This window comes from Symphalangus syndactylus, chromosome 7, assembly GCF_028878055.3.
Source record: "Symphalangus syndactylus isolate Jambi chromosome 7, NHGRI_mSymSyn1-v2.1_pri, whole genome shotgun sequence".
In the NCBI taxonomy this organism is placed as follows: domain Eukaryota; kingdom Metazoa; phylum Chordata; class Mammalia; order Primates; family Hylobatidae; genus Symphalangus; species Symphalangus syndactylus.
In genome coordinates, this window is record NC_072429.2 from 98,839,701 (window position 1) to 99,128,058 (window position 288,358).

The 288,358-nt window shown below is 39.7% G+C and overlaps 4 protein-coding genes and 1 pseudogene across 23 annotated transcripts; 2 read left to right on the forward strand and 3 right to left on the reverse strand.

The window, feature by feature from the left end:
* Nucleotides 1–15,959: 15,959 nt before the first annotated feature.
* FBXO43 (F-box protein 43) lies at nucleotides 15,960–27,972 on the reverse strand. Of its 4 annotated transcripts, XM_055286902.2 has the most exons (6): nucleotides 27,145–27,933; nucleotides 25,265–25,387; nucleotides 22,761–24,245; nucleotides 19,656–19,758; nucleotides 16,567–16,770; nucleotides 15,960–16,456 (listed from the first exon to the last, which is right to left on the reverse strand). In XM_055286902.2, exons 3-6 carry the CDS (start codon nucleotides 24,224–24,226, stop codon nucleotides 16,208–16,210), a joined length of 2,022 nt encoding a protein of 673 aa, XP_055142877.1. In that variant the 5' UTR covers nucleotides 24,227–24,245; nucleotides 25,265–25,387; nucleotides 27,145–27,933; the 3' UTR covers nucleotides 15,960–16,207. The 4 variants fall into 4 exon arrangements, with proteins under 4 accessions (XP_055142877.1, XP_055142878.1, XP_055142879.1 ...); XM_055286903.2 differs by lacking the exon at nucleotides 25,265–25,387 and having other exon boundaries at nucleotides 22,761–24,243; nucleotides 27,145–27,972; XM_055286904.2 differs by lacking the exon at nucleotides 25,265–25,387 and having other exon boundaries at nucleotides 22,761–24,243; nucleotides 27,101–27,933.
* Nucleotides 27,973–32,786: 4,814 nt separating this feature from the next.
* POLR2K (RNA polymerase II, I and III subunit K) lies at nucleotides 32,787–36,295 on the forward strand. Its single transcript, XM_055286912.2, has 4 exons — nucleotides 32,787–32,979; nucleotides 33,612–33,681; nucleotides 34,093–34,185; nucleotides 35,555–36,295. Exons 2-4 carry the CDS (start codon nucleotides 33,621–33,623, stop codon nucleotides 35,575–35,577), a joined length of 177 nt encoding a protein of 58 aa, XP_055142887.1. The 5' UTR covers nucleotides 32,787–32,979; nucleotides 33,612–33,620; the 3' UTR covers nucleotides 35,578–36,295.
* Nucleotides 36,296–40,021: 3,726 nt separating this feature from the next.
* On the forward strand, nucleotides 40,022–123,938 carry SPAG1 (sperm associated antigen 1). Of its 2 annotated transcripts, none has more exons than XM_055286887.2 (19): nucleotides 40,022–40,205; nucleotides 44,359–44,500; nucleotides 48,298–48,457; nucleotides 60,224–60,349; nucleotides 65,762–65,823; nucleotides 66,344–66,450; nucleotides 67,017–67,122; nucleotides 69,508–69,638; nucleotides 73,746–73,852; nucleotides 76,490–76,649; nucleotides 95,183–95,551; nucleotides 95,942–96,041; nucleotides 102,477–102,629; nucleotides 107,355–107,521; nucleotides 113,273–113,405; nucleotides 115,533–115,659; nucleotides 121,296–121,460; nucleotides 122,429–122,800; nucleotides 122,915–123,938. In XM_055286887.2, exons 2-19 carry the CDS (start codon nucleotides 44,361–44,363, stop codon nucleotides 123,044–123,046), a joined length of 2,817 nt encoding a protein of 938 aa, XP_055142862.1. In that variant the 5' UTR covers nucleotides 40,022–40,205; nucleotides 44,359–44,360; the 3' UTR covers nucleotides 123,047–123,938. The 2 variants fall into 2 exon arrangements, with proteins under 2 accessions (XP_055142862.1, XP_055142863.1); XM_055286888.2 differs by lacking the exon at nucleotides 40,022–40,205 and adding an exon at nucleotides 40,599–40,703.
* On the reverse strand, nucleotides 47,643–47,963 carry LOC129486996 (ubiquitin-fold modifier 1-like; annotated as a pseudogene).
* RNF19A (ring finger protein 19A, RBR E3 ubiquitin protein ligase) lies at nucleotides 98,940–192,725 on the reverse strand. 16 transcript variants are annotated; one of them, XM_055286892.2, is made up of 14 exons: nucleotides 192,328–192,602; nucleotides 169,674–170,440; nucleotides 157,074–157,282; nucleotides 151,957–152,101; nucleotides 150,824–150,986; nucleotides 146,720–146,834; nucleotides 146,081–146,242; nucleotides 143,579–143,792; nucleotides 141,877–142,020; nucleotides 141,126–141,265; nucleotides 111,974–112,129; nucleotides 104,049–104,144; nucleotides 99,584–99,736; nucleotides 98,940–99,472 (listed from the first exon to the last, which is right to left on the reverse strand). In XM_055286892.2, exons 2-14 carry the CDS (start codon nucleotides 170,345–170,347, stop codon nucleotides 99,459–99,461), a joined length of 2,385 nt encoding a protein of 794 aa, XP_055142867.1. In that variant the 5' UTR covers nucleotides 170,348–170,440; nucleotides 192,328–192,602; the 3' UTR covers nucleotides 98,940–99,458. The 16 variants fall into 16 exon arrangements, with proteins under 16 accessions (XP_055142867.1, XP_055142869.1, XP_063498949.1 ...); XM_055286894.2 differs by lacking the exon at nucleotides 111,974–112,129 and having other exon boundaries at nucleotides 192,328–192,601; XM_063642879.1 differs by lacking the exon at nucleotides 146,081–146,242 and having other exon boundaries at nucleotides 192,328–192,560.
* Nucleotides 192,726–288,358: the final 95,633 nt, after the last annotated feature.

Genomic DNA, 288,358 nt, shown 5'->3' on the forward strand with positions numbered 1-288,358 from the left:
ATAAAATACCTAGGAATACAACTAACAAGGGAAGTGAAGGACCTCTTCAAGGAGAACTACAAACCACTGCTCAAAGAAATCAGAAATGACACAAACAAATGGAAAAACATTCCATGCTTATGGAAAGGAAAAATCAATATCATGAAAATGGCCATACTGCCCAAAGCAATTTATACATTCAGTGCTATTCCCATTAAACTACCATCAACATTCTTCACAGAACTGGAAAAATATAAAACCAAAAAAAAAGCCAAATAGCTAAGACAATCCTAAGCAAAAAGAACAAAGCTGGAGGCATCATGCTACCCGACTTCAAACTATACTACAGGGCTACAGTAGCCAAAACAGCATGGTACTGGTACAAGAACAGACACATAGAACATGGAACAGAATAGAGGCCCAGAAATAAGATTACACATCTACAACCATCTGATCTTCAACAAACCTGACAAAAACAAGAAATGGAGAAAGGATTCCCTATTTAATAAATGGTGCTGGGATAGCTGGCTAGCCATATGCAGAAAATTGAAACTGGACCCTTTCCTTACACCATATGCAAAAATTAAGTCAAGATGGGTTAAAGACTTAAATGTAAAATCCAAAACTTGGCCAGGCGTGGTGGCTCATGCCTGAAATCCCAGCACTTTGGGAGGCCAAGGCAGGTGGATCACTTGAGGTCAGGAGTTCAAGACCAGCCTGGCCAACATGGTGAAACCCTGTCTCTACTAAAAATACAAAAATTAGCTGGGAGTGGTGGCACACACCTGTAGCCCCAGCTACTCGGGAGGCTGAGGCAGGAGAATCACTTGAACCTGGGAGGCAGAAGTTGCAGTGAGCCAAGATCATGCCACCGCACTCCAGCCTGGGCAACAGAGTGAGACTCTGTCTCAAAAAACAAACAAACAAAGCAAAACTATAAAAACCCTGGAAGACAACCTAGGCAATACCATTCAGGACATAGGCACTGGCAAAGATTTCATGACTAAAACACCGAAAGCAATTGCCACAAAAGCAAAAATTGACAAATGGGATCTAAGTAAACTAAAGAGCTTCTGCACAGTAAAGGAAACTATCATCAGAGTGAACAGACAACCTACAGAATGGGAGAAAGTTGCTGCAGTCTATAAATCTGACAGAGGTCTAATATCCAGCATCTGCAAGGTACTTAAATAAATTTACAAGAAAAAAACAACTCCATTAAAAAGTGGGCAAAGGATATGAACAGATACTTCTCAAAAGAAGACATACATGCAGCCAACAAACATGAAGAAAAGCTCAAAGTTGCTGATTATTAGAGAAATGCAAATCAAAACCACAATGAGATACCATCTCGCATCAGTCAGAATGGCAATTATTAAAAAGAAGAAACAATAGACGTTAACAAGATTGTGGAGGAAAAGGAACACTTTTACACTGTTGGTGGGATTGTAAATTAGCTTAACCATTGTGGAAGACAGTGTGGCAATTCCTCAAAGACCTAGACGCAGAAATACCATTTGACCCAGCAATCACATTACTGGGTATATACCCAAAGGATTATAAATCATTCTATTATAAAGATATGTGCATGCATATGTTCACTGCAACACTCTTCACAATAGCAAAGACATGGAACTAACCTAAATGCCCATCAATGATAGACTGGATAAGGAAAATGTGGTACATATACACCGTGAAATACTATGCAGCTATAAAAAGGAATGAGATCATGTTCTTTGCAGGGATATGGATGGAGCTGGAAGCCATTATCCTCAGCAAACTAACACAGGAACAGAAAACCAAACACTGCATGTTCTCACTTATAACTGGGAGCTGATTGATAACACATGGGGGGAGACAACACACACTGGGGCCTGTTGGAGGGTAGAGATGGGAGGAGAGAGCACATCAGGAAGAACAAATAGATGCTGGGCTTAATACCTAGGTAATAGGATGACCTGTATAGCAAACCATCATGGCACACATTTATCTATGTAACAAACATGCACATCCTGCACATGTACCCCTGAACTTAAAAAGTTTGAAAAAAATAAAAAAGTCTATTAATCATCCAAATGAAGATTTTCAGTTTGCATTTGACATAGGAACCCAGAATTTGGGAGACAGCAATTTGAGAGTTAGCATGTAAATGGGCTTTTCAGGCATTTGTTTGTGCTGTTTCTACCACCAGAGAAACTCTCCCGGCCTTTCTTTACCAGGCTAAATTTTCTCATTCTTCAAAACTCAGCTTGGGTCTCATCTCCTTCAGTATATCTTCCCATGAATTATTTTCATTTGTCTCTCCTCTTGCTCTTGAATACTTGGTGCAAACCCATATCTCAAAAATGTATTAAAATCACTGGTACGAAGAGGTACACCCTCATCCCCTAGTGCCACCCACCAGACAGTAAATTCCTGGGGGCTGAGGGAGCTATATTTTATTTTAACCTCCTCCCAGCCCCACCACATCCCCTGCTGAGTGCCTGCCACTCACTAGATCTTTGTTGAAATGAACTTCTGGAGTTGCTCTCCATTGCGATCATTCTGCATGGTGCTTTGCTCACAGGCAGGATTTGTTCATCCCTATTTTAGATAGCCCATGCTGATGGGAAGTCAATTCGTTTTAACATTAATAGTAGCTAACACTTATTACATATTTGCTATGGGCTCCTAACAATAGCCCAAAGAGATTGATATTAGTCTCAATTTACAGTTTAGAAAACTTAGAAAGGTGAGATAATTTGCTCAAAGATACATAGGTTGAAAGTGCTGAAGCCAAAAGTCTGATTCCAAAGCCCTTGCTCTTTGACCACTATGTTATGTGGCCTTTCTCTCTAAAAGCAATCTCACGAGATTAAAGAATGACAGGAGAACCACAAAGACAGTAATTTGAACCCAAATGCCTAGGTTATAAACTGTTATAATGTTTTGCTAATTTCTTTGGTAACAACTTCATTGAGATATAATTGACATATCACTGTTCACCCATTTAAAGTACACAATTTGGCTGGCACAGTGGCTCACGCCTGTAATCCCAACACTTTGGGAGGCCGAGGCAGGCAGATCGCCTGAGGTCAGGAGTTCAAGACCAGCCTGCGCAACATGGTGAAACCCCATCTCTACTTAAAAAAAAAAAAAAAAAAAAAAAAAATCAGCCGGGTGTGGTGGCACACACCCGTAATCCCAGCTACTCAGGAGGCTGAGGCATGAGAATCGCTTGAACTATTTACTTTTAGCACATTAGATTCTGTCTTTGCCCCCCAAGTGATAAACCCTAGCCAGTTTTTCTTTTTTTTTTTCTTGAGATGGAGTCTCACTCTGTCATCCAGGCTGGAATGCGGTGGTGCAATCTCGGTTCACTGCAACCTTCACCTCCTGAGTTCAAGCAATTCTCCTGCCTCAGCCTCCCGAGTAGCTGGGACTACAGGTATGCACCACCATGCCCAGCTATGTTTTGTATTTTTACTTAGTGAAGACAGGGTTTCACAATGTTAGCCAGGCTGGTCTTGAACTCATGACCTCAAGTGATCCACCTGCCTCTGCCTCCCAAAATGCTGGGATTACTGGCATGAGCCACTGCACCCAGCCCCTAGCCAGTTTTTCTAAAACTGTAGAAGAGACTTTTTTCTTTATCATTGTTGAAACCAAGATAGTTTAAAATCAAAGTCTTTAATGGCAAATAGAAATATAAACATAAATGGAATTAAGATTCTCTGTTTATTCTCTTCTAACTCTGGACATATAATCAGCAAATGTGAAGGGTTTGTTTGGGATGTTCTTACATAGATTTTTTTTGTATATCTGAAATTCAGCTTGGGGAATCCTGGAGAGCATCTCAGGCAATCACTCTGCAAAACAGCTAAAACTATGATATGAGAAACCAGTATAATTGTGGGACAAAAGTGATATCATATTAAGCTGCTACAGACAGAGAAAAAGACCATAGGTTTTCCAATATGAGCCTCAAACCAAAAACCACAAGGGCTGACCTTCTGAAGTACAATGATTAATTTGCTTTGGGGTATTTTATGTAGCTTGTTTAGGGTGAAAAACTACAGGGATTTAATGATTCTCCCAAGTACTGTTGGAGAGACTGGCTAGTATATGTATGTGTAAATATCTCCTTGACAATCAGGAGTATATTTTCAGGCATCCTACCTATTGTTTAATTATTTTAAAGTGTCAATCATTCTCTGAGTTTGGTGTGGTAGGGTCCAACATAAGCCAACATAAGCCTTGTTCTTAACTTTTCTGAGTGTGAACAGGAATAGCACCAACAGACAAAATTCATATTATCATTGTGATTTTAATTTTTGACGGAAATTGGATATTTTATATGGCTGAGAGTCTGAATATACAAATGGACAGTGGCCATGCCATGTATGACAAAACTCTGGCAGCAGTCAGCCTTGGAAGCCAAACCACAACTTTTGCAGCAATAGGCTCAGAATGGTACAGACTTGGTTGGTAACTGCCAGCTTCCCTAATTTTGCCCTCTCTTCCCACTCAGGACCAACAAAAAAAAAGCCAAGTATGTTCCCTAAATCAATCACATAGGATGCCCACTAGATTCTAGTTAACTCATTTTCAGCTTCCTATGTTAACAGCCTCCAATGGGAGTATGCCTAAAATCTTCTCTCTTTTTTTCACTATAAAGATTTCCCACTACTTTGCCTATATTTGAGTCTCTGCAAAATACAAGTGATGGAGGCTGACTCCCTGGCTATAGCAAGCTCTGAATAAATAGCCTCTGTTCTTATTGGGGCTGTCTTCATGTATTTCCACATAGCTAAGGCGTACTTTAAATTTGTATACACAAATGAATCTGAATGACAGGACAGTGCATTAGAGTGTTTTTCCTAGGAGCTGGATGGCAACTCCACATGGAATGATATGTGGTACCACCCCCACATTCCAATCTCTAAAGTAACTGCGTGTGGTAAGGAGATTTAGAAACATGGGTTATAAATTTTATATATTGCTTATTTCCATTTTTTAAATAATCATTAGTTATTTTTACTTTTGTTAAATTATGTATCTTATCTATACTGGATAACAACTACCCACATCATTATTACATTTAACTGGAAAATGACTTTTTTCCCTTATTTCCTAACTTAACAGTTCATACTTTTTTGAAAAAGGAACATAATTAGTTTAATATATTCATTAGGCAATTTCTTAATTTATCCAAGATAACTACCATCTGGACCTGCTGGTTTATATTTATTCTAATTGTCAATATATTCCATTACATTACTTTGTTTCTTGCACAGACTGATGAGATAATTCAATTTTTAACCCTTTCCTAGTCAAAGTTTGAAAACTCTTAATATTGCTTTAGGACGTTATAATTTTTACTAGTAGATAATAATTTATTTTTCTCTTCTCCTCCTTTGTTTCTTCTTCCTCCCACCTCTTTTTTAAAATGGATTTTAGCTCTAAGGAATTTTTTTGACCTGTGTTAGTCTCTCCTGTAGCCCCAGCACCTAGAACAAAGCCTGGCATAATGCAGTAAATGCTCAATAAATATTTGTTAAATGAATGGACCATATTTAATTAAGAAATAAAGATTATGTTATTAAAATTTATAAAAGAATATTAGATTGGTCAAAATAAATGATCTCAACTTTTAATCCCCCAATCAGATATCGGTGGTCAGAAAAAAAGAAGTCCAATAACTTGAATTTCTAATCTCCTTACCCAAGGCCAAACCAACAGCAAGTGATTCTTTAATAAATCAGGGGTTAGCAGCACCAAAGTTGGGCTGATGCAGGAGAAGAGTACTATTCAGGGCAGTATGAGCAGGCAGAAAGCCAAGGTGAAATATTTGGAATCAAACAGCCACCATTTTTTTCACTCCAGCTCTGAATTTACTAATGTGGAATGAGCATATTTTTAAGCTCCTCTAAGCCTTAGTTTCCTTCTCTGGAAAAGAAATTGCAGATAATAATGGTACCACCTCATAGGATTGCTCTTAACATAATGAGATAATATCTGTAAGACATACAGTTTACTGCCTGGCCAAACTGAAAATTAGCCACCAATGATAAAGATATATAAAATGTATGCATACTGACAGCAAGGGGAAAGAAGGGAAAAAAGATATATAAATATTTTTAATTGGTGTCACTGTTTCAGGATTCTACAGCCCTTTTAGTCAACATTTACTGTGTCTCTATCTGATTATAGTACCTGTAGCAGACACTAGAGCACTGGAGAGAGGTAAGCACAGCCCTTGCGCTTGGGATATTTGCACACCTCATAAAACAATTCAAGAGTACTTATAAAGTAACTGGAAAATGAGTGCAAATTGTACTCTGTATTAGTACATAAGGAGGGAGGTAGCAGTTTATATATTTCTCACAGCACAGAAGAAAAAATGAGATCTTTCACATCAGCAGCCTTGACTTTTTTTTTTTTTTTTTTGAGACAGAGTCTCACTCTGTTGCCCAGGCTGGAGTGCAGTTACACAGTCTTGGCTCACTGCAACCTCCGCTTCCTGGGTCCAAGCAATTTGGCTACCTCAGCCTCCCGAGTAGCTGGGATTACAGGCATGCGCCACCATGCCCAGCTTTTTTGTATTTTTAGTAGAGACGGGGTTTCACCATATTGGCCAGGCTGGTCTCGAACTCCTGACCTCAAGTGATCCACCCGCCTTGGCCTCCCAAAGTGCTGGGATTACAGGCATGAGCCACCGTGCCTGGCCTACATTTCCTCATTTTTAACAACAATAGGGAAGAACTGTTTGACTTAGGCGCTCCCTCTTTGCCCCATAGCACTGTGTGTATACCCAACTTAGACTGGGAACAGAAGAGGTGGCAGGGAAGGCTTTTGCCAAACTGAACATCTGTTCAGTGCTGAGACACTAAACGAAATAAGTTCTGGGGACACAGACACAGGTCAAAGGAAATCACTGTCTAATAAGGAAAACATAAAAGATCTGATAAATGCTGTGATAACACAGTATAGAGAGGCTCCAGCTGTGTTGAGGAGAAAGATACAACCAGCCTGGGCAGGTGATCAGTTGAATGACCCCTGAGTAGTCTTCAAAGGCAAGTTCGATTGAGACACATGGGGTAGGGAAAGAACAACAATCCAAGAGGTAAAACAGCATTGGCAAAGGCAAGGAGGAATAGAAAAATGGAATGCTGTCTAAACTCCAAGTAGTTGGAGGGTTAGAGCAAAGGGACTGTGAATAGGGTGGTGTCTCTATTTTAGCTCTCTCAAAAACAACTGTATTTCAAGTTCCCCATGATAGCAGCTGAAAAAGTAAAGAAAATTGAGATTTGGATGAAATTTGTCATATCACATGACAACCAGTCATCACTTCAGCAATTCAATGAACACTTGCTGCACGTTTTGTCATGCACAAGATACCATGCTAAAGGAGGTAGAAAGAGAAAACAGTTTGGCCCTTAAGGAACTTGCTAACGGTAGAAGACAAGTAAAGAATTATAACAAATAAAATATGCCAGAAATACCATAAGAAAAGTATAAATAAACACCAGATTCAATGAAGGTAAATAGCTCATCTTGTTGGAGAGATCAGAAAATGATTCATGGAAATAAACTAAGGAATAGCAGGATTTTTATGTGATTTAATATGGCAAGGAGGAAGGAAGTAGAGAAATCACATGAGAAGTTTAGAAAACAACAAAGAATCTAGTTTGGCTAGAACAAAGTGTACAGAGTAGAATGATGGGAGAGATTGCTAGAAAGTTAGGACCATCAGGAGATTCTAAATTCTGCTACATTTTTAGTAGGAGGCACATGACTGGGGCCACATTTTGGTACAAATAACCAGGCAGTGGACGTTTAGGAGAGATTCAAATGGCGAGAATATGAATCTCCCCAAATTCAAATTCTCATGTTTGAAACATGAGAAGAAAGAAACAAATGTGTTAGGAGGCATTTATAGTAATCTACGCAGGATGAGATTAGGACCTGAACCGAACACTACCTTTCTGCAGGAATGAGAATGCCAGAGGGAAATCACTGGTAGCACGCCACCACCATTCATAACAGCACTCACCTGCCAGGTTTCCATTGCTCCGTCTACTCCTCTGGCTCCACAGTCCATGCTGAGGGAGCCAGGAGTGCAGAGCTGTTGGGCAAGTAAACACAGATGGCCAAAGCACAAACCAGGGCCTGCCAATAGGTGTTCTGGGGAAACCAATAAGGTGTTCCAGGAAAACAGTACACTCTTGCAAGCCAACTAAAATATTTTAATTACCAACTCTAAGTAATAACTATTACCAAAATTTATTCTATATACACTTTGAAAATTAACTCAAGGAACATTTCCCCTATTTGGCAATGTCACAGCACATCAGCGTCAAATATATAAAAGCTACATTTACTTTTTTGAAGAAAAGCCAAAATCATCATAAATGAGTCTTTGGTGCCCCCTTGTGAAATGTTCAGTGTAATCCTTGATATACCCTCCATACAGAAATAATGGGTATTTCAATTTTTAAAAACACTTAAAGCATTTTCTATTTATGGTACACGATTTTTAATGGAACTAATTGAAAATAAAGCCATAATAAATAACTTAGTGCAAACCAGGAACATAACATATAAAATTTTTTAAAGTTCAGTAAATTTTTGTGTCATACATTTATGACAATTTTGCTTTGTGTTGTAAACTAAGCAAAGGTAGTGAAAAAACTTAGCTTTACACAGTGCTAAGTATCAAAATATTTTCTCAAGAGAAATTCAATCCTTAAATTATTGCTAGGAAATCCATAATAAGACTTAAGTCTTTCAATAGCTAGGATAAATGTAAATCCATATTTGTGCCCATAGAAATGCTAGTATAAAATTATCAGATAGCTCTTAAAGTGTTGTTTCTCTTTACATTATTTGCCACAAGTTTCTGGCAATTTTTTCTAAACTATGGAGTTAGAAACAGAAAATACCTGCCCTTCCTGAAACTAAGTAGAAGTCAAATAGGAAGAATAATCTTACCCATTAGTTAGCAAGACTGTCAAGGCAACAGACCATAGGGAGAAAAGATTGAGAGGTTATTATCCCAAATCAATAGCAGGTAAAACATTTATTGGCTTTCCTCTTAATTTGCATTATTTTCTTTTCTTTTTTTTTTTTTTTTTTTTTTTTTTTTGAGACGGAGTCTGGCTCTGTCGCCCAGGCTGGAGTGCAGTGGCGCAATCTTGGCTCACTGCAAGCTCCGCCTCCCGGGTTCACGCCATTCTCCTGCCTCAGCCTCCCGAGTAGCTGGGGCTACAAGCGCCTGCCATCACGCCCAGCTAATTTTTTGTATTTTTAGTAGAGACGGGGTTTCACCATGTTAGCCAGGATGGTCTCCATCTCCTGACCTCGTGATCTGCCCGCCTCAGCCTCCCAAAGTGCTGGGATTACAGGCGTGAGCCACTGTGCCCGGCCAATTTTCATTATTTTCTTATATCCTTATTAAGAAGTGAAACAAACCACAAAAATAAAGTGCTAAATTTAATCATTCCTTTTGTTTGGAACCTCCTTGGGAACCCACAATACATCCATCAATAAATGTTTGGTGAATTTTTCTTATTGCTTTCCCTCACCTAATAATAAAAAACTGATAAGAATGTAGCAATAACTGCAATGTAGAAATACTTACTCTTGTTTCCATGCCATGTCTTTGTAAAGACTTTGGAACTGGAGCAGTTCTCTTTCTTTTGAGCTGAGCTCTTGGATAATAGTATACTCATTTCATTCATTTAGATTGTCAAGTAATGAAGTTGTTTAAGCTACTCATGAGCTAAGGAACTACCTTATTCAAGCAAAATTATTCTCAATTAGAATTGTTTTTTCTCTGAGTAGACCAACTTATTTTTAAAAACAGGAAAACAATTTTCCATTTATGACATTGTAATTACATGTGTACTGAGTTTACCAATAGCTCTACAAGTAGTTTTGTTATGTACTAATGGCAGACTGCTTGTTAGAATACTGGCCCCTACTTTCTGTGTGATTTTTTTTTTTTGTTTTTTGAGACAGCATCTTGCTCTGTCTCCTAGGCTGGAGTGCAGTGCTATGATCATGGCTCACTGCAGCCTTGGCCTTCTGGGCTCAAGTGATCCTCCCACCTCTGCCTCCAGAGTAGCTGGGACTACAGACATGCACCATCATGCCCAGCTAGTATTTTTTAAATTTTTGTAAAGACAGGGCCTTGCTATGCTGCCCAAGCTGGTCTCACACTCTTGGGCTCAATTGATCCTCCTGCCTCAGCCTCCCAAAGTGCTGAGATTACAGGTGTAAGCCACCATGCCTGGCCTAAGCCAGACATTTTTTTGCAAGCTGGTTAGAAGTTGATTTTATAGTTTCATTTGGCATGATGATAATGATATCAAGGTAATATGTTCTATCCCCACAAATGCTATTTCATTTTATTCTATTCACATGCAGACAAATGTGTAATAACACAAATTGGTGTAAGAGTTTCCAGAGTGAGTTAACAATACATCATGCCTTTTAACTTTCCACTTATAAAGGAAATAGGCTCAGATGCAATAAGTAACTTGCATAAGGGAACAACTAGTAAGTAGTTCAGGAGACCAACCCAAGCTTTTTAACTTCTAGCCTAAGATTCCTTCCATTATACCCTAAATGGTTCTAAGAAAGATCAGCTAAAAGAATGAGTAGACCAAATATATTCATGACTATATGTTTACATGGAATTTAAGAAATCATTTGGATCCCACTTTTTGTATATTAAAGCATTAATCACTGAAAATCAAACATTAAGAAATTAACAAATTACTAGGATAAAATTGTTTAGTTACTATTTTGTAGTGGTTTACTTGGATGAAAGTACCAATAGCACCAAAAAAAGCAACTCGTTCAATAACTATTTACTAAGCACCTTTTACTTGGCTGGCACTATGCTAGGTGCTAGGGATGCAATGGTATTTACATCAAACATGAGATACTCTAGGACTTCACAGAGGTTACAGGGAAATAAAGTTAACAACTGACTTAAATAAAGTGAACTAAGTGCCATGACAGAGGATGTACAAGCTGCTATGGAAGTACACAGTTGGGATAACTGGTCCAGTCGGTTATGGCAATACACAATAACAATAGTGTCGCTATTTTCTGGGTAACTGGATCTTCTGTTTGATAAAGTTGTACACAATACTGTATGATTTTCTTCTAGTTAACCTATCTCTTGACCCCATCACAAATATAAAACCCACCAAAAAGAAATGCCTTTTGAATTCCTACTCTGATATTTTTTCTTCAGAGTTTTATTACAAGATCATTAAAATATGGGTATTCAGTCTTAATACTATTTCATTCACATATACTTTATTGTAATATTTAAACCCCAAATAAAATCAGAAATATAAAAAACATCCATTTCCATTGTTTCACAGTACTTGTAGTAAAGAGAACCACTTATTGTTGATTTCTAAAATTAAATGTGATAAAATGTTTTACACCACCAAAGTGAAATAAAAGATTATATTCTAATGGGCTGGTGTATTAGTCCATTTTCATGCTGCTGATAAAGACATAACCAAGACTGGGAAGAAAAAGAGGTTTAATTGGACTTACAGTTCCACATGGCTAAGGAGGCCTCAGAATCATGGTGGGAGGCAAAAGGCACTTCTTACATAGAGGTGGAAGAGAAAATGAGAAAGAAGCAGAAGTGGAAACCCCTGATAAACCCATCAGGTGGAAGAGAAAATGAGAAAGAAGCAGAAGTGGAAACACCTGATAAACCCATCAGGTGGAAGAGAAAATGAGAAAGAAGCAGAAGTGGAAACACCTGATAAACCCATCAGATCTCCTGAGACTTATTCACTATCCTGACAATAGCATAGGAAAGACATGCCCCCATGATTCAGTTACCTCCTCCTGGGTCCCTCCCACAACATGTGGGAATTCAAGTTGAGATTTGGGTGGGGACACCACCAAACCATATCATTCTGCCCCTGCCCCCCCCAAATCTCATGTCCTCACATTTCGAAACCAATTATGCCTTCCCAACAGTGCCCCAAAGTCTTAACTCATTTCAGCATTAACTCAAAAGTCCAGTCCAAAGTCTCATCTGAGATAAGGCAAGTCCCTTCTGCCTATGAGCCTGTAATACAAAAGCAAGCTAACTACTTCCTAGATACAATGGGAGTACAGGTATTGGGGAAATACAGCTGTTCCAAATGGGAAAAATTAGCCAAAATAAAGAGGTTACAGGGCCCATGGAAGTCTGAAAACCAGTGGGGCAGCCAAATTTTAAAGCACCAAAATGATCTCCTTTGATTCCTGGTCTCACATCCAGGTCACACTGATGCAAAAGGTAGGTTCCCATGGTCTTGGGCAGCGCTGCCTCTGTGGCTTTGCAGGGTATAGCCTTCCTCCTGACTGCTTTCACGGGCTGGCATTGAATGTCTGCAGTTTTTCCAGCCACATGGTGCAAGCTGTCAGTGGATCTACCATTCTGGGGTATGAAAGATGATGGCCCTCTTCTCACAGCTCCAATAGGCAGTGCCCCAGTAGGGACTCTGTGTGGGAAATCGAACCCCACATTTCCCTTCCTCACTGCCCTAGCAGAGGTTCTCCATGAGGGCCCCACCCCTGCAGCAAACTTTTGCCTGGGCAATCAGGCATTTCTATACATCTTCTGAAATCTAGGCAGAGGTTCCCAAACCTCAATTCTTGACTTCTGTGCACCCACAGGCTCAACACCATGTGGAAGCTGCTAAGCCTCTGAAGCCACAGCTCAAGCTGTACACTGGCCCCTTTCAGCCATGGCTGGAGTGGCTGGGACACAGGGCACCAAGTTCCTAGGCTGCACACAGCACAGGGACCCTGGGCCAGGCCCATGAAACCACTTTTTCCTCGTGGGCCTCCAGGCTTGTGATGGGAGGGGCTGCTATAAAGGTCTCTGACGTGGCCTGGAGACATTTTCCCCATGGTCTTGGGGATTAACATTTGGCTCCTTGCTACTTATGCAAATTTCTGCAGCCGGCTTGAATTTCTCCCCAGAAAATGAGTTTTTCTTTTCTATCGCATAGTCAGGCTGCAAATTTTCCAAACTTTTATGCTCTGCTTCCCTTATAAAACTGAGTGCCTTTAATGACACCCAAGTTATCTCTTGAATGCTTTGCTGCTTAGGAACTTCTTCTGCCAGATACCCTAAATCATCTTTCTCAAGTTTAAAGTTTCACAAACTTCTAGGGCAGGGCCAAAATGACACCAGTCTCTTTGCTAAAACATAACAAGAGTCACCTTTACTCCAGTTCCCAACAAGTTCCTCATCTCCATCTGAGACCACCTCAGCCTGGACTTTATTGTCCATACTGCTATAAGCACTGGGACAAAGCCATTCAACAAGTCTCTAGGAAGTTCCAAAACTTCCCACATTTTCCTGTCTTCTTCTGAGCCCTCCAAACTGTCCCAACCTCTGCCTGTTACCCAGTTCCAAAATCGCTTCCACATTTTCGGGTATCTTTTCAGCAACACCCCACTCTACTATATTAGTCCGTTTTCACGTTGCTGATAAAGACATACCCGAGACTGGGAAGAAAAAGAGGTTTAATTGGACTTACAGTTCCACATGGCTGGGGAGGCCTCAGAATCATGGTGGGAGGCAAAAGGCACTTTTTACATGGTGGTGGAGAGAAAACGAGGAAGAACCAAAAGCGGAAACCCCTGTTAAACCCATCAGATCTCCTGAGACTTATTCACTATCCCGAGAATAGCACGGGAAAGACCTGCCCCCATGATTCAATTACCTCCTGCTGGGTCCCTCCCACAACACGTGGGAATTCTGGGAGATACAATTCAAGTTGAGATTTGGGAGGAAACACTGACAAACCATATCAGCTGGGTAACCACAAAATGACAAAGGTGATCAGACCAAGAGATCAGTATGACTGCAATATATAAAAGACAATAGCAAAGTGTCTCATGATGGACTAGAAATAGGATTCCAGATTCCTTCATCGTACTACTGACATTTTTCACATGTAAAGTAAAAGAAATGTTTCTATTTCCTTTTGCATTATTCTGTAATAAAATAAGAAAAATTCATAAGATATTGGGAAATGTGAGTATTTAAAATGACCCATTAACCTGAATAGACAACATTGCATTTCCTTTTTAAAAAATATGTCAAGGAACTGGATCTGTGATTTTTAAGATCTAAAAAGTCACTGAAGGAATGTCATTTAGGGCAGGCAGAAATCAAGAGTATAAAATAGCAATACTGTTCATATGACAGATGAAGATATGGTTTGATCTGAGCCACAGAAAGAGAGGGCTTAGGTCAGGTGCAGTGGCTCATACTTGTAATCCCAGCACTTTGGGAGGTCAATGTGGGCAGATCACTTGAGGTCAGGAGTTTGTGACCAGACTGCCAAACATGGTGAAACCCCATCTCTACTAAAAATACAAAAATTAGCCGGGTGTGGTGGCAGGCACCTGTAATCCCAGCTACTCAGGAGGCTGAGGCAGGAGAATTGCTTGAACCCAGGAGACGGAAGTTGCAGTGAGCCGAGATCACACCACTGTACTCCACCCTGGGTGACAGAGTGAGGCTCTGTCTCAAAAAAAAAAAGAAAGAAAGAGAGGGCTTAAATAAATTAAATAATTAAATTAATCAAAGAATTAACTTCATAAATTAAGAGAATCAAGACTAAAATAAATTTCCTAAAAACAAAGAAACTTATAGAGAAAAAAAGTTAAGCCTAAGTGAAGAATATTAACTAGTAAATTGATCCTGATGTGAAAGATGTCTCAGAAAATTTATGAGTAAATATAATTTACATAAATATAACTTAGCCTCCAAAAACCCTTTGTGGAATTAGAAAGGATATAGATGAAAATTTAATATTTAGCAGCTAATCAAAATTTTACAGCAAGTAACAAGTTAAAATTTCAGGCAGATTTCCCTCACATATGTCTATATCTAACTCATACTTTAAATTGCTTTGTTAAAATAACATATAAGAGCTACATTTAAATCTATGCATAGATTGTGAACATAGATATGTATATATATCAGTTACCCATATACAAATAAAAAAATTATGAAACTATCTTCAAATTTTCTCCTGGTATTAGTAATTTGTTCAACAGTAGAGCTTATCTCTTTCTTAGCCTGGCGCGGTAGCTCATGCCTGTAATCCCAGCACTTTGGGAGGCCCAGGCGGGTGGATCACTTGAGGTCAGGAGTTCGAGACCAGCCTGGTCAACATGGTGAAATCCCGTGTCTACTAAAAACACAAAAATTAGACGGGCATGGTGGTGCGCGCCTATAATCCCAGCTACTCTGGAGGCTGAGGCAGGAGAATCGCTTGAACTGGGAGGCGGAGTGTGCAGTGAGCCAAGATCCTGTGAGATCATGCCACTGCACTCCAGCCCGAGCCTGAGGACACAGAGCTAGACGATGCCTCAAAAAAAAAACAAAAAAACTTAATTCTTTCTTGCTGTTCTATAAGTGGAACATGCAAACTCAAATCATTTTTGGAAATGATTTATAAATCATTAAGGTACTTTATAAACAACTTAGTAAATCTTCTTACTTAAATCTGTCTTTTCCAAGCAGCCTAAATTTGTCAGAATATCCAGATTAAATAAATTAAATCTGTGCCTATAGTTCTAGAAGTTTTTAAAGTACTTATTTGAAATGTGTTACTTGTAAGGGTATATTAACTAAGACTCCCATTATGAATAACTATATACTTCCACTAATTTACTCTTTATGTCTTCCTAGATATTAATATTCAGTAAATTTTACTTAACCAGAGACTGAAATTATAGAATAAATTCAACAGAACTTCTGAAAATATTTTATTTATATTTCATTTCAGTCAAGTACTCATTTTCCAAATCTATAAGGCCATCTGTCTAGAGTTCAAAATCTTTAATATTATTTGAAAAACTATTTTTTAAAAAATGAAGAACATTTCAAGAGTAATGAAATGCACAAATTTAAAATGTTATATAAAACAATAAAATACGTACATATAACAACAATGAAAATTCTTTATTTAAAATACCAAGTTATTAAAATGGGTAAAATGACAAAGTAAAATAAAATTTTTTCAAAACTAACTTTAAAGAAAACATACAATGAAATGGATTATAATATATACAAAATAGGAAATTAATCATCACCTGTCATTAATGGGAAGATTTGCATGTATTCAAAATATTCATAATTTTAAGTCAGATAAATAGAAAACTGCATGGGGGAGTTCTTCTATATTTAGTCTCTTCAGAGGCGTTTTAAATTCCGCTTACTCTGGGCACTTCCTGGGAGAGCATCTTTTCTATTTCTTGGCTTTGCTCCTCCTCTACTACATTCTTCAGACCCATGATAAGCACACAAACATAACACACAAAAGTCAAAACCACAGGCTGTGCGGCTACACAGTCCCCTTTTCTTATATGGCTGGTACTTAGCAGGGGACTGGCACCTTGGGCAAGGTTTTAATGCTTCATCAGTAAAAAGTGTTTTGGCAACCTGCAGTGAAAGCACACACACTAAATCTTCTGGTTTCATATAGAGGAGCACTTTATTTCAAACTCTGTAAATATTTATTTCTAATAACTTATGACATAATAAATACTCACCTTAACATATTCTTCCTGTTTACTACTTAAGTGAGTAACAGAAGAGCTTGCTAGAGGTGTCAAAACTTCTCCCCAGGGAGATAATGTTGACCCTTGCTCTCTCTGAGAACCAGGTATCCTAGCCTGTGCCTGCACAGATCTTAAAGCTGAGCGATTTAAAAGCTGGAGCCGAGTAGCAGCATCCTCGACATTTAATACAGCCCCCTGTGGTAAAGGACAAGAGGCATCAATACTGCAATACCAAAACAGTTCCGGGATAGCTTTCTGATGTACACGGATTTATATGCTTTGAAGAGGTTTTTTGCCATCAGAATTCTCTCCCTAGGCCATTCCTTTTCAGAAAAAAAACAAAAACAAAAACAAAAAAACAACCAACCTTTTCTCCCTAACATATAAAAGTTAAATAAATATAAAAAGAAAAAAATTTAAATTAAATTCTACATCTAAGTTTGTATGGCTGGTTATTTTTCCATTTATTTTAAACTTGGTTCAGCAAACCTTTCCTGTAAAGGACCAGATAATATATAATCTAGACTTTGTGGGCCATGTAGTTCCAGCTATTCAACTCCGCGGTTGTAGAAAAAGCAGCTGTAGACAAGAAGTAAACAAAAGAGTCGAGAAAACCATCAAATAACTTTCTTTTATAATTTTTTTTTGTTTTGGTTAATAATACATTAGAATAGTTCAAGTAGAAAGCAAGCGGTCTATGTTGGAATAAGACAGCAAAGGGCCCCAGGAAGGATGTCTCTGAGGAAAAGAAGGAACAGGTAGAATACCTGATTTGTTTGAACTTACACAAAGGAGACTTTCAGTTCTGGTGGATAATGGGAGATGAATCGGGGATCTGTATAGAGAAACACTAAGCAAAAATAAATAAATAAAAGAGAGAGAGAAAAAACTATGCAATTATTAACTCTGGAGGGAAAAAGTTATACTAGAACGGAAGTGTAATCATAGTGTACAACATACTATAGCTGTGAAAAAAGTTATAATAATCTCAACACAATCTTTATAATGTCAGCACCTAATTCTGATTCATTCCCAAATGGTGGTGTAATTATAGTCATAAGATAGGAGAAGAGAGAAAGGAATTCAGAAAGAGAGGGGTTATGTAGGTAGTGGCAGTAGTAGTGAGAGGTTAGAGAACGTAATCCTTTTATAGAGAATAGTAAAGAAATGACAGGGAAATAAAATTATTTAGAAATATGGAGCTAAACACTAGAAGAAAGTGTTGAAAATGATTGTCTTGATGGAACAAGAATCAAGAGTATGAAGGCATAATGGTATATTTTGTTACGATAGTCCAATTTGACTTTTTAAACCATGTACTACTTTGAAAAAGATTTTAAAAAGCAAGTCAAAATAAGAAAAAGCATAAGAAAGGGGGGAAAGTACAGTTCTTTAAGAAACTGAGTTTTTAAAAAAGTGATTGCTAGAATATGAGGATAGAATTTTTTTTTTTTGAGACAAAGTTTAACTCTGTCATCAGGCTGGAGTGCAGTGGCATGATCTCAGCTCACTGCAACCTCCACCTCCCAGGTTCAAGCAATCCTCCCGCCTCAGCCTCCCAAGTAGCTGGGATTACAAACCTGCACCACCACACCCAGCTAATTTTTGTATTTTTAGTAGAGACAGGGGTTCCACCACGTTGGTCAGGCTGGTCTTGAACTCCTGATGTCAAGTGATCCACCAACCTTGGCTTCCCAAAGTGCCGGGATTACAGGCATGAGCCACTGTGCCTGGCCAAATATGAGACTATTTCTTTTTTTTTTTTTTTTTTTTTGAGAATAGAATATTTCATTATCTGGAGTTACATGGAGGGTTGCCAGCACAACAGTATGCTTCTTCCTTAGAGGAGTTAAGGAATATATGGAGCCAAATGTTTAAATATTAATAAGTGCATGCTTAAACAACCACTTTTTAAGTCTGTCCCTAGAATATAGGGCAGCATTTGAAAAAGAGATGTTAAGAAGGCAATTAATATCTTCCCTATTATAAACTCCCAGAGCCAGCAGCTGCAGAAGTAGCCAGGAGCTCTGAACAGGTGAAAAGGTAAAGCTTTTCTTCAAAATAAAAAAGAAAGTCAAAGTTTTAGTTAATAGCAGTCCCTAATAGTTTACTGTAATGAAAAACCTGCCAATCTATATCTGGGTGTTCATATTTGTTTATGCCACGCTTTATTCCAATTATTATATTTAGTCAAATTAGAAATTCACTTATAGTATGTTATTAAATATTTTTCACTAGAACAAGAATGAACTAGTGAACTCTCAGAATCTTTTTTGGCCTAAAGTTGAATCTATAATCAAACATGGGTGCTAGTTATCAGATGCCTATTACACAACATAGCATGCCTGAGAGGAATCCATCAGCTTCTATAGGACTTTCCTTGTAACTTTAAAGCCAGAATTCAAATCCTCAAGGGAGTGCAAGTTTATGATGCTTCACAGGTACTGATCTGCTTTGCTCACTCACCTCCAGGCTTGTACCTATGCTATTTTCTCTGCTGAAACCCTCTTCTTTGTGTTCACCTGGCTAACTGCTAACTCATCATTCAGGTCTCAGTAGAGATGCACTTCTCTTGATTCCCAAGTATCAGGCAAAAACTCCTTTAAATAACTCTGGGCTTCCTCTAACACACCTAGATTGTAGTCACCTATTTACCTATATCAACCTCAGAGTGTGTGCTCCAAAAGAGCAGGAACCATGTCAGAAATGTCCACCATTGTAATCTGAGCACTGGCACAGTAAGTAACATGTAATGTCCATTCAAAAGACTGGATTAAAAATGCTATAAGGGTATCTCATTATGATTAGGATCCAGCATATCACTGGTATTCAAATGCTGTTAAGAGCACATCCACATAAGCAGCAACAACGCCCAACAAGATGTTCTTGATGCTATGTTGTTTATTCCATTTACAGACTGGGTGAAAATTGAGTTTGGGAAAACTAAAGAATTTATGAGTGAATGTTTGTTAAATGGAAAAGGTTAAAAGATAGCAGGAAAACCAAATTAGGTTTTCTAGCAACATGAGATTATTATGTATTTATACAAATCCATCTTAGAGAAGTATTACATACATTACCTCAGAATCTGTTTTCAGTTGTGCAATATAAAATTTCCTCCTCCGATTTGCATTTTTATCTTGAACAACAATTTCACGCCAATTTCTGCTTACTTTCCAAACACTATAACAAAAAGATCCATCCTCATATTGCATACATTCTATAGGATTAACATTTTGTTGTATATGCTAACTAATGAGAAAAATTTGTTTTAAAGATTTTGGGCAGTAAATTTAAACCTAAAAATTTACATAAAAATATGACTTGGTCAACATTGTTATTTCATATTGATTCATCATATAAAATAATTCCAATTAAAATGTAAAGTATATGCCAGCATTATATAGATAGGTTACTCTTTTATAAATGGTCATATAAAGCCAGTATGAGTCCACTGGGAGACTGATTAAGAGGATTTAACTTCAAACGTAACATTAAAAATTTGGAACAAGAGATGCAGGAAATGATTGTCATCTATAACACAAGAGGTTTCATCAATTTCTCCTATTCCTGTGTTTAACAAATCTCTGTCATTTTGATTACATAAACACAAGCACAATTAATCCTTCATTGGCATTACTAAGTGCCAACTATAAATACTATCATGGGTTGCACCACAGAGTTCCTATTTCATTAACCAAAGTTCATGAGAATGAAGCAACGAAAGAAAAAACACAATTTTTGTCCAGTGATTGCTGATTTATCAATAACTTTGATAATATTATTAAAAAGTAATACTTCGACTGTTAATATGGTCTTTTTTTGTTATTCTAACAAATCAAAAGGAGTAAGGTTAGAAAAGATTGAAATAAGTCACTTTTTACGGAGGGTCCCAGTTGTCAACGCTACTATTCTTCCAGCTACCATGCCCACTTCAATTGCCATTGACTCTCTCTAGGCTGATATATGTGCCCTATATCAGAGGGAAGGAAAGGAACAGGCAGAAAGTCACCCAATAATGGGGAAGAAATGAACTACATAATTGGGTATTTGCCACAGATATTGCAACTGATCAACTCTCAAGTGACCAGGAACAGTACTGCCAACATAGTTACATACTTTGCAGTACAAATACTGTACGTTTGGAGAGATGGAAAGGAGAGATAATTGCTGAAATATGACTGAAAATCAACTGCTCACATAAGCAAGCACCCAAAAGTGTCACCCAGTTCTAATTTTAACTGGTCCAAATATTCCAGCATATAAAAATAGCATTCCTGGCTGGTCACAGCGGCTCACACCTGTGACTCCAGCACTTTGGGAGGCCAAGGCAGGAGGATTGCTAGAGCCTAGGAGTTTGAGACCAGCAATGTAGTAAGACCCCATCCATACCAAAAATATTTTTAAAATCCTTTATCTCAGCCATCTCCTTAATTTTTTAAAGTTTATCATTTGAACATTTTTAAAAGGCACACAATATGGGTGCACTAATCTGTTTATTATCCTACTTAAGATACACCAAATACATTCTTGATCAAATCTATTCCAGAAAGCCTTAAATCTTAATAAGAGTTTATGGAAAAATACTGGATTAGAAATCAGAGGGCTCATTATAGACCTAGATCTATTCCTATCTCCTTGAGTGGCTGTTAGCAGGTCACTTCTCTGGGGCTCATTTCCCCATCTGTAAAACATGTGAACTAGATACCTTAGAAGACTTCCAGCTAAGAAATCCTACAGTTCTCTACAATAGACATACAATTAATGTATGGAAGAAAGATAAAGAAGGGCTTTGATAGAAGTAGTAGCCATAAAAACAACAAGGACAGAACAGGCAGTGGCTCACACCTGTAATCCCAGCACTTTGGGAAGCCGAGGTGGGAGGATCACTTGAGCCCAGGAGTTGCAGACCAGCCTGGGCAACATAGTGAGACCCCATCTCTACAAAAACTAATAACAAAACAAAACAAAAAAACCAAGGACCCTGTAAAAAACTCTTGACATACACCTATCAAGAAAGAGGCTCACTAACTTCCCGCATGTTCCTCCATAACAATCATCTTGCAGAAATCCTGTTCCACATGACTTCTCTCCTTCATTGCCATGGCATTCCCATGGGTCTTGTCTTCTGATAGTCCTGTAACTCCCCCAAATTGGCATGTACAGAGTCTCATTTTAGTCTTTGTAACCTTAGTTCCCACCCTCAATATTCTGAAATGTGTTTCTCTTTATTATGTAGCAGCATTCAATCTACTGTAACATCTGTGAACACAAATTCTTCAGTTTCTAATTACTTGAAATTCCCCAAAGTAATTAACTTTCACTGCTGTGTTAACAATAAAAATGAAATAATCCACATTCCCCTGGTATCTGGAAAGATCAAACCCTAAAATGAAAGCTAACGGTTGTTTTTAAATTCTAGAACTTAAATAATTAAGTGGTATTATTTGTACACTGTCATTTCTTAGTCAACACAATGCATTACATTATTTCTGACCAAGTATCATAACTTTAATACTACTTGCAATCTGACAATATGATCTGAACTATTAAATCATTAAACAACTTCCATGGAATAGAGCTTGCCATCTTGAAAATTTAAAATTCAATTTTTAGCAACTCTCTTTCCAAATGACAGTGATAAGAACTTTATTCAGAAAAAAAAGACTATATTATTGCTACTTAAGCAGGCTTTTAAACAGAAGGATCAGCAGGTGTGGTGGCTCGGGCCTCTAATCCCAGCACTTTGGGAGGCCGAGATGGGTGGATCTCGAGGTCAGGAGATTGAGACCATCCTGGCTAACACGGTGAAACCCCGTCTCTACTAAAAATACAAAAAATTAGCTGGGCGTGGTGGCGGGCGCCTGTAGTTCCAGCTACTTGGGAGGCTGAGGCAGGAGAATGGCGTGAACCCGGGAGGCGGAGCTTGCAGTGAGCCGAGATCAGGCCACTGCACTCCAGCCTGGGCGACAGAGTGAGACTCCTGCTCAAAAAAAAAAAAAAAAAAAACAGAAGGATCTGTACTAGGTAGCTCTGTTGGGAAGTTCACTTAAACTACCTTTGATTTAAGACAACAAAAGATAGAGATAATAAAACAAACAAAATAAAGGACAACCACTCAGGTCACAGAGAAAGTTTCCAACTTAAAAAAAGATAAGTTTTATTTCATACACAACTCTTCTTACCTGCATAGGCTCTCTGCAGTCAAGGAATCTAAAACCATAGCAAGAATATGCTTTAAATTTCTATATTTTAATTCTGTTAAGATGTCCAGTTTTTCTATACCCATTTTCTTGCCAATCAGTCCTGCAAGTATACACTGCAGTACAGCTATTTTCTCCCCATCCCCTTGCTCTAAGAATTCATGTCCACTATTTTCCTGGAATCTTTTCCTCTTGCTTTTCATGAACAGCTCATGTACCAATTGCAAGGCTGGAGTCTTTGATAAATTCTTTAAGCTAAAGGTCAAATCCCCACTCTCATCACTACTCAGCTGACCCTCTGAGATGGCAGAAGCAGCTGCTGCTCTTTTTTCAGAGTCAGGGTGGACAATCTGCTTTTCCTCTTCCGTCTCTGACTGTGAGCTTTGCTCCCGAAGGGTGGACAGTCTTCTCGACCTTCCAAGATGTCTTGTCTTTCTTATGGTGTTCCCAACTTTGGGAGTCCCCTTATGTTTCTGCAGTAGTTCTTGAAAAGAACCCTCCTGGTCAGAGAGGGAATCTTCTGATTTCTCCAAGCTAAGTGAGTTAAAACCACTGTCTTCAGGCGTTGAAATATTGCCTCTCACTTCAGGTGAAGGAGAAATTTGACTTGCATTAAATCTAATGTTTGCCACAAGATTACTTATCGGAGTCACAAATATGTCCTCGTCTGTTCCACAAGTTGTTCCACTAACAGAGGAGCCCAGGAGCTCTGGACATGCATTCTCATCATTAATGCATAAACTGCTATCACTAAAGTCATGTGTGATAGAGTCTTTAAAATTATTGCCCTGAATTGGAGATATACATTCAACTTCAAATAGGCTACAATCATCTTTGGAATCATCAATTGTCGAAGTCTTTTGCTGAGAAAAATTAAGCCTCAATTTTTGACTGCATGAAGTCACTTCTTCTGTTTTTAAAGTGCTAGTAACTAAAGGGCTAAAATTATTTGCCCTGGAAAAACCTGAAGCACTGCTTGGAATATTTTTTTCTAAGTTGATAACTTGGCTTATACTACTTTCTAAAGAACTATTTTGTGATTCAAAGTCCCCCTTTAGACGAGCAAAAGATACATTCAAACTTCTGCGAGGTAAACATTTTTTCCCTCTGATTTTAGGTGTTTCACAAAGTTCTGGGGTTTTATCCTTTTCCTTCCTAGGCAAGATACATTTCTTTTTTTGAGTGGGAGACTCTAAAGGATGTGTTAAGCCCAGGCCTGAAGTTTCAGGGTGCTCATAGAGTAATGTTGGGCCTTTTTCTTTCTTTCCAAGATATTCTTTATCTATATTATCAAAGCTACCAGATTTTAACTCATTGTAGCCACTATCTTGAAATGAAGACGTGGAACAAAAATCTCTGAATGTGGAGTACTTGGAGTTGACAATTGGAGGAGAGTCCATCCCATTTCCTGCTTCAGTGCCAGCTTGACCTGAGTGCCTTTGTGACATCTTCAAAATCTCTGTTTCTGTAAAGTGACAACAAAGTTATTCTGCCTTCGAAGTGAGTATCCAGGCAGCTTGTACCATAATACATTATTTGTTATGAGTACAGATAATAATGGAAAATTGTATGACAATTTTTGAAAAGTTACTTTAAAAAAACAATTCCACTCCATAAAAAACTGATGTGTATCCTACTTAAAACGAGTTCTCGACATCACAAAGCCAAAATGTTCAGGTTATAAATATTCAAAGATCACTTGATTAATCACAGGCTAAGCATCATGCACACATATTTTATTGAACTACCCTAAAGAGAAAAACCTAGAAGAATTATTTTTAGATTATTTTATTACCTTATGATTTTCACAGAACTAAACAATTTTGATTTTAATATTCCAGCTTATTTGTGCCAGCCTATATTAGTCTACTCAAAAAATGCCATATGCTACTTTTTAAACACCTTGGAGAATGTGTCAAATAATGAGTGCTGCCTCTAGATCTACCTGCAATCAGGCTGAACAACTCAAGTAACGTTCAAACACGTAACATAGACCTGTTATAGAAACCTAGTCCCCATAACCATTCACGAGGTGTGAATTCCCAGACTTAAGCCTTTACAAAGACTGGCTCATCGATAAACTACTAACACATTTTTCTTGAGCTAACCATAGTGAACTACTGCACCACAGATAGGGCCATTTCAAACTTCGCATGTTACACTTATTCATATCTCACTTTCTAAATATTTTGTGATGCAAGGTCCAGTTTCAGCCTTGAATTCACAGTTAATAGGCAACTATTTATGGGAAAACCACCATTTAAAATATTCTTGAAGTTGCAAATAAAGAATGCAACTCAATTACTTAAAGAACAGTTACTCAGTAGTACATGAGCAAGGAATGACACTAAGAAATATTTTACTCCTTAAACTTTTCAAGTGTCATCACATTCCTTCTTTTTAGAAACTTGAAATAAATCTTAACTCAAAGTAAGATAACAAATTTGTTTTGACAAAAATAGTGTTAAGAAAAAAATTTATTATAGTTTTTGATATTTTTCCAGATGATTCAAAGGACATGAAGAAGACTGTCATTCCTTCAAAGTTTTCTCCAGGACAAATGCACAATTTTTCTCCATTAAAAGATCCTAGGAAGATCTATTTATTGGCTGTAATGAGACAGTAATTTATTTATGCTTAGATTTAATCAAATATATGAGTGAATGATCTTTGTTACAAAAGCAAATTGCTACTCTAAACACAAAATATTTCTTTATGGTTTGATGATCATTAAAAGATTATTTTTACTAAACAAAGTCTAAGTATTTTTTAACCTTTTAAACCTATACTCGTTTTTGATAAATGTCATACATGTCCCCTTCTGATCTACATCCTCTCAGATCACTGCTAACTTCTGCACATGGTCACAAGCCAAGAAGATTTATCAAACTGCTTTTTATAATTTTGTTATATTTTTAAACAATTTTGTTTTACAAATATTAAATTAATAAAGTAGAATGCATATTCAAATTACATCTCCACCCATGAATTGTTTTCTCCCTCTCTGAAAGTAATTCTTTTAAATAACACTTTCCACTCAATTTGGGTCACAGCCCTTTTATTTTTAATTTTTTACTTTTTTATTTTTAATTTTTATTTTTTGAGACGGAGTCTCGCTTTTTCACCCAGGCTGGAGTGCAGTGGCACGATTTCGGCTCACTGCAGCCTCTGCCTCCCGGGTTCAACCGATTCTCCTGTCTCAGCTTCCCCACTGACTGGTATTACAGGCGCACACAACCACGCCCGGCTAATTTGTGTATTTTTAGTAGAGACGGGCTTTCGCCATGTTGGCCAGGCTGGTCTCGAACTCCTGACCTCAGGTGATCCACCCACCTTGGCCTCCAAAGTGCTGGGATTACAGGCGTGAGCCACCGTGCCCGGCAGGTCACGGTCCTTTTAAAAGGTTATGGCAATTGTACTGCTACTTCACCACTAGGTGTCTCACAATGCTAGAATTTGGGAAACTCAGAGGCAAATTGTTAAAAACAAAGTGGGGAATGCAGATATTATCTCTTTCCCCTAAAATGTTATCCAAAAATCTATTCTGGCCGGTGGCTCACGCCTGTAATCCCAGCACTTTAGAAGGCCGCGGCGGGAGAAATGCTTGAGACAAGGAGTTTGAGACCAGCCTGGGTGACATAGTGAGACCCCATCTCTTAAAAAAAAATTTGTTTCTGTTCATCTACACACTTGAAGTTGCCTCCAACGTCCTTTCTCTGCTATCATTTTCATCCTTCTACTACCCCAAGACGTTGGTCTCAAACGTGGTTCTTCGCAACTGAATTTTAAAATTAGTCATGTAAAATCATGGACTGTCTGTTGTATTTTACAGACTCAACAGTTCACGGATAAATCAATCAAGCCTCTTCGATATTCATTTTTAAAAACTAGGCTTCTGATAAAAGGCTGAGAAAACTTCCTAAAGTGTTCTTTAAGAAAAAAAAAAAAAAGCAGCGGCCGGGCGCGGTAGCTCACGCCTGTAATCCCAGCACTTTGGAAGGCCGGGGCGGGCGGATCACGAGGTCAGGAGAGCGAGACCATCCTGGCTAACATGGTGAAACCCCGTCTCTACTAAAAATACAAAAAAATTAGGCGGGTGTGGTGGCGGGCGCCTGTAGTGCCAGCTACTCGGGAGGCTGAGGCAGGAGAATGGCGTGAACCTGGGAGGCGGAGCTTGCGGTGAGCCGAGATCGCGCCACTGCACTCCAGCCTGGGCGACAGAGCGATTCCGTCTCAAAAAAAAAAAAAAAAAAAAAAAAAAAAAAAGAAGAAGAAGAAGAAAAAGAAAAAGCACCCACCACATCAGAGAATGAAATACTTACATTAAACACAAATGTCCCTCATTTGTTAAAGCGGAAACTCTTACCATCAGTAAAATCTTGAGCTCTTAGATGTCAAAGTTACGTAGGCTTCCACACAAGAAATTCTCTCATCTTTGTCTTTAAAATTCATGCCAAAATAATGCCACTTAAAGAGAAAAACTTTCGTTTGCACAATTAATTGAAAGGTGCAGCAGCATCGTGATTGCTCAAAGTCGAAAGGTACACAGGGTGCATGCCGCAGGGATTATTCCTAACACTTGAGAAGGTCTAAATCATTTTGAATTTCCTTCAGCCCTTCAGAAAATAGCTATCTTAATATCCTTGTTTTCTCCAGCTGGACTTAGACATGAGTAAACTCCCCAAATTCGGGTTCCTGAAAAGGCAGTGTGTGCTGGGGCCTGGCACTGACTCCTGCGAGGAGCTATGGCGGGCGGGTGGGTAACGGTCTCACCAAGGCGTCAAAGATCCGCTAGGCTCAGAAAGCCAAGGGCAGCAGGGGATGGGCTGGCGTCACCGGGAGCGGAGGAGTGAGGGCTGCCGCGCGCCTCCCTAGGCCCAGCACCTGGAAGACACAGGGGGACGCGGGGCCGGGCCGCCGGGAGACCCGCTAACGGGCACTCGCCTGGGGTCCCCCCGCCGCCTGCCTGGAGGCCGAGGGGCCGGGCGAGGCGCCGAAGCAGACAGGTAGGAGGGGAGCCGGGCAGCAGCCGCTGGATGCGCCGGGGAGGAGCCTCGGCCTCGCCCCCTGGGATGCGGGCTATGGCAACCCCCACGCCAGCTTCGCGTGGGGCCGCTGCCTTTACCTCCTTGGGCTTGAACGGCCCGCCCGGAGTAACCGCTACGCGCAGCCCCGCCCCGCGCCGCGCTGTCCCGCCCCTTCCTCCGGCTCCGCAGCACTCCCGCCCGGCCGCCCGCAGGCCTGGGTCCTCGCTTGAGCGGGAGGAGCGCCCCCTCTCTCGCTCATCCCTGCACCCGTCCTGAGGCGGGTCAGAAAGGCCCTGCCTCTCCCCATTCCCACTTTGGGAAGCATTACCGTATTTAGGAATGCTAAGGTGGCCTACAGTGGGATGCCATTAGAAATCATGTATGAGAATGTTCGCTTGGAAATGTTTCTCCAAACTGTCAAATGCAAAAAGCAAGTTACAAACTGACCCCTTTTAGGTTAAAAATACGGATATACACAGGATGAGGTCTGAAAGGTATGAATAACTTGGATACGGTACCTTTGTACAGGATTATGTTTGCTTTTTAGTTGTGTCTTTTTATCTGTTTTCTTCTCATGTTTCAACAATGAATATATACACATTTTGTGATAAAAAGGCTGAGCCGGGCCTGGTGGCTCACGTCTGTAATCCCAGCACTTTGAGAGGCAGAGGTGGGAGGATCACTTGAGCCAAGGAATTCGAGACCAGCCTGGGCAACATAGTGAGGCCCCGGACTCAAAAAAAAGATTTTTAAAAAATCTATTCATAAACACCAGAGTGAAATGTGTTCATTGTTTACAAACATCCCTTTTTGGGCATCATGAACTCCCAAGTACCCTCAAAGCCAAATAAATTTTTTAAACGCTAATTTTTTCATTCAATAAATATTTACATCTATTATATGCCAGGGACACTCCTGCTGCTCTTGGCAGCTTCTTCCTAGTCTTCTTTTTCTGGCTTCTTTTCCTTGGCCTACTCCCTAAATGAGAGGTCCTACCTCAGCATTTTTATTAGTTTATCATCCCATGCTTATGTAATTCTTATTCAGAACTTCAACCATCACTTTTAAGCCAGTAACAGGCACTACCACCACTCTGACTGGACATTTCTCCATCTGGATGTCCCTCAGTCATCCAAAACCAAACTCACTAAAATTATTATTATTATGAGACAGGGTCTCGCTCTGTCACCCAGGCTGGAGTGCAGTGGTGCGATCTTGGCTCACTGCAACCTCCACCTCCCAGGTTCAAATGATTCTCCTGCCTCAGCCTCCCGAGTAGCTGGGATTACAGGCGCCCACCACCACGCCTAGCTAATTTTTGTATTTTCAGTAGAGACAGAGTTTTGCCAGGTTGGCCAGGCTGGTCTCAAACTCCTGGCCTCAGGTGATCCACCTGCCTCGGCCTCCCAAAGTGCTGAGATTACAGGCATGAGCCACTGTGCCCGTCCACTAACAGTTATTAAATTCCAACTATGTGCCAATTACTGGGCTAGGTACTGGGAATACAGAGCTGACACAGCCACCGTTACTGCTGTTAAGGAACTCACTGGTATAGAGCAAGTGCTGTAACAGAGGAATAGTAGCAGCACAAAGGAAAGAAGAACCAGCTAACTCGACTGGAGAACAGAGTGCATGAGATAGATTTTGATGTACTAGTGGCAATTTAAAAGGCAGACAACAGGAAATTCCAAACTTAAAATGTACAAGGGCAGGAAAATTTCAAACTCAAAACAAAACGTGCAAGAGCAGTTGGGCACATGGAGAAACTGCAAATAATTTGTTATAGGCAGAAACTAAGAGTTGTTGGAGGAAAGGATTAGAGAAAATTCCTGAGACGCGAAGAAGCTAAGTCTTGGAAAGTTCTGGATGCAAGTTAAGAGTTTGAAGAGCATTTTAGAAAGTTCACTCTGGTGGCAGAATGGAGGACAGAATGAAGAGAGGCAAGGGTGGCTGCTAGGAGACCAGTAGGAAGCTACCGCATTTCTCCAGAAGGCAGTGGGAGTAGAGCAGAACCAAGACGTGACATATTCAGTTGGCAGAATCAACTGCATGGGGCAAGGATTGAGGGAATGAAGAGTATAGGCTTGGGAGAAAATAAGATGCATTTAGTGTGAGGTTGTTAAGTTTGAGGCACCTGTAGGACTATAAAGAATTAATGAATTACACATTCTTCAAGACAGCACCTCTCTGAAGCCTGCCCCCACACTCCCTGGTAGAGTGAACAGTACCCTCTCTAGCTCTTCAAACAAATCTCTATTACAGCCATTTTACCCTTTCCTGTCCCACATTTGCAATTCTCCTGCAGAATTCTACTGAATTTTCTCTGTGTAGTTTACTACCTTCTAAAATCCCATACTATCTACTCATTTTTGTTTAATGTCTGCTCCCCATCTCCATCCCAATGCAAACAGGGCAGGAAATTTTGCCTATGGTTAAATAAAATCCACCTAACCCCAAAACTATTTAAAAATTGCCCTTTTCTTTTTTCTCCAGTTAATTTATTTTTCTTGAGATATTTTATCATGTCTGAGGAGTAAAAGACTGTATTGTATCTCCTTTATATTGTTCAAGGAAGAATCATTGTCACCTCTCCCCACCTAAAAACGGGCAAAAAGACACCTAGTTATATGTAGTTTGCCTGAGCTTTACTTACATACTCCAGATTTAAGCCACTGAGCTGTAATTTCACATTCTTTACTCGCCACAGTCTTTTGCCTTTTTGCTTCCCTTTCTTTTTTTCTTTCTTTTTTTTTTTTTTTTTTTTTTTTTTGAGACAGAGTCTCACTTTGTCACCCAAGCTGAAGTGAAGTGGGGCAATCTCAGCTCACTGCAACCTCTGCCTCCCGGGTTCAGGCGATTCTTGCACCTCAGCCTTCCGAGTAGCTGAGATTACAAATGCATGCCACCACGTCTGGCTAATTTTTTGTGTTTTTAGTAGAGACGGGGTTTCATCATGTTGGCCAGGCTGGTCTTGAACTCCTGACCTCAAGCAATCTGCCTGCCTCGGCCTCCCAAAGTGCTGGGATTACAGGCGTGAGCCATGGTGCCCAGACCTTTGCTTTCCTTTCTTGCATTGGGTGTCATCCCATCATTGACTTCAGAACTCTAAAACCTACCTGCTTGCCACAAAATCTGATGCTTCTTTTTGGGACCATCCAATAAAACGTAATGGGAGATTTCCCAAATTACCATGATATTCAAGCTATCTGGATATATTTAAGTGAATACAATCAAGGAAAAAAGAAAGACAGAGATTCAGGGGAAAAATAGTAACTTGCATCTCCATAATCTTCTTAATAAAGAGTTAAAAGCACTGTTGTCCAGGATGGCAAGACAACTACCCCCATTAGAACAGAGCAATGCAATGATGTCTGGCATGTAGTACATGCTCAGAAAAAGTTAATGCTATCATTGATAATAGGGTAGCTTACACTGACCATACTCCCAAGTGATCCTAAAACGACCAGTCTCTGCTGATAGGAAAGAGCGTGTTGGATTGGGAACTAGCATTAACATGAATTCTTGTTGAAATTCTGGATCTTCTTGCTATGACTTGTCATTACTTTGCCCTTTTGTAGGGCCCCAGGACCCATTTTTATTCTACATATGTTGATCCATTCTGATCTCCATAAATTGTTCTGCACCAGAATTATCTTGATATTTCAACTGGAGAGTTAATATACAAGATAGCTTGTAAATATGAAAGTTTGACTTTTGGGATCACTCTGTCATCTTTCTCTTAGGATAACAATGGTTCCATCTAATAGTTCTTACAGGGAAGCCTATTGTGCCTCTTGTATTAGATCACCTCTTTAGTTAAGAGGAGAGGTACTTTGTAACAGGGCTAATGGTTAAAATATTTATGTTGTTGTGAAGAAAGAAGCCAGGAATTGCTGTGTTTCCCCGAAAGGTTTTTAAATGGCATCTTCCTGGAAAGATCAACTTAAATCTCTCAAGCTGGTCTGGGGAGATGCAACAGAAGGAGTTTGAACTTCTGGAAGTGAAAGGTGAAGCTCAAAGTTCTCAGATTTCTGGATGGAGAGCCCGAAAGGAGTATAACCTGCTTAATAAAATATCAGACATAGTGCGTGTTGGGAGAAAGAACGCCTACTTTCATTAACTTTAAAATAGTTATTAACAATTAAGTTATTTTTTTTTTTTTTTTTTTTTTTGAGACGGAGTCTCGCTCTGTCGCCCAGGCTGGAGTGCAGTGGCGCAATCTCGGCTCACTGCAAGCTCCGCCTCCCGGGTTCACGCCATTCTCCTGCCTCAGAACAATTAAGTTATTTTTAAACTTTTTTAAGTAGCTTCATTTTCTTCACCCTACTAAGTAAAATATCTTCTGGGAAAAAAGGAAACAAATGTAAACCTTCTGAACCCAACTGATCCATCATATTGTAATTTTGATATTTGAAAGAACGCAACTCCACTGAGCAGGGCGTTTTGTTCTTCTACGGTGGAATACATAGAACGGAGGGCGGGTGAGTAGACAGCGAAAGCTACCAAAATCTCTTAGATTTAAGTGGGAGTTGTTCATGTAGCTACCGTCACGCTAGCCTTTGCTTTAAAACAAGTAAACGGATTGGGCGAGGGATGTGACAGTAGCCTATGAGAGAAGGGGCCAGAAAGCAAAAACAAAATCAAGAGAAAGACAGGAGGCAGCTGCCCCACTGCCCCAGTACATCCAACAATTTTTAAAAACAATCTGGAAAAGTGTTTTTCTACGTGAAAATCATTGGTGTAGTCGATTCTTCTATGCTCGTCCGAGTAACGGCTAGCCTAGTACTTCTCGGACACTGTCATCTCGGTTTTTCTTCTAATCCTCTACCCTTCTGGAAAAGTGTTACTTTGTACCACTACATTAGTCAGAAACACACACCGCCTTGTACTTGCATAACTGTTAAAATGCTCTGCTTTCCTGCAAAATTAAAATAGCTGGGGACCAGGCACTTAAACCCGTAGAATCTAATAGACAGAAAGCCCCTGCTTTACCGCCTTTGCGCAATCCGGGCTGTCTGGCCACGCCTGGGGCGGAAGAGGCGGGGAGAAAGAGAGAGAGAGCCAGAGAGACAGCACCGTGCGTCATGTACCAGCGCCGGAAGTTGGTCTCGACACCTAGACTAGCCGGGTTGTATTTGGAAACGCGGAGTGAGAAGTTTTTCCGTGCTGTGTAGGTAAGCGAATTGGCGGGTTGGGGTTTGTGGTGGATATTTGGGCCAAAACTGGAAAGACACTTGGGGTAAAAAGGTCCGGTATGGGGGTAGAGTTGAGAGTGGCTGGGGATACAGTCCATGCTATCGCTCTTTTCCCTATTTTCTTTTAGTTTAGATGTTTAGCCAACAGGAGTTATTTCATTGTTCTTCCCTCGGTGAGCCTGTTCCCCTGTTGAGGGATATAATTTTTTTTGGCTAACTTCTGCTAGAGTTTGGGAAAACAGAACTTGTGTTAAACGAGAACGCGAGCTTTACAGTCAGATCTGTATCCCTTTGACTTTTAGTAGCTGAGTGATCCTGCGGAAATTAACATAAATATCGGTTGCTTCATCTGTAAAATAAGAGTGATGTCTCCTAGGATTGTTATGAAGATTATAATGGCCTAACACGTATGAAGTAGTTATTATGTCCAGTTTGGGGTAAACGCCCAATACTTGTGTGTATGCGTTTCGTCCTTGAGACCTAACCCATAGGATTTGGGGAAAGGAACAGATTAGGAATTGGGATCTTTTTAGCTTTTCCTGAGAAAAATGGGCCCGGATGGACTTGGGAGAAGCCCTTTTGAGATATTCAGTATTTGAGTCTGATTTCAGGGGCTAACAATGGACACCCAGAAGGACGTTCAACCTCCAAAGCAGCAACCAATGATATATATCTGTGGAGGTAAGAGTAGCACTTACATAAAGTAAGAATATTTTAAGCTTTTTTGAAATTGTTACATTTATTCTTTGCTTAAAGGAGTTACTGGTCTTCAGAGTTAAAAAGTAGAACACTTTAGCAACCATAAAAAAAAAAATCTCGTTGAGGTCTGTAGACCTGGGTTCGTCCTTGGTCTTCTGTTTACTAACAGAAAAAACCAAAGCTCGTTGAGATTTCATTCTCTCTCCTGGAAATGTGCATGGCCTACAACCTTTTTCTTTCCTATTTAGTATATTTAATAAAAGCAGCAGACCCTTGAGATTGAGTATATTTTAGTGTTTTGGATTGCCTTAGGTGAAAAATATAGTTAAGATAATTTGTAATATTTTCCTCTTAGGCATTGAGTAAATTTTTTTTTTTTTTTTTTAATTCTAGAGTGTCACACAGAAAATGAAATAAAATCTAGGGATCCAATCAGATGCAGAGAATGTGGATACAGAATAATGTACAAGAAAAGGACTAAAAGATGTATCCTTTTAACTATGCTTTCTAAATATGAGGTAGGAGGAAATGAATAATGCTGGGGTTGATAAAGATTAATTTCTGGTTAAAATGATAACTTCCTGGATTACAGTACTTAAAAAACAAAGATGATTAGCATTTTCATGGGCCAATGCATAGGCTCTAAATAATCTAAATAATACTAGTTGATTTTGGTTCTCACAAATTTATTTTTTAGGGATTCTGTTCAGTCAAGCTTGAAGATAGGGATACATTCTGAGAATTGTGTCCTTAAGCAATTTCATCATTCCTACAGAAACCTAAACTGTATATCCTACTATACATACACATCTAGGCTATATGGTTGGTATAGCTTATTGCTGCTAGGCTACACACCTGTACAGCATGTTATTGTACTGAATAGACAATTGTAACACAATGTTTTTGTATATCTGAACATAGAAAAGGTACAGCAAAAATAGAGTGTAATCTTATGCGACCACTGTTTATATGTGCTCCATCTTTGACCAAAACGTCATTATGGGTGCATGACTACATTTATATAAGTGTTCATTCTTGAGCTTGAGTTTATGGACAAGCTAAAGTTCACAAGGAGAAATACAAATATTGTGTATACTACCTAATGGAAAAAGTTGTGCATACAAATTGTTCAAATACTGAGAGTAGGCCCAGCATGGTGGCTCACACCTATAATCCCAGCACTTTGGGAGGCTGCAGGAGTTCAAGACCAGCCTGGGCAACATAGTGTGACCCTATGTGGAATACTAAAATACAGAGTAAATTGTTATGATATAACTAACACATACTTTAATTCGACGGATCATCACCTTTAACATTAGTGTTTTTTTTTGTTTTTTGTTTTTTTTTGAGACAGAGTCTCGCTCTGTCACCCAGGCTGGAGTGCAGTGGCGCGATCTCGGCTCACTGCAAGCTCTGCCTTCCGGGTTCATGCCGTTCTCCTGCCTCAGCCTCCTGAGTAGCTGGGACTACAGGCGCCCGCCACCATGCCGAGCTAATTTTTTGTATTTTTTAGTAAAGATGGAGTTTCACCATGTTAGCCAGGATGGTCTCGATCTCCTGACCTCGTGATCCGCCCGCCTCAGCCTCCCAAAGTACTGGGATTACAGGTGTGAGCCACTGTGCCCGGCCTGCTTTAGTGTTTTTTGATACATTTTATGGAAAAGGTGGTGATAAAAATTGAAAGTGTTTTTAGTTTATTTAAAAACCAGTTGTCATAGTAAATAGTGAATTCCATTCTTTTTTGCATTTTAAGTTAAATAACAAACCAGCTTAGTGCAAAGAGAAAGTGACTTTGAAACCTTCAATCTTAATAATGTTTACGTACTGTTTTTGTCCTTACCTCAAATTAATACAGTGGTCGTTTTTGATGCTCGATGAAACCTGGGAATTCAGAGGAATGTCTTCACTTATACTTGGATTTGCTCTCTTCACATTTCTGATTGTTGTATAGCTTTCGATTTTGCTTACAGTAGTTTCCCCTTATGTTGGGGGGATACATTCCAAGGCCCCCAGTGAACTCCTGAAACCTCAAATAGTACCAAACCTTTATACACTGTTTTTTCTTTCCATCTATCTATCTATCTATCTATCTATCTATCTATCTATCTATCTATCTCTATGATAAAGTATAATGTATAAATTAAGCATAGCAAGAGATTAATAATAATGTAATAGAACAATGATAACATACTGTAATAAAAGTTATGTGAATGTGGTTGGTCTCTCTTGCTTTCAAAATATCTTCTTATACAGTACTCACCTATTTTAGAATGTGGTTGACTACAGGTAATTGAAACCACAGGGAAACTTTGGATGAGGGGGTCACTACTGTACTTAGGAATACAACTATATACATATGATTTTATTTTTAAGACCATATTATATTTGGGTATCTACTAATATTTTGTATAAAGCAATTTTTTGTTCCATTACATGACTTTTTGTTTTATTGTATATGTAATCTGACATACAATAAAGGGTAAAGTTGCTTCCCCAAACCACACTTTAATCAAAAGCTAGAATCATCTGCAGTCCTTGTTAAAAATGCAGGTTTCTAGAACCCTCTGAAGTTCTGATTAAATAAATTGCAAACCACTGTCCTGTGTCACTGTGTTATTTGATATGAAGTATACCATTGTGCTTGGTGTCAATATGCATATGTCATCTTGAGTTCAGTTTTTCATTTATTGCTAGGTATAGGCCTTTCTGTATTTTCATATAATGCTTGATTCTCTTTAAAATCTCAGAATAATGAAGGGAAACTTTAATTGTTTTCTGTAAGGCAAAATCAACCCCAAGCAAAGTGAATGAAGCAGGCTATTAAGCCAAGTGCAGTTTCCCAGGTGTAATCACTTATTAAGGTCAACAGTTCTGCTTTTAGGATATAAAAAGAACAGGCAGTGACTCGGGAGGCTGAGGTGGGAGGATCACTTGAACCCAAGAGTTTGAGGCTGCAGTGAGCCATAATCATGCTGCTGCACTCCAGCCTGATGGACAGAGCAACACCCTGAGTCAAGGGCTGGGGAGGGGAGCATTGGTTTACACTGAATTATTGGATAAATGTTTAAGTTTTCAGCCTCGATCTTTGGGTTGTAGAATTAATGGTCACACCTATATGCTATTCTGTTCAAAGATTCCATGGTTGTGGAATGTCATGTTGGCCAGCCTGATGCACATTTTAAAGACTAGATGTATTCCAACTTTATTAATAGCTATGTCTGTCTTTGACATTCAAAATATTGTCCATAATATTTTGTTTAAAAAAACCTGTATTTTTACTACCATCTTCATATTAAATTCTATAAATTTATTACATGCTATATGAAATACTTCCATGCTCAGATTTTTTTTTTTTTTAAGACAGGGTCTCCCTCTGTTGTCCAGACTGGAGTGCAGTGGCATGATCATAGCTCACTACAGCCTCCATCTCCCAGGCTTACACAATCCTCTCACCTCAGCTTCCTGAATAGCTGGGATATAATTTTGTTATATTCCTTCTTGAACTTTTTAGATATGGGAGTCCAATACATGATATTTCTTTATGACAGTTCCCTAAACAGATAAATCCCCAACTTACGGGATAATATAGTTATACTTCTCTTAACTCTTCTAATTTTAGACTAAGTCCTTTGCATATCAGTAGTTTAATTGAATATTGTTATCTGGTTAACTGGACAGAAGAACTTAATGCAAAAAGTATTACAGCTGGAACTCAGACTGCTTTCAGTCAGCCACTTACCTTTTTGTGCTCCCTTCATCTATAAACTAGAAGTAATTTTACCTCTTACCTACTTAGACAGTTTCAAGGAAAAAACTGATATAAAATTGCTTTTAAAACATTCTTTTCAATTAATTTCTAATTAATATGAAAATCAGTAAGCTTGAGCTTGATGTTAGCACATCACTTGGTACCCTATAAACTGCTTACTGACTGCACACACTGAAAAGCACATCCTTGTCCATGGGAAAAGCACTGAATGGAGATTTGTTCAAATCCAGCCCTGCCCCTCAATGACTCGCCAATTCACTTTATTTCTTTTAACTTCAGCTTCATTATCAAAGTGGAGGAATTATGACTATAAGTAATCATAGGGAGTATAGAGATAACAGTGCTTTAAGACAGCTATCTTAAGAGATTGGAGTGAAAAATTCAAAAATGAAATCAGAAATGAAGCCAGGAGTGGCGGTTCACACCTGTAATCCCAGCACTTTGGGAGGCCAAGGCGGGAGGATTGCTTGAGCTCAGGAGTTCAAGAGCAGTTTGGCCAACATGGCGAAACCCTGTCTCTACTAAAAATACAGAAATTACCTGGGTGCGGTGGTACATGCCTGTAATTCCAGCTAATCAGGAGGCTGAGGCATGAAAATTGCTTGAACCCAGGAAGTGGAGGTTGCAGTGAGCCAAGATTGCACCACTGCACTCCAGCCTGGGCGACAAGTTGCCTCATAATACATAATACACACATGTCCTCACCCTTCCTTAGAATAAGCTCTGTGTAATAAGTTTAGGTGGAGTGGTTATTTGAACAGAGGACTGAAGGATGAGAAAGAACATTACGGAGACAGGGAAAACACTCCATGTGAAAATCATGGGGTGGAAAGTGAGCTTAATCTTGTTCCCACTTCAGAATCAAGCCCATGTGACTCAAACTTCGTGACAGGAGGGATAATGGGAGGAGATGAGGTTGCAGAGGTGGGCAGAGGCCAGCTCACTTAGGGTGTTGTGATGCAAAGCCATTGGGACAGTAAGCAGGAGAGTGACCTGGTCTGATGTGAAGAATTACTAGGCTGTTGTGTGAGGATAGACTATATAGGACAGGTGGCAACAAAGAAACAACAGACCGTCTGTAATAGTTAAAGTTAGTGGTAATGGTGGCTGGGCCAGGGCTGTAGTTGTGGAGGTGGTGAGAAGTATCTGGCTGTGGGTTACATTTTGAGATTGAGCCAATGGGACTTACTGATGGATTGGTTAGTAATTAAGAGCTCAGTAAACAATATGGGCTTTGGTGTAAGGCTTTGGGTCCAAATACGTGCACCACCCCTTGTTACCTGGCTAAGTGACCTTACCAGGCCTCACTTTATCTCCTTGTTTCTTGGATGATATCTTCTTTTATCTCTATGAAGACTAAAGTGATTTTTTTTTAATTTTTTATTTATTTTATAGAGCCAGCCTCTCACTATATTGCACAGGCTGGTCTGAACTCCTGGGCTCAAGCAATCTGCCCGCCTTGGCCTCCCAAAGTGCTGGGATTACAGGCATGAGCCACCGTGTCCTGCCAAGCATTAGAATTTTTGCCACTAACAGTACTTGGTAGCAGACTGCAGGTCTGTAATTTAAGTGCAAAAGGGAAAGAGGGAAATACATTTACAGAACTGCCAGGCAGTGTAAATGAACTTTGATCTTCATCATCTATTTTAACTAGTTTGAAATTATAAAACTGAAATAAATTTCCTGACAAGTAACCTCTATTGTTTTATTCATCCGATTTGTATTAGTATTTTGTCTTATTCACCTTTTCATCCCTGTGCTGAGTATGGTGCCTGACTCATAACCAGCACTCAGAAAATGTGGAATTCATGAAAAGGAAGAGGGAATCTTGTCTTTCATTTACTCTTTTGTTTAAAGAGGAAGAAGTAAGTAAATCTTGGTTGCAATGCACTCTGAAATTTTAATTACATTTTTTATAGTTTAGGAGTAATCAATTTACTTAGCAGGGAATACAGCAGTCCAGGATAACAGAACAGTAACAGCGTTTTAAAAAAATATTTTATTTATGGGCCAGGTGTGGTGGCTCACGCCTGTAATCCCAGCACTTTGGGAGGCCGAGGCAGGCAGATCACTTGAGGTCAGGAGTTCAAGACCAGCCTGGCCAACATGGTGAAACCCATCTCTACTAAAAATGCAAAAAAATTAGCCGGCCGTGGTGGCGGGCGCCTGTAATCCTAGCTACTCAGGAGCCTGAGGCATGAGAATTGCTTGCACCCGGGAGGCAGAGGTTGCAGTGAGCCAAGATAACACCACTGCACTCCAGCCTGGGCGACAGAGCGAGACTCTGTCTCCAAAAAAATAAATACATAAATACAATAAAAACTTTAAAAAGTATATATATACTTATTTTGTAGAGGCAGGGGCTCACTGTGTTGCCCAGGCTGGTCTCGAACTCCTGGCCTCAAGCCATCCTCCCGCCTGGGCCTCCCAAAGTGCTAGGATTACAGGCGTGAGCCCCCGCACTCGGCTGATACCAGCGTTTTAACTCTACAACAAATTGAAACTCAAACGAGAGGAAGTGGACCTCTCACACCAACTCATGCCCAAATGGTCCTCTGCCAGTTAAGGCGGGGAAGGTGAACTTGGGGCCGTGGGCAGATCTGCCGGACTGCGGGTCAGGGCGTGGCAGAGGCCCTAGTCCCCGCCCCGGCCGTCAGCCTGTCGCCTCTGGCTCTTGCGGCGCAGCCAGAGCCGGTGCGGCTGCCGCGACCTCCCCGAGGCGGGGCGCTGAGAAGCAGTGAGTGTCTGTGTGTACCTGCCGGCCGGGAATATAGGACTTGTCGCATCTCAGCCCTTCCCTCCCGGAGCGGGGGCGAGAGGTCGAGGCGGGGAGGCGAAGGGGCGGTGGGCCGCGAGGGAGAGGGAGCCATGGGGTGGACGTCCTTCAAGGCCGGGGAACACACGGGGCTTTCCAGGCTGCGGGGGACGGTGGCGGGTGTCGGGGCGCGGTGGCAACGCTGGAGTTCCCGGGTACACCGGCGCAGTCAGCCCTGGTGACCCAAGTCAGGGGCTGGGGAGCAATCTGAGACCATTGCGGCTGGGCTGTGGGGCTCCCCAGTCCCGGCAGGTCCTGGCGCCGCTGTACATAGAAACCGTTGCCACGGCGGGAGGATGCCGTTTCTTTTCGGTCTCCGACTGCAGGGGGCGCTCGGCCCTGTGGATGCAGGAAAGAGGGTGCCTCGGTGGGAGAGACCCAGCTTTTCGCGTTAGAAGACCCGAACAGTTTGAACTGGAGGTATTACTAAGCTGGCCACGAAATATGGGAGGTGGATGTGGATCAGGATGATGGAGAAATTAAATTCAGCTAGGACCGAAGGTTTTCCCAATTAGAGACAAAGACTTTGCAAACAGAGGTGGAAGAGTTGTAAAGTATTGTAGAACTTGTTTTTTGGAACTTGAGATGGACATTTAGTAGTCTTGAGAAGGTGTATCCTACAGAAAGAAAGAAAAAAAACCATGGTAGTTTTCAAAAAGGATTCTCAGAGAGACTTGGTCCAAAGGTAGTGAGTTCTCTCACTTGATTGTTCAGTTATAGATCCAACTCCTCGTTGTACTCTTTCTCCCCTTCTCACTACTGCACTCGATTAGTCAAAAAAAAAAAAAAAAAAAAAGATTCTCAGAGAAATGTTAAAACCATGTTCAGAATGAAATTCATTTGATTAGGTAAGAGTTGGCTCTATCATTTCATGTGTTTTTAATCACATTTTATTGAAATCATAAAATCTCAGGGGTTGCGAAATACCTTCAATTCAAGGTAATCTATTTTAATCCCATTAGATGCTTACATCTCTCCCACCAAAGATCCCTCGCTCTTTGGAAAAATCCTCCAAAGGCAACCCATTCTATTCTGGGCAGCATCAACAATTTACGAGTTCTTCATCTTGCTTTCCGGTAACTTCTGCCCTTAAGGCTATCCTTGTCATGGGAGCCATTCATCAATAGGCCCTGCAGGTATGGTGTGAAAGCCGCAGCTAGATCTCATCCTGAAGCCTAAGAACTGTCATCTGTATCTTATACCTAAGTCAAAGCTGGCAGGAATTTGGAGAAGTGGACAGTGTCGTCCTTATCTGCAGAGGTCTGATATATGACCAGACTCCCAGAGGGCTGAAAGAAATACTTCTATGAATTAGACCCATTGCTACTTCTTGTTTTTAAAATCATTGCCCAAGTACAGTGGGCTTTCTTTAACCTTTGACAGTGACCCACAATAAGAAGTATAGTTTACTTTGTAACCTCGTGCATTTATATACACACATAATTTCCATTTATATAGACATGAAGTAAAAGTTTTTATAAAGCAATATTTACTTTAATATTATATGTCAGGTAGTCTATTTTTTTATTCTATTCCATTTCATTATAAAACAATGTTAAATGCAACTCACCAAATTTATGTGTTGCTACCTGCAGTTTGAAAATCACTGGTACAGTGGTTAAGTATGTGGGCTCTGTAGTTAGCCTATTGAGACTCATATCCTTAGTTCCCTTGTCGACTTGCTCATTTGTAAAATACGAGTAATTATTAATATCCTTTATGAGAGAGTTTTTGAAGATCAGGTGAGATAAGCTATGGCACATGGTAATTTAGCTCCATAAATGTTAACTGTTACTACTAATGTCACTTAAAACCTACCCAATACAGTAATTGAGGGATTAAATGAAGTAATATATGTAAAGAACTTAGAATGGTGCCTAGCACACATTAAGAAGTATATATTTGTTGCTATATTATTATCACTAGCATTAGCAGCAGTATCTTTAAAGTGATGTTCTCCAAGGCCTCCTTATTCCCAATTCAATTAAATTCAGCGAATGTTGCTGAAGGGGTATGGGCACTACTTATTATGTTAGCCCTGGAGCTGTGAGGATAAATAAAATTCTTTCACAATTTAGAAGGGAAGACAAATAAACATAATTCAAATTTGTGCTAAGAGAGAGGTATGTACAGGGCCCGACACGGTGGCTTACACCTGTGATCCCAGCACTTTGGGAGGCCAAGGCAGGCAGATCACTTGAGGTCAGGAGTTCAAGACCAGCCTGACCAACATGGTGAAACTCCGTCTCTACTAAAAATACAAACATTAGTTGGGTGTGGTGGCCCGTGCCTGTAATCCCAGCTACTCAAGAGGCTGAAACAGGAGAATCGCTTGAACCCAGGAGGAGGATGTGGCAGTAAGCCAAGATTGTGTCACTGCACTCCAGCCTGCGTGACAGAGCAAGACTCCAACTCAAAAAAAAAAAAAAAAAAAAAGAGAGGTATGTACAGAGTGCCCTTAGCACACAGTTCATTGTGTGGTAGGGAGAAGAAGTAGGCAGGGAGTGGGAAAAAGGATTGTGTTAAGGCAAGTTACAGAAAGGATATTATTATTTATGTTTATGGTGAATCACAAAGAATGATTGGGATGTTAACAGACAGCTAAACTAGCAGAAGGTCATTCAAAATTAACATTAAAAAATCTTAAAAAGCAGTTTGGGCACCACAACCTTCTCTGTCATTGTATTCCAGCTTTGCTTAAGTGAAGATTAAGTGAGGTAATCCGTGTATGGCACACAGTAATTTAACTCCATAAATGTCAACTGTTGTTATCAGGGACAGAGAATTCAAAATTAGTTGACTTCCTCCGTGGAAAAAAAACGTCTACCTTCTTTTTCTACAGAGGTACCTAGAAGGGCTGGGCGTGATGGCTCACACCTGTAATCCCAGCACTTTGGGAGGCCAAAGCGGGAGGATCACTTGAGCCCAGGAGTTCGAGACCAGCCTGGGGAAAATGGCAAAACCCCATCTCTACAAAAAAATCTAAGAAAAATTAGCTGGGAGTGGTGGCACGTGCCTGCAGTCCCAGTTAGTCAGGAGTCTGAGGTGGGAGGATCACCGAGTCCAGAAGGTCAGGCTGCAGTGACCCACGATTGCACCACTGCATTTCAGCCTGGGTGACAGAGTGATACCATCTCAAAAACAAAAATAAAACACTCCACCTCCTTTTATACAGAAGTACCTGTGTGGCAGGCCAGGTCTCACTAACGCAGGCCTCCATAACAATGATTTCAGTACTGACTGAGTGGTTCAGTTAAATATTAAAAGCCAGTGCCCTTATACAAAGGCTGGGATGTAAAAAAAAGCCCACCAAGAGTTTTGCCTAGGCCTTTCCTGGGCCTTAAAGCATGACAAAATAGCAAACGAATTTTTAACAGGACCCATTTAGGATTAAACAAGTTTTACTGTGGGTCTGAAGAAACTCCCCAGACCCACACAAACAAGTTTATGGGGGGTCTGAAGGAACTCCCCAAACCTCTGTGATTTAGCAGGAGACAAGATAAGGGTAATTGCCCCAGCACCTGGACCCATTTAAATTAAGTAAATTTACTGAGACCGCAGAGGAAGGTCTTCAGGACTCAGACTTTAGTTATAAATTAAAAGAAGTTAATCACTTATGTCTTTAGATGAATGCAGTCTTACACATGGGCATATGGCTTAGAAGGTATATAAGCTCTGGAAAACTTCGTAATTTTGAGTTGGTCTGGCGATAATTTCCAGGCCTTCTCCCTGTAACCAGTTGCAGAAATAAATACTGTCTTCCTCCTCAGTTCATCTGCATCTCGTTATTGGGCCACAAAACTAGCAGGCCAACCCTCAGTTTGGTTCAGGAACACCTAGGCGGGACAGGCGCAATGGCTCATGCCCGTAATCCCAGCACTCTGGGAGGCTGAAGCAGGAGGATTTCTTGAGGTCAGAAGTTAGAGACCAGCCTGGACAACATAGGGAGACCCTGTCTCTACAAAAAATTTTTAAAAATTCAAAAAAATACAAAGAAGTACCTACATGGTTACCACTATCCAAATTGAGTGTTATTTATACATTAGATTAATAACTTTTAAATATTGTATTTCAGCTATGACTACCAAAGATTATCCATCATTGTGGGGCTTTGGAACAACAAAAACATTTAAAATTCCCATTGAACATCTGGATTTCAAATACATTGAAAAATGTTCAGATGTTAAACATCTGGAAAAAATTCTTTGTGTGCTCAGGTAAGCATTTTAAAATCATTACATGTTTTAGTATGACAGTTTTAATTATCTTGTTGTTACCTTCTGAAGGTAAAAGCTACATTAGAAATATTGAAGAAAATTCTCAAATATTGAGATTGTTGTTTTTGCCCATGCATGGTAGGTCCCAAAATAGTGGTTTTGATCCTATGGTTAGTTTGGAGAGTTCCACCTAGGTCTACTGCCAGCATGAGACTTAGGCTAATTAATATCCAGGAGGGCATTTTTCTTGCCTTCTCTGCATTTTCTAGGAGAAGGTAAAGTAGCTGTGAAAGCAGCCATTAGGGTGGGGTGTGATGGCTCATGCCTGCAACCCCAGCACTTTGGGAGGCTGAAGCAGGTGGATCATTTGAGCTCGGGAGTTCAAGACCAGCCTGAGCAACAGGGTGAAATCCTGTCTCTACAAAAAATACAAAAATTATCTTGGCCTGTAGTCCCAGCTACTCAGAAGGCTGAGGTGGGAGGATTGCTTGGGCCTTGGAGGCTATAGTGATCCCTGGTTGTGCCACTGCACTCCAGCCTGGGTGACAGAGTCTCAAAAAATAAAATAAATAAAATAAAATAAAAAAAAGCTATTAGGATTACCGGTAAGCTTATCTCACCAGCCTAGTCTGGTGGCGCTTTCCCACTTCATATCACCTGACAACAAGGGAGGGTGACCCACCGCACACTGATCACATGGAGGGTGATGGGGAGGCCTGAAGGTAATATCAGAAGGCAGGGAATTAGGACCTTTTCAGGGTAGAGCCCCATCCTAGTGACTGTCCAACTGAATATACATCAAATGTGGTTGTTTAAAATGCACATTTGAGGGCTCTATTCCCAGCGATTCTTCTTCAAAAAATCTGGGGTAGGGCCAGGGAACATGTGTTTTTAACAATGGAGCTGGCTGATTGATGTGCAGGTATTCAAGGAACCCACTTCAAGAAACACTGTCCTGAGGAGTACCAACCTGTGACACCTCTTTTGGATTTCTTTTCTTTTTTCTTTTCTTTTCTCTCTCCCTTCCTTCCTTCCTTCCTTCCTTCCTTCCTTCCTTCCTTCCTTCCTTCCTTCCTTCCTTCCTTTTTTGTTTTTATGACTGGATCTCACTATGTTGTCCAGGCTGATATCAAACTCCTGGACTTGAGCAATCCTCCTGCTTTGGCCTCCCAAAGTGCTGGGGCCTTGGGTCTCTGGAGCTATTTTCATTTGGATACCAGAGTTCTATTGCAGAAGACACTTGTGGAGCATGAGCTATTTTCCAGGACATCTAGAATTCCTATTACCCTGTGGTGGTTCTTTATTTCCTCTATCCCTATTCCTTATCACTGGGTTCTTTCCTTTTTCTCTTTCATCACCTTTAGCTTCCTGTCTTCTCTGTTGGTCCGCAGCCAGATGCTGATGTAATAACATCATCATTTTTAAAATGGAAAGTGAAAAATCAATAATATCAATTGTTTTCCCTTTTTTAGCAGAATATTAGCATGTATACTTGGTCAAGGACGGATAAATAAAAATGAAAAGTTTATTGGATGAAACAGTTGGAAAGCTACAGTTATAATAATGTTGGTTCCAAGAAAGTTTATGAATAGCCTAATTCAGTGATAATATATTGAACTTGGAATTGTTTTTTAAAATTTAATTTGGAAATGAAATTTATTTATATTTTTCTAGAAATGTAAGAGCAAACAGACCTAAAAAAGAATGGGAAAAAACTGATTTTCCTTAAAATAAAAGGAACAGATGTCTCCATTTAACTCTCTAAGTAAGGAATTCTGTTCCTTGAGTGGCTGAATTTCAGGGTGTTTTGTTTAAGCTGTTTATCTGCCATTTTCTTCCTACCTCTTTGAAATAAAAAAATTTATGAACAAAAACTCCTCGTTGAAAAGGAAGTCCAAATTCTCTTTCTGCCAATCTCTAATATTGAATTTATGAGTTTAATATCATGTACAAAATGAACATATGAACACATATATGTTGAAGAGAAAATATTATTCTGTTTTTGTTAGATTAAAATTTTGTTTATTTGGTTGATATTAAACTGAAATTTATATGACACATGAGATTTGAAACTTAGAAAAAGTAAATGATTGGCCGGGCGCGGTGGCTCACGCTTGTAACCCCAGCACTTTGGGAGGCCGAGGCGGGCGGATCACGAGGTCAGGAGATCGAGACCACGGTGAAACCCCGTCTCTACCAAAAATACAAAAAAAATTAGCCGGGCGTGGTGGCAGGCGCCTGTAGTCCCAGCTACTCGGAGAGGCTGAGGCAGGAGAATGGCGTGAACCCGGGAGGCGGAGCTTGCAGTGAGCCGAGATCGCGCCACTGCACTCCAGCCTGGGTGACAGAGCAAGACTCTGTCTCAAAAAAAAAAAAAAAAAAAAAAAAAAAAAAAAAGTAAATGATAAAAATTTTTTTTATTTTTATTTTTTGAGATGCAATCTCACTCTGTCACCCAGGCTGGAGTGCGGTGGCGTGATCTCGGTTCACTGCAACCTCTGCCTCCCAGGTTCAAGTGATTCTGCTGCCTTAGCCTCCTGCATAGCTGGGATTACAGGTGCCTGCCACCACGCCCGGCTAATTTTTGTACTTTTAGTAGAGAGTCCGTTTCGCCATGTTGGCCAGGCTGTTCTTGAACACCTGACCTCAAGTGATCCGCCTGCCTTGGCCTCCCAAAGTGCTGGGAATACAGGCCTGAGCCACAGTGCCCAACCTGATAAAAATTTAATATAGTTAACTATTCATTGATATGTTTATTGACTTCATCATAAGCTATATATTTAATTAAAAATCAAACTGAGTCTGCAAACCAGATGCTATCAAGCAAATTACCATCCATGATCCATAATTCTTTTTATATTTTTAACTCAGACAAATATGTAAGATTTAGTAAGTTTTAATGTTTCAAATGTTTTCCAAAAAATTATCAGAAGCTCCCAGTTATAAAATAGTTGGATAATCCATTCACCCCAAATGAACTACCTGTCTGCGTGTGAGGCAGCAATCTTCTGTGACACTATAACCCTTAATTCATATGCATTCCCTCTTCACATGAAGAGTACAGACAACAAAAAGGGACAGATGAGTCTCATTATTCATTGACTCTTGGTGTTTTCATAGTGTGTTAAATGCCCGATTTCAATTTTACAGCAACAAAAAATACCAATATTTATTTTGAAAGGTAATTGTATGTTCCAAGCAGCCGATATTAACAACTTCCATCATGACTCTAGGAGTAATTCGCAGTTCTGAACCGTGTTTTAGAAAAACATTTCCAGCGGTCTGTGCAGGATTTTTTCTTATTCCATCATTGGTAATAACTGCACTTCTTGCAGCAGGAACTTGAAATTCTTCTGTTGCAAACTGTAAGACTGCTGTGAAAGGTGTACTTTCAGGAACAGAGTACTTTGTACGCCAGCCGTGGGTCAGACCTCAGAGTGATCTTAAAGGAAACCTTTGACATGGTGGTGCCGGGAGGAACCCAGAATCCATGCCAACTCTGCGGAGCAGCCCCACTTCCTCCACGGTGCCGGGAACCGCCCCGCCCCACTCACCCTTATCCAGTTTTTAAAATGTGTGATGAAAATTGGTTTCTTTGGAGTTCCTTTTTTTCTTCTTTGTATCATTCCACAGATGCGGGTAAAAATGGAGACTGTGCGGGTTGAGGAAAGAGACTGGGAAGCAGCCCTTGAGATCTCCACAGAACCTCAGGGCTCCATGGAACCCGCCTGCAAACCGCTGGTCTCGATGATCCTAAATAAGGTGCTAACTCTAAAACGTATTTATTTCGTTTTAAGGTCTGGTGAGGAAGGATATTATCCTGAACTTACAGAATTTTGTGAAAAGCATCTTCAAGCCTTGGCCCCTGAAAGTAGAGCTTTGAGGAAAGATAAACCAGCAGCAACAGCAGCCAGTTTTACAGCTGAAGAATGGGAAAAAATTGATGGTGATATAAAGGTATGTAGTAATACCAATTTTCCATAGATATTGTTGAGACATTGTACATATGTTTACTTCACTTATCTGAAATCCTAGGCTTCTTGTTTGTCCGTAAAGGTCTTTTAGTGTCAATTAGGCAGGATTGGTTGCTTATTACACTCAGGGGAAAACTGCTAATTCACGTGTGTGTACGTCCATACATGTGTGTATTTAAATTGACTGAATACTATTCTGTCCTATTAAAAAACCTATAATTTAATCATCTTCAATAAATAGTGCTGTATAAACATGTTTATTTGTAATTTTTTTTCTTCTTTTTTTTTTTGAGATAGAGTCTTGCTTTGTTGCCCAGGCTGGAGTGCAGTGGCACGATCTTGGCTCACTGCAACCTCTGCCTCCCGGGTTCAAGTGATTCTCCTGCCTCAGCCTCCTGAGCAGCTGGGATTACAGGCGCATGCCACCATGCCTGGCTAATTTTTGTATTTTTAGTAGAGATGGGGTTTCACCATGTTGGCCAGACTTCTCGAACTCCTGACCTCAGGTGATCCACCCACCTTGGCCACCCAAAGTGCTGGGATTACAGGTGTGAGCCACCATGCCTGGCCTATTTGTAATTTTTTTGCACCTCCCTGATTATTTCCTCAAGATAAATTATTAGAATTCAAATTGCTTGGTCAGGTGTGGTTGCTCACACCACCTGTAATCCCAGCACTTTGGGAGGCTGAGGCAGAAGGATCACTTCAGGCCAGGAGTTTGAGACCAGCCTGGGCAACATAGTTAGAGCTGTCTCTACAAAAACATAAAAATTAGCTGGACGTGGTGGCATGTGCCTGCAGTCCCAGCCATTCAGGAGGCTGAGACAGGAGGATCACTTTATCCTGAGAGACCGAGGCTGCTGTGAGCTATGATGGTGTCATTGCACTCCAGCCTGGGTGACAGAGTGAGACCCTGTCTAAAAACAAAAAGCAAGAGAAAGAGAAAAAGAATTTAAATTGTTTGGTCAAAGGATTTGAATGTTTTTAAGCCTTTTCAAACATATGTTCTCAGAAAAGTTGTACCTTCATACACCACCCCCAACAGTGTATAAGAATGCCCAAGCCAGGTGCAGTGGTGTGTGCCTATAGTCCCAGTTACTCAGGGAGGATTGCTTGAACCCAAGAGTTTGAGGCCAGCCTAGACAATACAGAGAGACCCGGTTTCTTTATTTAAAAAAAAAAATGCCCATTTTTAGGTACTCTTTGCTGGATACTGTAATCATTTTTCGTCAATTAAATAGTTGAAAAAATGGTAGTACCATAGTCCCTTCTTGTCTTTGGGGCATACTTTCCAAGACCCCCAGTAGATGCCTAAAACTGCAGATAGTACTGAAGCCTAAATATACCGTGTTTTTTCCTCTATATGCATATCTATGATAAAGTTTAACTTATAAATTAGGCATCGTAAGAGATTAACAGTAAAAAACAGAACAATTATAACAGCATACTGTTGTAAGAGTTATCTGAATATGAGCTCTCTTTCTCTCAAAATATCTTACTGTATTGTACTCACCTATTTTTGGATGGCAGTTAACTGTGGGTAACTGAAACCACAGAAAGCAAAATTACACATAAGGGGAGGACTATTGTAGTATATTTTTTGATTGCTAGTAAAGTTATTTTTCATGGATCTGTCACTTAAATTTCTTCTTAAATATTTACAGATTTCTTTTAATCAGCTTTATTGAGGTAAAATTTACATTCCATACAAATTACCAACTTTATAGTGTACATTTCACTGAGTTTCGACAAATGTATATGATACAGAACATTTCCATCACCACTAAAAGTTTTCTCTTGCCCATTTGCAGTCAGTGCAGACCCCACTGCCTGGCCTTTGGCAACCACTGAACTGTCAGCATAGTTTTGCCTTTTCTAGACTTGCATATAAATGTAATCATATAGTATGTTGTTCCTGTGTGTCTTCTTTCACTTATATAATGCTTTTGAGATTCATCTATGTTGTTGCATGTGTCCATAGTTCGCTCCTCTGAGTTGCTGAGTAGTATGGAATTGTATGACTATCCCACAGTTTGTTTACCCACTTAACTTTGATAAGACCCCCAGTGGATGCCTAAAACCTAGATAATACTGAGCCTTAAATATACTGTTTCAACTGCCAAAATGTTTTCCAAAGTGGCTGTACCATAGTGCAATCCTGACAGCAATATATAAAATTTCCACCTGATTTACATCCTGGTCAGCACATAGTATTGTCCGTTTTGTTAGTTTTAGCCATACTACCAGGTATCTCATTGTGGTTTTAATTTGCATATCTCTAATGACTAATGATATTGAGTATCTTTTCACGTAACTTCTATTGTGAAGTGTCTTTACATCCTTTGCCCGTTAAAAAAAAAATTGCCTTGTGTTCTTAGTGAGTTGCCAAATAATTGTTCTTTATCAGATACATTGCTTTGTTGCCCAGGCTGGAGTGCAGTGGCACTATCATGGCTCACTGCAGCCTTGACCTCCCAGACTCAAGCGATGCTCCCACTTCAGCCTCCAGAGTAGCTGGGACCACAGGTGTGTACCACCACACCTGGCTATTTTTTTTTTTAATTGTTTGTAGAGACAGGGCTTCACTATGTCGTCCAGCCTAGTCTTGAACTCCTGGGCTGCTTTGGCCCCTCAAAGTGCTGGGATTACAGCATGAGCCACCATGCCCACCCATCTTTTCTTTTTCTTTTTTTTTTTTTGAGACAGAGCTTTGCTCTTGTTGCCCAGGCTGGAGTGCAATGGTGCAGTCTCAGCTCATCGCAACCTCCACCTCCCAGGTTCAAGCAATTCTCCTGCCTCAGCCTTCTGAGTAGCTGGGATTACAGGCATGTGCCACCACACCCAGCTAATTTTGTATTTTTAGTAGAGACGAGGTTTCTCCATGTTGGTCAGGCTAGTCTCGAACTCCCAACCTCAGGTGATCTGCCCGTCTCAGCCTCCCAAAGTGCGGGGATTACAGGTGTGAGCCACCATGCCCGGCCTCTTTTCATTTTTTTTTTTAACAGTACCTTGGAAGAGTAAAAGTTTTAACTTTTGATGAAATCTTTTTTTTATTGTTTGGGCTTTTATGTTTTATCTAAGAAATCTTTGTTTAATCCAGGACCTCTAATTTTTCTCTGAGGAAGTTTATAGTTTTAATTCTTATATCTAGGTGTACAATCAGTTTTAATTTTTGTATTGGTGTTTGAAGAAAAAGTGTTCAAGCACTGTTTAATAAAATATTATCTTTAAATTTCTTGGTACCATTGTCAAAAATCAGTTGACCAAAGCTGGGTGTGGTGGCGCATGCCTGTAGTCCCAGTTTCTCTGGAGGCTGAGACAAGGGGATCACTTGAGCCCAGGAGTTTTAGGCTATCATGCACTATTACCAAGCCTGTGAATGGCTGCTTAACTCTAGGCTGGACAACACAGCAAGACCTCAACTATAAAAAATCTTTTTTAAAAAATAAACTGGGCTGAGCACAGTGGCTCACGCCTATAATCCAGCACTTTGGGAGGCTGAGGCGGGTGGATCACTTGAGTTTAGGAGTTCAAGACCAGCCTGGCCAACGTGGCAAAACCCCATCTTTACAAAATACCAAAAATTAGCTGAGCGTGGTGGTGTGTGTCTGTAGTCCCAGCTACTCAGGAGGCTGAGGCACAAGAATTGCTTGAACCCAGGAGGCAGAGGTTGCAGTGAGCTGAGATGGTGTCATTGAACTCCGGTCTGGATGACAGAGCAAGACTGTCTGAAAAAAAGAATCATTTGTTCTTATGTGTGGGTCTATTTCTGACTCTCTCAATTCTGTTTCATTATTTTATTTCTTATATTTATTTATTTATTTTATACTCCTTGATGAGCAAGGCTACCCCCTAGGCAGTCTGCCCACGGTAGCCTGTTTCATTATTTTAAATGTCCATCTTTACTCCATTCCTTTCTTGTCTTGATGGCAATAGTTTTACGGTAACTCTTGAAATCTTACTGTAATAAGAGGCTGGAAAAAAAAAAAAGAGGCTGGAGGTAGTACAAGTCTTCCACCTTTGTTCTTTTTAAAAGTTGTTTTGGCTATTCTAGGTCTTTTGCTTATTACAAAATAACTTGCTTGTGTTTGAATTGGGATTGTGTTGAATTTATGGATCAATTTTGGAAGAACTGACATCTTAATATTGAGGTTTCAGATCCATGAACGTTGTATATTTCTTCATTCATTTGTCTTTAATTTTTTTTACAGCAATGTCTTATAGTTTTCAGTATGTAGTTCTTGCATATTTTTGCTAAACTTATTCCTAAGCATTATATGTAGCTCATGCTATTATAAATGTTAACATTTTTGTAATTTCAATTTTTTGCTCATCCTGTCATCTCAGTTATGAAATTTTGTTTTTTTCATTATAGTGAAATATGTATTACATAAAATTTATTATCTTAACCAGTTTTGAGTGTACACTTCAGTAGTGTTAAGCATATTCACATGGTTGTGCAACCATTCTTCAGAACTTTTTCATCCTGCAAAACAAACTCTGTACTCATTAAACAACAACTCCCCATTTTCCCCACTCCCCTGTCCCCTAGCAACCACCATTCTATTGCTGTTCCTATAAGTTTGACTACTTTAGATACCTAATTTTAATTTCAATTTTTAATTGTACAAGCTTATATTTATCTAATTGCTTTTTCACATTGACTTCATATCCTGCAATTTTGTTAAATTCATAGATTGATTCTAGAAATGTTTTTGTAGATTCATTGGATTTTCTACCTCCAGGATCATGCCATCTGTGAAAAATAAGAGATGTGCTTCTTTTCCAGTCTGCCATTTATTTATTTATTTATTTTATTTATTTATTTTTTTTTTTTTTTTTTTTTACTTGCTTTATCGAACTGGCTAGAACCTCCAGTTCAGTAGAAATGGTAAGAGCAGATCCTTGCCTATTTCCCAGTCTTATGGGGAAATCGTTCTGACTTTCACTGTGAAATATAATGTTAGCTTTAAATTTTATGTAGATGCCCTTTATCAAGTTGAAGTTTTCTTCTGTTCCTTGTTTGATGAGAATTTTTATCATGAATGGGTTTTGAATTTTGTGAAATGCTTTTTCTGCATTTATTGAGATGAACAGATGATTTTCTTTGTAGTCTGTTAATAAGGTAAATTATGTAGATTGTTTTCAAATATTATACCAACCTTACATTCCAGGATAAACTCTACTTGGTCATGATATATCTTTTACAAATATATTCCTGGATTTGATTTGCTAAAATTTTGCGAAGGATTTTTGTGTCTATGATCATGAGAGATATTGGCCAATAGTTTTATTTTCCTGTAATGTCACTGTCTGGTTTTGGTAGCAGGGTAATACTGGCCTCATAGGAGGAGTTGAGAAGTATTTATTTTCTCCTCTTCTGTTTTCTAAAAAAGTTGGTATATGGTTGGTATTATTTCTCTCTTAAATGTTTTCAATTCACTGTTGACACTGTATAGGCCTGGGATTTTCTTTGTAGGAAAGATTTTAACTATGAATTCAATTTTTCAAATAGATACAAGGCTGTTCAGGTTATCTTTAGAGCTCTCTTTCTGTATGGCTTCCTCCTTTCTGATATTTTTTCCCTCGAATCCTCACAGTCTTGGCCTCCCTAATGTCCAAACTTTGTCTGCTGAATTCAGCAAGACCACAGGGTTCTGTTTGGGTACTTTTCCTGTGCTGCAGCCTGGAAACTGCAGTGAGTTGGAGCAAATGTAGGGCTTACCTCATTTGTTCCCCCTTCTTTCAAGAATCACTGTCCTGTGCCACCTGTTGTCTAGCGTCTGAACACCATCACTCCATATAGTTTACCCAGTTTTCTAGAATTTAGGTAAGAGGATAAATCCATTCCTGACTCCATCAGGCCACAAGAAGTCCCTTCATTGATTTTTCTTTTTCTTTTTTTTTTTTTTTTTCTGAGACGGAGTCTCGCTCTATCGCCCAGGCTAGAGCGCAGTCATGCAATCTTGGCTCACTGCAATCTCTGCCTCCCCAGTTCAAGTGATTCTCTCACCTCAGCCTCCCGAGTAGCTGGGATTACAGGCACGTGCCACTGCGCCCAGCTAATTTTTGCATTTTTTTCTATTAATGTGTTTCTCATTGTTTTGTAAGAGTTCTGTACTGTATATTGTAAATTTTCCTCTAGCTTGTTGTTTACCTTTTAAATGTTGTGTGTGGTGTTTTTTATTTTTTTAAATTTTTATGCTATCCTCTTAATTTTATTCTTTAAGATCTTTTCATTGGCTTTTATAGTTAGGAAGGTTTTCTCTCCACCAGATACATATTTACTTATATTTTCTCAGAGTTTCTTCAGTTTCATTTTGTTTAAGAAATTATTTTTGGGCTGGGCACGAGTGGCTCATGCCTGTAATCCCAGCACTTTGGGAGGCTGAGGCAGGCAGATCACCTGAGGTCAGGAGTTCGAGACCACCCTGGCCAACATGGTGAAACCCTGTCTCTACTAAAAATACAAACAATCAGCCAGGTGTGGTGGATGCCTGTAATCCCAGCTACTCAGGAGGCTGAGGCATGAGAATCACTTGAACCCAGGAGGTGGAGGTTGTAGTGAGCAAAGATGGCACCACTGTACTCCATCCAGTCTGGGAGACAGAGCTAGACTCTGCCTAAAAAAAAGAAAATATATATATATATATGTGTGTGTGTGTGTGTGTATGTGTGTGTGTATGTATGTGTATATATATGTGTGTGTACATATATAATATATATCTCACAGATTCTAGAGAACCAGTTTTTTTGGTTTACTTTACTTATATTTTTCTGGGGTTAAAAACAATTTTAAAACATCTAAAAACAATGTTGAGGTATATGTATTCTGTAACTCAGAATGCTGCTTTTTAAACTTTCAGCCTTGTCATTTTATCGGCTTGAGCTCAAAAATATGGTAATTAATCTACCAGTCAAAAATAACACTTTATGTCCAGACTTTTTGGCTTTGTTTTCAGGATGTAGACAGCTTGATTTTAGTTGAAGAGCCTATGTTTTCCCCATTGTGTGTCTTTGCTCTTCTTGACCACTTCTTTTTTTTTTTTTTTTTTTCCGAGATGGGGTCTTGCTCTGTCACCCAGGCTGGAGTGCAGTGGCACAATCATAGCTCACTGCATCCTTGAACTCTTGGGCTCAAGTCATCCTCCTCATTCTCCCAAGTAGCTGGGATTACAGGCATTCACCACCACACTCAGCTAATTTTTTTTGTAGAGACAGGGGTCTTTCTGTGTTGTCCAGGCTGGTCTAGAACTCTTGTTGGCCAGTTCGCAAGTTAGTCTCCTTCTCACTTGCCTTTCTTTCATACTTTGTTTGCCACTTGTCCCCTTTTCTCCATTCTTTCTTGCTCCCTTCCTCCTCTATAAGTCTTCTTCTTATCTTTTACCTTTGTTACCTTATTGCTTTTCTTTTTCTTCTCATATTTCTCCTCTTTGCCCCTTTTCACCCTCCCTGCCTTCTATACAGATAGAACAGATAATATAGTTGTTGTTGTTGTTTTTTTTTGCTGTATCCCAGTGCTTTTCAGAGTGTCTAACAAATATTAGAACCCTCAATACATCTTTTCTGGATAAGTAATACAATTTCACAGATAATAAATCTCTTACTCAATTTTTTTTCTGGCACCTGTGACAATTTAATAAACGTTAAGAACCTACTATATGTCAGACACTGAATCACAAAGATGAAATTAAGACATAGGCCCTGCCCTCAAGGAATTTACAGTATAAGAAGAGAGACTAACAATAGATGATTTTTAAATCTTTATGCTAATGTATTACGGAGGAGAAGCACTTTTAGCCCAACTAGGAAGTTCTGGGAAATCTTGCTGAAAAGAATGATGAATAAGGTCTTGCAAGATAAATAAAAGTAGAAAGGCAACAACAATGTATATATACTTAACAAGACTGAACTGTAGGCCAATTTCATTATGTTATACATATTTACCACAATTTAAAATAAAAGGTAGGAAGTATGTTCCAGATAGTGAGGATGGCATGGATCACATTGTCTAAAAAATTGACTCATAGGAAACTATGATAAATATAGCCGACTCTTGAACAACACAAGGAGTTAGGGGCGCTGGCTCCCTACACAGTCAAAAATCTACTTACAACGTTTGACTCTCCCAAAACTTAACTATTGATAGTCTGTCATTGACTGAAAGCCTTACCAATAACATAAACAGTTGATCAACATATATTTTGTATGTTATATAGGTTATATACTGTATTCTTACAATAAACTAAGTTAGAGAAAAGAAAATGTTATTAGGAAAATCATAAGGAAGAGAATATATATTTACTATGCATTAAGTGGAAGTGGATCATCATAAAGGTCTTTATCCTTGTCATCATCACGTTAAGTAGGTTGAGGAGGAGGAGGCATAGGAGGGGTTAGTTTTGCTGTCTCAAGGGTAGCAGAGATGGAAGAGGTGGAGGAGATGAAAGGAGAGGCAGGTGAACTTGGTGTAACTTTATAGAAATCAATCATAATTTCTGTCTGACTTTTGCTTTTTCATTTCCCTAAAAATGTTACTATATGATACCAATCCTTCTTCCACCATTTGCTTTAGTTTTAGTCCCCGTATCACAGAGGGTAGATGTTGTGAAAGAAGTCAAAAACAGTATTGAGTAACTGGAGCCCTTCTGCCGGATTGTCTAATGTTAGTTTATTTTCTGGCATTGCTTCTTCTATGTCTTCTCATTTTCTGGCACTGGTTCAGAAGCACTTACCTTCATGAAGTCATCTTCTGTTGATTACTGTGGTGGGGCGTTAGCACTTGAATTTCTCCAACTTCCATATCTTGAAACACTTCACCCCCAACTTTTTTTTGGCATATTCATAATCTCTTTTATGATTTCCTTGATTTACTCTATTGTAAATCCTATGAAATCCTGGACAACATCTGGACAGTTTTTTTCTAGCAGGGATTTATTATTTCATGGCTTTTTTTTTGCTTGGAGATGGGATCTTGCCATGTTGCCATGGCTGGAAAACAATGGCTATTCACAGGCAGGGTCATAGCACACAGTACAGCCTACAACTTGGGCTCAAGCGATCCTCCTGCCTCAGTCTCCTAATTGGGGCTACAGGTGCATGTGCCACCACTCCTGGCTTAATGGCTTTTTCTGTAATAATGATGGCATCTTCAATGGTGTAATCCTTCTAGACATTCATGATGTTCTATCAGGGTTCTCTTCTGTAGTGTTGACAATCCTTTCCATAGAGAAGGGCATGCAGTGAAGTTCTTTTTTTTTTTTTTTTTTGAGATGGAGTCTTGCCCTGTCGCCCAGCCCAGAGTGCAGTGGCTCGATCTTAGCTCACGGCAAGCTCTGCCTCCCAAGTTGACACCATTCTTCTGCCTCAGCCTCCCGAGTAGCTGGGACTACAGGCGCCCGCCACCATGCCTGACTAATTTTTTTTGTATTTTTAGTAGAGACAGGGTTTCACCATGTTAGCCAGAATGGTCTCAATCTCCTGACCTCGTGATCCGTCTGCCTCAGCCTCCCAAAGTGCTGGGATTACAGGCATGAGCCACCGCACCCGGCTAGCATGCAGTAAAGTTCTTAAAGATCTTTGTGACCCCCGATCTAGAGGTTGAATTAGAGAGATTGTGTTTAGGGGTAAGTAGACCACTTGACCCCTTTGGTCTTGAACTCATGGGGTTCTGGATGGCCTGGGACATTGTCCAACATCAAAAGAACTTTAAAAGGCAGTCCCTTAGTGGCAAGGTACATCCTGACTTCAGGAACAAAGCATCGATGTAACCAATACAGAAAAAGGGTTCTTGAACAGGCCTCCTTGTTGTACAGCCAAAAGAATGGCAGCTGATATCTGTCTTTTCCTCTCAAGGCTTGAGGGTTAGCAGCTTTACAAATAAGGTCAGTCCTGATCATAAACCCAACTGCGTTTGCACAAAATAGTCAAGTTTCCCTACCCCTTCCTGGCTTAAATCCTGGTGCTTGCTTCTGTTCCTTACTAATCAATATCCTTTGTGGCATTTTTTTTTTTCCAAGAATACAGCACTTTTGTCTGCATTAAAAACCTGCTCAGACAGATATTCTTTCTCTTTAGTGATTTTCTCAATGGCGCGTGGAAACTTGTCTGCTGCCTTTTGGTTGGGAGAAGGTGCTTTTCCTGTTCTCTTGACATTTTAAAAGCCAAACCTTTTTCTAAAATTCAAACCACCCTTTGCTGGCATTCATTTCTTCAGCTTTATAGGTCCATCATCTTCCTTTTGCTTTAAGTTGTCATATAAGGACTTTGCTTTTTCTGGAATCATATTAGAGTCTATAGGAATGTCTTTATTTATTTATTTATTTATTTATTTATTTATTTATTTATTTTTTGAGACTGAGTCTTGCTCTGTTGCCCAGGCTGGGGTGCAGTGGTGCAATCTCGGCTCACTGCAACCTCCGCCTCCTAGGTTCAAGCAATTCTCCTGCCTCAGCCTCCCCAGTAGCTGGGATTACAGGTGCCCGCCACCATGCCTGGCTAATTTTGTATTTTAGTAGAGACGGGGGTTTCACCATGTTGGCCAGGCTGGTCTGGAACTCCTGACCTCAAGTGATCTGCCTGCTTCAGCCCCCCAAAGTGCTGGGATTACAGGCGTGAGCCACCACATCCAGCCAGGAATGTCATTCTTACATCAATCTTGCACCCACATGAAGGCTGCATTTTCAATACAAGATAAAAAGGCATTTCACAAGAAGTGCAAAGTCTTTGCACCTGATGGTGTAGCCGCAGTGATGCAATGATGGGCTCATAAATTTCCCTCTCCTCTCCTCTCCTCCCTCTCCCCTTCCCCCTACCCCCCTCCCTCTCCCCCTCCCCCCCCTCTCCTTTTCCCTCCTCCTTTCCTCTCCCTCTCCTCTCCTTCTTTTTTTCATTTCTTTCTTTTTTTTTCAATGGTCCTTACTCTGGATTCATTTATTTTGAAATGATGGGCAACTGCAACTGTAGCTTATGCCAGATCTTAATCTCTGGCACATATCAAGCAATTCAACTTTTTCTTGTAATACCATGTGTTCTCTCTGCTTCTTGGGAGCACTTCCAGCATCACTAGTGACACTTCGTATGGGTCCCATGGTGTTATTTAAGGTTTGCAGTATTGCACTAAACATCATAAAAATATGTGAGAACTGTGAGCGATCACTTTTTATGGCAAGATACAGTTTACTAGAGACAAACTGCTCCTGCAGAGATGACTAGTGTCACAAGGCATTTTAAACAGATACTTGTAACTCTTAAGCTTATCACAATAGCAACAAGAGGTGGCTGTGAAATTATTACGTATTATAGTGTCTACTACAGTCAGTTTTATGCAGTTATGATTTAATACTGCATCTTTATGTCTTTTTTTTTTACATTTCTCTTTACTGTGAATGGTGCCATTTATGGTCTGTAAGTGTTTGTGTGGGTAAGTTTTGATAAATTTTAACTTTTTATAACTTGTGTATACTTTATGGTAGTAAATGATAAAACAGACTAGTATCTACATATATTTTATGCATTCGTGAAATGCCTAACTTTATCTTAATTTTTTTGATATTTCAATTCATCTGTGAGTTTTTTCAAATTGTCACAAATCTCCAAAAATTTTTCCAATATTTTTACTGAAAAAAATCCACATATAAGTGGACCAATGCAGTTCAAACTTGTATTATTCAAGGGTCAACTATAGTTCTTTCTTATGCTTGGTTATAATTATTTCAAACTATATATTTACCTTTTTCTCTATTCTCAGAGTTGGGTATCAGAAATTAAAAAAGAAGAAGATAAAATGCACTTTCATGAAACTGAGACATTTCCAGCAATGAAAGATAATTTGCCTCCAGTTCGTGGTTCAAACAGCTGTCTTCATGTAGGCAAGGTAGGCTTTTTTGATATCTTTGTGGGTGGTAGCGGGAGAGGATTGCTGCTGTTTATTAAGGGGCAATCTCAGTTTAATTGGAGCAGCCTACGTGTAATGTCCTCTAGGAGAGTTGGGGAGTTTGTTCAGCTGGCTGGGAACTATCGGCTGGGAACTATCACGTTCTTTAGTATCTCATTACTTGGAAATAAAAATGAAACAGTTTTTTCCTTTGAAGTCTTGCATCTTGGACTTATTTACTGCCTTTAGTCTTTCTTTTTTTTTTTTATACACCCTGTCTCTTCCGTCCAGTTTTGATGAGAGCAAAAGGTCTGATTCAGTGTGTGAAAATTTCAGGGAACAACTGTATATATCTAGTAGGGCTACAGAGGATATATCATGTTACATAATTTAATTATGGATTTAAAACAGTAAACAGATACTTTCAGTACTTACAAATATCATTCCTCTATTTAGTACATATTTTTTCCCCTTATTCCCATTTCTCTGTGGTTGGTCCCTATTTTGTCACATAGACCTCTCCTTTTTAATCTGTGGGCTCCATAGAGAAGGGGCCTGTTGAAGTTCCAGGCCCATTCTATTTAACTTTAGGTTGAAACTGGGGTTCCTGGCATCCATCTCAGATGACTCCCCAAGCCTTTTCGTTCTAGGTTAACTTATTCTTGTTATTCTCATCTTTTCTTTGAATCAATTTTATTTTTAAAACATCCATGGCTCTTCATCACTCTGCTCTCTGATAATTTACCTTCCTGGATCTTTTTACTCCTCATTAGGAATTATGCAGGTAATGGAGGTGTATAGTAATCTGGTGAGGATGCCACTATCTGCAATCAATGAAATTGTATTTATTGAATAGTTGGCCAGGCACAGTGGCTCACGCCTGTAATCCCAGCACTTTGGGAGGCTGAGGTGGATGGATTACTTGAGGCCAGGAGTTCGAGACCAGCCTGGCCAACATGGTGAAACCCCATCTCTACTAAAAATACAAAAACATTAGCCAGGCATGGTGGCGTGTGCCTGTAATCCCAGCTTCCTGGGAGGCTGAGGCATGAGAATTGCTTGAACCCAGGAGATGGAGGTTGCAGTGAGCTGAGGTCGTCTCCTCTGTCTCAAAAAAAAAAAAAAAAAAAAAAAGTCTGGGCCTGCTGGCCCACGCCTCTAATCCCAGCATCTTGGAAAGCCGAGGCGGGTGGATCACTTGAGGTCAGGAGTTCAAGACCAGCCGGGCCAACGTGGTGAAACCCCATCTCTGCTAAAAATACAAAAATTAGCCAGGCATGGTGGCGGGCCCCTGTAATCACAGCTATTTGGAAGGCTGAGGCAGGAGAATCGCTTGAACCTGGGAGGCAGAGGTTGCAGTGAGCTGAGATCACACCACTGCACTCCAGCCTGGGGGAAAGAGTGAGACTCCATCTCAAAATAATAATAATAATAATAATAGTCCCTGTGTACTAAGACTGTGCCCTGAAAATATAACAATCAACAAGCATTGCTGAGGGAGCAATGGGGTGGATGCACTAGTGGTACAGTAGTTCTTAAAGTATGGTCTAGGAAGCCCTTGAAGTCCCAGAGATTCTTCCAGGGGGTTCAGAAAGTCAGTGCTATTTTGAAAATAATACTAATGCTTTGTCCTTGTCACTGTGTTGGTATTTGCCCTGAGGATAAAGCTGCTATCGCTTTAACATGAAGCAAGGCAGGCACCATGTTGTATATACAGTAAAAACAAATTCCAATTTTACTTAAAAATACCTTTGATAAAATAATAGAATATTTACTTTGTTAGATCTTGAACTTCCAGGACATGTCATTTTAGTATTTTGCGTGAGAAAGTGAGACGTATACAGAAAGCACTTCCCTGCATAGTCAAATATGATGGTTATGATATGATGCATAGCCATGTTTTCCTGGAATGCTGTTTTTACTTGAAATAATGGTTGACAAACTGTCATTATTCAGACTTAGGATTTTGGCAAAAGTTTTGTTGGAAGTGAATGAAGGAGGCCTGTCACTTTAAGGAAAACAACTCACAGTATTTGTTGCTAGTAAGAAAATCTGAGCTTTCAGGTGCAAATTAGGTCCAGGCAAGGGGGGCAGTGGCTCATGCCTGTAATCCCAGCACTTTGGGAGGCCAAGGTGGGTGGATCACTTGAGCCCAGGAGTTCGAGGCCTGGGCAACATAGTGAGACCCCATCTCTACAAAACATTTTTTTTTTTTCAATTAGCATGGTGTGGTGGCACATGCCTGTAGTTCTAGTTCTAGCTATTCAGGAGACTGAGGTAAGAGGATTGCTTGAGCCCTAGTGGTCAAGGCTGCAGTGAGCCATGATGACACCACTGTACTCGAGTCTGGGCAACAGAGCAAGACCCTGTCTCTAAAAACAAAGTGCAAATTAGGGCTTAAGGTATTAAATATTTAGTATAATATAATAATATCTAATAATTTAGATACTATGTGTTTCTCAAATATCTGCTTGCGACAGAAGAAAGCCCTTAAGGGGGATACTTGTCAAAGGACAAAATTACAACAAATTTCAAGATCTAATTGGCTTCTATTAACAATTCATGAATCAGGATGGCATCTCCTCTAAAAATTTAGAAAATATGCTCCAATGGCCATGGCAGAACAGCTGGTTTTTGTAAGGTAGCTTGAGCAGGGACAAGGGATACAAAAAATAGACTATTTAACAACAGGTTACTTTCCTTATAAGGGTTAAAGCAGAAATTTGGCTATTATCTCTGTCTCTTGATTTCTCCAGTCAGATAAGCAACTTAGTTTTGGTTTGGTGATGTGGAACTTGAGCACTAGTGACTATATTTAAGTCTGTTGGGGCCTAGTGCAGGAGCTTAGTCCAAATCATTGACCTCCTATAAATTTTATTTAACATACTTGAAAGTCTTTTTTGATGAGCTCTATGCAGATATTAACAAATTGTGATTTTTAAAATTGCATAATGAAATCTGTGAATATTTGGAAAATCTGTATAACTCCAATGACCAATAATTTTGAGGACTGCGAGAGTGTCATGATACTGAAAAGTTTGAGCCCCACTGATGTAGCATATAATGGATTATGACAGTAAATATGCAGTGTTATGAGAATATATAGAAGGCACATGTCCCAACCCTTCAAAGTCAGGGAGCATTGCCTTCTTAAAATATCCAAATATAATATTACACATTAGATTTTATCCCACATACTGAGTCCATGTCTTGAGACTTTTATTGCTCCACATTCATTTTTTTATTTATTGAAAATTTTCTTCTTCTTTATTCAGTTATAATTGATAAAACTTAGATGTATTTATGGTGTGCAGTGTGATGTTTTGATATAGCTACACATTTTGAAATGCTTACCACAGTCAAGCCAATTCATGTCCATTTCTTGATCCCTAAAGGGGGATATTTTTTGTCACAGGTAGGTATTTGAGAGCCACGTATGAATATTAAATACCCCTGATTTCGAATCAGTGCATTTTTGAAACTAAGTAATACCACTTGTATTAGTTTCCTAGGGCTGCTGTAACACCACAGGAAGTGGTTGGCATAAAACAACAGAAATGTATTCTTTCACAGTTCTAGGGGCTAGAAGTACAAAATCAAGGTATTAGCAGGGCCTTGCTTCCTCCAAAACCTGGAAGGGAAGATCCTTCCTTGGCTCTTCCAGCTTTTGGAAGCCCTGGCCTTCCTTGGCTTATAGTGGCACAACTCTAAGTTCTGTTTTCATTTCAACACTGCTAGCTTCCTTTTTATTGGAACTTCTCCTCTTTGTATAAGGACACAGTCATACTGGATTAGGGCCCAACCTAATGACTTCATCTTCACTTGATTACATTGCAAAGACCCTGTTTCCAAGTAAGGTCTCATTCACAGGTACCAGGGGTTAGGACTTCATCATATTGTTTTTGGAAACACAATTCAACCCATAGCATCATCTTAGCATTGAGAACATTGTCTTTATGAGCAGGAAATCGAGTTCAAGCATCAAATGATACTTTTTGAGCCTGTAAGGACTGCATAGTACTCATTTATGTAGTTTATATAGTTACTAGTATTGCTATTAGCAAACTTGAGCCTAATGAGAATGAAGATATGTAATAGTTTAAAAACAAATCAGTACCTACTTTATTATTATAAATTCTGCTATACTTCCCTTTCTTCAGATGATATAGATAAATATTTTAAAGTTAATATTCCTTAGTACTTATCTAGCAAAAAATTGTACCCTCTCTGGGAGACTGATTATTTGTGAGCATTATGGCTATTGTTTGCCTTTCTCTCATTCTGTTCTGGTGCAGAACCTGCCCTCTGTCTTTAGCAGTGGGAATGTGGCTACTTTGGGCCACTGTTAGTGCTTGGTCAGGATGGGCCCATGACCCAAGCTAGCCAATCAGTCCTTCCTTGGAATTTCTCTAACTGAAGATGGAGAGAAGAGTCACTCTCCTCTTCCTCTGGTGGAGAGAGCTGTGAGGTTATAATTTCAGAATGCTTGTGGCGATGTTTCCTGCCACATGGAGAAAGCAAGTACCCATCAGGGAAAGTGAAATCAGTAGGTAGAGAGGAGCAGAGCCTGGGAGGGGCAGGGAGAGCTGGAGAAAGGGCATAGGAATCCCCTCATCCAGCAGTACCCCTGCCCTTCCATCAGTTTAGTTATATAAGCTGATAATTTCTTCTTTTTTAATGTAATTATTCCAAATCAGATTACTGTCATTGCAAACTTCTGACTAATATAGCAATTATTCTTGTTTCTCCAATGCCTAGGTTTGAAAAGAATGAATCAGAATTTAGTACTTTTTTATTATAAGAAAATCAGTAATAATCATATTCACACATAAGTTTTAAAATTTTATATATATATACTTAAAAACCTATAGATTGTCCCCAGAATTAACTACAAATTTAAAATTCTTTCTTTTACATCCTGTATATTAATATGTTAATAACTATAATACTGAAGTTATTATAACTTCCAGGGTACCTATTTTTCTTATCCATTCCATTTGTATATCTTTATTTTATTTTTATTTTTTTGAGACAGTTTCTCTTTGTCACCCAGGCTGGAATGTAGTGGCTTGATCTCTGCTCACTGCAACCTCCACCTCCCAGGTTCAAGCAATTCTCATGCCTCAACCTCCAAGTATCTGGGATTACAGGCGTGGGCCACCATGCCCAGCTAATTTTTGTATTTTTAGTAGAGACGGGGTTTCACCATGTTGGCCAGGCTGGTCTGGAACTCCTGGCCTCAAGTGATCTGTCCACCTCAGCCTCCCAAAGTGCTGGTATTACAGGCATGAGTCACCACCGCACCCGGCCTCCATTTGTATATCTTAACCCAATACTTTCCATTGCATTTACAGTAAAACCTGATAATCTTATATTAAATATGTCTCATAAAATATGATTTTATTCTTTTAGGAAAAATATTCTAAAAGACCAACTAAAAAGAAAACTCCAAGGGATTATGCAGAATGGGATAAGTATGTTTTACATGTCTTTATATAAAATGTGTCACTAAAAAAGTTATCACCACAAAATACTGCAATAATTTCTTAAATAATTATTATAAACCTGAACATGTCAAGAATACCAAATTACTTCAATAGAGTACTGAGAAGATCTGGCCTCAGCACTTTTGATGTCTTTTTCAGTACATAAAAAACTACTACATCCTTTTTTTTTTATAAAGCCAATAAAAAAAGCTAATGTAATTTTTATACCCATCCAAACTAAAAAGGAACAAAAATTTAAAATTGAGATAAGTTAGTCAGAATTTTAATTTCAAAGTTCTGACCGGTTTAGATTTGATTAACGTTTAAGTTCTCACTAAATTGTATGTTTTCTTAAGAAGGAACTCAGATGACTTGAACTATAAACTTACTACATATTTTTGAATATGTATCCAAAGGCATACTTGTACAAATATAAGAATATCAATAATAAATTTATTTTCTTGCCTGTATTGTACTTTTTTTGGTTTTTATTGTTCTTTCATTTAAGATTTGACGTGGAGAAGGAGTGTTTAAAAATTGATGAAGATTACAAAGAAAAGACGGTAGTAGACAAGTCACACTTGTCTAAAATTGAGACAAGAATAGATACAGCAGGTAATTGGAGAAAAAAAAATAATTTAGTAGTCTTTAAAGTTTTTCATTTATAATAAAAAGTGTCAATCTAGAAGACATTGTCTTTGAGTACTGCACAGATTACCATGAAAAGTTTATGGATTTTCTCTTACATTTGACCACTCAACAAATTCACTTCTCTCTTTTACCCACTTAATTTTTAAATGTAGTAAGGCTTTAAAATATAAACCTATTTTTCTTACTGTAATTCATTTGTTTTTAATTCCTTTTTTTCCAATCCTCTTTTTCCTCCAAATTCCTCAAATTGTTTTCTTTTTGCTTCAAAACAAGAAGATGGGGCAGTTTATTGGGCTAGCACCTATAAAGTGAAACAAAATCAATCATTATAAAAATTCTGAATCCTCAAAACTTGTGAATGATTTAAAAAGAAAACATCCCTAAGCTTGGGGAACCTTTTATTTTCTTTTGTTTATTTTATGATCTTTCCGCTTTCTTCTGCTTCTGTTAAAATAAGCATTCTTAGATTTAAATTTTTAAAATTCTGTTAAATTATATGTTTACATATAGCAGATAACATGTATTTCTAGGTCTAACTGAGAAAGAAAAGGATTTTCTTGCCACTCGTGAAAAGGAGAAAGGAAATGAAGCTTTCAACTCGGGAGATTATGAAGAAGCAGTGATGTATTATACCAGGTGAGCAGATGTTTGTTGGGGTTTAAACTTGCCTTTTAAAAAATGATAATGTTTTAATTGTTGAAACAATATAAGCAAAAATCTATGTCAGAATCTCCCAATGTATTGTACTTGTGATTTATCATATATTCACTTGTGTTTCTCCTATTTTTTCAATACTTTTCTCAAACCTCTAAGCTCCCACTCCACTCCTACTTTTGACAGAGGACTTAACTTCCTATCTTGCAGAGAAAATAGAAGCCATCTGACAGCAATTCAACAGAAGGCCCATATGATATAGAAGTGATAACTTGGGTTCCATTGTAGACTGCCTGGATTTAATTCTAGTACTTTGGTGCTCCTTCCTACCACAGGGCCTTTGCACATGCTGGGTCCTCCATCAAAAATGCTTTTCCCATGGCTGGTCTGAGTACAGTGGTGTTTACAAGTAATTGATCACAACCAGTTACAGATTTCCTTGTTCCTTCTCCACTCCCACCGTTTCACTTGACTAGCCTTTAAAAGAGAAAAGAAAATTAAGAAAAAAAAATGCTCTTCCCTCCTCCCATTATCTAATTAATTCTGATTTATCCTTCAGATCTTAGTCTTCACCTTACTTCTTTGGAGAAGTCTTACTTGACCTTTCAAACTAGGTTAAATCTCCATCCCACCCTACCCACCTCACCTCCCAATTTATAGGCTCTTATAGCAGTCTTACCTCTCCTTTGTAGCACTTGTCAGAAGTATAATTTAAGCTTGTGTGATTTGATAATAACTAGAATTTAAGATTTGTAAGAGCAGAACCCATTTGTCAAGGATTTTTACACCATTGTATCCCCAAGGCCCAACAAAGTACCTGGTTCATAATAGATGTTCGATAAATATGTATATGAACTTCTGAAGTTCTTAACAGCCTAAGAAAAGTAGACTAAGTTTTTAAAATGTTGTTACAGATAAACTGTTCTTATAGAATCACTAATGCTACCTTAGCACTAAACTCTGTACAATCTTTTTTCCACCTTTGGAAATAAGATTTTTTTCAATGTTGTTGGTGTCTCTAAAGAAGTTTTCTCAGATTGTTTAAATGAAGACACGAGGTAAAGAGGATATATGATGGATCATTCATTCAGTACAGCCTCCCCTGTTCAGGCAGGTGGATGTCAGCCTTGATGACTGTTCTTTCTTTTCTTGTAGATTTATACTAGAGATTCTCTTGTCTATTACAGGTTATAAAACTCTTTTCTTCTTTTTTGAGGAGTCATATAGTTGAAGAATTAAAGCAGCATAGTATGATGGTTAAGGGAATTCAGACTACCACTTTCTGACCTTGGGCAGATTCTTTTTTTTTTTTTTTTTTTTTTTTTTTTTTTGAGACAGGGTCTCACTCTGTTATCCAGGCAAGAGTGCAGTGGAGTGATCATAGCTCACTGCAGCCTCAAACTCCTGGGCTTAAGGGATCCTCCCACCTCAGCCTCCTGAGAATAGCTGGGACTACAGGTGTGAGCCACCACACCTGGATAATTTTCTCTTGTATTTTTTGTAGAGACAGGCTCTCACGATGTTGCCCAGGCTGGTCTTGACCCCTCCTGGCCTCAAGCCATGCTGTCACCTCGGTCCCCCAAAGTGCTGAGATTACAGGGGTGAGCCACCATGTCTGGCTTCAAAAAAATGTGTTTCATACTTGATATTTGATGTTAACTTACATCAACGGTTTTTTTAAGGTGATCTATAGGTATTTATCTTTTTCTACCTTCACTTTTTATTCTAGTAACTAAAGCTCAGATTCCAGATCTATGAGTATTTAAATTCCCATAATGCCTCTAAAGCCTGAGTTAACTTTAAGGCTATTAACTGGATATTTAAGCATCTGTTTAAATATTGATTTAGTATGCTTGTAAAATTGCATTTTATTATTTTTGATAATATAGGCTGTATTTGTTTGCTAAGGTTGCCGTAACAAAGTACCACAGACTGAGCGGCTTAAACGAGAGAAGTTTCTTTTCTCACACTTCTGGAGGCTGGAAGTTTGAGATCAAGGAGCTAGCAGGGTTGGTTTTTTCTAGGCCTCTCTCCTTGGCTTGCAGGTGGCCGTCTTCTCCCTGTGACTTCACAGTCTCTCCATACATGTATGTCCAAATATCTTCTTATAAGGAAACCACTTTAATGGGATCTGGGCCCCCTCTCATGACTTCATTTCACCTTAATTAGCTTTTTAAAGACCCTATCTCCAAATACAGTCATGTTCTGAGATACTGTGGGGTTAGGACTTCAACATATGAATGTTGGGGGATATGATTCAGCCCATAGACAGGTTATAATTGTTTTATGTATAACTTAAGCTGAATTTCTCTACATTCTTATGTTTACCTTAGGCTTGCTTGTTGCCAGTAACTGTTTCTTTTCTAGGAGCATATCAGCGCTTCCCACTGTAGTTGCCTATAACAATCGAGCTCAAGCAGAAATCAAATTACAGAACTGGAATAGCGCTTTTCAGGATTGTGAAAAGGTCTTGGAGTTAGAACCTGGAAACGTAAAGGGTAAAAAATATTATAGAATTCTTGTACATTTACAGCAGGATCCATTAATAAAGACCATTTGTAGATACTTGTAATGTTTACATTAAAAATATTTCAGGTAAACTCAAATTTCTGTATGTGAATCAACAACTTCATAAAGTTGCTTTTAAGTTGAACTTGTAAGTTAAGCCCCTGATTATTTGTACTGAAGTAGCTAATAATCCCAGAGGATTTAATAAAATACATATATATTTTAAAGAAATATCTCAATAAACAAAAAACCAACAACAACAAAAATAAAAGAGAATTATCTTGGCCAGGCACAGTGGCTCACACCTATAATCCCAGAATTTTGGGAGGCCGAGATGAGACAATTGCTTGAGTCTAGGAGTTTGAGACCAGCCTGGGCAACACAGCAAAACTCTGTGTCTCAAAAAAAAAACTCAAGCTTTCATTTGAATGTTCTTTTTCTCCAAAAAAAATTAAGTATAACTTAATGTAGATTTTCTGGTATTTATAAATATAATAAAATAATAAGCCCACAGTGGACCTCTAGAACCTTCTCCCAGCTTCTTTGTGGATATTTCCCCTTAGGTGACTATATATAATTTTGTTTGTTTGTATGTTTGTTTTTTTGAGACCGAGTCTCATTCTGTCACCCAGGCTGGAGTGCAGTGACGTGATCTCGGCTCACTGCAACCTCTGCCTCCTGGATTCAAGTGGTTCTGCTGCCTCAGCCTCCCAAGTAGCTGGGACTACAGGCGTGCACCACCATGCCTGGCTAACTGTTGTATTTTTAGTAGAGAGACGGGGTTTCACCATGTTGGCCAGGCTGGTGTCGAACCCCTGACCTCAGGTGATCCACCTGCCTCGGCCTCCTAAAATGCTGGGATTACAGGCGTGAGCTACCGCTCCCGGCCTGTTTTTGTTTTTTTGAGATAGGATCTCACTCTGTCACCCAGCCTGGTGTGCAGTGGTGCAATCTTGGCTTACTGCAACGTCCACTTCCCAGTCTCAAGCAATTCTTCCACCTCAGCCTCCCAAGTAGCCGGAACTACAAGCATGTGCCACCACACCCGGCTAATTTTGTTTGTATTTCTTGTAAAGATGGGGTTTCCCTATGTCACCCAGGCTGGTCTCAAACTCCTGAGCTCAAGTGATCTGCCCACCTCGACCTCCCAAAGTGCTGGGATTACAGGCATGAGCCACCAAGCCTGGCCTGCTGTAAATAATTTAATTTTCATTTTAAATTAATAATTTGAATAACTTAGTTCTAAATTAAATTTGTCCAAAACTGACTCTTTCTGCCAAAAACCTGCACTGTTTTGATTCCCTGCCCCTCTGACTGACCACCTTGTCATGGTTCAGGCCTGAAATATGCAAATCAGACTCTATTCTCCTTTTCTGTTATCAAGGAGTCATTCCAAGAGGGAGTGACATAGATTATAATAGACACATTATATTTCTTTAAATTTTTATGGATTCAAATAAATATAAACACTCTTTTCACATGGAATGTATCCCTTTTTGCCTATAAACATGGTGGAGGTGGCAGAAGCCATGGCAGTGCTAAGGGGAAGCCTGGTGCATCACCTGCCACTGTCATTGTCATGGATTGCCCTCCATTTACCAATAAAGTCCTGTTTGGCCTGTGTTTTATGCAAGCTGGTCTCTGTCACAGAGTATGGCTGGGCTCCCAGCTTTAGGCAGCAGCCCACTGAAGGTTTTGCCAACCCCATACCACTGCTCGGCCAGGCCCTGTGCCAAGCACTTTACATGTATTAACTCTTAATTTTAACAAAAGTCTCGGCTGGGCACAGTGGCTCATGTCTGTAATCCTAGCACTTTGGGAGGCCGAGGTGGGCAGATCACCTGAGGTTAGGAGTTCGAGACCAGCCTGGCCAACATAGCAAAACTCCATCACTACTAAAAATTAAAAAAAAAAAAAAAAAATGGAGGGGTGCAGTGGCTCATGCTTGTAATCCCAGCACTTTGGGAGGCTGAGGTGGGCGGATCACTTGAGGCCAGAAGTTCAAGACCAGCCTGGCCAACGTGGCGAAACTCCATCTCTACTAAAAACACAAAAAATTAACTGGGCATGGTGGCAGGCACCCCTAATCCCAACAACTTGGGAGGCTGAGGCAGGAGAATCACTGGAACCCAGGAGGAGGAGGTTGTAGTGAGCTGAGATCACACCACTGCACTCCAGCCTGGGCAACAGAACAAGAATCCATCTCAAAAAAACCCACAATAAATTTAAAAAAAATTGCTAGACATGGTGGTGGGCACCTGTAGTCCCAGCTACTTGGGAGGCCGAGGCAGGAGAATTGCTTGAACCTGGGAGGCAGAGGTTGTAGTGAGCTGAGATCACGCCACTGCACTTCAGCCTAGGCGACAGAACAAGACTCTGTTTCAAAAAAAATAAATAATATGTTAGCATTAGGTAAAGCTGAGTTAAGGGACACAGGAACTCTCTCTACTATCTCTGCAACTTTTCTGTAAATCTCCAATTATTCCAAAATAAAAAGTTTTAAAAAAGGATAATCATTATGTCATGAATATTTCTTCATGGAAGTTCCCTTCAGAAATCTGCGTAGCAATAGCAATAGCTAAATTATATTTAAAGTGCAGTGCTACAACTTTAATTAAATTTATAACAAAATGATTTATCATTTAGATTTTCATAGCTCATTCTAAGACTAAAATTCAAATTGGTCAAATTTATAAGTTTGTTTTAAAATAGCATATTAAAATATGTCAGATAAAATTTCTCACTTTTTGGCCAGGCGCAGTGGCTCATGCCTGTAATCCCAGCACTTTGGGAGGCCGGGGCAGGCGGATCACGAGGTCAGAAGATCGAGACCATCCTGGCTAACACAGTGAAACCCTGTCTCTACTAAAAATACCAAAAAAAAATTAGCTGGATGTGGTGGCATGAGCCTGTAGTCCCAGCTACTTGGGACGATGAGGCAAGAGAATCGCTTGAACCTGGGAGGCAGAGGTTGCAGTGAGCCGAGACTGTGCCACTGCACTCCAGCATGGGCAACAGAGTGAGACTCTGTCTCAAAAAAAAAAAAAAAAAAAAAAATCCTTACTTTTCAGAATTACCAAACTTGATTCTTTTTCAAAGTAATGACTTATTACACAAAGTTCTCCTTATATAATAGTTAATGATGAGTCTAGAGAGGCATTCATTGTCAGTATTACATAATTATCAAATTATACATTGAAACGTACCCAAAAAATCAAATGCGAATTATCAAAGTGCTTAATTTCTGGACCTAACTGACTTAATCATCAGGATTCTCTCAGTTCCCTATGCTGAGTAACTCCTTCTAATCATTTTAGAGATTGCTATACAGATGTCACTAATGAGCCATATTCTGAGCTAGATGCTGGTCAGTAATATACTTTTTTTTTTTTTGGAGACAGAGTCTTGCTCCGTCACCCAGGCTGGAGTACAGTGGCACAATCTTGGCTCACTGCAACCACCTCCCAGGCTCAAACAATTCTCCTGCCTCAGTCTGCTGAGTAGCTGGGATTACAGATGTGTGCCACCAAGCCAAGCTAATTTTTTTTGTATTTTTAGAAGAGATGGGATTTTGCCATGATGGCCAGGCCGGTCTTGAACTCCTGGCCTCAAGTGATCTGCCCACCTCAGGCCCCCAGATTGTTGGGATTACAGGCGTGAGCCACTGTGCCTAGCCAATATACTAAATTTTGATAAGGGATTTTATGTTTTCAAAAAGTGGCTAAATAATACTCGCCATAATTATAAGAAGGAAAGGATTATTATCAGTGAAAATCATTCCAATATTGCAATACAGTGTGTTGCCTGTGAAGGGTTGAGGTATGAAATCTCTTAGTCCTTGGAAAAGCTGGCAGGGCCTGGGGCTGCCAGAGGGCCAGACGGTTGTTATAGAGGGGACAGCTGGCTGATGCAGCCTCTTTTATGTACCTCAGTGTCATCTCCTATGTGTGTATCAACATGAAAAAGGGGGTAGTTGAGCTTTGGGTAATTGCATCCTAAAGTATTCTGTGCTGCTCATATTCTTCCACTTGCAAAATATGTTGTAACCATAATGCCACATATTAAAAAACATAACTTTTATTTTGGTAAATTTTCAGCTCTTCTGCGTCGTGCTACTACATATAAACATCAAAACAAGCTCCAGGAAGCTATAGAAGATTTGAGTAAAGTACTAGATGTTGAGCCTGATAATGATTTGGCCAAGGTAAGTATAGAATGTGATTTCTCACCTAATTCTGTAGTTGGCTGTTTCTGTATTTATTTTAAAGTGGTATCAATCTTCCCAAACAAATTATGTTGAAGATTAGGTCACAGCTTTAAAAGGTAGGTATATTCCAGACACCCCAAAACGTTAACATCTATTTGAAGTGGAAGAAAGCAGAATCTTAAAATTTTTTTTCAAAACTATAAACCTTCCTCTGAAAGACAAATATCAATTTTTCTTTTTCCTATAGTGTTGTAGGCAGTGTTTTTCTCTGAGCCATGTGGAGTGGTGTAGAAGGTACCTTCCTAGGTAGGATTAGGGGTGAACTCTGTGGCCATTGAAGAGCGTTTCTCTCTGTAAGGAGCATGGTAAGCACAGCATCATTGATAGCATGTGCTACCTGACTGAGCTGACTGACTCAGTTATACACTTAGGGGATCTGTATTCAGGCCTAAAGAGTAGAGGTAAGTGTCAAGAACTGAGATTTTCCCCTGCTTACAAATGAACAAGGTGGCCTACCAGAGGATACAAGATATCCTGAGTCAAACACAAAAGACTTTGTTACTCCAAGCAGATGAGCTTCACGTTCATGTCAGTTCCCCTTGCTCCCAAGTCCCACAGGGGTGACGCAGAGTGGCCCAGATGGATGTTGCACACTCAATGGATTTATGTGATGGCTGACAAATCAAAAATTTAGGAAACCAGCTGGGTGCAGTGGCTCATGTCTGTAATCCCAGCTCTTTGGGAGGCTGAGGCAGGCAGATCACGTGAGATCAGGAGTTCAAGACCGGCCTGGCCAACACTGCACTCCAACCGGGGCAACAGTGAGACTCCATCTCAAACAAACAAAAATTTAGGAAACCCGCTTCTTTTATGACGGGGTATAAGCAAACCTGCCCAATCTCTGCTCCATAGGGAAGCATCACCGTTATTACACTGGAGAGCCAACACACCTGCCTTCTCTGCTGCAGATGAATACTATTTCTGTTTGCCAAGGTTGTTCTGAGTACAGACATCCTTAGAGATGTCCAGAAAGAAGGTGGTTTAGTGCCTCTGCTGGCAGTATAGTCAGAAATAAGAGAAACCCATGGAGAAATGGTTACTAAGTTTCCACATACACCTATTGGGTTACCTATCCCACTGTCTCTGAGTAGCAGCTAATGTTCCTAGAATATCAGCTGCTTTTGTCAAGTCAACATTTTAGGTTTAGGTTTAGGGCCTGGCTTAGTATTTCCTTTTTGTAATGGTTATGTTTATTTATTTATTTTTGAGACAGGGCCTTGCTCTGATGCCTCAACTGTAGTGTGGTGGGAACATGGCTCACTGCAGCTTCCACCTCCTAGGCTCAAGCAATCCTGCCATCTCAGCCTCCTGTATAGCTGAGACCACAGGTGCACGCCACCTCCCAAAGTGCTAGGATTACAGGCATGAGCCATTGTGCCTGGTTTCAAATGCATTTTTATCTTAACCATATGCAAAGATTAACTCAAAATGGATCATATACTTTTTGATGTAAGATATAAAATATAAAAGTTCTAGAAGAAAACATAAGAGAAAATCTTCATTACCTTAGACAAATATTTCTTATGTAAGACATGAAAAGTACAATCCATAAAAGAAAAAGTTGATATATTGGACTTCATCAAAATTTAAAACATCTACTTTTCAAAGACACTATTAGAAGAATAAAAGACAAGCCACAGCTGGGCATGGTGGCTCACACCTGTAATCCAAGCACTTTAGGAGGCTGAGGCAGGCAGATCACTTGATCCCAGGAGTTTAAGACCAGCCTGGGCAAGACAGCTGAACTTCATCTCCACAAAAAATTTAAAAAGTTAGCCAGACATGGTGGTGTGGGCCTGTAGCCCCAGCTACTTGGGAGGCAGGGGTGGGACGATAATTTGAGCCCGGGAGGTCAAGGCTGCAGTGAGCTGTGATTGCACCACTGTACTCCAGCCGGGGCAGCAGAGGGAAACCCTGTCTCAAAAACAACAACAACAACAAAACAAAACAAAACAAACAAACAAAAAGCCACAGACCACAGACTGGGAGAAAATATTTGAAAATCGTATATCCAACAAAGGATGATATATCTATTTTTCATTAGAGTCAGCATAAAATATTTCAGAATTTTCAGCATTACCCTAAAACAGTAATGTGGGCTGGGTGTGGTAGCTCACGCCTGTAATCCCAGAACTTCAGGAGGCTGAGGTGAGAGGATTGCTTGATCCCACGGGTTTGAGGCTAGACTGGGCAACATGGTGAGACCTCATCTCTATATTTTAAATAAACAAACGGCATATGTAGCATGATTTCATTTGTGTAAAACTATACATCTCTGTGGGTATATATGCATAGAAACATCTAGAAAGATGATTATCAAAATGTTAATAGTAGTATCTGAATGGCAAGATTTTAGGTGATTTTTTCTTTATTTTTTATACTTGTTACACTGCTTTTTTTTTGTGTGTGTGTTTTTTTTACAGTGGACATGTATGATTACAATCAAAGGCCACCAAAAAAAAGCCTTGTCTTAGTTGTATTCATTTTTCAACATCTTTATGTTTTTACCTGAAAGAATGGTTATATTTATTATTAAAGGAAAATATTTTCTTTAATATGGTAATTATGTTGCAGAAAACCTTGTCGGAGGTTGAAAGAGATCTGAAAAATTCTGAAGCTGCATCTAAGACTCAAACCAAAGGGAAAAGGATGGTTATTCAGGAAATAGAAAACTCCGAAGATGAAGAAGGAAAAGACAGTGGAAGAAAACATGAAGATGACGGTGGAGATAAGAGTAAAATATCTTTTCTATTTAGGTTATGTAAAAGACTGCCTTTTTATATGATGAGCTGGCTCAATTTTTCTATTTGTACAGAAATTCATAATCTACCGAAGTTTTTCTAGCTTTGCCTTGTAAATTCACAAGCCAGCTTCGCTCATCTTTTTCTTAATACAGCTTGGTAGAATCTCTCAAACCCATTTTCCTTCTTAACCTGTCACCTTTTTCTAGTGCTCAGTTTAATTCCTGGTCACCACCTTTAAATGTAAATGGCTGTGTTTATTTGACGCAAACCATTTGCAAGTTAACCTTAAATATCTCTCTTTGATAATTGTTTTGTATGTATCTCCTTGATTGCAAACAAATGTGTTGGTTTCAAAACAGGTATGGGTAGCCCCATTTATATGCCAAAAATGAATGCATTACTAGAAAATTGCTGTGTGTGTTTTTCAAAAATATTTTAAATATGCAAAAGTTAAAAAACGTAACTTTTATTTTGGTAAATATTCAGCTCTTCTGCATCGTGCTACTACATATAAACATCAAAACAAGCTACATCAAAACATGTAAACATCAAAACAAATATATAATTTAACACTTGAAACAATATTTTAAGAGAATCTAGACTAGATAAAGGGTTATCCTCATAATATAAAACATCGAAAGTTATGTCAACTTTGAGGGGAAAGATTTGCCTCCTCACTTGACAAGGGACATAAAAACTTTTCCCTCCATCAGCTGGGCGCGGTGGCTCACACCTGTAATCCCAGCATTTTGGGAGGCCGAGGCAGGTGCATCACGAGGTCAGGAGTTCAAGACCAGCCTGGCCAACATGGTGAAACCCTCTCTCTACTCAAAATACAAAAATTAGCTGGGTGTGATGGCATGCACCTGTAATCCCAGTTACTCAGGAGGCTGAGGAAGGAGAGTGGCTTAAACCTGGGAGGCGGAGGTTGTGGTGAGCCAAGGTGGTGCCACTGCACTCCAGCCTGGGCAATAGAGCGAGACTCCATCTCAAAAAACAAAAAAAGAAAAAAAGATTTTTCCCTCCTTCTTGAGAACACCTGAGCAACTGGCAGTGGCGGGGCAGTGGAAGGGGAGATATTATCAATTTTGAAAATCATTCACAAGTAAAAATCAACTTGTAAGTAATTTGACAGAATATTCTAATTTTGAGAGAGATACAAAATGTTCAGTTCATTCAATTCTAAAAATAAAGAACGAGTTTTAATTTTTTAAGTGACAAAAAAGAATGTAATGTGTACACTTCAGATTAAAATACAATCAGTTAAGATTGGATAAAGACAAAGGAACAGAAAGGGAGGGAGCGAGAAAGAGGAAGACAATCAGAGAGGTGAGAAGGAAGAGAGAACATAAAAAGGATTCAAAAGGGAGAAATTAAGGTAACCAGTTTTTCAAGGATTCAGGCTTGCCTTTTAGCCAGATTGTAAATACGATCTGGCAGCAAATCTTCTTAGGGTTTATATTTAGCTTTGCATAATTAACCATATGTCTTACAGTTAAAGGAAAGCATTTTAAATCTTATCTGAAGTGAGATGAAGTATAAACTATATTACTTCCTATTATTTTGAAATTGTTATTTTAAAATTTTATATATAGTAAAAATGGACCTTTTGAATATACAGTTCTAATACATGTACGGTTTCATGTAACCATTACCATAGTCAGGATACAGAACAGTTCTACCACCCAAAAAGGCCTTCTTGCTGTCCTTTCAGTGAAACCCTTCCCTCACCCCAGCTCTTCTCTATTCCTATAGCTTTACCTTTTCCAGAATGTCCTATAAATGGAACTGGAAAGTATGTCACCTTTTGAGTCTAGCTTTCTTCACTTAGCATGTCACTGAGATTCATTCATGTAGCTGCATGTATCATTCTCATTCCTTTTTACTGCTGAGTAGCATTCCATTAATAGTTGTACCAAAGTTTATACATTCGGTTATTCAAGGACATTCAGGTTATTTCCAGTATTCGGTAATTATGAGTGAAAACTGCTATACACACTCATGTGCAGGTTTTTGTGTAAACATATGTTTTCATTTCCCCTGAGTAAATAGCTAAGAGTGGGACTGCTGGGTCATATGGCAAGTATATGTTTAACTTTATTGGAAGTTGCCTGACTGTTTTCCAGAGTGGCTATACCATTTTGCGTTGCCATTAGTAACATATGAGAGTTCTAGATGCTTCTCGTCCTTGCCTCCTTGCCAGCATTTGGTATTGATATTGTTTTCCCTTTTTACCCATTCTATTAGGTGTATAGTGGTTTCTCATCAGTTTTAATTTGCATTTTCCTGATGAGAATCTTTACCATCTCTATATTACTTTTTGTGAAGTGTCTCTTCAAATTATTCCACCAATTTTCAAAAATTGGGTTGTTGTTTTCCTACTGTTAAGTCCTGAGAATTCTTTTTATAATCTTGATGCAAGGTTTCTGTTATATATGAGATTTGAAAAAAATTTTTGTCTGTAGCTTTTTTCATTCTTTTAACAGTCTTTTACAGAGCAAAGGTTTTTCATTTTGTAGAAGTACAATTTATCCAGTTTTTTAAAGGGACTGTGCTTTTGATGTTATGTCTATGAACACTTTGCCTAAGTCAAAGTCTTGAAGAGTTTCTTGTAAGTTTTTCTTTTTCAGAGATAGGGTCTTGCTCTGTTGTTCGGGCTAGAGTGCAGAGGTGTGATCATAGCTCACTACAGCTATGATCACTGTTTATTATTTTCTTCCTTCTGCTTGTTTTTATGTTCATTTGCTTCTCTTTTTCTTTTTTTCTCGCCATATCGCCCAGGCTGGATTCAAGCTCCTGGGCCAAAGATTCTCCCACCTCAGGCTCCCGAGTAACTGGGACTATAGGCACGCCACCGCACTCAGCTTGCTCCTCTTTTTCTAAGATAGTTTCTCAAGACAGAAGCTTGGAATATTTATTTGAGAATTTCTCCTCCGAATATAAGCAGTGAATGCTGTAAGTTTCTTTCTGATAGAAAGAATGTAATTTTTAAGCCAGGCACAGTGGCATGCACTCATAGTCCCAGGGAGCTCAGGAGGCTGAGGGTTGCTTAAGGCCAGAAGTTCAATCCCAGCCTCGGCAACATAACGAGACCCCATCTTTTTTTTAGAAAAATAATATAATATAAATTTTAAGACCAGTAAGTTCTCTTTTATCAGCAAAGTAAATTGAGATGAAGTAGATAAATAGCCAGAAACTCAGACATAATCTTTTCATCTTAAAATGAAATCAATTGAACTAGTTTACATTCACCTCTAGTTACACTGAACTAGTTACATTCAAACAAGTTACATTGTTTGATAGGGTGTGAAAAGAGGTGCTAGAGCCTTGGACACAAGAGAAGCAACCCCAGTCACTTTTAGGAAAATCATGTTAAAGCCCAGAGGAAAGTTATCAAATTGGAATCTTTACATGTGGTTCTCCATCTCATCACATTCCAGGAAAGAATTCCCAGTCATTATGGGGTATGTTCCAGGACCATGGAAAAAGGCAGCAATTTGTGTTTTGTAACCTTGGCTGGTAATGCTGTCCCTTTATGAACTCCACTCGGGTTGGCCAGGCCCAGTTCATCCCGACTGGGGTATAACATAACTGATGGATTTAATTTAACAACTGACAATTATTGAGCACCTACTCTGTGTCAGGTGCTGAGATAAGACAATTGATAGGCTTTCTTTGCCTCTCCTACTAAGGGCCAGTATTAACAAATTGCCTGTTGGCCAGGATGATTACACTTGGGGATTGAGTTCATGGGATTTTTCCTGGAAGGTCCCTATCTGTTTGCCTTCTCTAGTAGAGATCATTTAGAAGAAAGAAGTGGCCATCACCATACAGCTGTAGCTGTTGAAGAATCTGGTATTTATTCCATCTATCTCCTTACAGAGACGCAATCAGAGGAAAGTGAGCATCTACCCTCCTTTGCAGTGCTGCTGGTGTTGCTACTTAAAAATGAAAGCTAAGAAAATTAAAGTCACTCACAAACAGAAGAATAAAATATAGATCAGTATTTCTCTTATGCTAGAACTGGCAGGATCAGGAGGGTGGAAGTCAGGGATTTCCAGGAGTTCAAACAACAAACAAAATCATAAAGCTGAATAATTTTGATTATGTGAAAATGAAAAACATGTATATGTTAGGCGCCTAAAAAAAAACTAAAGGACAAATGACAAACTAGGAAAGATGGCAAAGGGTTGATAACCTTATAATATGAAAAGTTTCTACAAAACAACAAGGAAAAGATGAGGTGCTAGTATAAAACTGGGCAAAGCATACAAACAGACAAATCACTAATGAAGAAATAGAAATGATCAGTAAACTTTGTATTACTCATAAAAATGAAAATTAAATAGATTCTTTTTCTTTCCTACCAAATTGGCTGAGATAGAAAAAATAGTACCCTTTGTTGTCAAAAGTGAGGTAAGATAAGCATTAAAAATATTTTAATATAATTCATATATAGTAAAATCCATCCTTTTCAAATTCAGTGAATTTTAGTATATTCATGAAGTGGTACAACTATCACCACAATCTAATTTCAGAACATTTTTATCATCCCCAAAAGAAATTCCATACCCATTGGCAGTTACTGCCCATTTTACCCTTCCCCTGGCCCCTGGCAACCACTAGTCTACTTTTGTTTGTATGGATTTGCCTATCTTGAGTATTTCATACAAATGGAATCACAGTATGTAGACTTTTGTATCTGTCTTTCACTTAACATAATGTTTTCAAGGTTCATCTATGTTGCATCTTGCATTAGTACTTCATTCCTTTTTATGTAGAAATAATATTCCATTGTGTAGATAATACCAGATTTTCTTTATTCACCAGTTGATGGACCTTTGGGTTGTTTCCACTTTTTGGCTATTATGAATAATGCTGTCATGAACGCTCATATACAGATTTTTTGTTTGAACAGATGTTTTAGATTTTCTTGTGCATTATTTGGGAGTGGAATTGCTGGGTGATATACTAACTCTGTGTTTAACTTTGAGGAAGTGCAGACTGTTTTCCAAAGTAGCTATCCCATTTTACATTCCCACCTGCAATAAGGGCTCCAATTTCTTTACATATTTGCCAGCACTTGTTATTGTCTGCCTTTTTGGTTATAGCCATCTTAATCGGTATGTAGTGGTAACTCCTTATGGTTTTAATTTGCATTTTCCTAAGAACTAATTATGTTGACTGTCTCTTCAATCCCTATTGGCTATTTGTATTTCCTCTTTGGAGAAACGTCTATTCAAGTTCTTTGCCTTTTTTTTTTTTTTTTTTGAGATGGAGTTTTGCTCTTGTTGCCCAGGCTGGAGTGCAATGGCATGATCTCGGCTCACTGCAACCTCTGCCTCCCAGGTTCAAGCAGTTCTTCTGCCTCAGCCTCCCGAGTAGCTGGGATTACAGGCTCCCACCACCACGCCTGGCTAAATTTTTGTATTTTAGTAGAGATGGAGTTTCATCATGTTGGCCAGGCTGGTCTCGAACCCCTGACCTCAGGTGATCCACCTGCCTTGGCCTCCCACAGTGCTGGGATTACAGACGTGAGCCACTGTGCCCGCCCTCTTTGTCCATTTTTACTAGACCCTTATTAAATATTATTTGCAAGTACTTTTCCCATTCTGTGGACTATCTTTTAAGTTTTTTGATAATTTCCTTTGATGCAGAAGTTTTTTTTTTTTTTTTAGGGTGCAGCAACTCATTTTGACTTTTTTTTTTTATTATACTTTAAGTTCTAGGGTACATGTGCACAACGTGCGGGTTTGTTACATATGTATACATGTGCCATGTTGGTGTGCTGCACCCATTAACTTGTCATTTACATTAGGTATATCTCCTAATGCTGTCCCTCCCCACTCCCCTCACCCCATGACAGGCCCCGGTGTGTGATGTTCCCCTTCCTGTGTCCAAGTGTTCTCATTGTTCAATTCCCACCTATGAGTGAGAACATGTGGTGTTTGGTTTTTTGTCCTTGCAATAGTTTACTGAGAATGATGGTTTCCAGCTTCATCCATGTCCCTACAAAGGACATGAACTCATCATTTTTTATGGCTGCATAGTATTCCATGGTGTATTTGTGCCACATTTTCTTAATCCAGTCTATCACTGATGGACATTTGGGTTAGTTCCAAGTCTTTGCTATTGTGAATAGTGCCTCAGTAAACATACGTGTGCATGTGTCTTTATAGCAGCATGATTTATAATCCTTTGGGTATATACCCAGTAATGGGATGGCTGGGTCAAATGGTGTTTCTAGTTCTAGATCCCTGAGGAATCACCACACTGTCTTCCACAATGGTTGAACTAGTTTACAGTCCCACCAACAGTGTAAAATCGTTCCTATTTCTCCACATCCTTTCCAGCACCTGTTGTTTCCTGACTTTTTAATGATGGCCATTCTAACTGGTGTGAGATGGTATCTCATTGTGGTTTTGATTTGCATTTCTCTGATGGCCAGTGAGGATGAGCATTTTTTCATGTCTATTGGCTGCATAAATGTCTTCTTCTGAGAAGTGTCTGTTCACATCCTTTGCCCACTTTTTGATGGGGTTGTTTTTTCTTGTAAATTTGTTTGAGTTCTTTGTAGATTCTGGATATTAGCCCTTTGTCAGATGAGTAGATTGCAAAAATTTTCTCCCATTTTGTAGGTTGCCTGTTCACTCTGATGGTAGTTTCTTTTGCTGGATGCACAAGTTTTTAATTTTTATATGAAGTCCAATTTATCTATTTTTTTCAGAGCCCCCCTTAAGAAAGATTTTTTTCAGATTTTTTTTCTTTTGTTGCTTGTACTTTTGATATCATATATAAGAATCCATTGTCAAATCCAATGTTTGAAGATTTACTCCTGTGTTTTCTTCTTTTTCCTTCCTTCCTTCCTTCCTTCCTTCCTTCCTTCCTTTTTTTAGACAAGGTCTTACTCTGTTGCCCAGACTGAAGTGCAGAGTGGCACAATCATAGCTCACTGCAGCCTCTAACTCCTGGGCTCAAGTGATCCTCCTACCTCAGCCTCCCAGGTAGCCTGGACTACAGGCACATGGCACCATCCCTGCCTAATTTTTTCATTTTTATTTTTTGTACAGACAGGGGTCTCACTGTGTTACTCAGGGTGGTCTTGAATCCCTGGGATCAAGACATTCTCCCACCTCAGCCTCCCAAAGTGCTGGGATTACAGGCATGAGCCACTGTGCCTGGGCAACTCCTGTGTTTTTCTAAGATTTTTATGATTTTAGCTCTTGTATTTAGGTTATTGGATTATTGATCCATTTTAATTCTTATATACTGTATGAGGTAAATGTGTATGGTATTACCTATGTGTGTGTGTATATCCATATATATATGTTTTTGGTCATAGTTCTTGGCTTATACAACTCCCATAGCCCTTGTTACAGACTTTTGTCATAATGCTGGCTATCTCAGGCTTCAGGAAACAATCTCTCCAGACCTCCTTTCACCTTCCCCAAGGCAGGACTCTAATCTTACTCTGCCTTTCTGATTGTGGGTCAGAAGACCCTCCCCAGAGAGGGTCCTGCTGCATACTCTGAGGGAAGGAATGCTGACTTCAAAAATTTTCCTCCCTGATAGCTGAACACAGGGAGGTTCCTGGAAGGTGCCTAGCCACCCTAGGCACCTCTTCCTCTGTAACCCTTGCAGTATCCTTTGTAATAAGCCAGTAAACATGTTGTCTGGAGTTCAGTGACCTGCTCCAGCAAATTAATTGAACTCAAAGAGGGGGGGTCATGGGAACCCTAACTTGAAGCCTGTTGGTGAGAAGTTCTGGAGGCCTGGACTTGTAACTGGTGTCTGGAGTAGGAGGCAGCCTTGGGGACTGAGCCCTCATCCTGTGGAATCTGACACTATCTTTAGGCATATAGCATCAGAACTGAACTGGAAGATGCCCAGCTAGTATCCGCTGCTTGGTGCCTGGGGATAAACCCTCACACATTTGGTCACAGAAGTCTTCTATGTTGGTGATTATTGTGGTGGTGTGAGAATAGAGGAAAAACAGTTTGAGAGTTTTTCCAAAAGAGCGTCCAACTTAGTTTTGTTTTTGTTTGTTTTTAGTATGTGGAAATCCAGTTGTTACATCACCATTTGTTTAAAAAAACAAACAAACAAAAAACAAACCTGTTCTTTTCCTATTGAATAGACTTGGCACCCTTGTCAAGAATCAACTGGCCATAGATGTATGGTTTATCAACTCTCAGTTCCTTTCCATTGGTCTATGTGTCTTTCCTTATGCTAATACCACACTGTTTTGATTACTCTAGCTTTTAGTAAGCTTTGAAATCCAGAAGAGTGAGACTGGGTGCAGTGGCTCACGCCTGTAATACTAGCACTTTGGGAGGCTGAGGCCAGAAGTTTGAGGCTATATTGAGCCTACCACTGCCCTCCAGCCTTGGCGTTTGTGCTGGTTAATACTGAGTGTTAACTTGATTGGATTTAAGGATACAAAGTATTGATCCTGGGTGTGTCTGTGAGGGTATTGCCGAAAGAGATTAACATTAAGTCTGGTGGGCACAATCTAATCAGCTGCCAGTGAATATAAGCAGGCAGAAAAACATGAAAGGAGAGACTGGCCTAGCCTCCCAGCAGCCTACATCTTTCTCCCATGCTGGGTGCTTCCTGCCCTCGAGCATTAGACTCCAAGTTCTTCAGTTTCAAGACTTGGACTGGCTCTCCTTGCTCCTCAAGCTTGCAGACAGCCTATTGTGGGACCTTGTGATCGTGTAAGTTAATACTGAATAAATGTATATCCTATTAGTTCTGTCCCTCTAGAGAAACCTGACTAGTATAGATTTTAGTATCTGGAGTGGTTCTAGAGGAACAGAATATTAAGGATGGATTTCTTTTCGTTGGTTTTGGGGTTTCTGGAGTTGGCTGCTTAATATGATTAGACCCAAAAATGCAAAGGACTCTACTTCTAATAGTATGGAGAACACTGATAGTCCTTGATGTGAAGTGTTTAGAGAGTTATGCAAAATAAATGCATTTGACACTCCTGATTCATCACTCATGAGAGGCAGTGAGTTTAGTGACTCTATACATAATACCTTTGACCATAGGTGGAGAACCAAGGAACATAGTGAAGCTGGTTGGTTGCTCCTAAGTTCAATGGACAAAGTAGTGAAAGAAAATGATGAACTCAGGGATTCTGTCTCTCAGCTTCAGAAGCAGATACTGAGCCTCAAATCTGCTAAGTTTGCCCTAAGTGAGAGTCTTATCTCCTGTAGAGAAAGAGCTGAAATTGTGGAAAAACAGACACAAGCTCTCATCATGTGAGTGGCTGACCTGCAACAAAAGGTGCATGCACAGCCTTGCCAGGTGTCTACCATTAAAATAAGGGCATTGATTGGAAAAGAATGGGACCCTACAACTTGGAATGGGGATGTGTAGGAGGACCTTGATGAAACTGGGGACACTGAATTTGTAAACTCTGATGAACCTCTCTTTTGCCAGAAGGAACAGGTTCCCCATACCCAGTAGTGGCAACATCCCCTCACTGATCCATGCTGCCATCAGCCTTTCCACCTTTGTCTGAGGAGATAAATCCTGCACTGCCTGATGCAACAGTGATGGCCTCCCCTGAGGCAGTTGCCAGGCAAGATAATGTTGATTCTCCTCAGAAGCCACCCCCAACAACCTTGTTTGCTTCTAGATCTATAACTAGACTAAAGTCCTGCCAGGGACCTCTGGCCGGCCCCTAGAGGTGAGGTTGAGAGTGTGACCCATAAGGAGGTGCACTACACTCAAAAATAACTGAGTTCTATAATTTATATAAACAGAAATCTGGAGAACAGGCATGGAAATGGATATTAAGGGTGTGGGATAACGGTGGAAAGAACATAGAGTTGGATCAGGCTGAATTTATTGGTTTGGGCCCATGAAGTAGGGACTCTGCTTTTAATGTTGCAGCTTGGAGAGTTAAAAAAAAAAGGTTATAATAGTTTATTTGCTTGGTTAGCTGAATTATGGATTAAAAGATGGCCCACTGTGAGCCAGCTGGAAATGCCTGATCTCCCTTGGGTTAATGTAGAGGAAGGGATCCAAAGGCTTAGGGAGATTGGGATGGTGAAGTGGATTGGTCACTTTAGATCTACTCATCCCAGCTGGGAGGGTCCAGAAGATATACCCTTGATGAATGCCTTGTAAAATAGATTTGTGAGGGGAGCACCTGCGTCTTTGAAGAGCCGTGTAATTGCTCTTCTCTGTATGTCAGATCTAACAGTGCGAACTGCAGTCACTCACCGACAAAATTTAAATACAATGGGAATAATTGGATCCTGAGGTGGCAGGAGCCAAGTGGTGGCACTCAACCGTCAAAAGCAAGTTGGACGTAGCTACCATAATTGACAGTAGAGGCAATGCAGCAGTCAGAATAGTCTGACTCATGTACAGCTCTGGCATTGGCTAATTAATCACGGTGTTCCTAGAAGTGAAATTGATAGGAAGCCTACTGCATTCCTACTTAATTTATACAAGCAGAAAACTTCTAGGTCAAATGGACAAAAGAATAATTTGAATTATAAAAACAGAGAATCATGGCTTCTCAATTAATTTCCAGACTTGAGCCAGTTTGCAGACCCAGAACCCCTTGAATGAAGTGGAGGCTGGGTCCCCTTGAGGAAGGACCCCACTACAGTACCAACAATTTATGCAGTGAATCTTTCTCCCATCCTTCCCCAAGGAGACCTCTGGCCTTTTACCAGGGTAACTGTGCACTGGGGAAAGGGAAATGACATTTCAGGTACTACTGGACACTGCCTCTGAGCTGATATTGATTCCAGGAGACCCATAACATCATTGTGGTCCTCCAGTTAAAGTATGGGCTTATGGAGTTCAGGTAATTAATGGAGTTTTAGCTCAGGAGTTACAGCGGGTTCAGTGGGTCCCCGGACTCATCCTGTGGTCATTTCCCCAGTGCCAGAATGCATAATTGGCATAGACATACTTAGCAGCTGGCAGAACCCCCACATTAGCTCCCTCACTGGTAGGGTGAAGGCTGTTAATGGTGGGAAAGGCCAAATGGAAGCCACTAGAGCTGCCTCTACCTAGAAAAATAGTAAATCATAAATAATATCGCATCCCTGGAGGGATTGCAGAGATTAGTGCCACCATCAAGGACTTAAAAGATGCAGGGATAGGGCTGGCTGGGCACGGTGGCTCACCCCTGTAATCCCAGCACTTTGGGAGGCCAAGGCGGGTAGATCACGAGGTCAAGAGATCGAGACCATCCTGGGCAACATGGTGAAACCCCGTCTCTACTAAAAATACAAAAAAAAAAAAAATTAGCTGGACATGGTGGTGCGCGCCTGTAGTCTCAGCTACTCAGGAGGCTGAGGCAGGAGAACTCCTTGAACCTGGGAGGCAGAGGTTGCAGTGAGCCGAGATCGTGCCACTGCACTCCAGCCTGGTGACAGAGTGAGACTGTCTCAAAAAAAAAAAAAAAAAAAGATGCAGGGGTGGTGAGTCCCACCACATTCCCATTCAACTCCCCCATTTGGCCTGTGCAGAAGACCGATGGATCTTGGAGCATGACAGTGGATTATTGTCAGCTTAACCAAGTGGTGACTCCAATTGCAGTTGCTGTACCAGATATGGTTTCATTGTTTGAGCAAACTAACACATCTCCTGGTACCTGGTATGCAGCCGTTGACTTGGCAAATGCCTTTTTCTCCATTCCTGTCTATAAGGCCCACCAGAAGCAATCTGTCTTCAGCTGGCAAGGTTACCAATATACCTTTACTGCCCTACCTCAGGAGTATATCAACTCTCCGGCTTTGTGTCATAATCTTATTCGGAGAGAGCTTGATTGCTTTTTGCTTCGGCAAGATATCACACTGGTCCATTATATTGATGACATTATGCTGATTGGATCTAGTGAGCAAGAAGTAGCAAACACACTGGACTTACTGGTGAGACATTTGCATGCAAGAGGATGGGAAATAAATCTGACCAAAATTCAGGGACCTTCTACCTCAGTGAAATTTCCTGGGGTCCAGTGGTATGGGGCCTGTCGAGATATTCCTTCTAAGGTGAAGGAAGATATCCCTTCTAAGGTGAAGGAAGATATCCCTTCTAAGGTGAAGGAAGATATCCCTTCTAAGGTGAAGGAAGATATCCCTTCTAAGGTGAAGGAAGATATCCCTTCTAAGGTGAAGGAAGATATCCCTTCTAAGGTGAAGGAAGATATTCCTTCTAAGGTGAAGGGGCCTTTGGCCCCTCCTACAACCAAGAAAGAGACACAATGCCTGGTGTCACAAGGCCTATTTGGATTTTGGAGGCAACACATTCTTCATCTGGGTGTGTTACTCCAGCCCATTTATTGAGTGACCTGAAAGGCGGCCGCTTTTGAGCAGGGTCCAGAACAGGAGAAGGCTCTGCCACAGGTCCAAGCTGCTGTGCAAGCTGCTCTGCCACTTGGGCCACATGACCCAGCAGATCCAATGGTGCTTGAGGTGTCAGTGTCAGATAGGGATGCCGTTTGGAGCCTTTGGCAGGCCCCCATAGATGAATCACAGTGGAGGCCTCTAGGATTTTGGAGCAAGGCCCTGCCATCTTCTGCAGATAACTACTTTCCTCTTGAGACAGCTCTTGGCCTGTTACTGGGCTTTGGTGGAAACTGAACATTTGACTATGGGTCATCAAGTCACCATGCGACCTGAACTGCCTATCATGAACTGAGTGCTTTCTGACCCATCTAGCCATAAGGTGGGTTGTGCACAGCAACCTTCCATCATCAAATGGAAGTGGTCTATATGTGATCAGGCTCAAGCAGGTTCTGAAGGCACAAATAAGTTACATGAGGAAGTGGCTCAAATGCCCATGGTCTCCACTCCTGCCACCCTGCCTTCTCTCCCCCAGCCTGCACCGATGGCCTCCTGGGGAGTTTCCTGTGATCAGTTGACAGAGGAAGAGAAGACTAGGGCCTGGTTCACAGATGGTTCTACACAATATGCAGGCACCACCCAAAAGTGGACAGCTGCAGCACTATAGCCCCTTTCCAGGACATCCCTGAAGGACAGCAGTGAAGGGAAATCTTCCCAGTGGGCAGAACTTCAAGCAGTGCACCTGGTGGTACACTTTGCATGGAAGGAGAAATGGCCAGATGTGTGATTATACACTGATTCATGGGTTGTAGCCAATGGTTTGGCTGGATGGTCAGGGACTTGGAAGAAGCACCCAATGCTTCTGCCAGGACCACCATCCATGGACTCATGGAATGCCTTATCTGCCATCATGTTATTCTACACGGCATTACCTCTGACCAAGGCACTCACTTCATGGCTGAAGAAGTGTGGCAGTGGGCTCATGCTCATGGAATTCACTGGTCTTACCATGTTCTCCATCATCCTGAAGCATCTGAATTGATAGAATGGTGGAATGGCCTTTTGAAGTCACAATTACAACATCAACTAGATGACAATACTTTGCAGGGCTGGGGCAAAGTTCTCCAGAAGGCCGTGTATGCTCTGAATCAGTGTCCAATATATGGTACTCTTCCTCCCATAGCCAGGATTCATGGGTCCAGGAATCAAGGGGTGGAAGTGGAAGTGGTACCACTCACCATCACCCCTAGCAATCCACTAGCAAAATTTTTGCTTCCTGTTCTTGTGACATTACGTTCTGCTGGCCTAGAGGTCTTAGTTCTAGAGGGAGGAATGCTGCCACAAGGAGACACAACAATGATCCTGTTAAACTGGAAGTTAAGATTGCCACCTGGACACTTTGTGCTCCTCCTACCTTTAAGTCAACCGGCTAAGGATGGAGTCACAGTGTTGGCTGGGGTGATTGACCCAGACTCTCAAGACAAAATCAGTCTACTCCACAATGGAGGTAAGGAAGAATATGCATGGAATGCAGGAGATCCATGAGGGCGTCTCTTAGTATTACTACGCCCTCTGATTAAGGTCAATGGGAAACTAAAATAGCCCAATCCAGCCAGGACTACAAATGGCCCAGACCCTTCAGGAATGAAAGTTTGGATCACTCCATCAGGAAAAAAATCAAGACCTGCCGAGGTGCTTGCTGAAGGCAAAGGGAATACAGAATGGGTAGTAGAAGAAGGTAGTCATCAATACCAGCTATGACCATGTGACCAGCTGCAGAAACAGGGATTGTAATCGTCATGAGTATTTTCTCCTTTTGTTAAAAACATGTTTGTGCATATATACGTTTGTACTAAGAAATGTCTTCATTTTATTTCCTTTTTCCTTTATCATGTAACATAAGATTTATTGACTTCATATCGGCATTTAAGTATTAACTTTATATTGTAGTATTTGGGTTGGGGATTGGTGCATTTCTGGTTGTACAAAGGATAGTTGTATTATTTTAGGTGTAATTATGACCTTATTATTGTCTTTATTTGAAGATTATGTATAATCTCAGGAAATGTATATGGGTTCATGTTGACAAGGGCTGGTTGAAATGGTTAATACTGTGTGTCAACTTGATTGGATTGAAGGATACAAAGTATTGATCCTGGGTGTGTCTGTGAGGGTGTTGCCAAAGGAGATTAACATTTGAGTCAGTGGACTGGGGAAGGCAGATCTACCCTTAATCTGGTGGGCACAATCTAATCAGCTGCCAGCGAATATACAGCAGACAGAAAAACATGAAAAGGAGAGACTGGCCTAGCCTCCCAGCCTACATCTTTCTCCTGTGCTGGGTGATTCCTGCCCTTGAACATCACACTCCAAGTTCTTCATTGTTGAGACTTGGACTGGCTCTCCTTGCTTCTCAAGCTTGTAGACAGCCTATTGCGGGAACTTGTGATCATGTAAGTTAATACTGAATAAACTCTCCTCTATTAATTCTGTCCCTCTAGAGAGAACCCTGACTAATATATCATTAGAGTGAGACCCTGTCTCAAAAAAAAAAAAAAAAAAAAGAAGAAGAAAAGAGAGTCCTTTGATTTTGCTCTATTTTTTCAGGATCTTTTTGGCTATTCTGAACTCCTTACAATATTGTGTGAATTTAAGGATTGTCTTTTCCATTTCTGCAAAAAGTTTTGATAGGATTGTGTTGCATCTGTAGATTGCTTTGAGTAGCATTAACATTTTAGCCTTAATAACAATAAGTCTTCCTATCCATGATTACAGGATATATTTCCATTTATTCAAGTCTTTTTAAAAATTTCTTAAAGCAATACTTTTATCTCCTTGGTTAAATTTATTCCTAGGTATTTTATTCTTTTGGATGCTATTATAAATATAATTGTTTCCTTGATTTCCTTTTTGCTCTGTTCATTGCTAGTGTATAGAAACACTGATTTTGGCTTGTTGATCTTATATCCTACAACTTAGCTGAATTTGTTTATTGCTCTAGTTTTTTTTGGTGGGGGTGGTGAAGGGGGTGGATTCTTTTTTTTAATATAAATAGGATCATATAATTATGAATAGAGATACTTTTACTTTCTTTCCAATTTGGATGCCTTTTATTTCATTTTAGTGCCTCATTGATCAGTCTACAACTTTTAGTACAGTGCTGAATAGCCGTGGTGAAAATGGGCATCCTTATCTTGTTGCTGATGTTTAGGGGAAAGCTTTCATTACTTTTATCTTTGAATATGATGTTGGCTCTGGGTTTTTCATAAATATACTTTATTATGTTGAGGAATTTCACTTCTATTCCTACTTTTATGAGTTTTTTTTTTAAATCATGAAAGCATGTTGGATTTTGTCATGCCTTTTCAGCATCAATTGTGGGATCATGTATGCAATTCTTTACTTTTTCTGTTAATGAGGTGTGTTGGCATTGATTGATTTTCTAATGCTGAACTACCTTTATATTCCTAGGATAAATCCCACTTGGCCATGGTGTATATAATGCATTCAGTATGCTGTTGAATCTGTTTGCTAGTATTTTGTTGAGGATTTTTGGTCTATCAACTACTCACACTACCCTACTTGAGGCTACACTGTTGGCCATTCATTCCTTTGATAGTTGTTATTGTTGACTCCTTTCTTCCCAAACTACTCTTGGTGTTTCTGAGGCAGTATGCACTCCTGTTTTTTTCTCTCATTTCTAGGCATTTCTGTGCCTACACTGTAGATTTTCCCCCTGTTCATCCTTTAAGTGTTAGTATATCTCAGAGATCCTTGTAAGCCTTTGAGTGATCCCATCCACATCCAAACTTTTATTTTTATTTTTTGTAGAGATGGAGTCTTGCTATGTTGCCCAGGCTTGCTTCAAACTAGTGGCCACAAGCAATCCTCCTGCCTCAGCCTGCCAGAGTGCTAGGATTACAGGGGTGAGCCACCTTGCCAGTTCCACACCCAAACTTTTTTTTTTTTTGTTAAGATGGAGTTTTGCCCTGTCGCCCAGGGTGGACTGCAATGGTGCAATCTTGGCTCACTGCAACCTCCACCTCCCGGGGTCCAAACGATTCTCCTGCCTCAGCCTCTTGAGTAGCTGGGATTACAGGCACCCGATACCATGCCCAGCTAATTTTTGTATTTTTAGTAAAGACAGGGTTCACCATGTTGGCCAGGGTGGTCTTGAACTCCTGACCTCGTGATCCGCCTGCCTTAGCTTCCTAAAGTGCTGGGATTACAGGCATGAGCCACCGTGCCCGGCCCCAAACTTTTATATATTAGTAACTCCCAAGTCACTGTCTCTGGATAAGGCCACTTCTCTGATCTACATGTGGAGCCACCCCCTGAACAGCTCCATTGCATTGTCCCACGGGTATCCCAACACCTAACAGAACTCACAAGTCTTTCATGTTTGGGCCTCTGTTTACCTGTCCAGAGACTATCAAAGTTGTTCAGAGCCATTTCAATCTTAAGGAAAGAATGCTTTGCATTCAGTTCAAATCTGGGTTATGGCTGGGCACAGTGGCTCATGCCTGCAATCCCAGCACTTTGGGAGGCCAAGGAGAGAGAATTGCTTGAGACCAGGACTTTGAGACCATCCTGGACAACATAGCAAGAACTCATCTGTATAAAAAATTTTAAAAATTAGCCAGGCATGGTGGCTGGCTCTCACCTGTAGTCCCAGTTACTCTGGAAGCTAAGGGGAGGATTGCCTGCCCCAGAGGTCGAGGCTGCAGTGAGCTATGATGGCACCATTGCACTCCACCCTGGGCAACAGAGCAAGACCCTGTGTCAAAATAAATACATACAAATAATAAAAGTAAAAACAAATCCGAGTTATGCTGGCTTCTAGCTCTGTGTACTAGAGCGCATTCCTTAGCTTCTTGTTTCTCTGTTGCCTCTTTGTAAAGTGGGAATGATAATACTTGGCATTAGGATTAATGTGACCCATATTAAGTTCTAAATGAACTGCAGCTCCTTAGTGATAGTATTGGTCAGACCTGAGGGAATACTGTGCAAAGGGGTGGAAAGTAATACCAAGCTGACCATTGTTTCTGCTGACCCTGACTTTTGTGCTTTCACCCAGTTTCTGGTGGAGAACCTGACTGACGGAAACCAGATTAAAACTGGAGCCTTACTCTAATAACCCTACTGGGTTTAATCTGCAGATTTATCTTTATAGCAAAATCTTTTTATTGTTTTAATAATTAAGATCCCTTTGGCTGGTGATCCAAATCGGATGTTATTCTGCTTATAGAAAACAGTATTTATTAATGTGTTTTTATACTTGATGCTTGTCTTAAGGTGATCATCCACTGATTTTCACTTAAATAATTGTGCTTTTCTATTCCCTCTGTCTCTGTGCTTAAAATCTTGGCTTTACCATTCATGAAAGAGAATGGAAAATATATCCATTAAGAATCAGATAACAATTCGTTAAAAGAGAAAGCTTGGAAATCTCTGTATTTAAGTACTTTTTAACAGTGCTTTGAAATGATTAATTGCTTTGTTTTAAATATTGATAAGACACCATAAATTAAATATTTATACATCCTTTTCGTATTTAAAAATAGATGCAACAATTATTAAAGCTATTAATACCCGAACTCCTAATCAAAATCAAAGAAATTTTTAGTTTGAATAAGGCAATGGGATGGAAAATTTGCTGTGTTTTTAAGGCTCCCTTTAAGCTTAAAAACTAGGTGCCTAATTTGTGACTTTTTTGCTAAATTCACTTTTAAAATGACTTAAAAATCACTTACGCTTTATTTTTCTTTCAAATCTTTTTCTCCTAATCTTTTAAAATAAGGAAAGGTGCCTCCGTGTTGGGTACTATAATTGTATTCAAGTTTTTGCAACTCCATTCAAAAAAGTACGTATTTTGTAAGCTCTACCTGGACAGGTGGGCTTGATGAATGGGATGGCTCTGAGATGCCGGTTTTCAGCCACAGGCCCTTCAGCGCTTGAACAGTTACAGACAGGGTAGGTTTCTGGCCAAAGCCCGGGGGCCGAGTCCTCAGGAAGCCGCAGGGGCCCCTAGGGCGCGGACTGGGCCGATTGGCCCTAGAGGTTTGGCAGCACCGGCTCCGCCCGCAGGGGCGGTGCCCGACCCGGCTTCCCCAGAGCCCGCCCTCCGCGCCGGGCGCCCCCGCGGCCTCCGCGGCAACTGCTCCCGGTGATGCAAACCCTCACTTCCCGCATCCACTTCCTCACAGAGCCTGCGGAGCCGGCGGGAGCTGCGCGCGCCGCCCAGCCGTGCGTCATGGGCAACATCCAGAAGAAGCTGACTGGCAAAGCCGAGGGCGGCAAGCCGCCCGCAAGGGGCGCGCCGCGGCGGGGCCAGACCCCGGAGGCCGGCGCGGACAAGCGGAGCCCGCGGCGGGCCTCTGCGGCGGCGGCGGGCGGCCGCGCCACCGGGCATCCGGGCGGCGGGCAGGGCGCGGAGAACTCCGTCGCGCCCCAACCCGCCGCCCCGGTCAGCCCCGCCGGCCTGAAGAGCCAGGGCAACGAGCAGTTCCGAAGCGGGCAGTTCGCTGAGGCGGCCGGCAAGTACTCGGCGGCAATCGCGCTCCTGGAGCCGGCAGGTAGGTGCGGCGCGCCCCGCCGCTTCCCGGGCCCCTCGCGCTGCGGTTCACCCGACCCCCGGGGGCCCCGTGGGAGAGGCGCTGCCGCCTCCTGAATGACAGGCGCCGGCATCGCTGCATTCCTCCCAGGTGACTAAGAGCGCCGTGCCACCTGACCTCAGTGAGCAGCACCTTGGAATGCGGGCATGTTCCCGGCCAGGCATGTTTGCCTCTGTCCCTGCCGGGCTTTCCCTTGGTGGCTATTGCGGGTAGCAGCTCCGCGGAGTTCTGCATGATCAGTCTGCAGGACTGCAGTGCCACCCCACCGGAGACCTCGGCCGTCTTGTAATTCTGGTGAACTGTGATCTTGCTAATGGATTTTAACTGTATTTAATTAAATGTGATTTTTAGGAAGTGAAATTGCAGATGATCTAAGTATCTTATATTCAAATAGAGCAGCATGTTACCTAAAAGAAGGAAACTGCAGTGGCTGCATTCAAGATTGTAACAGGTAAACTGCACGTTTTCAGGTTTGTCAAGAGATTGTTATAATTTCATTGTGGTGAATGCAATATCCAAGATCCTAAATTTTCTGCCTAAAGATCTAATTTCTTAAGAGCTTTATGGTATGTTAATTGATTGATGCATAAAAATCATAAATTATCTCACGTATATGAAGAGAGTTATAGAAGATTGTGCAAAGTTTTTTCATTTCCACTGCTACCGCCCTAATTCGTGCTCTTTTCATATCACTCCTAGACTACTGGAGAAGCCTGATAACTAATTCCAATCCACTGCGGCATCAGAATAACTTTCCTGAAACATTATTTTGTTCAGATTGTTTCCAACAGGCTTTTAATGGCTCAGTATTGGCTTCGAAATAACTGTAAACTTCTCTGTCACCACACTGCCTCCAAGCAAGTTTCTCCTTCCATTTGGTCTACTGGACCACTTGCTTACTGTCGCCCACCCTGTTCTCTGAGCCCTTGCCCATGTTGCCCCTAATGGTGGTAATGCCCTTTGCACATCTTAGCTTCTGAAGTTCTTGCTCAGCTACCCCTTCTCTCCACCTTCTTGGGTGCCCCAGACTTCCTGGTCATCTGCAGGCCTGTAACACCTACACTGACACTCGGTCACACCTCTAAGTCCTGTTATCCACTGAAGGGGGTTTAAACACATCGAGGTTAGGAACCAGTAGTTTTTTAATAGACAAATAATCACTGTACATATTTATGGGGTACCGAGTGATGCTTCGATATATATATGATGTGGCCAGGCGCAGTGGCTCATGCCTGTAATCCCAGCATTTTGGGAGGCCGAGGTGGGCGGATTGCTTGAGGTCAGTTTGAGACCGTCCTGGCCAACACGATGAAAGCTGGTCTCTACTAAAAATACAAAAATTAGCTGGGCGTGGTGGCGCGCCCTTGTAGTCCCAGCTACTCGGGAGGCTGAAGCAGAACTGCTTGAACCTGGGAGGCAGATGTTGCAGTGAGCAGAGATCCCACCACTGCAGTCCAGCCTGGGCAACAGACAAGAGACTCTGTAAACTTTACTCATATGTATATATCATATATATATATGATATATATATGAAATATATATGATATATATATGAAATATATATGATATATATATGAAATATATATGATATATATATGAAATATATATGATATATATATGAAATATATATATATGAAACTATGTATCATTGTTAACTATAGTCATCCTACAGTGCTATAGAATACTAGAACATGTGCCTCCTATCTAGCTGTAATTTTGTATCCTTTAACAAATCTCTGCCTGTCCCCCACTTCCCCCTACCCTTTCCAGCCTCTGGTATCCTCTGAGGAACCTTGTCTTATACAGCTTCGTACCCCTCGAAGCATAATAGTCACCGTGGTACTCAATAAGTTACCTGCCTGGACGGTAAATATCTACATAAATAAAACATTGTTTTCCACCATTAAGTAATAAGAAGCCCTTTGGCAAGAAGCTTCTATTAGTACATCTAAAAAAAGAAGAAGTCATGTCCTAGTTTGACTAACACAGCTCTGGCTTACTCCTGTTGTCTCATATAACACTCTCAGAAACTCTAGTTTGAACAGTAAATTATGTGGACACTGTTGATAAGGTGAGTAACTTTATTATTGTTTTCATTGGCTGTATCAGTTTATTTTGTTTTTTTTTTTTGTTTTTTTTGAGACAGAGTCTTGCTCTGTCGCCCAGGCTGGAGTGCAGTGGTGCCATCTCTGCTCACTGCAAGCTCTGCCTCCCGGGTTTTTGCCATTCTCCTGGCTCAGCCTTGAGAGTAGCTGGGACTGCAGGCACCTGCCACTACGCCCGGCTAATTTTTTGTATTTTTAGTAGAGATGGGGTTTCATAGTGTTAGCCAGAATGGCCTCGATCTCCTGACCTCGTGATCCACCCGCCTCAGCCTCCCAAAGTGCTGGGATTACAGGCGTGAGCCACTGTGCCCGGCCCAGTTTATTGATATGGGTAAAGCTTGCTAGTATCTGTGCCTAAGTTTAAAAAGAAGGCCTTGAGGCACTTGAATTTTTTTTGCCAGTTTTACATATTTAAATTTGAAGTGAATAATACTTATATTCTCTTTGGCCTGACATCAGACCGCATCCTCAGTTGTGCTGGCTCACACTCGCTAATCATTACATTTTTCAGGATTTTGTGAGCTGGTTGATGTCAAGTTGATATTTTGAAATCTGCCATGGTGGGATACCATTTAATACCATGAAATGAGCAAATGCCACAAATCTGGGCTTTCCACCCCTCCTTTTTTTCTTTACCCAGAGAGCCAGTTGTTAAGGGCTTTTACCAGTGCTCTTAACTAACAGACCAGACCATGTGAATTTGTTGGATACCAAGCCCGTGGTGATTTGCAGCAAACATCCTTTCAGCTCAAGTGTCTGTTTCTAATACATTACCCTTCAGACTTGTTTTAGGCCTTTCCACAGTGAGGGAGGTCAGGACACTTTAGTTAAAACTTGAGACCCCTAACATTAGAACTGCTGCAAAAGAGTGGATTTGTGTTGTCCTTACCTGAGATCCTCTAAGGCGATTAACACTTACTGGCTAAAATTGGCTGCGTTTCAGTGTAGACGTAGGAGGAAGTCAAGCATGGGACTCCAGCCATGGTGTCCAGGGAGGCTAAAGTGGGGGCTTGTCCTAGGGGAGGGCAAGAGATGGCTCACCCCAGAGGGAAGTGGGTGTTGGTTTAGGTAGGTTGTGCTAACCTAAGAGCTGTTTTCTAGGCAAGGAACCTGGCCTTGCTGATTGGTGCTGACCTCCACAGAGACCGACCTACTCAGATGGTTTCTTTGATAGCTGGCCTACCAGTCCTGGTGTAAGAGAAACGGAGATGAGGCCCAGCAGGGGGTGATTTTACACTAAAGCAGTGATTCTCAATCTTGTTTTAATGCCAGAGAAGCCACTCTGTGCTTTTGTGAACGTCTTTTCAGCTCAAGTGACTATATTCAAACAGATTGCATACATGTTAAAGGGAGTTTTTGTGTTGTTTTGTTTTGTTTTGTTTTTGTTTTTGTTTTTCAGTTAATTATCTTTGCTCTTTGGAGAGTTCCACGAGTTTTTTTTTGTTTTTGAGACTGAGTCTTGCTCTGTTCCCTAGGCTGGAGTACAGTGGCACAATCTCGGCTCATTGCAACCTCCGCCTCCCAGGTTCAAGTGATTCTCCTGCCTCAGCCTCCCGAGTAGCTGGTATTACAGGCACTCACCACCACGCCTGGCTAATTTTTCATATTTTTTGTAGAGAAGGGGTTTCACCATGCTGCAGGCCAGGCTGGTCTTGAATTCCTGACTTCAAGTGATCCACCTGGCTTGGCCTCCCAAAGTGCTGGGATTACAGGGATGAGCGACTGTGTCTGGCCCAAAAGTTCTTATTACCAGATCAATGGTATCAGGAGTCAAACACTGAGAAGGAAAAACAGGCAAAATTTAAAATAAGAGGAGAAAATTTTACCTATGAAAATAATTTTTAGGTGTATTTTGGGAAAAACCACCATTTGATTTTAAATGTCTTACCTCTGAGGAGCATTGGTTGTTTTCCAGGGGTGTGTTTGGAGAGTGGCCATTCTGAGTGCGGGGTGGGGGTTGGGGGAAGTTGAAGATCTTGAAGGTCTCTAAGCCTGGCCTTTACCCCCCTCATCACAGCATCTCCATGACTGTCTTTTAGACCTCCAGGTGAAACATGAAAAGGGATTATAATGCTTAAGTTTGAAAGCCATCATTTTACAACTTTTAAAATACCCATAACTGTTTATAAGCTAAAATACTTCACTTTTCTCATCTATCAGAACCTTTTTGATTTATCTAAACCACACCAAAAATCTTTTGGTGACTTTCCATTGAGGACATTTCAACAGACTAAATACAAATGAATGTTGCCTAGTAATTCTCTCCTTTTTCTTTTTTTCTTTTCTTTTCTTTTTTTTTTTCTTTTGAGACAGAGTCTCACTCTATCACCCAGGTTGTAGTGCAATGGCACGATCTCGGCTCACTGCAGACTCTGCCTCCTGGATTCAAGCGATTCTTGTACCTCAGCCTCCCAAGTAGCTGGGTGAGGTGTGCACCACCTCACCCAGCTAATTTTTGTATTTTTTTTTAGTAGAAACAGGGTTTTGCCATGTTGGCCAGGCTAGTCTTGAACTCCTGGCCTCAAGTGGTCTGCCAGCCTTGGCCTCCCAAAGTTCTGGGATTACATACAGGTTTGAGTCACCGTGCCTGGCCAGTTCTCTGCTTTTTCTTATCTTTGCTACTCTCACAGTCTTGAAATTGGAAGATTCTTTAGGGTCTTAACTGTGTTATCTTGAATAGATAGCCTCTTTTGTAAGCTCTGCTTCAAAAGTTCTCTGTGCTTATTTTTATGCATGGGTGGTTTTTCTCCTTAATGGAATTTCCATTCATAAGTTCATATTCATTTTCAGGATTGTGGTTAAAGAAAAAAATCTTGCATTTACTGGGCAGAAAGTGCTAAAAATTAAGTATAGCATCTCATCAATTTTAGATCCCAAGCTTGGCTTAAGGCCATTTGAATAGATAAATGGCACCTTGGTCATTGGAAGTCTTCTGTGAAGTGAAGGTAGTCACATGGTTGTGACTCTGCTCATAGAGTTAATATTACCTAAACATTAAACTAAGCTAAATTTAAGGCAGTGGTACAGGTGACAGATCCTGATGCCCACAGATCTATTGTCTAGTGTTGAAATATGTTTACTTGATTTTAATTTTATATTTTAAATAACATTTACTGTTTTATAAAACCACTTACCTATTATAGAAAACTTAAGAAAAAACTAGCACAGCACAAAGATGATCATTAAAATCACTCACAATCCTAACACCTAGGCAGAGTGAAATTGCTTATTTTTTCGGAGAAGTGAAGCAGATAAGGTTTAGCAGCATTTCTAGAATAACTTCTATGATATGCCAGAAGGGCTCCCACAAGTGCAGCTGAGTATCTGTATGGTGTGGTCTGAGTGGCAGATGACTCATTTGCAGTGTTTGTGTGTGTACTGCGGTAGGCAGAGTGTCGGCTCTTGAGGGCTCACAGAGAAGTTTGCCGAGTGCCTGTCATGACCCAGGTGATCTAGGACTGGGGATATAGTGGTGCTCAGGACAGGCAATGCCCTTGCCTTCATGAAGCTCACGTTAGAAAGAACTGACCTGTGGGCACATCACTCCTCATGTTTCTGTTTCTTCACCCACATAATGAACATACTAATATTTACCTGACAGGTTTGTTGTGAGATTAGATGGGGAAGTCTACAGTGACTAGCACATAGCAGATACTCTGTCAATGTTTCCTCATTGCTGAATCATTGTAGACAGGAATAGACAGCAGATTTCTAAGACTACTGGAAAAAAAGCAAGTTAAAGAAAGCAGCCCTTGCTCATGCTTTCCTGAAAAGTTAAATACTTGATATATTAACTGCTTATAGCATGAGTTGAAAGAATAAATCCACAATCTTCAATGTGGACAGTCTGGTGCAGATGCTAGTTAGTAGGTTATATAGAAAGGAGGCTCTTCATAGGATCTCTGCATGGAGGACTTCTTTGCAGCTTCTGTTGATTTTGTTAAAACCAAGAGTACTATAGTTTTCATTCATAAATACAGATTTGTGATTCTTTAACCAAAGACTCTGTGCTGCCTTTTGACTTAACATATTTTCAGTTTACCATGGGATTATTGGGACATAACCATATTGTAAATCGAGGATTACATGTACAGTTTTTTTATTGTTTTACTTCAGAATATAATGAAGTATGTTAAATGCTGAAGTAGCTTTAAACACTTCAAACAAAACCAAAAAACACAACCATGAGATCCATCTTTAGTGATATTGGAAATACTTCATAGACTAAAACGTGCAAGATGAAAATTCGTAACTTAGAAGAAATCATTGTAGGTTTAGTTCCTTGATTCCCCTTTGGTCTGTTTTTGAAGCCCTTTTGCAGCAAGTGAATCATAATAAACTAGTAAGTTTTAGAGTGCCGATTTTCAAAATGTGATGCAACTTTTATGGTTCTGTAATTTATTATTAAATACATAGGTTCAAATAAGAATTTTCTTTTTAATCTGTCAACGACAAGAATCTGTTGAAACCCTACTGTGTGCCTTGTGCCATGCTGCTCTGTTAGGGGACTGGGAAGGCCAGGGCATGCTGCCAGGGAGCTCCTGGCTCAGTGGGAAAGAGTAAATGCAGAGTGCTTTGCTACTGGTTTAAAAGAAAGGAACACAAATATGATTGCTTTCTTACTCTGGGTTTGCCTTTCTGGCATGTTGCCTGGTTCCCAAGACGAAGTCTCGGATGTGTACATATTTTGAGAGTTCGGTACTGCAGTATCCATTCAGTGAAATATAAACGAAAGAGCATTTTTCAAAACAAATGGTATGTAATATTTTTGTCTTCTTTAGGGCTCTGGAACTTCATCCATTCTCAATGAAACCTCTTTTGAGGCGGGCGATGGCCTATGAAACTCTAGAGCAATATGGGAAAGCTTATGTGGATTATAAAACAGTGTTGCAGATAGACTGTGGACTCCAGCTAGCAAATGACAGTGTTAACAGGTAATTAATCTGAGGCAGCTACCTAAAATCTAGTTGTTTTATACTGTTTTTCCCTTCCCCTCATTCAAGAACATGTCAAAGTATAGATGTGTTCTCAGTTACTTTTATCACCTGAATGATTGCCTTCTTTTATTCCATTACATCAAATGGTTCTCTCCCTTAACTTAATTTCTGACTCTCCCTTAATACATTCTGACTTGTCCTCTAATGCCTTTGTATTTGTTTTCTGATCCATTTATTACTGTTCAATCAATATTTTTTTTTGGTCTTAGTAACACAGGATATAACTCATATGTGCTGCTTAAATATATGTGGTGATAAGAAGGTATTTACATTGATATCATAAAATCAGTACTAGTAGCTGGGTGCGGTGGCTGATGCTTGTAATCCTAGCACTTTGGGAGGCCAAGTCGGGTGGATCACTTGAGGTCAGGAGTTCGAGACCAGCCTGGACAACATGGCGAAACCCCATCTCAACCAAAAATACAAAAATTAGCCAGATGTGGTGGCGGGCGCCTGTAATCCCAGCTACTCAGGAGGCTGAGGCAGGAGAATTGCTTGAACCCAGGCTGTGGAGATTGCAGTGAGCTGAGATCATACCACTGCACTCCAGCCTGGACAACAGAGCAAGATTCCATCTCAACAAAAAAAAAATTAAAAATAAATAAATCAGTACTAGCTATAGAATAAGATCCAAAAATGTGGTGAAAACTGCTGTGTTGAATCCTATCCTCCCACAGGATTTGCAGGTGTTCATTGGCACCATATCTGTCAGTGGAAACATATCTCTTGTTTCTCCTGAGGAGAACGGATGTCTTCATGAGCCTGCCAGATATTTCTGTTATACGCCCTTGTAAATAGACACTTATCTAGGATGAATAGTAATTTATAATGGCGAAATAGCAAAGAATTTGGATCTAATTTATGTTATGACCTATTTACCCCCAGTGTGAGAATGGGAAGGTAAAAACTTCCAGACTTCATCAATTGCTTTCCAGTGAAATTTGAAAATTACTAGTTGGATAACATTTCTAGTTATGTATGATATTTTCTGATCCCATTTGCTTAAAGTGTAACTTCTGAAATATTTATATGTTACACTGTACCCTGTGCTGGACTAGTGGACCAGGCCTTGCTCCCCTCAAAAAAGAAAAAAAGGGGAAAAAAATGACATGGTCTCCGTCTTTAAACATACTAGAATATAGTTGGGTAGAAACAGTGTACAGCAGTTTATCCCCAGGCTAGGGGAAGGGGATCACAGAGAGGCCAGGCCACCTGTGTCTGTATGGGCTGAACTTGTTGCAGAGAGAGCACTTGAGGGGGGCTTTGAAGGACGCTGAGAGAACGTGAAGAGACCTTAAACAAAATTGTCGAAAATGAGAATGGTAATTCAAGGTAAGTTTTAAAATCAGACCTTACCTTCCCATGTGGTCCCAGCCCTGCTGGAAAGATACATAGGCAGAGCTGACAACCGTTCTCTTGGTGTCACGGGGAACCTGTCTGATCCCAGCCTGCCTAGAAGAAAGGGACATACATCCATTATCTGTGATGGGGTGAGATGAGACTGAACCTCCGGCACCCACAGCCTCCTTGACCTTGAGCTTCCTTGGCCTTGACCAGGCAGTCTCACCTGGCGCTGCACAGCCACCCCACGGCGCGCCATCTGCTGCCTCCTTTTATGTGCCTGCAGGCCCTTTCTCCTTTTTGTCTTTGAATTACTTCTCATCTAGCAGGAGAGGACTTGCCTCCTCTAGGAAACTACTTTCCCTGATCCACTGTCTCCCTACCCCATAGGTGTGCCTTAGGTTCCCTTTCTCAGTGCCCCCATAACACTGGGCCCTCTTTTACTACCCAGCTTCTATATTGTTTTCATGTTTGCTGTCTCTCTGTGTAAAATTCTTTTCCTGTGGCTCTAGCCGGTGTTCCCTGAGGTCAGAAATTGTGTTTTTTCATCTTTGTCGCTGCACTGCCTCCTGTGTCTGCCTCCAGTAGACGTCCTCAATAAAAATGAATGCATTTTCAAACAGAGAACTCAGGGTTCACTCCTGTGCTTTGGGGCATTGCTTGTTGCTTTTAATTCGCCCCATCCTTGGCTTGGTAGTTTTCAAGGTAGAGCTGGAGAAAGTAAGATCTTCTCACAGTGTTAGAGGTTATCGTGAAACGGCAAGTGGGGAGACACCGGAAGTGTCAGGCAGAGAGGAGGGCCTGATGAAAAGGTATTTCAGGAAGTCTAATTAATAGTAGGCTGAATGGTTGAAGGGAGAAATGGGTCTGAGAGACCATTATTACTCTGGCATTTCTGACCTTTTTGCATTATAGTTTTTCTAAAAAATTGAGGTAGAATTCATGTACATAAAATTAACTAAGATGTACAATGTAGTGGCATTTTGTATACTCACCATCTTGGGCAGTCATCACTTCTTTCTAGTTCCAAAACATTTCCACTACCCCAAAAGGAAGCCCTGTACCCAGTAAGCAGCCACTCCCCATTTTCCTTTCCCCCTAGCCCCTGGCAACCACAATCTGTGTTCTGTCTCTATGGGTTTATCTGTTCTGATGTTTCATCTAAATGGAATCATATATGGCCTTTTGTGTCGGGCTTCTTTCACTTAGCATAATGTCTTCAGGGTTCATCCACGGCATAGCATGGATCAGTACTTCATTGCTTTTTATGGCTAACATTCCATTATATGCATGTACATATCATATCACATCTTGTTTATCCATTCACCAGTTGATTGGGTCATTTCCACCTTTTGGCTATTGTGAATAGTGCTGCTATGAACATTCATGGACAAATTTTAGTTTGCATACTTGCTTTCAGTTCCTTTTTGTATATGCCTAGTAGAATTGCTGGGTAATTCTGTGTTTAACTTTTTGAAGATTGTATTATATTTTTTATATGTACTCAAGAAGGTTCATTTAAAGTAATTGACTTTCAAGACTCAGTCATTTTTTTAATTGAATGGTTCTTGTAGATATTTTGTTGATGAGGAGGCTTTGGTTTTGCCATGTATATTTTTATATACAATATCTGTTTAAAATTTTTCACTATTTCTTATTTGTGAATCCCACATTTATGCTTGCTTTTCCATCTATTCCAATTCATTATGGAAAATTAAGCAGCAGAAGCTTTTTTTTTTTTAAATTTAAACATCTGTATTTATTTTGTTTGTCTTCCATTAACCATATGCCTCTCTTCCTCGCCAGGAATCTTATATGTTAAATTTCCCTGCATATACTTATTTATTCCCTGGCAACACATCATCTCTTTTCAGCTGCTTCTTCCTTCCTCTCTGCTGGTAATATAAGTTTTGCTTGAAAATTCTTTTTTTGAAACTTCTTTTTCTTCTGCAATTCTGGGTGGTTATACATTAATTTAAATTTTTTTTACATTAAAGCATAAGATTCAATTATTATAACCAAAGATCAGTATGGAAATTTAAGTTTAAGAAACTATAGGGAAATTATGTGCATTACATTTGTCTATATATAAATATAAAAGTTTTTCACACAAAAAGTATGTGTGACTAGATTTAACTAACTTGAATTTATTCTACTAATTGCCAGTAAACCAATTCAGTCTTAGGAAGCAGTTCTTTTTAACCAGATTTGTTCAAAAGACGTAATTTTTAATTTTGTTTTTAAATCTAATTATGACATTCTGTATGTTTAAAATAATGAAAAAGTGATCACTGATGATATTAATCTAAATTTTATGATGGCCATCAGTAAATGCCATTAATAAAAAAGCCCTTGTAGTAGAATCTAGTATCTTGTTTTTTCATCTTTATTCGTATAAAAAGAGAATAAATGGGGCTGGGTGCGGTGGCTCACGCCTGTAATCTCAGCGCTTTGGTAGGCTGAGATCACCTGAGGTCAGGAGTTTGAGACCAGACCGGCCGACATGGCAAAACCCCGTCTCTACTAAAAATACTAAAATTAGCTGGGCATGGTGGCGCGTGCCTGTAATCCCAGCTACTTGGGGGGCTGAGGTAGGAGAATTGCCTGAACCCGGGAGGCAGAGGTTGCAGTGAACCGAGGTCGCATCACTGCACTCCAGCCTGGGTGACAGAGTGAGACTCCATCTCAAAAACAAAACGAAAAAACAAACAAAAGAATAAACTGATAATTATAGAGATGAAAAAAATACAGAGCAAGAAAGAGTATCTTAACCACATGTAAATGTTTTGAGAAAAAGCATTATTCACATGACAACGAGTCCTTACCAGTGTTGGCAGCCAGTCTTGTACACCTGTTGTCAACCACAGTAGTTGGTAATGTGGTTATCATAATGTACAGCTTGGGCATAGAAATTCTAAAATACTTCTGATCATTCTCAAGAGTAATACATTATCAATTTAGTAATGATTTTAAATATTACAAGAGACATTTCTTCTAGGCCTCCTAAATTTTAGTTTTATTAATATATTTAACTTTCTCAAAAAATACAATTTTATTATGTATGCGTTAAAATTTTTTAACAAATTAAAAATGTCTTAATTTTTTGTTTTGATTAAAAAATAGTCTAAGTTGCATCATTTATGACAACTTGTAAAAATCTTTTTGAAAACAGTTTATATGGACAGAAAATGCTCAGGATTGCATGTTTCTACAAGGAAGTACACATTTGCATAGCACTTGTAAATTTTATTCTTAATCTGACCTTCAGTAATATAAAAAGCAAACTAAATGATCAACAGAGAAAATTCATTTTCTCTTTAGGCTATCAAGAATTTTAATGGAGCTGGATGGACCAAATTGGCGGGAGAAGCTGTCACCTATTCCTGCTGTGCCTGCTTCTGTGCCACTGCAAGCTTGGCATCCGGCAACAGAGATGATCTCAAAACAAGCAGGAGACTCCAGCAGCCATCACCAGCAGGGCATCACAGGTGTGGGATGCCTGCACTTATTTCTTCTCAAGGTTACCTTGAGTTGTGTGTGTACTTTCACAGTAAAGCAGAGAGATAAGAGCATTAATTCTAGAATCAGACCTAGGTTTAAGTGAAGTCCCTGTTCTCCCTCTTTTATTTTATTATTATTTTGAGACAGGGTCTTGCTCTGTCGCCCAGGCTGGAGTGCAGTGGTGCGATCTTGGCTCTGCCTTCTGGGTTCAAGCAATTCTCCTGCCTCAGCCTCCTGAGTAGCTGGGATTACAGGCATGTACCACCACACCTGGCTAATTTTAGTGTTTTTTTTTTTTCTTTAGTAGAGACAGGGTTTCACCATGTTGGTCAGGCTGGTCTCGAACTCCTGACATCAAATGATCTGCCTGCCTTGGCCTCCCAAAGTGCTGGAATTATGTTCTCCCTCTTTAAAACCACATGGTCTTAAGAAGTTGCTACATACCTCCTGTGTCCTACTAGTATACATGTAAAAGGGTTTTTTGTTTTGTTTTGTTTTGAGACAGGGGCTTGCTCTGTCAGCCAGGGTGGAGTCCAGTGGCGCAATCACGGTTCACTGCAGTCTCGACCTCTCAAGCTCAAGCAATACTCCTGCCTCAGCCTACTGAGTAGCTGGAACCACAGGTGCACACCACCATGCCAGCTAGTTTTTTTTTTTTTTGGTGGAGTCTCACTTTGATGCCCAGGCTAGAGTGCAATGGTGTGACCTCGGCTCACTGCAACCTCCACCTCCCAGGTTCAAGTGATTCTCCTGCCTCAGCCTCCCGAGTAGCTGAGATTACAGGCGCCTGTCACCACGCACGGTTAATTTTTGTATTTTTAGTAGAGAAGGAGTCTCCCTATGTTGCCCAGGCTGGTCTCAAACTCCAGGGCTAAAGTGATTCTCCTGGCTCAGCCTCCCAAAGTGCTGGGATTATAGGCATAAGCCACCATGCATGGTTTAAAGCAGGGGAATGTATTAATAAATGTCTCACAAGGAGGTTGTCAGAAATAAATGGAGATGTGTATATAAAATACTATATTCTGACTTTGTAAACCTGTAGTAACCTCTTAAACATTGTTAACTAAGAAGGCCAGGTGCAGTGGATCACTCCTGTAATCCCAGCACTTTGGGAGGCAAGTGGATCACTTGAGCCCAGGAGTTCAAGACTAGCCGGGGCAACATGGCGAAACCCTATCCCTATGAAAAAATACAAGAATTAGCCAGGCGTGGTGGTGCATGCCTATAGTCCCAGCTACTTGGGAGGCTGAGGTGGGAGGATCCCCTGAGCCTAGGAAAGTTGAGGCTGCAGTGAGCTGTGATGGTGTCACTGCACTCCAGCCTGGGTGACAGAATGAGATGCTGCCTCAAAAAAAAAAAAAAGTTAAATAACATGTAGCTCTACAGTAGACCCTGTATGTGATGAGGCTAAAGGAATAAGACGGATATGTTTAATAAAGTAAAGCCCCACAACATAAATGTAGTCATGTGCTCATAATGGTATTTCAATCAACAATGGAGCACATATATGACAGTGATCCCATAAGATTATAATACTGTAACTTTACTGTGTTTTTACTGTAAAGGTACTATATTCTTACTGTACCTTTTCTGTGTTTAGATACACAAATACCATTGTGTTACAGTTGCCCACAGTATTCAGTACAGTAACATGCTGTTACAGGTTTGTAGCCTAGGAGCATTAGCTTACACCATACAGCCTGGATATGTGGTAGGATATACCATCTAGGTTTATGTAACCACACTCTATGATGTTTGCACAACAGCAAAATTGCCCAACGACAAATTTCGCAGAATGTATCCATTGTTGAATGATGCATGACTGTGTAATGCAGGTACTTCCTTCTGTCTTTATTGTAGTTGTTAAAAAATTTGTATTCCCTTAGTGCCTACATTATTACTTTAAACATAGTAAGTAAGCATTTAATAAATGGGACTTCACCCTTGCTTTCTGCTTTAAAGCCAGCTGAGGCCCCATTTCTCCCCCAAAGCTTAGAAACTCCATATGTGTCCCCAGGCTGTGCTTCATCTTGCAGATACCCTGAGGTTCCTGACCCATGATGTCCAGATGGCTAGCGTTGGACCCTCATTTTCTTTATTGCCAAGAAAGAGCAGACAAGGAACATCTGCCAAGTAGATGATCTAGCAGTCCTAGGGAAATTATGGAGATCTGTAGTTTTCTAGAGTCCATTATTAATAGGGCCTGACACAAAGCATTTGCTCAGTAAATAAGAGCTACTTCTTATTAACAAAATGCATATATAGCTGTGAGTTAGCAAACCATAGCACAAGTATAATCAGCTGTGTTTGAATTTTTCTGTCCATATTTGTTTACTGATTGATAGTGAGAATGGATACCAAAGGTTTAAAGACACTAGAGGATAAAAGCTTGAGGAAAATTTTTCAGCAAAATCTTCCCTAATATTCTATTTCAGGGTTTATATACCAGGATTGGGAAAGTACCATTTGACCCTATTTTGTCAGATTTTTTTTTTTTTGAGACAGGATCTTGCTCTGTTGCCCAGGCTGGGGTGCAGTGGTGCAATTTTGGCTCACTGCAGCCTCGACCTCCTGGGTTCAGGCAGTCTTCCCACCTCAGCCTCCTGAGTAGCTGGGACTACAGGTGTGTGCCACCGTGTCTGGCTAATTTTGTATTTTTTATAGAGACAGGATCTCATTATGTTGCCCAGGCTGGTCTCGAATTCCTGGGCTCAAGTAATCCTTCTGCCTCAACCTCTGAAAGTGCTGGGCTAACAGGTGTGAGTAGCCTAGGCTGTGTGAGATCTTTTGAAACATGAAACATGGGCAGAAATATTCTGTGATTTGAAATAGAAGATGAAAAGTAAACTAGCATTTTATACAATTTGTGCAGAGGGACAAATAAGATTATTGTTTACATTCTGAGTTTATATTATAAATTTAGGAGGCTGGGCATGGTGGCTCTTGGCAATAATCCCAGTAGTTTGGGAGGCCATGGCAGGAGGATCACTTGAGGCCAAGAGTTCAAGACCAGCCTGTGAAACAAAGCAAGACCCCCATCTCTACCAAAAAAAAAAATTGGCTGGGTGCAGCGGCTCTTGCCTGTAATCCTAGCACTTTTGGAGGCTGAGGTGGGCAGATCGCCAGAGCTCAGGAGTTTGAGACCAGACTAGGAAACATGGCAAAACCCTGCCTCTACTAAAAATACAAAAATTAGCTGGGCATGGTGGCATGCGCCTATAGTCCCAGCTACTTGGGAGGCTGAGGTGAGAGGATGGCTTGAGTCCAGGAGGCAGAGGTTGCGGTGAGCCGAGATTGCACCACTGCCCTCTAGCCTGGGCGACAGAGCCAGACCCCCACTCAAAAAATAAATAATAAAATAATAAATTTATCTATCAGAAGATTTTAAGATTGCAAAATTTAAAGGTATATTTTAAATTTTAATTTATGGATTTTTATTATATATCAAATTATTCCATAGGATAAACTTATTACCTAGGTTTAAAACTTTAAATTTTAATATTTTGTGTATGTTTGAAAACTTGGTTGTAAGTAACAGAAAATCTGTTGACTTAAAGTGTAAGGGACGGTCTTGGCTTGTGTCACTGAAAGGGCCCAGACAGGCTGTAAATCAGGCTTAACTCATTAAGGCTTAGGCTGTAGCAGGAAACAATAGAACTGTAGCAGTTTTAGGCTTTACATCTGCACATATCAGTGTCCAAAGAGAGAGAGAAACCATTGCTTTTGATGGCATTAAGAATGAGGAAGTAGGCCGGGCGTGGTGGCTCACGCCTGTAATCCCAGCACTTTGGGAGGCCGAGGCAGGAGGATCACGAGGTCAGGAGATGGAGACCATCCTGGCTAACACGGTGAAACCCCATCTCTACTAAAAATACAAAAATTAGCCGGGCATGGTGGCGGGTGCCTATAGTCCCAGCTACACGGGAGGCTGAGGCAGGAGAATGGCGTGAACCCAGCAGGCGGAGCTTGCAGTGAGCCGAGATCGCGCCACACACCGCACTCCAGCCCAGGTGAAAGAGTGAGACTCCATCTCAGAAAAACAAAACAAAACAAAACAAAAGAATGAGGAAGTACATTTCCCCAAAGCCCAGGCTTTTTAATCTGTTATTCTGTTCATCTGAATTGGGCCATGTGCCCATCCCTGAGCCAATCTCTTTGATGAGGAAACACCCCATGCACTGATTGGCTTAGATCTGGGGTTTTGATCAGTGAGGTCAGCCTCCCCTGAACACGTGGTCCTGAATAGGAGAGGGGTGATAGCTGAATGAATATTGAGGTCCCGGAAACAGATTCTGAGCAGGGTGTCAGCCATGTTCACTGCAAGATAATAGGGATAGTCTGTAATTCTGGTAATGAGCAGTTCAGACTCTGATTGTAGACAACAGAAAGCCCAACTTGTAATACCTCAAGTAAGCAAAAAGCTGTTTATGGGCACTTACTATGGACAAGTCCACAGGTGGAGTAGCTGCAGGGATGGCTGGATTCAGGACTCAGAGACTCCAGCTCTCCATCTTGGCCTCTTCCTTGCTCTGATGGCCCCATTCTCACACCATCCCTTTTTATCACAAGATGGAAAAATAGCTCCTCCTTTGAGCCTTAAATCCCACAGGAAAGAAAAAGATTTATTTCACAAGAATCTTTCAAAACATTTTATCAGCACTTATAGACTCATTCCTGAACAATTGGATTACTATGGCCATAGGACCATGATGTGCTGATTAATAAAATGATTATCCCAAAGGTTAGGGCCGGAGTGAGGTTTGCTTCACTTAACCAAAGGAACAGAGAATGAAAGAGATATGATTTCTGAAGGAAATTTGGGGTGCCGGATAGATATCCATTTCAGGCTTTAAGAGGAGTGTTCACTATTCACAAAATAGTTGCCAAGCAAAACACTGTGGATATTTGTATCCCATTCATTGACTGGTTCTGTCATATCCAAACTTAACCAGAGGTCTGAAGTGCTCCTGTACCACTGTACAAGTGCTGTGTGAGGCAGCATAGATGGAGATGACAGAAAACATTGTGAGGGTTGCTAGTTCACATATGCAGACTTATTGGAGACTCTGCCTCTTGTCATATAGTCACCTGAGCCCTGTTAGCATTGTTTGCTTAATTCTCTCCATCTCTAAGGTGGTTCTGGCCTCTGTTACTGTCTTTAGAATCCTAGTAGAGAAAAGATGGCATGTCAAGATGGATAACATGACAGAATTATTACTTGTGTCTTATTTTATTTTTTTGAGATGGGGTTTCGCTTTTGTTGCCCAGGCTAGAGTGCAATGGCATGATCTTGGCTCACCACAACCTCTGCCTCCGAGGTTCAACCGCTTCTCCTGCCTCAGCCTCCCGAGTAGCTGGGATTACAGGCATGCGCCACTACGCCTGGCTAATTTTATATTTTTAGTTAAGATGGGGTTTCCATGTTGGTCAGGTGGTCTTGAACTCCTGACCTCAGGTGATCTGCCCACCTCGGCCTCCCAAAGTGCTGAGATTACAGGCGTGAGCCACTGTGCCCGGCACCTGTATCTTATTTCTAATTAGAAAATAATAGTATCATAGTTATATAATTATTTTTACTTATAGCCTATTTGTCATTTTAATTTGTCTACAAAGTTTTGTTCCATTTAGATTTTCACTCTGCATGCTGTGTGGTCAAGTTAATTTGCAATAGAAGATTTACTTAAGATTTTATAGAGGTGCTTATACAAATACTTCCTCTTTTTTGTTTTGTCCCATAGATGAAAAAACATTTAAAGCCCTTAAGGAAGAAGGAAATCAATGTGTAAATGACAAAAACTATGAAGACGCCCTCAGTAAATACAGCGAATGCTTAAAGATTAACAATAAGGAATGTGCCATATATACAAACAGGCAAGTTCTTTGTAACTTTATATATTTCTTATGTTAATAGTTTTGATTATTAAAGATATTTTGTTATTTTATTAACAAAATTAAGTAATTTCCAAAGTTTTTTGTGATGGTTCTAGGAATTTCTATAGCAAGCTGTCCTAACCAAGTGTTTTTGAAAGAGGTGAGGCTGCGGGAGTTCTACAGAGACTGGAAGCCTGAGGTGTGGGCGGGATGGGAGGTCTGACATAGTTTGCGCCATCAGGTTCCCAAAAGCGACCATGGTTGCTTTGGCTTGTGCAACTCTGATTCAGCATTTCCTGGCTTGCCGGCCTCATTGCAGCTAGCTGGGCCTGGGCATTGTCCAGCATGGGAGGAGCAGGAATCAATGGCCTTTCAAAATAGTGTCTTGGCCGGGCGTGGTGGTTCATGCCCATAATCCCAGCACTTTGGGAGGCCGAGGCGGGCAGATCACAAGGTCAGGAGATCGAGACCATCCTGGCTAACATGGTGAAACCCCGTCTCTACTAAAAATACAAAAAAAAATTAGCTGGGCGCAGTGGCAGGTGCCTGTAGTCCCAGCTACTCCAGAGGCTGAGGCAGGAGAATGGTGTGAACCCGGGAGGCAGAGCTTGCAGTGAGCGAGATAGCGCCACTGCAGTCCAGCCTGGGTGAGTGAGACTCCGTCTCAAAAAAAAAAAAAAAATACCGTCTTATGGAGAATGCCCTTTTCCTTCTGAAGTGCTGCAGGAAGGCACCAGCGTCATTTATAGTGTGCAGCAGGAATGGGCAGATTGTTGCTCAGGTACCGTCTTTGCCACGTGGTAAAAGATACCTATATAGAATATGGTGATAGAATATTGGGCAAAAGATGTCACTAAATCCAAAAGATGTCACTAAATCCAACAGATGTTTTTCTGCCCTTCTGTTCAGCCTCTGTAGGATCGGGCATTATTGGCCACTCAGTTTTCTGTGAAGACTCCTCCTCCTCTTGGCGGCAGAGGAGGCGGCAGGCAGCTCATTGCCTGGTTCTCGTCCTCTCCCTCTCCTTCTGTAGGCTTTTCTTTCCCTAGAATTCTCATAGTTCTGAGGGTCTAGATCCTTTTTCCTTTCTGTGTACTCTAGAGGCCATTCCATCCTCTCCCCAGGTCCACTCACCACCTTACAATGATGTCTCCCAAATCTCTGCCTTCGGAGCTCCAGACTGAAGCACTCCCCGTCTCTTCTGCACTCAGGGCTGGGTATCATCCCCGACCTCCCTCTTCCAGTCAGCAAGCTCAGATGCTCCTACCTTCTAAATCCCAAATCCATCTCAGCATGACCCTTTCTGTCTCCTTGCCACCACCCCCGTCATTCCCTTGCTCTGGGCCACTGTCCTCTCCTCCTAAGTGTCTGCAGCACCCTCATGGTGTCCTTGCACAGCTTTGTTCCATCGTCTCATTCTCCAAGCTGTAGCCAGAGGGACTGTCTAAAACATGGCAAACATGTCAGCCCCTATTAAAAACCCTTCATCGGACTTCCATTAAGCTCAGTTTATAAAGCTCAACTTCCTTGCCATGACTTACAATGCCCTTTGTGATCTGGCCTGCCTGCTCTTCCAGCCTCATCCCTGCATTCCAGCCATATGGAACTCTTCTTAATTCTTCAGGAACACCATACTCTCTTCCACCGTAAGTCTGTGCACTCACTGTGTCCTTGGCCTCAGCTCCCCGCTACCTCCGTCTGAACTCTCTCAACCCAGTGCGTTTGCATTGGATAATTCTTAACTTTATACTCTGGATTTCGACTTAAATGTCACTTCTTCCAGGAAGTCTTCCCTGCCTGCTCGGCGCCTTGTCTCAGCCCCACTGAATCTGATGTAGTTCTCAGCCGTGTGCTCCCAGAGTACTTTGCACAGATTTTATTGTGTTTGCTTGTTTTAATGGTCTGTCTCTTCCACTTGATTGCATCCTCCTTGAGGGCTGTGACTGTATTTTGTTTGCAGTTGTATCCCCAGTGCCATAATTGAATCAAATGTTAAGTTTCAATGGAAACCGCAGTGGTATAGAAACAGACATATTGAGCTATTTTCTGATTTTTCTTAGCTGTCTAAAACTTATAGATAGCCAATCTTTACTTTTCATAATACTGAGTTCTGTTGCATTATGCCAGAGCTCTCTGCTACTTGAAGCTGTGCCAGTTTGAAGAGGCAAAGCAGGACTGTGATCAGGCACTTCAGCTAGATGATGGGAACGTGAAAGCCTTCTATAGACGAGCTCTGGCTCATAAAGGACTCAAGGTGAGGAAATCTTCATTTTAATGCATAAACTTCAGTTCTGAACAAATCAAGTGGTTTTCACAAGCATAAATCTCCAGATCTTGGGATGGGATTGAGATTATTCTTGGATTTAATCCTAGAACTGTACTAACCAGTTCTAAAACCTTGATAGAGGCCTCAGATTTCACCCCTAACCGTAATGCGAAACTAGATTGCTTCTAAGATTCCTTCCAGCTCCAAAATGATGATTTATTGTCTAGTTTTCTGAGGAATATTGTTAGTTATAGTAGGTTCATTTTAAGATAGAGGAAGGTTTGGTACTGAATTACTGAAACTAGCAGTAATGCTGCTGGTTCCTCCGGCAAGGATTGCTGTTGGAGGTTGGGTAGGGAAGGCATCAGAATGGAAGATGGGTGACCCTGCGGAAGTTGGGAGAGACACGTCGGAGACTTGAAAGCTTATAGTGATCTGGGCCTTAAGCCAGCTGATGGTCAGTGTAAGTCTGTAGAATGCCATTCTTCTCTAAGAAAACCATGCCATTAGTTTAGAAGAAAGTGGGTATTGTTCTTCACGCAGATTCTTCTGCATGGAAATCCTGATGAATGAATGTTCATATTTATAGAAAATAACATCACAAGGAAAAACCAGAACATATTGGAAAATAGTACTTCCTGAAATAATTTTTTTTAAACTCAATTTTATTAAGGTGTAATACGATGAAGTTCATACATAGTAAGTGTGCAGGTCATTGACTTTTGGTATATGCATATCCTCTTGTAGCCAATATCTCAATCGAGATAAAGAACATTTTCTTCTGAAGGTAGTGTGTGCTAAAAATAAAAAAAAATTTTTCATCTTTCTAGAAAGTTCTCTGTGCCCCTGTACGATAAATCTCCCTCCCTCCACCCCTACCCTCAGGCAGCCATTCATCTGATTTCTATCACTATAGATTAGTTTTGATGCTTCTGGACATTACTATAAATCATATAGAATGGACTCTACTGTTTGGCTTCTTTCAGCATAACCTGAAATTTGTTTATATTGTGTGGGTATCAGGAACTGTTCCTTTTTATCACTGTGTTGTATGAATATATCACAATTGGTGTATATATTCACCAGTTGATGACACTTAGGTTGTTTCCAGTTTGGGGCTGTTAGGAATAAGGCTGCTTTGACATTCTTGTGTACATTTTTAATGGATGGACTTGTTTACAAACTGTGCAGCTGGAGGCCAGATGCGACTAGGAGTGGGGATAGAGGGAGATAGTCAGATCCTGATGGGCTTGGTAGGCCATGCTGAGGAGGCTGGACTTAATTCTGAAGGTGATGGAGCCTCCAGAGCAGGGTAAATGGTGGTGTAATGGATCAGATTTGGGGACCTCATGGAAGGTTGATCAGAGGGGCCCAGGATAAGGAGGAAGGTGAGAGATCACCAAGGTGAGAAGCAGGTACCTGAAGGAAAGTAATGTCCAAGGAAAGGGAGAAGTATGTTAGCTGCTGTGGCTGCCATAACAAAGCGCCATAGACTGGGTGGCCTGAACAACAGAAATCTATTCTGGAGGTGGGAAGTCTCAGCTTACGGTGTTAATAGGGATGGTCTCTTCAGAGGCCTGTGTCTCTGGCTTACAGATGCTGTTCTCTCCCTGGGTCTCCATGTGGCCTTCCCTCTGTGTGTGTGTGCCCAAATCTTCTCTTTTTAAAAGACACAGTCATCTTGGTAGGGCCTACTGATTTTAACTTGATTACCTCTTTAAAGGCCCTGTCTCCAAATATGGTTACATTTTGAGGTACTGGAGGTTAGAACTTCAACACAGGAATTTCTGTGGGGACATAATTCAGCCCATAACAGAAGGGAAGGGGCCAATTCAGGGGTTGATGGTAAAGTTGACAGGACATAGGAGTCAAATGTCTAGGGGAAGTGATGGAGGGAATGCCTCCCAGGTTGTGGCTGGGTGGCTGAGGGGAGTGGTGTGATAATGGGGAGCATTCAGGAGCAGGGCAGTTTGGGAGTGGGGAGAGGATTGTTTTGACTGATTAAGTCTGAGATAGTTGTTTTAATTCCGTGCCCATGACTGAAAGGGAACTATCTAGGTTCTGCAGGGAGAAGAGCAGTCATGTTGCATAATATAGCAAATGAGGACCACCCAGGTGCACTGAATAGCCACCTTTTCCAGATTGTAGATCCACCCTGGCTGCAGTGCAGTCATGCCTGCGTGTCCCGCCAGGACCCCCGTGCTGAGGGAGCCACATAGTGTCCATGTGACCCTAACACATGCCTCCCCACTGGCCCTCTTTTTTTTTGGTTAGCAATGCACTCACTTGTAAAAAAAATTCCTAGATGGTGTATGGCACCACAAATTAAAAGAGACTCCTTTGAAATTTACTCACCTCTTTGAGCTTAGTAGATTTGGTAAATGAGGATCTGTATGGCTCATGAGTTTATAGATGGCCAAACTCTTGGAGCATGTTTACCTGTTAGTGGCTGCCTGACTTTCTGAACCTGGTAAGCTGACTACAGGTCAGAAGCTGCACCCTAATGAAAGACTGGACTTTAGTTTGTGTGGGTATCATCATTAATACTTCACTGGACTTTTCTATTTCCTTGGAATGAATTCCAGAAATTATATTACGATGCACAAAAATAATGCCAAATTTGAGTAATCCTATCCCACTAGATTATGAGGCTGGTAGCTTATAGCTTGATTTGTTGTCCAGTAATTTGAGGTATGTGCCAGGTGAATTTAATTTCAGAATTTTAAAAAATGTTTAAGAGAGACAGGGTCTCACTATGTTGGCCAGGGTTGGTGTTAAACTCCTGGCCTCAAGCAATCCTCCCACTTTGGCCTCTCAAAATGCTAGGATTACAGATGTGAGCCACCATGCTTGGCCTAATTTCAGGATCTTCAAAGGCTACAACTGCTTATAGAATGTGTCAGAACTCACGCCCAGGCCTGTTTGCCCAGGGTGACTGCAATGAGGAAGTGGCACAGGGGCTCACGGTGGCAGGTGCCCTGCCTTTAGCTTCCAGCTCAACTCTATGTTTTCCTCAGATCTTCTGTTTGTTTTCTGACTTTGTTATTTTTAATGGTGCCAGCTTTGAAAAATATGAGCTTTCTTTAATGTACAGCTGTTCTTTGTAAGAAAATATCACTGAACATTTTGCTTTTATTTACAATTTATTTCTTATTGAGTGCCAATTATGTGCTGTGTGTTAGGAGTATAGAGGTGAATAAAGACATGGTGCCTACTTAGGGAATTTCCACCCAATAGAGGATGCTGCAAGATCCACCCGAAAGAGGATGCTGTAGAGGATGATAGATACAATTGTTATGTATCAATACAAATATCAAAAAGAATATCATAAAATAACTATTGCTTTTATGGTTTCAGCAAAAATATTATCACAAACACGTGATTATAATACATCCCTTTTTAAAGGCCTAATGAGGTTAGCAACTTTTAATGCCTTCTTTCTTGTCAAAGCCACATTTTCTGGTTTGTTGTTATTATTTGTTGTTTGTTTATTTTTGAGACAGTCTTGCTCTGTCACTCAGGCTGCAGTGCAGTGGCATGATCTTGGCTCACTGCAACCTCCATCTCCTGAGTTCAAGTAGTTCTCCTGCCTCAGCCTCCTGAGTAGCTAGGAATACTCCACGCCTGGCTAATTTTTGTATGTTTAATAGAGATGGGGTTCAGCTGTGTTGGTCAGGCTGGTCTCAAACTGTTGGCCTCAGGTGATCCACTCACCTTGGCCTCCCAAAGTGCTGGGACACACTTTCTGTGAGCTCTGCTCTTCCCTCTACACTGCATAGCTGGGTTCTCTTCAGGTCTTGACTTCTGTGACACCTGTAACTGTAGAAAAAGGAGGCTCTCTTGTTAGTATCCATCTCAACCTTTAGTTTTCTTCATGGCATCAATGACAGTCTGTAATTATCTATTCATTTGTTTACATGTTAATTGCTTCCCCTCATAGGATGTAAGCTTCCATAAATGCAAGGCCTAAGTCTGTCTTTCCTTGTCTTGTCCGTGGTCCCCTTAGCTCCTGGCACATGGACATGCTCAGAGACCATCTGTGAAGTGAATGAGCCTGGCCCCCTCTTAGCTGCCTCCTTGCCCAATTCTGTCTATGCCCTTGCTGCCATTCTGCCCTCTCTTCATGCTTGTCTGCAGTACTAACACTTGTCAACGTGCATTTCTTGTTTTCTTATGTCTCTTCCAGCCAGTCAGGCTGCTCTTTAGGCAGAGACTTTTTGGATTCATGAAAATGATCCTATTGACTCCTAGGGTGCTGAGCTTCCATTTCCAAGGCTGTGGCTCACAGGTCTCTATTTTCAGTCCTTTCCCTTGAGCTCCACGCCGTGTAATCATCCACCTTCTGGTCATTGCTATCGTAACCATCCCATTCTTCATTTTTAAAATGGGAACAATAAAAGTTAATATTTATAGGGCTGTTGTGAGAGTAAAGTAATACTCGTAAAATGCTTAGAATGGTAAGAATTAGCTTTTATTACTTCCTCAACTTGCCCTCCTGCTCCACTCCCTTGCCTTTCAGGTATGGCTCCCTGCCTAGAACACTTAGGATATAAATACAGTGTCATTTTTCCCCCTGGTAGGTTCCAGTGCTGGGTAGGACAGTGGTATCTGGAGATTTGTTATACTTTGTAAATAATTTACTTTTATAAATTAGAGCAGATTTAAGGTTATCCCTTTAAATATGTCCCTCTTGCTCTGGTGTGTTGCTGTAGGGGAGGGGAAAGGCATGTGGGATTACAGCTAGGCCCCGGGAATGTCACATAATCACTAGCTCAGCTTATCTGTGCTCAGCCTCTTGTGCATGCTGTTACTGATGTGTAATGAATACTTAAAGAGGTCACACATCCTTGCAATTCTTTGCCTCTTCACAGTTTGGTTTATTCAAAACATGGGTCTAGTCTGTAGTTGAGAACATAGCTTGTCACAGCAGACTGACTTTGGGGCATCTGTCTCTGCTACTAGATTCAGTGGTCATGTCTTGTTAGATGCCCTTTCTTTCCCCTTAACTTCTTCAATGTATTGTGTGACTCATGGAAGATTAAAATGTTGACTCTAGCCAATTTCGAAGAGTAAACAACCTGGAAGGATTTTATGGAACAGAAGTATTATAATAACTACCATTTGCATAGTCCTTTATAGGTTTAAGCCACTTATTATTTATTCATTTATTTCTTGGTACAGCCTTGTGGAAATTTGAATAGAGCTTTTGTTCCCCTTATGTTAAAGATGAGAAGACTGAAGCCCAGAAAGGTTAAGTAGGATCTTCAGTTTCATTGCTAGTAGGTGCTAATACAAGGATGAGTTCATCCTTTCATTTATTCATTCAGCAAGCAACAAGTGCTTATCATGTGTGAGGGACTGGGAAGGTTGTGGTGATACAGAATTTAACTTGCGTTTTCTAACTCCAGATTCTATGCTTTTTCTTCTATAGTAGATGTTCACTGTATTATGGGTTATAATATTTCAGCTGCATACTCACCTCACAGGCTCACTTTATAAGAGTGGTATTAATGTGGACCCTGTACACATACTGCACAACTCACTTCATCAACCCCACTCCCACTCAGGTTACTCTAGGCTCCTTCTATTTATGAAAGTTATTTTCTCTGTCTTCCTACTTACAGAATTATCAGAAAAGCTTAACTGATCTCAATAAAGTTATCCTACTAGACCCAAGTATTATTGAGGCAAAGATGGAACTGGAAGAGGTAACTAGACTCCTTAATCTTAAGGATAAGACAGCATCATTCAACAAAGAAAAGGAGAGAAGGAAAATTGAGATTCAAGAGGTATTTGTATTTGATTATCTTTGAAAGTACTCTTTTGGGGACCTTAGACTGGATTCTAAAACATTTTTAATTTTGCGTTTTTATTCTGATGATCAGTGACAAAATTTTAACCAGCAACAAAACATCTTTGCAATGATAATTAGCCATTGTATTTCCCAACGTGGGTCCATGGATGGTACTGGGAGTCTCTGCGTTACTGCAGTTCTTCCTTTCTTTGGCCTCCATCTGTACTGCTCCCACTCCAGAGTACACTGGGAACCAACAGCCGCTGACTTTGCTCCAGGGTAGACCTGGAGAATCCTGACGGGACCGACTTTGTTACAGGGACCCTGAAAGCCTCACCTCAGAGATTTTCCAGATTGATTCAGACCTTTTTAGCACTCTGAAATATGACCGCCTCATCAGAGATCTTGAACTACCTCAGGATCAAACTGCTTTTGTGATTCAGATAACTAAGATGTTTTTCTCTGCCTAGTATTAGGGAAGAATGTTAGGCTATGAATCCCTGTACATTCATGAATGCTAATACCCCATTTATAGTCTCACATTTCCACTAAGAGTAATATGTAAGAGAAGCTAGGAAGGTTTTTTTTTTTCTCTTTAAGGAGGAAAGAAAAAACTGTTTCAGGAGAATCGAGCAATGTAAGCTCATTTCTCTGCTAAAATTTATTGTGAAAAGGAGATAAAATTGATATAGGCATTTATACAACAATTGTATTTATGGGAAAGTCTAAAAATTAAATTTTGTTGTCATAGTTTCAATGTCAAATAATTTTTTAGAACTTTTATGAATTAGATCTTAGACCCTAAAACTTCTCTTCCTAAAAAAAATTATTACAAATTTTTCACTTGGAACTGGACTACAGTACAGTCTACTTGTAGTTTTCAATTCTCATTCTGACAGATGTACTTAGGATGTGTGTGGTGATTGTGGTTCAGTGTCACAATGCGTTTTTTTCTTCATGAAGGTGAATGAAGGCAATGAGGAGGAGCCTGGAAGACCTGCAGGGGAGGTCTCCACCAGATGCCTTGCTTCTGAGAAAGGAGACAAAAGCAGTGGGTCATCAGAAGACCCTGAGAAACTTCCCATAGCCAAGCCTAATAATGCCTATGAATTTGGTCAGATTATAAATGGTCTCAGTACCAGGAAGGATAAAGAAGCCTGTTCACATCTTTTAGCCATCACTGCACCAAAAGATTTGCCAATGTTGTTAAGTAACAAACTTGAAGGGGATACATTCCTTCTCCTCATTCAGTCTCTGAAAAATAATCTTATTGAAAAAGATCCCTCATTGGTGTATCAGCATCTTTTATATCTGAGTAAAGCAGAAAGGTTTAAGGTAAGTGGCTAAGTATTTTATTAATAGAGATTGGTTTTATTAGGGTTTCTGTAACTTAAAAATGTTACTTATGCTAATAGAGTTGTTTTTTTTTTTTTTTTTTGCTTCTCTTAGATGATGTTGACACTAATTAGCAAGGGCCAAAAGGAGCTAATTGAACAGCTGTTTGAGGACCTTTCAGACACACCAAACAACCATTTTACTTTAGAAGATATACAGGCCCTAAAAAGGCAGTATGAGCTTTAAATCAAGATAATTGTTAGATTTCTTCCATGCATGTATGTGTTCCAGGAATGTTAATGAGATGGTATTGTAAAAGAGTTGCATGGATAAAACTTGGCCTAGAAAAGATCTTTTGGTCTGTATTATAAAACATTTTATAAATTATTTTCCTACATAGAACATGTATATTCTACAATCTGCTTTTTATTAGTTGTAAATATTTTCTTCTGTACCAGAACCAAATAAGAATATTTAGAACTTGTTAAAAATACATTTTAATTTATAATATACATATTATTTTAATTACTTGTTAAAATTTTGAGTTAAGTTGCATTTCTTTGGGCTATGAAGGAGTCCTCTTAAGTTTGATAGAAATGAATTTCTTTAACATTCTTTTTTTAAAAGTGGAAGTCATTAACAGTGATTATTATTATATCACTTATATCCTGCTAAGATACACATAAATCCCATTTTGTACTAGTACCTGTGGATTACAGTCAGTTAAAATGAAATGCAACACTGAAGTCTATAACATGAAATGATTATTAAATTGTTTATTAATTTAGAGCTATAAGAGGAACTTATTTTTTCTAATATGGAAGCATTGCCTAATAATTAAGAACAAAAATTGCCAAAAATTTCTACCACTTTTTACTAGATTTTAAAAAGCTACTTTCTTTTACATATTGTTTATATAAGCAAAAAACCAACCACTGTATTAAAGCAAACTAAGCCTGCATTTATATCTGAATTACTACCTCCATATTTTACCAAACATTTGAATGTCCCCCTTCCGCCTGTTTTGTTTTCTGCTTTTATGACTGCATTTATTCCTTTACTGTAAAAGAACATGAAGAACTCATGTATATTGAAAGCTCCTTTGTTGACTGGGTCAAAGTGAAGGAATTTCAGTCTCCATCAGTGTACTGTCATTTATTCCTGTGGTCTGTAGTGCGTTTCCCCTTTCTGGAGCATTTTCTTATTCACTTAGAAGTGAAGGTGAAAGTTAGTATCATGTTTACTGTTTCTATATTCATTATTATTTTATCTAATCTTTTATAGTTATAGAATGTAACTGCTTTCTTTGAAACTGCTTTCTTTGTTCATAAGTGAAAAATCTGTAATGGGACTTTAGTCTTCAAACAAAATTTCTCCTTAATGTTACTGAATTTTTATAAAAGTAAATGGTGGATTGTTAGAAATGTATCCTGTGTATGGAGTTTACTTACAGAAATGGGACCACTCTTTTCCTATACATAGCAACTTGAAATTAACTTTAGAGACATAAGGGAACTTTCTCTTTTGGTGCCTGACACAGTGACATTAATAACTGTAGGTGATTTTCTTGAGCTTTGTGATAGGCACTGTGTGTCATTTATCACACATTGCCTAACTTAATCTTCATAACTCTGCTACAGATGAGGAAACAATGGAACAAAAGGTTGTATAAATTAATGAGGATTTACAAATGTTGCAAGTGGTCTCTCCAAGATCCAAACCTGGGCAGTCTATCTTTTGAGTTCATATACTCTGTGCTGTGTAATGGAAAATATTAAATATGTGAATGGACTAATGGTTCAGGTGCCTATTCCTTAACAGTCACAGATGAGTAAAAGATTAGTGAATGTAAATTGGCAATTTTGGTATTTATAGTGATAACACAGAGCAAGAGGAATGCCCAGGCCTGCCTGAGAGAGGGTTAGGAAAGGTTTCTCATGGGGCACAGTTCTGTCACAGCTTGAGTATGTCATATGGATAAGAGAAAAGGACATGCCAGGCAGAGGAAACGAGATGCAAGGGCATCAGTGCAAATTGAAGGTGCAGGTTGAACGAAAGTGTGAAGTTACTTGGCATGTTCAGAGAACTGCATGAATCAATATTACTGGAACATGTGGCTTGAGTGATAGCTGGATAGAACAGAAAATTGCATGCTGTACATAAAATGGCAGAAAATATCAGAATTTTAAATATACTCTGGCATTACTCTTAACTAAGACCTGGTTTTCTTCCCCTTCTGGGCATACACAAGATTGTACTTTTCAGCCTCTTTGTGATTGGTTGGGGCCACATGACCACTTCTGCCAGTAGGGTTTAGGTAAAAGTGATGTGTCACTTCACTTCTGAGCCAAAGTATGCAAGATCTGGCCCCAAACCCTCCCTGATCTTTTCCCTTGCTACAGTGATAAGGCTTCATGTTGCAGTTAGTGCAGTTACAAGATGACTGGCTGTGTCAGCCTCGTTCTTTGAATGCTGGTTTGAAGCAGGGTTCTGCCAGTCCACATTGGACACACAGAATGAACAAGCTTATGCTTTTTTTGTTAAGCCACTGAGATTTTTATTGTTTGTAACTATATCCAAACACTTAACCTCTCAGTCTGCTTCTGTATCTCTTCTTTCTTCAGCCTTTAAATCTTTCCTGAGCTTCGACCTGTAAAGCCAACTTCAAACTGTTCATCTCTACACAGATGTCTCACAGATACTGTAACTATACATGACCTAAATGGAACTCGCTGTTCCCTGAAACTCAGGCTTCACTTATCTCATAGTTCCACAAAAGGTACCAGCATTCACACACTGGCCTAAGAAACCTGGGCTTCTAAACTTTCCTTGCTCTCAGTCCTCACATCTAATATTTCATCCTGGCAGATATTTCATTACACAAACATGGCACACTCACCCAAGATTAACTGCATTTGCACAGGATGTCTTACCACATTGTTTTGGTGTTTTTGAGTTTACTTGTCTGATATAAAATATCTGGTTCCATTCTGTTTCCCATAGTGCTCAGCAAAATGCCTGGCATAATAGATTCAGTAAGTTATTCACTGAATGAATGATGTCTTAGTAATTTTATAATTATATTTGTGGGTACATATATTACCTGAAGTATTTTAGTGGAATGTCAGCACTTGTTATATCTAATTGGTTTGCTGTAAATTGTGCATCTGGAAGGAGAAAAGTCTCAAAAGTAATTCTATACAGAGTGTGGGTTATTTAATCATCAGAGCTTGACTCATGCCTTAGGGACCTTCGGAACAAAGTTTCTAGACAAAAGCGTGAAAGACAAAATGTTAGAAAAGGAAAGGAAAGAAACTAAAAGCCCTTGAATTAAAACTGTGTGATAATTATTTACTAGGTGTAAAACATCCAAGCAAATCACAGTCACTCTGGGCTTAAGTTTGCTTATTTTTAAATGTTAAGTAAGTATCATCTGGGATGACAGATTTGTTGCAAAATAACATGAAAATACTTCCTAAATTGCACAGTATATGAGACTAAAGTCATTACTATTTCTGGCTCGTGGGTAATATGAAAGTTCCCTGTGTGCAGATCTTGAATGCAGGATTCCACACCTCCCATGTCCAGCCTCTTAATGTCTGGCCCCTGGAGTTGTTACCACATGCTCCCATGGTCACCCTCAGCCTCCTGATCTTAACTGAAGTAATGGACCATCCCATAGGACTGCTCCAATCAGCTTCCCCTCCTCTTGACTCATCACCAGATCCCCTGCCTCCAACTGTTCTCTCCCTGAAAGTAGTCTTACCCTTCTTTTCTAATGCTGACCCCTGATCTCATCCCTCCCTTTTCTTCCAGGACTTTCCTCTGAGAATAATACCTTCTCTTTCATGTCTGCAATTTCTCCCTTTTCATCACTGCCATCCTGTCAGCCTATAAACCTACGCAGCTATTCCTCACCTAAAGAAAAGTCTTTCTCAACCTTTCATCTTTCCCCGTACCATTGCTTTCAAAACTGGATAACTTCCTGTTTACAAGACAAAATGAAAAAATCATTCTCCATTTTCCCCACCTCTCATTGATTCCTTTTTTGAAGGAATTTTGGCTTCTGCCCCCCATCACTATTGAATTTAAACTCCTCTCAACAACCTTGATCAAACCCAGCAACTTTTTTTTTTTTTTTTTAAGACGGAGTCTCGCTCTGTGGCCCAGGCTGGAGTGCCGTGGCGCGACCTTGGCTCACTGCAAGCTCCGCCTCCTGGGTTCACGCCATTCTCCTGCCTGAGAATACTCCCGAGTAGCTGGGACTACAGGGGCCCGCCACCACATCTGGCTAATTTTTTGTATATTTTAGTAGAGACGGGGTTTCACCATGTTAGCCAAGATGGTCTTGATCTCCTGACCTCGTGATCCGCCTGCCTCGGCCTCCCAAAGTGCTGGGATTACAGGCGTGAGCCACCGCGCCGGACCCCAGCATCCTTTTCTTAGTCATAGAATTGCGTTACATTGTAACCTGGAGAGAATTGTTACAGATCATCTCATCTAAATCCTTTCACTTATATTGAAGCCCAAATAAGCACACACCTAAGGATATTGTGTATTGTGAAACGCCAAGAAACTGTGACTGGTTTGGCCCTTTTGCTATCTGGGATTTGAGGGAAAAGGTGAAATTTGGAAGGCAAAGAAAGCAAACCTTAAGGACAGCTATGATACTGAGTCTAGACAGGCTATTATATTTCTTTCTTTTTTTTTTTTTGAGACGGAGTCTCGCTCTGTCACCCATGCTGGAGTGCAGTGGCGCGATCTCGGCTCACTGCAAGCTCCGCCTCCCGGGTTCTCGCCATTCTCCTGCCTCAGCCTCCCGGGTAGTTGGGATACAGGCACCTGCCACCACGCCTCGCTAATTTTTTGTATTTTTAGTAGAGACAGGGTTTCACCGTGTTAGCCAGGATGGTCTCATCTCCTGACCTCGTGATCCACCCGCCTCGGCCTCCCAAAGTGCTGGGATTACAGGCGTGAGCCACTGCACCCGGCGCTATTATATTTCTTAATTGCTCAGACTGAGCCATAATCTAATCTAGGCAAATTCAGAGTGCCTCCTTCATGGGCAAGATCTTAAAATGAAAAGGCCTCTACAAGTTGAGACTGCAAAGTGATGGATATATTGAGAATTTGATATTTGTCAGGAAAGCTTCAAAGCCATGGAGCTTTTAAGCTTAACCTTTTCATTTCCACTTCTTATGCATCTCAGTGAAAACTCCCTTTATCCTACCAAGTGGTGGTGTCTATTAGGAGTAGTATACTGTTCACTAGAGGCCTCCCAGGAAGTAGTAGTTCAGAAGGCTTGATTCTATGTTATGTGCAGATTAAGCATGAGTTATGGCACAGCATGTTGTTAAAGTGATTTCAAATATATTTTCTTATAGCTACTTTCCTAACTCATGGGTTTTGCTCTCTAGGAAGAGAATGGAGCGAAGTGTGTAGCTGGTATTTGTTTTACTTTCCTATTAGCCTGTAGGTACCACTCAGACCAAAAGGACTCCCTAAAAACTGATGTGCAAGTCACAGAATTCTCCTGCCTGACCCTCTATCAAGGGATGTCTGTGAGGATAAATCTGTCTCTAGAGTACTATGAATTTTGTCACGTTTATAGGTTTTTTTGCTTGTTTTTAGAGACAGGGTCTCAGCTCTGTTGCCCAGGTTGGAGTGCAGTGACATCATCATGGCTCACTGCAGCCTCGACCTCCTGGACTCAGGCAGTCCGTCTGCCTCATCCTCCGGAATAGCTGGGTCTACAGGCATACACCACCATGCCCGGCTATTTTTTTTTTTTTTTTAAATTAGAGACAGGGTCTCATTATGTTACCCAGGTTGGTCTCAAACTCCTGGCCTCAAGCGATCCTTCTGCTTCAGCCTCCCCAAGTGCTGGGATTACAGGCATGAGTCACCGCACTCAGCCGAGTTTATAGGTTTTGATGCCTTTTGCCGAAAATCAAAGAGGTGGCTGAAAGTCAATTGATGTCAGAAGAATCAATGAAAAGCAAGAGACTAACTCTCAGCAGTTCTCCTTTTCCTCTGGGAAACTGCTTAAGAGCACAGACTTTGGCATCAGATACACCTGGAATCAAATCCCAGCTCTACTTAGGAGCTGTATGACCTTGCAGTCTTCAGGTTCCTCGTCTGCAAAATGGGGTATCTTCCTACCATTTGGGGTTGCTGGTTTACGTGGTTCATGTAAAATGCCTTTTATTTGATAAGCACCGTTATCTTTCCTTCCATGTGTATAACTGCTTTCTTAAGTATAATATCATCTATGTGTTAGAAAAATGTAAGAAACCTCTTTTCAAATAGTATGGACACCTTAATAGTTATTTACTGGAGAAGAGGCACACATTAAGATCCCTCCAATAGAAATATTAATATAGACAGAAGCGGCTAGTCTTGGACCTCTGGTGCCATCTCCTGGAAATAATTAGTCATGGTACAGCAGCCAAGAGGTTACCCGACAACTTGAGCTGCAGAGAATGTTTGCAATAGCATCTTTATTTTCCAGTCTGTCACTGTTTTGAGAATGAACCAATACGCAAACAGTTGTACGTCCAGAGTCTGGTATAGGCTAATGGATGCTTAGTAAAGTTTGCTGAATGAATGAAACCAGAGGACATTGCCCCATTGGTGTTCTTGTCTCCAGAGTTCAGATTAGGAAGTTCCTATTACAGAAATGTTTACAATGACACTCTAAATGTTTCTCAAACAGTTGTTCTGGAAATGTTTGCACAGAGTCACTTGAGAATCTTACAGTCTAGGGGGTTGGAAATCTAAAAATCTCTCTTATGATGCTTAGGGAAATTAGAATTTATGATCTACGGCATAGAAGCTGAGGATGCAATAATTAACATCTGAATTGCATAAGCATTGCCAGTGAATGACACTATTTATGTATTATTTATGTAATAAATTATTACTTATGTAATAAGTAATTTATTATTACTTATGTAATAAGTATGTATTATGTATTTATGTATTAAGTATTGTGGGGGATAAACTTTTAAAAAGATAGCCCCTGCTTTTAATGAGCTCATACTTCATTTGGAAAAAAACTGTCAATAACACCAAGTGCAAGAGACTCTCCTAGGAGAAAACAGCATCGATGAAATGTTCAAGTGTTAAAAGATATTAAAAGGACCAAATAGGGTTACTCGAGAACACTTCAGGAAGAGGTAAAACCTAAGCCATGTTTTGAAATAGACTCAGGTCAATGAGAAGGAAGAGCTCAGTGTGACTGGATTACTTTACTGTAGAATTTCCAGTACCACATTGCACAAGGAAGGAACTTGGTAAGAAAAATTCTGCCACTGCAGGTATGCTTCACACTGCAGGAAACAGAAAGCAGACAGGAGACTTACAAAGCAACCTGAATTAATATTCTATTTTTAATAGTGACCCAAGTTCAAAAATAGCCTAAAATTTAATCTCACTACCTGCCATTAGATCTCTTTTGTATCAGTTTCCCATCTGTAAAATAGGACCAATTTATTTTTATTTTTAAAAAGCAAGTCAGAGTGTCCCTTTTGTATCAGCTGTTTTTTGTTCTTTTTTTGTTGTGTTTGAGACGCAGTCCTGCTCTGTCACCCAGGCTGGAGTGCAGTGGCATGATCCCGGCTCACTGCAACCTCTGCCTCCCAGGTTAAAGTAATTCTCCTGCCTCAGCCTCCCAAGTATCTGGGATTACAGGTGTGCACCACTTCGCCTGGCTAATTTTTGTATTTTTAGTAGAGATGGAGTTTCATCATGTTGGACAGGCTGGTCTTGAACTCCTGACCTCAAGTGATCCATCTGCCTCAGCCTCCCAAACGGCTGTGCTGGAATTACAGGCATGAGCCACTGTGCCTGGCAAAATAAGACTAATTATTTTCTGTAATTAAGCAGCGGATTGGGATGACTATTTCAATAAACATAATTTTGATCCTAATTCATACTTGTGCTAAAACAAGGGCAAAGATTTTGTTAGGGTGGCTACGATAAAAAAAGGTGGACAGTAACCAGTATTGGTGAGGATGTGGAGAAACTGAAAACCGCACACATTGCTGATGGGAATGTAAAATGGTGCAGCTGCTTTGGAAAAGTTTGGCAGCTCCTCAAAAACTTGAACAGAGTTGCTATTTTGATCCAATAATTCTGCAACCCCTATTACTGAAAGTAGAAAACATATGCTCACACAAAAACTTGTATGCAAATGTTCATAGCAGTTCTACTCATAATAGCCAAAAAGTGGAAACAACCCAAATGTCCATCAACTAACTGATGAATAGATTTTTTTAATAAAGACAGAGTTTCACCATGTTGACCAGGCTGATCTTGAATTCCTGACCTCAGATGATCCGCCTGCCTCAGCCTCCCAAAGTGCCGGGATTACAGGCGTGAGCCACCGCACCTGGCCTCTATAGGCTTTTCTGTATAGGCCTTCTATAGGCTGAGGCAGGAGAACTGCTTGAACCTGGGAGGCGGAAGTTGCAGCGATCTGAGATCAAGCCATTGCACTCCAGCCTGGGCGAGAGCGAGGCTCTGACTTAAAAAAAAAAAAAAAAAAAAGCCTATAGAATCTACAAAAAAACTACTAAAATTAATGTGATTTACAAGGTCATAGGATTCAAGATCAATATACAAAAATCTATTTTATTTCTATATACTAGTAATGAATGTAATCATAAATTGATATCTTTAAGAGATCTGTACACTGAAAACTACAAAGCATTTCTGAATATTATTCAGCCATAAAAAAGAATGAGGTAGTGATACATGCTATCCCTTGGATGAACTCTGAAAGTAGTAAGTGAAAGAAGTGGGACACAAAAGGCCGCATTTTATTATTCCATTTATGTGAGATGTCTGGAATGGACAAACCCACAGAAATAGTAAATTAGTAGATGCCAGGGACTGAGAGGAAGGGGAAGTGGGAACTGACTAGTAATGGGTAAAGGGTTCTTTCTGGGATGATGAAAATGTTCTGGAGTCAGCTGTACAACCTTGTAAAAACACTGAATTGTACACTTTAAAATGTGAATTATGAGAACTGTATCTCAATTGTGAAAAATGAACGAAGTGGGGTGGGGGGAAGCAAATCACCCAAGGTAGTGAATAACTTAGAGGCAAACTCTGGGGTTTTCCAATCAATCCTGATAAGGCCATCTACTTGAGTTTTTCAAGAACTTGCCAGGAGGAATAAAAACTGAGGAAGACTGAAAGACTACCTCCACCCCATGATTGGAAACAAGGTAAAGATGTCCTCTTACCCTTCCTATTTAACACTGTACTGGAGGTTGAAGCCAGTGCAATAAGGGGTTAAAATGTTATAAAAGGCATCCAGATTGGAAAAGAAGTAACCTTTATTTGCAGACACAATTATCTATGTAAAAAAGCCTATAGAGGCTGGGTATGGTGGCTCACGCCTGTAATCCCGGCACTTTGGGAGTGGGAGGCCGAGGCAGGCAGGATCATCTGAGGTCAGGAATTCAAGATCAGCCTGGCCAACATGGTGAAACTCTGTATTTAAAAAAAAAAAAAAAAATTAGCTAAGTGTGGTGGTGCACACCTGTAATCCTAGCTACTCTGGAGCCTGAGGCAGGAGAACTGCTTGAACCCGGGAGGCAGAAGTTGCAGTGATTTGAGATCAAGCCACTGCACTCCAGCCTGGGCGACAGAGCGAGGCTCCAACATAAAAAAAAAAAAAAAAAGTCTATAGAATCTACAAAAAAACTACTAAAATTAATGTGATTTACAAGGTCGTAGGATTCAAGATCAATATACAAAAATCTATTTTATTTCTATATACTAGTAATGAATGTAATCATAAATTGGTATTTTTAAGAGATCTGTACACTGAAAACTACAAAGCATTGTTGAAATTAAAAAACTAAAGGACAGATATACTGTATTCATGAATAGGAAGACTTGATATTGTTAAGATGCCAGTTTTCCTCATATTGATAAATAGGTATCAGTGGTGGTTCAGTCAAAATCCCAGCAGACTTTTTGGTAGAAATCTAGAAATGGATTCTAGTGTAAACACAGCATTCAAATCACTGGGAAAAGGAAAGATTATTTAAAAAATAGTGCCATCACGAATGGCTTTCTATCTGGAAGAAAGTAAAACTGGACCTTTATATTACACTAAATGCTAAGATAAATTGAAGATAGATTTTAAAAAACATGAAAAATTTAAAATCTCACTACAAACTACCAAAAGAGACTACAAGTAAAATTTAGAAAGGAGAGCTTAATCATGAGCAGAAAGTCTAAAATATTACAATTAAAGACACACAACAGGTTTCATATTGCAGAAAAAAAATGTAAAGAGTATGTGAAAACCCTGAAATATCTGCAACTTTTCTGTAAATCTAAAAATATTCAAAAATTAAAAGTTTAAGGATAAAATAGAGCACACACACAACGCTAATAAAAGTCAAATGACATATTTGGAGAAAAATACAAGAGTCAAACTATTAACAGCTATAGTATTAAAAATATATTTATTTTCATTTTTAAAAATTTATTTTTCTGAGACAGAGTCTTGCTCTGTTGCCCAGGCTGGAGTGCAGTGGCGTGATCTCAGCTCACTGTGACCTCTGCCTCCCAGGTTCAAGCTATTCTCCTGCCTCAGCCTCTCAAGTAGCTGGGATTATAGGTGTGAGCCACCACACCCAGCCCTATTTTCATTTTTATTTATTAACAGAGATGGGGTTTTGCTATGTTGCCCAGGCTAGTCTTGAACTCCTGGCCTCAAGCAATCCTCCTGCCTCAGCCTCCCAAAGTGAGCCACTGCACCTGGCCAAAATATCTTTCAAACTGATGAGAAAACAAACAAAAATAGGCAAAGGATATAAGAACCAATTTAGAGAACAGCAAATTCAAATACCATCTCTTCCACCCTCTAGGCCAAAAAAAAAAAAGTACAAAAAGATGTCCACATTTACTAGCCAGAAAAATGTAACATTAGATACAAGATATTACTTTACACCAAACAGTTTAAAAGTTTGTAAAGCTCTAATACCTATTGTTAGTAGAACGCAGGGAAAAGGGAACTCATATATTGTTAGCAAATTGTGAATTGTGACAGCCTTTTTTGGGAGACAATCTGGTAACCTTTTAAAAGACATGGACTTTAACCTAGCTATCTGATTTCCCTGAATCTATCTCCCATACTTAGAAGTACCAGAATATAAGGATGTAATTATTAGAACGTTTTTTGCAGTGTTTTGTATTGAGGAAACAACAAATAACAAAGTGAATGCTCATCAATATGAGAATGTCTGAATAACTGCAGCACATCTATACTACAGAATTCTTATGCAGCCATTAAAAAGAATAAATTGGAGTTATACAGTTGACTTGGACAGATTTCCCAGATATTACTGAGAAAAAATCAAGAAAATTAATGTATATGTGCATTGTGTGTGACTATGAACATGGAGAAAACTGGCATCACACACATTTTGTCATTTGCACTGGTTATGGGGGAAGATAATGAGGGAAGGAGGCAGAGAAGAGAAGGGGAGAACAAAACATAAAAAGAAGGCAAGGAAAAAAGGATGAGGAAATAATTTGTGCACATTTTAAGCTTTCAATAGAAAGTCTCTAAAACATCAGTTCATGATACCTCTAAGGCAACTATGATTTCCTTATCTAGTTGAAAGTATTACATTTTCTTTAAACAAGCAAAAAAGCAACAAAAAGCCCCCAAAAGCAAAATTAAAATGTCTTGGCTATATTAACCCTGAAAATTAGGTTCCAATGGCTTTCATACATGATAGAATATTTGTAAACTAACGTATTTGGTATAAAATCTTGTTAAAAGTTAACTGTCTTTTCAGCCACTGTATTGCTTCAAACAACTTATTTTACTGTACAATATTATGAAGTGACTGGTTATCGACCCTGAATTGGGTCCAGAAACATCCTCATTCCCTTTGCTCAGTAGTTGTTCTGTCCCATCAGAATTTCCTCTTCATATATATAAATACTATAAGTACAGGAAAAATAAAAGGAAAGACAAGGTCCCTGCCCTCATGAGACTAGAGTTTCTTTAAGATTTGTTCTCCTAATATCTTGAATACAAAATTAAGAATCTGGAGGTATTAATACCTGGAACACATGGTGTTATGTATGTCTATATTTTACCTCCATGCAGGACAAAAAGTGGCAGAAATATGTGATCCAATGCTATTTAGGCAAAAGGCTGGAAAGAAAAAAAAAAAAAAAGCAAAAGCAAGACTATCTTGTCACCAGCCAGCCCACATATTCTAGAATTAGTCAACTCTTACAGAGCAAAGAGACTGCCTTATCTTACTGCTCATATAGATGAAAATGAGCTGCTTACTAACCCTGAGAACTCGGCTCTCTCTTGTACTAAAAAACAAACAATTCAAGTGCAGACAGCCTTAATAGCAATTTCTACCAAACATTAAAGGAAGACATCATTCCAGTCTTACATACTCTGATCACTGAAGTTTGCCCCAGGTTAACATTTGAAGAATCAAATTCACCACATTAACATATTAAAGTAATCATAATTATATGGCAGATGCTCCCTCCACCAAATAAACAGCCAATACAATTCAATGTATTTTCCAAGGTAAAAACTCTTGGCAAACTAGGAGTTAGAAGATAATTTACAAAATTCAATAAAGGATATCCTACAAATATATCTACGGCAAATAATAACTGAAATGATGAAAGGTTTCCCTTTGAGGTTATTAATAAATCAACAATGTCCCCTATAACCACTGCTATTCAGAAGTATACACTAGAAGTCCCAGCCAGTGCAAAAAGCCAGAAAAATAAATAAATGATGCAATGATCTAAGAGAAAAAAAACCAGAACAATGGGAATCCCACCTCTACCATGTAGCAGCTGTGCAACTCCAGGCAAATTACTTAATATCTCTGTGCCTCAGTTACCTCCATCTGTAATGAAGATAATACCTCCTTCACAGAGTTGTTCTGAGGAATAAGTATTTTATTTTGAACCAATTCTAATGATAATTAAGACTTTAATATATAATTTGATATACAATTACCTTTTGCATCTTTCTAAATTATATGACCCCTATTCACTGTTCAAGGTCAACCTAATATTATTTTTTAATTTAACTTTTAAGTTCAGGGGTACATGTGCAGGTTTGTTATATAAGTAAACTTGATAAGTTATATTTTTCTTATTTTTTGTTTGCTTTTCCATAAGTTACTATAAGTGCTCAGAAAGTATTTGACACTTCAAAGCACTGTAAAAGTGTTTAATACAAATATTCACAAGTGATAATTGTACAGTGATATCCCAAAGAATCTGGAGATAAACCATTGGAATGAAAAGAGTAAGATTCACCAGATACAAAATTGTTATACAAAATCAATGGCATTTCTGTATACTATTAGTTACAAACAGAAAATGAGGCTGGGCGTGGTGGCTTACGCCTGTAATCCCAGCACTTTGGGAGGCCAAAGCAGGTGGATCACTGGAGGTCAGGAGTTTGAGACCAGCCTGGCTAACATAATGAAACCCCTTCTCTACTAAAAATATAAGAAATTAGCTGGGCGTGGTGGTGGGACGCCTGTAATCCTAGCTACTCGGGAGGCTGAGGCAGGAGAAACGCCTGAACCCAGGAGGCAGAGGTTGCAGTGAGCCGAGATCGCACCACTGCACTCCAGTCTGGGCAACGAGAGTGAAACCCTGTCTCAGAAAGAAATAAAGAAAATGACATTTTAAAAATATACCATTATTATAGGATAAAAAATATCAAGTACCTGGGAATCAAATTTAACAAAAGATGTAAAGACTTCTATAGGGATAATTATAGATTCAATGTAATCCTAATCAAAATTGGTGAAACACAACAAAGTTATTCCAGTATGTTTATGGAAATGTAAAGTGCTAAGGACAGTCAAGACACCATCCAAGGAAAAATCAGTGGCAGACTTGCCCTATTAGATAGCAAACTCAGATTCCAACACTGATGTCTAAATTGTCCACTAACTCACCTTGGAGATGTTTCTGAAATGCTCATTCACCAGGTATGTTTTTACATGGTTCCTTCATTTCCTTTAGATCTTGGCACAAATGTCTTCTAAATAGAGACTTTCTCTGTTTTGCCCTGTATAAAACAGTACTGCTTCCCCAAAACCCCAGTCACTCTTGTTGTGCCCACCTCGAATTTTTCATAGCAACCATCATCTGGTTATTTTACATCTGGTTCCATTATTTTAAGCTACATGCATATGTTTATTATTTTTGTATCCCCCAAATTCTAATATAAGCCCTCTGAAGCCAGGGTGTGTTTATTTGGTACTATGCTGTATTTCCAGCATCTACTTTGTTGAATAAATTGGTAGAAGTCACAAAAATTCTGACTAGTATATGATGTACAGTGATTCAATTTGAACTAAATTTTAAAACTGCAAACTTTCTCATATCCATCTACTAAATGATAGCCACCCTAAATAACATAACTCTCTCCAAGTTTAGAACACTATTTTTGGCATTCAAAAATCAACCAGTATGTAAACACTGGCTGTTAAGTAATGATATCTCATGCTCTAGTGAAGGAAATAAATGAAACAACAAATCCATTAAAAGGAACCATATGAAATGTAGCCTTGAGAAAATAATTTTCTTCCTTAGATCCAAGTACAGACTAGAATCTGTAAGAAGCGTGATGACTCTGAATGGAAAGGGAAAACAATCTATGGAGCAGGAGTTTCTTTTGCTCATGTCATGTAGCAATTAATAGCTCTGATGGTTTTCAACACATACTTTATCCTTTGGTGATTTGTCTGTATGTTTACCTAGATAACAGGCTAGGGAAAGTCTTACATGTTTACAAATTAACACAATTTCCAGCAAAAATAAGTTAGGAGTGGTGGATTATGTGCATTTAATATAAAAAGGTAACTAAGTGCTCTGAAGCTGGGAATTTGTACAATGAAGTGAATCTACCAGTTAAATTGGTGGTCTACATTATCAACAGTAGGATATACTATTATAATCTTTGTATTTCTTTTCTCTCATTACCAGATGATTTTTCCAACAGGCTTTAAAGTACAAAGAGTTTTAACAAGATTTCAGTGAGTTAAGGTTTATTTTGAATACCCTGGAGGTATCTCTTGTTCGAGGCTAGACCAGAGTTGAGCTCCAGGGAAAACTGGCTTGGTCCTAAATTAATCCAACTTTGAAGGATCCAGGAGACAAGGAATTTCTGAAGCTAGCTGAAAGATCCAGGAGACAAGGAATTTTTGAAGCTAGTTTTAAGGTGAGACTGAAGTGGTATTGGTTGGGAGTATCACCAGAAGTAGGTGTAGGGTAAATGAATGCACCAGCCTCCTATAGGGCACTATTTTGGCTGTGTTCCTCTGAAGATCACTTAGCTTTCCATTTCATCTTTAGCCTTTTAAAGAAATGTCAAGAAGGCAGTCAACACATTCGTAAGATTATTTTGGCCGAGCATCGTGGTTCACGCCAGTAATCCCAGGACTTTGGGAGGCCGAGGTGGGTGGATTACTTGAGCTCAGGAGTTTGTGACCACCCTGGGCAACATGGCGAAACCTCGTCTCTACTAAAACACACAAAAAAATTAGCCAGGCGTGGTGATGTTTGCCTGTAATCCCAGCTACTTGGGAGACTGAGGCACGAGAATTGCTTGAGCCCAGGAGGCGGAGGTTGCAGTGAGCTGAGATCGCAACCACTGCACGCAAGGCTTGGGCTACAAAGTGAGACTCCATCTCAAAAAAAAAAAAAAAAGATTATTTTCATGAAGTATTAACTATATACCAGGGAGACAGAAAAACCATCTATGCATTTTATAGAGGCTACAAGAATAGAAAGCAACTGATTACAATTAGCTTGAATTTAAATGGCTCCAGTTTCATAATCTAATGTTGCTAGAATAGAATCTCTTAAAATAGTCTTTTAAGATCTTTTTACTTTTTTCCCCTTTTCCCAACTTAGCTGATCTTTCCACTTTTCTAAGATGAGGATTTATAATACTGATTTCTCTTCACAATTTAATGATATATTTACTCAAGTTAAATTCAACCAATTTACTCAAAAAAATTATGTTGATGTATACAGCATCTTTTTTACTGGTGGAAAGGCAGGAATTAGACAGGAAAAAAGGGTAGTTTCTAACACTGTTGAAAAGTTCAGCAAATGCTTCCCTTTGAGCTGAGACCAGAAGGCAGAATAATCACAATGGCTTGCAATATTTATGAATACTACCACATGGCCAATGAATATTCTCATTCTTATAAAAAAAAAAAAAACTTGTGCACACACCAGAAGGCAGCAATACATTAGTATTTACATTTATTTAACGTATGCAGTTTACACACTCATTATTAAAATTGGAATGCAAACAAATATACAAATACCATAAGCATTATCAAATAAAATAACTGGCACTAGTGTTATAAGCATATTAATGGACCTGGTAGGGAAAAGTGATGGAAGAAGACTGCAGCCCATGGCATTTTTCTTTTTACCAAAAGAAAACGCTCAGTAGCACCATAATGGTAATACTTAAAAGAAATACATAAGATAGAACATTTTAACTGCTATCATTGAGGCTAACCTGCTTTAAGTGAATTATACAGGAAATTAACAGTACAGGCAGTATTTTGGCCAACTTCTGCTTATGTCAGCTGAACATTGTCCATAAACAAAAGCAAAAGAAAATAATGCTAATCATACATGGACCTTTTGTACTTGGTACAAGTTCTGCACCGTGCTTTGATTTCATGGTTGGAGAAGATATGCATGTGTTAAAAATTGAGGTTATGTAAAGTTATTCACTAAAGCCTGAGTGTGTCTTTGGTAGGCTAATACTTTTTCAGCATTATTAATCACATTCATGTTTATCTATTTCCTGTATTTTTATATATAATCCAAGGTGACCAGAGAAGACATGGAAGAAACACAGCAAAATCCTCAAATAACTAGGCCATTAAAACCCAGTCGATCCCAAAGGCACCAAGAATCAATGGGGTACAAACTTCCCCTTACAGAAAGGTGGATTTTTTTGTAATACTTATAACCTAATGGGACTTTATTTTGTAGTTTTATATATCTTATTTGTTGCTGTCATATGCTTAATTACTTACCTTTACATTTTTTCCTCTAAGATGGCATCAACAATAAACAAGATAGAGTACCAGGTATTTCTATTTTAAAGTTGTGCAAAAACTGCCACAATCTTGCTCAAAGTGTCTAAGTATCCAAATGGTAGCAAATGAGCTGCATTAAGCTTTATATAACCACATTGCATATGAAGAAAAAAAAATGAAATTTATGCCCAGATATAAATAGAAATGTTACAGAGTATCATATACTGAGAGTAACCTATGCAGTTCTTTTAAACTTATCTCTTAGTGGTTTCAATAAAATATCACTAACCACTTACCCCTAAAGCCTCAAGTTTTCTTCATTTGAATGCTGTAGAATTGCATTAGTATTTTATATTGATTATAAATTAAGACCAATTTCTATCTAAGTACGTGCTTCAAGCAATGTTTTGTGGCAAACACACAAAACATGCTTTGCTCTTCAAATTTATTATCCTTAAAATAATGCACTTTTAAAGCCTTCACTTCATAGTTTGGTAACTAAGATCCACATGACACACAATGCCTTGCTGAATACAGAAAATGTATCTGCATTATGATAATGAAACCCGGCTTTTGCTGGTAACCTGAAACTTAAGTAGTCACATGTAGTTCAACCAGCTCCAAACACAGTTGTACAGTGGTAATTATTCTGCAGCATTTATGGGCCTAAATTTCAGTCTGAATTGCAACTTTTAATTCCATTGTCTGATGTGAGTGGTTGTTATTTGTTTCTTTTAGTGCATCACCAAAATATAAATCAACATTAGGTTTTATTCCATTGTTACCATGTTCTTCAGCAATATGATTCAACTGTGGAACTTCTGAACAGGAAGCAGTTTGGGTAACCACAGAAATGCTACACTGATGTGGGGAATTTTCCAGACGGTCATTTTCTACCTCAGGAAGAATGTTAACAGTAGCAAAGCGGGTGTGATAATCACTGGAACCATGACTACAAGAAGTTTTCATGCTTTCTAGGTCAGAACAACTAAATTCAGAAAAATGACTAGAGTGGGAATCTGCTACAGAAGGCATACTGTCACTGAGGGATGGAGCCTCAAATTCACTTGAGTTTGTGCTTTGTTGTTCTAACAACTGTGCATCCATGTCCTCTCTTGTCTCATTTATCTTCATGTTACCCTTTTTCCTCAATTTACCACTTTTTGATTTTTTCCCTGCTGTTGCTTCTTTGGACCACTTGGTGGCACTAGATTTACCTTCAGGCAAGCCACTGGATGAACCACCAGCATGACTTCGGGTGGCACTGCCATCATCCACACTACTGCTTCCACTGTTGTGCCTGAATTTGGATGGCTTTGACTCAATATCTACTTGCACCTCCATACTGTTGCCTTCTCTGAAATATAAGAGTAACAAATACAAACATAATTGCTGACTTATTTTTGTTCAGATGACTGGGGGAAGGGTTTCTATGTGGAAAATTCAGACTATACATAAGCTATGAGAACATCTTAATGCAGGACATGTTCTACTTAAAACGCATACTTGATATAAGATAACTCTTTATAATGCTTCAATGTTTTAAAATAGTAGTGGATACATTTATTGCTTATGCTGTTCTAGACACTATGCTACCTTTTTTTAAAGAACAGCTTTATTCAGATATAATTCCCGTTTAAAGTGTACAACTCAGTGATTTTTAGTTGTGATCAGAGCTGTGCAACCATCACCACTACCTAACTTCAGAACATTTTCATGATCCCAAAAAGGGACCTTGCATCCATTAACAGTTAGTTACCATTCTTCCCTTTCCCAGCCCTTGACAACCACAAATCCACTTTATGATCTATACAGATTTGCCTACTCTGGACAGCTCACTGTTTCCTTTTCTCAGAGAACTTAATAGTTGGTAGCCACTTTTCACTGGTAATCTGTCTAATGATAGGAATTATTCCTTTAAAATTAATTTAAAAAATACTTTTCATTTTATAACAGTTTTTTCCTTACTTGTCCAATGGGATGTAGGAATTCAGAATGGATCCTGCCATTGCTTTGGTGCTGGCATTATCACTAACTGTTCCCAAGCTGACTGTGCCAGATTCTCCACTTAGACTGTACCGTTCTTTCTGTACATCTGCTTGTACTTCCAACCTTAAAGGGGGGGGGTATGAAATCACCAAAATTATAGTTAATATCAGCACTACTGTAATATGTATCTTTAAATAATTCAGTTAAGAACCCTAGTAACCAGAAGCTATTTTAGGAACCATTATTTTTTATTTCCTTTTATTTAAATTCTACTGCAGCACACTGCATAGTACCAGCCATCCAAATAAAATGGGAAAAATCAGCTGTCTGCCAAGTAAAGTGGTAATGAAATAACACAAAAAAGACACAAAGGATTTTCACTTAAATGTACTCCATTATTCTCACTCAGCATATGGCACTTTGTAATGTTTCAATGCAAAACACAAAGTTAGAATACATTATTAATCATTAAACATGACAGACCAATGAATCTAAAAATCCTGGGCATCTATATTAAAAAATGGCTCTATAAATAACACCCGCCTTTTAATACTTTATTTATTTATATATATTTTTAGAGACAGGGTCTCGTTATGTTGCCCAGGCTGGTCTCAAACTCCTGGCCTAAAGCTATCCTCCCATCCTGGCCTCCCAAAGTGCTAGGATTATAGGTATGAGTCACTGAGCCCAGCCAACATTTGCCTTTTTAAAAAGAGGTAATATATACCACTGTAACTTAAGAATTTGTATTTAAAAAGCAAACTACCTGAAAATAAGGTATGTCTAATTTATCTTTTAATTCATGTATCCTCCCCTACATTTAAAAAAAGCAAGGCTAATAAGCCTAAGTGAAAAATAGTGAATTAAAGAGAAACAGGGGAAGATAATTTTTCCTACTTATCTATATGGCTATTGATAAGAGACTTGGTGAGAACAAAGTAAGCAAGCATTAATACATAAAAGGACCCTAGCCGATTATCCCAGTCCCAGTTCACATATACCTGGACGTCCTGACTCCACCTGTTTCCCAGGACTCAGCCAAAGTCCCATCTCCTAATATCTGGCTGTTGTTACCCACAGAGGTAAGATCTAGGCTTAAGTACTGCCTTTGCTTCAATGTCTACTGAAGCAGCTGTAGCAATGATTTATAATATAAAACTTGACAACAACAGTGAAAAAATTGGCAGAATGTTATTCCTTAGACTTAGAAATCTACCACCAAATTTCTTTTTTCTTTTTCTTTTTTTTTTTTTGAGACAGGGTCTCACTGCCAGTCAGGTTGGAGTTCAGTGGTGTGATCTCGGCTGACTGCAACCTCCAACTCCCAGGCTCAAGTCACCCTCCTACCTCAGCCTCCCGACCAGCTGGGACTACAGGTGCATGCCACCAAATCCGGCTAATTTTTAATATTTTTTTTAGTAGAGATGGGGTTTCGCCATGTTGCCCAGGCTGGTCTCGAACTCCTGAGCTCAGGCAATCCGCCTGCTTTGGCTTCCCAACGTGCTGGGATTACAGGCGTGAGCCATTGCACCTGACCCCAAATTTCATTTTTAACATTACTATTTTGAACCTCGACATAGTAGGGTTATATATAATCATCATGCTTTATGTTCAAAATTCTCACGTAATTAATAATTTATAGTTACCAGAAGGCAGAACCAAACCAAACCAAAACACACACCTGTTAAAACAGTTTACCATGGCACTTCCTGACAGACTCCCCGTTATACTGGCTCCAGCTAGTGCCATGGTGCTGGCCGTTTCACTCAGGTTGTCTCGGATGGCTCCTATTCGATCCATGTGGCTTCCACTTGCACTCAAACTGCCAGTCAGCCCACCAACACTGCCCTCCCCTATGCTCGGGTTGTGTCTTGCTTCTGCTACTGATGTTGTGTCTAAATGCAAATATTCCAAAGAAACTAAGTAAGTACAATTATCAATTTTCTCCTTCTTAAATTCCTCCATGATTTCAGAGAGGATGTTATATAAGGTATAAAATATACGCAGACATGGAAAAATATTTTTTTCAGGCTAGTCCACTAGAGGCAGTGGGAATAGAGCCGACAATTTTAAATGGTCACTAGTTTCTTTTTTCAAAAACCCAGATTTAGGAATTCTATAAAGAATATGATTGTTAAAAAATATAGCTGACTTTAGAGGAAAATTATGTGACAGTTTTCATTAAGGGTGTCATTTAAAGAGCTTATTATTCTCTAGGTCAGTAAGAATAGGCTAAAAGTTGATTTCTAGATACATGCCACAGTTCTGTCTACAAGCTATTATTAAGATCTGATAACACTATGTTCCAATTTTACAGTACCTCTCATACATTTTGTATTAAAGGAGTCATTTATTTGCACCAATATTTGAGTTCCTATTATATACCCAATCACATAGTGATAAATGCTATGAGGAAAAATACAAGAGAGTAAAGGGGGAGGAGAGTGATGAGAAGTGCATGTACGTACATGTCTGTGAGCCATTTTATATGATGTGATGACAGAAGGCCTCTTTGATAAGGTAATACTTGTAGAGACAAATGAAGGAAAACAGTGAGTCATGAAATTTTCTAGGGAAAGAGTATTCCAGGCAGAAAACTGCCAGTTTAAAAGCCTAGAAGTAGAAGCATGCTTGGCACCCTCAAAAATCAAGCGAGAGTGGTATAAAATAGGAGGGTGACAAGAGATGAACTCAGAGACATAGTTGGGGCAGATCATGTGGGACCTTTTGGGCTATGATAGGACTTTGGATTTTCTTCCCCAGTACAGTTAGAAGCCACTGGGGAACTTTTGAGCATAAGAAAGTCATAATCTGACAGGGTTTAGACATGTGACTTATGGCTGCACTATGGACTAGTGAATAGAAGCTGAGAAGTTGATACAGCAGTTAAGAGGCTATTACAATAGCCCAGGAAAGAGGATAGTAGCTTGGACTAAGGGAAGGACAATGAAGAGAATAAGAAGTGGTTGGATTATGGCTAAATATTGAAGGAAGCAGCAGAATTTGCTGACAGATCAATCAGATGTAGGACAAGAGGGAAAAGAGGGAGGCATTGTAAGTGAAGGTTTTTGGCCCAAGCAGCAGGAGGAATGGAGAAGCTACTTATTGAGTTAAGGAGGATGGAGGGAAGAAGAGATTTTAGAGCAAAGAATTTGGCTGTAGACAAGTAAGCTTGAAATTCTTGTTAGACACTCAAGTGCAGATTAAAGAGGAAAGTTAGACATGCAAGTTTGAAGTTCAGGGGAGAGGTCAGTCTATGTATTATTTAATAGATGAGATTAGGGCAAAACTGTACATACACAAGAGAAGAATTCTGAGAACTGAGCTCCGGGGTACAAACATTTAGAGGTCAGAAGAGGAAAATGAACCAGCAAAGATTAATGAGACGGACTGGCCAGGAAATATGGTAAGAAGTGGTTTCCCATAACCAAAGTGAAGTATTTCAAGAAGGCTAGAGTCTCTACCATGTCAGATATACTGTTATATTAAGATGAGGACCAAGAACTAACCACTGTATTAGGTTACATGGAGGCCACTGGTGACTCTGCTTCAGTGAATAGTAGAAATAAAATTCTGGAGTGGTAGGGACAAAAATCTGATTGAGGCCAGTTCAAGAGAAAATAAGAGGTAAGAAAGTAGGCATTATCTTCATACATCTGCCTAATTATCTCCCTATGACAAATTTCTAAAACAAAAATTGCTAGAATATAGAACATGCACTTTTTAAAAAAGGTTTATTGACATACTCCTATAGGCAGTCTATGAAGGCTTTTTTATTCTTCTTAATCTTTGCTCGTTACTGTTCTAATTCACATTTCTTTGAATAACATTGAGGTGAAGTTATTTTTGACTTATTGGTCATCCGTAATTCTTTTATTAACTGTATTCCTCTTCAGATCCTTTACTTAGTTATTTGTAATGTTTCATGCAAAATTTAAGATGAAAAGTTTATGATTTCTAAGACATTATATTCCAATTAGAGGTCAGGTACCCAGAATTATCCCCACCTCTTTCATCCATACACTCCTCCTTGGCAGTTTATTCACTGATGTACCTCTGAATGAATACTATTAGGCCTAGTAAAAGGATGGCAATGGAAATTCTGACTTGTATGTTATCTCTGGCCTCCCCACTACTTACACTGTTAATAAGCACATTTTCTTCCTTTGCTGAAAGGACTTACCTACAGCTGTGTTAGTTCCACCAACATTTATATCATTTTCATCATCAAATTCAATCCTAACTCCTTTTCCATTGCCTGCTGAGACTCCACAACCTCCACTTCGACAAAGAGAAATTGGAACAACGCCATAGACATAAGCTAACATAATAGGAACACCAATACCTAAAGAGAAATTAAATCAGTCATTACAAACAACAACAACAAAATAACTCACAGAAACATGAGTTTTAGAAAGTCTTTTCAAGAGAGTCATACAGAGAAAAGTGCCAGAGTTCTGAAGAGTTGGCTGGAACATTTGCCAAAAGTAGATTTACCCAGTTGTTAAGCAAATTCAAGGTTCCCAGCCTTTCAGGTAATGCACATAAGGGGAAAAAGAGAGAGATGTAAACTTTTTTCTTTTGACGTGCCAGGCCTCTGAACTGTACTTGGGGTGGAGTGGGGTGGAAGGGTATCAGCCACTAACAATTTACCAACTACTTTAAGGCTAGGCTCTTGAATCTGTAATACTTTCAACCAAGACTTATTGTAGGCTCAATTTAAATTGTCCTCAAATTAAAAAAACAATTTAAAAAAAATCCTTTCACAAAACTTTAACTCCATAAAATTGTAGGTAATTAGTACTTTTCAGCATTTTCTTACCTACAGTCACTGCAGCTACTACTGGAGACACGATTACAGACAATGTTACACCACCTGCTATGGCCAAATTCCGTTTGTGCTTTGAAACATCCTTGCCTTCATAGCGATTGTGAATCTTGAATTAATAAAAATAGGGGTAGGGGATTAAAGAGAAAATACATTACAATTTAACTTAGTTGAAAAAGATCTATACTTGCTAAAGTGATTTTTCATAAAAGTTCGTAGCTGAGTATCTTAGTTCAAGGTAAACCTACTAGTGTCCTTAAACTATTAGTATATTCTCACAAATAATTTGCTCCTTATTAATAATTTGCTTAAGACAGTGATTTCATGAATTTTACTTTGTGCTTAATTTTAAAAGTTTTGAGTAAAAGTCATCTTTATAATTTTAATCAAAAGTAGTAAATTTTGTATTGAGCAAAGAGGAAGAAATTAAGATTATTATTTTCAACACAGTTATGAGTTACATGGTTCACCAACAGGATACTTCTAGCATTCTAGAAGTTTCTTTCTAACGAAGATTCTCTACATGGTAAAAATTGGCTTCTAGGGAAGGTTTCTTTTTAAAAATTGACCTTAAAAAGCAGTTCTAATAAACAAGTATGAATAAACAGTATTTTTTTTCTCAGATCCTTTTTATGAAGACAAATATTGACAAATGACTCAAATTCCAGGGCTCTCATTTACAGCTCAAAGTAAATGGCAGAGAAAGAAAAAAGATGATAAATAATGGCTACCAGAGGACAGGATTGAATTCACTCAGCAATCTCTGTATAGGACAGGTGTTAGTAAGTAGAATTTGGTATCATCATAGAAGCAGTGATTAAAAAGTGGCTTGTGAAATGATATGAACTTTGAGATCTTTATTTTCATGGTTTGCAAGGGCTAATACAGCACATTTTCCCCCTCTGTTCCAAGACAAATTCAAAACAGCCTCAAAAGTATGGGGACTCTCTAAAATAAAATGACTTATAAACAATATTACAGATGGGACTTATAAAATAATCTATTATTACATGGTATAATAATACCTTTGGCCTTTGGAAGGCTGTAAAGTACAATGAGTGTTGTGGAAAACAGTGGAAAGGTTGGGGTGGGAGGTGGGTGATGCATGTATGGGACAAGAAACCTTTCTATTTCCTAGTCAGAATCCCATTTCCCAGCACTGACTAGAGGTTCCTTGTCAATGAGCCTCCTCACTTCCCTACACGGTCCATGAAGGCAGAGATGGTAGACCTTCCCAAGGTACCTTTCATTATCCTTCAGCACTGCAGCTAATTCCTGCTCCTCCCCACTCCCATTCCTGGGAAACTTAGCACTGAAGAAGAGAAAAGGCACAACTGATGGAGCAGACTTGCAAAGGCAGGCTGCCAAGAGAAAGGAGTCTTCTAGAAAATTTTCAGCCTCAAGCACCAATGTTCGATTAGTGATCACATCATCCCACTATTTCTGGTTCGCTTAATTTTTCTGTTTACTATTTTTTGCCACATTCTCTACTTGTTATTGTTAAGTGAAGGCTCAGCTTTTGGGTACTTTATTGACTTAGTAGGTTTTCCTGGGCTGGTTGGGATCCCAAAGCACCACAGAATATTATTTCAATGGAAAACTAATTCATTCATTTACAACCCTTTGGGTACATGTTTGAAAAAAGGAGATCTGTATCTGTACCCTATGACCTGAACAATGAGGTAATCTCTTCTCTATAAATTATTTATAGGTACATGTGGTACAACAGTCTCTCTTTCCCTTCTATTTCTAAGTATCTGAATAGTTTTGTTTTCAGCAAAGCCTTGCTTTGAATAACTACATGAAAAATTACAATCAGCTACTATATTTTGAAGTTTTTTTCTCTCTCTCTTTTTTGGAAATAGGGTCTCTCTGTGTCACTCAGACTAGAGTGCAGTGGCACGATCACAGCTCACTGCAGCCTCAACCTCATGGGCTCAATCAATCCTCCCACCCCAGCTTTCTTAATAGCGGGGGCTACAGGCATGCACCACCACTCCCAGCTGATTATTTGATTTTTTGTAGAGACAAGGTGTCACACTGTGTTGCCCAGGCTGGTCTCAAACTCCTGGATTAATGCAGTCCTCCCTCCTCACCCTCCCCAACTGTTAGGATTACAGGCGTGAGCCACCACACATGGCCCAACATTTTTTAAAGTCCAGGTTTACTCACTTAAAACCTTCAGAAATAAATATGTGGCTTATAAATATGTTTGTCATCAGTCCCAAAACTAATTTTTGTATATATTATCTTTCTGATTATAAAATGTATGTTGAATATAAAAAATTAAGTTGTTTTACAGAAGAGGATCAACCTTATTCCCAGTCGGGTCCCAGAAGTAGAAACAGAAATAAAGGAAACAAAAGGAAACAGATCTGACTCAACATAAGAATTCTGTAACAATTAGTAGCCATTTTACAACAGAATGGATTGCTTCATGAGTTGGTGGTTTCCCCATGACTAAGTTCCCAAATAGCTCATGAAACTTAATCAGGGAACTTACATTAAGAATTCATGCATCTGAGTTCAAATCTCAGCTCTGCTTCTTTGTGTGTAACTGAAGATATATTACATAAACTTTCCTAAATCTCAATATTTTAACACAGAGACCGAAATATCGAGGTTGCTGCAGGGTTAAAATGAGTAAAAGTACATACAACACCTATGACACCACAGTATGACAACCTTTAGATCCTTTTTTTATTTTAGAGATAGGATCTTGCTCTATCACCCAGGCTGCAGTGAAGTGGCACAATCACAGCTCACTGCAGCCTCCACTTTCCCATCTCAAGCAATCCTCCCACTCCAGCCCCCCAAGTAGCTGGGACTACAGGTGCATACTACCATGCCCAGATAATTTTTAAATTTTTTGGAGAGATAGGGTCTCACTATGTTGTCCAGGATGGTCTTGAACTCCCAGCCTCAAGTGATCCTTCTGCCTCAGCCTCCCACAGTGCTACGATGACAGGAGTGAGCCACCATGCCCAGCTTGCTAGTTCTTCTTTTTTTTTGAGATGGAGTTTTGCTCTTGTTGCCTAGGGTGGAGTGCAATGGTGCAATCTCAGCTCACTGCAACCTCCACCTTCCAGGTTCAAGTGATTCTCCTGCTTCGGCCTCCCGAGTCTGGGATTAGAGGCACCTGCCACCATGCCTGGCTAATTATTTTGTATTTGTAGTAGAGATGGGGTTTCACCATGTTGGCCAGGCTGGTCTCGAACTCCTGACCTCAGGTGATCCACCAGCCTCAGCCTCCCAAAGTGCTAAGATTACAGGGGTGAGGCACCACACCCGGCCTGTTAGTTCCCTTTTTAAAAATTGCTATGCTTTGTTCTGCTTGGGTACAAGGTTGGGATTAGATAATTTCTTTTTATTTTTTAAAAAAAGTTTTAATTTTTTTGATCTTCTTGGATACCAAAGAAAACTTCTTGTTTTTTTCTTTTAGCTATATCCTACTGAAAGTTACTTCTCAATCCAGAGATTCTATTAATTTAGGCAACAACAGACTTCTTAGGACCTCATAAATTATCCCATCAACCCTTAACAAAAGAACTATCTGCTCAGCTAATGAAATATAATTCATCAATTAGAGGCCAGTGGTAGTCACTGGTGTTTGGACTTTCACAAGATTGTTATAATTTGCAAAATAGTGTATTTATTAAGAGCAGTAATCCAAAAAAAAGCTTTGAACTGCAGCAGAAATAATTCAAGAACTGGCTAATTATTCTTTGCCTGAGGGTATGTGTTATTTAGCTATTAACTTTCATTAAAAAGATCTCATAGACCTGACCTTACAAGGATATACCTATGAGAAAAATCTCAGGTGTGTATCCTTCAATATTTTATACTCAAAGTTTTATAATACAAACATACTAAAATTTTCAGATTTAGAACATTTTAAAGCAAGTCTGCCTTATATGTATTTATATAAGCTTGCCAAACACTAAAAATTTATGAAAAAAGAGTAACTGTTTTATATTGAAGAAACTAAAGATACCCTTTGTCTAAAAAAAAAAAAAAACTAAAAATCATCAATGCTAAAAGAATACACCTAAAGATTTAGAATAAGATAATGGACTAAACAAGAAGTATGCATTTTACCTTGCGGCCCACATACACAGGAATGCCAATAATCATTGCAGGAATAGCAATGCCAGCTATTAAAGCGATTCCAACAGGAGCACCAACCAGTGTTCCCAGCTGCCACAATATTTTCTTCTTTCGGCTCCAGGGTTTCTTCCCCCAAAAAGTACATCCTGATGGACTAACAGAAAAAATTATAATGTAAATAACTGCTGCAAAACACCACAATAACAAATTAGTGCAATATATTAAAGCAATGACTTTTTTTAAAAACTTCTCATAGTTAGTTTTTTTCCCCTTTAAATTCTGAGTTCATTAAACTAAGGTAAGAACCACTATAAATTATATTAACAAGATATTGATATATCTTATTTTATATTATATTTTATTATTTATTATATTTTATAATTTATATTATATTATAATTTATATTACATTATATTATAATTTATATTATATCATATTAACAAGATACTGATAACTGAGATTCAGGTTAAAAATTTATCCCCAGTCCTCCATTACCCTCATACCCTTAAGTCAGTTTAATAGTAAATTAATGCAAAACATGCATATTTTTAGGCATCAATTATCTGATTATATCATAAACTCACTCTGTAGCCTAAATGATAAAATTTATGTACGGGAAAATTCAATGAAGTATAAGGTAAGAACCACTGTAAATTATATTAACAAGATACTGATAACTGAGATTCAGGTTAAAAATTTATCCCTAGTCCTCCATTATCCTCAAACCCTTAAGTCAGTTTTTTAATAGTAAATTAATGCAAAACATGCATATTTTTAGGCATCAATTATCTGATTATATCATAAACTCACTCTGTAGCCTAAACGATAAAATTTATGGGAAAATTAAATGAAAGTATTTATGGTCTAGCATAATTACACAGGGCATTACATACTTACTAGCATTCCAGTTTAACAAAAACAAAAAAAGGAAATATCCATTTCCGATTTTGACTAGTTATTAATTCCAAATGACTAGCATAATAACTTGGTTTCTTTTAAATTTATTTAACTAGAATAAAACCAATCCCTTTAAGTATCTTATAAAACCCAAATTTAAGACAAGTTATTTTGTCTTACAATATAAAATTACATTTACATATAAATAGCTCCTTCTATAAGCTTACCTTAGATAATGTAAATCTGAGATTTCTTTCATGCACAACCAACAAAACTCACAACCACAAACAGCACATGTCATGTGATTGCAGCTCCCATCATTCATCTTTATTATATAAGCAGCACATCGTGGACATGGCTTTATATCATCAGCTATTGGGAACATAGAGAAATCTATTAAGTACATAAAACTGGTCTAAAAATAACTTCTGGCAGTTTACCAATTGTAGCACTGCCAAAAAAATCTTAAGATGTAGATAGTTTGTTAACTCATAGCTTCAGCCTGCTGTTTTTAGTATATAAAGCATTTTCTCTTCCCTTCTAAGAAAACATACTTTACATTAAAATATCAAGTTATAAACATTTTTTAAACATAGTAGTAAAACAATGAGAACAAAGAATAACAAAAGAATAAAAAGAGAAAGGAGAATCAAGGACAGCTCTAGGCAAATTGTGAACTACGTAAAGTTTGTCTTTGTCCTGGTCCCATAGAAGTCTTCTGAGTGGTAGTTCCTGGTTCTAGAACTTTTCTAACCATCTTCCTTTAATTCAAATGTACACGTTCTGTATACTATTCCTTTAGTGAATGAACCTAACAGGAGGTGACAATTTGCTATTAATCTGAGGTGCTATATCCAAAGCACTATGAATTTATTTCTTCTAATTACATCAATTATAAGCACTATAAAAATAGCAAAACAGGTATCTTTAGAAAAGCAGCCTTTTCCCGGTGTTTTACTTCACACACAAGAGAGACAGATCTTGCAAGGAATCAGTACCCAAAATACAAGGAAGGAAGGAAGAGATTAAGGATGGGTCATATGGCTATGAACGTTATAAACCATGGAAAACAGTTTCAGAATAAAAGCAATCATTGTTAGTTATGCTCATGACTTTTAAATTAGTTGTGTTTATCCTTTTTATTCATTTATTCACCCATTTACTCAACTGTTGTTGGTATATGCTCCTTGTATAATAATATGGTTACAATGCACAATGGTGTCAAGTTAAAATCAAGTATAACATAACTTCAGGAAAATTATACAACTACTTTGCATGTTGGCATCTGTTTAAATAGTAACTTGTAATTAGTATTAGCCAGCTATATTTTCCAACTACTCACAGTTTAGAAAAGATATTTATAGTGCTAACCACTGAATTTAAGTATTTGTTCCAATGTCTTACATTATAAGCATTAAGCTATATTCCATTCTTTCTACAAGTTTCATGGTCAAACTTTGCCTGTGCTTTATCAGTTAATTCAGGTTTCCTTAGTGCTTCTTCTAGGACCAAAGATGCTTTTTTTTTTTTTTTTAACTTAAGATCTGGTCAATGCTCACAATTCGTATTTATTTTAATGATTCAAGCAATTTTGAGCAAACTGATACTCTAAGCAGCCAGACCAGGACAACTGATAATTACTAGAATATAAAAATTAAAAATATCCATGTCATGATTTAAATGATCAAAGAACATAAAGTCTGCATTTAACAATTTTAAACATTGGGGTATGACTAAAAAAAGCTGGCTTTTATGCCTGATACAACACATAGTATACAAAATTAAGGAAATGCTAATCCTATCTGCTTAAGCAGCATGTTAATTGATAAACTTTCTCATTCCAGAGTATGCTCAAGTAGTAGGTATCTCAATAAGATGGGGGAGTAAAAAGACTCAAGCTTTGGTAATGATGCATGCAATCTTTGGAACAAACTGAAAGGTAACATCCCCATTTATTCTTATGGTTCTAAAACACAAAACAGCCTTTTAATATGCTAAAATTACACGTGAAAGAATACCACAAGCAATGTATTTTTGATAGGTCTCTATATACTTGTAGCCACATCTTTCACTCTCTGTATACTTAGTTATCTATGAAAGGCTGTTTAGTTTGCTTTGTGTCTTTCCTCAAAGCAACAAATTAGGAAAAACTTACTGTGCACATTATAGGATGATATATTTCTCTCCAAATACCCTCATAATGCAAAAATCCTAAATGAAATTGTTTATGGTTAGTTGATCCCCCATTCCCCAAGAATCAATTAAGCCACAGTTCCCCAACGTGAAAAAGCTTCCCATTTCTATTTACAGTGTTTGGCTAGGTTTTCATCTTATCTTTTTGTTTACTGCTAAAATATGGGCCATTGTCATATTAAGAAAAAACAACAGGTTACAAAACACCATGTCCTCAAATGTTAACAATGATACTCTCTTAGGGTGGTAGTGGTAAGGGGACAGAGGCAGGAGTGGGGAGCCAATTAAATATTTTATTTTTATAAAATGGGAAAACTACAGTAACAAAAATGAAAAATATGTGGTTCATTTAAAATTTAACTCCAAGTGCATAAACCTCCTAGTAGCTATAAGAAAGAGCCTCAAGTGGATGCAGTACTGTCACAATTTAAAGACAAATATAAACATTATACTATAAATATTATATTATTTTATAAACACAAATATTAATGTACTTTATGTAACTAAGCACACATTTATCTTCAGTGACTGGGGAAAAAAAAACAACTAATTATTATACCAATTAATATTAAAAGTAAAACTAGTTTTTCAGACTATCATGATACAGAAAACAATACCAAAGTATCTGGAATAATAGTAATAAAACCATTTAGATGGTAGCTTCCTTTTTAACTTTCTACAAGTCTGTGAGAAGCCAAGTTCACTACATTTTTTTTTTTTTTTTTTTTTTTTAATTAATAGGGTCTTGTTCTGTCACTCAGGCTAGCATGCAGTGGCACAATCTCAGCTCACTGCAACCTCCACCTCCTGGGGTCAAGCAATCCTCCACTTCAACCTCCCAAGTAGCTGGCGCACACCACTAGAGGCGCACACCACCACGCCTGGCTAATTTTTGTATTTTTAGTAGAGACGGGATTTCACCATGTTGCCCAGGCTGTTGAAGTTTTAGAACTTCTGAGCTCAAGTAATCCGCCCGCTTCGGCCTCCCAAAGTGCTGGGATTATAGGCATGAGCCACCGTGCCCGGCCCTCACTGCACTTCTAATTCTTCCTCTTGTTTTTGGAAACAGGGTCTCACTCTGTCACCCAGGCTGGAGTGCAGTGGCATAATCATATATCATTGCAGCTTTGACTTCCTAGGCTCAAACGATCCTCCCACCTCAGCCTCCTGGCTTGCTGGGACCAGAGATGCCCATCACCACGCCCGGCTAATTTTTTAAATTTTTTGTAGAGAAGGAGCCTCGCCACATTGCCTAGGCTGGTCTCGAACTCCTGGGCTCAAGCGATCCTCCCGCCTTGGCCTCCCAAAGCGTTGGGATTACAGGTGTGAGCCATTGCACCCAGCCAAGATTTTTAAACAAACATGGAACAAATTCCAAATGAAGTTTTTTTTTAAACAATCACCTTGAGACTATTTATTCCAACAATGTTATTGTTTGGCTCAAAACATTTATTTGGTAAGGTTTTCTTTCATAATTACCCTCAAAGCTCCTTTATATAAAAGAAAAATTGCTCATGATCATATAGTCACATCTTACTTTGCATCTATACCAAACCAATAATCCAACCTGGTATGATACTCTAGCTGCTAGACTTAGCTCTAAAAGAACTTTTAATCATTCTCAGAAATCAAACTGGTATTAAACTGACATATCCTAAAAGTTATGCCAATGAGGTATTCCAGGGAAGCACTGCTGAAATAAACACAAAAACTCCCATGGTGACTACGTTGAGGAAGACCAATATTCATTTGGATAACTAAATCATGATGTTTATTTTAAAAAATAATAAAAGCCATTTCTGTCATTTTTTAATTTAATGATAGCCCAGACACACTTAAATCTCTAGAAATAACTATGGTTTCTCTAAGGTCCCCTACCTCATATAGCAAAAGCACTTACTATGAGCCAGGAAATATTTCAAATATATGGATATAAGCATTATTAGTATCTTTATTTTATTATTATTATTATTATTATCATTATTGTTTTTTGAGACAGAGCCTCACTCTGTCATCCAGGCTGGAGGGCAGTGGCACAATCTCGGCTCACTGCAACCTCTGCCTCCTGGGTTCAAGTGATTCTCCTGCCTCAGTCTCCCGAGTAGCTGGGGATTGCAGGCGCCCGCCACCACGCCCAGCTAATTTTTGTATTTTCTTAGTGGGGACAGGGTTTCACCATGTTGTCCAGGCTGGTCTTGAACTCCTGATCTCAAGTGATCCACCTGCCTCAGACTCCCAGAGTGCTGGGATTACAGGCATGAGCCACCGTGACTGGCCAGTATCTTTATTTTAAAGATGAGACAAGTAACTTGCTCAGGATTGCACACGGAGTAAGTACAGAATGTGGGATTTGAATTCAGGCAGTCTGATTTCAGAGTCATTCTCTCTTGCTCTGTATGACTGTGTGTTCTGTGACCAATAAATACACACCCCCCACTTGGAGGAGAGGAATATCATTTCCAAGTGAACTACCCAATGGCTACTGCTGACTCTTCAAGGGAACAGTTTAGGTATATTTAGGTCCTCTCTGAATTGCTTCTGGACCCATACCTACAAATTAATACTACTACTACTGAGTTCTACAAATCTTTAGGAAAGAGAAGCAAATCAATCAGCAAACAAGTATAAAAAAACATTTATGTTACAGAAGTATTAAATGTCGAACACTCTGTGTTAAAATTTCATGAGACTTTTTTCCTAGTAGCATAAAGTACATGATTATCTCAATACACTGCTGGCAGGAATATAAATTATTTTTAGTAGAGATGGGGTTTCACCATGTAGCCCAGGCTGTTCTTGAACTCGTGGCCTTAAGTGGTCGGCCCACCTCAGCCTCCCAAAGTGCTGGGATTACAGGAGTGAGCTACCACACCTGGACAGATACCTTTATAATCAACAGTTTCAGACCATCTTTGGCTATCAGTTATATAAATTATCACACTTCCTTTTTTCCTTTTTTCTTGGACAATATAATCTTTCTAATTTCAGAACCACTTTCTTCCATAGAAAAGAATGAGTGCTTCTGGGATAGAAATGTGCTTAAAAACACTTTCGGCAAGTGAAAGGAAAACAGGAATACTTAACTTTAAAAAGTTAAAATAACTAGTGTTTTGTGTCAAATATTTTATTAGAAAAAATTAGACATAAATACCTGCTGCTCCAGACTCTTGACTATAACTAATGGATGAAGAACGTATAGTTCTCAAACGTAAGCTCTGGGCTCTCTCTTGTCGAGCAGCATCACAGGTCTGGTTGGGGTGCCAAATCTGTTTACAGTGGTAGCAAAACTCTGTTCCACAGCCCTCTCGCCCACAAGTTAATTTTGGACAGCTGGCACATCCAAATGCTATCACAGCATATCTTGAAAGAACAAGAAAAATGATTTAAAATGTGACATAAAACAAGAGATACTCATTTCAAAAAGTATCCAACTAAAGATTATTCCTGGAAAACATTTTCTATTTATACATTAGCAAACAGTCATAAGCACAATCTCACCAATATAAAAATGGGAGAAAATGAAGTTTACAAATGAAGACATATAAATGGCGTAAAATATTTTAAAAGTTCAATTTTTAACTTTCAGGGGTTTTTTTTAGATTCAGGGTTTTTTTTAAGATTCAGGGGGTACATGTGCAAGTTTGTTACATAGGTCTATTGCATGATGCTGAGGTTTGGGCTTCTAATGATTCTGTCGCCCAAATAGTGAACACAGTACCTGACAGGTAGTTTTTCAACTCTTGCCCCTCTTCCTCAACTTTTAAGTGGGATACCAAACTGCATTTAGCCTAATCCCAATTTTATAAAAAACCATATTAAATTAGTACAGTATTGTATGCACACAAAAAAAGACTAGAAGGAAAAACACCAAAAATCTTAATAATGGTTTTCTTGGTATTGGGTTTTAATTTTCTTGTTTATATGTTTATACATTTCTGATTTTCTACAATTACTTGTTAAAGTGGAAAAAGTTAAAAGAAAAAAAGATTGCCTGTTTAAAAATGTAATGACTATAGGTAAGTTTTAACTGCCAGGTAATGGCATACTGTGCCAATTTATAAATTTTGTGATAATCTTGTATGTATGCGGAAGTCACACATTTTTCTTCCTAAGATGCATGGCAAAAGTGGTTTTTGGTGCCAATCTCCTGCTAAAAAATAAAAAAAAAACTTTTTTTTTCTTCGGATTAAAGACTGAGAACTGTAGATTCATGACTAGCACGAATACCTTTTTCCGAGTTAATATTTCTGACACTTTAAAAACTTATGACTTAACTTCTAGGCATTCTTCGGCATTTATCCCAAACAAATGAATATTTGTACTCACATAATACTTGTACACTAATGTTCAAAGCAGCCTTATTCATAATAACCAAAACTGGAATGAGCCCAGATGACCTTCAAAAGGTAAATGGTTAAATAAGCTATAGTGCATACACACTACCATCAATAAAGAAAGTATTGATACAAGTAACACCTTAGGTGACTCTTCAGAGAATTACACCAAGTGAAAAAAGTCAATCTCAAAATGTTACATACTGTATGATTCCATTTATATAATATTTTTGAAGTGTCAAATAGATTAGTGGTTGCCAAGGATTAGGAATGGGGACTGGGGAGGGGAAAGAGTGGGGGGAAGTACATGTGATTATAACACAGCGACACAGGCCAGGCGTGGTGGCTCACACCTGTAATCCCAGCACTTTCTGGGGCCGAGGTAGGCAGATCACTTGAGGTCAGGAGTTCAAGACCAGCCTGGTCAACATGGCAAAACCCCACCTCTACAAAAAATATTTAAAAAATTAGCTGGGAGTGGTGGCACACACCTGTAATCCCAGCTACTTGGATGGCTGAGGCAGAATTGCTTGAACTTGGGAGGCAGATAGAGGCTGCAGTGAGCCAAGATCGCACCACTGTACCAAAAAAAAAAAAAAAAAAAGAAACAAAGAAAAAAAAGGAGTAAAATGAGGCATCTTTGTTGTGACGGAACTGTTCAGTATCCTGACTGTGGTGGTGGATACACACACTTAAACATGATAAAATACATATAACTAAATACACTGCACAGAAATAACTAGAAGTAAATCAGGAAATTTGAGTGAGATTGGTAGATTGTATCTATGCCAATATCCTGGTTCTGATATTGTTCTATAACTTGTGCAAAATGGCACCACTGAGACAGTGAGAAGGGTACATAGGATCTCTGATTTATTTCTTAAAACTGCATGTGAATCTACCATTACCCCCACAAAACTTTCAATTTAAAAATTTCTAGAAGTTTCTAATTCCCTTTGAAAGCAGCAACAATCAAGTTTTATCAATGCATGTCTTTTGTAAATACATTTCCTTTTGCCTGGAAATTTAGGGGAGTTTTCAGAGCTGTCAATAAAATTTAAGTAATAATTGTAACTGAGATTGCAATTAAGTTTCAAGATACTCTATAAAATTGTGCAGGATTTTAAGAGTCAGGGAGTTCCCTCCATTTTTGGACTTGTTGGTCCCTTAGTACCACACTCTTTTTTTTTTTTTTTTTTTTTTTTTTGAGACAGAGTCTCGCTCTGTTGCCCAGGTTAGAGTGCTGCGGTGTGATGTCGGCTCACTGCAATCTCCACCTCCTGGGTTCAAGCTATTCTCCTGCCTCAGCCTACCGAGTAGCTGGGACCACAGGCGCCCACTACCATGCCCAGCTAACTTTTTTGCATTTTTAGGAGAAACGGGGTTTCACCGTGTTAGCCAGGATGGTCTCCATTTCCTGACCTTGTGATCTGCCTGTCTCAGCCTCCCAAGTACCACGTACTCTTTAAACACATCTTAAATTCCATCTTATTTCTGATAGACCAATTATCTAGTTACCATTCTCTATCATAGGTATGTTCAAACAGGACTGAATTAAAGGCAATTTATAACCAGCAATGGGTAATTTAACAAAGCTTCATTTCCCTAAGCTTTAAAATTTCCAAGACAGCTTATTCATTGCAGTCCCAGATAAAGAAAAAAGACCCTTTTTTTAAATCAAAGTTTTAATCTAAAGTATCTATAAGCTAAAGTGTAGTCTTTGTTTTAAAACAATAATATCAGTGAAAAGGAAATGGCATTCTCTTCCAAACTTTTTCTCTACCTACCTTTTTTACTGAAGGAAGGAAGAAGGAAAGAGGAGGGGCAGAATGGTGAAATCTGTGTATGCAGGAGACAATGCCAAAACTATTTTCTGAAGTCAGTTACAATTTACAAAGGCAGCAAAGTAGTTTTAGCGTGGCCAGTTCAAATTCTACTTCCACCACTTAATACTTGTGTAATTTTAAGTAAATTACATTATCTCCCAACAACTAAGTTTTCCCATACATAAAATAGGCATTCAGTTTAGTTTGGCTTAGCCTCAGTATTCAGCCAAAATAATCTTCGGCTTTGGGCTTGGCCTTTAGAATGCCAAATAAGCAAATGGCTGCTTTGATGACATTTCTCATAGCCCTGCACTTGTGCTTGACTAATGACCATGTGATCATACAAGTGACTATCATTTCTACGTAAATAATATAAATAATGTGTTATTAGGATTGAATATTAATATCTGAATAATCATCTTAAAATAAATACTGGTTGGCATTTTAGACATAACAATAGAAATCTTTTATATGGTAACATTTTACTGGAAAACTGAGTAACTTAAGTATAAATGTCCAGTATGTTGCAAGAGTAAAATGCTATTATCTTTGTGATGACTGTAAAAGCCAAATTTAGGTACATACTTAACTTTCAAATAATTAAACAGGAGAACAATTTACAGCTAATATGAACACTGAGAGTGCTTTATCTATATAAATTTAGGAAGAATATATCGTTTCTAAGCAAATAAATATTTATAAAAATATACAAGGCAGATTAATAGAAATTAGGTTACACATAATTCTAACTTTTGTAGAAGGCTGCTCAATATACTAGTATTCATAGCACTATGCAAACTTTTAAGAACTGACCTAATTTTTAATTAATGATTTAAGTAAAAAAAAATTAATGAAGTTTAAAAAAAGTACTTCTTCTTGACAAGAAGAATTAAAAGCAGAACATCAACCTTGCCGTTTAAAAATTTCATGACAAGTTCCAAAATCTGGTACAATTTCCATAAAAACATGAAGGGGTTTGGCAAGAAAACAGAGAAAACTGTGGACCTAAAGCATATTTTCTTCTCAAAATTTTCCTTGTATTTCTAACTCTGTTCAGATCTTCTCAATAATTAAATTTTAAAACAGCTTCATAAATTGCTTTCAGATGATAATTCCTTACAAGTTCTGAGTCTGAAGACTTAAACTCATGAAAATGGCTGCTTTATAGAGAACAAGATTTTTGAGTTTTATCCAAACTTTACACCAAATACAGTGTTCCTCCTATAAAATATATTACTATAAAAGTTTCCTGAATTATATGAATAGTGATGATATTAAAGTGAATATCTATTTAGAATTTTTAAAATACACAGTATAAAATACACATATATACACGGTATATTTATCAGGAGCAAACTAATAGCTGGTAGTGTAGGGGAAATTACCAATCCTGCATTATCATGTCAAACATTTAATATGTGATTGCCAGGTTTTTGTTTTTTTTTTTAAGCAGAGTCTTACTCTGTCACCCAGGCTGGAGCACAGTGGTGCAAACTTGGCTTGCTGCAACCTCCACCTCCCAGGTTCAAGTCATTCTCACGCCTCAGCCTCCCAAGTAACTGGGATTACAAGCGTGAGCCACCAGACCTGGCCAATTTTTGTACTTTTATTTTTTATTTACTTTTGAGATGGAGTCTCGCTTTGTTGCCCAGGCTGGAGTGCACTGGCACAATCTCAGCTCACTGCAACGTCCGCCTCCCGGGTTCAAGCTCCCAAGTAGCTGGGATTACAGGCGCGCATCACCATGCTTGGCTAATTTTTTTTGTATCTTTAGTAGTCACGGGGTTTTGCCATGTTGGCTAGGCTGGTCTCGAACTCCTGACCTCAAGTGATCTGCCCACCTCAGCCTCCCAAAGTGCTGGAATTACAAGTGTGAGCCACCACACCCAGCCTCAATTTTTTTGTATTTTTAGTAGGGATGTGGTTTTGCCATGTTGGTCAGGCTGGTCTCGAACTCCTGGCCTCATTGGCCCGCCTTGGCCTCCCAAAGTGCTGGGATTACAGGTGTGAACCACCACTCCTGGCTTCATTTCTGATTTCATTTTTGAATTTTTCATAACTCCAATCTCTTAAGATAGCTGTCTTAAAGCACTGTTATCTCTATGCTCCCTATGATTACTTATAATCATAATTCCTCCACTTTGGTAATGAAGCTGAAGTTAAAAGAAATAAAGTGAACTGGCCAGTCATTAAGGGGCAGGGCTGGATTTGAACAAATCTCCATTCAGTGCCTGGCCCTTGATTGCTAGTTTTTAAAAATTAAATAAAAATTTCCATTTATTCTTGTATCCCAGAAGTTCATCATACTATGATGGAGATACCTGACTTTGGCCACCTGGCATTTAGTCAAAATATATCCCCAAAACTAGCAAATAATAAAAAGACTTGTGAGATTAAAATAAGATTATACATATGTAGTGTTTGTGTGTCTGTGAAGAGAGATGAGGAGAGAAGAGAGGAAGACAGAGGAGAGGTAGGGTTACGGGGGTAGAGAGAAAAGGAGAGTTTAGTTCATGGCATGTTATATTTACTCAAATGTTAAAGTACCAACATTTTATGCTACTTCTCAGTATTTTTTAAATGGAAAAGGTCAGATGTCCTACCCCTAGAACTAAACATTCAAGTCTTACTGAATTTATACAAATTCCGAAGAAAAACAGGATTACTTTAATAATACTGACCAAATGTTTTCATAAATGTATAATCTGACAACAAAAGTTAGAGCAGTTTGTCTAGTAGTTTTTTCTTACACTAACACTTATTGAGTGCTTCCTATGTAGGTGTTTCACATTCATATGTATTCAACCCTAACCATAACAGTATTAGGCACGTTCTGTAATATATCAAGGAATTAAATGTACCTGGCACTCACACATTTTGAAAACAGATTGTCAGGCCTCTTGAAGATGACTTTCCTTTTGTGGGAGCCGAATTTCTTTTCCATTGAAAAATAACTCCCAAATTATAATGGAAGCAATGGTAAAAGTAAATTAAATACAAGACACTTGCTTTATAGAAAATTCCAGGAGTCTCTCTGCTCTGGTATAATAAGTGTTATTTGGAAAAAGAACAGGCTCAATAAGGTCATGGAAATAACTGAACATCTCTGGCTCAAACAGCCCCCAAACCTTAGTTTAGTGGTTAGCTCCATTTCCTTCCATGGTCCATTATTTAATTCAAGCCTTACTTTCCTTCTCTATCCTTCAGCTGAAGGTCTCTAGCTACTGTACTTGAAATGCTTAACCTAGGAGTGGATGGACAGCAAGAAAGTGGGGAAGACAGGAAGGGGCTGAAACAGCTGTCTCTCCAGAAGTATCTTCTGTTCACTGCATTGTTAACAGGTGATCCACACTAAGAACTCAGTGGTCAAGTTAGGAAAATGCCAAGTAAAATTAAAGTGGTTTTTGTTTTCTATTATAGGATTTGCTAAAACAATTTTTAACATACCAATGTTCAGTACATAGTATGCAGTATTTTCTTAATTTATTTAAATTAAGTCATTTATAATATCTCCTGGGAAAATTTCATAGTACTAATGTTTTACAAATTATACTATTGATAACATCAAGCAAGTAGGGATACCAGCTAGGGTGATATATTCTACCTGGAGCAAATTCCTTGTGAAGAACAAGTAAGAAGAAAAAAAACATACCTAACATGAAATGTAATCCTAAGAACGACATGACAGTCTCAAAAAATATTTTGATTTAAAAATGACACTGTCTCTCATGTCACTTCTGTCGATTAAAAGAGAATGAAGAAAAAGTATCTGTAAGTCCAAAATAATTTTTTAAAGCATAAAGCTTTTAACATATCTTTAAATAACTTACTTTGTTCTTTAAAGGTAAGAACAGAAAGAAAATATTATCAGAAATACCAAAATTATTTGATCCAGTTAAGGGGAACAGTCAAGTTTTATATCAGAATCAAGAAGCTCATGTTTCTACTTTAATGTTTTGATTATTCCAGTGAAAAAGGAATGACTTAATATACTTGAGAGAAGGTCTAGACAAAGGGAGGTTCATCTCCTGGTTCCCTTTTTTAGGATTTGCATCCTGCAGACAGGATGCATTCTGTTCTTTTTTCCACTACATGCTGCAGGAGAGGCCTTCAGTTGTTCTCAGGGCTACATGCCTGAGACTAGTTGGGGAAGTCTGTCCAATTTAGGGATGAAGTGTTAGCAAGCCATTTTGGCTGCATATCCGAAGCCACATTCTTTAGTCAACTAATTAGAGAAAGCTGACATGTCTCCTGTGTCACATATTAACATGGTTTTGAATGAGGGTGAAGGGAAAGAATGTTATTTTTATTGACTCATTAAAACACCACCAAAAATCTTAGCATCAACTAACAATGTTTGGTATAGGAGTAATATACAGATTGAGCATCCCTAGTCAAAAAATTCAAAATCTGAAATGCTTAAAGTTTATTACATTGTCAGAAGACATAGAAAATGTGATTTTTAAACTTCAAAGAACTACCCACATAGTATATTTAATTATTTAGTGTTAAAATATACCTGGGTTAATTTTATGGTTAGGAAGAATAAATTAAAAATAGCTCTCTCAGTTCAAGCTATTAATTCTTATAATATCTTTATGTATGTGTGTTCTAACACATACAATTTATCACTAGTCATGAATTACAACTTCCCCTGAAATGTAGTTTATTCATTAGGGCTCTTTATACCCTAAATCTGTTTCCTAAGTCCCATGTACTTGTTTTCTCCGGATAAAATCAAAGTAGGATCTGTGATCTCTGCAAAATTTGTAAAAGGCCGGTCTACAACAGCATTTCCAGCATGTCAAAAGATAGTCAAGGTATAGCTAAAACACATCTTTGTAGGATGAAAATGAGTTACACAGACATTAATTAGAATTCTAAAAATACATGTTATTTAGTCCCTAAGCCTATGGCCCTATTTTTTTTAATCCATTAAGAACAATATTCTCCACCGGAGTAAGTTATCATTGAAAGCCATTTAAAAGTCATAGCAAACCAGCCTGAAGCTTACACAAAGCCAATTATAGTTGACCACATTACCCAAATGTATATGAGTTATGTTAGTAGCATACAGTCAGGCTGGTTCATTGAACAATTTCTTATTGAGCATGAGGTTAGCCTGTGGTTCCAAAAACAAAAAGGAACTTTTCTGGAGGATCCTTGGAAGGCTCACAGACAATAAATCATTAATTACGTCCCGGTATAATAAATGTTCTTGTATATTCAAAGCTCCCCAGCAGTCAGAAGAACTCACATGAGATGACAGGGATAATGTGTGCTGGTAGCAGGGTGGCCTTAGTCAACTGAAACAGGTGATAGAAACTAAAACAACAACTTTTTGCTCATCTGCCTAGACAATGTACAAACTAGGACTCCAAGGCAGAAGGTAAATCAGATATTTTTATTCAAGGCAGCTTCTATGCTTCTCCTCCTTGCACACTGGGATCCCTCCCCCAATTTTTCTCCCTAACTATGGCTGGATTTTTCTCTGAACCTGCGAGGACTGGCATGTTCTAGAAGCTGTCTAGCTAGACTTACTCTGGTTAAATCACAGCACTCAAATTTGGTCCCCTGGGCCCCTCCTCAAGTGGGATTTTTAGAAATACCATCCTTTAAACAAGTGTGACCAGTCCTAGCCCTCAAAAGAGTGGAAAGAATATTAGGTCAGAAACCCCAAGAGATCTTAAATGGAAACCAGGTCAGGTAGAACTCTTTTCTACTCTGTGGTAAGGACAGTATTTCTCAAGGTGTGTTAAACTGTATGTTTAAGTAAAATTAATGTCAGATACAGAAAATGGTCATATCTATAAATAACAAATGCAAAAGAAAAAGTTCTTATTTTCACATCTAGCATTTCTGGAAAAGAACCTTTCAAGTGTGTTATATAATAAAAGGGTTAAATACTACATATATGCCTATGGTCCTGGCACCGTGGCTAAACATTTTTATAAAAATCAAATATTCAGAAATTTACCAGTATTTCTCATGCCAGATTTAAATAAAAAATGGGGTTTTAATTTTTAAAAAGGGGGGTCCTCTGTGTGTTTCAAAGGCTTCAGTAAGCTTCAATAGGTCAAGGATTTTTGTCTTGTGTTCATTAATAAACCTCCAGTTCCTGGTACATAGGTGCATTAAATATTTGAATGATTATCTGATTTAAAAAAAAGCAAAACTTTGGAAATAGAGATGAAGAATAGTAAGTAAGAGCAATGACAAGCTTACTGTGTGCTAGGAATTTTGCTAGTAATAGCATTAAAGATCTCACTTAATCCTTATAACAACAAGATAGGACAGGGACTCAAAATCAGGTATTTACAGCTCATAATAAGTAAAGCTAACTTTTAATGAGGGCTTGTGTAGTATCCTATGAAGCATACATACAAATTTTATATTATTGGGTGACATTTTCTTCAAAACACAATCATAAAACCTACGTCATCAAGTATGTGAAATACGACCATAACAACTTACAGAGCAGTATAAGTCAAACATAAAAGAAAATACACGAAAGTAATCTCTGTGACTTTTTTTCCTCTGTCCTTTGTGGGTAAGACTCTGACAACCAATAACACCAAAAATTAATGTATGGCCAAATTAATCACAGACAATTATTTGTTAAATTTATATAATAATCACGTGGTTGTTTTCATAGTAACAGAGTCTAGTAAAGCGTTTCTAATATTTTATGATATTTTATATTTGAATTATCGTCTCTAAAATATTAATACTGAGCCATTTTACTTTTTAACAACGAAGTCTCAATGAGAAGAAAATGTGCCAAAATATCCCAAAGTATGAGTTTCTGAAAAAAATTATTTTTATTAAGAAATATCGCATGTAAAAAGGGTTTATAAAGAACAGTAAAATAAATACTCCTGTATCTACCACAGAAGTTAAGAACATTATCAATAGGATGATCATTAACTCACAATCTAAATTGGAACACTTGAGAAAGAAATGTAATGCTATTAAAAATTGTATCAGTATACTAACCATGAACTGGAAATCAGAACCTTTATCAGTGGCTTTAGAAGTAACTTGGTTACCCCCTGAAGTTCACATGCCCTCTTCTTACTCTCAAGAGGTAACCAATAAACCAAATATATTTATCTATTCTACTGTTAATGAACATTTTTTTTTTTTGTTATTGTGGAACATCTCTATACAAATCTCCTGGTACACAAGTAAAGATTTTCTCTACAATACTTACCTAGGAGTTGAAATTCTCAGTTGTAGAATAAATGTGTGTTCAATTTTAATACACAATGTGGCAGTAGGTTAGCTAATCATTCACCTATATTTTATTTTAATTTTTTCCTTTTATTTATATAACCTACACCTCTGTAATCTGTTTTGATTTTAATATATGTGGTGACAATCTAATGTTTTCACCCTCAAATAACTAATTTTCATAATTCTGTATGTTGAATAATCAATCCTTTTCCAGTTGGTTTGGCATGTTTCCCCTAAAATCAAGTTCTTATACAAATTATAATTTGCTTTAGCCCTACCTATTGTGTTCAATTAGGTTGCTAGTATTAACTATATATTATGATGACATTACCAATCAACCTAGTACAAGAAAATATACAGCAATTAAGTGACCAGAAGGTTTGTGCCCCTGGATTTATTGTCTTAATATCTCCTGGCCAAAGGCTGTGACAACTTAAGTCTCCTTTTCCTTTGTTTTATCATTGTCAGAATTTTTTTTTTTTTTAAGACAGGGCTTTGCTCTGTTGCCCAGGCTGGAGTATAGAGGCACAATCACAGCTCACTGCAGCCTCGACCTCCTGGGTTCAAGTTATCTTCCCATCTTAGCCTCCCAAAGTGCTGGGATTACAGGAATGAGCCACCACGCCCAGTTGTAGATTTTTTTTTAAGCTATTAAAAATTTAGAGGAATGTATGAAGCACCTATTGCACCCTGGGGTTCTATGAAGGACAGACAGAAAAACCACACTCTTTTCTGTAGATGAAACATAGACATATTCCTAAGTATCTGAACTCTTGCTATGGGAGTATTTGTTATGACTCACAAAAAGTTTTTTTAAAACTAAAATTTGCTATCCTACTTGAAATCTACTCTAATTTCAAGAGTATAACTTGCACATGTGCACCAGTGGAAACGCACACTTGCACCTGTGAAAACGTTATGCAGGGGTCGGTCCACGGGATCAAGGGCGATTCAATCGTATCTAAGCTGTTTTTCTGTCAGAATACTGTCTTCTGCTCAAGTTATTTAAAGCTACTGTTCATTATTCCTATTTTCTTCCCACGTTTTTCCTGAAAATTTAGCCCTGCATATGTCCCAGAGTTTGCTTCTGCCATTACACCTGTAAACACAGCTAACCTTGGCCCAGTTTAGATAGCATCCATAACATATTTTGTTGTTTATCTGTATTATAGTACAAGTTCCCTGCAGTATAGGACAGCATAATTCAAATCTAATAATGAAGCATAATTCAAATCTAATAATGAATAATATCTGAATCCTACATACAACTAATTCATAAAATATTAATTAGGTAATTTTTAAATGTTGTATATTACACGGAAATCCTTGGTGGATGGTAAAGTGCTAGTGATACCTGGGAAAATTGGGATTTGCACAGGCAGGAAACACTACTTTTCTCATTTAAAATTATGGAATGTAGGTTAGATGCGATCTGAAAATTCACTACTCAAGAAACTTTTAAATAGTGGATTTGATTCAGGTAATGAATGTTGAAATTGTAATTTGATAAATGAAACTCACATCCCAGTCTTGCCTCTGAGATTATACCCAGATAATCTTGGAAGTTCTGGGTTTCCCCAAACCTTACTTATAATCCCTGGTTTACTAATAGTATGGTACGTATCACATTAATTGTTTGTGGCTTTTACTATTCTTGAATAGTATATGACTACTGTTTCCCTAATTCTGACAACTGTACACAATAAATACTCTATAAACAGGAGCTGCTCGCCAACATCATAATCAAATATATAAGCAAAATTATTTTATTTTAAATGTTGAGAATATGGTATGTGTAATTCAAAAACTTGAGGCAAATCCAGTATTATATAACCCCTAGAACTTGAGACTAGCAAATGCTTATGTATATCAACATGAACACATCATACTGTGGCACATGCTAAGGTAGGTACCTTTCAAAAGGGCCATTTATCTCACATGAGAAACATGTCAACAAAGAGAAAAAAAAATAAAGAAGAAGGTCATTTTAATTTATGATCACAAATAACCCCCTCATCACAAACAACCCTGATCATTTCATCTGTTATTCCAAAACAAAAATTCTCCAAATGGATGAGAAAATCAATTTTGTATACAACTAGATCCTGTACTTACCACCTTACCCTTTTCTTCTAAAAGTGCTCAGTGAGTATGTAATGCAGAGACAATATAGAAATGAGTAAGATAGGATCACTGCCTTTAACACCTAGCACAGTGCCTGACATATGGTGTGCACTCAACATGTCTGTTGAATGAATTCTCCAGCATGTAAAAATTTTTCTTTTGAGTAATAGCAAATTATTTTATCCACAGAGAAAAAATTAACTCAAGAAAAATCAAACAATATCTTCTTACCCACAGTCTGGAGCTGGACACCACCTACAATCAGGATCTGCAACAAGCCACCGTCTAAGCATAAACTCTTCGTATTTTTCCATCAAGACATCATCACTTAATATCAAGCGAATATCATGAGGATTGAACCGTTCAGTACATTCTGGGCAACTAATATTAACTCTACTTTCAGAGATTTCTATCCTTAAATATTGTCGTAAGCAATCCACACAAGATCTGTGATGACAAGTCATTATATCAGGAAATCTGTCTTTAGAATGCCGCAAAAGGCACAAAGGGCACTCTATGAAGTCTCCAATTTGTTTGCTGATGGAAGTTAATCCATTGTCAGAAGAGGTATTTGTAGAGAAAATGGAGTTCTTATCAGTACACATTTCAGAATGTATACTTTCAATACTTGCAATTCCATCCACCCCGCCATTTAGCTCCCTTGATTTACGTTTGTTATCTTTTTTCCTCCGAAACAGGGAGCCTATTGAAATTCTTCTTTTTTTGGGTGCCTTTTTGACTGAAGGCAAGCTCACAGATGAAGCAGAGGACTGAAGATCTCGATCTGAACCCATTTGCCGATGTAAACTCATGTCTAAAATGCTTGTTAGAATTGAGACAGGGTCAGTGTTTACACACAGCCCTTCATCATATTTAGAGATAAAACCTATTTCTTGTTCCTGCATTCACATTAAGTCATGATGTAAGAATATCCTACTTGGTTCCTTCAGAGAATTCTTGAAAAGTTCGATTTATAGAAGACTGCTATCATGGATGTTCTGAAAAATAAAAAATAAAAAAATCAAGATCATTTAATTGTATTTAGTTTGTATATTTTTATAAATATGAAATTTCAAACAAGTATGTTCCTTAACCATTAGTAGTTGTTTTTTTAATAAGGCCAATTTATTAAATAGTCTATAAGAAACTACAAGACCAATGCTGAAATAACAACAAGGGCATTCTTTAACCTTAATAAAAGATTCTAGATTTGAGCTGACCTAATTATTATTAAAATCTTAGAAAAAACTTCTGGTAATTATCACTTTGACTTCAATGATTTCTCACTGCCTTTCGCAGGTCTTTCTGTTGTTGTTTATAACTGACCATCAAGTATACATGCAAATACAAAGGGCTAAGAATAGCTTACACAATCTTGCAGAACAAAGTGGGGAAAGGGCTCTAACACCACCAGATATAATGACTTATTATAAAGTTACAGTAATTAACATAGTGTGCTATGCCACAAGGATGAATATAAAGACCAGTGGAACAGAAAGTAGTCAAGAAAAAGTCCCATATAGGCCAGGTGCGGTGGCTCACGCCTGTAATCCCAGCACTTTGGGAGGCCGAGACGGGCGGATCACAAGGTCAGGAGATTGACACCATCCTGGCTAACACGGTGAAACTCCGTCTCTTTTAAAAATACAAAAAACTAGCCAGGTGTGGTGGCAGGCCCCTGTAGTCCCAGCTACTCAGGAGGCTGAGGCAGGAGAATGGTGTGAACCTGGAAGGTAGAGCTTGCAGTGAGCCAATATTGCACCACTGCACTCCAGCCTGAGCAACAGTGCGAGACTCCATCTCAAAAAAAAAAAGTCATATATATGTATACGAGACTTGACTTATGACAAAGGTGATGTTGCTGAGAACTGAGAATAATATGGCCTTGAAAAAAAGAAAAATACTATGTCTTCTGGTTATCCACCTGAGAAAAGAAAAGAAACTTGATGGATGGATGGCTCACCCATGTGTGAAAATCAATTACAGATGGTTTACAGATCTAAATATAAAGCTTCTAGGAGACAAAAGAGACTATATTTCAATGAAAAATTCTTAAACATACAAGAATACCAACCATAAAATAAAAGACTGATATATCGGACTAGAATAAAATCAACAGACAGTATTAAGGGAATGGGAGGAGACTTTTGCCACATATAACTAATAAAGGCACAGTGCCCAGACTATGTAAAGAATGCTTACAAATCAATAAGAAAACATAGACAATCCAATAGAAAAACGGGCAGGGGACTTAACAGGCATTTCACAAAAGGATATGAAAAGTGCTCAACATCATGTCATCAGGAAAAAACACATTAATGCCACATTCAGAGACTACAACACACCTAATAGGATGGCTAAAATTAAAAGACTGACATTTCCAAGTGTTAGCAAGGATGTGGAAGAATGGGAACTCTCTTACACTACTCGTGGGAGTGTAAAATGGCACAACTACTTTGGAAAACTGTTTAACAATATCTATCAAATTGGAACACAGAGATACCCTATTACCCAACAATTTTACTCCTAGAAAGGAGTGCATAAGAAAAATGAACGTACACATACATTAAAAGACATACTTAACAATGCTCACAATAGCATTAGTAATAATATTCAAAATATTGGAAACAACCCGTAATTTTATCAACTGTAGAATGAATACATAATTTGTGGTATATTCATACTCTAAAGCAATGAAACAATGAAAAGGAAAATACTGCTAAACACAAGACAGGACTCTCATACAAAAGAGTATGTGGTATAATTCTATTTATATAAAGTTCCAAACAGAGAGAATTAATGTACAATGTTAGGAGTCAGGATTGTGGCTACATTTTGTGGTGAGGCACAAAGGGAACTTTCCTTTTTTTTTTTTTTTGAGACAGAGTCTGGGTCTGTTGCCCAGGCTGGAGTGCAGTGGCGCAATCTCGGCTCACTGCAACCTCCACCTTTTGGGTTCAAGCAATTCTCCTGCCTCAGCTGGGATTACAGGCATGTGCCACCATGCTGTGTAATTTTTGTATTTTTAGTAGAGACAAGGTTTCACCCTGCTAGTCAGACTGGCCTCAAACTCCTGATCTCAAGTGATCCGCCCACCTTGGCCTCCCAAAGTGCTGAGATTATAGACGTCAGCCACAGTGTCCAGCCAAACTTTCTTAATATGTGCAGTATGCACTGTGCTTACAAAGGTATGTTCACTTTGTGATACATACATGACCCAGAAACTCATGATTAACGTGCCTTTTTCTATGTGTTTTTTTCCTCCTATGGCTGACCTCATAATTAACATATGTTTTCTGGAAAAACATTTCACTCAAACAAACTTCACCTCATGTCCCTCGGTTTATATTTCCCTTCACAAACACAGGATAGATAAGGAAGAGTCAGAGAGCTCAATCTATACAAATATAGTTATGCATCACTTAATGATTGCGAAACATTCTGAGAAATGTGTCATTAGGTGATTTTGTTGTGTGATCACAGAGCACACTTACACAAACCTAGATGTTATAGCCTATTACACACCTAGGGTATACTGTATAGATTATTGCTCCTAGGCTACAAACCTGTACAGTATGTTACTGCAGTGAATACTGGAGGCATTTGCAACACAATGATATCTGTATACCTAAACATAGAAAAGGAATGTTTCATTCCTTTGGCTCTCCAATATCCTGCCAGTGCCTCACACTGGGTAAATCCAACCAGAAGCCAACTGCCTCTAAGGCAGTCCTTAGAGGTCAACCTCCTGGGGCACAGAGCAGGGTAGAGAAGACTGAATGAGAGTAGATCTGGACATGCAAACAAAAAACATCCAGTATTGTATGTATAAAGAAGAGAACTTGGGAGTCAAAAGACCTGGCTCAGCTATTTTTTGTTATCATATCCTAAGTAACATACATTCCTGAATCAGTGATCAGGACAATAAAATATGGATGATACCACTCACCTCAAATAGATGTTCTAAGAATAATGTGAAATTGACATGTGTTAAACCTGCCTAACAAACCCAGCACCATACTAAATGTTAGCTGAAATGGAATGTAAGGTAACCTAGTGCTTTACAAAATGTGTACCTTATAGCAAGTGCTTAATATTAAATGAATGAATGATGCTTTTCAGTTGCTATTACTCTGTGATCCTTAAGCCATACGGCTTTACTATATCCAGTTTTTTTTAACTGTGGAAAGACAAGAACCTTTTACCTTCAGAAGTGCTTCAGAATTTGTAAAACATGTTAAGTACCCCAACACTACAACTTCAAGAATTATACATTTATAATATCCCAATAAACATCTTCTAACCATAAACACTTCAGCAGCATCTAATAGCCACCTACGTGCCTAAATGATTTACACATCATTAGAAAGGTATTCTGGAAATGAAGAAGGCAGGGCAAAAAGTTTGCATACACAGAAAACACTTACTTCCCAAGAGGAAAACCTACTACATGGTCAAATAACAGTTTTTGCTTCTGTTATTCAGCTAAAATTAGGTTTCTTCTGTCACTTCTCAAACAGCTTAAAATATGGAGAAAATCCAGTAATTTTGTGCTGATGGTCAAAATACTAAATGTAAGAGCAGTGTACCTATGTCTTCTAATTTTGTTTTTTAGATGTCTGACATCCAGATGTATGGTACTTCTAAAATAAGCATGCAATAAAAACAGCATGTGACAATATTTACTAGCACTGTTGAAGAGAACAGAAAGAGGACTAAATCTTTTTTTTTTTCTTTTTTTTTTTTTTTAAGTAAAGACAGAACAGGTACAGAGAATTCCCAGCAGAGTTTCTACTGATCACTAACTTGGTCACTACAGAAGCTTAAAGCTATTCTATACTCAAGTGAAAGTGTCAATAAAGAAGACAAATAAAAAAGACTATTTTAAATGCGGTATTCTGTATTACAAAAGAATAACAGGCTATTAAACTTCAGCACATGCTTATGTTGAGAAGATGATAAAGAATAAAGAAAACAAATTTAATTTTAACGACTATGTATTTGTATGTGAGATTAGGAATCCACGAGCAACATTTGCTTTGATGGGAAAGATATTTTTAGTATTGTCTCACTACAAGTCATTTACATTTCCACTTTCTGTGAACTAAGCACATGTTCATATCCTGCTGCAGCACTTTTCCTTATTGACGTGTAAGACATAGTTCTATTTAATAAAGAGCCTTGCTATCATGTGGGGGTGTGGGGGTGTGTGTGTGTGTGTGTGTGTGTGTACGTATAAATTGTATTTGACTATATGGCAATTTTCCAATGTAGAAATTTCAAAAGTTTTTAACGTGCTCAAATTCACGTATCTTTCTCTTTATGACTTTTGACTTCTACATCAGCCTTAGAAAAGCCTTGCTCACTCTAAGATTATATTTTTAAAATCCCTTCACATGTTTTCTACTGGTAATTTGATAGTTTATGAATAAGTAGAGATCAAAATTTGTTTTCTAAATGGCTAGCCACTTACCTCAACACCAGTTACTGAATAATGATCTTTCCTCCATGCCCCACCTCCTACATACACACTGATTTAATTTTTTAATTTATTTTTTATTTTTGACATTTATTTATTTATTTATAAATTATTCCATTGCTCTACAAGCTTACAAAGTCTTCTTTTGGAGGATGAAACCTAACTGTTACATATTTACTTTCTGGTACTTTTCATTCTTTCTTGTTCAGCGGTGCCCAAACTTTTTGGCACTAGGACCAATTTCATAGAAGACAATTTTTCCACAGATGGAGGTGGGGGGTGGGAGCGGGGATGGTTTCATCAGGCATTATATTCTCATATGGAGTGTGCCACCTAGATCCCTCGAGTGCAGTTCGCAATACTCCTATGAGAAATGAATGCTGCCACTGATCTGACAGGAGGTGGAGCTCAGGCAATAAGGCTCACGGCTGCTCGCCTCCTGCTGCGTGGCTCAGTTCCTAACAGGCCACACACCGTGGCCCAAGGGTTGGGGATCCCTGTTCTTGTGGATCCACTTTTCATCTGGTGTCATGTATCTTCAGCCTCAAGAACTTCCATTAGCATTTTTTGCTATGCAGGTCTCCTAGCAATGAATTCTTTCAACTTTTATCTGGGGAAAAAAAATGTTATTTTACCTTCACTTTTTATGGATATTTTTTGCTGAATACAGAACTCCAGGTTATCTTTATGCTTTCAGGACTTAAAATAGGTTATTACACTGTCTTCTGGCCTCCATCGTTTCTGACAAGTCATCTTTCCTGATATTTTAATTCCCCTGTACATAATGTGTCTTTTTTTCCTTTGCTTGCTTCAACATTGTTTTCTATCTTGGATGTTCAGCAGTTTGAAAAGATGTGTCTAGATGTGGTTTTCCTTGTATCTATCCTGCTTGGGGTTCACTGAACTTCTTGAATTTGAAGTTGATTTAAACCAAATAAAGGAATTTGGGGGAAATTATTTCTTTAAGTATTTTTTACCATACTGTCTCTCTCTCTCTCTCCTCACTCCTGGAATTCTAATTATTTATATGTTAGTTTGATTTTTGTCCCAGGGGCAATGAGGCACTGTTCTTTTTTGTAATCTTTTTTTCTTCGTTCAGTAGACTGGCAAATTTCTATTGATTTATCTTCAATTTAATCAACTTTTTCTTCTGCCATCTCCAATCTGCTGTTAAATCCATCCAGTGAAATTTTCATTTTAGATATTGTACTTTGCGGTTCTATAACATCTATTGTTCTTTTTCATAGTTTCCATTTATCTGATGAGATTACCCACATGTTCAGTCATTATGATATTTCCCCCTTTAAGTCCTTAAAATATTGCAGTTGCTATTAAGTCTGTCTGCTAATTCTGCTAATTGCAGGGTCTGCTACCTATTTTTGAGGGAGTCTTGACATGGAATGAACTGTATTTTCCTGCTTTTTTACATGTCTAGTAATTGCTTATTATAAACTGGATATTGTGGATATCTTATAGAGGCTCTGTAGTCTCTTATCTTCTCCTGAAGAGTGAGGACTTTTATTATACTGGGCAATTAAGTCACTGGCTAGTCAACTCGAACTTCTGAAAGCTTGGTTTTATGCTCTTTTAGAGTAGATCTGTGGAAAGCACCCATGTTTACCAATCCCTTCTATCTTGCTGGGAATCAAACACCAAATTCTGTCACCCCTGCAGAAGCCATTAGCCAAAATCTCTATTTAGTTTTTTCTGCCTGCCAGCTGTTGTTTTCCACTGAACTCCTTGGAATCTCCCAAGCACAGTTCTAGGGGACATCTAGATATCTGAAGGGAGTTTACCCACAGATTTTTGGAAGTTACTTACCATAACTCCCTCCTTTCTGCGATTTGTCCTATTTCTGGCCACTTAACTCCATCCCCTGATACTTCAAGCCAGTAAGACTCGATTTTCTGCTTGCTTTCAGCTGCCCTACACTACATAGACTTTTCTTTAGGGGGAAAATGTATAAATTTTTTAAGGAAAACATCTGGCAGTTTTCCAAAGGATATCTTCATGTAGGCTCTGAGATGCAGTATTCTTGAATCCGTACAGGATGCTGTCACAGGAAATTTTAGCCTACTTATGCATCCATGATCTCCACAATATAACTGCTTACTAGACTGCTTTTTTAAAACGATCCTTTAAAAGATATTTTTGCATTATTCAATACCTGGAACTTGTAAGGTCGTCAATGAATAACTAAATGTGTTAAACTTTTTGCCTTACTTGCTCTAAGTAACCTGTATAAGTATTAACTCATTTATTCTTTCAACAAATATGTTCAGTGCCTATCATGTGCCAGATACTCTTGTAAGTGCTGGATAGTGAACAAAATAGACAAGGTCCCTATTCTGTGGAGCTTTCATTCTAGTACATTTAAGCATTGAACAGATACTTCAGATGATACCTTCTCCAAAGAGTAACATGAATGACTTTGCAAAGATCTAAATTTTAATGAAGTAACTCCCTCTTTTCTAAGCATAATTTTAAAGAAAAAAATTGATTTTTATTTGGACATATATGGGAGTCCCATAACTGAAACTAGTATTTATCAAAATCCATTTTAAAGCTTTCTTCCTAATAGACTTTAGATACTTTTGACAGCACTCTACTTTTTGTAGTTACAATGGTTTTCTAATACTCGAACATTTTGGTAGACAATTTAAGTTGCACAAAAGAAATCACTATTTATCTAACCAAATGATCTAGTATAGAGAATATTCATTTTGCTCACTGGGTATAACTTTAGGAACCAATATTAGCAGATAAAAGGTGGGGAAATCCTCAACCCTAGACTCACTATTTTGGATCTGCTCAGCCTCTGGTGCTACATAAAGGTTCCTAAGGCAATGAAAAAAGGGAAGTATCTGTCTTTGTGTAGCATTTACTATATGTAGTGTTGCAAACACCATCTCATCAAATTTAAATATGGCTATGTACAATTTAATGTAGTAGCTGACTACCAAAAAATAGATAATTATCATAAGCCATCCTTTGGTCAGACTACAACTTAAAGTGATCTACTAGAAATGATGTATTTCTACCCAAGCTAATTTTGGCCCAAAGTAAATAGAGTTTTTATAAATCTGAATCATATCATTAAGAGAAGTTTGAGGCATTAAACTAGATTCTCATATATCACTTTCTCTTAACAGAGAGAAATCACTGAAGTTCATTATAATAAAGTTTGCTATTACTCAAAAATCACATTTAAATGTTATTTTTAAGTTATGTCATTCATGATCTATGCTTACTTATAAGACTTGCTTATGAACCTCAAATTTAGAAATGTCATTATTTTCCTCTAATAAATTGATTCTCCAACATAACTACCGAATTCAGATACCAAGCAGCAATGCATTCTCTGGGCATTATTCTTCTTTTTCTTTTTTTCCTTTTTTTCTTTTTTGAGACGGAGTCTCACTCTGTTGCCTAGGCTAGAGTGCAGTGGCACGATCTCAGCTCACTGCAACCTCTGCCTCCTGAGTTCAAGTGATTCTCGCGCCTCAGCCTCCCTAGTAGCTGTGACTACAGGCACGTGCCACCATGCCTGGCTAATTTTTGTATTTTTAGTAGAGACGGGGTTTCACCATGTTGGCCAGGCTGGTCTTGAACTCCTGGCCTCAAGTGATTTTCCTGCCTCAGCCTCCCCAAGTGCTGGGATTATAGGCATAAGCCACCATGCCCAGCCTCTGGGCATTATTCTTACTGCCCAGGTAATAGTATTTATTAAACATCTCTTTTTACAACCTATTAAAGTAAAAATATAACAAGCACAATACATTTTTAGAAAAAAATAAAAATGCTTAAAAATAACAGCTAATGGATGGACTGGCTTCAGAGAAATCCATGAAATCTCAAAGTGTATGTTAAATTGTGAAAATATATATATTCTAGGCACAGGATAGATCCACAGCTTTCAACACATTCTCCAAGGAGTCTAAAGTACAATGAAAGGTTAACTGTTAATGCTGAGATGTCAGATTTAACTTGCCAGTAAAAGTTAACAGTTTCTGTAAATCCTTCCTACTCTCGCTAATTTACATTATTAGTACAGCATTCACAGCTGTACCAATTATAAGCTCAGTTAGAAAATACTTCTATTCCATTAGAAGTATTCCAGTTGAAGTTGCAATTCTTTCCACAAGAGTTAAGTTTTTGGAAAGGTTAAAAAACAACTTTCATGGCTAAACAAAGTCTCCTATTCATCACACAAGAATAAACATTATGTGGATAGATGGCCGGCCCAGAGTAACCCATCACATGTATTGAAAACAAAAATCATACAAACAAAGGTTAATCAATATTGTATATTCAAAGGACAGGTGATCATAAATATGTCCATAAAGATATAATGCTATTGTGTCATCTTTACTTAAAATGGCAATTACCACTGAGAAAATTTTAAAGTTGATTATTCCTTATGAGGTAAGTCAATTAATAATCTATTTAAAATGTATTAATAACAGACATGAAGAGATTAAGACATTTAATGACCAATGCGAAAGAAAGCAATGGTACTAGACATACAATCTAAATACCTTTCAATTATTTCAATGTGTCCTTAGAAGCGTGAGCACATAATACGCAGATCTAAGGTAACTTAGTGGTTTTATGCCTTTTGTTCAGAAAGGACCTCTCTGTATGATCTGTAAAATGGGGAAAATACTATTGTGGCAGAGATGCTGTTATATGCTCATCTGCTTCACTTTCCTCCTGAGCACAAAGCAGGACTACATTTTCCCATTCCACTTATGGCTAGGTGTGGTCACGTTATTAGTCCTGGCCAATGCAATCTGAGTATAATAATGTATGCCCTTTCAAGGACTGACCTCTAAATCATCCCTGAAAAAAACCTTCAGGCTCTCTTTCTCTTCACACAATGGCTGGCTGAATGGAGTAATTCTAGTGAGGCAGAACTTAGAGGACAGAGGAGTGACAAGATGGAAAGAATCTGGATACCTGAGTACTCCACATGGTTCTTAGCGTGAGTGAGAAATAAATTGTTATTGTGTTCCACCATGAGACTTTGGGTTTTCTGTTACAGATACAATTATCTATCTTACTCACCTTAAAGCTGGAAAATATAATAAGATGAGGTAACAAAATTTAGATTAGCTTGAGGGGAAAGGTTTTTTAAATGTTATACAAATATGGGGTAGTGATAGAGTATATTTTCTTGAGTGCGTAAAGCGTGCACTTTGGAGTCAGGATATCTTGAGTTCAAGTTCAGCCTCTGAAACTTACATTAACTATGTGACATTGGGTTAAATTACTAAGACTCAGTTTCTTCAATTGTAAAATGTGAATTACAGTACCTAAAGTCCATAGATTATAAAGATTAAATAAAATAACACATCAAGAATTCAGTAAAGGGTATGGTACATGTAATCACTTAAATATTACCTGTAAGTATACTCATCTGAGAAGATGGCACAAATGTATCTAAATTTACCACGTATTGGGTAAAAAAAACAAAACAAAACTTATTACACATTAGGTTAGAAATAAAAACAAATGCTTGGCTCTGAAATGGCTTCCCTAATGAATAGGCACTTGGAAGTTTGGAATACATTATTAAAGTACACAAATTTCTCAAAGGTAAGTATAAATAATGTACAGCTAGTACAAACCTACCTCAAGTGGTCTAATATTAAAAATGGAATAAATATTTTTAATTCAACTACTTATAAATGAGGGAGATGGGGATAATTCAACATATCATTAGTGTAGGCGAGTATCAGTTTCCAACAAGTTCTTTAAAAGTAAATGCTTACCAAGACCCAGATATACTCTCTTGGGTTCTAGCCTTAAGATAGTTTCTATAATCTCTCAGAAACAGAAACTCAAAGTTCAGAATAAGCTATTCTCATAAGCCACAAAGCCTCCCAAAAGAGGTATTTCATAAACAGCTTCACAAACACGCACCTGCCACATCTACCTGTTTAAGTCCATATTTGATTGGGAGAAGAACAAAACGGTGCTTTGTGGTTTTAATAATATTACAAGTAATATTCGCTACTCAAGTTATTACAAAAAGTAAGCTGCTGCAGAAAGGAATAAAGCATTACTCATTCAATTCCTCCAATAAAAAACATTTTGGTTAGCTTATTCCAGGCCCTCTTTGACAAGAAGAGCAAACAATACACCATTAGGGAAACCACAGGGAAAGCAGAGTACAAAATGCCAGGTATGATCAAGTGCCCAGAGACATGTAAGTTTTTAAAAAGGTTTAAAAAGATACCTAGCTGTCAAAAACTTCCTTCAACTGGTTAAAATACAGATTGCTGAAGAGAGACTAATTTGAATGCTGTATATCCAAAGGAAAACAGACACATTTTGCTTACTGTGTCTCTTGGTTCTCAACAGAAGGGAAAAACTAACCTAGTATTAGATCTTAACCAAGTTTGTCTATGTTTTTGAATTTTAATTTCCATATTCGAAAACTAAGGTGATTAAGACCAGATAATGTCTAAGGTCCCTTAGTTCCAAAAGACTATGATAATAATATACAAATATATAGGCAGTTTTAATACACAGAATACTCTAGGTTAAGCAGATGTTTACAATTTTCTAGGATAAACAAATAATTGTTGTTTCTGTTCTTTACAAAATGTCTCCAAATCTCCCAAGTATTAGTATACTCTTCTTAGTAAATTCAGTGTCAAAGTGAATTTTACCAAGTCTCATGATTAATCTGATTCTATTATTTGGACAATTAGAAGTATTAAGTGTTCGGATCGGGTGCGGTGGCTCACGCCTGTAATTCCAGCACTTTGGGAGACCAAGGTGGGCAGATCACCTGAGGTCAGTAGTTCAAGACCAGCCTGGCTAACATGGTGAAACACTGTCTCTACTACAAATACAAAATTAGCTGGGCATGGTGGCACATGCCTGTAATCCCAGCTACTTGGAAGGCTGAGGCAAAAGAATTGCTTGAACCCGGGAGGTGGAGGTAGAGTAAGCCAAGATTGCGCCACTGCACTCCAGCCTGTGTGACAAGAGCAAAACTATGTCACAAAAAAAAAAAAAAAAAGAAAAAAAAAGTATTAAGTGTTTGGACTAATCTTATCCTAACCACATTCTCTGGAAATCCCTCAACTCCATACAAATTATTGATAACAGTAGCATCCCACCTCTCCAATTTTGGAAGCTCATTTGTCTCTTTCTCCTAAAGGACACCATGAGTAAGGGGAAGGGAAGACCTCTGGTTAGCTAAATCATTGTGTGTGCACACAATTGAATGATACATGCACATAGGAGATAGAGTGCAATCTGTAAGAGGTGTTTGGTAGAGATCCTAGAACTTAGTTTTAAAATTTTCTTCAAACTATAAGGTAATTCTCAGATGGAATAATATCTCTTGGGAACCAAGAGGCACAATAAGCAAAATGTGTCTGTTTCCCTTTGGGTATGTAGTATTCAAATTAGCTTCTCTTTACACAAGTCTCCCGAAAATTGGATTAAAAACTCATGCACAAAGGAAATATTATTAACTGCATAAGGAAAGAAAAGGGAGTATTTTCTAAAGACAGAAAAATCTAGGTAATAATTACACAGCAGGTAAACAATCATAAAGGTTTATCTCTGTTACGGTTTTCTTATTGAGAATTCAAAAGCAACAAAATCAGCTGGGCATGGTATGGTGGCTCATGCTTGAAATCCCAGCACTTTGGGAGGACAAGGCAGGCAGATTACTTGAGCTTAGAGAGTTCAAGAGCAGCCTGGGCATCACGGTGAAACCCATCTCTACAAAAACTATACAAATTAGCTGGGTGTGGTGGTGCACACCTGTAGTCCCAGCTACTTGGGAGGTTGAGGTGGCAGGGTTGCTTGAGCCCAGGAATTCCAGGCTGCAGTGAGCTATGATCACACCACTGCATTCCACCCTGGGTGACACAGTGAGACCCTGTCTCTGAAAAAAATGAAATAGAAAAAAATTATAAAATAAAAAAACAAAAGCAACATAATCAGTTTAACTACAATTCTAAAACAGACTATTAAATTAGATGTATCAGATATTTAACCAGTCAACTCCTGGGAGACAGTAATCCAAAGACTAACTTGAAAAAGCAGCCATCAAAAAACAGAGTGGGTCTTTTAAGTAAGTCAAGAAGATACAAAGAGTGAAAAGGCTACAAATTCTGGACCTATTTCACACAGACAAAAAAACTAGTCATGTAAAGGTCCCTATGCTCATGTACTTACTTGCTCTTCTCAAGAGGCTGCACCAACTTTATGTGGCTGTGAAACCTATCCTTCTAGTGACTCTAGCATTCCAATCTAACCTATTTTGTATGTGAGAAAACTGAATTTAGAGCTAGTAGGTTCGATGTATCACCACTAGTCACATGAGGCTATTTAAGTTAAAATTAAATTTTCGTTCCTCAGTTGTGCTAGTCACATTTCAAATGCTCTACAACCATACGTTGCTATCGGCTACCATATTGGACTGAACAGGTCTAGAATATTTCCTTCACCACAGAAAGTTCTATTGAACAGCACTGGTCTAGAGATGTGACTTACCCACACAGCTAACGTGGCAGAGCTAAAGGCTCAGCATTCTTTCTACTATCTTACTGCCTAGACTAGGCCTTCATTAATCACCTGGTATCCAAATTACCACATTAGCCTCTTTGTTAAAGTCTGCTTATAAATTTCCACTGGTTTCCCTGAGATGAAGAATAAATTTCAAGCTTCCTGTGGCATTAAAAGCCCTCCACAGTGCAACCTCAGTTTCTCACTGTTCTACATAAAAACCCCACACTTTAGCCAACTAACCTATTTGTTAAATATCTTAACAAAACATACATAGTTTCACCTCTATGAATTTTCCTATGCCTTTGTCTCTGCCTAGAGTATTCTTTTCCATCTTCACTGCTAGTCCTACTCCTCTTTCAAGGCCCAACTCCTATCTTATCTCCACAACCATTCTAGGTCAGTAACTATAAATAAGCATTACTAAAAGTTACTCCATGCTCTTACATACAAGTTTACAATTTTCTAAATATCATCTAAATATTTTAATATTATTCTTTACTAGAAGGTAGGGGAAAAAGTTAGGCAGAGTAAAGGAGATCAGTGTATGTGTGGTGTCGACTACTATTTTAAACAGGGTGATCACAGTCTCATTGAAAGGGTGGCATTTAGCAGAGACCTGAAGGAGGTAAAGGGGGTGTTCGTTATGTGGAAATCTGGGGAAAGAGCATCCAAGGCCCAGAACAGCCACTGCAAAGGGCCTAAGGGAGGAATGTGTCTGGTATGCTCAAGGAATAGCCAGGAGGCCCTAATATGGCTGAAAATAAATGAGCAAGGCAAAGACTATCAGATACATGAGAATGCCAGGTTGTGTGGGGTTAAGGCCACTGTAAGGACTTTGGCTTTTATTCTAAGTGAGACAGGGAAACTTGGGTTTCTAAAGTGACAGAGATAGTTTAAAATCTAAGTTTAAAAGGATCATTCAAGTGTTGTGAACAGATAGGGGAGGTATCAAGGATGGTAGCATGGAGAACAGTTTAAAGACTACTGAAGTAATCTATGAGAAAGATGACGATGGCACATCAGTGAAGGTGTTGAGGACATGTTTTGAAGGTAAAACTGTAAGGATTTCCTGATGGATTACAAGAGGATTTGGCCTGATTAATCAGAAGGCTGAAACTGCTATCAACTGAAATGGGGAAGGCTATGAAACACAAGTTTTAAGAGGGAGTCAAGACCAGAAGTTCATTTTTAGACATTTATACTTGAGATCTCTCTTATACCTAGGTGGAGATGTATATCCAAACACCTGTTTGACAAGCCCAGAGTTTAGGAAAAAAGTAAAGCCTAGAGATGTAAATTTTGGAGTTGCTGTTATGTGGATGGTATGTAAAATCGTGAACACAGATGAAATCACTAAAAAGTAAATACTAAAGAGTAGGGAATGAGCCCTGTAGCATTCCAACATTAAGATGTAGGGGAGAAGAGGCGAATCCAGTAAAGGAGACAGAAAAGGTGGAAGGAGGATCATGGAGGAATTACACCTTAAAGAAGACAAAACCTGTTGGTCTATCCTACTAGTGTTTTACTCATTCCCCTCCCCCATGTCAACTACATCTTAAAAAGTATACAAAGAGCAAAGAAGGAGCAAGTTAGGAGAAGAAACGATACAAGCAAAAGTAACAAAATGTATCTTACAAGATATAATCGATTCCTGTTGAGACTGCAGGATATTAAAACACTTCCTCTGGTATTTCTCAGAATTAGAATTCTAACGAAAGGGCTGTTTAGTCTCTGACCGTCACAGCACATGATATAAAACAATGATAATTAGAGATTTTTGGTTTACTGAAGACTTTTGACTGTAGTTTCCTGTGGCTGCTGTAACAAACTACCACAAACTGGTTGGCTTAAGACAATGGACATTTCTCTTACAGTTCTGGAGGCCAGAAGTCCAAAATCCAGCAGGGCCATGCTCCCACTGGGGCTCGAGGGGAGAATCTGTCCTTTGACTCTTCCAGCTTCTGGTAACTATAAGCATTCCTTGGCTTGCGGTTACATCACTCCAATCTCTGCCTCCATGAGCACACTGCTTCCTGCTTTTCTGCGTGTTGTCTTCTCTGTAATGTGTCTACTTGTCCCTTACAAAGACACTTGTCACTTGATTTTGAGGCTACCTGGATAATCCAGGATGATCTTATCTCAAGATTCTTAACTTAATTACATCTGCAAAACCCCTTTTTCCAAATAACATTTGCAGATTCTGGGGATTAGGATGTGAACATATCTTTTGGGGGGCTACCATGCAACGCACTACAATATGGTTCTGGAAATTTTTGCTACAGACATCAGTAAGGTATGCTAAATTATGCAAAAATCTAAAGGATATTTAACATCTGTGCATAATTTAAAAAATGGGTCATGTGCAGTGGCTCACGCCTCTAATCCCAGCACTTTGGAAGGCTGATGTGGGCGGATCACTTGAGTCCAGGAGTTCTAAATCAGCCTGGCCAACATGGCAAAACCTCATCTCTTGTAAAAAAAAAAAAAAAAAAAAAAACACAAAATGATTAGCTGGGTGTGGTGGCAGGTGCCTGTAATCCCAGCTACTGGCAGGCTGAGGAATGAGAATCGCTTCAACCTGGGAGGCGGAGGGTGCAGTAAGCCAAGATCGCGTCACTGCACTCCAGCCTGGGTGACGGAGTGAAACTCTGTCTCCAAAAAAAAAGTTTTTATTTATTTATTTTTATTTTTGAGACAGAGATTTGCTTGTCACCCTGCCTGGAGTGCAATGTCGCAATCTCGGCTCACTATAACCCCCACCTCTTAGGTTCGAGCAATTCTCCTGCCTCAGTCTCCCAAGTAGCTGGAACTGCAGGTGCCAACCACCACACTTAGGTACATTTTTTTTGTATTTTTAGTAGAGACAGGGTTTCACCATGTTGGCCAGGCTGGTCTCGAACTCCTAACCTCAGGTGATCTGCCCACCTTGGCCTCCCAAAGTGCTGAGATTACAAGCATGAGTCACCATGCCTGACAAAAGTTGGTTTTATATTAAAGGGTATGGCTATAAGGAGAAATCTATTTGATATGGCTATGTATACAACCAGAAGTCTCAACTGCCTACCAGGTAACCACTGCCACCCTTGCTTTGGATAAAAGAATTACAGTCATTGTACTATATACATCATATATCCTAAGATAATAGGTTTTTCTAAATGGTTATTTTATTTTCCCCACTTACGCATTCACACTACTTACCAGTTCCCATCCCCACTTTCCAAATGACCTTATTTCATGATTTTGATTTAAGGATGCCTATATAAAAAGTCCCATTTATTCCATACAAAAACTGAAAAACAGATTTGTTCAGGCAATATTAAATAGATGAGAGGTTTAAAATCTGGTGCTCAAACCAACCTAGTCGCCTCTCTTGATTCTATTTAAGAGCATCTTGTATTGATTTATTGTTACTGATTCCAATGTGGGAGGTAACAGTATATTCTATATGCACTAGTCTCATGGGAACTTCTATCCTGTTTTTTATACCGAGTCTTGCTCTGACTAGTTACTAATAATTAGAGGATCTCTTTTTTAACAGTCTTGTCTGAGTAGCCCAGAGTGTTTGAAAGGCATAATTAACTTATACTAATCCAGTGAAATAGATGATGAATATCCTTCCTTATTTTATTTTATTTTAGAGATGGTGTCTCGCTCTGTTGCTCAGGCTGGAGTACAGTGGCACAATCTCAGCTCACTGCAACCTCTGCCTCCCAAGTTCAAGCGATTCTCCTGCCTCAGCCTCCCTAGTAGCTGGCATAACAGATGCCTGCCACCAAGCCCAGCGAATTTTTGTATTTTTTAGTAGAGGAAGGGTTTCACCATGTTGGTCAGGCTAGTCTTGCCCGACCTCAAATTATCTGCCTGCCTTGGCTCCCCAAACTGCTGGGATTACAGGATTATACATGGGGAAAGACAGTAACGCGCAAAGTCATTTTGTGGGGAGATGTAAAACCGAGAGAAGACAGGTAGCCTGACTTTCAATCCAACTCAATAACTCCAATTCGAAGGTGTATGCAATTCTGTATTTGGCCTCAAAAGACACATCAATCAGTTAGAAAAAGACTACAAAAAGACAAAGAAGTTCTGCAGAAAGAAACATGTCACACAAAACGCCCCTAGAGCTACGGTGTCCAATATGAATAAAAGTATGTAAAGTCACTCATGATAATCTTTTGGATCTACTGGCTTAAATGCATTATGAAAACTAATTTTGCCTGTTTCCTTTTACTTCTTCAATGTGGCACTAGAAAATTTTAAATTATATTTGTGGCTCACATTGTATTTCTATTGGACAACACTGCTGAAGAGATAGTTATAAAATAAATACCTTAGATTGTAGATACTTTAATTCTATTAGCAAATACTTATTCGACATCTTTTATTGTCAGGCTTATGCTAAGTGTTGAGACTTGAAGAATGAACAAAGAAAATGGTCCCTGCCATCACAGAGCTTGCATTATCTCCTATACTTCTGCACATTTCACATAGTCTCATTTGTGATTATGCATTAGAATAACTTAATTTAGAATACCTTACCATTTTCAGGGGCAAATACCAATACTTGACTTAGAAATCACAAAATATAAATCAATAGATTCATGCTAATGAGTTTATTTTTGTGATACAATATTTATATTAATATGTTATATAATATTTATCTGGAAGCCTAACATCATCACATTCCCAAAAGCTTCTCCTGGTTTCTTGCTCCTTCCCTCTAACAACTCTGGCTCCCTCCTTATGGCTCACTTCCACCAGAGTCTCTTCAATTGGCAACCTGCCTGCTATTCAAATCATAAGGACTATTTTTATCCTCAGGGGTCTCCCCAACAGGACAGAAGTTAAAAATGCTAAGTATACATAATTTCATGGGGCCAACTCCAGTTTTTTTTTTTTTTTTTTTTTTTTATTTTTTGAGACGGAGTCTTGCTCTGTCGCCCAGGCTGGAGTGCAGTGGCTCGGTCTCGGCTCACTGCAAGCTCCGCCTCCCGGGTTCACGCCATTCTCCTGCCTCAGCCTCTCCAAGTAGCTGGGACTACAGGCGCCCGCCACCACGCCCGGCTAATTTTTTGTATTTTTAGTAGAGACGGGGTTTCACCGTGGTCTCGATCTCCTGACCTCGTGATCCGCCCGCCTCGGTCTCCCAAAGTGCTGGGATTACAAGCGTGAGCCACCACGCCCGGCCCCAACTCCAGTTTTTTTAACCAAAGACTCAGTTTCGAAGTTTCTTTGGGGCGTAAACAAGCTAAGGTGATTTTTGAGCAGGATTTTTGCTTCAGAATTCAATGCACAAACTTATTTGAGAGTTAAAACAACTGATCACTTCTGTCATATTGAGTTTCATGTAACAAAACCTTCCCTAATAGGACTTCTAAAACAAATTAACAGTAATTCTTTAGTAAATGATTTATAAAATAAAATACTAGATAAGATCAATAGGATAAGACTATATAATGGTTTTAAGGATAACAGCATAGCTTTTAAAAAAATGTTATCAATAAAAATAATTCTTCAGGTGTTAATGACAGTGATAAAGAGAGCAATGCAAGCACAACCTACTTTATCAAAAAGTGTTACTTTTTTCCACTTTGATATAGAAAGTATCACTGACATACGACAGCTTTTGAGAAACAAATGAAATACACAAGTTTTAAACACCCAAAGTGATTTCACTGCCTGTTTGGTTGAAGCCTATCACCATCTGAAACACAGGTATGTTTAGCAAGGAAATATTATCCCTTAGTCTTTAGCTGTGCTAAAGGTATGGTTAAGTACATGAGTTGTTTCAACGTTAGACATCTTCTATCTGCTAACAAAGAACTGGCATGACTTAAAAAAAGAAAATTCATAATTACTCCTAGTTGGAGAAAAAAAATTCCTAAGTAAAGAAAAATTTAGCTATTCTCTGTAAGTAGTAAGATGAATATTTTGATAAATAGCTTTTAAGCTGAAGTACTACTCCATATATAATCATGGGTCCTTTCAGACAATCTAAATTAAACTACCATTTTGCTATGATGTGCTAGTTTGCCAAATACAATGCAATATGCAATCAAATGTAAATTTAGAAATTCAGCTTTACTTTGGGCTTTTGCCCAAGGTGGCCTAATTTTTATCTTGGTGAAGAATGTTAAAAGAGCATAAGCTTATTAGTTCAGTACAAAACCAGCCTGCATTTGACAGTCAGTTTTCACTTATTAATGACATTAGAAAAACGAATAACAATTCCCTAAGATTTCCTATATAACCCGAGTAGAGATGATATAAGTGAGCAATTCAGATGTAAATATTAATATAACAAAATTTATCTCCAGCTTACTCTGTGCCCAGCACTTGACTAGGGACTTTTACATGTTATCACAAATATTTTGCCTTCTTTTCCCTACTTGGAAATTACAGAAAACTACATATCTCAACCACCTGTGCCCTGCAGATTAAAAACGACAACAACAACAAACTATGTGTGTTGGAGAAGGGGGAGAAATAATTTGAAACCAAAAAATTTCTATATAAATCTAAATAAGTGTTCAAGATACAAACTGCTGCAACAAAAAAAACCGTGGGGGGGAGGGGGTGTCAGAATCTTCCATAATATACAAGTGATTATTTCAAACAGTTAAAACAAAAAGTTTGCTTTTAATTACCCATATTTAATTCTAAACAACCCCATAACAAATAGTATCCTTCAATCCAACCCCATTAAAATAGAGGTGACCCAAGTGTCTTACATCCTCAACTGCAAACATACTGCTTTACGACTTCACTTACATTCAAATTTGGGAAGTGCATTTACTTTCCACCAAGATGCTAAGTATTTTATTTATTCATCCATGTTCTTGAATGAAGTATCTTTAAAAATACGAATCTTAGCACCTCTCGTATGTTAGGTAGAAAATAGTTTCAGTCAAGCAAAATACATCAAAAACTCAAGAAATCACCAATTTTTTTTTTAAATCCCAACACTGTCTGGTTGACAGTATGGACAGTTCTTTATATTAAGTCTACTGATCAACTGAGGCATCCCCTAAATGAGAAAACAAAATTTCCAGTGGCCACTATTTGGTACTAAGAATTGGGTTGTGCTTCAACTCCTAAAATATGTTGCAGTTTTAAAAATTAATCTTACTGGAATCTCCTGGAAGCTGAGACAGTGAAAAAAATACACTAACATTAGTTGCCAACTGTAATTTTTTCCTCAAAGACACCTTGCGATGACATTAAAATATTTTCCATGGACACGCAAAATTTAAACTTCAGTTAAATTTTATACAGTAATTTTAAAAAAGAGAACATTAAGCAGGGCATTAAACTAACAAATTTTAAAAGTGTTTTTCAGCATAATTTGGTTTATTAAGTCCCAAGACTTAATTCTAAATTTTTACCATGAAACTGTAACAAGGAAAGAACATTTGAAAATACGATCATCGCCATTTTCTAGAGAAGTATTTACATTTTAACTCAATTCAGATAGTTCAGTCAGTGTTAAAGAAGCATAAACAGGCAAATACGGTAATGGCTTGCATTATAAACAGAAGTGGTAAAATGTGTATTAAGACGGGTAATGGCAAAACTGAAAATAAAAGGCAAACCGTCAGCCTTCAAACAACCAAAACTCAATGAATCTAGGTTAAAATAAGAAAAGATAAAAAAAAAAAAACAATGAAAAGACAGCCATGTTCTTTAAAAAATAAAAAGTGTAATGTAAAGATCACAATTTAAGACAACCGATCAAAGGAAAGGACTGCTTTAAGCCTCCACTGTTTACTAACACTTAAAATCCGCATTTCTAGCCAACATGTAGGTTTGAAAATTGCAGCGGCACTTAAACGCTGTCTTTTCTAGCGTCACCCCAACAGAACATTCTGCAACATTGTGGACAGTAAACATTAAGCAAAGTAAAGCATCGTTCGTGTATTTATATCTCCAAGGGCCAATGAGAAAAAATTAAACGTCTCTCTCTCCCATATATAGCCTTAACCACTCACTCTCTTCCCTCTTTTTATTTACTGCCCTTGTCGCGGGGTTAATGAACCCTAAACTTCTTTTTCTTCTTCCCATTAATGGAAATGGGAAAAAAAGGGCAACTGCAGAGTGGAACCCAGATAGGAAAAACTGAAAATTCAAAGTAGTAGTATTACTTGCTGGGCGAGGGCTGGGAACACCCTAAAGGCTCAGCTTGGGGAGACAATCCCGGAAGACCCCCGCTAACACATACTTCACCCCAAGGCTACACCATTTTGGTGTGGTGTGTAATTTTTGCTTTTGAAGGAGGTGGTAGCAGTCCCGGACTAACCTTCCTCGGAACACAGCTCCCCTCCCTAGGGCCCCAGGCAGCACGGCTTGCGGGGCGATGTCCCGGCTCCGAATTTGCAGCGAGGCCCGGAAATCGGTCCCGTTAGAGCCGATTTCACTCGTCAGGAATGCGTTCCGCCCCCGCCGCCTCCCCGCGGCAACCGCCCTTGGGTCTCCCCTGCTTTAGGGGCAGGAGACAGCTCGAGGGGAGCGCCGCCTCGGCCCGTCACAATATCGCCAGGCCGGCCGCGGGCCGCACAGGCACCCGGGCGAGGAGGACAGGGCTTGGGGCGGATCCCACGCTCTGCCTCGGCCCCCGCGGCCCGGGAGGCGCCCGCGCCTGGGCCAGGTAGGGGACCCGGAGCTGCCAGAGGCCTGACCCCCTAAGCCGGCCACGGCCCCGAGCCCACGCTGGACACTGGAGGGGACGCCTTTCCCACCGGACTTCCGAATCCATTTCTGTCCCGGGGAGGGGCGCGAGGGCTGCGGCCCGGCCAGAGCTCCCTGGGTCGTAAGCGAGAGCTGCCCCTTCTCTCCCGCTCCGGGGCGCAAGCTCCTCCGTGTGCTCGCCCGTACCTTTAACTCCTCAGAGCGGCGGCGCAGCGTGGCGGGCGAGTAGGCCCATCTCCCAGCAGCGGCGACAGCAGCCTGAGGAAGCGCGGAGGAGGGTCCCGCCGATGCGCCTCTCAACCCGGGCGGAGACGACAGAGGGGAGGAGTCCCGACGGCCGCTTTCCCGAACTCCTCCTCCGCAGTTGTGGCTCGACGGCTGCTCCCGGGAACCAGCGCCGCAACTACCACCTCCCCCTCCCGCAGCCCCCGCTTTCCCCTCCTCCTCCTGCCACTTCTTCCTCCCGCCCCCGGCCGCCCCGCCCCGGCGCGCCGCCCGCGTGTTGTGCGTCATGGCGTCACGCCCACCGGGCCCGCTGCGGGCGGCTCTGGACGCGGTTGTTCCTTTGAGCACGTTCGTTCTGCGCCCGCGCAGGAGCCGCCCCGCCGCACCCGGGTGGCCCCGACTGCGGCACCCACGCCTGTCCCTGGGGGAGGGGACTTCGCCTCGAGCGCGCCGGGCAGTGGGGCCGGTGTCTCCCTGCCCGGTTCTCCGTGGCCCCGAGAGCGCCTCCTCCAAGGACAGGTCGGGGTGGCTGGAGCTGCGCCCAGTTGAAGGGAGTTGCCAGACTCGGCGACCCTGGCTCTTGGCAGTTTGCCGGGTATTATTCATTCCTTTGTGTTCTCTCAGGGTTCACCTGCTAGATTGGCGGGTCCAGGGAGAGAAGTGCTGGGATGTTGCAGCTCTTGGCGAGGAAATGTCCTTTCCCAGAGGACGGCAGCACCCCGTGCGTCTGCAGCCGCCCTCTTAGTGGACCTGTCTTTGCAGAGGCTGTTAGAAGCGGTACTTAGCCATAATAGCAAGCCTACGTGAGGGTTTGCAGAGTATCTTCCACTCATCTCTTTTATTTAATTTTTTTTTTGCTATTTTGCAGTCACGTAATCAGAATTCCTATGTCATCTCTAATACATTCCTAATTACTTTAATCCAGCTTTATTTGTTCCTTCCTCTCATATCTTTTCAGCCAGTCATGTCCCCTTTGAATGTTTCAATCTACACTAGTCTTGGTATTCTTAGTTGAATAAGCAAATTCCGTCTGGACCTGGTGCATTTCCTCCTGGTTTATTTCTCTTCAAGATTTAGATCACTCTAACATGGAATACTGAGAAACGAATGTGATAGAGGCTGGACAGAATGTCCATTTGCCATCTGTTACTTAACTAAATATATCACTCTCTCAGTCCTTGTTTAGTGTGTCTGTGTAATTTAAATTAGAAACAAACCAAGGAGCCATGGTCTTTCCGAATGTACTTGGTATCTTTGGTAACCCAGTAAATGTTTACCAATTAGAAAATTGAACAAGCTAGGCAGTTTAGGTTTAAGTGTCTTTGGCCTTGAATCTTAAAGGAAGTAATTATGGGTATGTTTATTTTCCTTTATGGGAAGTTTTAAAGCTGTTATACTTTTAAATGCTACTTGAAGTCTGCCAGCGACTTTACATATGGGATGCTTTAAGCCTACAGATAGCACAAGAATAGTAAGTTAAGTACCCATACATAATATCCTTCCTGAAAATATATCAACATGTTGGCCGGGCGCGGTGGCTCACGCCTGTAATCCCAGCACTTTGGGAGGCCGAGGCGGGCGGATCACGAGGTCAGGATGATCGAGACCATCTTGGCTAACATGGTGAAACCCCATCTCTACTAAAAATACAAAAAATTAGCTGGGCGTGGTGGCGGGCCCCTGTAGTCCCAGCTACTCGGGAGGCTGAGGCAGGAGAATGGCGTGAACCCAGGCGGTGGAGCTTGCAGTGAGCCGAGATCTCGCCACTGCACTCCAGCCTGGGCGACCGAGCGAGACTCCGTCTCAAAAAAAAAAGAAAATATATCAACGTTAAACAACATTTCAGCACAGATGGGGCACCGGCTTGAAAGGGGATTTTGAATAAAGAAGCTGTGCGGAATGAAAATGGTCTTACACTCTGTACAACTGTCATATTTTCCAGAGATGTTGCTTCTGGCTTTCTTGCCTTCCTAAAAATTAGAAGGACTTTCTATTCTTCACTAGGCCAAATAAATCTATTAAAAAACAAATACCTATTGAACATCCCCAACTTGAATTCCTAGAGGCACCTCAGACTCAGGCTGTCCAAGATGTAGTTTGTGCTTTCCTCAAAGCGTGCTTTTTTCATTCACCCAGACACAAGCCAGAAACCTAGGATTCTTCCCAGGCCCCATTCTTTTTGTCCCTTCCAATTCATAACTAACCACCAAGTCCTGTTTATTATACCCTGGAAATATCCCTGTGCTCTCTCTTCTATATCTCCCTCTGCTTTTAGAGCAGTGTTTTCAACTTTGGCTGCATATTCTTATGTCCACGTTGCACCCACCAATTAAGTCAGAATCTCTGAGGGTGGTGCTCAGGCATCAGTAGTTTTTAAAACTCCTCAAGTGTGCTGGGCACGGTGGCTCACACCAGTAGTCCTAGCACAGGACAGGGTACCGTTAATTCTGCTTCAGGACATCAAAGGCAAGAAGCTTGACCTTATGTTTTTTTCACTGGGGGGGAAAAGTGCAACCAGGAATGAATGGGAGCTTGGGGGCTTTATTCTCCACCATCATTTCACCTGGCTTAGAGAGGCAGTCTTGGGCCTTGTCCAGGGAGAAAGAGATTCTAATTTGGTACAATTGATCATTGGAATGTGCTACTGCTTGACTCTCCTCTTTACCTGTCCTTATGTGACTAAATATACTGATTTCCAAATTGATTCAGTTTCTTTCCCAGCAGAGTCATAGAAATTTTTCTTCTTCTTCGTCTTTTTTTTTTTTTCTTTGAGACAAGGTCTCACTCTGTTGCCCAGGTGGGAGTGCAGTGGTGCAGTGCGATCATCTTGACCTCTTAGACTCAAGCGATCCTCCCACCTCAGCCTCCTGAGTAGCTGGGACTACAGTTGTGTGCCACCATGCCTGGCTAGTCTTGCTTGTTAAAATAGATATCTGAGTTTCATCTCAGACTAACAAACTCATTATCTATGGGGTTGGGGTGCTAGAATCTAGTTTTCCACAAGCTCTCTAGGTAATTCATATCACATGTTTGAGAACCACAGCATAAGTGTTTCAGTCATTATGATAATATCCCAACTTCAGGAAGTTTTCTTCCACTAGATCTCTCACTGGGCCCTTCAGAGAGTGCCAGGCGAAAGGAAATTGTTTCTTTCCTCTTAATGGGACCTATGCAATTACTTAGAATCTTCTTTATTTCCCCTCTCACCCATTCTTCTGACATATCCCCAAAGCTCTTCTTGATGGATTCTCAGGCAACTGTTCCCATTTGCCTACTCCAGTCCTTCTTGGTTCCCTTCCCTGTTTGACTGACTCACAGGCAAGCCCACACTGTGCTGGTGACCTGGACCAGAATCCTCCAGAGGCTTCTACAAATTGAGCTGATTAGACAAACTCCATGTTTGACAGGATGAGGTTGGCTCACTAGGTCTAGAGTGGCAGGATGCACTGGGGTAGGATGTCAGCAGGTGATGAGCAATGACTTAGAGTGACCATATGTGGCAGCTTGCCCAGGACACTCATGGCTTACACCTATTGTGGGGGCCTGATTATTAATAGTACCCTCTTTCATTCTCAAAGGGTCCTGGGTTAGACAATAAATTACATGGTCACCCTGGTAATGAGCCTCATGTCAAGGCCAACTGTTGTGACATTTTAGCCCCTGGATAGGGCCTAGACCACCCCCTCCCCACCCTCTCCAGCCCCTGACCCCATGCCATGGCTCCTTCCTCCCCTCAGATTTCCTTAAAGAATCCCCTGTGGTATACAACTTCGGGCCTACATTAAGGGATTTATAGGAGCCATGAAACTTGTTGCTATATTTACTCTTTCTGACAATATCTAGAAAATATTTTTCTTTGGTTTTAGCACCTGGTATAGTTGTGTTTCGCTTGTTTATTATCCCCATTTGTTTTTGCCTTCTGGAAACCTAACTGTGAAACTGACAGTATTTCCCTTGGCTGTGAGAAAGCTTAAAGCCTTATATGTGGTCTCCTTCCGGTCTGTGTATAAGATTTAACAGGATGTATTTTATATACTTAACTCACTCTTGGCTTAAATTCTCTGTTCCCATTTCTTCACTGCCTTCAGACTGAATTTTTCTGGTGCTGTATTTTATGTATACTTGTAGCCCTTTTATCAATTTTGAAACAAAGCAAATATAAAAAAAGTGTATGAATACATGCACACACAAAAACGGGTGCTGATTGTTATATAACTGAAAAGGATTATATTTAAATGTATACACAGAATAATTTCCACACTTATGAAATATAATTGTAAGCAATAAGTAGTAGCACTTCAAATAATGCTGGCTTCAGCATTCCTCAACTACATTATTATCTAAAGAGTGAAATGATTCCAAACAAAGCAAACAAACAAGAGATTAAATTAATTTTCAAGCTGGAACACTTTTAGATGTGACGCAGAACCTTGATACCAAATAATGCAATGAAGAACACTCACTACCAGATTTACGTAGCCTAATTTGATAGCATGCATGGTCGTTTACCCTCAGAGTGAAATCCTATGCTGTTGGAAATGAAGAAAGGGAGAGGAAGAATGGTGGTTGGGGGAATCAGATTTGGGAATGCACAGTCCAGATGATAACAGTGACCCACAAGAAGGAATTATGGCCAGAAGCACATGGCCCAGAGCAATCCCCAGGCAACTGTTCTTCCTGTTGCCCTGGATAATGCTGTGAGAGGTTGTAGGAACTGGCACCCTGTGGTTTGCAGCTAATGTAAAGCGGAATAAAGAAATTCACCGTAATCAAATTACTGAGGAATATATTTTACAACTAGTTCATTTTGGAGGACACATTGAGTTTCCAAGACTCAAAGATAGACATTCTATGGATGGCTTACTAAGTTATTTTATGGATAAATTGAGCTTGTAATTAAACCTGCTTCAAAAAATATTTGTAAGCTAAAATTTTAGTGAGATTATGTTTTATATGGTGATTCCTGCTCTTTTCCAGCAAGAACATAAATTTTTCTTAGGATGAAAGTTTTTTTTTTTTAATACAAAAGCTTTCAGCAAGTAAGGTAATAAATTCATGTAGACCCTATAAGAATAAATGTTAACTTTTCTCATATTTGTATTATTATTTATAACAAGATAAATGAAACATAGAAATGGAGTTGAGGCCTACTTTGCACCTTCCCCTAGTGCACCATTCCTTTCTTCCCTCAAGTAACTGCTATCCTGAGGTTTTACCTATCTGGTTCACTTTTTTTTTTTTTTTTTTTTTTTTTGAGACAGTCTCACTCCGTCATCCAGGCTGGAGTGCAGTGGCACAATCTCAGCTCATTGCAACCTCCCCCTCCCAGGTTCAAGTGATTCTCCTGCCTTAGCCTCCTGAGTAGCTGGGATTACAGGCACACACCACCATGCCCGGCTAATTTTTGTATTTTTAGTAGAGGTGAGGTTTCACCATGTTGGCCAGGCTGATCTCCATCTCCTGACCTCAGGTGGCCCAACTACCTCAGCCTCCCAAAGTGCTGGGATTACAGGCGTGAGCCACCGCGTCCAGCCTTTCTTTCTTTCTTTCTTTCTTTCTTTCTTTCTTTCTTTCTTTCTTTCTTTCTTTCTTTCTTTCTTCTTATTTTGAGATGGAGTTTCGCTCTTATTGCCGAGGATGGAGTGCAATGGTAGGGTCTTGGCTCACTGCAACCTCTGCCTCCCGGGTTCAAGCAATTCTTCTCCCTCAGCCTCCCAAGTAACTGGGATTACATGTGCCCGCCCCCATGCCTGGCTAATTTTTGTATTTTTAGTAGAGACAGGGTTTCACCATGTTGGCCAGGCTGGTCTCAAACTCCTGACCTCAGGTGACCCAACTACCTCAGCCTCCCAAAGTGCTGGGATTACAGGCGTGAGCCACTGTGCCTAGTCTATCTGGTTCACATTTTTATACTTTTACAACATAAGTACAAATTCACAAATAACATATTCTATTGTTTTATATTTTAAATAGTTTTTACTAAGCAAAATTTTACATAAATGATTTTATACCGAATGTATCATTTTATAGCCTTTATTTTTTAAAAAACAACAACAACAAAACACTATTTTCAAGATCTACCCATGTTGATACATGGAAATTTAGTTTATTCATTTTGACTGCAATGTAAATACACATTTTCATACATCTATCTTCTTGCTCATGCAGGAGAGTTTCTCTAGGGTATATGCCTAGAAGCAGAATTACTGAAGAAAACCTTTTAAAAGTTGAAAAATACTATAACCAACCTCTATCCCCATACTGATTATACTTGTAGATGCTAATATTCACTGGGTGGAAAAATAACAGGTGCATTTGGATTCTCAGAGCCCTTCCAGTACAAGGTCTAAAATGACTAAATCAGGGTGATGAATGCCCATACATCAAGGTCCTTTAGGCCTGTTTTCTCATTTTTATAATGAAGGTAATAAAAATACCTTCTTCATAGGGTTTCTGTGTGGATTAGATAAAATAATACATATAAAGTATTTAGCACAGTGTCTGGCACTTAGTAATAGCTCAATACAGGCATACCTTGAAGATATTGTGGGTTCAGTTCCAGATCACTAAAATAAAAAAAATATTGCAATAAAACGAGTCACACAAATTTATGGTTTCCTATTATATAAAAGTTATATTTACACTATACTGTGGGCTATTAAGTGTGCAATAGCATTATGTATAAAAATGTATACACCTTAATTTAAAAATACTTTATTGCTAAAAAATACTAATGATCATCTGAGCCTTCAGCAAGTCAAACACATAATCTTTTTGCTGGTGGAGAGTCTTGCCTTGATGTCAATGGTGGCTGAATGATCAGGGTGGTGGTTGTTGAGAGTTAGGGTAGCTGCGGCAGTTTCTTAAAATAAGATAACAATGAAGTTTGCCATATCAATGGACTCTTCCTTCCACAAAAGATTTCTCTGTAGCATGCACTGCTGCTTGACAGCATTTTACCCACAGTAGAAGTTCTTTCAAAATTGGAATCAATCCTCTCAAACTTGCTGCTGCTTTATCAACTAAGTTTATGAAATCTTCTAAATCGTTTGTGCCATTTCAACAATGTTTCCATCTTAAAAAACTACTTTCTTTCCTCTTCTATAAGGGATCAACTACTCACCTGTTCAAGTTCTATCATGAGACTACAGCAATTCAGTCACATCTTAGGCTCCACTTCCAATTCTAGTTCTCTTGCTGTTTCTACCACATCTGTGGTTCCTCCCCTGAAGTCTTGAACCCCTCAAAGTCATGCATGAGAGTTGGAGTCAACTTCTTTCAAGCTGCTGTTAATGTGGATATTTTGAACGCTTCCCATGAAGGACAAATAGCTTCCAGATTGGTGAATTTTTACAGAAAGTTTTCAATTCACCCAGATCCATCAAAGGAATCACTATCTATGGAAGCTATAGCCTTACAAAATGTATTTCTTAAATAATAAGACTTGAAAGTTGAAATTACTCTTTCATCCATGGGCTACAAATGGATGTTGGGTTAACAGGTATGAAAACAATATTAATCTCCTTGTACATCAGAGTTCTTGGGTGACTAGGTGAATTGTCAGTGAGACATAATATTTTGAAAGACATCTTTTTTCTGAGCAGTAGTTCTTAACAGTGGCTTAAAATATTCAGTAAGCCATGCTGTGAACAGATATGCGATCATTCAGGCTTTGTTGTTCTATTTCTAGAGCACATGTAAAGTAGGTTTAGCAAAATTCTTTTTTTTCTTTATCAATATCCTGACATAATTCAGCTTAATTCTTAAAAGCCCTAGCATTTGTGGAATGGTAAATGAACACCGGCTTCAATGTAAAGTCGCCCCTGCATTAGCCCCTAAGTAGAGAGTCAGCCTCTCCTTTGAAGCTTTGAAGCCAAGCATTGACTTCTCCTCTCTATGAAGTCCAAATGGCATCTTCTTCCTATATGAGTCTGTTTTGTCTATATTGAAAATCTGTCATTTAGTATTGTCCCTTTTATTAATGATCTTAGCTAGATCTTCTGGATAACTTACTGCCGCTTCTACATCAGCACTTGCTGCTTCACCTTGTACTTTTATGGCACAAAACAAACTCTTTCCTTATACCTCATGATCCAACCTCTGCTAGCTTCAAAATTTTATTCTGAAGCTTCCTTACCTCTCTCAGCTTTCATAAAATTGAAGGGAGTTAGGGCCTTGCCCTGGATTAGGCTTTGGCTTAAGGTTTAATCTTCTATTCAGACCACTTAAACTTTCTCCAAATTAGCAATAAGGCTGTTTCATTTATGAGGTCACTGGAGTGACACTTTTAACATCCTTCAAGAATTTTTCCTTTGCATTTACAGCTTGGCTAACTGGCATAAGAGGCCTAGCTTTCCTATCTCAGCTTTTGGCCTGCCTTCCTCATTAAGCTTAATCATTTCTTGTTTTTGATTTAAAGTGAGAGGCATGCGACTCTTCCTTTCACCTGAATACTTAGATGTCATTGTAGGGTTACTAATTGGCCTAATTTCAAGATTGTGTTTCCAAGAATAGGGAGGCCCAAGAAGAGGAAGAGAGATGGGGGAATGGCTGGTCAGTGGAGTAGTCAGAACACACACACACACATTTATTGATTAGGTTCACTGTCTTCGGTGGGAGTGGTTCATGGCACTTCAAAACAATTACAATATTAACATCAAAGATCACTTATTACAGATCACCATAACAGATAGAAATACCATAACAGATACAATAATAACTTAAAAGTTTGAAATATTGTGAGAATTACCAAAATATGACACAGAGGCATAAAATGAGCACAGGCTGCCAAAAAATGTTGCCAATAGACTCACTGGATGCAGGGTTGCCACAAACCTTCCATTTGTAAACAAAAACAAAAAAACAAAAAAAAAAAATGTGAAGTGCAGTAAAGCAAAGCATAATAAAATGAGGTAAGCCCATAAATGTTAGCTATCACCCAGAGTGTTATTTTAAGATGATGGGATATAGGACTCAATGGCTTTTATTTGAAGGTAGTATTTCATAGAAAGTTTTTAAGGAAGAAAGAAAACTTTATTCTTCTCTGTAATATCATTATTGGAAGTTTTATCTTAATATTTTCCTTTTCCTTTCACATTGTATTTAATTCATATTCTTGGCAGAATCTCAGCACTGAAACACTGAGAAGAAAACAGTAGAGAAAGGCAACTAAGTAGAAAATAACTCCTGCTTGAAGCTAGACAGCCTGTTTTTGCAGGACGACCACCTTTCACCCTTCTTTTCTGCCATCCGTTCTTAGAATTGTCACATTAACTGCACGTATGCTAGCCAAGAAACTCATCAGCAATTACCAAAAACAATTCTGTTCTAGTACGGCTCCAGTTTTTAAAATCCCATCTACCTTTGCCAGGGGAATCCCATTAGAAATGTGTTAGGGGAAGACATATTTAAATAGTAATTTCCTAGCAAATGTGGTCAGAACCCAAAATGGCTAATTGAAAGTTTGTGTGATATAAAAAGATAGGCAAGAGATGACATATAATAACTTGAACATATCAGCTGATATTTAGGGCTGGAAGGGAAAATTTAGGGCCCTGTGTTAACTTGTTGAAATTCATACTTGGGAGTTTTCAATAAACATCACAAGTTGTTTGTAAAATAACTGTGCCAAGCCAACATTCCTATCAATGATCAAAGAAAGTAAGATTTTTAAATGGTTGGATAACTCAGCAAGGGAGAAAAATTTATCTGAGGTCTTGGGGCCAGAGATCTGTATTCAATTTCAAATTGTTTCTAAGGGTTTAGTATCCTGTGATAAAAGCAAAACTTTGTACAATGTATCCCAAGGACATGAGGGAAAAACTGAACAATTACTACAGAGCTATGATTTTGAGATGACTTTGTTCAAATAAAATTCCCACACACTGAAGTTGCTACTATAATTTATTTTTTACAGAGGAGGAAGCCCAATCTAGATTTATAAAGTTAGTTCCATAGATCACATGAGCTCTTTTAAATGATCTTCTCTGTATTTCAGTGTTGAATAGAACAGGAATAATTTAGTGGCAAGCATTTTGGGGTATCGAAACAATACTTGGGACTATTTTCAGAAGTGCAATCTGCAACACAATCAAGTTCAAGAGTTTGGATGACTAAAGTAGATGATTAATCACAAAGAAGTATTTCTTTTGTTTCCACCTTAATATTTACTGATTTATAGACCCAACAGGAAAACAAATGTGGAATTTTTGTTTTCCTTTAAAACAAACAATGGATTCCCTTGAAATACTACATTTTAAAGGCTAAGGAAATCTGGAGGAGAGTGGAAGTTCCTTTCATTCTCTCCTCTGTCCAAACCCTACTCCCACTTTACCCCCATCTAGTAATGAATCATTGTTTGCTTTTAATTAGGCTTCTAACATACATTTGCACTGATTTTTCACAAATGAAGAATTTCCAACCTGAGAAACCTAAATTTGAATCTACGTGTTTGCTTCAAGAAAATTCAAAATAAATAAACAGAACCTCGTGACAAGACATTTTAACAAGAGATGATAGGAAAATCGATTAAAGGCATTGATCTATCTTTTTTCTTTCTTTCTCTTTCTTCCTCCTTCCCTCCTTCCTTCCTTCCTTCCTTGCTTCCTTCCTTCCTTCTTTCCTTCCTTCCTTCCTTCCTCCTTCTTCCTCCCTCCCTCTGTCCTTCCTTTCTCTCTTTTCTCTCTCTCTCTCTCTCTTTCTTTCTTTTCTTGACAGAGTCTCACTCTGTCACCCAGGCTGGAGTGCAATGGCACAACCTCAGCTTACTGCAACCTCTGCCTCCCAGGTTCAACCCATTCTCCTGCCTCGAGTAGCTGGAATTACAGGTGCCTACCACCACACCCGGCTAATTTTTTGTATTTTTAGTAGAGATGGGGTTTCACCATGTTGGTCAGGCTGGTCTCGAACTCCTGACCTCAGATGATCCACCTGCCCTGGCCTCCCAAAGTGCTGGGATTATAGGCATGAGCCACTGGGCCCAGCTTAAAATCATCGATTTTTAATAGAAAATCCTAGAAGAAGAAACATGTTTGATACTGAAGGCAGAGAACTTAAGAGCCTGAAGGGTTTTTGCAGAGGGTTTGGTTTCTGAGTCTTCCAAAAAGTAGTTACAATGTAACTGTGTGAATTTATAAATTATAAAATTACAAAGTAATTCTGGATCTGCCTATATGGTGTCTGCTAATTTGCCCCTCTGTTTAACCTGGCCAGTTTCGTGGTCTCTGGTGCTGGTGAGACCACACCTTGTCACCTCTAGGTCCTCCCTTTTCAGTAAGTGACCTCTGAACCAGACGTTTCAACTTTATGTATACCCAGGAATTTCGATCTAGTTCTCTGCCCTCAGCAGCACCACACCTCTAGCCTACCCCCTGGGTCCTCAAGCCTAGCCTATATTTGCCATATCTTGGCCCCATCCCACAGTACGGAAGATTGACCACAACTTAATAGACGGATTTTCTAGTCATTGTTATCAACCCCAATATTGCAGAAAATATCTGTGGATGTTTATGGATGGTATATGTTTTTGTGTGTGAGTATGTATTACACACACACACACACACACACATTTATATCCATAAAATCTAAGCTCATAATTTCAATAGATATAACACGTCAAGCAAGACTTTAACTCATTTTCTTCCTTCTCTCCTCTTTTTAAAATTTATTTAATTAACAAACTGAGCTACTAGAGAAAATACATCAGACACAGTCCATGTCTGAACACTCACAGAATTCAGGGTATATATTTGAGTTGGACACTTATCCTATTACAAATCTATGTGTTACAAAGCTATATGCTATCTGCTATCCTCGTGTTTTATGCTCTTTGTCTAAAGCCTTCAGAAGTGCCTGTAATCTCATGACCTTGTCAGTCTATTGCTGTTTTCAGTCTGTCTCCACCCTTGACCTCATTTCCAGCCTGGCTTTCATCAGCCTCACATGCATATGAAACTCTCTTACCCTGTTTCCATTCCACGCTGCTGGTTATGCCAATTCCCATCTGACTGCTTTTTCTGTTCTTTCTTCTGAACTTCAGAAAAATGCTGATTCAATTCTCTTTAAATGCATACCACCTAACCTCAGTTTAGCAACCTCATTATTCATTTCTTGTTGATTCCAGAGCACAGTTCCTAACACAGCGATTCCCAGCATTTTCCATTCTTCTAAGTCCCTAATGCCCACATTCTTTCATTCCTTTTATTTAGCAAATTATAATTGAGAATAAAAAATATGCTATATACTGTGCTGGGCAGAGGGTATTATACTAGAGACAGAACAGAGCCAGTCCCTGCCCTAACAGATCTTGCAGTCTAGTGAGGGAAACTGAGGTAGCCCCTCCCCCTTTCCTGCTTTACGGATAACATCGAATAAAGGGGAAAGCACTTGACCCCCTTATCCACCTTTGTCCCATGCCATCTCTTCCTGCCTTCCCTTCAAGTTTCTCTATCTTATTTCCTTCCCATGCGCTCTTGAATTCATTCCCTTCTTCCCTCTTCCAAGACCTTACTCTTTATGGGCCTTAATATTTTTTATTCTGAAATAAGTGATACTTATCTTAAACCCTTTAAACAGTCTGTATCAAACACAAAACTGTATTTGACTCTCTTTGATGAAAGAAGTGCTGAGCATATTTGCTAATAGTTTCTAACTCAGAATTGGCAAGGTTTATTTAAGTGTTATCTTATATTTCTTTTCCTTTTGAAATTTGGTTCTGTCCCAAAATAATCAGCAGAGGAGCCAATGGGTTGACATCCTTGGATCTGGTCTAAACATTCTGATTAACAGTTCCTCAGCAAATGTGTCAGCATTACTTCTCTTGAAATGATTTTATGTGGATTTTCTTCCAGGTACTTTTTATTTTGCTATGAAAAAAGTCCCACACATCTCTGGTTTGGTTTTTCCGTTTTTAATCTTAGCCTCGCTAACAAATGTAAAGAAAAATTATTCTCATTTTCTGGCTTACTAATTCTGGATTGGTAAGGAAGAGTGTTTGAGTATCTAGGAATTCTTATAAAATTTAGCAATGACTTCTTTTTTTTTGAGACAGTCTCACTCTGTCCCCCAGGCTGGAGTGCAGTGGCGTGATCTTGGCTCACTGCAACCTCTGCCTCCTGGGTTCAAGTGATTCTCATGCCTCAGCCTCCCGAGTAGCTGGGATTACAGGCATGTGCCACCATGCCCAGCTAATTTTTGTATTTTTAGTAGAGATGGGGTTTCACCATGTTGGCCAGGCTGGTCTCAAACTCCTGACTCAAGTGATGTTCCCGCCTCAGCCTCCCAAACTGCTGGGATTACAGGCGTGAGCCACTGTGCCTGGCCAGAATTACTTCTTATATGCTACTTACTGCACCAGTTCTTGAAAAACTCTCTCCTATAGGTGATATCATCCATGACTTTATTGTGGTCATAACCTGGGAAATCCTGAGTGGATGGTCCCTCAGCTCCAGTGTCTTATTTTTCAGAAAGAGGGTGTTAGAAATTTCCCTTTAGGAAAACATCCGGTTCCTCCTTTGAAAATAACACAAGAGAGCATCACACAAAACAAGTTTGGAAAGGTGATGAGAGCATCATGGATGGTTCTGCTTCACCATTGTTCTTCAAGGCACCATTTCTTCTCCAGGACTCAGAATATGTGAGCAAGAAGCACAAATATATCATTTCTTTATTGCTGTTGACACAATCTGACAGCTATTGCAGAGATTTGTGAGAAAGCTGTTAAATAAATCCTAGCAAACAGGTAGGCTCTTCAAGTGTTTGAGGTACGAGTCTCGCATCATGATGAGTCTGAGAACTCAGTTCTTTTATAAGAGTGGCTGTCTTTGCTCTTGAATGCATGCACTGTGGGAGGCGAGATGAAAGGGCAGGTGGTATCTACATCCCCCTACTCTCCAGCCACTCCTCGCACAATGTACCTCCCTTTCTTTGAGTCAGGGAAGACTCCACCTTCTGCCACACCCTCAGTGTCCCAGTTGCCCATTCTCCTTAATTATCATAAGTGGCACTTTCCCAGAGCCTCAAGGTACTTAGGACCTCGTGGCAGTGTTGGGGCTGAGACTCACTGAGTCGAAAGATCTAGCCTCTGCCAGGGAGAGGTCAGCAGTGGAAATTATCAAATCCAAGAGACAAGGTGAACTTTAGTTCATTATGTGGTCTGTCTACATGCACAGATTCTGGTCTAAGGGGCCTGGGACAGAGAATAGGAGAGGACTTCTAGGCATTAATGTTTTTGTTTTTTGTTTGTTTGCTTGTTTGTTTTTGAGACAGTCTCGCTCTGTCACCTAGGCTGGAGTGCAGTGGCACAATCTTGGCTCACTGCAACCTCCACCTCCCGGGTTCAGGCGATTCTCTTGCCTCAGCTCCCTGTGTAGCTGGGATTACAGGCACGCACCACCACACCCAGCTAATTTTTGCATTTTTAGTAGATATGGGGTTTCACCATGTTGATGAGGCTAGTCTTGAACTCCTGACCTCGTGATCCATCCGCCTCAGCCTTCCAAAGTGCTGGCATTACAGGCGTGAGACACCGCGCCTGGCCTGCGTTAACGTTTTAAGACAGCAATGGTTGTGCAAATCTTAGATCAGGGAGATCTTTCCAAATAGAAGAAGCAGGTTATAGCCTTGTGCAAAGGGTCTTCTATAAACCAGGTGAGGAGGTCATAAGGGAATAGGACCCCCAGATGACACAGCTAGAGCACGAAGGGCTTCAGCTCCACTAAGGATACCGGGGTGGATCTAGGAATCTGGGACTTGGGCAGAAGGTTTATCAGTTTGGCTACATGGTGATGACTCTTCTCTAAAGCACAGGCCAGATGTGACTAATTCCAGGTGCCTCCAGAGCTGTCCTGGCTGCTACCCTTTAATTTGATATAGGAGAGGGAGAGGGGTGGTGCAGCTTACAGACACCAAATTGTTCATTCATCCAGAACTGCTGGCACAAAGCAAAAGTGGGTGCAAAGGTTGGCAGTGGCTGACTTGAAACCACAGGTCAAAGCTCATCTCACACATGCACATATACACACATACACGTACGCAAACACGCACATTAGGACGTTCTATTCTTTTGGCTCAAAAAATACCACCTACATAATTACAAAAGGCCTGACTTGGCAGCCATTCATGAGGGTAAAAAAAAAGACTTGGGGATTTTAACGGTCATAAGCTCAAAATGAGTGAGTTGTGATACAGTGCAAAAAAAAAAAAAAAAAAAAAAAAAAAAAAAAAAGCCAGTGAATCTTAGGTTGCATTAGCAAAGCATGTATAGTGTCCAGATAAAGGAAGTCAATGGTCCCACTGAACTCAGCAATGGTCAGGCCTCATCTGGAGGCTTATATTTAAGCAATTGTAAAGAGAGACACATGCAAACTAGCAGGAATCCAAATACAGACAACTAGGTTAAGAGAAGTCTGGAAACCATGTCACCTGATATGTGGTTGAAAGAACTGGTTGTACTTGGCTAAGAGAGAAAGGACTGGAACAGAAATGAAGTGTCTTCCAACACTTAAAGGATCGTCTGATGAAAGAAGTAGTAGCCTCATGGTTTGTTAATCCAGAAGGCAAACTGAGTACTAGATTTCAGCTCAATGAAAAGCAGACATTTTAAAGAATCGGACCCATATGACAATAAAATTAAATATTTTCTCAAGTATCCCATACACTTGCACAAATGAAAAAAATTAAATACTTTCCAAAATCATGAACTATCTATTACTGAATATGTTCAAGTAGAGGTTAAATGGTCATGTAAGGGATCCTAATTTGTTTTTTTGTTGGGGAGGCAGTGGGAGGAGGCTTATAGGAGAGGTGGGGTAAGTTGGATTAGAGGGCTGCCAGGATCCTTCTTAGCTCTTAGAGTTCATAATTATTCTCTACCAACGTTTCCATCCAAACACCATCCCTTCCACTTCTTCCAGAGTTTGCTCCCACAATCTCCCCAACCTTTTCTAGCATCTTAACTTTTTCTCTCTCCAAAGGCTCTTTCTAATTTTTGTTAAGGAAGGGAACAACTGTCATTTGATCTTGTTTTTGCCCATAGTGGACTGTTATTATTTTTATTATTTTCAACTGTTCCGCATCTTTGTGTTTGGAAACAGCATCCTGATTTATTTGGAGACCCATCCCTCCCTCACTCTTGGTTCATAATATTAAAGTCATGACCTGTAAGGGTTATGATCTTTGCCTGGCCTACCAGTGTTTGGCATAGTGACTATTTTAGGGATGGGCATGTGACACAGTTGTCCAATATGAATTAGTGATGAGATTTTTACTGGAACTATTAGGAACTGTTGGGGACACTTATGTGTTAATTGAAAAGCTGGAGTTGCCAGAAGCCAACATGTGGAAAGAGTCTGCAAGAGAATAAAGCCAACGCAGAAAAGTGGGTGTTGGGGAGGGTGGAGAAAGAGAAAGAATATCCTGATGATATTGTTGAGTCTTTGGACTTTCCAGTTACCCAAGGCAATAAATTACCTATTTTATTTAGCTCTGCATCTCTTGAAGCCAAAGTAGTCTGAACAATATGTTTGTCCTTTCAGTTTCTAACTTCTCTCCTTCTCTCTCCTTCCCATGGCTTCTAAGGCCCAAGAAAACTTGGCCCTGCCCACCTCTTCAACTTCATCTCTCTCCACAACCCTCTTGAGACTCTTGCTGTGTATATAGCATTAATGCGAAAAGTGCAGACTGGCTCCAAGGCTCTGAGCTGGTCTTTCTGAAATCTGACTTCCTTGTAACATTTTTGCAGGGAATCTTCTTTTCACTTCTAAATGCTTTTTGTCTCTGAGTCTTCCTTTCACATTGATATGTCCATTTCTATCCATGGCTCCTCCACTTTTCTACTCTTTAGGTTAGAATCCTAATCTACTATCTAACATATTTATTAAGCACATCCCATATGGGTCAGTTGCTGGGCAATTCAATAAGAAAGACAACATTCACAGCCTGATCATCTTGGGTTTAAAGGAAAGAACACTTGACACAGCTGTATCTGAATCTCAGTTTGGAGAGAATCCAGGTGGCTGTCCTTTTGAACCCTGGTTTCACATAATGTAGAAAAGCCGTCGCCCTCTTGAGATATTCCCATTGCAACTCCTTTCAAGACATCTTATTTAGAATAGAAAAATAGATATAGGCCAGGTATGGCGGCTCATGCCTATAATCCCAGCTACTCGGGAGGCTGAGGCAGGAGGATTGCTTGGGCCCAGGATGTCAAAGCTGCAGTGAGTCATGATTGTGCCACTGCACTCCAGCCTGGGTAACAGAGAGAGACCCTGTCTCAATAAACAAAACAAAACAAAAACCAGATATACGGCGCAAAATTTGAAAGGAATAAAAGGGTAGAGTGAAAGTCTCTTTTTTAATTCTATTCTTTAATTTCCACCTCTTCAGTGCCTCTCCTGCAGACAACTATTATCAGTTTCATATGTATTGATCAAAAGCAAGTCTGTGCACATACAAATAAATCTATATATATCCTCCCCAGCCCCACCTACCTCTCTTACACAGTACTAACTTTTGCACCCTGCTTTTTTACTCAAGAATATATCTTGGAGAATTACTATTAATATATCAGTACCTACAAACTCACACGGTTCTTTTTAATGGCTGCATGATATTTAACTTTACAGATACACCATATATTACCTAAAAAATGTCCTATTGGCATACCTTATGTTGTTTCCAATATTATGCTCCTACAAACACACTTGCAAGAATTATCTGGGTTATATATTATATTTTACACATATTATGAATTATCTGTAGGATAAATTCCTAAAAGTGGAATTGCTGGGTTAAAGGATATGTCCACTTCCCACATTGATATCTGATTTGGTTTGGCTCTGTGTCCCCATGTAAATCTTATCTCAAATTGCAATCCCCATAATCCCCAAGTATCGAGGGAGGGATGTGGTGGGAAATGATTGGGTCGTGGTGGCAGTTTCCGCATGTTGTTCTCATAATAGTGAGTGAGTTCTCACGTGATCTGATGGTTTTATAAGTGTCTGGCATTTCCCCTGTTTGCACTTCTCTCCTGCCGCCTTGTGAAGAAGGTGCCTGCTTCTCCTTCCACCATGATTGTAAGTTTCCTGAGGCCTCCTTGGCCGTGCAGAACTGTAAGTCAATTAAATCTCTTTCGGCCGGGTGCGGTGGCTCACGCCTGTAATCCCAGCACTTTGGGAGGCCGAGGAGGGTGGATCACGAGGTCAGGAGATCAAGACCATCCTGGCTAACATGGTGAAACCCCGTCTCTACTAAAAATACAAAAAATTAGCCAGGCGTGATGGCGGGCGCCTGTAGCCCCAGCTACTCAGGAGGCTGAGGCAGGAGAATGACGTGAACCCGGGAGGCAGAGCTTGCAGTGAGCCAAGATCGCGCCACTGCACTCTGGCCTGGGCAACAGAGTGAGACTCTGCCTCAAAAAAAAAATAAAAATAAAAATAAATAAATAATAAATCTCTTTCCTTTATAAATTACTCAGTTTCAGGGAAGTTCTTTATAGCAGTGTGAAAACAGACTAATACAATATCTATTGTCCAATTATCCTACAAGTGATCACATAAATCACCTTGATAAGACAAATGGTCTTATCAGCAATGTATGCATTGCCTATCTTCCAACATCCTCTTTAACAAAGTGTGTTATTAAACATTTTGGTCTTTGCAAATCTGTTAAAATGTTATCTCATTTTCATTTTAACTTGCACACTTGTGAGTGAAGTTGATTATCTTTTGTTTTTAAAACCCATTTGTATTTCCTTTTCTATAACCATTTGTTCATGTCCTTTGCCCATTTTCCTATTAGGTTGTTGACCATTATTGATTGGTACAAGCTGTTTACATTTTATGGAAATTAGCCTCTTTTCTATCATACGTGTTTCAATTTTTTTCTATATTGCTCTTTAATCTTTCATTTTGTCTATGGGTTCTCTTTTTGCTTTGTCTTATTTACATTTGCCAAGAACGTGACAACTTTGACTCTTTTCTCTTTTTCACCCTCAGTATATTGCTAACTCTTAAAATTTGTTCCTTCTTACTATTTCTAGTATGGAAAAAAAAAAAAAGAACAAACCTAGGTTCTGCCTTCATAAATGGAGTGGGTTAACATGGGAGTGGGTTTGTCACAAAAGTGTGTTTGGTCCTGTCTTGCTCTTCCTCTTGTCCATGTGATGCTTTCTGCCATGTAATGATGTAGCAAATGGCCCTCATCGGATGTGCCCACTCATCCTTGGACTTCCCAGATCCAGAACCATGAGCCAAACACACTTCTATTGTTTAACAGTTACTCAGTCTGAGGTATAATAGCAGCACAAAATGGACTAAGACAGCTGTTGTCTTATAAGCAAATCACAGTGCATCTATACAAAGGAAGGTCACATAGCTACAAAAACAAAGCTTAAAGCTATTAATGACATGAGAAAATGTTCACACTATTATATTAGAGGCAAGATTCAAGATTGCTTATATAGCAAGATCAGTACTGTATAAAAGTATATTAAAATCAGAAAGAAATATGTCAAAGCAGCAGTTACCTGTGTTTAGAGATTATGCATAATATTTTTCTGGTTCCTTTTACTTTTCTGTGTGTTGCCTGGGCAACATAGCAAGAGCCCATCTCTAAAAATTTTTTTAAAACAATAGCTGGGCATGGTGGTGTCTCCTGTAGTCCTAGCTACTTAGGAGGCTGAGGAGGCAGGATCACTTGAGCCCAGGAGTTCAATGGTGTAGCCAGCTATGATTATACCACTGCACTCCAGCCTGGGCAATAGAGTGACATCCTGTCTGTAAACAATAACAACAAAAACCCAAAACACATTGTCTATCTTTATTTATGACCCCATAATGACTCCCTGTTCCCTAATGCATGATGTTTAAATTATTCAGTCTAGTAAGCCGATCTTCTAAATTTGGTCCCACTCTACTGAAATTATCCAAGTGTATTTACTACTACTGCCCAATAAACATCCTCCACCCTAGTTGGACTGGTCTGTCACTGTTTGTGCCCACACCATGCCTTTTCTTGATTTCGCTCATTCTGTTCACTGTGCTTGTAATGCACTTCCTCATGCTCCCTTTGTGCCCAAATCTTTCTCATCTTCAGGAGGTTCCAACTCCTCCATCTTGACTTTCACCTTGCCCTTCGCCAAACTCTCAGAGCATGTTCTTTTCATCATAGCCACAACATAATGCTTCATGGTTCTGCCACCATTTCTTGTGTGCTAATTTTGACTCTTCAACTATTTTGAAAGCTCTGTGAAGGCAAGCAATATTAATCACTATCTTCTTTTCACCCTCTGCTCAGTTCCACACAGTGCTGAGCAGAGGGTAAGGCTTGGTAAACTGCTGACAAGGCTGATATGATCACCAAGTTCTTGGGCAATGTCTTCTTTTCTCCTTTCCTCTGTTCTTACCTGCTAGCCTCTCTTCTGAGTAGTGCTCAGTAGCAGAGGCAAATTAGTTGAAGCCCTAGAACATTGGCGTTCTGAGCCCTGGCTGCACATTATAAGCATCTGGGGAGCTTTAAAAAATATGGCTGCTCACCTTCTCCCTTTCCTGTGCCCCACCTCTGAACTCCAGAATTTTATTGGTCTAAGATGGGACCAGCTTTTGTATGTTTTCTAAAGCTCCCTTGTTGATTCTAACGGTTTCATCGAGTCTCACTCCTTTCAAGACCCAGCCCCTCTGGCGTGAACCCATTCAGCACTTTCCTGTCTTGTTTCCAGGCAGGAAGTCATCCTAGAACTGGCCAGAGACTCCAAAGAGACAGTCTTTAGATAAGTCCTTTGACATCAGCTATAGCCTTTGTTGTATTTCAAAGGTGTTTACCTTCAAATTGACAACTGTCTGCACTGGGACCTGCTCTGAAGGTTGCCTTTCAGTCTAGGCACCAAGATAAGCTAATGGGTAGATAGACCAGCGCTAGGGTTAAAATAAGCTCAGATCTCCCCAAACAGTACCATGTTGTTATACAGTTGAGCAATCTGATTGAAGCAATCTGTTTTAATTGGAAATGCAATACACAATTTTTATGACAGAGCTAGAACACTGTGTCAAGGAAAAGTAATTACGTATATACAAATAGGAAAACCTCAACTATTATCAACCATTATAAAAACTCTACTAATATGTTAGTACATAGCTCCCCTATTTATATAAGAACAACAAAACAACAACAGCAGCAATAATACTAATAGTTAACAATTTTTAACACTTACTGTAAACCAGGTACCCATCCTAAATGTTTAATTTGGATTTTCCTCATTTAAAGTGCCAACCCCGTGAAAGAGGTACTATTATTATCCTCATTTTATGTATGAGGAAATTGAGGCACTGTATTACAAAAGAATTTGCTAGCTGAAGTGGCAGAGCCAAGATTAGAAAATGTTCCGAGATATCTACTCAACAACTTCCTAGTTTCTATTTCAAAGGAAAATGAGATTGAATTGAGAAAAAAGAAACCCAAGCTGTCCCAAATATGAGTACATATTAAATACCTTTTATTATTTTTACTTTAATAATTTTTAATGGAACTTACTCCAAAGTCTACTGTACACATCACTGCTTCCTTAAATAGAAGAAACTGAACACAATTTAACCTTTTCTTAAAGACTTCATATTACTGTCATAGACTTTAATTATCTGGGGAGGCTAGATGGAGCTTGATTCTCTGGGGCTTTTTATGGTTTGAAGAGTTTCGTCACTCTTACCCAGTGCACTGGACAGTGACGGTGGCCGCCTGTCCCTAGGTGCTTTCTAAAGGTAACTGCTCTGCCTACAGTCCCTGCGGAGGTGCCGGCCCTACACAGCAGTGCTCTGGTCTAAGTGGGCCAGGCTGCCCCTCAGCCATGGCTGATTGGGCAAAGAGCCGATACGTGACCCAAAGCAGCTATGCTATAGGCTGGCCGCTTTCTATACGATGAACGAATGGGACAAGTTTAGCCAAAAATGGGTGAGATGGTCCAGATTCTCCCATTGGAGAATTTGAATGACTGGTTAGCAGTGGGAACTAAAGGGATATACAGTACAGACAGAGTCCATGGGATAGAACAAGCAAAACTGATAAGAAACCAGATATTACGATGAGCAGAAGCTGTGGGGTAGAGAAGAAATGCAGGGCATGGGTCCCACACTCAGACGCCCTCGGCAGCAGACAGGCAGTGCCAATGAGAGAAGAGGGCGCGGCGAAGGTGATCCCGCACGTAAAGATTCCGGGACTGCCAAGCTCATGCCACGCCCAGAGACTTCGGAATTCTCAACAATGCAAAGGCGTCATGCTGGCCAAACACAATGAGTCTGCAGGCTGAAATAGGTCAGGAGCTGCCAGTTTGCAAATTCCAAAGAAAGGACGAGGAAGTCAGTTAGGGGCAAGCCCAGAAACCGAACGACACTGACAAGCATAGAGGCAAGGGAGAGCAGATTCACAAAAATAACTCATCGCTGAGGTGAACTCCCGATGCTGAAGTCCTGAGGTAACCTTGGATTCCCGATGACGTCCTGGCTCCAGTCTTCATGAGACTTCTGGCTCTTGAAGCTCCCGTTCTTCCAGAGGCTTGGTGATTTGGCCTCTCCTGGGTTCGCACGAGGCCTTTTGGGGCTGAGATCCCTGTTTTCTTCATTCCTTATAACTCCTTCCCCTAATATTAGATGTAACTTGAGCTGTTCCTTGGAACCAAGAGAGCTTGACAAAAACACTCTAAATGGCCCCAGATTGCTTCTTTTTTTCTTCTTTGGAATTATTGTACTCCTATTTATAGTTTTTCTGTTTCCTCCTTTGCTGCTAGGCTGTCAACTGTCACTTTTTATTGCTGTAGTGTGCTTGCTTCTCCTGGCCATTCTCTCTGTTAATAAAGCTACTCATAGACTTGGACACTAGATCTGGAAGCTTGACGGAATTAAAAAATTAAAAGTAAACAAGCAATGAAACAAGGGTGAATTTTATAGGATGTAAGTTAAATCTTAATACAGTTGTTATACAAATTTAAAAAGTAATAAAGGATTTTTAGTATCACAAGAGCTTTTGTATATAGTATTTTGAAAATGCAATTTGGCTATTCAGATGAATTTCTTGTTTACTTTTTTACTTTTGGCTCTAGTCCAGTTGGTGCATATCTTACTAAAGTAATCTCTGGTTCTGAGGAATCAAAACATACTGGAGCCAGCACAAGTAATGGGAAGGAGATTTATTTTAAGGTATTATACAGAACCCAACTGAAGAAAGCATGTGTGATCAGGCAGCTTCTCTCCCTCTTTCTGTTCCTCCCTTTGCTTGGTTTTCCAATCTCTTTGTCCTTGTTTCACATCTGCTCCATTTTCCTTTTGGCAGACTAGTTATTTTGCATCTCTGTAAGATTTTTTAGTTACTTTACCCTCGTAACACTGGCTTGCATATGGTTTTGAGCTGCCATGCTGCCAGTTTTGGCAACAACTCTTCATGACCTTGCATCTTCAGTGTCAACACCATCCACTTCAGCTTCTGTGTCTCTCAGAATATGATTTACTCAGTTTGGGCCAAGTGACTGCCCCTGGTCAAATTAGCTGGTCAGAGAGTAGAGCACAGCCCCTGTTATTTAAGGAATGTCCTTCCAGTCTGCAGGCAGATAGGCTTTCCAAGGAGATTTTGGCAGGGGTGAAATGACTGGCATTTTGACCTGAGCGAAATTTCTGAATTTCTGAGCTGTGATAGGTAATGTATTATTACATATTTACTTTTCCTCTTCTTTTTTGCTCTTTATTCAGCACTTAAAGTCCTACTAACAATAAACAAATTGTTTGTTGGTGATATTACCTATCAGCACCTGGAGTTAGATTATCTAGTCTAGTAAATAATTGCTATTTGGGTTTTTATTTATGTAAAACTACAAAAATGTTAAAGACAATTCTCCCCTTCAGCTCTTTTCTGTCGTTTCTCAGGACTCTACTACTAAATTATCCTTGTAAAACTAGTCTCATGGTTTGGTTTGTTTCTTTGAGACAGAATCTCACTCTGTCACCCAGGCTGGAGTGCAGTAGCACGATCTCGGCTCACTGCAACCTCCACCTCCTGGGTTCAAGCGATTCTCCTGCCTCACCCTCCCAAGTAGCTGGGACTACAGGCACCCACTACCACACCCGGATAATTTTTGTATTTTTAGTATAGATGAGGCTTCTCCATGTTGGCCAGGCTGGTCTCGAACTCCTGGCCTTAAGTGATCCCCCGAACCTCGGCCTCCCAAAGTGCTGGGATTACAGGCGTGAGCCACCGGGCCCAACTATAAAACTAATTCTTGTTCAAACAAAACATAGTGGAGATTTAATTCTTAACAACGTAACTAAAAGTTTTTGATGTTTTTGTAAAATCAATTTAAACTCCACATTTCATCTACACAGGGACACTTTCCTGACCAAAAAGTCTTCAGGAATGTAGGGGTGATTTGAGAATTTGTCTAAAATCACTACTTTCTATCATACTTCCTTCTCTTCACAGAAGTATGAAATATTACAAGTCAACCACAGGTGAAAGAGTTTATTGGTAAACTCTTGGTGTTAGAGAAAACATTTCCTCTAAGCCAAAACCACAACAGTTCTATTTAAAAAACAACAAAATACAAAGTAAATGTTTCTCCATTTTTATTCTGGCGTTTGAATGGTACTAAACAGTTTACAAAACATTTTCTTGCGCATGATTAAAGTTAATAATCAAAATAATGTTCCGGCCAGGTGCAGTGACTCATGCCTGTAATTCCAGCACTTTGGGAGGCCAAGACAGGAGGATCACTTGCGCTCAGGAGTTCAAGACCAGCCTAGCCAACATGGTGAAATCCTGTCTCTTAAAAAGAAAAAAAAAAATAGCCTGGTGTGGTGGCATGTGCCTGTAGTCCTAGCTACTCGGGAGGCTAAGGTGGGAGAATCACTTGAGCCCAGAAGGTTGAGGCTGCAGTGAGCTGTGATCACACCACGGCCCTCCAGCCTGAGCAACAGAGCAAGACCCTGTCTCAAAATAATAATAATTAATAATAATAATGTTCTGAGGTTGGTAATATCATTTTGTAGCTGGAAAACAGGCTTAGAGAGGTTATGTGACTTGTTTAGGGTCACAGTGCCATGTGCACTGGGTAAAAACTAAAGTGGTCTTACTCTAAATCTTACGGGGTTTGAATGGCACTTACTCTCCCTTTTTCTTATCCTTAAAATAAATTTGAGAGGTGGAGGTAGGGCATTAGTTAAGTGCTGTATCTTAGGGTTATCAAAGCCTGCAAATTCTCAGTACAAACTTTCAGTATAATCTTGTTTTGTTTATCTAACCTCAAGACCCATACATATTATGATATAACAAATGACTGCCTAATTATTTGTGATAAATGGAGTGATAAATTGAGGGTCACCACAACCTAAGGCAATGTTTGAATCTGCCCCTTGCAGTTGAAATCATATACACTATTTTAATTCAGTGTATCCCATTCTAACCCTTTCTAAATTTGTCAGGCATATAACTCTATAGAGATTAAAATAATGTAAAATGTAAATCGCTAACGAAACCATTCTTGGAAGGAATAACTTTTACTGCTATCTAAAGAAAGCAAATTAGTTCCCTAAGTGAGACTGTGATTGTGTGATTGCGGTGGTTAGGATGTTAGCCTACTTAAAAGCAAAGGAGATAGATGCATTTCCTATTTATATGTAAATTGATGCAGCTAACTACCCAAAGTGTTATTCCATCACTAAAGTAGGCAACTAGAGCTTCTACTTAGAAACCCCTTCTTACTAGTTCAAGTTATTGTATGTTTCCAAAAGGAATACAATGATTTAGCATTTTAAAAATTATTATTATACTTTCAGTTCTGGGATACATGTGTAGAACATGCAGGTTTGTTACATAGGTATACACGTGCCATGGTGGTTTGCTGCACCCATCAACCCGTCATCTACATTAGGTATTTCTCCTAATGCTATTCCTCCCTTAGCTCCCCACCCCACCTGACAGGCCCCAGTGTGTGATGTTCCCCTCCTTGTGTTCATGTGTGTTCGTTGTTCAACTCCCACTTATGAGTGAGAACATGCACTGTTTGTTTTCTGTTTCTGTGTTAGTTTGCTAGGAATGATGGTTTCCAGCTTCATCCATGCCTGTGCAAAGGACATGAACTCATCCTTTTTTGTGGGTGCATAGTATTCCGTGGTGTATATGTGCCACATTTTCTTTATCCAGTATATAATTGACGGACATTTGGGTTGGTTCCAAGTCTTTGCTATTTTGAATAGTCCTGCAATAAACATATATGTGCATGTGTCTTTATAGTAGAATGATTTATAATCCTTTGGGTATATACCCAGTAATGGGATTGCTGAGTCAAATGGTATTTCTGGTTCTAGATCCTTGAGGAATTGCCACACTGTTTTCCACAATGGTTGAACTAATTTACACTCCCACTAACAGTGTAAAAGTGTTCCTATTTCTCCACATCCTCTTGAGCATCTGTTGTTTCCTGACATTTTTAATGATCGCCATTCTAATTGGCGTGAGATGGTATCTCATTGTGGTTTTGATTTGCATTTCTCTAACGACCAGTGATGATGGGCTGTTTTTCATGTTTGTTGGCCATATAAATGTCTTCTTTTGAGACGTGTCTGTTCATATCCTTTGCCCACTTTTTGTTGGGGTTGTTTGTTTTTTTCTTTTTTTCTTTTTTTTTTTTTTTTTGAGACGGAGTCTCCCTCTGTCGCCCAGGCTGGAGTGCAGTGGCGCAATCTCGGCTCACTGCAAGCTCCGCCTCCCAGGTTCACGCCATTCTCCTGCCTCAGCCTCCAGAGTAGCTGGGACTACAGACGCCCGCCACCACACCTGGCTAATTTTTTTGTATTTTTAGTAGAGACGGGGTTTCACTATGTTAGCCAGGATGGTCTCCATCTCCTGACCTCGTGATCCGCCCGCCTTTGAGTTCCTTGTAGATTCTGGATATTAGCCCTTTGTCAAATGGATAGATTGCAAAAAATTTTCTCCCATTCTGTAGGTTGCCTGTTCCCTCTGATGATAGTTTCTTTTGCTGTGCAGAGAAGCTCTTCAGTTTAATTAGATCCCATTTGTCAATTTTGGCTTTTGTTGCCAATACTTTTGGTGTTTTAGTCATGAAGTCTTTGCCCATGCCTATGTCCTGAATGGTATTGCCTAGGTTTTCTTCAGGGTTTTTATGGTTTTAGGTCTAACATGTAAGTCTTTAATCCATCTTGAGTTGATTTTTGTATAAGGTGTAAGGAAGGAGTTCAGTTTCAGTTTTCTGCATATGGCTAGCCAGTTTTCCCAACACTATTTATTAAATAGGGAATCCTTTCCCCATTGCTTGTTTTTGAATGATTTGGTTTTTTAAAGTCTCTAATTCAGACTTTTCACAACTTTAGAGTTTTCTCTCTACTACGTGTAAATGAGTAAGATTTTGCTGTGTTTATTATGATATGAAAGACCGACATTGGATTGGAATTTAGGTCTTCTGTGTGTGCCGTTCACTACATTTTGTTTGTTAGAGTTACATTTAGTGCTTATAACAGAACAGTCACAGCTGTGATGAGCAGAGGACTAGTTCTTATGGCCTAGAAAGGATGAGCAAGAAATAATCTACATGCAATAACATACTAAGAAACAGAGGGCACTCTTCAACAGATGAGTTATTTTAATTTCTAATTCTTTATGTTGACTATATTTCTAATCCCTTTGCCTAAAGGCATTTAGAATCACTCTGGGAAGAAAAATAATCAAGATGTTTGGCCAACAATGTAGGGATAAGGAAAAAGAGTATGACTACAACGAAAAGGGCTGAGAGGGGAGAGCTGCGGTTTGGCACAGAGAGGAAAAGTCAGAGGTAAACATAAGAGGAACAGCAATATTAGATTTCTGTAAAGAGTAAAAGGATTGGTGGGGGTATTGGGAAGGAATGAGAGAATTTGATTCAACAAAATCACAGGATTGGAGAATTTTGAATATAAAGAAAGGAAGACAGTCCCCTTTTCATACATGAGTTTATGAAAATGTGGATTTAAATCAAATGTGTCAAAGCTGAACAATAGAATTATATGTTACAAGGAGGATTTTATTCCAGAGTATAAATAATTTTATATATCTATATGAAACTTTTGGCATAACCTTTGCAATATGGTTCTAGCATTTTTCTCATATTATCAATTTTGTATTTTTCCATTACAACTGAACAAAAATTAATCAGTTTATGTCTAAAAAAGCATCTGAGGAGGCTGAGGATTCCCATCTTTCTGACTGTCATGATTGTTCATAAGATCAATGCTTCTATTTCCCATTATTAACAATTTCATTTTATATTTTATACTTTTAGTAAAATGAAGGTAAAATGCAATAACTATTTGAATAATTGTCGAAACACTGAGGCAGCGAAAGATGGCAATATATTTGAAATCAACCTGTTGCCTACCAGGTAGCTCCCTCTACCTACCTCAAATATCTGTTTGTTAGCTGAAACACAAAAGATCCAAGTTCAGCACATGAAGACACTTTAGTGGCATTATCTAATATGTGACTATGGACTAACATCAAAGAAATCAGGTAAATGGAAGGCCTTAGGCTGAAATTATTTAATTAATTAATTAATTTTTAAGCCAGTCAAATTTACCAGTGGGGGGGTTGTATACCAACCAATGGGAACAGAGAGAAATCTAGGGGGGAAAGGACTTCTGGGAAAATTTTCCTCCATGTGAAAAGACAGACCATGAGTATAAACCCTTTTCCCCCTTCTTACCTATGAAATACGGCCATGACAAGAGAAGAAGCAGGAAAACCAATTAGGAGGCTCTTGGAGTGGTCCAGGTGAGAGATGATGGTACCTGCACTAGAGTAACACTGATGGAGATGGAGGGCAGGACACCATCAGGGTGTATTTTGGAGATAAGCAAAACAAAACAAAACAGAAACAGTGGAACATGCTGATGGATTGGATGTGTGGGACCAGGGAAAGAAGTCAAGGATGAGTTCCAGCATGGAATGTCCAGAATAACCCAGGAGGAGGGATGTAGGTGGCAGTGGAAGATAAGTAAGTTTGCCCACAGTTGATCACTGTTAAAGCTGAGTGATGAGTACATGGGGTTCACTTTGCTATTTTGTCACTTTTCTTTATGCTTTAAACTGTCCACAGTAAAAATGTCGTAAAATGCCAAAAATAAAAAAATTAAAAAAAAAAGAGAAAGGAATATGACCACGAAAAGATGTAAGGCTTGGTGTTCTGGTGGCCATTTTGTAATTATGAGAGCAAACCAGGCCAATAGCAGAGAGATTGCCCCCGAGTCCTGACACTGTCATGCCACTTATTTCACCATTCCCAGAGCTTCCTACTTCCAGGCTTCTTGTTATGGAAGAGAAACAAAATGGAGAAAAAACAAAACTAAAACAAACCTGGGTTGTTTACATCACTTTTATCTGGTTAAACCAAATTTTTTTTACTTGCAGCCAAATGCATCCTAATTGCTGTATAGATCAAATATGTAATTTGATCCCATGAGGCAAAAAGCACAGAATAACCACTGGATTTGGAGTTTGCTCTGCAGCCTCACCTAGACCTCTCCTTCCTGCAGTCACTTCTTATAGTCTCCTCCTATCTCTTTCTCCTGGACTACTTTCCTCTTCCGTCCAAACAGGAGTGTCACTTCTCACCAGTCTCAGTGAATTCACTCCCTTGTCCTCTGCCAAGCCTCTCCCGCATTGGCCTCATCACTCTTATGCTGGTCATGTTCAGCAATACAACCAAGGACAATTGCCTAACAAAAGCAATTGCAATTTCAAGGTTCCCAGACTCACCTGGGCCCTTACCATCATTTAGCTTCCCTTTTATTTGTTACTGGCTACCTCTCTTCCCCATTCTCCATGGTATCTATGCCAGATCTTAGTTACTCTTCTCCAACATACTGTTCTCTAGCCTTGTCTCCCTTCTTTTATCAGATGATCTTGTCTCCTTCCAGAGAAAATGGAGACCAAGAGGTGATACCATTTAACACCCCCAACCCCACCCACTTACAAATTTTGCTTTAATTTCTTTCCTTTTTGTTTTAGTGGGAAAAGGGATTCATTTGTGTCCTCATGAACTCCTGTTCCAATCTGCTTTTGACTCTTTTGTAATTTTTTATATTATATATCTTCAATTGCTCTTTTTCTCTAATGGTAACTATGTTCAAATCTCTCATTTTCTCCACATACAAAACCTAACTCAAAATGGATTATAGACCTAAAATCTAAACTATGAACTGTTTAGAAGAAAACATAGGACCTTGAATTAAACAAAGATTTCTGAGATAGAACATGAAAGTATGAACCACGAAAACTTGATAAATTGGATTTCATCAAAAATTTAAACAGCTGCTTTTCAAAAAACATTGCTAAGAAAGTGGAAAGACAAGCCACAGACTTGGAGAAAATGTTTGAAAAACACCTATCTGATAAAGGATTTGAAGTCAGAGTATGTAAAGACTTTTACAACTCAATAATAAGAAAGCAGACAACCCAATAATTAAAATGAGCAACAGATTTGAATTCACCAAGGAAGAGGTACAAATGACAAATAAACACATGAAGAGATATTCAACTTAATTCACAGAGTGCAAATGCAGTAGGAAATGGAAATTAAAACCACAATGAGATATCACTATACATGCATTAAAACAGCCAAACTTTTAAAAACTGACAATATCAAGTTCTGAGGAAGATGCAAAGCAACAGGAACTCATACATTGTTGGCATGCAAAATGGTATAATCACTTGGGAAAAGTTTGGCAGTTTTCTTAAAAAGTTAATTTATACTCAGTAACCCTCTCCCAAGGACCAAGAGAAATGAAGATGTACGCCCACACAAAGACCTGTATGCAAAGGTTTATAGCATTTTTATTTATAATTGGCCCAAATTGGAAGCAACTCAAATATCCATCAACTGAGAGAAACAGACAAATCGTGATAGCACTCACTAATCAAAAGGAATGAACTACACAAGCAACAACATGGATGAATCTTAAAAGCATTATACTAAATGAAATAAACCAGATGCAAAAGGCTCTGGTTTGATTATCTAGTAAACAAATGGCCTTCCTGTTTGAAGGCCATTTACATGACATTCTGAAACAGTCGAAACTATGGGGACAGAAATTAGATCAGTGGTTGCCACAGACTAGGGTGTGTGGGTGAGGGACATGAGGGAATTTGGGGGGTGAGGGTGATAGAAATAATCAATAATTCGTCGTGGTTGCTGTATGACTGCATTTGTTTGTCAAAACTCATAGAGCTGTATGCATAATATCATAAACCTGAAAAACTAGTATCTTTTATCTGAAAAAACCCTCAACCATGCATCCTACCCCGTTTATTTATTTACTTACTTGAGTGTGAGTTCTCTAAGGGAGGAGCCTTTTTCTGTCTAGTTTGTATTCAGCTAATATTTATTCATTGTTTACTACATGCAAGCATACATCTTGACTGGAAAGTCAAGATGGAACAAGATGGTGTTTTTCCTCTCGATATATAATCTGAGGGTTAGTTTTTGCCTGATCCTATTCCTTTTCTTTTGAAGCAAATTTTGTGGAAGAAACATCTAAATTTAATGCTAATATTTTGTTTTTTGTTTGGTCCTTAACTTGCTGCAGTCCAGGTTTCCCATCCATTTTAATAAAATTCCTCTTATTAGGCTACCAAAGACCTCCAAATGGCTGAATTCAATAGAGACTTTTCAGTCCTCATTTCATTTGACCTCCTGATGATATTCGAACTGTTCATTCTACTCTCCTTAAACATCTTCCTTCCCTTGATTCTGGAGGCACCACTCAGTTCTGATGTTTGATTTTTCCAGACCTCTACACAGGTTACTTTTTTTTTTTTTTAGTTACCCAGCAGCTTTCAGTGTCCCTCGGGGCCCTAATAGTTTGCTCTTTTCTCTTCTTACACCATGTTCTTCCTAGGAAGGAGGAGGAAGACACCAGTCCCCACTTCTACCTCACCCTTGCACTTTTAAGTAGACTTCTTGGAAGTCGCACGGAACACTTGTTAGGATTTAGTTAATAAACTATGACCAAACTGTGGTATGTGGTCCTTTCTTTCAGGTAGTAATGTGTCTGGTTAAAAATGGAAGTTCTGGTGTATGGTACGGAAGATTTGGAAAATTGCAATTTTGCAAACATCATGGTAAAGATTGATCTGGACAAGAATCATCAGAGAATGCTAAATCTAGGCAAGAAAGTTTATTGAATAACAGAATATTTCTGTGGTCTTAAAGTATTTTCTCACTAATCATAAATTGGCAACAAGAAGGAAAATAGTAACTATACAGTGGGAAAACCAGACAATATCCTGACCAGACAATCAAGATTGACATAACCAATGAAGAGCAGGTGGACATCATGTGGTCTCCAGATGTGACCATCAGAAGGACACAACATTGCTTATGTGGTATTCCCACTGGAAATGCATAACTCAAATCAAATCTTGAGAAAACATCAGACAAACAAAAATTAAGAAAAAAGCTATGAAATAACTGACCCATACTTTTCAAACATGTCAGTGTCATGAAAGATAATGAAAAGCTGATGAACTGTTTCAGATTAAAGGAGACTAAAGAGACACAACAATTAAACACAATATGTGACCCTGGACAAGATCCTGGACTGGAGGAAAACAAAATGCCATAAAGGACATTATTGAGACACTTGACTAAATTGGTAAAGAAATTTCAGAGACAGAATGGACAGGACCTGACTGTTGACTGTTTTCTTCGTTCTATCCCCAAAACCACTGTCTTAGTCTTTTGCATTTCTCTCCTTAGTGTATTTCTAGAACTTTCCAAGTGATAGTGCGAAGTCCATTGTCTTTCTCTTCCAGTCTGTCCTCCATATGATCACTACTGTGACTTTTTGATCTGATCATGCCCTACTCCTAATTAGAAAACGTTTATGGCTTGCTACTGCTCAATCCTAGTCCAGCAAACCAGAAGTAGCTTCAGAATCCCTTTTATTTGTCTGTCTGTCTGTATGTTTGTTTGTTTGTTTTGAGACAGGGTCTTGCTCTGTTGCCCAGGCTAGAATGCAGTGGTGTGATCATGACTCACTGCAGCCTAAACTTCCTGGGCTCAAACAATCCTCCCACCTTAACCTCCCAAGTAGCTGGGCTCATAGGCATGCACCACGGTGCCCAGCTAATTAAAAAAAAAAAAAATTGTAGAGATAGGGGTCTCACTGTGTTGCTCAGGCTGGTCTTGAACTCCTGGGCTCAAGAGATCCTCCCACCTCAGCCTCCCAGAGTGCTGGGATTACAGGCATGAGCCACCACACTGAGTCTCAGAATTCTTTAGTGGCCATTTCCCTCCTGCATTCACATCCCAAATTGCTCTAGTTATTGATCAGTCCCTCCACCCTCAGTAGTTGTGATATAACACCCAGTGTGACATCACAAGGACACGGATGAATGAAAGATGAAGGATGGAATGAAATAAGCCAGGAAGATAGGTAGTACTTTTAAAGCGTTGTACCTAGTTTGAGATATAGGCTGTTCTATCAAGTGAAATGACCCCATTAATATATGTATATATATTTTTTGATATGGAATCTCGCTCTGTAGCCCAGGCTGGAATGCAGTGGTGTGATCTCGGCTCACTGCAACCTCTGCCTCCTGGGTTCAAGCAATTATTCTGCCTCAACCTCCTGAGTAGCTGGGATGACAGGTGCACGCCACCACGCCCAGCTAATTTTTGCGTTTTTAGTAGAGACGGGGTTTCACCATGTTGGTCAGGCTGGTCTTTAGCTACTGACCTTGTGATCCACCCGCCTTGGCCTCCCAAAGTGTTGGGATTACAGGCGTGAGCCACCGTGCCTGGCTCAATTTTTTTTTAATAGTTTATTTTTTAAAGAAATAAGTGTCCACTGTTTGTGCCAAATTAAAGGGCAAACGAAGATGGCTTTCTTGGCTGACTTCCATCCTAAGATATCCTGTGAAGCTATTAGATGCAGCTAGCTAAGGATCTCATTATCTGGGTCGGGATTATTCTATCAACAGCCCTTTTTCCCTGTCACAGCTGGTGCTGAGAACCATATGTCATAAGACTCCCTCTGCCCCAAAGTGTAGAACCCTTGCTGAATGGAAAATAAATCACTGTTGTTGAATCAAATGACCAATGGGGTTCCCAGGAGAATTTTCCTTTATATTTCAGTTATGTGGTGAAAACTCATGATTTTTATTACCCATGTGGCTTTTCTCCCATTTCCCATCTGCTTACTCCCCATAATTTTGCCAAAATGTGATTCCATCATTCTCTTCAATAAACAAATAGTGTTTCCTTACTTGCTCTCAGGAATAAAGCCTTACAGGAATTGCATTTAGTGATGAGTTGATACAATTCATTTACTCTGAACTTATCAAATAAGATTACCAGCAAACAAATACTTATCTAGAATTCAAGGCAGAAGATTCAGCTATTATATGTTAATATCTATTCCATAAATTCATAAAGTCATGGCTACATTAATATAATGAACAATGAGAGAAGATTGTGAGTATAATTTGGGAATATAATGGTGAATTGCCAGAGTAAAGGTTATTCATTCTGCACCATATATTCTGCAAAGTCAAGTGGAATTAGAATCTGTGACCAAATAACCATACTCATTTCTATGTAGGAACAATGGTCTATTTAGCTCCTTATAGCTTTTCATCTCGCAGGGATGTTGATATGTCAATTTATACCTAATCCATGTTTTTGCTATGTTTCTATTTCTACTTTACTCTGTGAATCACAAAAGCCACTTACCTTATATTTTTGGAATAAGTGAAGTAATATATTATTTGCAATAGCAACCATTTCTAAGCTACACATCTATTAATATTACACTTAGACTCTAAAGTTATCCAAGATTTACAGTTAGATTCCAGTAAATTGATGAATAAAATCTAAGTTACCCTCTTACCTTCTCAGAGAATGCTCCTGGCTCATAAATATCTATGTAAGTTTCCAGAGAATTGTCAAAATTGTTATGTGTTAGACACTCCCAAATAAAATAAATTAGTAATTGCTCTTTTAATGGGGCAGATAATATCTGTTCTACTCACTTCACAAGCTTATAAGAAGCTTATGAAATATTTACAGGAAAATGAATAAAGTGTTATTCTAATATTAGGTATTATTAAAAATAATATATAATAGGTATAATAAAGGAAATGTAAATCTTGGGAAGACATATAATACTACTTTTTGATAACAAGGAGACATATATTCTGTTCACAAACCAGGAAGAGTGAATTCTACAGCCCTAATCTCATTATTCATTGTCTAAGTGAAATCAACCAAGTTTAGGCATCCGCCTTGAGGTGAGCCTTTAAGGGCCTAGACTTATTACCTGCATTGCCCCACCCCCTCCGCCTTATTTAAAATATCTAGGATGTGTGTGCGTACATCTTCTACTAAGCCTTTATTTTACCCATTCTCAAAAGTAAGAGTCAACAACTGCAACAGACTCAGCACTGGAGGGAGGCGAGGTGGGAAGACTCCCATGTCCAGTAGAGACTGTGCTGGTTGTTTAAGGCTGACATCCATTCTTTCTGATCAGAGTCTATGTTAGACAGTTCTATGAGGTGGATATTTTTATTAATATCATCTCTATTTTAAAATTAGAAAATTGAGAGATTAAATAACTCTCAAGGTCACATACTCAAGGTCACATAGCTAATAAGTACTAGAGCCAGTATTTGAACTCAATCTGTCCCCAGGCTCTGTGCTCATAACCTTGACACTATTGTCAAGTAACTGAGTGCAAGGGTCTATGGAAAAGACTCCTAACCAGGACATGAAGGGGAATCAGATGAGTGGAGAGGGTACAAAGGGGAGATGGCAGAACTTCAAAGGCAATTCTGTCTCTCTTACCCCTGGAGAGGCCTAGTTGGAATATTTGTAACTGAATATTATGCATTCAAGGAGTATTTGAACTGGCCAGGACTTGGAAAAAATAGACGGATGCTGTGATGGCTAATTTTATGTGTCACCTTGACTGGGCAAAGGGATGCCCAGATACCTGGTAAAAATGTTCTTTCTGGATGTGTCCATGACGGTGTTTCCAGAAGAGATTAGCATTTGAATTGATAGAGTGAATAAAGAAGATCCACCCTCACCGATGTGATTGGATATCATCCAATCCACCGAGGGCTTGAATAGAACAAAAAACAGAGGAAAGGCAAATTCTCCCTTTCTTTTCTTGAGCTGGGATATCTGTCTTCTCCTACCCTCAGAGACTGGAGCTTCTGGCTCTTGGGACTCTAGCAGAACCCCACCTGCTCACCTGCAGGCCTCAGGCCTTCAGATTAGGACTGAATTCCACCACTGGCTTTCAGTGGTGGAGAACCGCTGGTTCTCCAGCTTGCAGATGGCAGATGATGAGACTTCTCAGCCTCCATAATCATGTGAACCAATTCCCATAATAAATCTGTCTCTCTCTATCTCTGTCTTACTCCCCCTTGATTCTGTTTCTCTGAAGAACCCTAACTAATACAGATACCTTCATTTTACAAATGAAGAAAGTGCAGCACCAGAGAAGTTCTGTGAATTGTCTAGGGTCATACAGCTTCTTCATTTATTTAATCATTCATTAAGTCAGCTAGTGTTCTAGGTGCCAAGGAAGTAAACATACTAGACCACATTGCCTGTCTTCAAGAAAGTTATGTTTTGGTTAGAAAAGCATGTAGGAAAACCAAAATTATGAAACAGCAAAAATACTTTAAAAGAGATATGAGCAAAATGTATGAGAACCTAGAGATTTTCCTAGGGGTAGTCCCTGAAGGTTTCTCAGGGGAGGCAGCATTTGAACTGATTCTTAAAAGATGAGTAGGAGTTTGCCACATAGAGGATGGAAGATCATTCCAGGCAGTACAGCTGGTTGGTGGCTGGGTACAAAGTAAAACCCGTGTATCCTGCCTCAGTCCAGTACTCATGGCTTTATAACTGCCTCCCGGGTTCACGCCATTCTCCTGCCTCAGCATCCCGAGTAGCTGGGACTACAGGTGCCCACCACCACGCCCAGCTAATTTTTTGTATTTTTAGTAGAGACGGGGTTTCACCATGTTAGCCAGGATGGTCTCGATCTCCTGACCTCGTGATTCACCCACCTCAGCCCCCCAAAGTATTGGGATTACAGGCGTGAGCCACTGCACCTGGCCGATTGGTGGCAAAAATTTCTATAAAACTCATGGACTTTGTAATTTTTAAATTAAATGACATTTTTCCTCCAAGTTTTTTCTTCAAGACTAAAATAGTAACTATGTTAATTACTGTGCTCTGGGTATATGTGTTAAGGTTATGCCCAGCACAGGGCTCCCAGGCAAGGGTGTGAATTGGGATTGGAGTCCAGCCTGAACTTTCGCAGTCTCAGAAAAGGAAGCCTTTTCCTGGTGACACTTAGATGCTAACTGGGCTAGCTGCAGTCCTTTAGGTTACCCAAACATGGGTTTGGTCTTCTGTGGGAACTCGGTAAAACTTAGAAAACCAATTCCAGTTCAACTTTGGGCTTTTACAAGAAGGATTATTACTCAGTGCTGGTGTGTTAGGCCATTCTTGGAGTGCTATAAAGGAATACCCGAGACTGGGTAATTTATAATGAAAAGAAGTTTCATTGGCTTACAGTTCTGTAGGCTGTATAGGAAGCATGGTGCTGGCATCTACTCGGCTCCTGGGGAGGCCTCAGGGAGCTTTAACTCATGATGGAAGGTGAAAAAGGAGCAGGGGTCTCACATGACGAGAACAGGAGCAAAAGGAAGAGGGTGCCACACACTTGTAAAGAACTAGATCTCACGAGAACTCACTATTGTGAAGGTAGCCCAAGGGGATGGTGCTAAACCGTTCATAAGAAACCTGCCCCCATGATCCAATCACCTCCCACCAGGCCCCATCTCCAACACTGGGGATTACATTTCTACATGAGATGTGAGGGGACAAATATCCAAACTATATCAGCTGGGTTCTAGTTACACCATTAGATTAGCTTTGATGCCATGGTAGAGGCAGAATTTGACTTTGGACAGTCTGACTCCAGAGCCCTTGCTCCTAACCACCAAGGTGTGTTGGCTCCCATTGTGCAATTCTGCCTCTCTAGTCTAAACATACAAGTCAAATCACGGAACAGCATTTGTGCCTGGAAGGTCCTGTGCTTGCAGTTCTGCCACTTCATCAACCTCCTGCCCCTGACCAAGTAAAGAACACTTCTTCCTGGGCTATTTCTGGGAATTCTCCAGGGAGCAGGCGAGGAGATGGAAGTGCTCACACGCCTGCCTGTTGGCAGCACCCAGCCTGTTTCCCTCTTCTATTCTTATTCCCTTCATCAATATCCACGGTTTGGGAAGCTGCTCCAAGGGCCCTCAAGATCACCATGGACAGTGATGTCCTTCCAAACAGTGTTATAGTAAATAGCAAATACTTGTAAAGCACAGGCACTGCTCTAAGGGCTTTGCACATAGAACTCATTTGATCCTTTAAACAGCGCTGTGAGGTAGATACTGCATTATCCTTCTGTTTTATGGATGAGGAAGCTGAGGCACAGAGAGGCTAAGTAATTGCTTAAGGTCAAGTAGCAAGTAATAACGAAAGTAGCAATGTCAGAGTTGATGGTCTTCAGCACACTGCTGACTGCTAGTGTTCCAAGATATGCTCCTGATGCTTCCAATAGATGAGATGAAAAAATGGTACTGGGTTCCTTTCGTATGTAAGAAAAAGGGCTTTTTCCCACCTTGGGGCTGCTCTTGGTCCTCTTGACTCCAGGGAACCATCTGTGCTCAGATTCTCTCAAAACCTCAATGTAAAATCTCCTTAAGTTCTTGAATAAATGCTTTCTAAAGGGTATTCATGGCTGGGTGCAGTGGCTCATGCCTGTAATCCCAGTGCTTTGGGAGGCTAAGCAGGGAGGATCACTTGAGCCGAGGAGTTCAAGGCTGCAGTGAGCTATAATTGCACCACTACACTCCAGCCTGGGAAACAGAGACTCTGTTTCTAGAAAAGAAGAAAAAAAAAAGAGTATTCATGTTTCCATAAGCGCAGGCAATAGTTTATCTGCATTTATTTACAGGCCAGTTTCCTACGTAGAAAAATTGAAAGCAAACATTGAGCACCTACTCTAGGCCCTGGCAATTCAGTGCTAAGTCAAACAGTACAAACCCTGTTCTCATGAAAGTCAAATTCTTAAACAGAACAGTTTAGATCCTTGGAGTCATGCCTCCAACATTGGGTCTGTGCTCAGTGTTTGAGTGATTAAGTGGCCCTAAGGTGGGCTTCATGGTCTTACAACCTGGGATGTTCCACAGGGCCCTGTGCTTAGAAAGGGTATTTGTTTTAATGCTCCGCTGCCATCATTTTGGAATTCTTATGAATTTATGAAGAACAGTTCTAGGTTTTCACTTTGTACTGGGTCCTGCAAATTATGTAGCTGGTCCTAACTAGCCCTTTAGATCTCCTTGTTTGTAAGGCTGAAACTGTTTGTGGTCTTAAAATGGCTATTTTTCTATCAAGATTTCAGAGATCTTTGGTCCAAGTTCCTGTAAAAAAAATCATTCAAGGTCCCAAGGTGATGGCTGCAGGGTTACTTCCTCCTTCCCCTTCTCGCTCTAGGAATTGGGTGTTTTTGCTGTGCATCGATAGGTTCTTCTATCTCTGACAGTAAAGATCACTGAAGTCATGAACTTGCATTGATCATTGACTAATAATAAAATATAGCTACACTCGAGGAATAGAAACCTCCCCAAACCATTGGCTTGATCTCTTTTTGCATGCTTTGGCTCCCGACTTGTGATCCATCTACTTTTTCTTTCTCCCATTTCTCAGGCAGTGATGGGAGTGGTGAGCTGTTTGTCCCTTAGATACCACATGAGTCAGAGGGAATATGGCAGAAATGGAAATAGGAACACCTATGACCCTGCTTTTGGCTAGATTGCAATGTAGGCAACTGGACTCTTAAATTTTTCCATGACCTTTACATCCTTCTCATTGTCTGAGACTCATTTTTTTCTTTCTCAACAATTGCTTTGTGGAAAGTGAAAAAGAGAAACAATCAACTACTTTTTATCAAAATGCAAACGACCAATCAGACTTAATGTGGGCCATGGTGGCTCACGCCTGTAATCCCAGCATTTTGGGAGGCCAAGGAGGGTAGAATGCCTGAGACCAGGAGTTTGATACCAGCCTGGGCAACAGAGCGAGACCCCATCTCTAAAAGGGAAGGTCGGAAGGAAGGAAGAGAGGAAAGGGAGGAAGGAAGGAAGGAAGGAAGGAAGGAAGGAAGGAAGGAAGGAAGGAAAGAAAATGTGTATTTCTTTTTGTGATATTTCCATTTTAACTTAGTGCCAAAACCATTTGATTATGCTTCAGGATGATGAGCTGATAGGAGAATTCCAGGCCAGTCAGTAGGAGCTAGAGGCTGTATGAGGAGGTTTAGGGAGGGGAGTGGGGGGCAGGAAAGGAGAAGTCTTTCCACTGCTCCAGATTCTCATTCAGGAGTAGTCCTGAAAGACCACTTCTACCTGGAATAAAATAGAACAGCTTTGTCCTTTTGAATGTGGAGGCGGTAGCCTAGGTAGAAAAGGTAAACTAAAAACTAGGTCATAGACCTCAAAGCCCCCCCAAAATAAGAAAATGTTTTAAATGGGAACTGGGGCATAAGCATCTTTGTGAATTAGTATGGAAGGAGACTCATCCTGTCGCTGTCCTAGTTTGTGCTGTTGTGATTATCTGTTCTGACGCAGACGGTTCTTGAAGTGGGGGCAAGTCTATCCACAGGCCTTGCTTCTTCTTTTTTTTCTTTTCTTTTTTTTGAGATGGCGTTTCACTCTTGTTGCCCAGGCTGGAGTTCAGTGGTGCAATCTCAGCTCACTGCAACCTCCGCCTCCCGGGTTCAGGCGATTCTCCTGCTTCAGCCTCCCAAGTAGCTGGGATTACAGGCATCTGCCAGTATGCCTAGCTAATTTTTATATTTTTAGTAAAGAAGGGTTTTGCCATGTTGGCCAGGCTGGTCTTGAACTCCTGACCTCAGGTGATCCGCTTGCTTCGGCCTCCCAAAGTGCTGGGATTACAGGCGTGAGCCACCTCACCTGGCCTCTTCCTGATTTTTCATACTCCCTTTCTATGAGCCCCCTTTGGTGCTGGGTAGTAAATTGTGTCTCAATGTTGGTGGTCTTTAGCCGCTACGCCTGCAATTTTAATAAAAAGCTAGCACAAGGGTGTTGACTGTGAGGGAGCAATAATCTAAGAATGTGCATCACAGAGAGACAGCCGTTCTCAGTCAATTCAACAGACTCCGCTTGCTGGAGCGAACTCCTGGCAACACATGAATTAGAGATTGGAGTATCTTGGCATTTTTTGGCCAAGATTTTGTTGTGTGACTTTAGGCAAAGGACAACTGTGATTAGAGACTGTGAAAGGTTGGGGAGTGAGTGTACCGGAGCTGAGTCTGTTCACTGAGCTTGGGAAGATTCTCTGCACTCTGGGGGAACAGAGGAAGCAGCTGCAAGGAGAGAAGGGAGCGGCAGATGGTAGAGTCTTGGAGCTGATTCTGAGGTGCAGGTAGGGGTCAAGCTTCTCCCTTCGAGGGGAGAAAAGGCAGGGTGCACAGGACCAAATACTATGGCTGTGAGAGGAAGCCTCCCCTCCACTCAAGCAGGGCTGTAAGTTGTGGCCCGGACTTCCCCAGAAGAATGGCATGGCATTCTGAGGTCAGTGTGGGGCGTCAGGGTTAAGGGGAATAGAGATAGGATTATGTCATCTCTGGACACACGATTTAGTAATAAAAAGAAAGTCCTATGATTTGCCTTTTAGGGTTATAAGAGAGATAAATGTTAAAATATGTTAAAAACATGTTAAAATAGCCTCAAAAGACAGATTCAAAACGACCATATCGAAACATCGTGTACTTTTAGGGGGCATCGTAGGCTCTAGTCCCTGAATGGAACTACAGGCATGAACCTTCTCACAGGGCAGAAGGCAAGGGCTTGGCATTGGTGACAACTGAAAAGTGTTCCAGCAATGCAGCAGAGAAAATCAGGTCATGCACAGCAGAAAATTAAGAAAGGATTCACTGGGGTTGGTGTATTCATGAGGCAGGGGCATTACATTAGGAGGGGTAGGAAAGGAGGTGAGGCATCAATTGTCAAGGAAGGTACTGGATCCCTAGGCACTTAGAAGTAAAGTAGATCCCATCTGCAAGTCCTGGGCATCTGGAAGCTCATGTTGACGCAAGGGCCAATTTGGATAGGGCAGAAGTTTGCAAAGTTAGAAAAACTGTGCCAGTAATATTTTTGGGAAACCATATCATTCCCAGTTTGTTGATCTGAAAAACACTTATTATATAATCTTTTACTGTATCTTTGTACTACCAAATAAGAATAATAAACTCAAACCTTCCTCCTAAGACAATATGTACAAAATGCTTAGCAGAAATGTGTTACTTAGAAAAAATTTCCATAAAGGGCCAAGCCAGGTGGCTCATGCCTGTAATTTCAGTGCTTTGGAAGGTTGAGACAGGAGGATTTCTTGAGGCCAGAAGTTTGAGACCAGCCTGGGAAACATAGTGAGATCCTGTCTCTATACAAAAAATTAAAAAGTTAACCTGGTGTTGTGGTGCACACCTGTGGTCCCAGCTACCTAACTTGGGAGGCTGAGGTGGGAGGATTGCTTGAGCCCAGGAATTTGAGGCTGCAGTGAGCTATGGTCGTGCCACGGCACTCCAGGCTGGACAGCAGATTGAGACCTTATCTCCAGAAGAAAGAAAGAAAGAAAGAAAGAAGAAAGAAAGAAAGAAAGAAAGAAAGAAAGAAAGAAAGAAAGAAAGAGAGAGAGAGAGAGAGAGAGAGAAAGAAAGGAAGGAAGGAAGGAAGGAAGGAAGGAAGGAAGGAAGGAAGGAAGGAAGAAAGGAAGGAAAGGGAAAAAAAATAAAGAAAAACTTTTGGCCTGGCATGGTGGCTCATGCCTGTAACCCCAGCATTTTGGGAGGTGAGGTGGTCGGATCACTTGAGGCCAGGAGTTCGAGACCAGCCTGACCAACATGGCGAAACCTCGTCTCTACCAAAAATAAAAAAATCAGCCGGGTATGCCGGGCACAGTGGCTCACATCTGTAATCCCAGCACTTTGGGAGGCCAAGGTGGGCGGATCACCTCAGTTTGGGAGTTCAAGACCAGCCTGACCAACATAGAGAAACCCTCTCTCTACTAAAAATACAAAATTAGCTGGGCGTGGTGTCACATGCCTATAATCCCAGCTACTTGGGAGGCTGAGGCAGGAGAATCGCTTGAACCTGGGAGGTGCAGTTTGCAATGACCTGGGATCGCACCACCGCACTCCAGCCTGGACAACAGAGTGAGACACAGTTTCAAAAAAAAAAAAAAGAGAGAAAAATTTTTTATAATTTTAAAAGCTATTGTGTAACTAAACAACAAATGAAGACTTGTATTCTTCCCCTTTCATCAATAAGGAAAGCCCACTAGGGATGCAAGATAGATGCAGGGCTATTATTACAGCTCTCCATGAAGTCACAAGGACTTGGACAAGATGTCGCAAAAGAGAACTACTGGAGTTGGGTAACTAACTATGTATGGGGGTTGAGGGAGGGAGAAAGCAGGAAGAAGAGCCATTTAGGGGAAAAAAATAAGGTTTGTGTTAGGCATGACACAGTCAAGCTGATGCTAGCCCATATATGTGGGAGCACCCAGCAGACCTGGGAAGAGATGGAGACTGAGCTACATATGAGGGTCATTCTGCTTAGAAACTGGTGACTGAAGTTGTGAGGGTCAGTGAGACCATGAGGGGTACTGAGGCATGCAAGAGGAGAATGTAGGTGAGAAGATCAGAGAATACCACAGTTAGGAGGTGGAAGAAGGAAGGAGTGTAGGCAAAGGGTGATGAGGAAGTGGGCCTGAGAAGTGGGAGAAAAATCACACTATTGCTATATTACAGAAGTGGAGAGAGAAAAATGCCTCCCATGACCAGTAGGCTGGTGAGAGAAAAAAGTCCTTGGACTTGGCAAATTGAGTTCACAGGTGATCTTTCAGGATAATACAGCTTCATTAGACTTCTGAGAACAGAAGCCGGATTGCAGGGGGTTGAGGTATGACTGATTGCATAGAAAGTCAGTGATTATTTTCTTTTGTAAAGTTTGATTTAAAATTGTAGTGCCAAAAGGCAAAGATTAAAGGTCCAAGTCATTGATGTGGAATTAGTTTTAGGAAGGCTCTTTGGGGATTTTTGCAAAGTGATAAGTGCACTAGAGAAAGGCAGAAGAGCCTCCTCAATATTTTTTTGTAAGCCTTTATAGTTTGTTTTGTTTTGTTTTTTTCTAGACAGTCTTGCTCTGTTGCCCAGGCTGAAGGGCAGTGGTGCAGTCTTGGCTCACAGCGACTTCCACCTCCCGGGTTGAAGCGATTCTCCTGCCTCAGCCTCCTGAGTAACTGGGATTACAGGCACCCACCACCAGGCACCTCCCAGCTAATTTTTGTATTTTTAGTAGAGATGGGGTTTCACCATGTTAGCCAGGCTGGTCTTGAACTTCTAACTTCAGGTGATCTGCTCACCTCAATGCACTTTCTTATACAGTCCCTTATTTCATCCTCACAAGAGACTTCTGAAGGCACCAGCATTTCCATATTACAGATGAGGACATTAAACCTCCAAGAAGTTATGACTTGTTCAGCATGTCATAGCTGATCTGTGGCAGCACTGGGACTCAAATCCTGTCTCCTTGTCCACCATTCTGAAATTTCATTTCAGCTCACAGTTAATAAGCAGCCTTTTAAGCAATGCACTAAAATTTGGGATCTGAGGGTTCCTGCTTTTGGCCAAAATTGAATGGGATATGTGGTTACTTCTTGGAGATAAATATTCCTATCTGTTTTGGTGAGAAGGTTGAAGGAGGGAGGAGGATGAGCCAAAAGTCAGTTGGATTCACGTGTCTCAGAAATGTGAGACAAAGGACATTCACTTTCTCTTACCATGGACTGTAGCTAGAATAATCATTCCTGGCAGCAGCTGAGTCTCTCAGTAGGTTAACAAGAATTTACTGAGTATCAGTTGTTTGCCTGAGTCCAGAGTGCTTAATGTACAAAGATCAGGCAAGTCCCATCGAGTAACAGAACAGAGAGTGAGGCAGAGTTATGATACAAATCACAATCACTATTATCATTACAAAAGTGCTTGGAGGAAATCAACAGTCATTTAAAGGTTGTTTTGGCATGTAGTTTTTCCTCTAAATGAGTGGATGCTAGTTGAATAAGATTTTCAAATGAATGAGACAGTTAATGGAAATATCCTGGAATTAAGTGGGTTTGGTGGGGAGTTAAAGAAAAGGCCTAGAATATATATGTTGGGAGTGGTGATGGAGAGGGAGGCAGGGTTCAGCAGAAAAAGGAAGGCATCTCCAGAAATGTGGGCAATATGGACCAGCACTCAGAGGTGGTGGAGTGTAGAACAGATGTAGGAAGGCATCAGAAGGCAGCGTGGTGGAAATGAGGCCTAGGGCTGGGGTAAATGAGACATGGAAGAGAGTGAGGAGAGATCAATAACCAGCTAGTTACCACTTCTCTTCTTTTCCACATCTCTGACAGACACACTCCTTGTTCAGGAGTAAGATTGTGATGACTGTTGTTTGCAATTGTGCCTGAATTCTAATTCAGGTACACCTCCAAGCCAGTTAACCTAGCTCCCCTGATGAATTTTTACTCCAATTCCCTGCCCTCTTATCCCATGAAAATCTTGCCGCAGGGTGAGAGAGATGAGAATGTGTCCTTGTATGTAGGAAAATTTTAGAGTCAACATCAACATCATTTTTTGAAAATATAGTACTTTGTGCAGCCAATAAGTCACAAAACATTAGGTTTTTGAATGTCAGTCAAGCAGGACCCTGTAGTTTAATTTTAAAACAAAAGAGCAAAGAAATGTCACTTCTATTATAAAGCACTAATTGTTACCATCTTATCCTTTTGCAATCTGTTTAATAGATATTTGTTGCCTTTTATTTTGTGAAGGAAAGAAATGCTTTTGAAATCTTCTCTAACCTGTCATACATACTTCAATTTTCCCCACCAGATTAGCTTAATGGCACTAGTAATAAAAGAAAAAGGTAAATTTTTGGAAAATGACATAGGAATTCTAATGGCATACACATCAAAGTAGATGATGAAGATATTTATATTTCTTCTTGATATCAAATCACTATTTATCCTACAGAAGTCAATGTTATGGCATGTGTAGTATCTGATCTTTTCTGGTTGCATTGTTTTGCTTATGGATAAAATTTTGAAAGGGCATACAACAGACAAACAAATGTCTATTGGACTTGGGTAGGATGGGGCTTTAATCTGTGATGACTTGTTCTGTTTTATCACTTCTCATATTTTGGCAAACCAGGCTTTGACAGTAGGCTGACTCTTCTTGGTTATAATGTTTAGTTCTGCCAAAATATACAGCTATTTAAAAGTAAAATATCAAGTTCCTTTTGCACCATAATTCTTTGCTTAAAATACCTTGTAGTATTTTAATTGGGTTTGCAGATTGTTGTGTTCTAGTAATGGACACCATATGTTCAGAGAAGCAGTATGTTATAGTGTGGTGGTTAAAAGAACAAATAGTGAGTGGTTAGGACATACGAGCTGGGAGTTAGATAGCCTGAGTTCAGATCCCAATTCTGCCATTTACTACTATTATGGGCATGTCAGTTTCTTTATACATGGAGACAAGGATACTTATCTTATAGGGTCTCGTAAGGATCAAATGAGTTAATACATGTAAGATACTTAGAGAAAGTATGGTCCTTAATAAGCACTCAGTAAATGTAAATTATTATTGAAGGGCTTGGTTTTACTTAATGATCTTGGGGCAGATCCACCACGTGATTCTCTGAACTCTTTCTTGGTATAACACGTTTATTGAGATACAATTTACATGCCACAAAATGCATCTTCTTAAAGCACACGATTCAGTGATTTTTAGTGTATTCACAGAGTTCTGCAACTATCATTACGATCTAATTTTAAAACATTTTTGGTGTCCCCAAAGAAACTAGAAATCTGGACCCATTAGTAATGGCTGAATTATTTTACATTCCCACCAGCAATGAATGAGGATTCCATTTTCTCCAGATGCTGATTAACACTTGCTACTATTCGTCTTTCTTATTTTAGCCACCCTACTTGGTGTGAAGTAGTATCTCCTTGAGGTTTTGATTTAAACTTCTCTAATGACTAGTAACATTGAGCATTTTTTCATATGTTTTTTGGCCATTTGTATATCTTCTTTGAAGAAATATCTATTAAATTATTTGCACATTTTAAAATTGGGTCTAACTTCTTTTAATCCACTGAATTTCCACTATAATTCTTTTTTTTTTTTTTTTTTAAATGGAGTCTCACTTTGTTGCCCAGGTTGAAGTGCAGTGTCGCGATCTTGGCTCACTGAAACCTCCGCCTCTCAGGTTCAAGCGAATCTTTCGAATCAGCTTCCCGAGTCCGGGATTACAGGTGCACACCACCATGCACAGCTAATTTTTGTATTTTTAGTAGAGACAGGGTCTCACCATGTTGGCCAGGCTGGTCTCAAACTCCTGACCTCAGGTGATCCGCCCGCCTCAGCCTCCCAAAGTGCTGGGATTACAGGCGTGAGCCACCTCACCTGGCCTCCACTATAATTCTTTATACATTTCATTATAATTTGTCCATTATAACTCTATCTCTAGTTAAAAATATAATATTCCAAGAAATTGGTGCACATAATTTAACCATTCATCTATGGATGATTATCTCTATTTTTCCTGCGATTATAAATAATGCTACAACAAATATTATAGTACATATATTCTCATGTGTTTGTGCTTTTCTATAGGATAGATTTCTAGCAGCATAATTGTACAGTTGAAAGATATGTGTCCAGAAATATTTTTATAGATATGCCAAATTGCCCTTCAAAAAGATTATACCAATATATACTCCCACTAACAGGGTATGAGGGTACATCTTTCCTCATATTCTTAGATAGACAAGTTTTTAATGGGGTCATGGGTGAACTAATTTATTTTTCTCATTTCATGTTGTATCTGCAGGAAACTCTATCAACATTGTCTTTAGATATTTAAACTGCTTAAGCATAAGCTTTGCATTCAGGAAAAGAGGGAATAATGTCAGCATTATTATGAAGAAGCTTCCCATATCCACTAAGAAAAGGACAATTCTTTAATAATTTTAATATAATTTATAAGAACTTTTGCCCTCTGGTTTTACATTATGGGTATTTTATTTTTCAAATTTTAATGTCTGCATTCTATGGGATGCTATGATTTATGTTGTATATATGATTGCTACTATTGCTGGGAGGATATAATGGAAATTAAGCAATGGAACAATTTCCTGAATTATTAAAAAATAACCAGTTTGAAAAATGTTAACCTGAATTTTTAAGAAATCAAACTCCTTGCCTCTTAGGAGTTAGTTTACAGAGAGACCTACCTTTCCACGTAAGCTGGGTCCCCTGAACATTTTAAACATTTACATTTTGGACATTTACCTAATACATTTGGAGTATTTAGTGTCATCGATAATCAGTATTTCAAATGCCAGTTGTCCTTTAGTAGTTCAGGAGAAAATAGTGATGCTGTCTTTAAGTCCTTTTTTTTTTTCTTTGAGACAGTCTCACTTTGTCACCCAGGCTTGGGTGCAATGGTGCCATCTCGGCTCACGGCAACCTCTGCCCCACTGGATTCAAGTGATTCTCGTGCCTCAGCCACTCAAGTAGCTGGGATTACAGGCATGAGCCATCATGCCCAGCTAATTTTTGTATTTTTAGTAGAGATAGGGTTTCGCCATGTTGGCCAGGCTGGTCTCAAACTCCTGGCTTCAAGTGATCCATTCACCTTGGCCTCCTGAAGTGCTGGGATTACAGGTGGTGAGCCAACATGCCCAGCCTATCTTCTTCTTCTTCTTCTTTTTAGAGATAGGGTCTCACTGTTTTGCCCAGGCTGGACTTGAAGCAATGCTTCTGCCCCAGCCTCCCAAGTAGCTGGGACTACAGATGTACGCTGTCATGCCTGTCTCCTAAGTTCTTAATTTGTGGTAGGCAGAATAATACCTCCCCCAGGAAAGCCCATGTCCTGATGCCCGGAACCAGTGAATGTGGTATGTACGTGGCAAAGGAAAAGTAAGATAAAAGATGAAATAAAGGTTGCTAATTGGCTGACTTCAAGATTGGGAAATTATACTAGATACTCCTTGTGGGCTCAATGTAATGACAAGGGTCCTTAAAGGTGAAAGAGGGAGGCCGGGCGCGGTGGCTCACGCCTGTAATCCCAGCACTTTGGGAGGCCGAGGCAGGTGGATCACGAGGTCAGGAGATCAAGACCATCTTGGCTAACATGATGAAACTCCGTTTCTACTAAAAATACAAAAAATTAGCCGGGCGCGGAGGCGGGCGCCTGTAGTCCCAGCTACTCGGGAGGCTGAGGCAGGAGAATGGCGTGAACCCCGGAGGCGGAGGTTGCGGTGAGCCGAGATGGCGCCACTGCACTCCAGCCTGGGCGACAGAGGGAGGCTCCGTCTCAAAAAAAAAAAAAAAAGGTGAAAGAGGGAGGCAGAAGACAAGTCAGAAAGAAAGAGGTATGATAACCGCAGTGAGGTCGGAGTGATAGGATGTGAGGACTGGACCTACCGTTGCTGGTTTTGAAGCTGGGGAAAGGGACCATGAACCAAGGAATGTGAGCAGCCTCTAGGAAATGGAAAAGGCAAGGAAATAGATCCTTTCCTAGAGCTTCCAGAAGAGAATGCAGGCCTGCCAACCCCTTGATTTCCACCCAGTAAGACCCATTTTGGACCTCCAGAACTGTAAGATAATACATTTGTATTATTGTTTAAGAGGCTATGTTTGTGGTAATTTGTTACATCAGCAAATAGAAAACTAGTAAGATTTGAAATGTTGGCACAACGTTATTGAGTAGCCCAGTTTCCTCATTCGATACCATTGTAGCTGTTTGAATGTGGATATCTTACCAAGCTGATGAATCTATATTCTGTCCCAGAACTACAGCTGCCAATCCTTCTGATATTTATTTCTTCACCTGTCCAAATCCAATCAATTGAGAGCTTTTCTCCTGTGTCTAATGTGGCTTTAAACATTGGCAAGTCTGTAAACTGCACAAGGACACTGGACATTAAATTCTTTTAAATGTATTTGCCAAGTGTCACTTGGTTCATGATGACTATGTTCTCTAGGGATGTTTCTTGGTCTCTTGTTAACATGGAAGCAAAGAATGTCATGTCACGTGTTGGTGAGAGAGACCTCCCGTTGTCTTTTTTCTGGGCTAAACTCCTTCTACTCCTATCATGTGACACTAATGAGTACTCAGTCTTCTCATGGCTACTGGTCTTGGCACTGCTGTTTGGCACAGGGATAGGCAATAATCCAGCTCTTTCCTGGTACTTCTGAACCTGGGCTATGACAGCGAGTGTTTCAGTCTCTCTCTGGTGGTGAAACAGTGAAACACCAGATGTAGGCAGCTAGCTGGTGGCTCACTTGAGAGGATAAAACTGAAGGGTTAAGAGAGAAAACTCACAGAGTTCGAGTTCTTGGCACCAGTTATACTTGAGGCACAGCTGCATAGAAGCCCTTCCCAAAGTTTATTTTTATGAGCAAATAAGTTCTTTTTTAAAAAATAAATCCGTTTTAATTGTTCCTGTGAATTTAATTCACCCGCAAGGAAAATAATCTTGATTAATATATTTGGTAAAGGAGTGTTAGAGGTCTATAAGATTCAAGTTTGATTGCTCTTACTTACAACCATGGGTTAGCAGTGTCCCTATCTCCTAGAAGTGCACCAAATAATTGATAAGTCACTGTAACACGTTCACTGAAATTGTATACATTCTTTCTATATATCAATCTGATCCTGATGTCTTATATTCAGTAATTCTCAAAGACTGTTTTACAGAACCATATTTACTTAAAATGACCTATGAAAAAAATTAGATTACAAAGATAAAAGACTGGGAAATGCTGAATGCTGTCTCTTGGAGTGCCGTATATAGACAAACATATTAAAGGCTCTGAGAAGTCCAGTGTCAAGTAAAATTAATCAGATAGTTGATAAAAGTAACAAATAGCTTTAAAAGTTCAACTTTGCTTATAATTAAGTAAGTGCAACTTTAGACAACACTATTTTAACCAATTAGATTGGCAAATATCAAAAAGTGTGTTACTACACTGTTTGGGGTAGGTTATCAGGAAACAGGAATTTGCATGCATTATTGAAGGCAGTGTAAATTGCTATATTGTATTTGGAGGACGACTGACACTATTTATGAAAGATAAAAATGCACACACAGTTTGACACCCCCTCTGCATTCCACTTACAGATGTTATCTCGCATTTGCACAAGGGTATTTATTTCAGCTTTTTTTTTTTCCTGGTAAAGGACTTGAAGTAACCTAAATGACCACCAATATTATACTTATTGTATAAATTATGATTAATCTATACAGTGAAATGACTGGATAGTCATTTAAAAGTGACTAGACAGAAATCAGGTTTCTTAACAGTGCCATTTGGGCCCTAATAAATCTTTGTTGTGGGGGCTGTCCTGTGCATCGTAGGATGTTTTGCAGCATCCCTAAACTCTACCCATTATTTGAAGGGTATTTAATGGGTAGGGAGTTTGGGATGCTGCTCAATTCTGCCTACTAGTTGCCAGTAGCAACCTGCTCTGTCACCCTCCCAGTTGTGACATTTAAAAAATCTGTAGACTAATTATCCCAGGTTCAGAACCACTAATCTATTTTTTTGTTATATTTGATGTATCCAACTGAGAGAATCAGTGATCTAAATGAACTGATATTTTCCCAAGATACATTAAGTGAACAAAGGAAGATGCAGAAGTATGTATAGTTTGCTACCATTTTGTAATGTATTTATCCATATCTAGCTATACATTGATTAACTAAAATGTTTATATGAAGGGTCTTCAAAAAGTTCTTGGAAAATGCATATTATGAAAAAAACTATGCATAGATTTAAAAAAAATTTGTACCAAAATTAACTTGCACTAGCTCTTTATAACATGTCTGAACAGAATCTAGTTTGAGGCAGTAGAAAGAATACGACATCAGTTTGAATAGAACCCTTTTTAGAGCAACATGAATTCTGCTAAAATAGAAGCAAGAACAGACATGAAATTTAGGGTGAAGTTTGGGTGGAAGAATGGTGAAACCACTGATGTTTTATGAAAAGTTTATGGGAACAATATTCCAAAGAAATTTGTAGTTTACAAATGGATAACTCATTTTAAGAAAAGACAAGATGATGTGCTAGATATACCCCACAGTGGCAGACCATCCACATCAATTTTTGAGAGAAAAATTAACCATCTTGTCCATGCTGTAATTGAAGAGGATTGATGAGTAACAGCAGAAATAATAGCCAACACCATAGACATCTTAATTGGTTCTGCTTACACAATTCTGACTGAGAAATTACAGTTGAACAAATTTTCCCCTTCATGAGTGCTAAAACCATTAAGCCAGATCAACTGCAGACAAGAGCAGAGCTTTCGGTGGAAATTTTAAACAAGTGAGATCAATATCCTGAGGCATTTCTTTGAAAAATTGTAGCAAGAGATGGAACATGGGTTCACCACTACAATCCTGAAGACAAAGCATAATCAAAGCAATGGCTACCAAGAGGTGTAAGTGGTCCAGTCAAAGCAAAAAGGGACTGGTTAAGAGCAAAGGTCACGGGAACAGCTTTTTGGGGATGCACAAGGCATTTTGCTGGTTGACTTTCTGGAGGGCCAAAGAATGATAACATCTGCTTATTATGAGAGTGTTTTGAGAAAGTTAGCCAAAGCTTTAGCAGAAAAATGCCTAGGAAAGCTTCACCAGAGAGTCCTTCTTCATCATGACAATGCTGCTGTTAGTTCCCCTCATCAAACAAGGGCAATTTTGTGAGGATTTCCATGGAAAATCATTAAGCATCCACCTTACAGTCCTGATTTGGCTCCTTCTGACTTCTTTTTGTTTCCTAATCTCAAAAAAAAAACTATAAAAGGCATATAAAACTTTATATATATACAAAGTTTTGTGTGTGTGTATATATATATAGATATGAAACTACATGACATGATAGACTTTCAGTTCTCTAGAGATGAACTAAATGGTTGGTATCATCACTTACAAAAGTATCTTGACTTTGATAGAGCTTATTATGAAAAATAAAGTTTATGTTTTTACTTTTATCTTTTAATTTCATTTTTTTCATAAACTTTTTAAGGTCTCCTCATATATACATGCAATGGTTCTGGAAGGATATACAAGAAACTAGTAACAATTGCTGATTCTGTGAAGAACTGGAGGATAGAAGCTGAAGTAAGCAGAAATCTTACTTTTCATCCAATGTTCTTCCCTAAATTTTTATCAATTATATGCAATACTTTAGGAAAAAAGCCTAGAAACTGGCCTAACTTTGTTTAACCCTCAGCTCTTACATTATATAATTCCATAATTTTTTTTTCTGAATAACACCCAGAATGTACTTTGGGAAATATTTCCTTGGTTCACTTTCATTGTATCATTATTGAAGATCCAATAGTTTTCTTGCTTTAGTCTAGGAATGTACTAGTTTTAGGAGACTTTGCTCTGGAGACTACAGGTTAGCCCATCTTACAAACTTGACTGAAGCAGAACCACTGTAACTGAGTTTGATTATGTCAAATAGCCAAAAGTTTACTTGTCTTGCTTCCCTTCCAAAAAACTCTTCTGATACAAATAAAGTTGTTCTTTCCATACAGCCTTAACTTTAGTTGGCCTGCATTTCTTTTTTAACCTGGCTTTCAGTTATTTTGTGTTTGTATTCCGGTATTTTCTTATATCCTTGCCAAACAAACTCTGCTGTTTAAGATGGGTGATGGTACTTTCTTATTATAATTACCATTTACTGAGATATACTAGTATTATGTTAGTACTAGTACTATGTTATGTGTCTGATACTGTTAAAGGCACACTTTGCATACATTAACTCTATTACTTACAATGGCCTTGCAAAGGAGATGAGAGTATCCCTATTTTACTGATGAGAAAGGTGAGTTTCCAAAAGTGACTTGCCCAAGATTACTCAGCTTTGAAAGGAAGGATTTGGATTCAAACCAACATCTGTCACACTCCAAAAAGCCTGTACTTTTTCTGCTAAGTTCTGATTCCTTACTCTATTCTGCTGTCTTAGGTCTTCCGTTTCCTCGACAATTATTTTTCAGCTACTTTAAATGAATCCCAAGCAAGAATTTTTCAATTCTTCAAGGACTGTGCTAAAAGCAGTCACAGGATGATAAAAATGCTACTACTGTGTCCCATAACAAAGCTGTGTTGTCAAGATTCAAGTTTTATCCCTATCATCTGCTATATTTTGAAACAAATTTGAAAAAGAACCCTGCCTGGTCTGAACCTATTTTTATTTTAATTTCAGCTGAAGAGATACAACTGCCCAAACTGATTAAATTAAAATGCAGTTTAGACTTGAGAAAGTTGCATGTGGAAAGGAAGAAAATATACAATTTATCATATATGGGTTCTAAATATTCCAGCTGTGCAAGATACATTTGGGTGTCTGCAGTTATTTGCAAACTGAATTGTCTTTGTTCTTCAGGATAAGGAGGATTTATTCATTGCCGCATTAACTAATCTCAACCAAATATTCGTTGTCCACCCCCAAATTTGTGTAACTTTTCAAAAGGCTGAGATACAAATGTCTTTTGTTTAGGGTGAAGACTTTGACTGAGTCTAATGTTAATAGTTTCCCCATCCAGTTACGTATAACAAGATACACAGTCCATTCAGCTCTTGTTCCAGGCTGTGGGCATCATATGAGAAGTTTTCAGAAATTAGTTTGGAGAAATTTCTTGCTTTTGAGATCTCTGAAGCAACCAGTTAAAAATCAGTAATGGCTAATTAGATTGTTTTCATTGTGTTTCTTTTAACTTTACTGTATCAGGGTCTTCTTTTAGGAGTTCTCAGCATCTTAGTCTTCTTTTCAGGCTGCGTAAATTAGTGGTTTCCAAAGTATCTTTGGGGGAAGCTAGTCCCAAGAGGTGTTCTGCAATTAATGAGTTTTACAATCAAATAAATTTGGGAAATGCCACATTGTACAGTTCAATGTAGTTGCAATGTGCAAAAGCATAATAAGGGCTCTGAGAGGTGCAGTAGTAAAGACGTGTGTTTAATTTGTTTTAATCTAATTTCTCTAAAATTTTTTAAAATCAAAGACCACCCTCCGTTTTTTTTGTTTCTTTTTTTTTCTTTTAAATTAACACCTATTAAATCTCACAGTAAGTTTCACTTTGGAAAACACTGACCTAGGCCATTGCAAGGTCAAGGGGACACTTTGTTCCCATAGCCCTATCTGTAGTGAGCCACTGGCTAGTTTTGACAGGCAAACTCACCAAAACTCCAGATTTCAAGTGAGACTCCTGGCACAGTGGTTGATGGATGTGTAGGCACTCATGAAATGTTCACTGAGTAATTTTTTCTTTTAAGGTTTTTTAATTAAAAAAATTCTTGATTTTTATTGCACATATTTAAAGGGTATGACATGATATTTTGATATACATATGCATAGTGAAATGATTACTACAGTCAAACAGACTAACATATCCATCTCCTTACATACTCTTCTTTTTTTTGGTGGTGGTGGTGGTGGTAAAAGCACCTGAAATCCACTCTCTTAGCAAATTTCCAGTATGCAATACAATATTATTAACTCCAGTCTTCATGCTGTACGTTAGAGCTGTAGACCTATTTATCCTACAGAGCTGCAACTTCGACCAACATCTCCCCATTTCCCCCTCTCTCTTTGGAATAGTTTTAAATTTACAGAAAAGCTATAAAGTTAGTACAGAGTTCTTATATTACCACCCTCTGCTCTTCCAGTTTCCCCTGCGTTAGCATCTTTTATTAGTAATGGTAGATTTGTCACAATTAATCAATATTGATACATTATTATTAACCAAGGTCAATGTTTTATTCAGATCTCTTTAGTGTTTACCTAATATCCTTTTCCTGTCCCAGGATCCCATCCAAGATCCCACATTACATTTCATCATCGTGTCTCCTTAGACTCCTCTTGGCTGTGATCTTTTCTCAGACTTGCTTTGTTTTTTGTGATCTTGACAGTTTTGAGGAGTACTGGTTAGAATTATTCCTTTTAATTTTTTCCTTCTGCCCCTTTTGTTATTTGATTTGTGGAAATTAATAATTGACAATAAACCACTGGGCTATGCTTCTCAGGTTGTGAATAGACTTGTAAACAAACTCCTACAAATGTGAAATGTAGAACCCCTGAACTGGGAGAGCCAAGAGAATAAGCCAATACTAAATGGACCAGAGTGTAGACAGCGTTACAAACGCTTTACTCTTTTTGTTTGTTGGTTTGTTTTATTTGTTTGTTTTTTGAGACAGGATCTCACTCTGTCGCCCAGGCTAGTGTGCAGTGGCACGATCTCGGCTCACTGCAACCTCCACCTCCTGGATTCAAGTGATTCTCATGCCTCAGCCTCCCAAGTAGCTAGCATTACAGGCATATGCCACCAGACCCAGCTAATTTTTTTTTTTTTTTGTATTTTTAGTAGAGACAGGGTTTCACTACGTTGGCCAGACTGGTCTTGAGCTCCTGGCCTCAAGTGGTCCACCCACCTCAGCCTCCCAAAGTGCTGGGATTATAGGTGTGATCCACCACGCCTGGCTTTACTCTTCTTTTTGCTTGTACTGCTTTGCTTTTTGCTTTTGTGATTTTTCTCTTTTATCTTGGGAAATGAGATTTTTCAGCTTCTCACATCCCCCTGTGAGTCCTGTTTAGATTCAATCTCCCCTCTGTATCAAAGCCCAGTGGGACTTGACTCTGGCAAACACTTGTGCTCTTGGGGTCTTCATCTCTGCTCTGTCTTAAAATGGAGAAATGCTTTGCTAGATTTATTCTGGTCTTTTAGCAATCCCTATTTCTGAGCTTCGAAATCTTGCTATGAGGTCCTTAGGTACCAAGGTTTTGCAGCTCTTCTCTGGTATTAACATTACAAGGGCCAGTCTTTCTATTAATCAAATAAGACATGTTAATCAAGTGAAGATGCAGGCTTTTAAAAATATTTAAATAATGTCCTTGCCTTTTTTCTACCAGGGCTGTCCTTGTTGATTTTTATAGTCTTTCAACATTACAATTGTAATGCTAAAAAAATTACTGTTTCTTTCTTTTTTAAGGGATTCAATGACTTCTTTTAGATAATTCTAACTCTGTAGTTTTGTTTGCCAGGACAGTCAAATCTTGCCAAGAGTTTTGAGCTCATCCCTGTCAACTGGTTAGTTCCTAAACTGAGTAAATATTAAACTTTTTCAACAATAGTTGCTGATCAATCCTCTTCCCTAGCTGGCGTTATTGCCTCTTGCTGCCATCTTGTCAAAACTGTTAAAGCTTTCTTGAGGAGGAGATGATGTGCTTATGTCAGTTGCAGAAAAAGCAGGAGTATTTATAAATTTCTGTTAAATGTTTCCCTTTCTAGCTTTTGATGGATTCTCTTGCCTGGAACAAACTTCTTTATGACGTTGCTTAGCCGTAGCCTTTTCACTGCCTCCCTCATTCTCTTTGGCTTTTTTTTTTTTTTTTTTTTTTTTTTGAGACTGAATGTTCTCTGTTGCTCAGGCTGGAGTGCAGTGGCACAATCTTGGCTCACTGCAACCTCCGCCTCCTGGGTTCAAGCGATTCTCCTGCCTCAGTCTCCTGAGTAGCTGGGATTACAGCCACTCGCCACCATGCCCAGCTAATGTATTTTTCCTAGAGATGGGGTTTCACCATGTTGGCCAGACTGGTCTTGAACTCCTGACCTCAAGTGATCCTCCTGCCTCAGCCTCCCAAAGTGTTGGGATCACAGGCATGAGCCACTGTGCCCGGCCTTCATTGGTTCTTTCTTTCCCCTTCCTCACCTAGTTCCACCTTCTCCTTACTTGCTCTTCCATGCTGGGACAAGGTGTGATTAAATCAAATAAAATGAAAGTGTGGAGACCACTGTGCACTTGCAAACTTTCCAGGGAGTATTGGCTGTTTGTTAATTAAAAGAATTTCCAACCTGGGACTACATTTGGGAAAAGAGTGAAGAAGGGGAAGGGCAGGGGTTTGGTTGAGTATTTCTTTTCTTTTTCTTTCTTTTCTTATTTTTTTTTTAAGACGGAGTCTCACTCTCTCGCCCAGGCTGGAGTGCAGTGGCCTTATCTCGGCTCACTGCAACCTCCTCCTCCCAGGTTCAAGCAATTGTCCTACCTCAGACTCCCGAGTTGCTGGGATTACAGGCGCCTGCCACCACGCCCAGCTAATTCTTTGTATTTTTAGTAGAGACGGAGTTTCACCATGTTAGCCAGGATTGTCTCAATCTTCTGACCTTGTGATCCGCCCGTCTTGGCTTCCCAAAGTGCTGGGATTACAGGCGTGAGCCACCACGCCCGGCCTGGTTGAGTATTTCTAAGTGAGGAGGCTTCTGCTGTGATTTGCTTATACCAGGGGCTGGCAAACTTATTCCATGAAGGGCCACATGGGAACTATTTTAGGCTGGCGGGCCATACGATCTCTGTTGCAACTACTCAGCATGGCCATTGTAACAGGGAAGCAGCCATAGACACTATGTAAATAAATGAGCACAGTTGTGTTCCAATAAAACTTTATTTATGGACACTGAAGTTTGAATTTCATACAGTTTTTTGTGTGTCATGAAATAATATTCTTCCTTTGATTTTTTTTTTCAAAAATGTAAATGCCATTCTTATTTCATGAACCACACAAAACCAGGGGAAGGGATGAACGTGGCTGGCCTGTAGGTTCTAGTTTGTGGACCCCTGGCCTGTGCCAAGAGTTCAAGATCCTTCTTATACCAACCAATCAACCAGCTACAAAACTAACAACAAACAAACCATGCGGCAGGGTTAAAGTGGTTAAAGGAGTTCAGGGAGGGTGTCTTATAGAGGATTTTGTCACTTGGGTAGATAAAGATTCCCTCTCCGGACAGAGGGAACCCTGGCATGAAGGCACAGAGCTGTGCCACATGCCTTGGGCCTGGTAAGGCTAGAGGGTGTCAGCTGGGGCCACTGACACAGGAACACAACACCTCACGGGCACCCCCCTATTAAAAACACTACCTTTGGCTGGGGGCAGTGGCTCACGCCTGTAATCCCAACACTTTGGGAGGCCGAGGTGGGCAGATCACGTGGTCAGGAGTTCGAGACCAGCCTGGCCAACATAGTGAAACCCTCTCTCTACTAAAAATACAAAAATTAGCTGGGTGTGGTGGCACGCGCCTGTAGTCCCAGCTACTCAGGAGGTTGAGGGGGGAGGATCGCTTGAATCTGGGAGGCGGAGGTTACAGTGAGCAGAGACTGCACTATTGCACTCCAGCCTGGGTGACAGAGTGAGACTCTGTCTCAAAAGTAAAAATAAAAATAAATAAATTAAAACACTATCTTTTATAAAGCATTCACTGTGTGCTAGCTACTTTCCTTGAAATTTCTGATTTACTCTTCACTCTCCTATCCAGTAAGTGTGATTGTCCATCTATAAGGGATATAGAGCTGTTGAATACCTTGCCAGAGTCACACAGCCGGTAAGTGGTAGAAGCAGGATTTGAACCCTGGCCTAGCATACCCCCTAGTTGCCTTCTTTTCCCTGCTCCATATTGCTATTTCTAGGAAAGATCACAGAAAATCAAGGCAGTTACTGTCTCCATAATCTCATTCTGCCAGGACCACCCAAAAGTAAGCTTCACCATTCCAAATAGGAAACAGCTTTTCAAAGTTGCCCAGTAGCTGTAAGGATCAGCAGGCCTTCTAAGCTGCTGACTTCCTTCATGTGTTACTTTAAGGAAGGAGGCAAAAGACATAGAATGGGAAAGAGCACTTGAGCTTGACTCCTGGCTCCTGTTTACCACCTGTGTGACCTTGACCTTGGGTGATGCATTTAACTCCATGAGGCTGTTTCCTCATCTGAAAAATGAAGAATAAGAGTAACTGCCCAGCTGGGTTGTGAGAATTAAATGAAATGTGGGTGCAAGCCACCTGCATGGTGCTTGTCACAAAGGAGGTACTCAATCAATGCTGACACCCTTCAAGCAGTCATTGTTTTCTCATTCATGCTATTAGCATCTGTCGAGTGGCTATTATGTGCCAGGCACCTTGAGATAAACAGATGAGTCAGACATAGTTCCTGCCTCCAAGGAGCTGACAGTCTAGCAGAGTAACAGGCATATATACAACTAAGCTTGACAAAGTGCCACAGGAATATGTGGGGGTCACAGTGAAAGCACAAAGGAAGGACTGGATATTTCTCAGTGGATGGATGAGAGGCACAGAATAGGCTTCAGTGAGGAGTTAACAGAGTTTATATCTAGGTAACTCAAGCTGATCCTGCGCAATTTCTGTGGCTGATCACTCACCAACATAAATCTTGTCTCAAGGAAAAAACACAAAGAACAAAACAAAACAAAAAAAAACTTTTCCTAAAAGCACTTAAAAAATTCTATGAAAATTTTGGAAAGCAAAACAGGAAACCAAGTTATAGGCAAGGGCAAACACTTCTTGCTTCTCAAGTCTCTTGTGCTTGTTGCAGGCAATGTTTCCTGCCAGGATGTTGATCAAAGAGAGGAACAGCCTGATCGAGAGTCATTTGTTCCTCGTGAGCTTCTTTAAAAAGAATCTGATTTCATTTTTTGCACATTCACTGTGGCTTTAGGAAACACCTCCTATAAAAATAGAAATACGCAAAAGAGGTTCGGGAAGAAGTGATTCCTTCTGGGACTAAACTGTCCATATGTGATATTGGCATACTGCCTTGAGTTTGCAGAGTAGATAACATATTACAGTGCAAGGGTGCTGGGGGCAGGCTGCCTGGGTTTGAGTTCTGGTTCTACTATTTACTAGTTATGTGACCTTGTGGTTTTTGGGAGAGAAAAGATGATACATGTAAAGTGATTACCATGTATCACGATAATCTGGCCCAAGAATTGTTAACATTTTCCTGTCAGTTCTAGTTTGGAGAGACTGTCTTGGATTCCCCCATCCCAAACCACGGAATTCTGCAGTTGAGTGGGAAGGTCAGGAAGAAGGGGTCAGGCATCGTGCCACCTCAGGCTAAGTTCATAGAAGGAGGCTTTGTAATATAACTCAAAATCAAAAAGAAGAGGGAAACTTTCATAGGGTAGTAGGTATAGGTAACCCAAAGTTAGGTTAACAGGAAAGACATATGACCTGGTGAGTGCTAATGGCAGACGACTGATCAGAAAAATGACACCTTCAGCGAAAGCTACTAGAGGAAAGGAAATACTGTGGAGATGGCCCAATTAGAGAAGTAATAATGTTGACTCCTGGGTGGATTCCCCCTCCCAGGGGAGAGCAACAGACACCCTCTGAGTCAAAGATGAGTAAAGCCTGGGAAGTGTGAGGGGTGGGGAAACAAAGCAAATACAACCTTTCACAGGTTTATTTACTTATTTACTTATTTTATTTTATTTTTTGTAAGACACAGGGTCTTGCTCTGTCACCTGGGCTGGAGTGCAGTGGCACGATCATAGCTCACTGAAGACTCAACCTCCCAGTGATCCTCCCACCTCAGCCTCCTAAGTAGCTGCGAATACAAGCACTAGCTACCATGCCTGGCTAATGAGACGGATCTTGAAAGATGTAGAGAACATTGACAGGCAGAAATGGAGACAGCTTCCTTTTTAAGGAGAAGGGCAGTCCCAGCCAAGCAGAGGGAGTAGTAGAGAGGAGGCTGGAGAGGCAGGGTGAGTGCGGCTCATGGAGATCTTCTATACTGGGCCAAGGAAGTGTCACTTGGTTTGAGGGAAATGGGAAGGCATTGAAGATTCTCAAACATGGGTGGCGGGGTGTGGGTGACATGATTCAGCCGGGACTTTCAGAGATCATTTATCAACTACATGTGGGACAAATTGTGAGGAAGAAAGAATGAGTAAGGAGAAGTTACAAAACATTTTTAATAGGGTAGGTGAGAGATCATACTATAGAATATAATTTTATTTTTTGTATTACTGAGGATGAGTTTGTCTGCAAGTGATGGAAAACATCCCAAAGAGAAGCCTACACAAAATATGGCATTATTTCTGTCTCGTGTGAAGGACTGGTGTGGCAGATTTGCCAGGTTCCCCACCCCACTACCCCACCAAGATCCTTAGGACAGCCTGCTTCCCATGGCCCGGGAGGCCATATCAGCAAGATGGAGGAGGGCAAAGAGCAGACACAGGGTGTCTTTAAAGGAAGGTTCCCAGAAACTTCCACGTGATACTTCTGCTCCCATGGCATTAGTCAGAAGGTAGCAACAGGTCAGGTGTGGTGGCTCACGCCTGTAATCCCAGCAGTTTGGGAGGCCAAGGCAGGCGGATCACTTGAGGTCAGGAGTTTGAGACCAGCTTAGCCAATATGGTGAAATGCTGTCTCTACTAAAAATATGAAAATTAGCTGGGCATAGTGGTGCATGCCTGTAATTCCAGCTACTTGGGAGGCTGAGACATGAGAATTGCTTGAACCCAGGAGGTGGAGGTTGCAGTGAGCCAAGATTGCGCCACTGCACTTCAGCCTGGGTGGCAGAGTGAGACTGTCTCAAAAAAGAAGAAGAAGAAGAAGAAGTTAGCAACAGGGCCACACCTAGCTAGCAAGGGAATCTGGAAAATGAGATTTGCTGTCTGGATTTCCACATTCCCAGCTGATAAACCAGGGATTCTGTTATGAGGGAGAAAGGAAGAATGGATATAAGGGATTTGCTGGCATTTTCTGCCATAATGTTGTAAAAATCAAAGAAACAAAGATAAGAGACTGTAACTTCATAATCACTGAAAATTATTCTTTGGATCTTAATGAAAAGAAGATTTTAAGTGAAGGTTGCTTCCTAGAATCTTGCCTTAAAGCTGATTACCCTTGAGACAAAATAATCCCTCACTCCCAGATAACACTGGATTTGACTCAAGTGGCCAAGGCTACCCAAGGCGGTGAGAGGGTCAGTTTGTCCAGGTCTTCATGACCCTGCCTTAGTAACCCTCTCTGAGTTGTTTTAATAGGAAAGTACATTCCATTATCATCAAATATTGCTAAATTCAGGGAATTGTAAACCAACAATGTGTAAGCATTGTGAAAGCTCTGTCCTTAACAGAAGTCCAGCTTTGCAGTAATGGCCACACTCCATTTCCTTGGCTCTGAAGTCAAGCAGCCAGCTTCCTTGGTGCACATCTCATCATAGGCAGCCTGGTGCATCTCTCTCCTCTACTTTCTCCCCTGACTGCCACTGCCTGTAGAATCTTCTTAAGGCACGATTGACAACATCTGACTGTGCTCCACGTGTTCTCATGGCTCTCAAATGCTCACTACCTTAAAACAACTCCTTGGCCTGGCCTCCCAGATCCTCCAAAATCTTACCCACCCTCCCAATTCAACCAGATGTTCCTCTGAGATATGGCGATTGCATTCTGGGATTTTGGGGAAAATGGGAAGGCATTTTGTACTCTTCCTCCTTCACTCTGTGCCCTTTGCCTCTTGTTGCTATCACTAGTTGATTGGCGGTCCATTCACTTAAGTGACATATGGAGCTTTGTGCTTAAAATAGAGATGGATTTCCAACTGGAATGCTAAGAACCCCAGAGAAGAAACACGCCTGTGTTTAAATGTATGAAATTATATTTATAATGATAAGTATATACTCACTACTAGCATGAGGAAATAAATCAATGTCCCAACCATAAAAAATTAAGTATTTTAAGTATAAACAAACCATTATTTCTTTCTTAACTTTGTTAAGGATAAAGCTATCTTGATTCTGTCTTATGCCAATTGATTCTCACTTATTTGAATCCAGGAAGGCTTTAGAATTTGATTGTCGTTTTCTCACTGCTCTTCCATTGCTGTTATGATTCATAAGCCACTCATTCATTCATTTATTCAACAAATACTTATTCAGTGTCACTTATGATTGCTGAAGATACGTTAGAAAATGTTCCAGTTTTCATGGCATTTACATTCTGGAGCAGTGGGTCTTATCCACAGACGATTTTGTCCCCCTGGGGACTGGGGGGAAATGTGGCAATTTCTGGAGATAGTTTTGATTTTCATGAGTTGGGGAGGGGCATTACTGTCATCTAGATGGTAGAGTTGCATGATGCTGTCAGTATAGCCCCACTTTTCCACACCTCATACTGGAGCACTGTATCCCCACCCCCACACCTCAGAACTTGATATAAGCTGCTTCTGTCCTTCTTCACTGGGTTCACAGGTAAGATGATTATCACGTGATAGGCACCAAGACACCAAGTGTCTATTCCACCAGAATCCACTTCCCCAAGGGCCTCTCTCTTCCTTCTTGTGTCCCTTGGTGGTGGGGACACTGGTCTGTTCTGCTCTCTATCTCAGCACCAAGTGGCCAGACATCTTCATTATGGTGTAGCCTCTCCATTGTCCTCTTCTGTCTTCTTATGTGCACCCTCTGTCCACACAGGGCCCTGCTACCCATCTTGAATCTCGGTCAGACCCATATCCTGTTGCTGGGCCCTACTCCTGCTCCTCTTTGCCCTGTTTTAGACAGAAATCCAGGAATTACCCTGATTCTGCCCATTAGTCTCACTACCTCTTTCCCATATGACTCGACAGCTTACCCCTGGGAGGAAGTAGACTTCCAAACAAGTCCCTTACTCTGGGGACCGCAGCTCAGGTTCCAGTTTCTTAGCTCCTCTTAGCTTCTTGCTCTCTGTTGCCCCTCTGTCCCTGGCCCTTACACTTAAAATGTGTTTTAGGTCTTCAAGCTTAATCTATAAACCTGGTTATTTTATTTGTAAATATAGTGATTTTTATATAAAAATGAGAACAATTGCTTTTCTTGTTTGATTAGTGTTCAATTAACTTACAAACTTAAAAACATTAAATTTCTTCAAACTGACCATCTTTATACATGTAAAAAGATTTCCTAAAATATTTTTAACTATCTTTACAAATTTAATAACTTTGACTTTCTCAAACACTTCAAATGCCTGATGGGGCAACATTTACAAACAAAGCAAGAAAAATCTTTCGATATCTCAATGAACTCTTATAATAATACTAGTTTATACATGTAGTAAATTAGATTCTTCTGAATATTCAAACACTTTTAAAGAACATATTCAATTATTCTGCAACTTTCAAGTGAAAATTACAAATTGAGTTTTAGTTTATCATTCCAAAATAAAATCGTAAGGCTAATATGTCAGATTCTCTTAATCATTGTAAGCTTCTTAAATAACAAAAACAAGCTGATTGCAATGATTACAAAACTTACTCCAAAGCTTAACACAAAGTATTGATACTATGAGTTTGATTGGCTTCAACATCCGTTTTCTATACCTTTTCCATTGAAACAAAGCTATTTTTACCAGTCAACGGGAGCAAGAAGGTATTTCATGCAGGCTGGAGTTATTTATATAACTGAGATACTGATGATCAGTTAGATTGTAAAACTGGGAGTTTTTCCAGGATGGTTTTATCTGAGCAACAGATTAAACACACTGAGCTTCCTTTTATAATTGGCTTGGTTCTGCCTACTGTGTCACCAGGGAAGGAGTGTGCTATGTGTCCCCAGAGCATTTTTCAAATTTCACCCTTATCCTATTTTTATCATAACTTCTTTCACAATTTAACACATGATTTGGGTAGATAGAATTCTGCAGACTACCTTGGGGTGTAGTCTATCTTTTTGCTCACTGAATTTTCTCTCCCTCTTCAGGTTGTAAAATTCTTTTTCTTTTGCCTTCTTATCTGCTTTCATTGTTGCAGAGATTGACTAAGTCTTCATCAAATCTGTTTTTCTCTGCTTCTTGGGCACAGAGCTAGACTCCATTTCCCAGCTTCCCTTGCAGTGAGTGTGGCCATGTGACTGAATTTGGGCCAATGATATATGAGTGGCCTGACCCCTATCCTTTTTTGCAGGCTTGATGCAGGGCAGCAGGGCAATCTTGGAAGCTCCATATTGAAGATGGTGGAGCCACAGTTTGAAAGGAGTCTGGGTTGGAGGAGAGCTACAGTCAGATCAGGAACACCCATCCTGGATTTGACCTGAGTGAAAAATAAACTGCAATCATGATGTTAAAACACTTATATATTTTGGGGGATTTTTTGTTTATCTTGTGAAAATGCTCATTAACCTCTATTGTCATAATAAAAATCCTTAAAGTTGGTGCTAAAAATAAATGCAATTTTGAAAATTCATATGATGTTAGTTACTACTGCATATCCTGAGTCAATGCTAGAAAACATCAAGTGAAGCAGAGGGTGTATTATGGGACAGAGTCACTCTTGGATGTTGCATAAAAATCTGACTGAATTAACTCAATGTTTTTTAATAGGGACTAATGTCATGTGACTTGTATACCTTTTTAAATAACTTTTTAAAAAAGCAACCAAGAAAACAAAAATAAGCAGCCCATTGACAATTAAATCACCTACAATATTCATGAGATTAAAATAAACCTGTTGCTCAGTTACAAATATTTGGGCTCCCATGATCAGACAGAAATTTTCCCCCAAGGGTCCTAATAAACAGGAAACTACGTGATACAATAGACTCATATCCTTAATAGACAAAACAATGTCAACTACCCAGACTCTCCTAAGGAAACCACACACACATGTTCAAGGGAGTAATTAAAAAATTTTAAAAACATAGATTTCTTTTTTCTTCTAAAAAGTATACTTTTCTTTAAAATGGTAAGGGTATATTAGTGTGATGAAGATCAGTAAGGCCTCCATTTTTTTTTCTAGTTTGTTTATTTCACACTCTGCTTTTGGCATTTGAGGTTGCTAAGGTTATGGGTTTCTAAAAGTATTGTCTTTATGCACAAATGGACCTGTCATCAAACAGCTTTGGACCCTATGCAGTCACAGTTTCCCTTTCCTTCTCCCACACCAACTAATTCTGCCATGTGTGGGTTGCAAGTGCACCAGGCAACAGTTTAATCTAAATGAAGTGATCACACATTAGATTTTGAAAATGAAACTTACTCATAAATATATTTCTTTCAAAATGAATTTTGTAAATCTTTTCCCTCCAAATTTAAAACTTAAACCTCTACTAAGTTTCCATGAAAAGAACCCGTGGGAACTTAGTAGAGGTTTAAGTTTTAAATTTGGAGGGAAAAGAGTTATAAAATTCATTTTGAAATAAATATATTTATGAGTAAGTTTCATTTTCAAAATCTAATGGTGCATGCCTGTAATCCCAGCTACTCAGGAGGCTGAGGCAGGAGAATTGCTTGAACCTGGGAGGTGGAGGTTGCAGTGAGCCGAGATCACGCCATGCCACTGCACTCCAGCCTGGGAGACAGAGTGAGACTCCATCTCAGAAAAAAAAAACAAAAAAAAAACCATGAGAACAATAAAGACAGACTTTAGGCAGTGCTGAAATATACGGGAGAGAGACAAAGAGGACATGGTGGATATTTAGGTAGACGTATTAGAGTAAATACTAGTAAAGCAAAATTCTTTCCATGAATTACATCTGTTAGCAAAACTGACTAAAAGTAAATTCCACAAATAGGGGTTTATGTTTCTCAAACAACATGAAGGTTAAAAGTACAACAATTGTGCTGATTCATCAGCTCAGTGATGTGATGCCAGGGCTAACAATTTGACAGTTCTCTTGGCCTTTCCTTATCATAACAAGATGACTGCCTCAAGAAGGCTGCTGTGGCTCCAGGCATCACACCACTTTCAAGGAAGGAAGAGGAGAAGAAGGGGGTCACACTGGGAATGTTTCCCCCTTTTTATCAGAAAAGCAAAAGCTTTGTATGTGTAACTGTCACATGTTTTTCCTAGCTGCAAGGGAGGTTGAAAAAAGCATTTTAGAATTGGAGGTAGGCAAGTGACAATGAGAAGGTGTATGGGCCCAACAACAGTGGGTGCCACTGAGTGCATGGCTGGCAGTACTCATGCCTTTTTGATCTCATTATAATGAATTCTTGAAGCCAGATAATGCTACACAACACAGCATGCTTTCTCAGCCCACGTTCCTATAAGAATCATGTAGAACTTCATGTTTTAGAGGAAAATAATGCTGAACATTCCCATTAATTATGTCTTGCCATCAAGTAAGTAGTGACTGTCCTTCAGGCCATCTCCTCCCTCGCTATCTCAAACACTCAAATATTCGCAATTAAATTCTACTTAAACTCTCCAAGAAAACCCACCAAATTACCCATGAACTTGGATGAGGAAAATCCTCCTGGTTCCTGAACATTGCATCTATTCCAAAGAAGAATCTTCAAAGTCAGCTAGCAAATAAATTGTAGAAAGTAACACATATAAACAAGAAAATTGATCAGGCACAGTGTCTCACTCCTATAATTCCAATGCTGGTGGAGGCCAAGGTGGGAGGATCACTTGAGGCCAGGAGTTCCAGATCAGCCTGGGCAACATAATGAGGTCCTGTCGCTATGAACATTTTTTTGAAAAACCAAAACATAGCTGTGCATGGTGACATGCCCTGGTAGTCCTAACTACTTGGGAGGCTGAGGTGAGAGGATCACTTGAGCCCAGGAGTTTGAGGTTACAGTGAGCTATGATTGTGCCGCAGCACTCCAGCCTGGGTGACAGAGACCCCATCTCTTAAAAAAAAAAAAAAGGAAGAAATAAAATTACACAAAAATTTTGAATGCTCAGTGTAACTTCCTAAAAGAGATTTGTGCTTTGAAACATGAAGTGATCTTTCTTACCCCTTTATACTGTGATAAATCACAGTATATCTAGAATGAGTCCAGCTGGATCACTGCTTTACCCGTTATAGAGCCTCCATATTTGGGGACATTTTATAAAACAAGGAAAGCACAGCAACTTCCTGCTGAAATAGAGCAGTGGCCCACCCTCCCCACATGACCCACCGCCAAGCTTCCCCAGGCTCTGCAGCAAAGTAGCACATTATATTTAGCCATAGCTTAAATGGGTCTGGTTTACCTCTGATTCCAAGTGTCATGTGCAACAGGGTATGCTCCAAAGTGAACCGTGCTTCGGAAGAGTGGGTTTGGTTATCACAGGCTACATTCAGTTGCATTTAGCAGAATGTCTAGCAGAATTTCTCCTCTGTGATACGTGTTTATATTTAAGCAAAAGCCCCAGTTACAGAGTGGCCACTGGTACCATGACATCTCTGAGTCACATCACTACTAAAGACCTGACCAGGGGTCATAGTATCCCAGCTGAGTTTGAAAGCAGGGCTCCCTGTTATGGGGCCTCTCACCCTAAAGAGGGAAAAGGGAGCCTGTACAGGTGCAAAACATTCGGGCCATGTGGTGAGTTGTGTACAGAGAAGCCTCCTAGACCTGTGTGCTCCCCAGCTCAGATATGCCAAAGCTCTACTTCCAGGAGGAAACCTTCAGAGGGAAACACTCTTATCTCTCAGCCTGGAATCTACTTTAAAAAGCCCACATATGGCACCATAAAAGGGGATGAAGTACTGATGTATGCTACAATATGGATGAATGTTGAAAATGCTATGCTAAGTGACAGAAGCCAGACACACAAGGTCATGTTATTGTATGATTCCATTTGTATGAAATGTCCTCAGTAAGCAAATCGAACAGAAAGTAGATTAGTGGCTGCCAGGAGCTGGAGGAAGGTGAGAATGGAGAATAACTGCTAATAGCTATGGGCTCCTTTTTTTTTCTTAATACTTGGTGTATTTTGAATGTTTACATTTAACAAATGAAAACTATTAGTACAAATGATTCAGTAATATTTTGCTATTTACAAGGTACCTACAGGGATTCCTTTCCCAATTTTTTTCATTGTGGTATTTACCAAAATTATTTTTATTGTGGTAAAACACACATAACATACAATTTACTAACTTAACCATTTAAGTATACACTTCAGTGGTATTAAATACCTTTATAATGAATGTAGCCATCTCTACCTGCCATCTCCGTGTCTCTTTTCTTCTTAGAAATTGAAATTCTGTGTCCATTAAACAGTAACTCCCCATTCTTCCCTCCCCACAGCCCCTGGCAACCACAATTCAACTTTCTGTCTCACTGACTTTGACAACTCACCTCATATAAGGAGAATCCTATGTTATATATTTATCCTTTTGTGGCTGGCTTATTTCACTTAGCATACTGGTTTCTTTTTGGGGTGAAGAAAATGTTCTGGAATTAGAAAGTGGTAATAGTTGTACACTACAGTGAATGTTCTAAAACCCACTGAAGTGTACACTTTAATGTGGTGGATTTCACACCACGTGACATAGCTCTCAATAAAAATGCTTTCAAAATACTCGTATATGGGAGGATAATCATTGAAAAATAAATAATAAATATACAAATCCGCAAACGAGATAGATTAGCACATATTTAGTGAGGCTGAATAGGGTGGTAGAAAAACTAGTGGACTGAAAACAGGAACCTAATGACTTAAAAAGTCACTTTAGCCTCTCCTACCTCATTACAGAAACCGAAAGGTAACATAAGGGTTTCTGTAAAGAAACACTAAGTTTCCATGTTCACAAAGAAGGAAACAACAGACTCTGGGATTTCCTTGAGGGTGGAAGGTGGGAGGAGGGAGAGGAGCAGAAAAAAAAACTACTGGGTATGAGGCTTAGTACCTGGGTGACAAAATAATCTGTACAACAAACCTCCATGACATGAGTTTACCTATATAACAAGCCTGCACATGTACCGCATACCTAGAATAAAAGTTAAAAAAAAAAAAAAAAAGAAACACTAAGTTTCCTTCCACTTTCTGTATCTGATGATTTCAATATTTCCCTCTAGGGCCTTGTCTCCCCTGCCCACAATGCCATGCTAGCTGACCTTGGACCTGCGACCCTTGCCTTCATCTGTGCTGAGACCTACACAAACAGTGATGAAGCATCGCAGCCGGAGGTGGGAGCGCCTCCACCAGGACAGTGCTAGAATTGGAACTGGGGCTCCTTTAAGCGTTTACTGCAGTGGAAACTTGGTCTGTACCTAGAAAGGCCCAAGACGTTGATTCTTGAGGGCATACAGCTTTTAATGACCATTGGACAAATGCTACATTATTTAGCATTGAGACAAATGGAAATACGTCAGCCTCTGTAAGGGGGTGAAAGTGGCTGACATTTTTGCTTATAATCTTGAACTTATTTGGGTAAACTACCTACTAATGTTTTACAGTTTTAGCTTTATCTTACTAGAAGGTCTAAAGGGTTTTTGGTTATAAGTGGAAAAATGTAGAACGTCTAAACAAAAAAAAAGAAGGGGAAATAAGAATTTATTTTTCACTCTTAGATTGTGTGTGTGTGTATCTGTGTGTGTTTTACTTTGTACTTTCTTCCACTTGAGTACTGCATTAGTGATCATTACATGGGTCCAACATTAAAAAGCCCCAAACAATAAGAAGGTATTAAATACCTTCATAACGTTGTGTAGCCATCTCTACCATCCATCTCCATATGTCTTTTCTTCTTATAAAATTAAAGCTCCGCACCCATTAAACAATAACTCCCCATTCTTCCCTCCCCCCAGCCCCTGGCAACCACAATTCAACTTTCTGTCTTACTGACTTTGACTTTTTTAGGCTGAAAGTCTAAAGAACTGGGCTTTAGATTTGCATTCGACATGGGCTCTTAAATTCGTCTGTTATGTAATTCATTTGCTCATATGTTAGAAAAATTTACCATTCAGAGGCCTTTGTGAATATTTAAGAATATAACTGAAACAGAGAGAGCAACAAAGGAAAGTATGCCTAATACCCATCTGGCTATTATTCTCATTATTCACGTTATTTTTTAAAGACCCTTCAAACCTCCACAACAATCCTCAAGGGCTTCCCGTCGCCTACACAACAAAGCCCAGACTCCTTGGCATGCTATTCAGGACCATCAAGAATGAGGCTCCAGGGTGAGTGTGGGGGCTCACACCTGTAATTCCAACACTTTGGGAGGCTGAGGTTGGAGGACTGCTTGAGGCCAGGAATTCAAGACCAGCCTAGGCAACACAGTGAAACCCCAGCTCTACAAAAATTCTTTTAAAATTAGCCAGATGTGGAGGCATGCACCTGTAGTCCCAGCTACTTGGGAGGCTGAGGTGGGAGGATCACTTAAGCCCCACAGGTCGAGGCTGCAGTGAGCCATGATCATGCCACTGCACTCCAGTCTGGGCTACAGAACAAGATCTTGTCTCAAAAAAAATAAGGCTCCACTAGCCCCTATTGTGTCTCTGTGTAAATTTGAAAAGATGCCCCTTTCTCTGGGTGATTGGAGCATGGCTGTTGAGCTGAGGGAGGGTTGAGTTTCACTCCCCCACAGACCCTGTGGCAGGATTCCTTAGAGCCAGTTACAAACTGTAGTTGAGATGGTCCCAAGCCTGCTTTCTGGTCTTACATTCTGCTGTGTCCTTCTACCCACTCTTCTCTGTACAAGCTAGGGTTTGCCTACTTCCAGGGCTTTCCTTAAATATGGAGCATCCTCCTCCGTTCTCCATCAAATTCCTTCTCATTCTTCAAGGCTCACTTAAACCTTCTCTCCAAAGCCTAATCATCCCTGCAGCCACATGTCCCCTATCATGATGTTCATCCCACCTTTAAATGGTCATATTCTGGTTTGTACTATAGGATGTTTGCACATCTTTCTTTCTCACCGATTATGAAGTCAGTGGTTTGAAGATTTACATTTAATTCACATCTCTAATCCTTACAACGCCTAATAGACAAGTGGCCCATAGTAGGTGCTTCATGTGTGTTAACTGAATAGAAATGAAGGGATAACTAAGTATCTCATGGTAAAGCATGGAGAACCGCCTGAAACATCGACGAAAATCTAAGACTTCTCTCCCCACTTCTAGGCAGGTGCTCTCAGCATCTTTTGCTGAGATTATGGATACATGATTCCAACAAGGTGCAGCTGTAACATGCCAGGTGTGACTATTAAAAAGACTGACTTTTCTCCAACAATGATTGAAAAAGAGGACTTTCACATGTGGGCACTGGCAGTGTTGACAGAAAAAGGGTGTAACAGTCACGCATTTGATCCTTAGTCCTAGGAGAAAGAAATGGCATGTTTTTTTAATTTTCAAAATCAAGTGAAGTCTGACTCCTCTCCCATCTACTAGGGTTGGCAAGTGTGCTGAACTGACTGAAGCCACTTTGGGTATTCACAATGATTGGTTCTTACTGGTAGCTATTGTGGGGGAAAGGGATAAATTCTCCTCCGCCTCCTTGATCTTTGGCTGGGTCTAAGAATTAAATTGACCCAAGACAGATTAACAGGAGAAAAGCATACACATTTCATTAATTTTTACATGTACATGAGGGCTCTCACAAGACAGCGAAGACCCGAAGAAATGGACAAAGTGAAAGCTTTTATGCCTTTTAGATAAAAACAAAAACAAAATTGATACATTTGTGAAGAAATGACAAAGGGCAGTGAATCATGGGGAATTGTTAGGAGATATGTTTTAGGGGGGAGTATAGAAGATTGGAAGATAGCTATTTTAGTAAGTTTATTTCTACAGATCCATCTCAGTGTCATTTCCCAGTCTCTGGTGCTAAGGGTTATTTTTTTTGTCCTGGTACAGGGAAAGCATCTTTCGCAAAGGAGTTTTTATGGCTAGCTACCTATAGGAAAGGGCAAATCTGTAGCCTTTTCTGCAGCTACTGTTTCTCAAGTGCTTTCAGCTCAAAGTAATCAATATGCCAAATGATATGGTTAGGCTTTGTGTTCCCACCCAAATCTCATCTTGAATTGTAATCCCCAGGTGTTGAGGGAGAGACCTGGTGGGAGAACCTCATTTTTTTCTCAGTTTATCAGGTGACAAGCACATCACTGCCTGGGCCAGGCACATCTTTGTAGGACTGCTATTATTTGAACACATAAATTCATGGCTGAGTGCAGTGACTCACCCTATAACCCCAGCACTTTGGGAGGCAGAGGCAAGAGGATGATTTGAGGCTGGGAGTTCAAGACCACCCCAGGAAACACAGCGAGACCCTATCTCTACAAAATAAGTTAATTAATTAAAACACATAAGTGACAGTTTAATTAAAGAAAAAATTAACTACTACTTAGTAATAACACTGCAGTCTCAAGAAAAACATTACTCAGGCTGATCACTACCTTCACTGAGCCATCCGACTTGGCTCCAAATGACTTCTGATTATTCCAAGAAATCAAATTTACTTTCAAAAACAACGATTTGCAATAATTTGCCATTACTGAGGATCTTCAAAGTAATGTGATGCATTTTATAATACAATCTTCAATTTAAGTATGAATGGCTAACATAAAATTACAATAACTTTAATTCAATGAACTTAGTTAGATCAGGAAAGCATTTATATTACTATGGCAAAAATAATACAATTATTTTTATTTTTCATCAGTTTCTTGTTTCCCAAACAAGTATGTAAACACAGACATATTTTAGTATATAAGTTTAATCCTTATGAATGTAACTTTTATGTTTTTATTAATTTTGAAATATGTGTGTTCGATTCAGTTAAATAATTATTAAATTTAAAGAGAAGAAATGTGAAAAAATAACTTGAAAATGTTTCAAGCAAATGTAGCATTGTTAGAATAAATATATAATTTTGCAAGATGACCAGCTTGAAAGGGACAATAAATACTTGTTTTAACGTGTGAATTCTAAGTCACTTATAAGCGTATCAGTTTATAAGCACAGCATCTAAATTCCATAAAAGATTCAATTGAAAGAATGAATTAATGACTTCCTACAAAAATAGATTCAACAACACCTCTGATTTTCACAATATAGTTTTCACAATGCTTTCATGTAGATTGTGTCATTTATTTGGCCACCTCTGGGGTAGGCTTTATTTTTCTCTAGTAGATGTGAGAGTCAAAGAGACCCAAAGCCACTCTGACTTCAAGTGCCAGAGTTTGGGAGGTGCTAACCTTATTTCTTCACTAACCTAAAAATATTTTTCAATATTGCCAAACTGATCTACAGGTTCAATGCAATCCCTGTCTAAATCCTAGCTGCCTTTTTGCAGATATGAACAAGCTGATCCTAAAATTCACACAATAATTCAAGGGACCCAGAATGGCCAATATGATCTTGGAAAAGAACAGGGTTGGAGGATTCCCACTTTCCTATTTCATAACTTACTACAAAACTATAGTACTCATGAAAATGTGGTATTGGCCTGAGAACAGATACACAGATCATCAGAACAGACCCGAGAGTCTAGAAATAAACTCTGACTTTCACCGGCAATTGATTTTTGACAAGGGTGCCATGACAATTCAATGGGGGAAAAATGGTCTTTTCTACCAATAGCCCTGGGACAACTGGATAACAACATGCAAAAGAGTGAGGTTGGACTCCTACCTTATACCATATACAAAACTTAACTAAAAAGTATGAATCAAACCCCTAAATGTATAATCTAAAATTATAAAAGTCTTTGAAGAAAACATAGGCATAAATCCCCTTAACCTTGGATTGCCAATGGGTTCTTAGATCTGTCACCTAGAGCATACGGAACAAAAGACAAAATAGAAGAAACTGTTTAGGAGCATTTCTTCAACAGTATTAATTTGCCTATTCATTATTTCCATCTTAAACATCAGTTCAGGTGTGTTAAAGCAATGCTTTAGTTAGCATCTATAGGGCATAGGGACCTATGAGATCAATATCACCCAGTGAGCCATGTTGCTTCTCTGGCCATGCCAAACCCAGGTACCCTACAGAGACAAAGCCCTCACAGGCCTGTTTCTGATGGTGGTGTTGTAGTGTCCTGTCTGATGGGTCTTCTAGGTATCACCCTTCTGGGCTCCAGCAATAACCCTCCCACCCCATTGGGCAAAGCTTCTGAAGGACTTGGCCAACATTTGATGGATAAAAAAATGATCAGTGTCAGCCAGGACTACATTTCTTATGAACTAAAACTTTACAGCATTGTGCTATTTCCACACTAGTTCTTGGTTTTTTTTTTTTTTTTTTTTTTTCCTAATTAATGTTTTTCCATCGCCTGTTCTTCCTTCACTCTGCTGTGTGAGCTGGAAGCTGAGTCGGGCAACCTGAAGGAAGGCCTGCTTCCTGTCTCAAGTGCTGGCAGAGAGAAAAGACTTGTTCCCAGTTCCTGAGTGCTGTGGGGCCCCCAAAGGAGAGCCTGTGTGAAAAAGACTGCCTGGTAATTGAGTTCCCAGATGCTCCTCTGGCTCAGGAAAGAAGGCCGCTCAGGGCCTCATCACTCTGCTGAGAGGCAGCTGTACGTTTGCTGGTCCTTCCTGTCTGGTGAAGGGAGAAAGTAGGAAGGAAGGAAGGAGCAACTGTTCTCTTTCCCTCCAATAGCACCAAAGCCCATGACATGCAGGACTTTCCCCCGAAGTCCAGAGTGACTCAACTTCAGGTGTCAAATGCATTGATCTAATGGTTTGTTAATTTCAAATGCTTTAGACAAATGATGATGGAGAGAGGAATAATTTTCTCATAATAAAATTGATTAGAAATGTAATAGTCTAAACCACAATGCAAGTGTTTATAAAATAGCAGCCATTGAGAGCTTGGGACACCAGCGGTGTTTGCTATTGTGCTGGAGCAGACACACCTGGATTTGATACCTTGCAGTTGGACCACTTATTTCCATACACTTGAGCAATTTTCTTAACATTTCTGAGCCTCAATGTCTTTGTCTGTAAAATGGAAACAATATTGCCACCTCGTAAGTTTGCTATTATAAAGATTAACCAAAACTTTATATGAAAGCACCTTACATGGGGTCTGGCACACATTAGGTACTCAATAAATAACAACTCACACATAGTGCTACCCATAGACTTAGCGCTTCACATATATCAATTTATTTAATTCTCATGAGAACTCAGTAAGGAGGGTAAGGTTATGATCCCCATTGTACAGATGAGGAAACTAAGCCACAAAATGGTTAAAGAAGTGTGCTCAAGGTCACGCAGCCTTCAGTGGCAGTCAGGATTTGAATCCATGCCAACTGGCCCAAGACTTTGTGTTCCTAATCATTTGTACTTGTATTCTTCTAATACATGTTTTCTTTCTAACGTTCATCCATGCCCCAGTGACTACAAAATGCAAATAATGCAAATTTTCAGGCCCCTTCAAGAAACAAAAAGCAGATGCTTGCTCAGGGAGCATGACTTTTCTCTCACATGTTCTATAAACCCAACAACATGTCACAGCATATTGCAACAGCAGGGGCACCAGGACTAGTGGTTATTCTGGTTGGCGTGTATCTGGCAAAGTCAGATGGCCAAGGTCAAGATGACATATACCTTTTGTTTTCCTGTTCTGGAGCTCTAGACTGCCTTTTTCCCTGCCCCTCCCTGCCTCCATCCCTGTTCCAGGCAGCCGTCTCACAAAACATATCCCTTAGTTGCAAAAGATACGGTAGCATGTGCATGGCTCCATTCAGACTCATCAGCAATAGAGACATTATTATGGACAAAGAATACCATGTTGTTATTATTATTATTATTATTGAGACAAGGTCTTGCTCTGACACCCAAGCTGGAGTGCAGTGGTGCGATCTTGGCTCACTGCAACCTTGACTTCCCAGGCTCAAGCAATCCTCCTACCTCAGCCTCCTGTGTAGCTGGGACCAAAGGCATACGCTGCCGCACCCGGCTAATTTTTGTAGTTTTTGTAGAGGTGGGGTTTCACCATGTTGCCCAGGCTGGTCTTGAACTCCTGGGCTCAAGTGATCTGTCCACCTCGACCTCCCAAAGTGCTGAGATTACAGCCATGAGCCACAGCACCCGGCCAAGAATGCCATTATTATAGTGATAAATGGACCTCCCTTTTCTGACCTTCGCCCCTGCTTAGGAAGAAGGGTTTCAGTAAGATCTGCTCCACCACGTCATCTTCTGGTTCTCTGTAATTTTATTTTTCTGTGCGTGCCACTGTATCATAATTTTTGTTTTTGTAACTTGGCATTTGTTTCTGTGATTTATGAAGTGCAAAGGAAGACACTGGTGCTTGTTCCAAGGTTACTTAATAACCATTATGATCCAGTGGAGTTAAACCAGGAATGGGTTTAGGAACTCAAAATATAGCACATTTGAGTATCCTTGCCTCTGTTTCCAAAATTATGTCTTATGAAAAAACTTCCTCCTGCATAAAATGTCATTATAGCAAATTATCCTAATAAAGAAATTTGCTGGGCAGGTGAGGGCAGTTCTGAAACAAGACATATCAAAATTTGGCAAGGCTGAATTGTTATCAGCAACTACAAACTCCTAAAATTTTATTGTGAAAATAATTCCACAGTCTGAAATTTAATGGTATAAAATAATAACCCACAGTCTGCATAACAACAGGTAATAGCTTAGCATTTCAAATATTGTATATAAAAGAAAGTGACTCTAATGAGAAATTCTGATTAATGCCAATTTTGAGTCTAATAAAGTTCCTTTGCTAGGTGCCTATGTTATTAAATCTTAACCCATGAGCCTTTGGCTTTGAATTTTTTTTTCCCTATTTATACTCTTATAAGGACATCATGAGAGCAGGGACGCTCCATCACTGCTGCTTGAAATCTTTTAGCTCCCCAGTCTTGGTTTGGTTTCCGGGGCTGTGCCTCTGTGATTGTTTGCCCAACCTCCTTGTAGGCTCGTTGTTGTATTGCAGTATGATTTACTCTGTACCATCATGATGGGACCGGATTTCCTAAAGTGCCCAAATCCATCTTCTCTGAAATGCCCTAATGGATATCAGTGGGAATTTCTCCATTTCTTTAAAATGCATTAAAAAGCACTTGTGGCTGGGCACGGTGGCTCACGCCTGTAATCCCAGTACTTTGGGAGGCCGAGGCAGGACAGATCACCTGAGGTCAGGAGTTTGAGACCAGCCTGGCCAACATGGTGTTACTTCATCGCTACTAAAAATACAAAAATTTGCCGGGTGTGGTGGTGTGCGCCTGTAGTCCCAGCTACTCAGGAGGCTGAGGCAGGAGAATTGCTTGAACCCTGGCAGCAGAGGTTGCAGTGAGCCGAGATCGCACCACTGCACTCCAGCCTGGCAACAGAGTGAGACTCTGTCTTAAAAAAAAAAAAGCACCTGCAGGATCCAGTAGAACTCCTCATGATAGTGTCCCAAATTGATTCCAATGCATTGGTCAGTAAGCGTGAGGTGAGCAGTTGCTTTTCTGTAGGGCAACACACAGGGCTCTACAGATAAGGTAAGCATCAGATCCAAAGTTTAAAATATCCTTCATGTATTGCTGATCTCATGCCAAAAGTGAATTGTCATAAATCATTTTAGGAATAGAAAATAAAAGAATATATTTTTACTTTTGAATGATGTTTGTGGATTTTTTTCAAGGAACTTTTTCCCAGTAAATAGTTGTTGACTTCACTCACAAAGGGATTCTCCATTCAAATGTAATTTGAGCTAGACTTGGTCTTCCTTCTGCTTGGACTTAACAAACCTATTTCTTCATTTCTAGAGTTCAGAATCAAGAGAAACTTTTTTTCCCTGTTATCCTTAAAGCTGGAGCTCAAAGATTACCTTCTATCTATAAGATCCTAAACCCTGATGGCAAGGTGCGGTGATGTGTTGGGGAGACTGAGGTAGGAGGACCAATGACCAAATAGGTCAAAGTTGTCCAATAGGCGTGTCTGAACTGAACTATAGTTGTCAGGAAGCACTACTGGGAGTCAATGAGATTTACTTACATCTTGGCGGAAACTCACTATTTCTCTGCTTCATGTAGGGGGGAAAAATCCCCTGAGCAAGTCCCAGGGAGATTGCCTATGAATAAAATATTCTCACTTTAGTATGTAAAGTCAATGCTGTGTCCTTTAGCTGCCCTTTAAAGGATTTCCTGGTTCTTGGCACTACTCCAGGTCATTCAAACTACTGTGTAAATGCTGCACATGTAGCCTTTGGTGGTGGTTAGACAAAGGTTCAACTGCTTTTCAGACATTGCTGACTGTGTGAGTTGGAGCAAGTTTTTTCACATCAGCAATTTCAGTGTCCTCTTCTGTGCACTCAGAATGATGAGTTTGTACCTACAAGCCTCACAGGTTAGTTGTGTGGATCCATGAGACATTGTGTGAGGGACGCACACCACCTATCAGTCCTGTAGCCCACCTTATTCCACCTGCAAGTATGTTATGTTTGGAGTCCAGATGGAATAACGCTGATTCACCAAAGGGTTAAACTGGCGTTAATAACACCCATGCCAGTACTCAGTGAATTCCCTGCTTTTGCTAAGTTTACAACAGAGGCAAAAGCCAGGCAGAATGTCCCTTTCTGAACTACAAGAGGCCACGGATGGTTCAAAACTGTATTCCCCTCTGCCCCAGCCTCTCTCTCCTACCCAGGCTGAGCACGGTTGGAAAAGCAGTTTAGAATTCTGAGATGTGTCCGCTGCATCCTTCACCTAACCTGTTTGGGTGGCTGTGTTGAGTCATCAGAGCCTCCCTCTTCATTTCCACATCCTCCTTCCTGCAGAGTGGAGCTGGTGCCGGTTCAGGCTCTGTGAAGCAAGCTGATGGGACAGAGCTGCAGGAAGGGGAGCCCGGAGTTTGTTCCCCAGAACCTCGGGAGTGCTCACTGTGCCCTGCATGCTTGGCTAAGGGCATGCTGACCTTATCTCAAGTCATTCTCTCAAGAACCCTATGAGGAAGGCGGGGTCAGTCCCCTGTGACTCAGAAAGCTTTGGTAATTCTTTTACTGTCTATGGCAAATAATGGCAGAACTAGGTTCCAGGCCTGAGCCAGCTGCTTCCAGGAGTCAGCACTCAACTGAACAGCTGGAGGAATCTGAGAGGGAATCCTGTCCCCAGGGTTTCCCTCTGCTGCACTCTTTGCTGTAGGCCTCAGCTTGTGTCTATCAAAGTACTCTGCATGTTGTATTTTTATTATTTGTTGTATTTTGTCTCAAACCCATCTTATTGATCTTTGGACAACCAGAATCTAGGCACATTATCAGAGTTATTTGGAGAGCTTATACAAATAAATTTTTCCTTTGAGTTAAAAGAATAAGGCTGGAGAACAAAATCATGCAGCCCCATTCCCCTCCCTGCGGATGCACTGAGAAACAGCGTCGTTGAAGGTCCTGCCCAGACAACTGGAAAATAAATCTTCTGGGCCCAGGGTTCCAGAGTCACAGTCCTGGGTCTTTCCTCTTCCCACCCTGCAAATGGATGCCCACTTTTGACGTTGACTCAGTGGAAGAAGAGAAATAGACCAAAGTGTTAGCAATGGTCATCCCTTTGATACTAAGCATGGTTTGTAACCAACTAAACATAAACATTTATAAAAATAAAATTTAAAAAATTAAGTTATTAATTTGGGCTCCCATCAGCTGTTTCCATTAATTAGTGGGGACATTTGAGCACTTGAAAATTTTGCCAGTGTTTCCTAAGTTGCCTCCACAATTGAAGTGAAGTAGGAGGTTGATCAAATTTTCTGTATAACAGGAATATGGAGGCTAATAACCTCTTCTAGAATGTTCAGTGAAAAGTCTAGGTTTTGGAGCCTGAGATCTCTAGAGTACAAACTCTATATTGATTATGGCATGATAACCACACACACACTCTTTGTTTCCCTACTGTAAGAACAATAGCTGTTCATTGCAAAATTTTGGAAAATATAGAATTAGGAAGAAAAAGAAATCATCCAGATTTTTACCATCCTGAGACAGATACTGTTATCAGTTAGGGAATTTCCTTTCAGTGTTTGCATATATATTAAAATGAAATATGGACTATACTGTAGACATTGCCTTGCAGTCAGATGACACAATATTTCAAGGATGCTGCTCTGGGTAACTAAAGCTCATCTGCAGCAGACATAATACAGATGTGCTACAGTATTAGCTGGGGAGCTTGATCCTTGGGCACTTGGACAAAGAGAAGGGAAAGCTTAAGCATGCAGTCAGGGGCTTTAATTCCAGTCTAAACAAGAGCTTTCCTGGGTGACTTCACATTTATGGTGTAACTCAAGCTCCCTGACAATGATTTCAAGCTACTATCAGAAGGGCAGGAGCTGACCCAGCAAAGCATAGAGAACTCCAGGGAATATATAATGACAAACATTTTAGCTAATACTGATCCACTGGAAAATCAGATTGCTTCCTGCCAGACGCTCAAATGAAGGCTGCAAATGCTCTTCTGAGAGACAGATTTAGTCTTTTAGCACTCAGGGCTGTGTTGAGAAAAATTAAATGTTATGTGGTTTGGAACTCGTGTCTATAAAATGCACACTGTTGACCATGGTTTCTCCCCACAGTCTACAGAAATAAATTTGTACAAAGAAGTAGCTGGTCTAGTTTATTAAGTGTAAGATTGGAAGCCAGAAGTTCAAATCAGCCTGAGAATCAGGCTGACATATTATCAAGTCTCACCTGGTCATTTCTCAATGCCTTTCCCAGGAAACCTGTAAGGGTTCCTAAAGTGACCAGTTGTGGGTGGATTGGCTTTAGGAAGGTGAAGTTTGGGGGCTCCATCTCTTATTGCATGAATTCTTCAAGACTGTTTCCAGATGTGGTTTTGCACTAACACAAGAGCTTGACAGATGAAGTTCATGGCTGGGCAATATGGAGGTGGTTTTGGCCAAGGCATAAGTCATAAGACTGTTACGGTTTAGCTCAGCAATGCTCAGCTTTCTGGAGCCTTTCTCTGAGAAATGTGTACTTAGTGTTATCTCAGGGACGGTTTGTATCAACAAAAAGCCTTTTTTTAGCAATAGCCCAAAAGCAGTTCCTACAAGAAAAGGAGAAGAATTCGCTTCTGTCCTGCCGTCTCTTTCAGACACCGGCCAAAGGAGACTTCAGATCTTTCTTTCCCAACAAGTGCTCACAGCAATTCCCACAAATGAGCAAAGAAAATCTTCTGCCCTGAGCCAGCATTTCTGTCTGTTACAAATCATGGAAAATGTACTTGAGGTTTAATGTTGGGGAAATGTGTTTTTGTTCACTCAGCTCCTATTATAACCACATCTGTTATCAGTAGGCCAGGCTATGTATTAACAGGCATGACTTTCATAAGCCTGGAGTTCTCTTCCATGACGTTTTGGCTGAAAGCATTAAACAGAAAAGGCCAAGAAAAGCCAACTCTCTGTGCCTGGTGATACTGCCCCTTGGATTCTTCTGGGAGGCCTGACTCTGGGTGTGAGCTCGTTTAAATTCTCTCCATTTTAGGAACCTAGTCTAAAAGTGAATCAGAATAAAGAGCTACTCCGTCTTTTGTTCCTGGCTTCAGATATGCACCAAGTTTGATCACTTCAAAATCTCCCCCTTTTTCCACAATCTCTCTCCACAGATGGGATTAAGTTTTCTTTGATATTTCCTAAACTAGTATTCTACAGCCAAATGGCTTCCAAGAACAGCATCATCCAATGTCAGAGCTGCAAATGACCTCAGAGATCCTCTAGACCACTAACTGTCAGACTTGGTTCCTTGGAGGAGGTGACTCTGGGATAGCCAGAGGAGGGGAACATGAGAATGAACCAAGAGTGCACCCCTGGCCGGGTGCGGTGGCTCATGCCTGTAATCCCAGCACTTTGGGAGGCTGAGGCGGGTAGATCACTTGAGTCCAGGAGTTTGAGACCAGCCTGGGCAACATGGCAAAACCGTGTCTCTACAGCAAATACAAAAGTTAGCCAGGCATGGCAGCATGTGCCTGTAATCAAAGTTACTTGGGAGGCTGAGGCAGGAGAATCGTTTGAACCCCAGAGGCGGAGGTTGCAGTGAGCTGAGATCATGCCACTGCACTCCATCCTGGGTAACAGAGTGGAATCCTGTATTAAATAAACAAAACAAAAAGAATGCACCCCTGACACAACACACACACACACACACACACACACACACACACACACACACACGGGTAGCTCCACTTAGCTCCCTCCTGTTGAGACTCCAAGTAATAACTCATTTGAACAAAGGGTGATGTGGCTAAACAAAGTTTCAAGACCCCAATAAATCCTACCCTTAATTTCACTGGTTAAGAAATAAAATCCCAGGGAGGTTAACTGACCTACCTAGGCACTCTGTCATAGAGCCAAGTCTAGAGCCCAAGTGTTCTCACTCATTTTGTTTCTTCATTCATTTATCCACAAATATTTCCTGTTCCAGCAAAGCACGAATTGCTATATCCAAAAAGACTTACTTAACAACTTAAATAAGTCACATTGGCTTAAAAAGATATTTTCCACTAACCTGAGCATCAGGTTACATAATAACTTATCTGTCACTGGCTTATTTAAAGGCCTTTCCTCATTAAATATCACATTTCTTCTGACTGCAGCTGAGGAATTTGTGGTAAAGTCATATTACCATTTAAAATATGTGGAATATATTAACATTTGCAAATTCCATTCATTTTTAAAGCTTCTTTGCAGTTTATGTTAGTGGGGTCATAGTTGGCCTTCATCTAACTGTAATGCCACTCAGTATTAAGTTTCTTTCAATGAAGGCAACATTTTCAAAAGAAATCATGTTTTTCTGGGCTTTATCTTCCTGGCTTCATACTTGTACCCATCTTGTTGCAGGAATGTGTGTTGTATAGTCATGATATGCGGTGTATAGCTCTGTCAGTATACTGACCACATTATTTCACAACTGTCTTTTTCCATGTCTTTTTCTCCTTGCAGAATATGAACTGCTTGCGGGTAGCGACAGTGTCTTACTCACCTCTGCATCTCTGAACAGCTCAGAACAGGTTTTCAATAAATATTGGGGATTGGGGAGAATGGGGTGGGAGATGGAAAAGGAATCATGTACAACACCTCTACAGATCCCCTTCTTTCCTTCCTTCCTTCCTTCCTTCCTTCCTTCCTTCCTTCCTTCCTTCCTTCCTTCCTTCATTCCTCCCTCCCTCCCCTCCTTCCTTCCTTCTCTCTCCCTCTCTCTCGGCTCACTGCAGCCTCAACCTCCTGGGCTCAAGTGATCCTCCTGCCTCAGCCTGGTAAGTAGCTGGAACTACAGGTGCGTGCCAGCATGCTCAGCTAATTTTTTGAAGAAATGGGATTTTACCATGTTGCTCAGGCTGGTCTTGAACTCCTGAGCTTGAGTAATCCATCCTCCTCGGCCTCCCAGAGTGCTAGGATTACAAGTGTGAGCCACTGTGCCCGGCCTACAGATTTTTTCTAACAAGGAAAACTTTATGAAAGATTGAAGTTCTCTGTTGAAACCAACCCTTTTAAAGCACAACACAGCATTGCTGTTCTTGAACAAAGAAATCTTGTAATTTGCTTTCTTAGATTGAGATCAATCTTCTGAATGAAATCTGTTTTGCTTAGAGGGGAGATGGAAGAAGCCTCAAGAGAGTTCTTCTCCATCTTCTCTCCACCCTCCAGGTATTCTGACTATAAAAAGAAAACTCAGCAGTTGGTTCTCCTCTTTAAACATTTACCTATCTCTAAGGAAATGATGATATACATATAAAAATTTTTATGATGGACATATTCAAACATGCATAGTAGAGACAACAGAATAATAAATCCTCTGTATTCATCAAGCAACTTCAACCATTATGAACATTATGCCACTCTTGCATCATCTCTCTCCCTTCCATGCTTTAAAACTATGCTAATGTGGTAGAATATCAAGTGGATATTAAAAACTACAAATATGTGAATTATGACCAAATATGGCAATGTTTATTGGAAGTAACATTTAATTACAACCACTGAAAAACCAAGTATACATTGATTAAATCTATGTAAAATGATACATTTAACATATGGGAAGAAAATTTAGAATATTACAAATTGTTCAGGGTTTAATATTTTGTTTTGTTTTTTGAGACACAGTTTACTCTGTTGCCCGGCTGGAACACAGTGGTGTGATCACTGTTCACAGCAGTCTTGAACTTCGGGGCTGAAGCAATCCTTTTACCTCAGCCTCTTGGGTAGCCAGGACTATAGGTGTGCACCAGCATGCCCAGCTAATTTTTTTTCCAGTAGAGATGAGGCCTCATTACGTTGCCCAAACTGATCTTGAACTCCTGGGCTCAAGCAATCCTCCTGCCTCAGCCTCCCAAAGTGCTGGGATTACAGGCTTGAGCCACTGAGCCCAGCCCAGGGTTTGATGTTTATTTGTTCATGTCTGGTATCTTTGTTCAGTTTTGTTTTAAAATCCCACTTATAAAAACATTCCAATAGGTTCCAAGACGGCCGAATAGGAACAGCTCCAGTCTACAGCTCCCAGTGTGAGCGATGCAGAAGATGGGTGATTTCTGCATTTCCAACTGAGGTACCAGGTTCATCTCACTGGGGATTGTCGGACAGTGGGTGCAGAACAGTGGGTGCCATGCACCAAGCATGAGCCAAAGCAGGGTGAGGCATTGCCTCACCTGGGAAGTGCAAAGGGTCAGGGAATTCCCTTTCCTAGCCAAGGGAAAGGGGGACAAACGGCACCTGGAAAATCGGGTCACTCCCACCCTAATACTGCGCTTTTCTGACGGTCTTAGCAAACGGCACACCAGGAGATTATATCCTGCGCCTGGCTTGGAGGGTCCTATGCCCACGGAGCCTCACTGATTGCTAGCACAGCAGTCTGAGATCGAACTGCAATATGGCAGCGAGGTTGGGGGAGGGGCGCCCACCATTGCTGAGGCTTGAGTAGATAAACAAAGCAGCTGGGAAGCTTGAACTGGGTGGAGCCCACCTCAGCTCAAGGAGGCCTGCCTGCCTGCCTCTGTAGACTCCACCTCTGGGGGCAGGGCATAGCCAAACAAAAGGCAGCCGAAACCTCTGCAGACTTAAATGTCCCTGTCTGACAGCTTGGAAGAGAGTAGTGGTTCTCCCAGCACGCAGCTTGAGATCTGAGAACGGACAGACTGCCTCGTCAAGTGGGTCTCTGACCCCCGAGTAGCCTAACTGGGAGGCACTCCCCAGTAGCGACAGACTGACACCTCACACGGCCGGGTACCCCTCTGAGACGAAACTTACAGGGGAACGATCAGGCAGCAACATTTGCTGTTCACCAATATTCGCTGTTCTGCAGCCTCCGCTGCTGATACCCAGGAAAACAGGGTCTGGAGTGGACCTCCAGCAAACTCCAACAAACCTGCAGCTGAGGGTCCTGACTGTTAGAAGGAAAACTAACAAACAGAAAGGACATCCAAACCAAAACCCCATCTGTACATCACCATCATCAAAGACCAAAGGTAGATAAAACCAGAAAGATGGGGAAAAAACAGAGCAGAAAAACTGAAAATTCTAAAAGTCAGAGCGTCTCTCCTCCTCCAAAGGAATGCAACTCCTCACAAGCAACGGAACAAAGCTGGACGGAGAATGACTTTGACGAGTTGAGAAAAGAAGGCTTCAGAAGATCAAACTTCTCCTAGCTAAAGGAGGAAGTTCGAACCCAATGCAAAGAAGCTAAAAACCTTGAAAAAAGATTAGATGAATGGCTAACTAGAATAACCAATGCAGAGAAGTCCTTAAAGGACCTGATGGAGCTGAAAACCATGACACGAGAACTAAGTGACAAATACACAAGCTTCAGTAGCCGATTTGATCAACTGGAAGAAATGGGTATCAGTGACGGAAGATCAAATGAATGAAATGAAGTGAGAACAGAAGTTTAGAGAAAAAAGAATAAAAAAGAAATGAACAAAGCCTCCAAGAAATATGGGACTATGTGAAAAGACCAAATCTATGTCTGATTGGTGTACCTGAAAGTGACGGGGAGAATGGAACCAAGTTGGAAAACACTCTGCAGGATATTATTCAGGAGAACTTCCCCAACCCAGCAAGGCAGGCCAACATTCAAATTCAGGAAATACAGAGAATGCCACAAAGATACTCCTTGAGAAGAGCAACTCCAAGACACACAATTGTCAGATTCACCAAAGTTGAAATGAAGGAAAAAATGTTAAGCACAGCCAGAGAGAAAGGTCAGGTTACCCACAAAGGGAAGCCCATCAGACTAACAGCTGATCTCTCAGCAGAAACTCTACAAGCCAGAATAGATTGGGGGCCAATATTCAACATTCTTAAAGAAAAGAATTTTCAACCCAGAATTTCATATCCAGCCAAACTAAGCTTCATAAGTGAAGGACAAATAAAATACTTTACAGACAAGCAAATGCTGAGAGATTTTGTCACCACCAGCGCTGCCCTAAAAGAGATCCTGAAGGAAGCACTAAACATGGAAAGGAACAACTGGTACCAGCCACTGCAAAAACATGCCAAATTTTAAAGACCATCGAGGCTAGGAAGAAACTGCATCAACTAACGAGCAAAATAACCAGCTAACATCATAATGACAGGATCAAATTCACACATACCAATATTAACCTTAAATGTAAATGGGCTAAATGCTTCAATTAAAACATACAGACTGGCAAATTGGATAAAGAGTCAAGACCCACCAGTGTGCTGTATTCAGGAAACCCATCTCATGTGCAGAGACACACATAGACTCAAAAGAAAGGGATGGAGGAAGATCTACCAAGCAAATGGAAAACAAAAAAAGGCAGAGGTTGCAATCCTAGTCTCTGATAAAACAGACTTTAAACTAACAAAGATCAAAAGAGACAAAGAAGGCCGTTACATAATGGTAACGGGATCAGTTCAACAAGAAGAGCTATCTTAAATATATATGCACCCAATACAGGAGCACCCAGATTCATAAAGCAAGTCCTTAGAGACCTACAAAGAGACTTAGACTCCCACACAATAACAATGGAAGACTTTAACACCCCACTATCAACATTAGACAGATCAACAAGACAGAAAGTTAACAAGGATATCCAGGAGTTGAACTCAGCTCTGCACCAAGCAGACCTAATAGACATCTACAGAACTCTCCACCCCAAATCAACAGAATATACATTCTTCTCAGCACCACACCACATTTACTCCAAAACTGACCACATAGTTGGAAGTAAAGCACTCCTCAGCAAATGTAAAAGAACAGAAAGTATAACAAACTGTCTCTCAGACCACAGTGCAATCAAACTAGAACTCAGGATTAAGAAACTCACTCAAAACCACTCAACTACATGGAAACTGAACAACCTGCTGCTGAATGACTACTGGGTACATAATGAAATGAAGGAAGCAATAAAGATGTTCTTTGAAGCCAATGAGAACAAAGACACAACATACCAGAATCTCTGGGACATATTTAAAGCAGTGTGTAGAGGGAAATTTATAGCACTAAATACCCACAAGAGAAAGCAGGAAAGATCTAAAATTGACACTCTAACATCACAATTAAAAGAACTAGAGAAGCAAGAGCAAACACATTCAAAAGCTAGCAGAAGGCAAGAAATAACTAAGATCAGAGCAGAACTGAAGGAGATAGAGACACAAAAAACCCTTCAAAAAATCAATGAATCCAGGAGCTGGTTTTTTGAAAAGATCAACAAAATTCATAGACCACTAGCAAGACTAACAAAGAAGAAAAGAGAGAAGAATCAAATAGACACAATAAAAAATGATAAAGGGGATATCACCACCGATCCCACAGAAATACAAGCTACCATCAGAGAATACTATAAACACCTCTATGCAAATAAACTAGAAAATCTAGAAGAAATGGATAAAGTCCTCAACACATACACTCTCCCAAGACTAAACCAAGAAGAAGTTGAATCTCTGAATAGACCAATAACAGGCTCTGAAATTGAGGCAATAATTAATAGCTTACCAACCAAAACAAGTCCAGGACTAGAGAGATTCACAGCTGAATTCTACCAGAGGTACAAGGAGGAGCTGGTACCATTCCTTCTGAAACTATTCCAATCAATAGAAAAAGAGGGAAACCTCCGTAACTCATTTTATGAGGCCACCATCATCCCAAAGCCTGGCAGAGACATAACCAAAAAAGAGAATTTTAGACCAATATCCCTGATGAACATCGATGCAAAAATCCTCAATAAAATACTGACAAACCGAATCCAGCAGCACATCAAAAAGCTTATCCACCATGATCAAGTGGCCTTCATCCCTGGGATGCAAGGCTGGCTCAACATACGCAAATCGATAAATGTAATCCAGCATATAAACAGAACTAAAGACAAAAACCACATGATTATCTCAATAGATGCAGAAAAGGCCTTTGACAAAATTCAACAACACTTCATGCTAAAAACTCTCAATAAATTAGGTATTGATGGGATGTATCTCAAAATAATAAGAACTATTTATGACAAACCCACAGCCAATATCATACCGAACGGGCAAAAACTGGAAGCATTCCCTTTGAAAACTGGCACAAGACAGGGATGCCCTCTCTCACCACTCCTATTCAACATAGTGTTGGAAGTTCTGGCCAGGGCAATCAGGCAGGAGAAGGAAATAAAGGGCATTCAATTAGGAAAAGAGGAAGTCAAATTGTCCCTGTTTGCAGATGACATGATTTGATATCTAGAAAACCCCATTGTCTCAGCCCAAAATCTCCTTAAGCTGATAAGCAACTTCAGCAAAGTCTCAGGATACAAAATCAATGTGCAAAAATCACAAACATTCTTATACACCAATAACAGACAAACAGAGAGCCAAATCATGAGTGAACTCCCATTCACAATTGCTTCAGAGAGAATAAAATACCTAGGAATCCAACTTACAAGGGATGTGAAGGACCTCTTCAAGGAGAACTACAAACCGTGGCTCAATGAAATAAAAGAGGATACAAACAAATAGAAGAGCATTCCATGCTCATGGATAGGAAGAAACAATATCGTGAAAATGGCCATACTGCCCAAGGTAATTTATAGATTCAATGCCATCCCCATCAAGCTACCAATGACTTTCTTCACAGAATTGGAAAAAACCACCTTAAAGTTCATATGGAATCAAAAAAGAGCCTGCATTGCCAAGTCAATTTGAAGCCAAAAGAACAAAGCTGGAGGCATCACGCTACCTGACTTCAAACTATACTACAAGGCTACAGTAACCAAAACAGCACGGTACTGGCACCAAAACAGAGATATAGACCAATGGAACAGAACAGAGCCCTCAGAAGTAATACCACACATCTACAACTATCTGATCTTTGACAAACCTGACAAAAACAAGAAATGGGGAAAGGATTCCCTGTTTAACAAATGGTGCTGGGAAAACTGGCTAGCCATATGTAGAAAGCTGAAACTGGATCCCTTCCTTACACCTTATACACAAATTAATTCAAGATGGATTAAAGACTTAAATGTTAGACCTAAAACCATAAAAACTCTAGAAGAAAACCTAGGCAATACCATTCAGGACATAGGCATGGGCAAGGACTTCATGTCTAAAACACCAAAAGCAATGGCAACAAAAGCCAAAATTGACAAATGGGATCTAACTAAACTAAAGAGCTTCTGCACAGCAAAAGAAACTACCATCAGAGTGAACAGGCAACCTACAAATTGGGAGAAAATTTTTGCAATCTACTCATCTGACAAAGGGCTAATATCCAGAATCTACAAAGAACTCAAACAAATTTACAAGAATAAAACAAACAACCCTATCAAAACGTGGGTGAAGGAAATGAACAGACACTTCTCAAAAGACATTTATGCAGCCAAAAAACACATGAAAAAATGCTCATCATCACTGGCTATCAGAGAAATGCAAATCAAAACCACAATGAGATACCATCTCACACCACTTAGAATGGCGATCATTAAAAAGTCAGGAAACAACAGGTGCTGGAGAGGATGTGGAGAAATAGGAACACTTTTACACTGTTGGTGGGATGGTAAACTGGTTCAACCATTGTGGAAGACAGTGTGGTGATTCCTCGGGGATCTGGAACTAGAAATACCATTTGACCCAGCCATCCCATTACTGGGTATATACCCAAAGGATTATAAATCATGCTGCTATAAAGACACATGCACACGTATGTTTATTGTGGCACTATTCACAACAGCAAAGACCTGGAACCAACCCAAATGTCCAACAATGATAGACTGGATTAAGAAAATGTGGCACATATACACCATGGAATACTATGCAGCCATAAAAAATGATGAGTTCATGTCCTTTGTAGGGACATGGATGAAGCTGGAAACCATCATTCTCAGTAAACTATCGCAAGGACAAAAAACCAAACACCACGTGTTCTCATTCATAGGTGGGAATTGAAGAATGAGAACACATGGACACAGGAAAGGGGACATCACACACTGGGGCCTGTCATGGGGTGGGGGGAGGGGGGAGGGATAGCATTAGGAGATATATCTAATGTAAATGACGAGCCAATGGGTGTAGCACACCAACATAGCACATGTATACATATGTAATAAACCTGCACGTTGTGCACATGTACCCAAGAACTTAAAGTATAATGAAAAATAAATAAATAAATAAAATTAAAAAATAAAATGAAAACATTCCAATGTTTCACTGTCATTATATTATTAAAAGTTTTCCAGTTGTCCGTGGCTACAAGATTCCTACTTGCACCTAATATCCATTCTTTCTTTCTTACTGATAGAACTCCCAGTTTTCAACTGGGCAAAAGGCCACCTGTAATAAAAATTACTTTCCCCTGATTTTTTGCTGATATATGTGGCCATGTGATTAAGTTCTGGCCAATGAAATATAATATGTTATGTATAAATTTAAGAAAATGTCCTTGAAGGGCATGAGCATGCTCTTTGACCCCTTCTTCCTTCCTATTGGCTATAATGCAGATATGATGGCTGCAGCTCAAGCAGCTATCATGGACCATGAGGTAAAATACACCAAGAATGAAAGGGCAGTTAGAGGGCTGGGTTCCTGATGACTGTGAAGACACTCCATCAGCTCTGGGCTACTTCCCTCCAGACTTCTTTTACATGAGAGAGAAAGAAGCTTCTATCTTATTTCTTAGGACTTTAGCCTTTAAACTTTTTTTCATATAAAGAAAAACATTAATTAGGCCACTGATTAATGGTTCATTTCCCCATTTAGTTCTGCTCATAGAATCTTTGTAGGATTGTAGCAATCCCTAGTTTTCCATACTTGATTTTAAAAGAAGCAATTCTTTAAACAGTATTATTAAAAATACTTACCAAAGCTGAGGCAATCCCTTACGATGTAAATAAATTCAGGTTAAACATTCACAATATTCTAAGCCAATCGCCCTTGCAAACAGATACACAGAAAAGCCATCTAGTAGATCATATGCGCCTGGGTCATTCGACATCCTGAAAACCTTTCCTATTAGTAGTGTTTCTGATAATAAAGTTGCACTTCGGAGATTCAGCCACACTCATAAACAATCTCACATATTGCTACAAATGAGGCACTTCGTGAGAAGTATCCAGGACAGCAATTTAATGGCACTTTCTGGACTGTTTGAAACGGGCAGGCTTGCCTCCCACACTGCCTTACGCTGACCTCTACATTTCCTCTCTCTGGGGCTTTGTAAGCTGCTGTAGAAGCCAAAGAGCATTGCCCACCCATATGCTAATTTGGTGTGAGTAGTGAATAGGTATTGTTGGCCTCCCAAGCGTCCCTTTCCCATTCTTTGGCAATAGCCTAAGCCAATCAGTGGATTTCATTTCCTTGGCCACAAAGCTTGGGTTTGTGGAACCCAAACCCAAGTGGTGGAAAGGTGACCTAAGCTGATCTAACTGGAATGAATCCTTTCATTTTTTTGAAACAGGGTCTCACTCTGTCGCCCAGGCTAGAGTGCAGTGGCATGATCTCAGCTCACTGCAGTCTTGATCTCTCAGCTCCAGCAATCCTCCCACCTTAGCCTCCCAAGTAGCTGGAACCATTGGTGTGCACCTTCACACCTGGCTAATTTATTTTTAAAAATATTTTGTAGAGACCAGGGCTGGGGGTGGGGGGGTCTCCCTATGTTAGTCAGGCTGGTCTTGAACTCCTGGCCTCAGGTGATCCTCTTGCCTTGGCCTCCCAAAGTGCTGGAATTACAGGTGTTAGCCCTTGTGCCCCTGGCCTAGAATGAATCTTAAAAGTTTTGTGGGAGCCTTTGGACAAACAACTTTTCATTTTTTACCAGCTCAGAATCTTAGAACAGGAGACTGGAAAACTGCAACTATCTTGCCACCACAAGGACAGAACTTTATCTAAGAATGCAGCCAACTCACGGAGCCTGACCTAGAAGGTAGAGAAAGAGGATTTCCTGTTCTTGGTGACATCATTAGCCCCAGTGTCAGGCGTGCTGCAGCCAGTCCAGCCTGTAGATATCTCAGGTGTCTACATCAGTTAAGTTCTAGTTCCTTATTGTTATTGTTGTATGACTTGTCACTCGGTTTGCCAAATAAAACACAGGACACCCAGTCAAATTTGAAATTCAAAGAAACAATAACTAATTTTTATTACATGTATGTTCCAAATATTGCATGGGACATACAGTAAAATTTTTTTCATTACTCATCTGAAATTGAAATTTAACAGGGTGTCCTGTATTTTTACTTGCTAAATCCAGCAACCCTTCTTGTAACCAAAATGTATTAGTGATGGATGGCAACACAGTGTTCACAAAAGCATCTGTTGTTTGGGTGAATGGGCGAGAGAGTCCTTGGCTGGGCCCAGATGCTGCAGAACCACAAAGCCTGAGGAGGTTGCTTCCAGCACTGTTTCCAAAACAGGGTGTCACACATTCATGTTGACAGTGCTGAGGACTAAGGTGGGTGAGGGGCAGGCATGCAGGGGCCTGAGCTGAGCCAAGAATGAGCAGGAGGCCCAGACCTAGACTTGCAGAGGAAGACAAAGATCAAGACTCATAAAAGCACACTTAATTTACTGTGTATTCAATAGTATAGTCGAGGAAGGGGGAGACAGAGAGAGAGAAAATAACAACAGAAATAATGCAGGTGATGATGACACCAGCCATAAGCAGAGTGGCCCTGGAGAGAATTTAGAGGGTGCCATTCACGTGTGACTGGTCCCTTATCTGGCCTCTCACAGTATGAGCTTCTCTCTGGGCTGAATGTGATTCAAGGGTCATGGGATGATAGTCAAAATGTTGAACAACCGGCACTGTCAGACTCATTTGCATTCATCAAATATCAGCTCAGGCTTTCTGTCTGAGCAATTTCCCATGAACCATTGACTTGAGTCCCTAACTTCTGCAGAAGAGGTCACACTTCTTTAGAATGTGAGAAATGAAGTAACAGAAACCAGGCATCCACAGAGCCCAGAGGTCTCAGTGCAGAGCCATGTGAGGGCTGGCAGATCGGTAATCAAAGGGCAAAGCAAAACACGTTTGTGGGACTGGAGCAGCTGGAGCTCTTTGGCAGGATGTGCCAACCTCCCACTCTTGCCTTCCTTGTCACAACCCTGTGTCATCCTCTGAGGGAGTTCCTGGGAACCTGGGGGTGGCCCCTTGCTTGATTCCTATCTTGGAGTCTCTCCCCAGCGTCCCCAGCCACAGCTCTGATTCTTGAGTATCTCTGGCTCTTGTCTGGCATCAGGTGGTTTCACCTGCCCTCCGAGCCTAACCCTCCTAGGACCCACGGCAGCACTGTTCACACCAGTGTGTGACGCCCTGCTTCAGAAACAAACAGCTTTGATAAACCCTTTTATTACAGTCATGGATTTCCCAGACCAGAAACCTTTCCAAACCCTCAATGTCATGCTGCGTGAGAAAATCTCTCGCTCTTCAAAAATAAACTGAGAACTTGGAAAAAAAATCAACCATACTATTTGTACCCAAAATACAGCCGTTGTATGGATCTCTGTTGCCTACTCACCATTAAATTGTAGATGGTTTTAAGTAATGAACTGTAATGATGATGCATGGAATGGGGCAGGCCGGGCTATGAGGCTCCCGGGGCAGAAGGGGTCATATCAGTGAATACACATGTGAGGGCTGAGGGACAGGGAGGGGACTACTCACCAAGCTGTGTTTGTGTCACTCATTAGATATGCATGGACTGAAAAAGATCAGGGAACATGCTTTGAATTGCAGATAATAAGGCAAAGACATATTTTTTTAAATTTTTGCTCTATAACTCAAATATCCCCAGACCTTGCTAGCCTGTGGGCACAAAAGAGGCCACAGTCACATGAGACTTTGAACATTGGTAGGCTCTGGGAGAGAGTGGCTGGGAGGTGGAGAGCGTTGGCTACATTGAGCCAGTCTTCCAAGG

Excerpts from the sequence above, each read along its gene's own strand:
- FBXO43 (XM_055286903.2), bottom strand. The coding sequence starts at position 24,226 with ATGTCACAAAGGCACTCAGGTCAAGCTGGCACTGAAGCAGGAAATGGG. Across the intron at positions 16,771-19,655 it reads AACTGAAAACAGATTCTGAG|GGGGCTGTATTAAATGTCGA; the intron begins GTAATGTATGTA and ends CCTTTACCACAG. Across the intron at positions 16,457-16,566 it reads AACAGGAAGAATATGTTAAG|GTTGCCAAAACACTTTTTAC; the intron begins GTGAGTATTTAT and ends CTTTCACTGCAG.
- POLR2K (XM_055286912.2), top strand. The coding sequence starts at position 33,621 with ATGGACACCCAGAAGGACGTTCAACCTCCAAAGCAGCAACCAATGATA. Across the intron at positions 33,682-34,092 it reads AATGATATATATCTGTGGAG|AGTGTCACACAGAAAATGAA; the intron begins GTAAGAGTAGCA and ends TTTTAATTCTAG. Across the intron at positions 34,186-35,554 it reads CAAGAAAAGGACTAAAAGAT|TGGTCGTTTTTGATGCTCGA; the intron begins GTATCCTTTTAA and ends AAATTAATACAG.
- SPAG1 (XM_055286887.2), top strand. The coding sequence starts at position 44,361 with ATGACTACCAAAGATTATCCATCATTGTGGGGCTTTGGAACAACAAAA. Across the intron at positions 65,824-66,343 it reads GATTATGCAGAATGGGATAA|ATTTGACGTGGAGAAGGAGT; the intron begins GTATGTTTTACA and ends CTTTCATTTAAG. Across the intron at positions 73,853-76,489 it reads CTGATAATGATTTGGCCAAG|AAAACCTTGTCGGAGGTTGA; the intron begins GTAAGTATAGAA and ends ATTATGTTGCAG.
- RNF19A (XM_055286889.2), bottom strand. The coding sequence starts at position 170,347 with ATGCAGGAACAAGAAATAGGTTTTATCTCTAAATATGATGAAGGGCTG. Across the intron at positions 146,835-150,823 it reads CTGTGTATGTGGGCCGCAAG|ATTCACAATCGCTATGAAGG; the intron begins GTAAAATGCATA and ends TATTAATTCAAG. Across the intron at positions 143,793-146,080 it reads TGGAACTAACACAGCTGTAG|ACACAACATCAGTAGCAGAA; the intron begins GTAAGTCCTTTC and ends ATTTGCATTTAG.